Source organism: Hemitrygon akajei, chromosome 5 (assembly GCF_048418815.1).
Source record: "Hemitrygon akajei chromosome 5, sHemAka1.3, whole genome shotgun sequence".
Taxonomy (NCBI): Eukaryota; Metazoa; Chordata; class Chondrichthyes; order Myliobatiformes; family Dasyatidae; genus Hemitrygon; species Hemitrygon akajei.
This window is the reverse complement of record NC_133128.1, coordinates 11,983,028-12,271,385: the sequence shown is the minus strand read 5'-3', so window position 1 is coordinate 12,271,385 and position 288,358 is coordinate 11,983,028. Positions and strand designations below refer to the sequence as shown.

The 288,358-nt window shown below is 42.7% G+C and overlaps 1 protein-coding gene across 4 annotated transcripts; it reads right to left on the bottom strand.

Moving 5' to 3' along the window:
- Positions 1-77,438: 77,438 nt before the first annotated feature.
- On the bottom strand, positions 77,439-275,054 carry appa (amyloid beta (A4) precursor protein a). 4 transcript variants are annotated; one of them, XM_073044839.1, is made up of 17 exons: positions 274,785-275,043; positions 223,526-223,696; positions 188,416-188,545; positions 170,933-171,045; positions 168,254-168,444; positions 148,079-148,257; positions 136,164-136,331; positions 118,197-118,330; positions 117,913-117,987; positions 117,462-117,620; positions 114,868-114,996; positions 108,820-108,919; positions 93,957-94,178; positions 87,535-87,588; positions 87,047-87,147; positions 83,502-83,648; positions 77,439-78,531 (listed from the first exon to the last, which is right to left on the bottom strand). In XM_073044839.1, the coding sequence occupies exons 1-17, from the start codon at positions 274,866-274,868 to the stop codon at positions 78,430-78,432; spliced, it is 2,259 nt and encodes a 752-aa protein (XP_072900940.1). In that variant the 5' UTR covers positions 274,869-275,043; the 3' UTR covers positions 77,439-78,429. The 4 variants fall into 4 exon arrangements, with proteins under 4 accessions (XP_072900940.1, XP_072900938.1, XP_072900937.1 ...); XM_073044837.1 differs by lacking the exon at positions 136,164-136,331 and having other exon boundaries at positions 274,785-275,054; XM_073044836.1 differs by lacking the exon at positions 87,535-87,588 and having other exon boundaries at positions 274,785-275,052.
- Between the last annotated feature and the right edge of the window lie 13,304 nt (positions 275,055-288,358).

The following is a 288,358-nucleotide window of genomic DNA, read 5'->3' as shown; positions in this document are numbered from 1 at the left end:
TTGTGAAGGATTTTCCATTCAGGTGCATTGGTGTGATGCAGCCAGTCAATATACTTTCCACCACACATCTATAGAAGTTTGCCAAAGTTTCGGATGTCTTGCCGACTCTTCACAAACTCATAAGGAAGTGGAGGTGCTGCCATGCTTTCTTCACAATTGCACTTTTCTGGGCTCAGATCAAATTCTCCAAAATGACAACACTGAGGAATTACAAGTTCCTGACCCTCTCCACCTCTGAGCCCCTGATGAAGACTGACTCATGGACCTCCATTTTCCTCCTCCTGAAGTCAATAATCAGCTCCTTGGTCATGCTGACACTGAGTGAGAGGTTGTTGTTGTGGCACCACTCAGCCAGATTTTCAGTCTCCCTCCTATATCTATACAGAGGAGATTTACTCAAATGTTACCTGGGTTTCAGCACCTAAGTTACAGAGAAAGGTTGAACAAGTTAGGTCTTTATTCTTTGGAGCACAGAAGGTTGAGGGGGGACTTGATAGAGGTATTTAAAATTATGAGGGGGATAGATAGAGTTGATGTGGATAGGCTTTTTCCATTAAGAGTAGGGGAGATTCAAACAAGAGGACATGAGTTGAGAGTTAAGGGGCAGAAGTTTAGGGGTAACACAAGGGGGAACTTCTTTACTCAGAGAGTGGTAGCTGTGTGGAACGAGCTTCCAGTAGAAGTGGTAGAGGCAGGTTCAATATTGCCTTTTAAAAAAAAATAGGATAGGTATATGGACAGGAAAGGAATGGAGGGTTATGGGCTGAGTGCAGGTCAGTGGGACTAGGTGAGAGTAAGTGTTTGGCACAGACTAAAAGGGCCGAGATGGCCTGTTTCCGTGCTGTAATTGTTATATGCTTATATATGTTGATTCACCACCACTTTTGATTCGGCCTACTACAGTGGTGTCGCCTGCAAACTTAAATGAGGTGTTGAGGCTCTGCTAGGCCGCACAGTCACAAGTGTAAAGTAAGTAGAGCAGAGAACTAAGCAGACAGCCTTGTGGTACACCTGTGCTGATGGGTGAGGGAAATTATCCCCTCTGGGCAGCTTGAAGGCCCAGTTGGTGGCCGGAGCAGAGCACAGGTCTCACAGGTCAGCGATGTATGTTCAAAAGGAGAGCCTCCCAGGCTTATTCCAGCAGCCCAGTCACGGCAGGGGCAGGGCACAGTGCATTAAGTAAAAGTACAGGAGGGCCAAATGGGGCGGCCATTGTTGGGAGTAGTCCAGTGCTGAGAGTAGGAGTGCCAGGCTTTGGCTCGAAAGAGGCATTGGCTCTGGGTAGGTTTCTGTTAAGGTTCCTTTTCGTTTTCTCTTACTGTATCGAGTGCAATAAATGGCCTTTGTGGGCTCTTCATGCCAGATGTTGGAGTCCTGGGAGACCCAGAGTCTACCAGGGAACTACATCTGCATGAAGTGCATCCAGCTGCAGCTCCTTGAAGACCGTGTTAGCAATCTGGAGTGGCAGCTGGATGACTTTTGGCTTGTACAGGAGAATGTGGAGATCATCGATCAGAGTTACAGGGAAGTAGTCACCCCAAAGTTGCAGAAAGTGAGTAGCTGGGTGACCGGCAGGAGAAATGGAAATGTGAATAGGCAGTTAGCGCAGAGCACCTCCATGGCCATTCCCCTCAATAATACATATGCCATTTTGGATACTGTTGTGGGGGATGACCTCCCAAGAGAATGCCACAGAGACCGGGTTACTAGCACTGAACATGGGTCCATGGTGCAGAAGGGAAAGAGGGAGAAGGGGGAGCGGTAGGGATAGGGAACTCAATAGTCAGAAGAACAGACAGGAAATTCTGTAGCTGAGAACGGGGCACTCGGAAGGTATGTTACCTCCCAGGTGCCACGGTCAGGGTCTTATTGGATTGTGTCCACAACATTTTGGAGAGGGAGGGGGAGCAGCCAAATGTCTTGGTACATATTGGTACCAATGACATAGGAAGGAAAAGCAAAGAGGTCCTAAAGAGAGAATTTAGAGAGATAGGCAGAAAGCTGAGAAGCAGAACCAACAGGATAGTAATCTTTGGATTGCTACCTGTGCCACAAGTCACTGAGGGTAGAAACAGGATGATTTGGCAGATAAGTGTGGCAGAGAAGCTGGTGCAGGGGGCAGGGCTTCAGGTAATTGTATCATTGGGATCTCTTCTGGGGGAGGGATGACCTGTTTAAAAGCAACAGTTGCACCTGAACCCAAGGGGGACCAATATTCTCATGGGCAGGATTGTTAGAGCTGCTGGGGAGGGTTTAAACTAATTTGGCAGGGGGGTGGGAACTGGGAGTGAAGGGACTAAGGATAGGACCAAGCAAAGATAGTGTGCAGTCAGACTTTCAGGAAGGGCAGGCAGATGACAGGACAAAATTGCAGCCAGCAGGGTGAGCGTCAGTGCATTTGGGATGCAGAATCAAAAAGGATAGCAAATACAGAACTTTACAAATAAAACTTGGGAGTTTTATATCTCAATGCACGGAGGATAAGAAATGAGGTGGATGATCTTGTTACATTTTTCCAGATTGTCGGGTTATGATGTTGTGGCCATCACTGAATTGTGGCTGAAGGATGGTTATAGTTTGGAACTGGATGTCCAATGCTACACATTGAATCAGAGGGATAGGAAGGTAGGCAGAGAGGGTGGCGTGGCTGTGCTGGTAAAGAATGGCATCAAATCTGTGGAAAGATATGACAGGATCAGAAGATATTGAATCCTTGTGGGTTGAGTTAAGAAACTGCAAGGGTAAAAGGACCCTGTTGGTAGTTATATACAAGCCTCCCAACAGTAGCTGGGACGTGGACCACAGATTGCCTACGAGTTGGCTACAAGAGCAGTTTGTCGTTGAGCCTACTAGAGAATTGGCTATACTGGATTGGGTGTTATGTAATGAACCAGAGGTGATCAAGAAGCTTAAGATAAAAAAGCCTTAGAAGACAGTGATCACAATATGATTGAGTTCAACTTGAAATTTGATAGGGAGAAAGTAAAGTCTGATGTAGCAGTGTTTCAGTGGAGTAAAGGAAATGACAGTGGTATGAGGGAGGAGTTGGCCAGAGTAAATTGGAAGGGGATGCTGGCAGGGATAACAGCAATGACATGAGTTTCTGGGGGAAAATGAGGAAGGTGCAGGACAGATATATTCTAAAAACAAAGAAATACTCAAATTGCAAAATAGTACAACAGTGTCTGACAAGGGAAGTCAAAGCTAATGTAAAAGCAAAAGAGAGGGCAAACAACAAAGCAAAAATTAGTGGGAGGGCAGAAGATTTGGAAGCTTTTAGAAACCTATGAAGAACAACTAAAAGAATCATTAGGAGGGAAAAATGAAATATGAAAGCAAGCTAGCAAACAGTATCAACGTGGACAGTTAAAGCTTTTTCAAGTATGTAAAAAATAAAAGAGAGATGATAGTGGATATTCGACCACTACAAAATGAAACCGGAGATTTAATAATTGGGGTCAAGGAGTTGGCAGATGAACTAAATAAGCATTTTGCATCAGTCTTCACTATGGAAGACACCAGCAGTGTGTCAGATGTTGAAGGGTGTAAGGGAAGAGAAGTGAGTGCAGTTACTATTACCAGAGAGAAGATGCTCAAAAAGCTTAAAGACCAAAAGGTACATAAGTCACCCGGACCAGATGAACTGCACCCTAGGGTTCAAAAAAAGTAGTGATAGAGGTTATGGAGGCAATAGTGATGATCTTTCAAAAATCATTAGACTCTGGTATGATGCCAGAGGACTGGAACATTACAAATATCACGCTACTCTTTAAGAAAGGAAGAAGACAGCAGAAAGGAAATTATAGACCAGTTAGCCTGACCTCAGTGGTTGGGAAGATGTTGGAGTCAATTGTTCTGAGGCCTCCATTGGTCAGATTTGACCATGGATATTGCATCCTAGCTGTCTAGATATGCAAGCCTGGAATGTAAGCTGTTGCCCACGTAACAGGCTGCCCCCTCTCCACACATCTGATTAACCCAAAGGAACGGCAGAGACCAATACCGTTTGGTACCAGCAACGTCTCAGAATTTGCCGGTCAGCAATGAACCCAATGTAGAACTGCCTCAGGAACTCCAGCTCTAGATTTTTCCCTCGGGGTTTACTCCTGAAGCCTCCCCAAGGCAGCAGAGGTTTGAGATCAGAGTTCTCAGAGGCTATTTGAGGCACACACCATTGGGAGCATTTAATAAGTAATGGGAGCTGTCCCCACTACCACCCCCCGGCTATAACAACCTTAAGGAACCAGTCAATTGTTAAGGATGAGATTATTATGTACTTGGTGACACAGGAGAAGATAGGACAAAGTCAGCATTGTTTCCTTAAGAGAAAATCCTGCCTGACGAACCTGTTGGAATTCTTTGAGTAGATTACAAATAGGATAGATAAAAGGATGGAATGGATGTTGTATATTTGGACTTTCAGAAGGCCTTTGACAAGGTGCCACACATGAGGTGTTGCCAATTTAAGAACCCATAGTTTTACAGGAAAGTTACTGGCATGGTTAAAGCATTGGCTGATTGGCAGGAGTCAGTGATTGGGAATAAAAGGATCCTTTTCTGGTTGGCTGCCAGTGACTAGTGGTGTTCGGCAGGGGACGGTGTTGGGACCACTTCTTTTTATGCTGTATATCAATGATCTAGATGATGGCTTTGTTGCCAAGTTTGCAGGTGATACAAAGATTGGTGGAGGGGCAGGTAGCTTTGTGAAAACAGTTAGGCTGCAAAAGGACTTAGAACAATTAGGAGCATGGACAAGAAAGCAGCAAATGAAATACAATGTTGGAAAATGCTTGGTCATGCAGTTTGGTACTAGAAATAAATGTGCAGACTCTTTTAAAATAGGGAGAAAATCCAAAAATCTCAGATTCAGATTCAGTTTATTGTCATTTAAAAACCACAAATGCAATGCAGTTTAAAAATGAGACAACATTCCTCCAGAATGACATCAACAAAGCACATGACAAAATAGACTACACCAGAAAATCCACATAACGTTTGGCAATCCCCAATCCAGAGTCCGGAGAGGCTGCTGCGTATTAATATTGCGCTACCGTCTTAGCGCGTTTCCCGGAAAGGAGCTCCAAATCCACCAGACAAAACAAGACCAAAAACTAAAGCTACAAGACCTGCACAAAACCACATAGTTACAACATATAGTTACAACAGTGCAAACAATAGCATAATTGATAAAAAAAAATAGACCATGGGCACAGTAAAAATAGTCCAAAGATGTTAAAAGACTATAAGTTCGAAAGAAACCACCACACAATTTCCACAAGTCCTCAGGGTCCCGATTGACTCGTCATCCCACGCCGGCGGCAGAAGAGAATACCCCCGCTATGGACTTCCACGGCGCCGCCCGACTCAGCCTTGCAGGCACAGCACTCAATGAAAGCTCCGTCGAACCCAGCCTCGCAGACACAGCACACAGTGAAAGCGCCCTGACCGCAGCGGACTCCGAATCCGCCAAACCTCCGAGCCTCCAACCATCCCCTCCGGCACAACTTCTCCGAGCACCATCCTCTGCCGAGCTTATTAAGACGCCCCCGCCAACGGCCACCGGCAACGCGACCCCGAGGACTGGGGGCCTGTTCTTCTCAGCAGAGACCTGGACCTCACAGCAGCAGCAGCAACGAAGAGGGCCTTCCTGGAGATTTCCAGATGTTCCTCCGTGCTCCCACATCCGTTTTTCATTAGATTAGGATTGCGCACGGCAGCCCCGCTTAACAAATAACAAATAATCAGCTCCGGAGTGGCTGCTGCAAGCTGCGTCACACCGCCATCTTGTTGGCAGGATGAGATACAAAGGGATTTGGGAGTCCTTTTGCAGAACCATCTAAAGGTTAACTTGCAGGTAGAGTCACTGGTGAGTGAGATAAATGTAATGTTAGCATTCATTTCAAGAGATCTGGAATACAAGAGCAGGGATGTGTTGCTGAGGCTCTATAAGGCACTGGTGAGGCCTCACCTTGAGTATTGTGAACAGTTTTGGGCTCCTCATCTAAGAAAGGATGTGCTGGCATTGGAGAGGGTTCAGAGGAGGTTCTCAAGGATGATTCTGGGAATGAAAGGATTATCATACGAGAAATGTTTGATAGCTCTAGGTCTGTATTTGCTGAAATTCAGAAGGATGAGGGGGGATCTCATTGAAACTTTTTGAATGTTGAAAGGCCTAGACAGAGTAGATGTGTAAAGGATGTTTCCCATGGAGGAAGAGTCCAGGACAGGAGGGCACAACCTCAGGATAGAGGGGTGTCTATTTAAAACAGAAATGCAAAGAAATTTCATTAGCCAGAGGATGGTGAATTTGTGTAATTTATTACCACAGACAGCTGTGGAGGCCAGGTCACTGGGTGTATTTAAGACAGAGGTTGAGAGGTCCTTGATGGATAGGGCATCAAAGATTATGGAAGAAGGCCAGGAAGTGGGGCTGGGGAGGGGAAGAAAGGATCAGCCAAGATTGAATGGCAGAGCAAATTTGATAATATTCTGATCCTATGTCATATGGTCTTATGGTTCAAGAGTCTGATGGTTGTGGGGTAATAACCGTTCCTGGACCTGGTGGTGCAGGTCCTGAGGCTCCTGTACCACCTCCATCATGGCAGTAGTGCAGAAGTATTGAGGCCATGATCCAGCTGCAGTGGCTGGGGCACGTGATAAGGATGCCCCCCGTGTTGGCTACCCCGCAGGGTGTTATACGGCCAGCTACATCACGGTCGACGCTCAGCTGGAGGGCCGAAGAAGCGCTATAAGGGTCAGATGAAGAATGCTTTCCCGAGGACCTGGAGGATGTTGCTGCTGACCGTATCACTTGGCGACAGCTGTGTAGGACGGGGTTTGTATTCTGGAGATGGAAAGAACAACCAGAAGACAGCAGAAGAGAGCCAGGAGAAATGCAGCCATGGTTGCCATCACTACCACATATACATGTCCCACCTGCAATAGAACTTGTGGGTTCAGGATAGGACTGTACAGTCATCAAAGATCTCACCATTAAAGGAGTGGACATCGTCATCGGATTTCAATGGACAACCGATGAAGTGAGAAGAGAGCATGTCCTGGATGGTGGTGACAATGCATGCTGCTTTCCTGCAACAGCACAGCTTGTAGATGTCACAGTATGCCATCCTTTCTAGCTGCAAGAAGCACAAGGGCCTTTGTTAAACATTTAATTTGAAAGGCAATACAAATAGTGCCTTTAATCTTTACACAAGATTGAAGCCTCATGACATGCAGCGGATTGAGCTTGTGCATGTTTTCCCTGACTGCGCTGATCTCCAGAGCCCTGTCCTATCCTGTTTTCAACTCTCAATCCTACCTGGGTTAAATGGCTGCCTCTTATTCCATAATGACGTAAACTCTTTGTTTTACATTTCGGTGAGTGTGTGCAAAGAGCTTCCCTCACCACACGGTGGCGCCAGATCTCGCTTCTGGGGAAAGGGGTTGAACAAAGAACCTTAACATGGGAGGAATTATCTCAGACACTGGTACCACTCCCGCTGTATAAACAGCATTTCAGCCTGTAGGTATGTTTTGTGGGTGGGTGAATTTTCTACCGTTATCCAAGCTCACTTGAAGGTGTGCCGTGTAGACCAAAGGAGCTGAAGGCCATTTAAAGATTAAAGAGAAAGATTTATTTGTCATGTGTACATCAAAACGTACAGTGAAATGCATCGTTTTGCTTCAATGACCTACACAGTACAAATATGTACGGGGGGAGGAGGGCAGCCTGCAAGTGTTGTCACACTTCCAGTGCCAAAATAGCACGCCTAGAACTTAATAACCCTAACCCGTACGTTTTTGGAATGTGAGAGGAAACGAGAGCACCCAGAGGAAACCCACACGGACAACATACAAACTGCTTAAAGACGGCATTGAACCCACTGATCGCTGGTCGCTGGCATTGTAAACCGTTATGATAACCACCAGGCCACCTTAAATGTAGCCTCTCAGCGTGTGGGGATCAGGGCAGCTCAGCCTTGAGTGAAAGGTTTTTAAATCTCCACATGGTGTGGCGCTTGTGGTGTGCTGGATTTTTACCACATTAGTTAGGTTGCATAAATCGTGCATCTTGGAGTTTGTGCCTTGGCTCTGCGGAATTGGTTTATTATTGTCACGTGTACTAAACCAGCTTTAGTGTAATCGCTTTCCAGTGCAGTGATCACTGGCTTCAGTTTGATTCCTGCTGCTGACTGTAAGGAGTTTGTCTGTTTCCCTTTGACCACATGGCTTTCCTCCGGCTGCTCCAGTTACCTCCCACGTGCATGTTGGGGGTCAAACGTTTTTGTTGCAGAAGCTAGCCGCACTCTCAGGCACCCACCAGCACAATCCTCAGACTGGGTTGATCTTTGACTTAAACGATGCATCTCGCAGTATGTTTCAAAGTTTCGATGTAAAAATTAAGCTAATCTTATCTTAAAGCCTGTCTTGCAAAGTGTTCATACAGATTGATTTATTGCACAGTGAGTCGAGGTAATACAGGGTAAAGAAATAACAGAGCGCAGAGTAAAGTGTAACCGCTGCAGGGAAAATGGAGTGCAAGCTCATAACCAGGTAGATTGTGAGGTCAAGAGTCCATCTTATTTCACTAATTTACCAAAGCTTTGCACTGGCTACGCCAAGCTTCAGTGGATCCCTCAGCAGGAGTTCTAGCAACATGGAATGTGCCAGTCAGCTGCATTTCCTGAGGGACACCTCGCTGTACTAATAATTGCAATTGGTTTATTACTCTCACTGTCCTTGTGCCTGGTGGGATGTGCCTTGAGCCATTTTTTATCTTCTCCCCAGTAGGAGAGGGGAGAAGATAGAATGTCCAGAGTGGATTGGATCTCTGATTATTCTTTTGTGTAAGACTTTCACTTGAGGCATACTGTAGGAGCAGAATTGGGCCATTCAGACCATCAGGTCTGAATGGCTCATTTATCATTCCCCACAACCCAATTCTCTTGCCTTCTCCCTGTAACCATATAACCATATAACAATTACAGCACAGAAACAGGCCATCTCGGCCCTTCTAGTCCGTGCTGAACCCTTACTCTCACCTAGTCCCACCAACCTGCACTCAGCCCATAACCCTCCATTCCTTTCCTGTCCATATACCTATCCAATTTTTTTAGTGACAATATCGAACCTGCCTCTACCTCTTCAACTGGAAGCTCGTTCCACACAGCTACCACTCTCTAAGTAAAGAAGCTCCCCCTCATGTTACCCCTAAACTTTTGCCCCTTAACTCTCAACTCATGTCCTCGTTTGAATCTCCCCTACTCTCAATGGAAAAAGCCTATCCACACCAACATCTATCCCCCTCATAATTTTAAATATCTCTATCGTCCCCCCTCAACCTTCTACACTCCAAAGAATAAAGACCTAACTTGTTCAAACTTTCTCTGTAACTTAGGTGCTGAAACCCAGGTAACATTCTAGTAAATCTCCTCCGTACTCTCTCTATTTTGTTGACATCTTTCCTATAATTCGGTGACCAGAACTGTACACAATACTCCAAATTTGGCCTCACCAATGCCTTGTACAATTTTAACATTACATCCCAACTCCTATACTCAATGCTCTGATTTATAAAGGCCAGCATACCAAAAGCTTTCTTCACCAGCCTATCCACATGAGATTCCACCTTCAGGGAACTATGCACCATTACTCCTAGATCACTCTGTTCTACTTTGTAACCTTTGAGAGCCTGACAAATCAAGAACTTAACAACCTAGTGACCTGGCTTTCACAGCTGTCTGTGGCAATTAACTCCACAGATTCACCACCCTCTGGCTAAAGAAATTACTCATAATTTCTGCTCTGAATGGACGTCCCTCTATCCTGAGGCTGTGCTCTCTGGTCCTATATTCAGTCACTATAGGAAACATCCTCCCCACATCAACTCTATCCAGACCTATCAATATCTGATAGGTTTCTTTTTTTTGTAATTTATTTTTTTATTGAAGTTCATCATCAAACAAACATTTCCATAAGATGTGTTTCAGACTGTACATATATATCATATAATCATATATATCACAAGTCTTCACAAAGTATTTATCTGAGGTATACACTTATAGAAAAGAGTGGAAAGAAAAAACAAGCAAAAGGAAAAAACTATGTACAAGTAGGGAGTGATTTTTTTTACAACATATTCATTGATTTGTGAGAATAAAATCAGGCCTATGAGACATTATGTAGTTAAACCATTTTTCCCCAGTATGAATCAAATTGTTCCAGCTTATGATTAACAGACGCTGTTATCATCTCCATTTTGTAAATGTCCATTGTAATTTCTGTCCATGTATTTAAAGCTGGGCTCTCCTGTGATAACCATTTCCTAGTAAGAGTCTTTTTACCAGCCACCAACAGTATATTCATTAAATATTTATCTCTTTTCAACCATTCTTGAGGTATATATCCAAAATATATGGTCTTACTCTCTAAGGGTATTTCACATTTAAAGATGCCTTATAGGGCATTATGTATCCCCCTCCAATAGTTTTTGATAACAGGGCAGTCCCAAAAGATATGATAATGATTTGCATTTTGATTTCCACAATTTCTCCAGCAAACAGGGAGGTTACTATCATAATGGGATTTCTGAGAGGGTGTAATAAAATATCTTATCAATTTTTCCATCCAAAATCCCTCCATTTCTGTGAACTGGTACACTTCCATTGATACCTCCATATTGTTGTCCATTATGATACTTCCAGTGAGTACAGAGCTAGAACCATCAAACACTCCTCATGTTAACCCTTTCATTTCCAGAATCATTCTCATGAACTTCCTCTGGACTTACTCTAGTGCCAGTATATCTTTTCTTAGATAAGGGACCCAAAACTGCTCACAAAGTTCCAAGTGCAGTCTGACCAGTGCTTTATAAAGCCTCAGCATCACATCCTTGCTCTTACATTCTCGTCCTCGAGAAATGAATGCTAACATTGCATTTGCCTTCCTCACCACCATCTCAACCAGGAAGTTAACCTTTAGGGAATCCAACACAAGGACCCCTTTGCACATCTGATTTTCTTCCCATTTTGAAAATGTTCTATATGCCTTTATTCCTTCTACCAAAGTGTATGACCATTCACTTCCCTACACTATATTCCATCTGCCACCTCTTTGCCCACTTTCCTAATCTGTCCTCTGCAGACACCCTGCCCTTCCACCTACCTTTGTATCATCCACAAACGTGGCCACAGGGCCATCAATTGTGACATCCAAATCATTAGCACACAATGTGAAGATAAACAGTCCCAACCCTGACCCCTGTGGACCAATAGCCAACCAGTAAAGGTCTCCTTTATTTCCACTCCTTGTCTCCTGCCGGTCAGATAATCATCTATCTATGTTAGTATCTTTCATGTAATACCGTGGGCTCTTATCTCATTAAGCAACCTCATGTGCAGCAGCTTGTCAAAGGCCTTCTAAACATCCAAGTGAACTACATCCACTGACTCTCCTTTGTCTATCCTGCCTGTTATTTCCTCAGATAATTCCAACAGAAAACTATGTTGACCTATTTTATCATGTACCTATTTTATGTTGGCCTATTTTACCATGTGCCTCTAAGTACCCCAAGTCCTCATCCTTAATAATGGACTCTAACATCTTCCAAACCACTGAAGTCAGACTAACTGGCCTATAATTTTCTTTCTTCTGCCTTTCTCTCTTCTTAAAGAGTGGAGTGACATTTGCAATTTTCCAGTTCTCCTAAACCATTCTAGATTCCAGTGATTCCTGAAAGATCATTGCTAATTCCTCCACAATTTCTTCAGCTATCTCTTTCACAACCCTGGGGTGTATTCCATCCAACTCAGGTGAACTATCAATCTTCAGACCTTTAAGTTTCCCAAGCAACTTCTTCGTAATAGAACTACACTCACTTCTGTCGGCTGATACTCTCAAACTTCTGGCATACTGTTGGTGGCTTCCACAGTGAAAACTGATGCAAAATACTTATTAAGTTTGTCCACCATTTCTTTGTCCTTCATTACTATCTCTCCAGCGACATTTTCCAGCAGTCCAATATCCACCCTTGTCTCTCTTTTACTCTTTATATATCTGAAGAAACTTTTCATGTCTTCTTTTATATTATTGGCTAGCCTACCTTCATATTTCATCTTTCCTCTCCTTGTGCTTTTTTTAGTTGCTTTTTGTTGGTTTTTAAATGTGTTCCAACCCTCTAACTTCCCACCTAGTTTGCTCTATTGTATTTTATGCATTTTTGATTTTATGCTGCCTTTGACTTCCCTTGATAACCACAATTGCATCATCCTCCCTTTAGAATACTATTTCTTTGTGGTGTTTCTATCCTGAACCTTCCAAGTTGCTCCCAGAAACATCAGACGTTGCTGTTCTGCCCTCATTCCTGCTAGTGTTTTCTTCCAATCAACGTTGGCCAGCTCCCCTCTCATGCCTCTGTAAAACTCTATTGCAATACTGATACATTTAACTTTAGCTTCTCCCTCTCAAACTGCAGGGTGAATTCTATCATATTATGATCACTGTCTCCTAAGGGTTCCTTTACCTTAAGCTCCCTAATCAAATCAGGTTAATAACACAACATCCAATCCAGAATTGCTGATCCCATAGTGGTCTCAACCACAATTTACGCTAAAAAAACAATCATTCTACAAATTCCCTCTCTTGGAAATCTAAAATCAACACTAACCTGATTTTCCCAATCTTCCTGCATATTGAAATCACTTTTTACATGCCTTTTCTATCTCCTGTTGTAATTTATATCCCATATCCTGGAAGCTGTTTCACAGCTTGTAAATAACTCCTATTAGGGTATTTTCCCCTTGCAGTTTCTTAACTCTATCCACAAATATTCTACATTTTTCAATCCAGTGTCACCTCTTGCTAAGGATTTGATTTCATTTTTTACTATCAGTCCCACGCCACCCCTCTGCCTACCTGCCAGGCCACGAGTTGGAAACAAGTGGCAGGTGACTCCTGTTAGCTGGGTGGAGACTGGGAGGTACCTGCCTGTGCAGGCCGAACAAGAGTTAAAGTGGATCTTTTCACACAGAGGTTGGTGGGTATATAGAATAAGCTGACAAAGGAGGTGGTAGGCTAGAGGCAGGAACATTTGGACAGGTCTGTGTGTAGGCAAGGTTTAGAGCAGGGATTCCCAACCTGGCATCCATGGTTAATGGTAGGGGTCCATGACATAAGAAAGATTGAAAACCCCTTGTTTAGAGGGATACAGCTCAAACACAAACAGGATTAGCATTGATAAGCATCTTGGTCAATATGGGTGAGGGCCGACGGGCCTGTATCCGTATGGATTTGACTTCATATAGTTACTAATAATTGGTCCTTGGAGCTATTCCACATGAAAACAGGCTCTTCAGCCCATCTGGTCAATGCTGACCTGGATGCACCTTCTAAGCTACTCCCATTTGACAGTGTTTGGCCCATAACCTTCCTATCCATGTATCTAAGTCTCTTTTAAAAAATTTTAATTGTGTCTGCCTCCTCTGGCAGTTCATTCCATATACGTATCATGTTTGTGTAAAAAATGTTGTTGCTCAAGTTCCTATTAATGTGGCCCCGGAGTGGGTGGTCGACCAGTTCACAAAGGAACTGAGCGTGGCCCTGACTCTCACAGAGGCTGGCCTAGCTCAGGACAACAAATTTCCTCTTTCTGAAGGACATTTATGAACCATATGGGAATCGGATTGTTTTATTGTATAGTCACCAACGCTGTTGGTAGCTTTTTAATTTCAGATTTATTTAATTTTTCACTCTCTGCCTTCTGTTTATCCCATAAACCTTTTCAGTAGAAGGGAGAACTTTCATATGCATGAGATTAGCCCCAAAATCACCCGCGTGTGCCTGGGGTCAGGCCTTGGAATTATGGCCCGTTCTGTTGCTTCAGACACAAAACTCCCACCTCTGTTTCAGAAGCTGCAGGTTCAATTTCTGCTCCTGAGAAGCCAGATTATTACCCCCAGCTGAGGAAACTAGAGGCATAAACTCACTCTGATAGAAATTCCACCTACGTCTGGGGTAGGTTAAATATTCCATGAAAGTTCAAACAAGATCGCTAGAATGTAAGCATCCTAGAACACTACACCACAGAAATATACCATTTGGCCCATCTAATCAATGTCAAACTGTTATTCTGTCCAATCACATTGACCCACACCTGGACCATGCCCCTCCCAAACTTCTCTTAAATCGTTCCCGCATCCACCACCTCCGCTGGCAGCTCATCCCACGCTTCACCCTCTGAGTGAAGAAGTTCCCCCTCAGGTTCCCCCTAAATACTTCACCTTTCACCCTAAGCCTATGACCTCTGATTCACCCTCAGTGGAAAAAGAACTTGCTTGCATTAACCCCGTCTAGACCCCCTTCTCCGAGGATTGTAACCTGTCGTGGTGGGGAGGTGTCTGAGGTTCCTGAGATCCCAAGACTGACGCCGTCCGGATTTTTTGCCATCTGGCACATACCTCCTGGTTGGGTCACACTTGGTGGTAAGGTCAGGGGGAAGGTTCCAGACAAAGTACGATCCAACCAAGCCCTCAACGATGGAGCTGGTGGGAGATGATGGCACATCACAACAGCGGTGAAGGCGGCAGCAGAGTGGTCCCCAGTCATCTTGCATGCCCTACTTCTGGACCCTAAACCCAATCTGTCAAAGACCACGTGGTGGCTGCCTCACATTAAACAAAGTCACGCACACATTCTCCATTAAGGGGATAGCCCCTACAGAGAACATCAGACCCAATTCAAGTAATCACACCTCCTTCTCTCTATACCACTCATAGAGAGATACTGTATATCAGAGTGAAACTTGAGGAAGGTAAGGGTTAAAATAATAAGCTGACAGAGACAGTATGCAGACATAACACAGCCATTCAGACTGAGTACAACCCTTAAAAGCCAAATTCTTTGTGCAACCTTCCTGTTCAAGCCTGGTAACCAAGGTCATCTAGCGTGCCTAGACAAGATAAAAATGCAAACTGATGATTCCAGCATAACATTTAATATTGGACAGCTATTTCACTAACTCTCAAGTATTATTGGCCTTTAACAGGTAGATTTAATTGGTTATTAAAACCTGAAATATGTATTGTGATCGGTATTTAAATATGATCATGATTGGGATTGAGAAGTGCACCGCGTTTCTATTGGATCAATATTTGTATACAACTATAAAAATGTCATACTTTTGTTTGAACGTCAGAAGAGTTTGGTAACAGGGGCCGGACTGTTTTCCTTGTGCACAAGTGAATAAAGTGTAATTGAGGAGCGAGTGCAAGGTGTCAGAGTCCAGTGTTGGGGAGAATTCTGGAGATTCATATTTGGCCTTCGTAGATCAAAGTATTGAGTGCAGGAGATGGGATGTTATGTTGAAGTTGTATAAGACATCAGTGAGGCCTAACTTGGAGTATTGTGTGCAGTTTTGGTCACCTAGCTACAGGAAAGATTTAAGGCTGGAGGGCCTGAGTTATAAGGGAAGATTGAATAGGTTAGGACTGTATTCCTAGGCTTAGAACATATAAGATTGAGGAGAGATTTAATAGTGGTATACAAAATTATTAGGGTATAGATAGAGTAAATGCAAGCAGGCTTTTTCCACTGAGGTTGGGTGAGACTACAACAATTGGTCATAGGTTAAGGGTGAAAGGTGAAATGTTTAAGGAAAATATGAGGGGGAATGTCTTCACTCAGAGGGTGGTGCACGTGTAGAAAGAGCTGCCAGCACAAGTGGTGCATGCAATTTCAATCTCAACACACAGGGGTTTCTAACATGGGGTCTACGGACCCTCAGTTAATGAATTAGTGTGGATTAGATGAGCTCACTGGCCTGTTTCTGTGCTGTACTCTTCCATGACTCTATTAATTCAAACAAGACCCAGACCCCAGTTGTTAATGTGGACTGTAAGTTGAAGCTCAAGTCGCTCCTTTGCACTGTCTGGGGAGCACAGGCTGGCCCGCAGACTAAGAGATATGGTTTGCAAGATGGTGGCCATGAGATGTCTGCATACACACCAGCCAGACATTAAGACAATGGAGCTATGTTAATTGGCCTGCATCATTCCCTCTAATTTTTGTAACAGCTGCAGACCAACCATTGCTCAGAGCAGGAAATGTTTACACTGCCTGAAAACTGCACAACATTTTAATAAAACATTATATAAAAGAAACTTCCAGCTGCGCGGCAACAAAGGCCATGTGTGTGGGAGCATTTCAGTTACCGTGCGGCCGTGCACCCGCTCCGCTTAGAGGGAGCTGTGGGTATAAGGAATCTGCACTATTGTAACATTGTGGGCTTTGAGCAAGTTCAGGACAGCTTGTAAATAGTTTGTATCAGCCAAGTTATTTGAACATTCAGAGGTCTCTCTCACTCTGAATAAATTCAAAGCAAGCATTGTCAATCCAAAGCATTGAAGTAAACAATGTCATTGGAACTATTGAAACTGCAATGAATCATGTACTGTTTGTTTAAATCGCGTTCCTCTCCCGCATCTCCTCCATTTCCCGAACATCCGCTCTGACCTCACCTTCCTGCAGTGTTGAAGTTCTCCTTGTCCTTACCTACCACCCCATGTGCCTCTGCATCCAAGGCAGCATTCTCCGTGACTTTTGCAGATCCTACCACCACACATATTCTTACCTTCCCCCCCCCCCATCCCCACCCCGTTTTCCACAGGGATCACTCACTCCGTGATTCCCTTGTCCATTCATCCCTTCCCACTAATCTCCTTCCCAGCACTTGTCCCTGCGAGCGGCCCAAGTACTACACCTGCCCATTCACCTCCTCCCTCACCTTCATTCAGGGCCCCAAACAGTCCTTCCAGGTGAGGCAACACTTCACCTGCCAATCTATTGTGTCCAGTGCTCCCGATGCGGCCTCCTCTACATTGGTGAGACCCACTGTAATCTGGGGGACTATTTCATCAAGCACCTCCGCTCAAAGCGGAAATTCCTGGAGGCCTTTTAACATTTTAATTCTGATTCCCATTCCCATTCCGACGTTTCCTCCTCTTGTGCCATGATGAACCCACCCTCAGGGTGGAGGAACTACACCTTATATTCCATTTGGGTAGCCTCCAACATTTTGGCATGAACATCGATTTCTCCTTCCAGTAAAAAAAATGCTCCCTCCCCTTCCCCCTCTTCTTTTATTGCCCTTTCTGGCCTCTTACCTCTTCTCACCCGCCTATCAGCTCATCCTGGTTCCCTTCTTCCTTTCCTATCTCCTATGGTCCACTCTCCTCTCCTAACAGATTCCTTCCTCTCCAGCCCATTACCTTTCCTACTAACCTGGCTTCATCTATCACCTTCTAGCTATCTTCCTTCACCACCCCCACCTTCTTCATCTAAAGTCTTCCTTTCCAGTCACGATGAAGGGTCTTGGCCAGAAACATCGACTGCTTATTCATTTCCGTAGATGCTGCCTGATCTCCTGAGTTCCTCCAGCACTCCGTGTGTGTTGTTTTGGATTTCCAGCATCTGCTGATTAAGTGATCTGTTCCCTGAACCCTTCCTCGTGCTTGCTTCAGAAATATAGGCAGGCATTTCCGATGTGCCTGTTACTCAATCCCAGTGCCTGAAGTGAAATTAAATATCGAGTGCTTATTGACATCTGAGACAAACCTTTTAGCCACTGCAGGGATTGGCAGAAGTACCCAGAGCACAGGACGGTTTTAGGGAACGATGAATTTTAAACAACAGTCTCCGGAGAAAGTGTTATTGAAGCCCATCATCACAGCCCGTAGAACTGTTTGCATTGTGCTGTTGCCACAATGTCAACAAATCTCACAACATCTACCAGTGGTATTTAACCTGATTCTGATGATAGTGGTTCAGTGCCAAGCATAAAACACAGGACAATACCATAACAGACGACACAATAGCAAACAACATCAATGATCTGGCTGATAATGTGGTTAACTGCACAGCAAATTTGCAGACGACATCAAGATTGGGGGTGTAGTGGACAGCGAGGAAGGCTATCAGAGTTTGCAGAGGGATCTGCACCAGCTGGAACAATGGGCTGGAAAATGGCAGATGGAATTTAATGCAGACAAGTGTGAGCATTTGCACTTTGGACCAACCAGGGTAGGTCTTACACAGTGTGCATTCTTACACTGAGGAGTTGGTAGAACAAATATATCTGTGAATACAGGTCTGTAATTCATTGAAAGAGGTGTCACAGGTAAATAGGGTCGTAAAGAAAGCTTTTGGCACCTTGACCTTCATAAATCAACGTATTGGGTACAGGAGATGGGATGTTATGTTGAAGTTGTATAAGACATCAGTGAGGCCTAACTTGGAGTATTGTGTGCAGTTTTGGTCACCTAGCTACAAACAAGGTTGAAAGAGTACAGAGCAAATGTACAAGGATGTTGCCGGGTCTGGAGGACCTGAGTTATAGGAAAGATTGAATCGGTTAGGACTATATTCCTTAGAACATAGAAGATTGAGGTGAGATTTGATGGAGGTATACAAAATTATGATGTGTATAGATAGGGTAAATGCAAGCAAGCTTTTTCCACTGAGGTTGGGTGGGACTACAACTAGGGGTCTCGGGTTAAGCGTGAAAGGTGACAAGTTTAAGGGGAACATGAGGGGAAACTTCTACACACAGAGGTTCGTGAGAGTGTGGAACCAGCTGCCAGCACAAGTAGTGCCTGCGAGCTTGATGTCAACATTTAAGAGAAGTTTGGATAGGTACATGGGTGGTAGGGGTATGAGGGACTATGGTTTGGGTGCAGGTCAATTGGAGTAGGCTGTTTTGCTATAGACTAGATGGGCCGAAGGGCCTTTCCCTGTGCTGTGCTTCTGTATGACTCTACAACAATTTACAAGAGAACAGTGTAAACGGCAACATGCAATCAACAGCTAGCAGGACAATCACATGTGCAAATGTTATTAATAAAACTTAGATCCCTGTGAACATACCAACGGAACAAAGAGAGCAGGAGAGACCATTTAACAGGTGTGGCGTGGGGACAGTTAAGGTAGTTCAACTGAGTGACACACTTGGCTGCTCTCTCTGCAGAAGCAGATCCATCTTTGGCACTTCGGGGGTGGGAGCGCCATCAGGACTGTCACAGAACCTGCTGAGCAAGCCTCCTGAGGGCTTTTACTTTTCAAGGTGTGACCCATGGACCAGTGCTACTGGGACACAAGCCGGGGCCTAACCAACCCTGGCCGGGTTGCCTGAGTGTGGGTGCCTGATGCGGAAAGACCCGTAGCGCCTGTTTGACCAGAGGTTACATCGCTGAGGATGTGTCCCAGCACATCCTAGGATGCATCTCAGCATCAAGAGGCTCTTAGGTGTATGGATGTAAGGAAACGTGAGGGTCTGGGCTATGTAGGAGAGAAGGATTAGATTGTTCATGGAATAGGTTCATATTGCTCAGCAAGACATCGTGGGGCAAAGGGCAGACACTGTACTGTGCTGCTCTGTGACTCCACGTCTATAACTTACTTAGAAAGGAGGATGTGATGTATGGTGGTGTAATGTGAAGGATTAGTTTACTTCTCAATCAAAAGCTGCTTCTGCCATGCTGGTCACTGATTGGCACATTCGAAGGATGTAGTAGCTCTTTCCCATTGGTTGCTTTGTGCGCCATGGCACCGGTGTCTGGTTTCAGGTGCCCGAGGGGCTTTCCTCTGTCTCCGGGCACTCATCCTCATGCTGAGGTCCCGACTGGTGCTGAAGAACCCCTGGGAAAGTATGCTGTAGATATAGGAGGGCCCACATGCACATTTAGCTAAGCATCTCTTTGTTGAATGTGTAGTTTTGTAGTTGAGTAACTTGGGGAGACATAATGAGGTACCTGTTGAGTTTGAAGTGTCACTGAATGTTTAGTATCATAGTTTTTGTAAGTTAGAGCAGTTTAGATGCTTGGGTGAATATTTTACTGTTTGTCCATGAATAAATGGTTAACGTACTTATTTGTAATCTGTCTCACTTACCAAACCCATGAACATGTTTCCTTGTAACAAGTGGGGTGAAGAGAAATGGAACCACGGTTGGTTTGGAAACCTATCGAGAAGTTATCTTCACAACTTCTCAGTAAATTCAGACTCAGTAAAACATTAGCCACAAAGTTAACATCCACATTTCTCTACAGTTGGGTAGGATGTTTGAGTCTTTAAGGTTAAAGTTTTGTTGGTAATAGATATGAATCATCAAATGTACTTGTGAATGGATCCTTTTAGAAAAAATGGAAGATATATCAGTCTTTTCACTAATTGGAAATATTTATAGCTCTCTTTTAAACCCAAGAGTACATTTTTTATTATCTAGAGATTTGAGGATTTGTATCAACAAATACACTGATGCAGTCGTCAACTTCATTAAAACTCTCCTCAAGGTCACAAACCACTGGAACTGTCCTTTAAGGATTGATGACGCGAGTCTTTAGAGTCGTAGAACACTACGGCACAGAAACAGACCCTTCAATCCATCTATTATTCTGCCTAGTTCTATCAACCTTCACCTGAGCCATAGCCCTCCATACCCCTCCCATCCATGTACCTACAAAATTTCTCTTAAACGTTGAAATTGAGCCAGCATCCACCACTTCCTCTGGCAGCTCATTCCTCACTCTCACCACCCTCTGAGTGAAGAATTTCCCCCTCAAACTCTTAAACATTTCACTTTTCACCCTTAACTCAAGACCTCTAGTTCTAGTCTCGTCCAACCTCAGTGGAAAAAGCCTATTTGCATTTACTCTATCTAAAACTCCCATAATTTTTTGTACCTCTATCAAATCTCCCCTCATTTTCCTGTGCTCCGGAGAATAAAGTCCTAAACCTATTCAACCTTTCCCTATAACTCAAGTTCCCGGAATATCCTTATAAATTTTCACTGCACTTTTTCAATCTTTAGGTGTGAATGTCTGGAACATTGAGAATTCTCCTTTGAATTTCAGAATCAGATTTATTATCACCAGAAAGTGTCATGAAATTTGTTAATGGAATTTGAATCAGAATCAGATTTATCACCATTGACGTATATGATTCACTTGTTGTTTTACAATAACTGTATAGTGCAAAGGCATAAAATTACTATACATTACAAAACTAAGTGAAAGATTATGAATTTGTTGCCACAAGCGGCTGTGGAGGCAATAGTTATATTTATAGTGTGTGCCTTCAAGCTCCTGTATCTCTTCCTTAATGGCAGCAATGAGAAGAGGGTGTGTTCAGGGTGATGGGTGTCCTTAAAAAGAGATGCCATCTTTCTGAGGCATCGCCTTTTGAAAATGTCCTTGATGCTGGGGAGGCTAGTGTCCATGGTAGTGCTGGCTGAGGATGCAATTTTCTGCAGCTTTTTCTAATCCTGTGCAGCGGCCCCTGCATACCAGGCATGATGCAAGCCAGTTAGAATTCTCTCTCTGTAGAAATATACAGGAGTCTTTGGTGACACACCAAGACTCCTCAAACTTCTAATGAAACATAGCCACTGCTGTGCTGCCTTTGTGATTGCATCAATGTGGTTGGCCCAGGATAGATCGCCAGAGATATTGACCCCTAGGAACTCGGAATTGCTCACCCTTTCCATTGCTGATTCCTCGATGAGGACTGCTGTGTGTTCCCTCGACCTCCCTTTGCTGAGTCCACAATCAGTTTCTTGGTCTTACTTACGTTGAGTGCAAGTTGTTGTTGAGACACCGCTCAGCCAGTCAATCTATCTCACTCCTGTACATCTCTTTGGCACCATCGTAAATTCTGCCAACAGTGCTTATGTCATGGGCAAATTTATGGATGGTGTTTGAGCTGAGCCTAGCCACACAGTTGTGGGTGCAGAGACAGAGCTAAGCACGCATCCTTGAGATGCGCCAATGTTGATGGTCAGTGAGAAGATGTTATTTCCGATCTGCACTGACCATGCGAAAAGTCAAGGGTCCATTTGCAGAGGGAGGCACAGAGGTCCAGGTTTTGGAGCTAACTGATCAGCTATAGAAAAAAGGAAGTGTTCGTGGGATCATGAACCATCTGACAGTGCAGGAGAAGAAATTGTTCCTGAATCTTTGGGAGGGTGTCTTCGGGCTTCTGTACCTACACCCTAAACATAATTACAAGAAGTGGGCATGTCCAGTTGATGAGGTCCTTAGGATGCCATATTCTTGAGCCCCAACATCTTGAAGTGGTGGTTTGGGTTGCCATAAGATCAGAAGACACGAGAGCAGAATTAGGCCATTCAGTCTTTTAAGTCAGCTTTGCCATTCCATCCTGGCTGATTTATTATCCCTCTCAACCTACCTCTCCTTTAACCTTTGACAGCCTTACCGATCAAGAAACTATCAACCTCCACTTTAAATATACCCAACGACTTGGCCTCCACTCCCGCTTGTGGCAATGAAATCCTCTCTCTGGCTAAATAAATTCTTCTGCATCTCTTTTCTAAAGAGATATCCTTCTATTCTGAGACTGTGCGCTCTGATCCTAGACTATCCTCCTATTGGAAACCCCCCCCCCATCCTGACCTTTCAATACCCTAGTCATGGGGGGTATCTCATTGAAGCCTATCGAATGCTGAAAGGCCTAGTTAGAGTGGATGTGAAGATTCAGATTCCAAAGGGAGGTGATAGGTGGAAAAGGTAAAGGGCTGGAGAAGGAATCGGAGAGAAGACAACAGTGGACTATGGAAGGAAAAGAAGAGGGAGGGGAACCAGAGGGAGGTGATGTGGAGGTGAGGAGAAGAGAAGGGATATGTGGATTCTCAGAATGGGAATGGGAAAAGAGAGAAGGCGAGGGGGTGAGAAATGGCATGAAACGATGTCATGCCACCAGGTTGGAGGCTACCTGGATGGAATACGAGGTGCTCCACCTTCAACCTGTGCTTGGCCTCATCGTGACAGCAGAGGAGGCCAGGGACTGACACGTTGGAATGGGAATGGGAAATTGAATTGAAATGGGTGGCCATCCATCCGACCTGCCTGTTGTGACAAACGAGCTCGACAAAGCACTCCCACCATGTGCGTCAGATCATTTTTATTTTCGTATAGGAGCTCGACAGAAACAGCTGGGAGCTGATGTTTTTGAAGATAAGTACCCAGACCGTGAATATCTTTTAATCTCCTTGTCTAATTTGCACTTAGCTTTGCTAGATGCATTTTTAGTAACTGAGTCTATGAAGGAAGGCAGAGGTTGTTCAGGAGACAGGCTAATGTGTTATTTACAATTTGTAAATATTTCAGTCTCTTATTCCACCCTGGCACTGTCGGCTCCCTGCCCCCATCCTGCTCACAGTGATGACCAACAAGAGAAAATCTGCAGATGCTGGAAATCCAAGCAACACACACAAAATGCTGGAGGAACTCAGCAGGCCAGGTAGCATCTGTGGTAAAGAGTACGGTCAATGTTTCAGACCGAGACCCTTCATCAGGACTGGGGGAAAAACGGAGGAGGAGTAGAGTTAAAAGGTGGGGTTGTGGGAGGGGAGGGAGAAACACAGGGTGATAAGTGAAACCAGAGGGGGAGGAGAGGTGAAGTAAAGAGCTGGGAAGTTTGATTGGTGAAAGAGATATAGGGCTGGAGAAGGGGAAATCTGATAGGAGAGGACAGGAGGCCATGGAAGAAAGAAAAGGGGGAGGAGCACCAGAGGGAGGCGATGGGCAGGTAAGGAGATGTGAGAGGGAGAAAAGGGGATGGGGAATGGTGAAGGGGGGGGGGTATTAATGGAAGTTTGAGAAATCAATGTTCATGCCATCAGGTTGGAGGCTACCCAGACAGAATATAGGGTGTTGCTCCTTCAACCTGAGTGTGGCCTCATCGCGCCATGGACTGACCTGTCAGAATGGGAATGGGAAGTGGAACTAAAAGGGTTACCATTGGGAGATTCTGCATTTTCTGGCCGACAGAGCTCGGCGAAATGGTCTCCCAATCTACATTGGTTCTCATTGATATACAGGAGGTCACACCAGGAGCACCGGACACAGTATGACCCCCAACAGACTCACAGGTGAAGTGTCGCCTCATCTGGAAGGACTGTTTGGGGCCCTGGATGGTAGTGAGGGAGGAGGTGTAGGGGCAGGTGCAGCACTTGTTCCGCTGGCAAGGATAAGTGCCAGGATGGAGATCAGAGGGGAGGGATGACTGGACAAGGGAGTCACGTAGGGAGCGATCCCTGTGGGTAGCAGAAAGTGGGGAGAGGGAAAGATGTGTTTGGTGGTGGGATCCCACTGGAGATGGTGGAAGTTATGGAGAATTATGTGCAGGACGTGGAGGCTGGTGGGGTGGTAGTGTGGACAAGAGGAACTCTGTCTCTGGTAGGGTGACAGGAGGATGGGGTGAGGACAGACATGCAAAAATGGAAGAGATGCGGTTGAGGGTAGCATTGTTGGTGGAGGAATGGAAACCCCTTTCTTTGAAGGAGAAGGACATCTCCTTTGTTCTGGAATGAAAAGCCGCATCCTGAGAGCAGATGTGGAGGAGATAGAAGAATTGAGAGAAGGGGATGGCATTTTTACAAGTACAGGGTGGGAAAAGGTAAAGTCCAGGTAGCTGTGAGAGTCAGTGGGTTTATAATAGACATCAGTAGATAAGCTGTTTCCAGAAATAGAGACAGAGAGATCGAGAAAGGGGAGGGAGGTATCGAAAATGGACCAAGATAAATTTGAGGGCAGGGTCGAAGTTGGAGGCAAAGTTGATGAAGTCGACGAGCTTGGCATGGGTGCAGGAAGCAGCACCAATGGAGTCACCGATGTAAGATATCAAAAATGTGTGGGGGGGAGTGACACCAGTGTAGGCTTAGAATATAGACTGTTCCACATAGCTGACAAAAAGGCAGGCATAGCTGGGACCCGAGGTAGTACCCATGGCTACACCTTTTGTTTGAAGGGAGGAGCCAAAGCAGAAATTATTAAGAGTGGGGACAAGTTTTGCCAGAAGGAGAGAGTGGTGGTGGAGGGGAACTGGATATGTCCGGTGTCCAGAAAGAAACAGAGAGCTTTGAGGCCTTCATGATGGCGGATGGTGATATATAGGAGCTGGACGTCCATAGTGTAAGCAAGGTGATGGGGTCCAGGGAACCTAAAATCATTGAAAAGATCCAGAGCATTTGAAGTGTCATGGGTGTAGGTAGGAAGGGACTGATCTGGGGGAGGGGGGAATAAAACAGAGTCAAGGTATGCAGATATGAGTTTAGTGGGGCAGGAACAAACTGAAACAATGGGTCTACCTAGACAAGCAGTTTGTGGATCTTGGGTAGGAGATAGAAATGGGAGGTGCAGGGTGTGGGAATTATGAGGTTGATGGTGATGGATGGGAGATCCCCAGAGTCAATAAGGTTGATGATGGTGTGGGAGACAATGGCTTGGTACTTCTTAGTGGGGCCCTGTTTAAGCGGTAAGTAAGAGGCCGTCTCTGTCTGCCAGACTACTACAGCACTCCACCCCATCTTCAGGCCAGATGGTGATGTTTGGATTGGTGCGGAGAAAGTGGAGAGCAGTATGTTTGGAAGGATTGGGATTGGAATTAGAGAGAGGGGTGGTGAAATTGAGACAGTTGATGTCTCATCGACAATTAGAGATGAAAAGATCCAAATCAGGCAGAAGACCAGGGTGGTGTAACCAGGAAGAAGGGGAGGTTTGAAGATGGGAGAAGCAGTCATCGGTGTGGAGTGGAGAGTCCCTGCCAAAGAAATTGGCATGGAGATGGTGGCGGCAGAAGAAGAGCTCAGCTTCATGGTGGGCGTGGAACTTACTGAAGCGTGGGCACAGATGGACAAAGGTGAGACCCTTACTGAGGTCAGAACAGAGAGGAGAAGGTCAGAGGGGATGGTGAAGACCTGGCATGGATGACAGCTGGGATCAGAGGGAGGAAGAGGGTTGGTAGTGTAAGAGGAGAGGGAAGGGTTGGAGTGTTCAGGGAAGGTGAAGGAGTCTCCAAGGACCCCGGAACTGCTGGTGGGACCTGAGAGAGACAGGATTGCAGAGTGGTGGTGGGGAAGGGAAGACGGGAGTTCCAGTGGCAGTGCGTGAAAACCTGGCCTGGAGGTGCTGTCGGTCAAGGCCGGAGTCGGCGGCAGGAAGGATCGTGGTCTGGAGTCATCCCTGCCTGCCGGTGTTGGAGACAGCAGTTTCTGTGCTTTGAAGACGGATGATCTTCTAGTCCTTGCAGGACATGAGAAAGTCGAAGAACCTGCAGAGCCACTGCCTCTGTGTGTGTTTTTCTCAGTTAATTGGCATTTACAAAGAAGAACTGATATGACACTCAGAGGGAGATGAGTTACAAGGCCCCAGGTGAAAGGGGAAAGGTAAGGGATTGACTGAACTGTACTACAAAGAGCTAGCAGGGATTCAATGGAACAAATGGAACCCTGAGGAATAATGATTCAATAATATTGAATTGAATTGAATTGAATTGACATTATTTCTTACATCCTTCACATTCATAAGGAGTAAAAATCTTCACATTACGCCTCCGTCTAAATGTGCAATGTGCAATCATAGTAATTTATAATAAATAGAACAGTCAATGTAATATAGAGTACACTCAAATCAGTGTGAGTTCATCAGTCTGATGGCCTGGTGGAAGAAGCTGTCCCAGAGCCTGTTGATCCTGGCTTTTAGGCTGTGATACCGTTTCCCAGATGGTAGCAGCTGAAGAAGATTGTGGTTGGGGTGACTCGGGTCCCCAATGATCCTTCAGGCCCTTTTTTCACACCTGTCTTTGTAAGTGTCCTGAATCATGGGAAGTTCACAACTACAGATGCGCTGGGCTGTCTGCACCACTCTCTGCAGAGTCCTGCGATTAAGGGAGGTACAGTTCCCATACCAGGCAGTGATGCAGCCAGTCAGGATGCTCTCAATTGTGCCCCTGTAGAAAGTCCTTAGGATTTGGGGGCCCCACACCAAACTTCCTCACCTGTCTGAGGTGAAAGAGGTGCTGTTGTGCCCTTTTCACCACACAGCTGGTGTGTACAGACCACGTGAGATCCTTGGTGATGTGGATGCTGAGGAACCTAAAGCTGTTTACCTTCTCAACCCCAGATCCATTGATGTCAATAGGGGTTAGCCCGTCTCCTTTCGTCCTGTAATCCACAACCAGCTCCTTTGTTTTTGTGACATTGAGGGAGAGATTGTTTTCTTGACAACACTGTGTCAGAGAGATGACTTCTTCCCTGTAGGCCACCTCATTATTGTTTGAGATAAGGCCAATCAATGTAGTGCCGTCGGCAAATTTAATTAGCAGATTGGAGCTGTGGGTGGCGACACAGTCATGGGTATACAGAGAGTAAAGGAGGGGACTAAGTACACAGCCCTGAGGGTTCCTGTGTTGAGAGTCAGAGGGTTAGAGGTGAGGGAGCCCACTCTTACCATCTGCTGGCGATCTGACAGGAAGTCCAGGATCCAGCTACACAAGACAGGGTCAAGGCCGAGGTCTCTGAGCTTCTTGTCAAGCCTGGATGGAATTATGGTGTTGAATGCTGAACTGTAATCCAAGAACAGCATTCTCACATAAGCATCCCTCTTTTCCAGATGTGTAAGGACAGTATGTAGAGCAGTGGCTATTGTGTCATCTGTCGATGGGTTGTGTCAGTAGGCAAATTGCAGGGAGTCCAGTTTAGGTGGTAGCAAGCTGCAGATGTAATCCTTGACCAGCCTCTCAAAGCATTCGCTTATTATTGAGGTGAATGTGACACGACGCCAGTTGTTTAGGTATGTTACCTTGGTCTTTTTTGGTACAGGGACAATGGTGGATGTTTTGAAGCAGGAGGGCACTCTACACTGGGAGATGGAGAGATTAAAAATGTCTGTTTACACACCTGCCAGTTGTGCCGTGCACATCCTGAGTACTCGCCCTTGGATGCCGACCACTCCCACAGCCTTGTGACTGTCCACTTATTGGAAACATCTGCATACCTCAGCCTCAGAGATGACCAGGTTGCAGGTTGTAGTGGCGACTTTCCTTGGAGGCTCAGAGTTAGCGACGTCAAATCTAGCATAAAAGCAATTGAGCTCATCTGGGAGAGAGATCGTGATGTTGGCAGCACCACTGCGTTTGGCTTTGAAGTCTGTGATGGTATGCAACCCTCGCCACAAATCACGTGTGCTATTCATTGTGAATCTTGACTCAATCTTGCCCATGTATTGTAGTTTCGCAGCCTTGAGCTCTGTTGAGTTCCTGATGATTGGGAGCAATGATCGCTCTATGTCGCGTGGTAAGTGCTGCTCGCACAGAACTATTGATCCAGGGTTTCTGGTTCGGGAAGACCCTGGCCAACTTCTGGGGAACAACATTGTTGATGCATTTCTGGATGAAGCACGTGACTCTATCCGTGAACTCGGAGACATCCTCATCATGGAGGACATTCCAGTCAATGTCATCGAAGCAGTCCTGCAGCATGGAGACCAACAGTGGACGGTTTTAACTATGGCCAACTTTTGTTTCAGCTTCTGCCTGGATGTTGGCAACAGCAGGATCAAAGAGTGATCTGATTTTCCAAAAGCTGGGCGAAGGAGAGCTTTGTAAGCGTTGTGGGATGTAGTGTAGCAGTGGTCAAGCGTCGTATCTCCATGAGCGCTCACCTGGATGTGCTGACAGAACGTCGGAGAGACTTCTGTCAGCAATGCTCAATTAACGTCACCATGACGATGAAGGCAGCTTCTGGGTGTGCAGTCTCCAGCGTGTTGATGGTCTTGAGTGATAGTCAGCATCAGCATGTGGCGGAATGTACACCGCTGTGATAACAGCCGCGAACGGTTGCATCACGGCCTGGTATGGAGGGTCTAGCGCACAGGGTTGCCAAGAGGGTTGTAGGCTCAGCCAACTCCAGCATGGGGACAACTCTCCTCACCGTCGACCACATCTTCAAAGAGACAGTGCCTTAAGAAGGGGGTCCCCATCATTAAGGACTTGCACGTTATGAGTCCTCCCACCGGGGAGGAGGTGCAGGAGCCTGAAGAGCCACACTCAGTGTCGTAGGAACAGCTTCTTCCTCTCCACTGTCATTCTTCTGATTGGAACACAAATCCACCTCACTACCTCGTTATTCCTTTGTTTGCACTCTCTATTTCATTTCGGAATTCGTAGTAATTTTATGTTTTTGCCACAAAACCAAAATATTTTACATCATCTAAGTCTGATTCTGATTCCTTCGTATTCTCCAGCTGATAATTATCAGATCAATTGAGGATAAAGTGAGGGCAAAGACCATATGACATAGTAGAACTAGGCCATTCGGACCATCAAGTCTACTCCACTATTAATCATGGCTGATTTTTCACCCCTCTCATCCCCATCCTCCTGCCTTCTCCCCGTAACCTTTGATGTCCTGACTAATCAAGAATCTATCAACCTCTGCTAAAAATATACCCAATGACTTGGCCTCTGCAGTTGTCCGGCAATGAATTACACGGATTCACCAGTCTCGTCATTCCTGTTCTAAGGGGACGTCCTCACATTCAGATTCTGCTCCTAGACTTCCCCACTATGACAAGATCCATAACACAGCTTTCAAGTGCTAACTCTTACTGTTAGCGAATTCCATCCCCAAGTAAAACAGACATTGTCAGACGTTCGTTCCCAGTGGGAGGACAAAAAGGGTGGGGATTCCTAACAGGAATTGTGTACAGTTCTGGTCACCGAATTATAAGAAAGATGTCAACAAAATAGAGAGAGTACAGAGAAGACTCACTAGAATGTTACCTGGGTTTCAGCACTTAAGTTACAGGGAAAGGTTGAACAAGTTGATGCACCATCAATAACTCACGCTGAGACTTAGGAAGTGAGATATCGGCTTTTATTGACTGGAAGAACAACACTACATCCTGGGGAAAATGAGGGAGAGCTGCAGACCACAGTCGCCTTTATACAGGGGTCTGTGGGAGGAGCCACAGGAGCTGTCAGCGGGGGGTCTGTGGGAGGAGCCACAGGAGCAGTCAGCAGGGGTCTGTGGGAGGAGCCACAGGAGCAGTCAGCAGGGGGTCTGTGGGAGGAGCCACAGGAGCAGTCAGACAGGTATATCTAGTTCACCACACAAGTTAGGTCTTTATTCTTTGCAGCGTAGAAGATTGAGGGGGGACTTGATAGAGGTATTTAAAATTATGCGGGGGATAGACAGAGTTGACGTGGATAGGCTTTTTCCATTGAGAGTAGGGGAGATTCAAACGAGGACAAAAGTTGAGAGTTAGGGGGGCAAAAATTTAAGGGTAACACGAGGGGGAATTTCTTTACTCAGAGAGTGGTAGCTGTGTGGAACGAGCTTCCAGTAGAAGTGGTACAGGCAGGTTCGGTATTGTCATTTAAAGTAAAATTGGATAGGTATATGGACAGGAAAGGAAAGGAGGGTTATGGGCTGAGTGTGGGCCAGTGGGACTAGGTGAGAGTAAGTGTTCGGCACGGACTAGAAGGGCCGAAATGGCCTGTTTCCTTGCTGTAATTGTTATATGGTTAGGTCCTAAAGGTTACTTACCAGAGTTACCAGGTTGAATGTGCTCCCAGTCCCGTTTTTTTTAAACTTCAGTAGGAGGGAGGCCCAGCCCAGGAATGCTCGGAATCTTCCGATGCTGGTCTGTGCCAGGATCAAATCTCAACAGGAAGCTTTTGCTCCTCACGTGTCTCCTGCCTCCCAGGATTTATTACATTTTTTTTTAAATGATCTACTGTAAAGAGAATTATCCTTGCAAAGCTGCCAACATGTAGAGACTGTAGACATGCTGTATCTCGAAATAAAGAGCAGGTTTAAAAATTTTTTTAAAGTAGTCATGGGTCAGTTTATCAGATAAAAGGGAACAGGGACAAGACCGAGGATAGTGGGAGGTGTTGGCCGGTGAGGAACAGTGGGGCCAGATCATACACTCATCCTCGATACAGCCTCTCCTTCACACTCACCGAATTAGCCGCAAATAACTCCTTAGACCCGTATCAGTTTCCTTAGAGCACAGGAGGCTCGCTGGCCTGTTGAGTCTCTGCTGGCTCTCAGAGTATCCCATTCCCATACTAATTTACCCTCCTCGCTCCTCCTATCTTATTTTAAAATTATTTAAATTTTTTTTGTTATTATTGATTTATTAGCTTGGAACGACATTATTACGCTGGAATGAGTGCAGAGGAGATTTACAGAAATTCCAGGACTCAAGGGTTTCAAGTTTGAGTACAATTTTGTCATCTGGCTGTACATGCGTACAATTAAATGAAGTAACATTTCTCTGGACCACACTGCACCCACTGTACATGTATCACACTCAGCACGTAAAACAAAATATTGCCACAAATAGTTGGTGAGGCCTAATTTGGAGTATTGTGTGCAGTTTTAGTCACCTACTTACGGGAAAGATGTAAGTAAGGTTGAAAGAGAACAGAGAAAATTTACAGGGCTGTTTCCAGGTCTGAAGGGCCTGAGTTAATGGAGAGTTTAAGTAGGTTAGGACTGTACTCTTTGAAACATAGAGGACTGAGGAGAGATTTGATAGAGGTATACAAAATTATGAGGGGTATAGATAGGGTAAATGCAAGCAGGCTTTTCTCACTGAAGTTGGGTGGGACGACAACTAGAGGTCATGGGTTATGAGTGAAAGGTGAAACATTTAAGGGGAACATGAGGGGAAAGTTCTTCACTCAGAGGGTGGTGAGAGTGTGGAGTGAGTTGCCAGTACAAGTGGTGCAAGTGAGCTTGATTTCAACGTTTAAGAGAAATTTGGATAGGTACATGGATGGTAGGGGTATGGAAGGCTGTGCTTCCAGAGAAGGTCGAGTGGAGCAGGCAGGTTAAATGGTTTAGCATGGACTAAATGGGCCAAAGGGCCCGTTTCTGTGCTGTACTTTTCTATGACTCTCAGCCTGAGGGAAGAAGCTATTACCCAGTTTGCCAGTACTTGTCTTGATACCACTGTACCTCCTTGAGTCATTGGGAGAGATTGGGCAGTTTAGGGATAATAAATCAGCCATGATGAAATGGAGGAGCAGATTCAATAGACCAAGTGCCTAAATCTGCTCCTGTTTCTTATAGTCTTAAACATATCATTTGTGTTAGCAACCAACGTACGGATGTGCTGGGGCAGACTGTAAGAGTCGCCATGCATTCCTGTACCAACACATCACGCTCACAATATTTACTGGAGCAACAGACAGTGTAGAGAGAAGAATGGACAATGAAGAGGTCAGTCACAGCCCTCTGGCAGAGCAGCACTTTCTTGGTACTGCACTGGGAGAGTCAGGCTGGATTTCTAGGCTTAGGCCTCTAGAGTGAGACTCAAAATGATCTGACTCAGACGCAAGAGCACAGAGCCACAGCTGACTTAATGGAGGATTATTGATCGGCAGTGACTCCCTGTGCAGTCAGCTAACCCAGCAACACTCCCACACAAATGGTTTGCGGTACGCTGTAAGTGCCAGTGTCTCCAGGAGAGAGGCAGCAGTGAATCCAATAAACGTAATTAAAAGGGTACTGAACTTAAACTGCAGCTCAAGCTTTACATGTGGAATTAATAATTAATGAGTACATGCCACTGGTGTTAACAAAGACTGGTTCCAGAAAATCTCCCTAGAAACTGCACACTCCGAGAGATCCACGGTTCAGTCTCTAGCCTGTACTTTGTGAGAGATTGAACATTAGAGAGTTGTGAGTCCCAAGTATCCACTCCATCAAGGAAAGGAAAGACATCTGAGAGACAACTACCTTCAGCACTGACATTGAACTTGTATTCAGGAAGAACACCGGGACCTGTGGGGGCATGAACACAATATCCTCCAGCATATGAACATCAAAACATCAAAAAATACAGTGAAATGCATCGTTTCTCTCAGTGACCAACATCACATGTCCACGGTTCACTAATCCTAACCATACGTGTTTGGAATGTGGGAGGAAACCGGAGGATACGGAGACAACCCCCATGGTCATGGGGAGAACGTGACCTCCTTACAGACAGCGGTGGGAATTGAACTCCAATCTTACAGCCAATACTGTAGCGTTACACTAACTGCTACAGCAGGCTCTGGCTCCCACTCCTCTGTTTTTCCTGACCTGTTGAATTCCTCTAGCATTTACACACAATATGCTGTACTGATAAGAGTCTCGGCTGAAAATGTCGACTGTTTATTCCCATCCATAGATGCTGCCTGACCTGCTGAGCTCCTCCAGCACAGTGTGTGTATTGCTCTAGCTTTCCAACATTTGCAGGACCTCTTGTGTCTCTGCTTTACTCCTCCAGCATTTTGTGTGTGTTCCTCAGGATTTCCAGCATCTGTAGAATCTCTTGCTTTTATTTTTTAAAAGTCTTTATTCACACAGGAACATTTCAGGAGAGAAGAGAATCTAAGATTTGTTCTTATAGACCTTTTAAACACAAAGGTAACAATGAAATGATTAACTACAGTCTCAATTGCTATTATCACCTACTTAACTTCAAAATCCTGAATATAGTCAGGTAACTTTACAGAATTACACATCTACAATTGTGATGCATCCTAATAATAGTATCAGTTTGAATATTCAGTACTGTATTGCTGTGTGTTCTGAAAGCCTCTGAGCACGAGAGTTTATCCCATTGTTACAGTGTTCTGTGGATGGCGCCACGAATGAGAAGTGACAAAACAGACCTGTCCTGACTGTGCATTAAGTGGCAGGGATGTTCATTTAATAATGTGATGGTTACTTAATGCTCTCCCTGATCTACATGAACATTAACAACTCCTCCCTCACCTCCATTCAGGACCCCAGGCAGTCCTTCCAGGTGGGGCCTGCGAATCTGCTGGGGTGGTCCATTGTGTCCAGTGCTCCCCATCCGGTCTGCTGGATATTGGTGAGACCCACCGTGAATTGGGGCATTATGGGGTCTGAAAGAAAAAGAGCCATCAGGACCATCATCTGGGCGAGTGTGTCTGACGTGGAAAGAACTAAGACAACCGATGACCCCAGGTTACATCACTGATGATGTGCCTTTGTGCAGGATCTCAGCCACTCTCTTTTTATTATTTTGTAGTTTCAACGGGGCAGAATCGAAAGTCCCACATCCAGTGATTTATTTTATTCTAGCGATACAGTGTGGAGTAGGCCCTTTGAGCCACACCGCCCCAACAAACCCGATTCACCCTCATCTAATCACGAGAGAATTTACAACGGCCAATTAGACTACCTGGTACTTCTCTGGACCAAGAGCATCCAGGGAAAATCCAAGCATTCCATGGGGAGAATGTATAAACTCCTCACTGACGGCACTGGAGTTGAACGTCAAACTCCGGAGCACCCTGAGCTGTAATAGTATTGTGCTAATCACTATGTTACCGTGGTGCCACTAAAACAAGAGATTCTGCGGATGCTGGAAATCTGAACAACACACACACACACACACACACACACACACACACACACACACACACACACACACACACACACACACACACACACACACACACACACACACACACACACACACAATGCTGGAGGAACTCAGCAGGTCAGGCAGCATCAAAGGAGAGGAATAAACAGTCAACGTTTTGGCCTGAGACCCTTCATCAGGCCTGGTTTCACTAGCCATACAGTATTCACTGGAAATTATACTGTGAACAGGTTTTATTTCCAGAAGACTGTTTCTCTATAGGAACATAGACCATAAGACATAGGAGTAGAATTAGGCCATTCAGCCCATCGAGTCTGCTTCACCATTCCATCATGCCTGATTTATTATCCCACTCAACCTCATTCTCCTGCCTTCACACCATAACCTTTCACACACCGACTAATCAAGAACCTATCAACCTCCACCTTAAGTCCACTCAATGACTTGGTCTCCACAGTTTAGCCCTCCCCAACAGCTCTAGCCAACCTGCCTGCGAGGATATTGGTCCTGCTCGGGTTGAGGTGTAACCCGTCCCTTTTAAACAGATTATACCTTCCCCAGAAGAGATCCCAATGAGCCATAAAATCTGAACCCCTGCCCCCGCACCAGTTTCTCAGCCATGCATTCATCTGCCAAATCATCATAATTCTACCCTCACCGGTCGGTGCATGGCACAGGAGCAATCCAGACTGGAAATCCTGCTTTTCAGCATTCTATCTAGCTCCCTAAATTCTCTCTTGGTTTTCCTACCTACGTCATTGGTGCCAATATGTACCAAGGCTTCTGGCTGCTCACCCACCCCCTTTAGAATGTTGTGGACCTGACCGGGATGTTACTGACCCTGGCACCTGGGAGGCAATATACCATCCGTCCATAGAATCCCGTGTCTACTCCTCTAACTATGGAATCCACTATCACTCCTTCAGTCCTCTTCTCCCCTCCCCCTCCCCTTCTGAGACACAGCGCCAGACTTAGTGCCCGTGACCTGCTTGCTGTGTGTCCTCCCCCACAACAGTGTCCAAAATGGTATGTATACCTGTACTTATTACTGAGGGGAGCAGCCACAGGGGTGCTCTGTACTGGATGGCCATTTCCCTTCCCTCACGTAACAGTCACCCATTTTCCTGCCTCCTGCAACTTAGGGTAACTACCTCCCTGTAGCTCCTACCTATCACCTGCTCAGTTTCCTGTATGAGCCGAAGGTCATCGAGCTGCAGCTCCAGTTCCCTAACATTTTCTCTGAAGAGCTGCAGCTTGGTGCTGCTGGTGCAGATGCGGCCATGCGGATGCTGAAAATCTCCCAGAGTTCCCACATCCCCCACAGTGAACACGACACAGCCCCCGGAGCCATTCGCACTGCTCTAACTATGCACTAACAAACGAAGAATGAAGGAGAAGAAACTTACCAGAAACACACCTCGCCTGAGCCTGATGAGCCAAAGACTCCCCACTCTAACCCTGGTCCACTCACACAATGGCCGCTCCAAAAAAAAACTGCTGCTTCTCTTGTCCCTGTCTTATTTTTATTTGCCCTTGTAACGTGTGAGGGCTCCTGTGCTGTTTCGGCTGTGAGCGTGCCGATAAAAACCAAAATCCCGTGAAAGCTCCTTTACTGAAATCGCTCTGAACTGCGTGAAGCCTGCTGTGCCAATACCAAGTTCAAAGTTCAAAAGTAAACTTCATCATCAAAGTACGTACAGTATATGTCACCATATATAACCCTGAGATTCTTAATCCTGTGGGCATACTCAGTAAAAGTAAACATAACAGAATCACTGAACAGCCACCGACAGAGTGCAGAAGACAACAATCTGTAGAAATTGAGAACATGAGATGAAAAGGCCTTGAAAGTGAATCCATTGTTTGTGAGGCAAGTGAAGTTATTCCCTTTGTTCAAGAACCTGATGGAGGAGGGATAGTAACTGTTCCTAAACCTAGTGGTGCAACCCCTAAGGCTCTTGTACCTTCTTTCAGATGGCAGCACGTCCTGGGTGGTGGGGGTCCCTGATGATGGACGCTGCTTTCCAGCTACAGCGTTTCATGTAGATGTGCTCAATGGTGGGGAGGGCTTTACCCATGCTTAGTGGCCACGTCCACTACTTTTTGTAGGATTTTATGTTCAACGTCATTGGTGTTTCCATTCCATGCCAGTCAATATAATTTCCACCACACATCTATCAAAGTTTATCAAAGGATTTGATGCCATGCCAAAACTCCTCAACCTCCAAAGGAAGTAGGGGTGCTGCTGTGCTTTCTTTGTAATTACTTACATCCTGGTCCTAGGACAGAACCTCTGAAATAATAACAGCTAGGAATTTAAAGTTGCTGACTCTCTCCACCCCTGATCCTCCGATGAGGACTGGCTCATTGGCCTCTGGTTTCTTTCTTCTGAAGTCAGTAATTAGCTCCTTCATCTTGCTGACATTGAGTGAGAGGTTGTTTTGTGGCACCTCTCAGACAGATTTTCATTCTCCCTCCCGTATGCTGATTCATCACCACCTTTGATTCAGCCGGCAACAGTGGTGTCGTCAGCAAATTTGAATATGGTGTTGGTGCTGTATTTAGCCACACAGTCATAGATGTAAAGCAAGTAGGGTAGGGGGTCAGGCACACTGCTTGTGGTGTACCTGTGCTGATGGAAGTTGTGCAGGAGATATTATTGCCAATCCAAACTGACTGGGATCTGCAAGTGAGGAAATCCAGGATCCAATGGCACAAGGAGATATTGAAGCCAAGGTCTTGAACTCTTATTGATTAGTTTGGAGGGTTTGATGGCACTGAATGCTGAGCTGTAGTTGATAAAGAGCTTCCTGGTGTACAGAATGCATCTTTGTTGTCCAGCTGTAACAGGGTTGAGTGAGGAGCCAGTGAAATGGTATCTGCTGCAGACCTGTTGTTCCTGTAGGTAAATTGAAGTGGATCCAAGTCGCTTCTCGGGCAGGAGTTGATATATTTCATCACCAACCTCTCAAAACACTTCATCACTGTGGAGGTAAGTGCGACTGGGTGATAGATGTTGAGGCAAGTCACCATGATCTTCTTGGGCATCAATTCGACTGTGTCAGTTCCACTAAAAAGAAATTCTCATTTGAATTAATACTTGCTTTATGCACATAATTCAATAAGTCCTGAATATCCCCAACACCGCTCAGTTAATGCTTCTATGCAACTTGTTTGGTACTTTCACACAGCCATTTAGATCTGAATCACTTTTATTTGAGTCCTGATAAAGGGTCTTGTCCTAATACGTTGACTGTTTATTCCTCTCTATAGATGCTGTCCGACCTGCTGAGTTCGTCCAGTGTTTTGTGTGTGTCACTCTGGAGTTCCAGCATCTGCAAGATCTCTTGCCCTTTACTGAATGATCAGTGACAGATGTGCTGTCAGTGGGCCTTGCTTTAGTGTTTCAGCCATGGAGCTTGCAATCCAGAGGTTTGGATTGACAGTAAACCGAGCTGAGATCAATTCCCATTTCACAGCTGAAGGAATTTAACTTCTATCAATTAAATTAAATTAAATATGCATTTGAAGGTGTACAACAGTCATGGGGATAATGTTTCATAAACTCCCAGATGGTGGATTTGAGAGGGCTAGAACACAAAAGCAAGGATATAATGCTAAGACTTTATAAGGCATTGGTCAGACAACACTTAGCATATTGTGAGCAGCTTTGGGCCCCTTATCTAAGAAATTAGACCATGAAACCATAAGACATAAGATCAGAAATAGACCACTCAGTCCATCGAATCTGCTCTGACAATCTCTCATGGGTATTATCCCCCTCAAACCCATTCTCCTGTCTTTTTTCCATAACCTTTGATGCCCTGACTAATCAAGAACCTATCAATCTCTGGTATAAATATACTCAATGATGGTTTCCACAGCAGTCTGTGGCAATGTATTTCACAGGTTCATCACCCTCTGGCTAAAGAAATTCCTCCTCATCTCTGTTCTAAATGGATTTTCCTCTATTCTGAGGCTGTGCCCTCTGGTCCTCGACTCCCCCACTATGGAGAAGACCCTCTCCACATAGACTCCATCCAAGTCTTTCAACATTCGATAGATTTCAATTAGATTCCTCCTCATTCTTAACTCCAGCAAGTACAGACCCAGAGCCATCAAACACTCCTCATGTGTTAACCCCTTAATTCCCAGAATCATTATGGTGAACTTCCTCTAGACACTCCTTTAAGCCTGCACATCCTTTCTTAGATGAAGGAGCCAAATCTGCTCACAATACTCCAAATGCTGCCTGACCAATGCCTTCTAAAGCCTCAGCATCACATCTTTGCTTTTGTATTCCAGTCTTTTCAAAATTAATGAGATGAAGGAATGAGTAAGATGATGAGAGGCATTGATCGTGTGGATAGTCAGAGGCTTTTTCCCGGGGCTGAAATGGCTAACACGAGAGGGCACAGTTTTAAGGTGCTTGGAAGTAAGTACAGAGGAAATGTCAGGGGTAAGTTTTTTTACCCAGAGAGTGGTGAGTGCGTGAAATGGGCTGCCGGCAACGGTGGTGGAGCTGGACACGATAGGGTCTTTCAAGAGGATCCTGGATAGGTACATAAAGCTCAGTAAAATAGAGGGCTATGCATAACCTTAGGTAATTTCTAAAGTAAGGACATGTTAAGCACAGCATTGTGGGCCGAAGAGCCTGTATGGGCTCCAGGTTTTCTATGTTTCTGTGAATACTATACTCCCACTGCATTTGCCTTCCTTACTACCGATTCAAACTGTAAGTTAACCATTAGGGAGTCCGGTACCAGGACTCCTCAGTCACTTTGCACCTCTGTCTTTTTGAATTTTCTCCTCATTTGGAAAATAGTCGAGTCTTTTATTCCTTCTTCTACAGTTCATGACCATACACTTCCCTACACTAGATTCCATCTGCCATTTCTTTGCTCATTCTCCCAATCTGTCCAAATCCTTTTGAAGACTCCCTGCTTCCTCAACACCACCTGCCTCTCCACCTGCCTTTGCATCGTCCACGGTCTTGGGCAAAAAGCCATCAATTTCATCATCCAAATCATTGACATATAACGTGAAAAGAAGTGGTCCGAATACCGCCTCATGCGGAACACCACTAGTTACTGGCAGCCAATCAGAATTGGCCCCTTTATTCCCACACTTTACCTCCTGCCAAATCAAATCCTTTAATTATCATACATGGACACAGCTGAACAAAACAGCACTCCTCTGGAACCAAGATGCAAAACATACATGCACATTCAAAATAATGAAAGAGAATAAAAAAGAACATAGACACACAAGGAAACACATTTTCAGTCCAAGACCCTGGGCGACAAGTCACCAGTCAGCCCATATTCTATCCATGCTGGTATCTTTCCTGTGATACCATGGGCTCTTACTTTGTTAAGCAGCCTCATGTGCAGCACTTTGTCAAAGGCCTTCTGAAAATCCAAACACACATCCACTGACTCTCATTTATCTATCCTGCCTCTTATTTCCTCAAAGAGTTCCAAAAGATTTGTCAGCTAAGATTTTCCCTTAAGGAAACCATACCTACCATGGCCTATTTTCAATCATGTGCCTCCGAGTACTCTGAAACCTCATCCTTAATAAAGGGCTCCAACATCTTCCCAACCACTGAAGCCAGGCTAACTGGCCTATAATTCCCTTTCTTCTGCCTCCCTCACTTCTTAAATAGTGGAGTGACATTTGCAATTTTTCAGTCCTCCAGAAACATTCCAGAATCTAGCAACTCTTGGAAGATCATTATTAATGCCTCAACAATCTTTTCAGAAACCTCTTTCAGAAACCTGGGGTGTAGTCCATTTGGTCCAGGTGACCTATCTACTTTCAGACCTTTCAGCTTCCCAAGCACCTTTTCCTTAGTAATAGCAACTATACTCAATTCTGACCCCTGACACTCTCAAATTTCTGGCACACTGCTGGTGTCTTCCACAGTGAAGACTGGCATAAAACATTTATTAAGTTAGTCCACCATTTCTTTGTCCCCCATTACTACCTCTCCAGCGTTATTTTCCAGTAGTCAGAAATCTGCTCTTGTCTCTCTGTTACTCTTTATATATCCGACAAAACTTTAGGTATCCTCTTTGATATTATTGGCTAGCTTACCTTCATATTTCATTTTTTCTCTCCTTATGTTCTCTTTTAGTTGCCTTCTGTTGATTTTTAAAAGCTTCCCAATCCGCTCACTTCCCAATCATTTTTGCTATGTTATATGCCCTCTCTTTTGCTTTTATGCTGTCTTTAACTTCCCTTGTCACCCACGATTACCTCATCCTCCCTTTAGAATATTTCTTCATCTTATGAAGTATTCTAAAAATGAATTATGTGCTGTGATTGGACTGGGTCCAGGGGAGGTTTGTGAGATCCCAAGAATGAAATAGTTAATGTATGAAGAGTGTTTGATGGCTCTGGACCTGTACTCGCTGTAGTTTAGAAGAACAAGGGGGGGTTTCACTAAACCTACCAAATATGGAAAGGCCTGGACAGAGGGGACATTGAGGGGATGTTTCTGAGAGTGGAGGAGTCTAGGACTAGAGGGCACAGCCTCAGAATAGAGGGATACCCATTCAGATGAGGAGGAATTTCTTCAGCCAGATGGTGGTGAATCATTGGAACTCCTTGCCACAGAATGAGGTTGATAAATCAATTGTGATCAAATAGTGCAATGGACTCAGTTGGGCTAGATGGCCTAATTCTGCACCTATGTCTTAACAACATTTAAGGATGAATGTTTGCACTCCTTGCATTGCCTACACATGTCCCCATACCCCAGGATGAACTAAAAGAGGACATTTTATCCAGTAACCTGTGCAGGTGTCACTAACAATCAGATACAGTCTGATCGCTCTTTAAATACTCATCGCTAATAATTTGACATCCTCTAACTTAGGGTGAGCAGGAAAAGTATCCTTGGGGCCAACTTCTTCAGACTGAGCATGGCGAGTATATGGAAGGGGATGTCAGAGGAAATGGTAGAGATGGTACCATAACATTAATAAGATACAAGACAGGTACATGGATAGGAAAGGTTTAGAGGGAATGTAGGGCAAATGCAGGCAAAAAGGTTTAGTTTAGATGGATATCTTGATCAGCATGGACCAGCTATGCTTCCGCATTCTATTCACATCTATGGTGAGATGCAAACCCTTACCTTGTTAAAAAGTTACAAAGAACTGGGTTTCCCTTCCACAATGAGGTTTTCCTTTCCAGGACATCAGAGATATCCTCCTTCCTCAACGAACAGGACTTCCCTTCCTCTACCACTCATCCTGCCCTTACCCGCACCCTCCACTTTCCAAACATTTGCGCTCACCTCATCTTCCCGCCACCTTAGCAAAGGTAGAGTTCCTCTTGACCTTACCTACCACCCATCAGCCTCTGCATCCAACACATCATCCTCTGCAGTTCCTGCCATCTCCAAAGGGATCCTACCACTAAACATACCTTTACCTTTACCTCCCCCAACCTACTGCCCACTGGCTTTCTGTAGGAACCACTCCTCCGTGATTCCCTTGCCCATTCATCCCTGCAAGTGGCCAAAGTGCAACACCTCCTCCCTCGCCTCCATTCAGGGCCCCAAACAGTCCTTCCAGGTGAGGCAACACTTCACCTGCCAATCTGCTGGGTCATCACCATGTCCAGTGCTCCCGATGCAGCCTCCTCTACATTAGTGAAACCCGTCACAATTTGGGGGCTACTTCGACGAGCACGTCGAGGTCCGAACCATCGACTACTTATTCCTTTCCATAGATGCTGCCTGACCCGCTGCGTTCCAGCAGCATTTTGTGGGTGTTACTCTATAGAATCTCTTGTGTTTATCACAGTGATGTGTTCAGGGACCGTTCGGAAATCTGTCACTAGTTTGTGCCCATCTTCCTACTACTGACTCACGTAGGCAGACCTGTGACTGGGGCATTGTTGCTGACTCCTCGCTCATTAATCAGCCCCTGCACACACCCCCGCCCACCTTTCCTACCCGGTCTGATTGATGGCCCACGCTCTCTGTAACTTCTGAGAGTGCTCTGCAGATTTCCAGACGTGTGTGATGACGTTGTATTAAGCCATAAACTGGGAGGAACGTCTAAGTGGATGCCCATCCCCCACCCAGCCCCACTCTTCCAATCAAGAACAATAATGAGGGTGAATGAACAGCGCCTGACACCAACGTTAACCTAGGCTGAGCCCGCTTTTAACTCAGAAATCTCGGAATTGTTCAGCTTGTCAGAGCTGAAATAAATCAAAGGTGGTGAAGGGAGCCCCAGCCAATCAGAGGCTGAGGCCCAACGCGAGCTGCAGGGACTGGTGATGAATAACTCAGGGACAAATGGAACAAGATTAATAGAACAGGGCTGGTCGCACCTCAGGTCTGCCCATTTCTGAAGGTGACACCACTACATGCAAAATCAATTAGGCCCCTTGATCTTATTTAACGTCGCCATTAATCACCTTCCTCCCACTCTCCCTGCCCTCCAAAATTCTGGGCAACGTCTAGAGCCACTGCATCATAGCAGCGGAGATGGGTTTGATCTTGACCTTGCTTGCTGCCCGCGTAGAGTTAGTCTGTTCTCGCTGTGGGCGCACTCATTTCCTCCCGTACATCCAAAGACGTCTTCAACAGGATCCAACCATCAAACACATCTTTACCTCACCTCCACTCTCCACTTTCCTCTCTGTAACCCCCTTGTCCATTCATCCCTCCCCACTTATCCCCCCCCCCCCCCGGCACTTACCCCGCAGGCAGAACAAGTTCTGCACCTGCCCCTACACCTCCTTCCTTACCATCACTCAGGACCCCAAGCAGTCCTTCCAGGCAAGGCAACACTTCATCTGTGAGTCTGTTTGGGTCATCTACTGTATATGGTTCTCCAGTGAGGCTTGACATAGATTGGGGGACCGTTATGTCGAGTAACTTTCCTCCATCTGCAAAAAACAGGACTTCTCGGTGGCCAACCATTTTAATTCCACTCCCTATTCTCGTTGTGACATATCGGTCCATGGCCCCCACTACTGCCATGACGAGGCAACTCTCTGACTGGAGGCAGCTTCCAACCCGATGGCATTTCTCTAACTTCTGGTAATGTTCCCTTCCTCCTTTTCTCTTTTTCTATTCTGGCTCCTCTCTTATCCCTTCTCTTCTCCTCATCTGCCTATCACCTCCTTCTGGTGCTCCTCCTCCTTCCCATTCTTCCACGATCCAGTCTCCTTTCCTATCAGATCCCTTCCTCTTCAGCCCTTTACCGCTTCAACATATCAAATCCTGTCTTCTCACTTCAGTCCCACTCCCTCACCCACCCACCCATCACCTGCAAGCATGCACTCTTCCTCCCCCCCCCCCCCCCCCGTCTTCTTATTCTGGCTTCTTCCCCTTTCCTTTCCAGCCCTGTACCTATCTCACACAGCCACTCATGGTCCCAGAACACATTCTACACAGTCAGAAAAACTCGCCAACGGCTCTGCTTTCTGAGGAGGCTGAAGAGAGCTGGACTATGCACATGCAGTCTCACGTCCCTCTACGGATGCTCAGTGGAGAGCACCAACAAGCTGCATCACTGCATGGTATGGAAATGGCAACGTAATGGACAGGAAGACTTTACACCAGGTAGTCAAGACTGCCCAAAGCATCACCAGCACCAGCCTACAAGGGCATATGTACATAAAGATGCCAGGAAAGGGCCAGCAACATTCTGAAGGATTGCACCCACCCTGCTCATGGACTGTTTGTTCCACTCCCATCAGGGAGGAGGCTACGTAGCATCCACAGCAGGACTAGTCGACTCAAAAACAGTAGCCTTCCCCAAACAGTAAGGCTGATCAAAACTGCCACCCACTAACCCACCCTGAACCACCACTACTTTATCAATTCCTGTCAGTCACCTAATGTACAGACACTCCTGTGACTAACGTCACCTTAGGGACACAAAATCAATCTGTAAATAAGTTATCTAGCGTATTTATATTTATTGTCTTCCTTATCTTACTGTTTCCTTGTGCTGCAAAACATTTATTTGTTCTCCATTACACTTGAGACATTAAACAATCTTGAATCATTGAGGTTTATAAAATCATGAGGGGTATAGATAGGGAGGATGGGAACATCTTTTCATCCCAGGGTTGGAGGGTTTAAAGCTAAAGGTCACAGAGGGAGTAATCCCAACAGAAAGCAGGTTGTTGGAGCAGATAAAGAGATGGTTAGTGATAGAATCCCTTTGGAGATGGCAGAAATTGTGAAGGATGATGTGTTGTATGCGGAGGCTGATCGGGCGGTAGGCCAGGACAAGCTTAGATAGATGTCTTGGGCAAGAGGGACAACTTGGGCCGAAGGTCTGTCTCCCTGCTGTATAACTCTATGGGTGGAAATGCGTCTCTACCAAAGGAAGTGTAAGGTGTTCTTTCCCTCTGCTAGCCTGCAGGTCACCCTCGGGCAAGGTGTAGCACCTGCTTAGCCCCCGATCAGGGTCACATGAAGCCATGGGAGCAGGTGGTGGATACATCCCAGTCCATCACAGACAAAGCCCTCCCCACCTTTGAGTAAATTTACAAAGAGCGCTATACGAGCAGCTAGTACATATCACAAGTCTTCTTTATGTGACCAGTGACACCAGTCAATCTCTGAGGAGTATTAATAATGGCTGGGATCACCCATCTTGTAAAGACACTGCCCAGAAGAAGACAATGGCAAACCACTTCTGTAGAAAGATTTGCCAAGAACAATCACGGATAGAGAAAAGAAAAGATTAAAGACAGATGGAAAACCATGATAGCCCATGTTATAGTCTCGGCACATCATGATGATAATTCTATGATCAGCACATAAGTGTCATCGAAAAGGCAGGACAGCACCTCTACTTCCTTAGAAGTTTGTGTAAGTTTAACATGACATCTTAAACTTTGACAAACCTCTATAGATGCACAGTGGACAGTAATCTGACTGGTTGCATCATGGCCTGGTGTGGAAGCACCAATGCCCTGTAATGGAAAAGTCTACACAAAGTGTTGGATACATCCCAAACAAGAGGAAATCTGCAGATGCTGGAAATCCCAGCAACACACACAAAGTGCTGGAGGAACTCAGCAGGCTAGGCAGTATCTATGGAAAAAAGTACAGTCGGCATTTGGAAACGTCGACTGTACTTTTTTTTCCATAGACGCTGCCTGGCCTGCTGAGTTCCTCCAGCATATTGTGTGCGTTGCTTGAATAAATCCCAGTCCATCACAGGCAAAGGCCTCCCCACCTTTGAGTAAATTTACAAAGAGTGCTGTCACAAGAAAGCAGCATGCATCATCGAGGAACTTCACCATCCAGGCCATGCTCTCCTCTTGCTTCTGCCATTGGGCAGGAGGTACAGGAGCCTTTTGTCCCTCACCACCAGGTTCCAGATCAGTTATCAGTCATCAGGCTCCTGAACCAGTGTGGATAACTTCACTCACCTCAGTGCTGAACCAATTCCATAACATATAAAATCACTTTCAAGAACACTACAACTCACATTCTCAGTATTATTTGTTTACATTTTTAAATTATTTGCATGATTTGCCTTCTTTTGCATACGGGTTGTTGGTCAGTTTTTATTTATGTATACAGTAATTTTTCATAAATTCAATTGTATTTCTTTGTTTTCCTGTAAATGCCTGCAAAAAAAGAACCTCAGGGTAGTATATGGTGATGTATACAGTAGATACATTGATAATAAATGCACTTTGATTTTATCCTAACATTATAAATTTCCAGCTGCTTTTGAGGGAAGAGTCCAGCCCTTGTAGGAAATTTGGGGGACTTGACAATGAAATGATTGGTCCTAAGCCCAAAGCTGGAGGATGAAGAGAAACTGAAATAGAACTCCAGGATACATGAAGTTCAAGCTCTGACACTGGATTTGCTTCTGTCATCCCGGCTTCTCACACTCAAGAGCATTTTGTATTTTTAGAAAACTTAATTAATATGCAAAAAGCTTAATTTGTTATTGTAATTCAGAAATTATGGGGGCTGACGGAGAGGCAGAACTCGGTGTTGGTTCTGTGAGTTTGAGCACTACAATTATTCCATAAAAGAATATCGGGATTGATAGCCTACTGATTACAGTAATTGAAGGCTCCCTCTCTGGCACACACTATAATCACTGAGATTTGTTCCACTTTATTGCCAATTATGTGGTCTTCACGTGAACGTCTAGCCTTTTCTTCTCCACTCCACACTCTGTAAATATTGATAAAAGGTGTCTAAGAACAGAAACAAGAAAGGAATGTAAGTGAGAGGGAAGTGGGAAGGAAAATAAGACATAGGAGCAGAATTAGGCCATTCAGCCCATCATGCCTGCTCTGCCATTTCATCATGGCTGATTTACTATCCCTCTCAATCTCATTCTCCTGCCTTATGCCTGTTACTCTGTTGTTGTGTATCTAATATTGCAATAGTATTTGAGTAATCTTGTGTATATAAGTACATATTTGTTGTAGTTGATTAAGCATTCCTATTCATTTAAACAATTCATTATGGGTTATATGTACAAATACATTAATTGCATACGTCACCAAGTTACCACGTGACATGTGCGTGACACACTTAAAGTAAACTCAAACTCATAGGACTCTTTTCGGACTGCCCTTGAGTTTCTTTGAATTAATTTAATATTTTGAAGTTACAAAACTTAACACCGGTAACCTTTGACACCCTTACTAATCAAGAACCTATCAACCTGAACTTTAAATATACCCAATGACTTGGCCTCCACAGCTGTTTGTGGCAATGAATTCCACAGATTCACCACCCCTTGGCTAAAGAAATTCCTCCTTATCTCTGTTCTAAAGGGATATCCCTCAATTCTGAGACTGTGCCCTCTTGTCCTAGACTCCGCCACTGCAGGAAACATCCTCACCAGGTCCACTCTACGTAGGTCCTCCAATATTCGATAGGCTTCAATGAGATGATTCTTCTAAACTCCAGCGAGTAGTGTATGAAGCAGATGGTTTGGAGAGAGTAAGGAGGCTCTTGCCGCCGCCCCCCTTAGTGAATGCTGGAAGAACAAATAAAACTTCTAGTGAACTGTAGGGAGGGAGGTGAATGGAATTGGAGGAGATTGGGATGGATGGCATGGATGCAATGGACTGAAGGGCCTTTTCTATGCTGTATCCATCCATGACTGACAACCTTGTTAGTGAAAATTAAATGTGAATTACAGGTTATGGAGAAAGCAACATTAAGGAGACTGGTCTGTAAGACCATAAGATATAGGAGCAGAATTAGGCCATTTGGCATCATATTTAATTTATTACCCCTTTCAACTCCACCCTCCTGTCTTTTCTCCATAACCTTTCATGCCCTGACTGATCAAGAACCTATCAACCTCAGCTTTAAATATACCCAATGATTTGGCCTTCACGGGGGTCTGTGGCAGTGAATTCCAAAGACTTCCCACCCCCGCTAATGAAATTCATTCTCATCGCTGCACCTAATGGAATGTCCTTGTGCTCCAAAATTGTGGTGACTCTAATTCTTCCTACTGACCTTGACCATTGGCTCAACTGAAGCCCCTTATTCCAAATCACGGGTCATGGGGGGGGGGTATAAATCGATAGATTGAAATCAGCATTTCTTTTCCCCTCCATCGATGCTGCCTCCTCCAAGAGGACGGCAACATTGTACCTCAATAACCCAGAGAGCTGTGTTGGCTTTATGCTTTGGCTCTTGGTAGAGTGGCCATGCTAGACAGGTCAAAGTGTAGAGGTTAGACTAAGAGTGGTCCACTGGTCCTCCAGGCTCAGGGGTGTTTTTCATAATGTACTGTACTGCTGCGCAAAAGGCTGTTTATCTTAGCATTTACAGCGCAAATGTGTATGTCCATGATAATAAACTTGAGTCTGAACCCTACACACCACTAACCCACCACATTCCTCATCCTCTACCCTCCACCATCCACCCAAAAACTCCCCTGGCTTCGGACCTTGCAGCCCCCCGCCCCTCCCCATTCTGACTTCCGAAGCCTCCCTAGTACGGAAACAGGCAGGAAGGCGGCACCACGGGTAGTCACCAGTTTTCCCACCTTCAAGGACACACGTGCAAAAAGATGCTGGAAAAAGGCCAGTAACATCATGAAGGATACCACCCACCCACCCTGCTCCTGGACTGTTTGTCCCACTCCCATCTCCTTCACCAATCAACTTCTCAGCTCTTTACTTCACCCCTCTACTCCCCCGCCCCAATTTCACCATCATCTTTTGTTTCTTCCTCCCCTCCCTTCCAACTCTGACTCCACATCTCTTTTTTTCCCCCAGCCTTGCCCGAAACATCGACTGTACTCGTTACCATCGATGCTGCCTGGCCTGCTGAGTTCCTCCAGCATTTTGTGTGTTTTAGTACTTTATCATTTTCTATCAGAGTGACTTTCTGTAAACACTCCAGTGCCTAGCATCATTTTAAGGACATGCATTCAATCTACGATATAAGATATACAATCTACGTATATGAGATATTTTATGTATTATATTATATTATATTATTATTGTTTAATTATTGTTTTGTTTCTCTTATGGTGTTTTTTTTTTTGCGCTGCATCGGATCTGGAGTTAACAGTTACTTCGTTCTTTACACTCGTGAACTGGAAATTACCTTAGATAATCCTGAATCTCAGGTGAGACCCGTCTCTGTACCAGGAACGAGAAGCCCTGTAGAGCAACACTGTCTTGGTGTGCTTGTCACCGGGCACTTCCCAGCCAGACTGCTGCTCTAATTTAGGCTCAGGAAGGAATGTATTATCACGGCACATCCTCAGGCAGCGGCAGGAGGCTCCATTTCATCAGGACTGTTGGCAGCTAGTAATTCCCACCTGTCACTCGGTGAGGTGGTTTACAGAGTGACCGTATCTCTCAGGTTACGCGGGCTTGAAGAGAGGAAATGATAAGGGGGTTTAAATAAACTAACACTCCGCTAACAGCCGTGTTGGTTCGGGATTATTTCTAAAGCGCCCGCCAGGGAACATCTCTAAAGTTCCTGCTAGGGGCCATCCCTAAACACGTACGGTTAGGGTTAGTAAACTGTGGACATGCAATATTGATGCCGAAAGCATGGCGACTCTTGCAAGCTACCCCCATTTCACGGTATAGTTTGATGTACTGTACATGTGACAAATAAATCTAATCTTTAAATCTAAGGGACCATCTCTAAAGTGTCTGTTGCAGTGCACAGCTAATGAAAGCGGTGACTCCCTCGAACTATCCCAGCTCCCTCTCTGCCTGCTGTGCCCTGACCCTGCTAACCCCATGGGTCTCAGTTTGGACAATGGTACAGCAGAGTTACAGACACAGCTCAGTCCTTCGTGGAAACCAACCACGCATGGAAACTCGGCTGAGTCTGTCTATGGTTCTCACTGCCTCTGAAAAACAACATAATTAAAAACTCGCACATCGGTCATTCTCTCTCCTCCCCTGTCCCGCGTCCCATCCTGGAAGAGAGATAAGAATAAATACCACCAAGTTCAAGGACGGCTTCTATACCACTATGTAAGATTCTTGAATGAACCTCTCATTGGCTAAAAGATACATTCTTCATCTCTCAATCTACCTAATTATGGACTTTGCACCTAACTGTCTCGCACTGTCTCCGTTACTGTAACACGATATTCTGTGTTCTGTTACTTTTCTTCTTCTATAGCTGGGGGAGGGGGTAATGGGGACAAGCTCTCACTACCTATTAAATGCTCCCAATGGCATGCACCTCAAATAGCCTCTTACTACCAAGTTCAGCTCCTGGCCTTCGCATGTGACTTAGCTACTAAGCCCAACGGAACCGTGTCTACCGACAGGAGAAGAGGCAAAGACGGGTTACTGGCACCTTAAAACCAGTCGCTTTGGGCAGATGAGGCTCATCAGCCAAGGTCGGCAGCTCACCTAGGAGAAGGAAAACTTTGATGTCAAACCTCCCCTGCCTTGCGGCTATACCCACTCAAGGGGAACTCTTTGGGAACAAACCCTGGGGGTAAAATTGAGAATTGGACTCCCTATGTTGAGCTCAACACTGACTGGCAACTCCTGCAATGCTATTAGTGCCAAACTGTGCTGGTCTCTGCTGTTTCTTGGAGTTCATCAGCTGCACGGAGAGGAGGAGCTTGCTCCATGGGCATCAACGTGCTCTCCATATCGTACAGTGTATCTGGGTAGTTAGGATGCTAGGGATTCAGATTTCTGGATCATTGGGACCTCTTCTGGGGCAGGAGTGACCTGTACCAAAAGGATGGGTTGCACTTGAATCTGAGGGGGACCAATATCCAGGCGGGGAGGTTTGCTACTGCTATTGGGGAGAGTTTAAACTAAATTTGCATGGGGGAGGGGTGGGAATCAAAGTGAAGAGGCAGAGGATGGGGTGGTTGGAACACAAGTAGAGACAACTTGTAGGGAGTTTGTGAGAAGGATAGGCAGATATTAGAGCAAAGATGCACTCAGCCTGATAGTTTGAGATGTGTCTATTTTAATGCAAGCAGTATTATAAACAAGGTGGATGAACTTCGAGCATGGATCAATATGTGGTACTATGATGTTGTGGCCGTTATAGAGACTTGGATGTCTCAGGGTAAGAATGGATGCTGAGTGTGCCAGGCTTTAGATGTTTCAAAAGGGACAGGGAGGGAGGCAAAAGAGGTGGGGGGGGGGTTGACATTGCAAATCAGAGAGTGTGCCGGCTGCAGAAAAGGAGAAAGTCATGGACAGATTGTCTACTGAGTCGTTGTGGATGGAAGTCAGAAACAGGAAGGAGGCAATGACTCTACTGGGTGTTTTTTATAAACACCCCCCCCCTCCCCAATAGTAACCAGGACATCGAGGAGCAGATAGGGAAGCAGATTCTGGAATGGTGCAATAATAGTAGGGTTGCTGTGATGGGAGATTTCAACTTTCCTAATATTGATTGGCATCTCCTTAGAGCAAGGAGTTTAGATGAGGTGGAGTTTGTCAGGTGTGTTCAGAAAGGTTTCCTGATGCAATATGTAGATAAGCCAAATAGAGGAGAGACTGTACTTGATCTGGAAATGAACCTGATCAGGTGTCAGATCTCTTGGTGGGAGAGCATTTTGGGGGTAGTGATTATAACTCTATCTCCTTTACCATAGCGCTGGAGAGGGATAGGAGCAGACAGTTAGGGAAAACATTTAATTGGGGTAGGAGGAAATATGATACTAATAGGCAGGAAATTGGGAACAGATGTTCTCTGGGAAGTGCACGGCAGAAATGTGGGAAATGTTTCAGAAACTTTGCTTGGTGTTCTGCATAGGAATGCTCCATTGAGGCAGGGAAAGGATGGTAGGGTACAAGAACCATGGTGTACGAAGGATGTAGAAAATCGAGTTAAGAAGAAAAGGAAAGTTTATGAAAGATTCAAGAAACTAGGTACTGATGGAGTCCTAGAAAACTACAAGGTTGCCAGAAAGGATAAGAATGGAGTTAGGAGAGTCAGAAGGAACCATGAGAAGGCCTTGGCAAGCAGGATTAAGGAAAACCCCAAGGCATTCTACAGGTACGTGAAGAGCAAGAGGATGAGCAGTGTGAGAATAGGACCAGTCAGGTGCGATAGTGGAAATGTGTGCAGGAAGTCAGAGGAGGTAGTGGAAGTACTCAGTGAATACTTTGCTTCAGTATTCACTGGTGAAAAGGACCTTGGCAATTGTGGGGATGACTTACAGTGGACTGAAATGCTTGAGCATTTAAGCATTAAGAAAGAGGATGTGCTGGGGCTTTTAGATTAATCACTGAGACCAGACAAGATATATCCCAGGCTACTGTTGGAAGTGAGGGAGGAGATTTCAGAGCCACTGGTGATGACCTCTGCATCATCAATAAGAACAGGAGAAGTACTGGAGGATTGGAGGGTTGAAAATGTTGTTCCCTTGTTCAAGAAAGGGAATGGAGGTAACCCAGGAAATTATAGAGAGGGCAGGATATATGAGCATTTGGAGAGACATAATCTGATTAGGGATAGTCAACATTGCTTTGTCAAGGGCAGATCATGCCTTACGAGCCTGATTGAATTCTTTGAGGATGTAATAAAACACATAGATGAAGGTAGAGCAGTGGATGTAGTGTATATGGAGTTCCGTAAGGCATTTGATAAGGTTCCCCATGCGAGGCTCATTCAGAAAGTAAGGAGGCATGGGATCCAAGGAGACCTTCCTTTGTGGATCCAGAAATGGCTTGCCCACAGAAGGCAAAGTGTGTTTGTAGATGGTTCATATTCTGCATGGAGGATGGTGACCAGTGGTGTTCTGCAGAGATCTGTTCTGGGACCCCTCCTCTTTGTGATTTTTATAAATGACCTGGATGAGGAAGTAGAAGGGTGAATTAGTAAGTTTGCTGATGACACAAAGGTTGGGGATGTTGTGGATAGTCTGGAGGGTTGTCAAAGGTTACAGTGGACATCGATAGGATATAGAACTGAGCTGAGAAGTGGCAGATGGAGTTCAACCCAGATAAGTGTGAAGTGGTTCATTTTCGTAGGTCAAATTTGAAGACAGAATATAGTATTAATGGTGTAAGACTCTTGGCAGTGTGAAGGATCTGAGAGATCTTAGGGTCCATGTCCATAAGACACTCAAAGCTGCAGCACAGGTTGACAGTGTTGATAAGAATGCATATGGTGTGTTGGCATTCATCAACCGTGAGATTGAATTCAAGAGCCATGAGGTAACATTACAGCTATATAAGACCTTAGTTAGACCCCACTTGGGGTACTGTGTTCAATTCTGGTCACCTCACTATAGGAAAGATGTAGATACTATAGAGAGAGTGCAGAAGAGATTTGCAAGGATGTTGCCTGGATTAGAGAGCATGCCATATGAGAATCTGTTGAGTGAACTTGGCCTTTTCCCTTTGGAGCAATGGAGGATGAGAGGTGAGCTGATAGAGGTGTATAAAATGATGAGAGGCATTAATCGTGTGGATAGTCAGAGGCTTTTTCCCAGGGCTGAAATGGCTAACACGGGGCATAGTTTTAAGGTGCTTGGAAGTAAGTACAGAGGGGATGTCAGGGGTAAGTTTTTCACACAGAGAGTGATGGGTGCATGGAATGCACTGCTGGTGACAGTGGTGGAGGCAGATGCAGTAAGATCTTTTAAGAGACTCTGAGATGGGTAATGGAGCTTAGAAAAATAGAGGGCTATGCGCTAGGGAAGTTCTAGACAGTTTCTAGAGTAGGTTGCATGGTCAGCACAACATTGTGGGCCGAAGGGCCTGCAATGTGCTGTAGATTTCTATGCTCTATGTTCTGTGCAACATCCACGGTCAACCCTGACTGATGGTGACCGCTGAGAGAATTTTGTATTGACTTATTTATTAATTTCAGGACACAGCACAGTAACATGCCTTTCCAGCCGAACGAACCTGTGCCACTCAATTACACCATGTGGCCAATATACCCACTAATCTATGCATCTTTGGAATGCGGGAAGAAACTCACACGGTCACAGGGAGAACATACAAACTCCTTTGAGATAGTGATGGAATTGCACCTGGGCCACTGGCGCTACTGTGTTAATGCTAACTGCTACGCTACTGTGCTGCCCCTGATCTGTCCGGATGGCACAAAAACAAAGCTTTTCAGTATATCTCAGTACATGAGACAACAAGAAACCAACAACACCAGCTATTGCTCTGCTCAAACTTTGAAACATAAAACTCGAGCCGAGGTAGCATTGAAAAATTCCAGCTCTATTGTTGACAAGATATGGGATAAAGGTGACCATGGCTGGGGATAAGCTGTCTGTCAGGCAAGATGAGGGCAAGTCAACACCATCCAGGCAACGATAAAGATCAGCTTTATTTATTACACGGATATTACATCAAAACACAACAGTGATACTGTCTGAGTACATGCTGGGGGCAGCCTGCAAGTATCACCATGCTTCCAACACCAGCGTAGCCTACCCACAACTTACTAACCCTAACCTTAAGCATACATCTTTGGAGTGTGCGAGGGAACCCACAGGGTCACGGGAGCTGGCTGTTTACAACCCTCTTTTTTTGGAGCTCTGACCGGATATCAGAAGTTTGAGAGGAGAAGATTTCGCTCAGAGCAACTGACTTAGTAGAAAAAGGCAGCAGCGGATCATGGCAGCTTATTTGAAGCTCTGACCAGCAACCAATCAACACTTGGGATTGATTAGCAAGAGCAAATTAAAGGAAGGCAGGGGCAAGTGCAGCGGCCATCGTTGGAGTGGACAGAGTGAGAAGAGTGACCTTGAGGCTTTAGCTCCTCGAGGCTTCAGTCAGAGAAGGCAAAAAAAGAAAATTTCTTGGTGAAGTTAGACACTAGACACTAGAATACTACAGCACAGTACAGGCCCTTTGGCCCTCGATGTTGTGCTGACCCATATATTCCCTAAAAAAAAGTACTAAATCCACACTACCCCGTAACCCTCTATTTTTCTTTCATCCATGTGCCTGTCCAAGAGGCTCTTAAATACCCCTAATGTTTTAGCCTCCACCACCATCCATGGCAAGTCATTCCAGGCACCCACAACCCTCTGTGTAAAAAACTTACCCCTGATATCTCCCTTAAATTTCCCTCCCTTAATTTTGTACATATGCCCTCTGGTGTTTGCTATTCGTACCCTGGGAAACAGGTACTGGCTATCCACCCTATCTATGCCTCTCATAATCTTGTAGACCTCTATCAAGTCCCCTCCCATCCTTCTACGCTCCAAAGAGAAAAGTCCCAGCTCTGCTAACCTTGCCTCATAAGACCTGTTTTCCAATCCAGGCAACATCCTGGTAAATCTCCTCTGCACCCTCTCCATAGCTTCCACATCCTTCCTATAATGAGGTGACCAGAATTGAACACAATACTCTAAGTGTGGTCTCACCAGAGATTTGTAGAGTTGCAACATGACCTCTCTACTCTTGAACTCAATCCCCCTATTAATGAAGCCTAGCATCCCATAGGCCTTCTTAACTATCCTATCAACCTGTGCAGTGACCTTGAGGGATGTATGGATTTGAACCCCAAGGTCCCTCTATTCATCCACACTCTTAAGTAACCGACCATTAACCCTGTACTCAGCCTTCTGGTTTGTCCTTCCAAAATGCATCACCTCACACTTATCCAGATTGAACTCCATCTGGCACTTTTTTGCCTAACTCTGCATCCTGTCTATATCCTCTTGTAACCTTCGACAACCTACATCTCCATCCACAACTCCTCCAATCTTCATGTCATCCGCAAACTTCCTCACCCATCCTTCCGCCTCTTCATCCAGGTCCTTTATAAAAATCACAAAAAGCAGGGGTCCCAGGACAGATCCTTGTGGCACTCCAATACTCACCGACCTCCAGGCAGAATACTTTCCTTCCACTACTACCCTCTGCTTTTTTCCTGTAAGCCAATTTTTTATCCAAACAGCCAAGGTTCCACTTATCCCATGACTCATGACTTTCTGGATGAGTCTCTCATGAGGGACCTTGTCAAATGCCTTGCTAAAATCCATGTTGACCCCATCTACCGCCCTACCCTCATCAATTTCTTTTGTTACCTCTTCAAAGAACTCAATTAGGCTCATGAGGCACGATCTTCCCTTCACAAAGCCATGTTGACTATCCTTGAATAGACTGTACTTCTCCAAATGCTCATAGATCCTATTCTTAAGAATCCTTTCCAGTAGTTTGCAGAGCACCGGCGTAAGACTCACCAGTCTATAGTACCCAGGTTTCTCCCTATTACCTTTTTCAAACAAGGGAACTACATTTGCTATTCTCCAATCCTCCGGCACCACCCTTGTAGCCAAAGTGGATTCAAAGATCATAGCGACTGCTCCAGCAATCTCTTCTCTCACTTCCCACAGCAACCTGGGGTATATCACGTCCGGCCCTGGGGACTTATCAATCTTGATGTTTTTAAGAAGATCCGACACTTCTTCTTCTTCCTTAATCTCCACATTGTCCAGCACACAGGCCTCTATTTCGGCCTCACCCTGACCAAGGTCATTTTCACTTTTGAATACTGAAGCAAAGTATTCATTTAGGACCTCTCCAACCTCCTCCACCTCCAGGCGCATGTTGCCTTCATTATCCTTTGGTGGCCCCACCTTCATTCTTGTCATCCTTCCATTCTTCACATACGCATAGAACGCCTTGGGATTCTCCTTAATCCTATATGCCAAGGCCTTCTCATGCCCCCTTCGAGCTCTCCTAAGTCCTTTCTTAAGCTCTTTCCTGGCTACCCTATATTTCTCATGAGCCCCTCCTGCTTCCTGCTTCTTATATCTAACTTAGGCTTCCTTCTTCCTCTTGACGAGTTGCCTCATGTGTTTCGTCAGCCACAGTTCCCTTTCCCTACCATTTTTTCCTTGTCTCAGTGGGACCAACCTATCCTGAACCCAGCACAAGTGGTCCCTAAACTTCCTCCACATTACTTCTGTGCTTTCACCCTTGAACATCTGTTCCCAACAGGTTCAGACAGGATAGTAGAATGCTCCTCTTGTGGGATGTGCAAAGGCGGGGAAACCTCCAGTGTTCCTGACATCTACAGCTGTGAGAGCTGCATCCAGCTGCAGCTTCTAATAAACCACGTTAGGGAGTTGGAACTGGAACTGGATGAACTGAATGGGGAACCCTCAATGAGAATCTGAAGGCCATGGGAGATGTGAATTTATTTAATTCCTCTGTGCTGACAGTCCTTTCTGTGGGTTTCTGCAGTTGCAGTTCACCCTCAGGAGTCCTGCCATCAGGGGTGGGGGGCCGTGGTGAGCAGGCAGACTTATTCCCATTTTAGGCTGACGTCTGGCCCGTGTTATCAGGATGTCAGCAGTTTTTCGCATCAGTGCAGTTAGAGCAGAAAGGTGCCGACGTTGTAGAAACGGTGACTGTGATCGCAGCGTGGTTAGCGGCCGATAATCCACACTTAATTACTGCAAAGAGCAGACAATGTGTGCCACAAATCCTGGAACAGCCAAATCCAACATTAACTGTTTATGGTTTTATGGAAACACAATTGTGTGTTGTGGTTGCACATTTTCACGGTCTTAATTCCCCTAGGCAAGGTAATGCTGAAGCGAGATGCAGGACACTCAGATGCTGAGTAACACTGATCCCTCTAAGCTGCACTGGTATGCATTTGTGCAGAAACCGCCCACATAACCTGCGTTCCATATAATGTTAATATAATTATGCTAATATAATTTTGAACTCTATGTTAATATGATTTTGAAATACACTGTAATTAATTATGTGTTAATGAATGTAATCCATAACTTTGCTAAATAATTAACATTCCACAACCTTTACTTTCAAACATTTTAGAGCTTCAACATATTTATATTGTCGGTATTTCAAGTTACAACACTGCTACAAATTGCAACAATAAACACAGAATGGAAGTTGGTAACTGATTGTTAATAAACTGCTAGCCCACTGAACACAACATGAAAGATTTTATTTGTTGCACTGTATTTCATTATAATGAATAGATAAGATCAACAATATGTGATTTGTCTATTTTCATTGGAAATATTCACAGTATGAATACAACAAATAAAAAAAAAACATTTAAAGTGCTGTCCAGTTTTCAGACCATGTAGAATTTTCCTACTCAGAGCAATGAATGGTTTGAGCAGCTGTAAAAATAAATTTGAGTGATATTGCTGACTAACACAAGCAAAATGCTGGAAGAACTCAGCAGGTCAGGCAGTGTCAGTCCCGATGAAGGGAGAAGTTATTGTCAGTAGTTTTAGACCATAAGACATAGGAGCAGTTTTAGGCCCTATATCAAGGATCAACTTTATTTACCATATACATTTACATTCAACAATTAGAAGAATAAATAATTAGCTAGGTTAAAGTACAGATATGGAATAGAATATGCTTAAATACATAAATATCAGCATGCATTTACAATATAATTAGCATTATTAAAATTCCTTTAACATGCAGCAGTGACCAAGGTAATAAATAGAGGGGGGTGGCGAGTAACTGGAATGATTGATCAGATCAACTTTCTGGAGGAAGAAGCTTTTATGATGGTGTGAAGTTTCTGCTTTAATAGCCCTGTGGCATTTTCCAGATGGGAGTTTTTGTATGTGGCCTATCAGCAGTGTCAACAGAACCTTACCAAGAGGGATTTCTTGCAGGTCAGCGGCGATTATTTAAAAAGGAAGCTTCAAGAGCTTTAGTCCATTGTACATGATCTATCAGCGGCTATAACCAGAGCTCCAATCATGACTTAAATAGCAGGGAAGGTTCAGGCATAAAAGGGAGAGGTCATCAGAGGTCATCGACAGAGTGATCTGAGACAAAGTGGTAGGGCTTTGGCTCATTCAGGCTTTGGTGGTAATGGGTTGAGGCGAAGTAAGTTACCTGTGAGGAATAGAAACAGGAAGTATGTCTGTGAGGCTGGTGTTCCGTACTGGGTGCCAGATGTGGGGTGTCCGGGAGACTCCCAGCCTCTTGGACGGCCACATCTGCACCAGGTGCATCGAGCTGCAGACCCTTAGGGACCGGGTTAGGGAACTGGAGATGCAGCTCGATGACCTTCATCTGGTCAGGGAAAGTGAGGAGGTGATAGAGAGGAGCTATAGGCAAGTAGTCACACCGGGACCTCGGGAGACAGATAAGTGGGTAACAGAGGGAAGGGCAAGAGTCAGATACTAGAGAATACCCCTGTGGCTGTCCCCCTTAACAATAAGTACTCCTGTTTGAGTACTGTTGGGGGGACAGCCAACCTGGGGGAAGCAACAGTGGTTCAGAAGGGTAGGGGAAGGAAGAAGGCAGCAGTAATAGGGGACGCTAATAGGGGGTCAGACAGGCGATTCGGTGGACACAAGAAAGAAGCACGGGTGGTAGTTTGCCTCCCGGGTGCCAGGATCCGGGATCACGTCTATGATATCCTGAAGTGGGAAGGTGAACAGCCAGAGGTTGTGGTACATATTGGTACCAATGACATAGGTAAGAAAAGAGAGGAGGTCCTGTAAACAGAGGACAGGGAGTTAGGAAGGAAGTTGAGAAGCAGGACCTCTGGATTACTGCCTGTGCCATGCGACAGTGAGTATTGGAATAGAATGAGGTGGAGGATAAATGCATGGCTGAGGGATTGGAGCAGGGGGCAGGGATTCAGATTTTTGGATCATTGGGACCTCTTTTGGGGCAGGCATGACCTGTACAAAAAGGACGGGTTGCACTTGAATCCAAGGGGGACCAATTTCCTGGCAGGGAAGTTTGCTAAGGCCATTGGGGAGAGTTTAAACGAGCATTGCTACGGGGTGGGAACCAAATTGAAGACACAGAGGAAGGGGCAGTTGGCTCACAAATAGAGAAAGCTTGGAGACAGTGTGAGAGGGAGGGTAGGCAGGTGATAGAGAAGGGATGTGCTCAGACCAGTGGTTTGCAATGTGTCTATTTTAATGCAGGAAGCATCATGAACAAAGCAGATGAGCTTAGAGCGCGGGTCAGGTCTTGGAACTGTAATGTTGTGGTCATTACAGAGACTTGGATGGTTCAGGGGCAGGGATGATTACTTTGAGTGCCAGGCTATTGATGTTTCAGAGAGGACAGGGAGGGAGGCAAAAGAGGTGGGGGCATGGCATTGCTGATCAGAGAGAGTGTCACGGCTGCAGAAAAGGAGGAAGTCATGGAGGGATTGTCTACTGAGTCTCTGTGGGTGGAACTTAGAAACAGGAAGGGGTCAATAACTCTACTGGGTGTTTTTTATAGACCACCCAATAGTAACAGGGGCATTGAGGAGACAGATTCTGGAACAGTGTTATAATAACAGGGTTGTCATGGCGGGAGATTTTAATTTCCCAACTATTGATTGGTATCTCCCTAGAGCAAGGAGTTTAAATGGGGTGGAGTTAGTTAGATGTGTTCAGGAAGGTTTCTTGAAACAATTTGTAGGTAAGTCTACAAGAGGAGAAGCTGTACATAATCTGGTATTGGGAAATGAACCTGGTCAGGTGTCAGGTCTCTCAGTGGGAGAGCATTTTGGAGACTGATCATAATCCTATTTTCTTTACAATAGCATTGGAGAGGGATGGGAACAGAGAAGTTAGGAAAGAGTTTAATTGGAGTAAGGGGAAATATGAGGCTATCAGGCAAGAACTTGGAAGCATAAATTGGGAACAGATGTTCTCAGGGAAATGTACGGCAGAAATGTGGCAAATGTTCAGGGAATATCCGTGGAGTTCTGCATAGGTACAATCCAATGAGACAGGGAAGGGATGGTAGGGTACAGGAACCGTGGTGTACAAAAGCTGTTGTAAATCTAGTCAAGAAGAAAAGAAAAGTTTACAAAAGGTTCAAAAAACTAGGTAATGATAGAGATCAAAAAGATTATAAGGCTAGCAGGAAGGAGCTTAAGAATGGAATTAGGAGAACCAGAAGGGGCCATGAGAAGGCATTGGACAGCAGGATTAAAGAAAACCCCAAGGCATTCTACAAGTATGTGAAGAGCAAGAGGATAAGATGTGAGAGAATAGGACCAATCAAGTGTGACAGTGGAAAAATATGTATGGAAGTCACCAGGACCGGATGAGATGTGACCCAGGGAGGAGATAGCTGAGCATCTGGCAATAATCTTTGCATCATCAATGGGGACGGGGGAGGTTCCGGAGGATTGGAGGGTTGCAGATGTTGTTCCCTTATTCAAGAAAGGGAGTAGAGATAGTCCAGGAAATTATAGACCAGTGAGTCTTACTTCAGTGGTTGGTAAGTTGATGGAAAAGATCCTGAGAGGCAAGATTTATGAACTTTTGGAGAGACATAATATGATTTTGAATAGTCAGCATGGGTTTGACAAAGGCAGGTCGTGCCTTATGAGCCTGATTGATTTTTTTGAGGATGTAACTAAATACGCCGATGAAGGTAGAACAGTAGATGTAGTGTACATGGATTTCAACAAGGCATTTGATAAAGTACCCCATGCAAGGCTTATTGAGAAAGTAAGGAGGCATGGGATACAAAGGGACCTTGCTTTGTGGATCCAGAATTGGCTTACCCACAGAAGGCAAAGAGTGATTGTAGACGGGTTATATTCTGCACGGAGATCAGTCACCAGTGGTGTGACTCAGGGATCTGTTCTGGGACCCCTACTCTTTGTGACTTTTATCAATGACCTGGATGAGGAAGTGGAGGAATGGGTTAGTAAATTTGCTGATAACACAAAGGTTGGGGGTGTTGTGGGTAGTGTGGAGGGCTGTCAGAGGTTACAGCGGGACATTGATAGGATGCAAGTCTCGGCTGAGAAGTGGCAGATGCCGTTCAACCCAGATTAAGTGTGTGGTGGTTCATTTTGGTCAAATATGATGGCAGAATATAGTATTAATGGTAAGACTCTGCGGTGTGGAGGATCAGAGGGATCTTGGGGTCCGAGTCCATAGGACACTCAAAGCTGCTGTGCAGGTTGACTCTGTGGTTAAGAAGACACATGGTGCGTTGGCCTTCATCAACCGTAGGATTGAGTTTAAGAGCCAAGAGGTAATGTTGCAGCTATATAGGACCCTGGTCAGATCCCACCTGGAGTACTGTGCTCAGTTCCGGTCACCTCACTACAGGAAGGATGTGGAAAGGGTGCAGAGGAGATTTACAAGGATGTTGCCTGGTTTGGGGAGCATGCCTTACGAGAATAGGTTGAGTGAACTTGGCCTTTTCTCCTTGGAGTGACAGCGGATGAGAGGTGACCTGATAGAGGTGTATAAGATGATGAGAGGCATTAATCGTGTGGATAGTCAGAGGCTTTTCCCCAGGGCTGAAATGGCTAACACGGGAGGGCATAGTTTTTAAGGTACTTGGAAGTAGGTACAGAGGAGATATCGGGGGTAAGTTTTTTACACAGAGAGCGGTGAGTGCCTGGAATGGGCTGCCAGCGCTGGTAGTGGAGGTGGATATGATAGGGTCTTTTAAGAAACTCCTGGACAGGTACATGGAGCTTAGAAAAATAGAGGGCTATGGGTAAGCCCTAGGTAATTTCTAAAATAAGTACATGTTTGGCACAGCATTGTGGGCCGAAGGGCCTGTATTGTGCTGTAGTTTTTCTATGTTTCTCTGTTTCTAAAAGTCAGCTTGCTGGATGTGGAGTGTCCGCAAATATTTGCCTGCCCCATTCTTTGTCTTGGACACATTCAAGTCCTGCAGTGATGGTAGACGGCAGCCAGTGACGTGCTGGCATTAGACCGGGTCCAGAGGAGTTTCCATAGAATAATCCCAGGAATGAAAAGTAATCGTATGAGGACCATTTGATGGCTTTGGGCCTGTATTTGCTGGAGTTTAGAAGAATGAGGGGAAAATCTCATTGAAAACTATCCAATGTTGAAAGACCTAGATAGAATGGACATGGCGAGGATGTTTCCATTAGTGGGGGAGGCTAGGACCAGAGACACAACCTCAGAATAGAAGGACAAACCTTAGATCAGATGGAGTAGGAATTCCTTCAGGCAGGGTGTGGGGATCTATGCAATTCATTGCCACAAACAGCTGAGGAGGTCAAGTCACTGAAACAGAGGTTCAGTGCTATATTTAAAGCAGAGGTTGATAGGACTTTGATTTTTAACAGCTTCAAAGGTCATGAGAAAAAGGCAGGAAAATCGAGAGGAATATTAAGTCAGACATGCTTAAATAGCAGAGCCGAGAGGATGGGCTGATTGGTCTATTCCTGCTCCTATGGGTCTCAGCCCAAAACATCAACTGTTTATTCTCCTTCATGGATACTGCCTGATCTGCTGAGTTTCTCCAGCATTTTGCAGCTGTTGCTCAAGATTTCCAGCATCTGCAGAATCTCGTGTTTCAGACAGCAGATGCTGGTGTCAGTTGTGACAAACAATCTGCTAGAGGAAGTCAGTGGGTCGTACAGCATCTATGGTGGTGGTGGTGGTGGGGGGGGGAAGGAATTGTAGATGTTTCGGGGTGAGACCCTGTATCACGCTCATAGTCCAATATCTGCCCTCTGTTATTCCTCTGTAGTGATCCGCTAATGCAGGGGGGGGTGATAGACGTTGGCCAGGGCATCAATGTCAGTGCTGCCCTAACCCCCCGGGGTTCGCTCCACAGAAGATGAGCTGTATTGTGGTAGACTGGAAATTTCAACAGCCCTCAGGGCCTCAAGCCACAGTGTCAACTGCTTCCAGCTTCCAGGAGAGAGGCTTTCGCGCTGGTATGTTCCACTGGGGTCAGTGTGACGCTGCATCCGGGCTGGAGTTGGTGGCAGTGTGGCAGGAAGTCCAGGCTGCCCTCCCAGTGTTCGCTTGGCAGTAGAAAAGCTCTGTTGTGGTCATCTCAGATTTCGGTGGCACTGGCCAGCTTGAGTTTGGACTCTTTCATTGAGTGGCTGTATCTTTCTATCTTGTATGTTCTATATGTGCTCTGTACTGTGTATGACTGTTAGTACTGTGTTTTGCATTTTGGCCCTGGAGTAACACTGTCTTGTTTGGCCGAATTCATGAGTGTCCATGTATGGTTGGATGACAATTAAACTTAAACTGAAGGTCTTTATTTCCAGTCCCGGTGTAGCACATCAATTTAAGATGGTGTCAATTCTTTTCTCCACACACAGATTCCACTTGACCTGCTGAGCTCCTCCAGCAGATTGATTGTTGCTCCAGATTCCAGGATCTACAGTCTCTTGTGTCTCATCCTGCCTGATGAGGCCAAACTCAGGTTGGCCATATTCCATCTGGGTAGCCTGCAACCTGACAGCATGAACACTGATTCCTTGAACTTCTGGTGATTTCTGCCGCTTTCCCCTTCTCTCCTTCTCCATTCCACATTCTGGTTACCCTCTTACCCCTTCTCTCCTCACCTGCCCATAGCTGTCCTTTGGTTCCCCTCCTTCTTCCATGCCCCACTCTCCTCTCCTACCAGACTCTACTTCTTCAGCTCTTTGTCTCGTCCACTTATCACCCCTACCCCCCCCCCCCCCCCCACCACACCTACCTTTCTCCCTCTCCCGGTTTTACCAATCACCTGCCAGCTTGTAATCCTTCCCCATTTTCCTTACGTTTTTATTCTGGAATCTTACCCGTTCTTTTCCAGTCCTGATGAAAGGTCTCAGTCCAAAATGTTCACTGTTTATTCCCCTCCACAAATGCTGCCTGACCTGCTGAGTACCTTGAACACTTTGTGTGTGTGTTGCTCCAGATTTCCAGCATGTGCAGAATCTACTTGTGTTAATGATCAGTTTTAATTAGGTGTTAATTACAAACTTAATTAGTTCAATAGAACTCCTTGGGTCAAAGAGCCTGTTCCTGGGCTGAACTATTTTGTGTCCTCCTTGTTCCTGAAGTGAGGCAGCAGTTAAAAATCACAGTAAGGACAGCAATGTCTATCCTTAAGGGCACAATCTAGTATTTAACAGTCCCATTATGAGACTAGCTCTCTGTTCAAGATACATTTACTGTAGTTGCTTGAATCTCAGTTTCTGGCAACCATGCTGGGATTTGAACTCATGTCTTCATGAACAGCACCTCAAGCTCTCCTTATTCGTCCAGTAACTAAACCACTGTACCTGATGTTACTGCTCGTCACAATCCTGTAAGGCTTAGAGATATAGTCTTGGAGCAATACTAGTATGAGGGGGGATCTCACTGAAACCTGTTGAATATTGAAAGGCCTCGATGGAGTGGATGTAGAGAGAGTATTTCCTGTAAAAGTTCAAGTTTAGTTGTCATACAAAATACAAAGAAAATTTTATTATCAGAGCACATATATCTCACCACATACAACCCTGAGATTCATTTTCCTACAGGCATACTCAGCAAATCTATAGAATAGTGATTGTAACAGGATCAATAAAAGATCATCTAGAATGCAGAATGCTGTGCAAATATAAATAAGTAGCAATAAATAATGAGAACATGAAATAACAAGATATCGAGTCCTTAAAATGAGATCTCTGGTTGTGGGAACCTCAATGGATGGGCAAGTGAGTGCAGTTATCCCCTTCTGTTCAAGAGCCTGATGGTTGAGGGGTAGTAACTGTTCTTGAACCTGGTGGTGCAAGTCTCGAGGCTCCTGTACCTTCTTCCTGATGGCAGCCGCGAGGAAAGAACACGGCCTGGGTGGTGAGGATCCCTGATGGCAAGTACTGCTTTTCTACGACAGTGTTTCATATAGATGTGCTCAATGGTTGGGAGGGTTTTACCCATGATGTACTGGAACAAAACCACTAACTGTTGTAGGATATTCCACTTAAAGGCATTGGTGTTTCCATACTAAGCCATGATGCAGCCAGTCAATACACTCTCCACTACACATCTACAGAAGTTCAACAAAGTTTTTGCTATCATACTAAATCTCCGCAGACTCCTAAGGACGTAGAGGTGCTGCCATGCTTTCTTTGCAAGTGCAATTACATGCTGGCTGCTGGACAGATCCTTTGAAATACACCCAGGAATTTAAAGTTGCCAACCCTCTCCACCTCTGATCCTCTGATGATTACTGGCTCATGGCCCTCTGGTTTCCCTCTCCTGAAGCCTACAATCAGTCCCTTGGTTGTATTGACATTGAGTGAGAGGTTGTTGTCATTACACCACTCAGCCAAATTTTCAATCCCTCATGTATGCTGATGCATCAGTGCCTTTGATACAGCCCACAACAGTGGTGTCATCGACAAACTTGAATATAGTGTTGGAGCTGTACTTAGCCACACAGTCACAGGTGTAAAGTGAGTAGAGCAGGGGGCTGAGCACACATCCCTGTGCTACAGCTGTGCTGATGGAGATCTTGGGGGAGATGTTATTGCCAATCCAAACTGACTAGGGTCTACAAATGGAAATCCAGGATCCAATTGCACAAGGAGGTATTGAGGCCAGGGTCTGATTAGTTCTGAGGGGATGACATGAATGCCCATGGATACAGCTGAATGAAACAGCGATACTTCGGGGCCAAGGTGCAAAACACAGTACTAACAGTCACACACAGCACAAGGCTCACATAGCATATATGAGACTGCAGTAAAATAAAGTCACACAAAAAAATATCCAGTCCAAGTCCCTTAGTTTATGAATGTTGTAGCAGTCCTGTCGAGGGGGAGTCTAGGACCAGAGGGCGCAGCCTCAAAATAGAGGGACGTCTCTTTAGAATAGAAATGAGGAGGAATTTCTTTAGCCAGAGGATGATGAATCTGTGGAATTCATTGCCACAGATGGCTGTGGAGGCCATGTCGTTGAGTATATTTAAAGCAGAGGCTGATAAGTTCTCGATTAGTAAGGGTGTCAAAGGTTATAGGGAGAAGACAGGAGAGTGGGTTGAGAGGGATAATAAGTCAGCCATGATTGAATGGTGGACCAGACTTGATGGATTGAATGGCCTAATTCTGCTTTTATGTCTTATGGTCTTATTGTCAATTCAGACCCTTTGACGCAATGAGTCCATGATCACCTGCATTCAACCCAAATCCCTTCAAAACCACCAATCCTTGTACCTATTTTGTAAACACAACAGATTTTGCAGATAGTGAAAATATTGGAATCTTGAAATCTTGAGCAGCGCACGTAAAATGCTGGCATTTTGTATATTTGTTGTTGTCTCCATCATCCCCAACACTCTCTGACTCCAATTCCTCTCCATGTGCTATCGTCAGCTAATGTTAAACCGGAAAATGCTCACAAAACTCCAAATGTCAGGTCACATCTGTGGGAAGAGAAACAGTTCAAGTTTCAGATCAAAGACCATTTGATGGAACAGGGGAGGGGAGTGTTGGTAATGAGCTGGTAGTAAGGTTGGAGAGAAGAATAAGCACAAGATTGTTGAGAAGGATAAACGTCGAAGCAGATTTGATGGACCAAATGGCCCAATTCTGCTCCTATATATATCTTGCAGACCCTGCAGATGCTGGAAATCCAGAGCAATATACACAAAATGCTGGAGGAACTCAGCAGATCAGGCCGTGCCTATGGAGTCAATGTTTTGGGCCGAGATCCTCCTTCAGGAGAGGAGTGGTTAGCACAAGGCTTTGCAGTACCACCAACCTGGGTTCAATTCCTGCCGCTGCCTGTTTGTATGTTCTCACCATGACCTCATGGTGCTCCGGTTTCCTCCCACAGTCCAAAGATGTACCGGTTGGTAGGTTAATTGGTCATTGTAAATTGTCCTGTGATTCGGCTAGAGTTTAATTGGGGGTTGCTGGGCGGTGTAGCTCGAAGGACCAGAGGGGCTGATTCTGCTCTGTATCTCAATGAATGGATAAATAGATAAATAAATAAATAACTTAGTGTGGTGAACTACATATACCTGTCTGGACACGCCCCCCCGCTGACTGCTCCTGTGGTTCCTCCCACAGACCCCTGTATAAAGGCGATTGGAGGCACTGCTCCTCCCTCAGTCTCCAGGATGTTGTGTGGTGGTCTCTTGCAGCTAATAAAAGCCTATCGTTCACCTCCTGTCTCCGAGAGTTATTGATGGTGCATCACTTAGCAAGAATTCAAGCTTCAGGCAACAGTGTGTTTCCAACAGCTTTTAACGCTGACTATATCAAGGCTTATTCACTCAGGATGCTGACAGACACATAGGCCGACATATAAGACGGTAACAGATCAAGAAGGCATCTCTTTCTCCAGTGTAATTAGGAAAGAGTAGCAATTATTGGCATTGCCTATGACACCTGAGTGAATTAAAAATAGAAATAAAAGCTGTCTCTTGAGTCACTTGACAAAAACACTGTGAACTCCTGGTGTTTCAGCAGGCCTTCACCATCTTAGAGCAGAAGCACAAGACCCACAACTAGGAACATTTGCCTTCAGTGGAAGCTGATTAGAATATAAAAGCAACAATGTAATTCTGGGGCTTTATCAGGCATTTTTCAGACCACGTTTGGAGTATTGTGAGCAGTTTCGGGCCCCATGTCTAAGAAAGGGCCAGAGGAGGTTCACAAGAATGGTTCCAGGAATGAAAGGGTTAACAAAGGAGGAGGGCTTGATAGTTCCTGGCTTATACTCGCCAGAGTTTAGAGGAATGAGGGGTTATCTCATTGAAACATATCAAATGTTGAAAGGCTTAGGTAGTCAACGTAGGGAGGATGTTTCTTATAGTGGGAAAGTCTAGGAACAGAAGGCGCTGCCTCAGAATAGGACGTCCCTTTAGAACAGAGAAGAAGGAGGAATTTCTTTGGCCAGAGGGTGGAGAATCTGTGGAATTAATTGCCACCGACAGCTCTGGAGGCCAAGTCACTGGGTATATTTAAAGCAGAGGTCGATAGGTTCATGACTAGTAAGGGCATCAAAGGTCATGGGGAGAAGGCAGGAGAATAGGGATTGAGAAGGAAAATGAATTAGCCATGATAGAATGGCAGAGCAGACTTGATGGGACAAATGGCCTGATTCCCCTCCTATGTCTTCTGTTCTAAGTTTCCAGAGGGATTCATGACTATGCTATCTGACTCTAAGGTCTCGGGATCAATCAAAGTCAAAGTCAAGTTGAATGTCAAATCCACAAGGACACATGCAGTGGAAAGTGTGCATGCAGCAGCACACCAGCACATTGCAACACATACACAACATCCCTAAAGAAAAAGATCAATTACAAATCAGTGATGCACGATCTTTACAAGAAGGAACACAAGTAGAAAGCCCATGGCTGTGCAAAGTGATCACAGTGTTGCTAAACTGAAGTGATTAGGGTCGTGCAGGTTGGTTCAAGAACTGAGTGGTTGAAGGGAAGTAGCAGCTGCTGAACCTAGTGGTGTGGACTGCAGGCCTCTGTACCTCCTGTGCCATGGTAGCCGTGAGAAGATGGCATGGCCAGATAGTGGGAATCTTTGATGTTGTCTTCTTGAGGCAGCGCGTCCTGTAGATACCATACCGATGGTGGGGAGGGTTGTGCCCATGATGTATTGGGCCGAACCCACTACTCTCAACAGCTTATTTCCCTGTGCAGTCAAACTGGCACACCCGACTGTGAGCCAATCAGACAGGGTTCTGGTCACACCAGTCTGTGATGAGTTAGTCGAGTGCAGCAAGTAAACACTGGCAGTACCGTAACCTTGAAATGAAAACAGAAAGTGTGGGGAAAGAGAAGCATTCAACAACTGAAGCCCGGAACTCTGCGTTAATCTGCCCCATCAAAGCAGCTTTGATCTGAAACATAAACTGTTTCTCTTCCTACAGATGACGTGGCCTTTTGCCAGTATTTTCCAGTTTTAGATTTGTTGATGACAGTATATGGGGTTGGGGAATTTTGCGGAAGGCCAGGGCAAAAGCAAAACTACTGGATGAGAAAGAGAAGGAACTCGAAAGTACAGACAAAGTGTGAACTTGGTGTTGCACTCTTCTCTCAAGCCACGGTTGGCAAGGGAAGGAGGATGAACGTGCACCAGTGTACGTTGGGGAATCAGTTGTGGAGAGAGTCAGCAACTTTAAATTCCTGAATGTTTACAGATCAGATGACCTAACCTGGGCCCAACACACAGATGCAATCGCAACAAACATAGAGCAGAGAAGAGCACAGGCCCACAATGTAATGCTGATGTTTTAACCAACTCTAAACTCAAACCCTCCTACTGAGCCCTCCATTTTCTACATCTATGTGAATAGCTAAATGTTTCTTAAATGTCCCTAACATACTGTATCTGTCTCTACCACCACCCCTGGCAGGGCATTCCATGTACCTACTTCTCTCTGTGCAAAATAGTTACCTCTGACATCCCCTCAATCATATTAAAATTTTGCCCCCTCGTGTTAGCCATTTCCACCCTTGGAAAAAGTCTTTGACGATCCACTTGATTTATGCCTCTTATCACCTTGTACATCAAGGAAGGCACACCAATGTCTTTATTTTCTTAGTTGATTAAGGAGGTACGGTTTGTCACTGAGCACTCTAACAAATTGTACATTTATCCTGTTGAAAGAATCCTGACTGGTTGCATCAGGGTCTGAAACAGCGATACAAACGCACGGGAATGTAAGAAGCACCATCCTTCCCCAACCATTGGTAGTACTGACCGGAGACGCTGCCTCGAAAAGGCACCATCCATCACTCGAGATCTTCTCACTGCTACCATTGGGAAGGAAGTACAGGAGCCTCAGGACCAATGCCACCAGGTTCAGGAACAGTTGTTACCCTGCAAGCATCAGGCTCCTGAACCATTTACCACTATTCTGAACTGAATCTGACTTGCAGATTCACTTTCAAGGACTGGTAACAACTCATGTTTTATTTGCACAGTTTGTCTTGCGCACATTGCTAGTCCTTGTCTATTTGTAGTTTTTCACTGATTCTATTGTACTTCTTAGACCTCCTGTGAATGCCTGCAAGAAAATGAATCTCAGGGGAGTATAGGGCGGCACAATAGCATAGTGGTTTGCACAATGCTTTACAGCCAAGTCCAGTTCCCACCACTGTCTGTAGAGAACAGGCCTCAGACACAAACTGGGATCTCTTGGGGTCTGTTTGAAAGTTTGCTCTTAAATCTGCAGTGTATTCAAGGTCACAGCATTGACAGGAATGTGAATCGCTGTTGAATAAGTTTTCAGTTCCGTGCAGGAAGGCCCACTTACCATGCAAGGCTCATCCAGACGCTACTGGTCAGCACTCTGGGTATACTTGCTTGGACTCATTTCACGGTATGTTAACCACAGTCACTGCCGAAACTCCGATCTGGGTTGCTGTTCTGCACACACAGGACCACGTTTTGTACTGTTAAGCCAGCTGTCCCCTTCCTGGGTTCCCCAACTCCACTTCCCTGGGCGCAAAAGATTACAGGGACGTGTGGAGTTTCAATAACATCAAGCTAATTAGTAAGTTCACAAGATAGGTGAAAATAAATGAGAATATATCCCGTTGCCTTGGCTACCAGAGCTAACAGCTCCCTGGAAATCACTGAACATAGAACATTGCTAATCAGGGACAGCATCACAGCTGCAGAAAGGGAGGAGTGGAGTGATTGTCTACCGAGTCAGTGTGGGTGCAAGTCAGGTGACCTCTGTGGCAAGAGTAATTACTGTTGCAAGTTTGAAGTTCAAAGTTCAGAGTAACTTTATTATCAAAGTGCCATATACAACCCCGAGATTCATTTTCTTGCAGGCATTCACAGTAGAACAAAGAAATACAATGGAATCAATGAAAATCTACACTCAAAGACTGACTAGTCTTTATTATTATGATGCATTGTTTTATTTTTTTTTGTGACTGTATGCTTTTCTGCTATTGTAATTGCATGCGCTGGACGGGCTGTGTGTGACTACTGGTGTTGTGCCTTGCACCTTTTGCTCCAGAAAAATGCTGTTTCATTTGGCTGTGCTCATGGCTAATGGTTGCATGACAGTTCAACTTGAACTTGTAACCGACGTGCAAAAAGAAGAGACACTGCAACTCAAAAGTTCAAAGGTTCGTTTATTATTCAAAATACATAACTCCTCTCCAGAGAGCCAGAAAACCAAGAAAGAAAAGAACGGCAGCACGACCATCAACCGCCAAATCCCCCCTCCCCACGCAAAAACTGAACGGGCACATCGACCCCCAAATTCCCCTCGCACGCATGCCAAAAAATGAGAAAGATCGGGTGAAAAACACAGAATATAAAAAACATTAGATGAGTCTGAAAAAAGTCTGTAGTTCAAGTCCATATTCAGAAAGCAGAAAAGCTGGGTAACATTCACCAGGCACAACAGCAGGCTTTCCCCTCTCCAGCAATGGAGAAAGACACCTCATTGATCCCAAAGGAAATTACAGTGTCACCGTTGCATTACAAGTGCACAGATATAAATGTTAGAAGAGAAGTAAGAAGAATAATTAAAAATGTTACCTTAAATAGTCTAGCAGGAGGGGGTCCTCACTACCCCGGCTATAGGTTGACATTATAGAACCTTATGGCCAAGGGTAAGAATGACCTCATACAGTGCTCTTTGGAGCAGCGCAGTTGTCTTAGTCTATTACTGTAAGTGCTCCTCTGTTCAGACAAGGTGTCATGCAGAGGGTGAGAAACATTGTCCAGAATTGCCAGGATTTTCCGTAGGGTCCTTTGTTCTACCGCAGACTGACCATTTTGATTCCTGTAACGGAGCCAGCCTTTCTAACCAGTTTACTTGGCCTGTTGGCATCTCCTGTGTGCCCCAGCACACCACCGCATAGAAGATTGTACTGTTGACAACAGACTGGTGGAACATGTGAAGGAGAGACCTGCATAGTCCAAAGGCCCTCAGTCTCCTCAGGAAGTAGAGGTGACTCTGGCCCTTTTTGTACACAGTCTCTGTGTTGGTGCTCCACTCAAGTCTGTTGTCCAGGTGCATCCCCAGCTACTTGTGGGTCCTCACCACATCCACGTCCTCACCATCAATAGTAACAGGGAGCAGTGCAGGCTTAGTCTTCTTAAAGTCCATCACCATCTCTGATGTTGAGCTGCAGATAAATCAGCTTGCACCATTTGACCAAGTTCTCTATCAGGGCCCTGTATTCATCCTCCCATCCTCCCTTTACACACCCAACTATTGTGGAGGCATCAGAGAATTTCTGCAGATGACATGATTCAGTGTTGTATCTATAGTCCCAGGTATACAGGGTAAACAGGAAGAGAGCCAATACAGTCCCTTGTGGGGTCCCAGTGCTGTTTATAGACATGTCTGACACACAGCTCTGAAGCTACACAACTGAAGTCAGGTAGTCCATTATCCAGGATAAAATGGAGGTGTCATCCTGCATTGAATGGATCTTCTCCCCTAGCAATGAGGGCTGTGTGGTATTGAAGGAACTTGAGAAATCAAAAACCATGACCCTCACCGTGCTGCCCTGCTTATCCAAATGGGAGTCGACTCTGTTCAGCAGGTAGATGACAGCATCATCGACTCCAATGTGGGCAAACTGCAGGGGATCGAGGGCTGATCTGACCAGGGGTCAGAGGTGAGCCAGGACCAGCCTCTCTAGGATCTTCATGATGTGTGAGGTCAGTGCCAATGGACGGTAGTCATTCAAGACTTTTGGTCAGCCCTTCTTGAGTACTGGGATCACACATGATGTTTTCCACACAGGCAGGACACTTTCTGGGCTGAGACTCAGATTGAAAATGTGCATGGAGAACGGCTGCTCAGCACACTCCCTCAGGAGACAGGGGTTCACACCATCCGGTCCCAATGCTTTGCTGTGTCTGAGTTTCCCCACACCCCTTCCCATTTGGTTAGCAGTGAAGGTGAGTCCATGGTGATGGGGAAATTAGTGTAAGGAGAGGGCTGGGGGAGGTGACGATCGGGACAATAGTAGCTGGTATGTGGAGGTGTGAAGGGTAGGTGCAGGGGAAGGCAGGGATGTAGACAGTGGTAGTCTGAATTGTTCATCCACATGATGAACTGGAGAGGGGAGGGAGGAGGGGAGACATTGGTGCTGAGGGAGCATTGGGTGCACCTGGGCTGGTGTGCTGAGGGGTGTGTGAACAGGAGGGTAATGGTTAAATCTATTGAAGAATTGGCTTAACTCATTAACCCATTCACAGCTGCATTCCAAGGCTCTACAGCTAGACTGATTGAAGCCAGTGATGTTCTTCATGCCTCTCCATACCTCCCGTGTGCTTCTCTGCCCAAGCTTGTTCTCCAGCTCTCCCCTGTATTCCTCTTTAGCCACCTTGATCTTCTCCTTCAGCTCCCTCTGCACGTTCCAGTTCAATAGACAGTAGGTGCAGGAGTAGGCCATTTGGCCCTTCTAGCCAGCACCGCCATTCACTGTGATCATGGCTGATCATACACAATCAGTACCCCGTTCCTGCCCTCTCCCCATATCCCTTGACCCTGCTATCTATGAGCTCTATCTAACTCTCTCTTGAAAGCATCCAGAGACTTGGCCTCCACTGCCTTCTGGGGCAGAGCATTCCACATATCCACCACTCTCTGGGTGAAAAAGTTTTTCCGCATCTCTGTTCTAAATGGCCTACCCCTTATTCTTAAACTGTGGCCTCTAGTTCTGGACTCACCCATCAGTGGGAACATGCTTCCTGCCTCCAGTGTGTCCAATCCCTGAATAATCTTATATGTTTCAATCATTCCTCTCTGTCTCCTGATATAAAGGCTCTCTTTTTGTGGTTGAGAAGAGCATTAGATCACTGGTTTGCTGTTAGGGAAACAGTGACCATTCCTTGATGGTATTACAGTGACCACACAGAAGCTGATGCAGTCAGTGATGCAATCAGTAAGTCTCCTGATACTGCAATGAAAGCATTGGGAGGTTGAGTCCGAAGTCTCGCGATGATAGCGTGTATGTCATCAGATGCAGTATCGGGACTGTGTTGGGAAGGTGGCAACGAGCAATACAGCGTGGCTGAGTGTGATCAAATGGCAGTCTCCCCACTCCATAGCAGAATGATCAAAAGGCAGTCTCCTCTCTCTGTAACAGAGCGATCCCACCAATGATCAAAAGGCAGTCCCCTCTCCATTGTAAAGCAATCCCTCCAGCGATCAAATGGCGGTCTCCCCTCTCCACAGCAGAGCAATTGAAAGGTAGTCTCTCCTCTTCGTAGCAGAGCGATCTCACTGGTGATCAGAAGGCAGGCAGCCCACACTCACTTTCCACGTTTGCCTCAATGTTTCATTCTCTGTCATCACTTTTATTGGTGAACAATAGAGGTTTTAATCAGCAAAAGGAAGTCGAAGATTGGTGTGCAGCCTTCTTGCCGCAAGGTTCACACACGTTGCCTCTGCGTCCGAGAATGCTCTTGGACTCTCAGAGACTGCAGAGCACTGGAACACCCAAATGGTCTCCAAACTGCAAATCACAGGCTCCAACAGTTCCAGAGTTAGAGTCAAGTTGAAGACCAAGCATAAAAGACATGAGAGTAGTGAAATATATGGTTTCATGATCCATCCAGATGTCGACTAAAGGAGCGTCATATATAATAAACACACACACACATACATACTTACATAATACCAGGTGTATGAGTTGCACTTAGTATTATTGTGGTGTCTTCCCCCTTCTTTTCAGTCCTGTAGAAGGGTCTTGGCCCAGAATGTCAACTGTTCATTCATTTCCATAGATGCTGCTGGACCTGCTGAGTTCCTCCAGCAATTTTGTGTGTTTTGCTTCAGTATTATTTAGTTACTGAATTTGCTCTGGAGTTAATGGAAGAATTGAATGAAATGGCTTGGGGTGGCGTTTCTGGGCTGGATACTTGCCTGAAGTCAAACAAGTTCCTCCACCAAGAATCTGGATGAGTCTTTGCCTAGAATGGACTTGTGGTTCACCTTTACAACTTATGCCACATGCTACATACATTCAGTAGTCGCTTGAGATTACGAACCACCTGTACCTAATACCCATCCACTTTGAGGTTTGACATATTGTACATTCAGAGATGCTCTTCTGCACACCACGGTTGCAGCATATGGTTATTTGAACTACTGTCACCTTCCCGACAGCTTGAACCAGTCTGGTCATTCTTTTATTCAGAAACACAGTGTGGAACAGGCCCTTCCGGCCCACTGAATGGTGTCACCTAGCAACCCTCCAATTTAACCCTAGCCTAATCACAGGGCAATTAACATTGACCAGTTAACCAGTACATTTTTGGACTGTGCCAGGAAACTGGAGCACCTGGAAGAAACCCACATGCACACAGTAAGAAAGTACAAAATTTCCCAGTGAGGACGTCAGAATTGAATTCCACACTCTGATGCCACAAGCTGTAATAGCGTGGTGCTAACTGCTACGTACTGTGGTGTCAGAGGTCTCCTTTGACCTGTCATTAACAGCGTGTTTTCACACACAGAACTGCCACTCACTGGATTTTTTTTGTGTTCTTTGCACCATTCTCTGTAATCTTTAGAGACTGCTGTGCATTAGAAACACAGATCAACAGTTTCTGAGATACTCCAGCCACCCCATCTGGCACCAACAATGATTCCATAGTCAAAATCATTCAGATCACATTTCTTTACCTATTCTGATGTTTGGTCTGAACAATAACTGAATCCATGATCGTGCTGTGTATATTGAGTTGCAGCCACATGATTGGGCAATTGAAAATTTGCATTAACCAGCAGGTGTAAGGCGTACTTAATAAGTGGCCGCTGCCTGTGTGCACAGCATCTGTGTTGTTGCTCTGAATTTATTATGTTTCTCATTACCATGCACTGTACTACTCTGAACTTCACAGGAGCCAAGGAATTTCGCTGCAATTGACAAAAAAAAAACTAACAAATGGAAGCTGACAGGACCAGTTCAGAATGTTATCTTGATCGGCACAAACATGTTGGTCCAAAGTGCCCATTTTCAAGTGTATGACCACTGTTCCTTCTGAGCCGCGCAGGTGCGTGGCTGTGTGGTAACTGAAATGCTTCCACTCACACAGCCTTTGATGCTGCGCAGCTGGAGTTTCCTTTGATATAATGGTTATATAATTCTGAAATAGCCTGTAAGTAATGTTAATGAATATAATCCATATTCTAATTACAAATGTACCACAACCTTTACTTTGAAACACTGACAAAGTGAAAAATCTGCTTGCATCTGTAAGTTCTATTATCAATACTGTATCTATGATTTGATTCATTCAATGTGTGTGTAATCACTTGGATGATGGAGTTCCTGACTATGAGTTAAGAGAATAGCAAGCTTTTGACCCTGTTGCTATTGCAAATGCAACCAATTTTGAATTTGAAAACAAGAATGTTGTATGACTGACAATAAAACACTCAGCTACTACTAAGAACTACAATGAAAGCATTGCCTCAAAAATATCACAGTAATACTGTGATTTCAAATGTAATTTCTGAGAAAGTTAAGACTGTTTCAATTAAGACACTTACTGACATGTTGAACTACATGCTTAGAAATGAAGAGTTTGAAGAACTATCAATTCTTGTTGACATTGCTGGAACATTTCAAGTGCATGGATTCAGTCCTATGAATTTAATAAAATGCAAATCCAGAAACAGACTAGAAGTGGACCATTTGGATGAGCTAATGAGGATTAAGATGCATCTTTCATCTGGGTGTGAAATTAATCTGGACAGTGTTTATTGACAATGGATTTGTAACAAGGAGAGATGAGGAAAAAGTTTACAAAACATGAAAGATTTTTTGTCGTACTGTACTTCATTATACCCTTCAATTAATAGTCAAAAGTATGTGAAAGAATTTTCATTCTAAATATTCATAGTATGCATATTACAGAAAAAAAAGGTGCCAAGCAGTTTTCAGGCCAAGTAAAAATTTCCTGCTTATAAAAATGAAAAAATAGAGGGAATGTTGAATGTGACTGTTTAACCATCAGTGTGATGCATGCATACGTTGTTCACAAAAGAACTACTCAAGCCACGGTTCATTAAGAATCATGTTAAATTTATTTATGTAATACATTGTAGAAAGCCATTCTTAAAGCTACATCTGTACAACCCATCTTATGACTGAGAGCACATCTCAGTATATACATCTGTTTCGAGCATGACCCCATGAAGGTGCTGCGTCTGCCATGGGAGTATGCAGGTTACAGGGACTCACTAATACAGTTACATTCAGAAAAAGGATTGAAGGTTAACACGGGTAAAAGATTCTGAAGTGAATGACACTGAAAATGGCACACTAACCACAGGCACAGGATCCAGCCATTTTCTTTATTCTGTAGCTCACGGACACTGTACAGCATCAAAGAAGGGTCAGCGGTTCTCTTGCAAAACAAAAAAGTCCCGATGTATTACCTGGAATATTCATCGACACTAACACTACGATTTGCTGCATAGTAAAGCCTGCTATTTCTCATCTCGCTGTCATTTTCACCCCTGCCCGCCCCGCCCTCCCAGAGTAAAATAAAAATACCAAACCAGCGTGGTATCTGCTCAGTGGCGAAGCAGCTTTAAATCGACCAAGACAGAAGCGCCTACACGATCCCTACCCCTTCACAATCATTCAGCACAATATGTTAATAGCGTGTCGCAATTGAAAAAGGACTTCATAATCTGCACAAAATCACAAGATCACAATACAACCTGCTAACAAACTACATGATAAATAGCAACTGGGGAGGAGACACGTCATGCACTAGGTACAGAGAAATCCTAACAATTCACAAAAAAACATTCATTAATAATCATGTAGTTAAAATGCTCATCAAGAATACACGCTTTGATTCTTAATTTTCGCTTCTTCCAGTTCAGGCATCTACTTGTGTTACAGCACAGCTGTTCAAAAAAGGCGAGGATGAGCAGAGTAATGGTACACTGAGGGTCTCAGGCAAACAGGACACCACACGGTACGAGCTATCATGTGCTGTCCAGCTTGGCAGATCAGACTACTGTTTTTGAACGAGCTCTCTTCAGTTTTGCATCTGTTCAAAGAACTTGTAGGTGGGGTTCTCGTACCCATTCTGCTGCATCTTGGAGAGGTGGCGCTCCTCTGGAGTTACGGCAGCGTCGACCTGTGGAGAGGGGAGAGAGAAAAAGTAAGAGCGTGGGGAGAGAGGGTAGCGCAGGTATAGAAAAATGGCCAGGTCTCCCCATCTGTGTAAACCCCTCCAGACTGACAACTCTCAGACCGATCCTGATAGGTCTCGGCGCGAAACGTCAACTGTTTGTTCATTTCCAAAGATGCTGCCTGACCCGCTGAGTTCCTCCAGCATTTTGTGTGTGTTGCTCTGGCTGGGATTTTATTCAATGCAACACAGGAGAATGAGGGATTCTTATTGAGCGTATACAATCATGAAGGGGCACCAATATGTGAATCTGCCCCCTAGGTTAAACTATTAAAAATTAGGAATAGGTTTAGGGTAAGAGAGGAGAGGAGGAGTTTAATTGGAAGCTGAGTGGCAATTATTTTTATCCAGAGAGTGGTCAGTATATGAAGGCTGCAAGTTGGTTGAGGTAGGTTACAGAATGTACAAGACGACTGGATGGATAGGAAAGGCCAATGGGACCAAGCATCTTGGGAAGCACGGACCAGTTGGGCTGAACGACCTGTTTCCACGTTGTATGCCTAACACTGCAGTGACGCAGCCCTTGCGGAGATGGACTGAAGCTTTCCCTAGCTTGTCACTTATAATTACTTGCTTATTGCTTCCTGACACTTCCCACAGAGACAGGATAAATTACGCCAACTACAAACACGAACTCAGTGTTCAAGATACTGAACAGTTCCCCTGTCTTATCCATTTGTCCATCACATCAATATCTAACCTGAAAGTGCCACACTTTTGAATTCAGCAACCATTATTCCCCTAAAACCGGCTCCTGAACCAGTGTGGATAACTTCACTCACCTCAACACTGAGCTGATCCCACAACCTACAGACTCACTCATGTTCTCAGTATGATTTTATTTATTTGTTCAGTTTGTCTTCCTCTGCGCATTCTTTGTGTGTGTAGTTTTTCACTGATTCTATTGTATTTCTTTGTTCTACTGTGAATGTCTGGAAGAGTGTGGATCTCAAGGTTGTATATGTTGAGATAGTACATGGAGTTGTTCCTCCTGGCCCTTCATGCCACCCAGCAGCCCCTGATTTAACCCTAGCCTAATCATGGAACAATTTACATTGACCAATTAACCTACCAACTGGTAGAACTTTGGACTGTGGGATGAAACTGGAGCACTCAGAGGAAACCCATGCGGTCACTGGGAGAACACTACAAGCTCCTTACAGGCAGTGGCAGGAAATGCACCTGGGTTGCTGGTGCTGTAAGGCACTGTGCTAACCACTGCACCACCATGATAAATTTACTTTGAACTTTCATTACACTCCTCTGGTAACTACTCTCCACTGAACGAGGAGATTCAGTGACGGACCATGAAGGGATCACAACTTTCACAGGTCAAAGCATAGAATGTAGAAGTTTTGGTGTTACTTTGCAACTTAGCAAAACAGTGGTTAAACCGTAGGAGTACTGAATGCTGTTTTGGTCACCACACTATAGGAAGGATGTGGTTGCACTGGAGAGTGTGCAGAGGAGAATGCACTGGATTGCAAGATTTTAGTTCTGGGAAGAAATTGGACAGGCAGGGTTTGTTTTCCTGGAGCAAAGGAGATTGAGGGTTAGCTGACAGCAGTACATCAAATTACAAGAGGCATAAATAAGACAGGTGGTTAGAATCTTCAGCTCCTTGTATCAAAAACAAAGACAGCATAGGTTTAAGAATCTTAAAGGGGATCTGAGGGGTAATATTTTTAAAGAACAGACTGGAATGCTCTAAGAGGTGGTGGTGGAATTAGATAAAATCACTGTCTAAGAGGCATTTTGACAGGCACTTCAATAAGCAAGGCACAGAAGAATATATCCCCAATGCAGAAAACTGAGATTAGTGTAGATGGGAGAAAGGATAGCATGGGGACAATCAGAATCAGGTTTAATATTACTGGCATACATCATGAAATTTGTTGTTTTGCAGCAGCAATACAGAATAAAAAAACTATAAATTACAAGAAGAAATATCTATATAAAAAAACATTAAATAACAAGTGAAAAAAGGAAAAAAAAATGAGGAAGTGTTCATGGGTTTATTGTCCATTCAAAAATCCGATTGTGAAGGAAGGGGAAGAAGCCATCCCTAAAACATTGAGTGTGTGTCTTCCAGCTTCTGCACCCCCTCCTTGATGGCAGCAATGAGAAGAGGGCATGTCCTGGGTGATGGGGGTCCTTAATGATGGATGCCACCTTTCTGAGGCATTGCCTTTTGAAGATGTCCTGGGTGCTGGAGGCTATTGCCCATGATTCAGCTGGCTGGGTTTGCAACTTTCTGCAGTTATTTCTGATCTTATGCGATGACCCCTCCATAACAGATGGTGATGGGCTGAAGGGCCTGTTTTATGCTGTATGGTTCTAGTAAACGTTGCCTGTGTTCTTTACAAAGCATGGGGTATTCTCTCAGCAGTAGTAATTGTCCAAAGCTGAACCACACAGATAAGGCAGACAACCACACCACATTGTACAGTACAGCACAGGAACAGGCCCCATGGTCCATGATACAAAACCCTCTGTTCATCAGTACCCCACTCATTCACTTTGTGCTTTCTGCTTGCATCGGGTCACCCACAATGCAATAGTTTACACTTACCTGGATTAAACTCCATCAGCCATTTCTCTGACCACGTTTCTAACTGGTTTACATCTTGCAGAATCCTTTGACAACCTTCCTCACATCCCTTCCAAATTTGTAACGTTTTACTAATTACATTTTCATAGTCATAAAGTGCTACAACCAGAAACAGGCTCTCTAGCCCAAGCTGAACTGTTATTCTGCCTAATTACATCGACCTCCACCCAGAAATACTGAGACCACTTCCACTGGCAGCTCGCAAAATGAAGAAGTTCCCCTTTAGATTCCTCTTGAATATTTCATCTATTACATCACGTAGTGACACTTGTCCCAGTATTCCTATATTGTGTTTGGGTATTTTATGAGAAGATTTTTAAAGATTTCTTCTGTTTTGAGTTAATTTCACAAAAAGCCACCAGTGCACTGAAGACTAACTATCTGAGCACAGGAACACTCCCACATATTTGGCCAAACCCTCCGTGCCTTTGCCTTAATGTTGTCTCTTTATATTAATATCAAACCCATAGAAATCCTGTTACATTGAGTATCCTCACGCATTTAAATTTATCGGTGTTATCATATCAGAGGACCTGTCTTGGGTCCAGCACCTAAGTACAGTTACAAAGAAAGCACAGCAGCACTTCTACTAAGTTTGCAAAAATTCAATGTCATCTAAAATGTTGACAAACTTCTGCAGAGAAAAAAAAACAAATAAATCACGCAATAGAAATTGCTCGCTTCTGTTGTTTGCATGATTTGTTTTTGTTTTCCCCCTTCTTTCTCTGTGGGTACCGGGGGGGGGGGGGGGTCTTATTTTATTTAATTGGGTTCTTTTGAGTTCCTTGCTTTGTGCCTGCCTGTAAGCAAACAAATTTCGAGGTTGTATAGTTTATATATTTGTTGATAATAAATGCACTTTGAAATTTTGAGATGTGCAGTGGAGAGTATCCTGACTGGTTGCATCACAGTCTGGTATTAATGCTCTTGTATGAAGAAAAATCCTACAAAAAGTAGTGGATACAGCCCAGCCCGTCATGGGTAAAGCCCTCCCCACCTTTGAGTACATCTATCTATGTGGAGTGCTGTCGCAGGAAAGCAGCATTCATCATCAAAGATAAAAAACACGAAATGCTGGCAGAACTCAGCAGGCCAGACAGCATCTATGGGAGGAGGTAGTGTCGAGGTTTTGGGCCGAAACCCTTCATCAGGAGTGATCCTCCGAAGGTCCAAATTGGGAGGCTTGGAGTTAGTTGGTTGCGAGACACGCACCAAGGAAGGATGTGTGATTATAATACCGGGTCTGGGTTAGCGTGTGGTCCAAAAGTTTCAGGGCCGAAGAAATAGTAGGTTGGGAGGAGAGAGAGAGGCTCTCACTGAACTCCCGTCAGAGAGAAGATCTGAACTTCTTCAGTGTAGGCATCACTGGAAGAGGCTTCGCAGTAGTGAATTCAAAGGCAACACGAGTGTGCAGTAGTGAATTCGTGTTGTCCATCATCAAAGAACCTACCATCTAGGCCATGCTCTCTTCTCACTGCTGCCATTAGGAAGGAGGCCTCAGGACCCACATCATCAGGTTCAGGAACAGTATTATCCCTCCAACGATCAGGCCCATCAACAAAGGAGATAACTTCACTCACCACAGCAATAAACTGTTCCCACAACCAATGGACTCACTTTCAAGAACACTTCATCTCATGTTCTTGATACTTATTGCCCATTAATTATTTTTCTCCATTTGTTTGTATTTACTGTGAATGCCTACAAGAAAACGAATCTCAGTGTTGTATACGATAATATATATGTACCTTGATAATAAATTTACTTTGAACATTTCAGGTTGAGCCTCTTCATCAGGACTGGGAAAGATCTCAGACTGAACCGTTGACTCTTAATTCATTTCCATAGATACTGCCTGAGCTACTGAGTTAATAAGCATTTTGTGTGTGTTACTGTGGATTTCCAGAATCTCTCTCCTGTTTATCACTCGCTTCATGGATGACCCCTGCCGTAAGACTCAGGCATAAAGGGGGAAAATGACTGTGAGGGTGGCAGTCTGTAACTAATTTCCACACTCAATCCACATGGAGCTGTTTGCTAACCCTGCACGGCAGTCTCACGTCGACGGCCCCGAATACAGTGACGACTTCTAAGCTGCTGTGAGTGATGGAAATTGCCAGAACAAATCACCTGCCCGGTGCACAAGAAAAATGTTCACTAGATCCAGCACGAGACAGAATGATAGGTCAGTGATAAATCAAAACTGTGATGGTGGGGGGGTGCGACTGGGGAAAGAGTTAGAAAAATTAAAGGCAAGCCAGCTCTCAGTGCTTATCTGGATTTAAGTGGCTGATTAATTGCTTACCTCAACAACCCCATGATGGATAGATGTATACTGCTTCTTTTTCAGCATCACCAGAGTGATGACAATCACCGTTGCTATGACAACACCTCCAACCATGAGACCAATGATAGCTCCTTTATTTGATCCAACGTCCTCTGGGAAAAACACCTACAAAGAAGCACATAAATATAACTCCGACACCAACACTTCCCGCAGAACGTTCACCAGACCGTGACTTACCGTAGTCAGAGAAAGCTTGGTGTCGCACTTTGCAGAGAGCATAGGATTTTATAATCCCTGTTTGTACTTAAAATGCAGCCCTTTATATCATTAGCACAACAGCTGCTCGTCTGTGTTCATTAAGCATCAAACATACAAGGTACTTAATCCTTTGAGAATTGTTGTGACATTTCACAAAACCACATGACCGTGATTTATTTGAAAAGTAATGTGCATCTGCAAATATTTCTGAACACTGCCTAGAAATTCAATTACTATAACGTAGACAGGCAGAGGTATATTATTTTTCTAAAGGGGAAAGTACTCTAAATGAAAAGCAATGTGAACTAGAAGACACGCCCAACTATGTGTGATAGATAATTAGGATGACATTGAAAAGGGCATTCTTCCAAAATAATTTTAATTGACACAATAACCAGATTACACTTATTCCTATTTGCATCAATTATATTAGCATACGTAGGTCTTAAGTAAAAGGCGTGCAATCATACCCATTCTGAGTTCTTGGCAGTACGTCGGTGTTGCTGTGGGCAGTGTAGTTTGTCATAGGGGAGATGTCAGGTGTTCCACAGGGATCTGTTCCGGGAACCATGCTCTTTGTGAGTTTATAAATGGATGAGGAAGTGGAAGGGTATGTCAGTAAGTTTGCAGATGACCTGAAGGTTGGTGGCACTGTGGATAGAGTTTGCCGAGGGTTATAACTAGACACTGATAGGATGCAGAGCTGGGCTGAGTAGTGGCAGATGGAATTCAACCTGGTAAGGTGTGAAATAATTCCCTTTGGAAGGTCAAATTTGAAGGTAGAATACATGGTTAATGACAGGATTCTTAGCAGTATGGAGGAACAGAGGGATCTTGGGCCTTGCATCCACAGATCCCTCAAGATTGCTGTGCAAGTTGATAGGGTTGTTGGCTTTCATTGGGGAAATAGGTTCAAGAGCCATGAGGTAATGTTGCAGCTCTAATAGACCACACTTGGAATATTGTGCTCAATTCTGGTCATCTCATTGTAGGAAGGATGTGTAAACGTTATAGAATTTGCCAGGATGTCAACTGGATTAGAGAGTTTGCCTTTTGTGGATGGGTTGAGTGAGTTAGGGCTTTTCCCTTTGGAACAAAGGAGGGTGAGGGGTGTACAAAGTGATAATACCCACTGATCTAGTGGACAAACAAAGACTTTTCCCCAGGTGGAAATGGTTAATACAAGGGGCACAATTTTAAGGTAATTGGAGGCAAATTGTTGTTGTTGTGTGTGTGTGTTTTTTTTACACAGAGTGGTGGGTGTGTAGAATGCACTGCCAGGGGTGGTGGTAGAGGCAGATATACAGCATCAGGGACATTTAAAACTCTTAGATAGGCACATGGATGGTAATAAAATGGAGCACTACGTGGTAAGGAAAGGTTAGATTGATCTTAGAGTAGGGTAAAAAGACAGCATAGTATTGTGGGCCGCAGGACCTGTACCTTGCAGTAATGTTCGACGTTCAATGAATTGCGGGGAGCTGGAGGTGTAATCACAACAGTCATGGGAATCTGGATTTGCTGGTTGCTAGTGATCTTGTGATAGAGAAGTCAATATAGAGAAAAGACAGAAAAGGACCACAGGAAAATGGGAGCAAGTTGAAAATTGGTAAAAGTGAAGGAATTTTCAAGTTCTGTGTGTAAGCGGGAAGCATGAATTTTTAATGCAAAGAAAAGGAGGTGATGGAGGTGGCCTAAATAGGACTAAAACAATCCCTGTTCCACCTGCCCCACCGAGACAGGCTCGATAAAGGTTCCCATAGCCTGGACTTGGAGTGAGTGGGCTGGAGTTAAAGGTGGAAAAGAGATGTCACGCTCAACATTACCATGGGATTAGGAAACTTCAATTGTCAAAATGGCAGAGGGAATTTAAGTGGGTTTTTAAAGATTTAAATGGTATTTAAATTAATTCAGTTTCTATCTTTACTTCAGCAATACTGACTAGAATGCATGGAAAGAGTGTGAGGAATCGCTATTCCCACCATAACAGCGATGGTGTCAGAGAATTATGTACGTCTACATTACAATGTAAGGAGACTTCAAGTATACAAAATTATGAAGGGTATACACAGGGCAAATGCAGGCAGGCTTTTACCACTGAGGTTGGGTGAGACTAGAACTACAGGTCAAAGGGTGAAAGGGGAAATGTTCAAGGGGAAGCTGAGGGGGAACTTCTTCACGCAGAGGATGTGAGAGTGTGGAATGAGCTGCCATCAGAAGTGGAGAATGTGTGTTTCATTGTTGAACACTTAATAGAAATTTAGATTAGTAGATGGATGGGAGGTTCAGGTGCAGGTCTGAGACTAAGCAGAATAACTGTAAAGCATGGGCTAAATGGGCCAAAGGGCCTGTTTCTGCGCTGCAGCATTCAATGACTTGGTGTTTTTACAGCAGCGCTGGAGCTGGTAGAGAAGATATTTCAAGTTACTGCAGCGCCTCTACGGAACAGCAAGAACAGTGTGTTCAGGTTCAGTGGCTCGAACATCAAGCTTCACAAATTACGATGTCCACTGTGGTACATCATCCATCAAAACACTCTCCTTGACACTGGCATAGCTTCCTCGTTAATCTGCATATGTAATTAACTGACTGAGTTGATGTCCTGTCTAAGAATTCATCTACTACAAGGATAAAATAGACCTGAAGTTGAAACTACAATTTCTCAAATCTCTAGATCACATCGTTGAAGAAAGCAAAGAACAGGGATTAGAAGCAGGGTACTGGAGTCTCACGTCAATACGTCTAGAGCCACAAGTGACACTGTGGCTGGGTAATACCCATAATGGAGATAAGGCCTAGACAGAGTGGACATGGAGAGGATGTTTCCTACAGTGGGGGAGTCCAGGACCAGAGGGCACAGTCTCAGAATAGAAGGGTGCCCCTCTATAACAGAGATGAGGATGAATTTCTTTAGCCACAGGGTGGTGAATCTGTGGAATGTATTGCCATGGATGGCTGTGGGGGCCAAGTCACTGAGTACGTTTTAAGTCGAGGTTGACAGGTTCTTGATTAGTAAGGGTGTCAAAGGTTACAGGGAAAAGGCAGGAGAATGGGATTGAGAGGGATAATAAATCAGCCATGATAGAATGGCAGAGTGGACTCTATGGACCAAATGGCCTAATTCTGCTCCTATGTCTTAAGGCCTTAAAGAGAATAGAATGCGCACGACCCATAAAATGGAAACGTTTGCCTGCTGCGTTGCACTGACAATTTTCAGGATTAAGCTGGTATCCCTTAAAACTTGTTACATTACTTGTAATATCTTATAAATATTCCACTAACATCCATGTGATAGGCTTACTCACCAGCTTCTGATGATGTACCTCGTACCCAGAGTCCTGCTGGAATTCAGTTTCCATCTTTACCTCAGCGATTTCCTCTGTCTTAATGCCAGTGAGCCCAGAACCTGAGTATAACACAGAGCCAATGAGGATACTTTTCCCTGAAGAATACCTGATACAGATCGGGTGGTCAAGTTCTATGCCAAGCTACTATCAACTGATGGACGCTACGAGCGACCTCAGTTCCAAGGCCGAGAAGGAGAAAACGTTGTCAAGTTAAGCAGTGTTCAAACGGGAGGGTGCAAGAGTGGGCAAGGGCAAGGGATGCAGAAATCCAAAAAAAGACCCATAGATGACCCTCTTTTTGCCTGATTACTCCCTTACCAAGAATGCCTTCCAACTTAATTGGGCATTTCGTCCTTCTTGTTAAGAGCAGACTATGCAGTAGAACCAAGGGAGAAAGTATTCTGATAAACCACACAGAATTAGTCAAAAGCGAAGCCAATGGATACCTGGTCGAGTGGTAAGTCCTCTGTCTGGTGCTGGCCGTGCGTCAACTGGTTCAACTGGGCATGGTTATTGAGAAATAGAAACAAAAGAGCAAGAAAAAAAAAATCAGCAACTGGCGAGGGAGACAAATTAGCAGCAACAAAAGGAAGCATGAGCGGTATCCATCATTAAGGACCCCATCACCCAGGGCATGCCCTCTTCTCATCGCTACCAGTGGGGAGGAGGTACAGGAGCCTGAAAGCACACACTTAGCGTTTTAGAAACAGCTTCTTCCCCTCTGCCATCAGATTTTTGAATGCACCATGAACCCATGAACACTACCTCACTACTTATTTAATTAAATATATATATAAAATATATTAATGTAGAGTATTTTATTATTATGTATTGCAATGTACTGCTGCTGCATAACAACACATTTCACTGCATATGCTGGTGATAGTAAACCTGATTCTGATTCAAAGTCTTTCCAATAATCACAAGTCAAAAGTCTCTGACAATCCAAACAGGTGGAATGGTGGTGCGGCCAGAACTGTACCTGCTTTACTGTTACCCTCTCACATGCCTTTGTAATCCAAAGGAAAAACATGAACCACACAGTTCAGCTAAACGTGAACCCTTGTTTATTACTAATAGAAAAATGTTTATCTCTTAAGTATTTATTGCTTATTTGTCTCTTGGTTTAAAGCTAGCTGGTAGTTGCAATTATAAAACTTCACTATTGTAGTCCACAGGAGCTTATATATAAAAGCTCAATGAGAGCATTAAAAATTAAAATCAAACTCATGATTTGGGGGTTGCTGAACACTATTACAGCTCCAATGATCCAGGTACAATTCCCACTGCTGCTGTAAGGAATTTGTACAATATCCCTAAAAAAGTGTATTCTGGAGATATGCAATATGGCAAATATTAATTTTAACAGCAGATAATCTTAACAGCAAATGTTTTCAGATCTGAATGTGGGCTGTAGATAGAATTTAAAATGCAGCTCAGAACAGTGGTCTTCACGGAGTTGCAGACTGCAATTGATTGCAGCCCATTCACCTGAGATGTCTGCATCTGCATGGATGCAGGTAGAGAGAGAGGGGGGAGATTAACATTCATTTTGGGTGTGTTGCTGTGAAGATCTGGAGGTGTTTGAAATTATGTACAACTCAAAGGAAGCATTATGAATGCATTGTAACTGTGGAAATTGTCTTGTTGTTACTTTTGTTCTTTAACATATAAAATGTGATGTAATATTAGGTCAGGAGGCCTCTTCCAAGAGTGCCTTGAGTATGATGCTTGCTTGTTTAGCTGAATGAAGACTTCTATATCACCAGCTTCAGAGTCTCTCCAGTGACTTTGTTCAGAGTCACAACAATCCCCGTGATGACGTGGGATTCCCCCGCATACTCCGGTTTCCTCCCACATTCCAAAGACGTACAGGTTAGTAGGTTAATTGGGTTTGTTGGGCCTGAAAGGCCTGTTACTGTGCTATATCTCTAGATAAAAAGAAAAATAAATGCAAGTAGCTCATCCTCACTTAAACTCAAGAGTGTGAATGTGGAATGAGCTGCCAGCGGAAGCGGTGGATGCAGGTTTGACTGCAATATTTAAATTTGGATAAGTACGTAGTTGGGAGGGGAATGGAGGGCCAAATCCTGGTGCGGGTTGATGGGACTAGACTAAACAGCAGTTCGCCAGGGACTGGATGGGCCATAGGGCCGTCGTGCTCTAGGTTTAAGTGAGGATGAGCTACTTGTGTTTAGGGTGAATTGGCCAAGCTGAAATAAAACATATAAACAGGGTAACATTTTAAAAATAAGTAGAATTCAAGAATATTGACTGCAAGGTCTGCAGAATGTTCTGGGCTAGGTAAGCAGAAGAATTGGAGGGCCGAGGAGACACTTTCATCTCGAGAAGGACAGCACCTCCTAGCAACCCACATGATAATTAATATATCACCAGCACAATCTTCACCTTCCATTATGTTGTGAAAGATGCTGAGCTTTGCGAGCGGCTTAGACTGGATAAGCATTGAAGACACCATTGTTTCTGGAAAACACTGCCGTCTGCTTGTACTCTTAACCCTCCACAGAATTATCACCTTTAAACTCCCTTCTGTGTTAAACCGTGCATTCTCTTAGGGGAAAATAAACTGTGCTTTTCTGGCCAAAAGCAAGCATCAGCATTTGGTGGCCCTTTTCAATGACTGTGTGATGCTGTGCCAGCACCTTGCAAATGCCTTGCATTATCACAGCCAGCTGCCAACCCTTACACACTGCGGCACTGCACTGCTGCTGAACGATGCCTTCAAGTGGAATGGAAGAGTGCAATCACTTTGGTGAGGACCTATGATAATTATGAGGGAATGAAAGTCTGGGGCCACGTAAAGGCAACATGAGAAAAAACATGTTCCTTGAAACAGAATGAAGAAATCTACAGATGCTGGAAATCTGAAATAAAAACAGGAAAAAAATTCTGAAATAAAAACAGGGGAAAAGTGCTGGTAACACTCAGCAAGTCAGGCTGCATCTGTGAGGAGAGGAACTGTTAATATTTCAAGCCTGAGATCCTTCATCAGAACTGGGAAAGAGAATTATAAAGTGAAAGCTAATTTTCATTTGCAATATCCCCTTCTGTTCAATTTAAACTTATCCTTTATTCACATCAGGATCACCAGACTCAAAAAGAAAAACACACACTTTCCCTAAGCAGCAATGCTGATCAACACCCACCCCTCCACATTCCACTTTATCATTTCCTATCAGTGTCACCTTATGTACAGACACTCCTGTGCCTAGCATCACTTTATGGACTTTATCCCTCCCACTTTATAATCAATCTATGTATACAGGTTGTCTTATGTATATATATTTTTTGTTTTTCTTTTGGTGCTGCATCGGATCTGGAATAACAATTATTTCATTCTTCTTTACATGTTTACTGGAAATGACATTTAAAAATTTTGAATCTTTCTCAGTTCTGATGATGAGTTTTTGACCAGAAACATTAGCTGATTCTCCCTTCAAAGATGCTGCCTGACCTTCTGTGTGTTCCCAAAATTTTCTGCTTTATTATATATAGAGAAAAATGTGTTTTGATGAGAATTTCAGTTAGAAGCTTTTACTCTGAACTGGTGAATTATGTAATCTAATTACACAGAATAGAATGAGGATTGAGATCCCTGCCATTCAAAGGATAACTACCAAAAGAAATGGGAAAAAGTTTGGAAAAAACTGCCTGGACTCCTTATTACTACAAAGGGGATAAATTCATTTGCTTCTATTTTTTTTCTGAGCTTAAGGTGAAGGGAGCTGGTAGCAGGGATTGAGCAGATGGGTATTGATATCATCTGGTAGTTTTGTGTTTGCCCTTAAATGTTCGCTCAAGGACTTTACAACTCATGCTCTCAGTATTATTTATTTTTTGCACAATTTGTCTTCTTTTGCAATTGGTTGTTTGTTAGTCTTTGTATATATTTTTTTTATTTAACAGATATTTTACTTTAGCCCAGTAACAGGGTCTTCTGGCCCAATGAGTTTGCACCACACAACATGCCAATGTGACCAACTAACCTGTACATCCTTGAACTATGGGAGGAAACTGGAGTACCTGGAAGAAATCCATGTGATCATGGGGAGGACGTACAAACTCCTTACAGACAGTGGTAGGAATTGAACCCTGGTCACTGGCATGCAATGGTGTTATGCTAACCACTACGTCCCAAATCATGAGTTTTTTTCTCTCACAAATTCTATTACATTTCTTTATTTTCCTCTAACTGCCTGCAAGAAAATGAATCTCAAGGTTGTATGTGGTAACATACATGTACTTTGATACAAAATTTACTTTGTCTTTGACCAGATTTCGATTAAAACAATCTACAGTACCTCCCATTTAAGACAGTGCCAGCTTCAGTGACACAGTCCAGTTCATGCAGAGTAAAGCCTCCCTCTTTTATCCCTCAACAACATGCACGCTTCCAAACACATTGTCACGTTGAGATTGTAAATCCTTGCATTCATTTCCATATCTGTTCTCTTGCTATTTGAACATTTAATGCCAGACTGAGTCACCACTGGGATGTAGAAATTTATATTACAGAATGAGCTTTACTTGGCTCACTGTTTGTATAATCAATTGCAGAGACTTCTAATCCACCCTCAGTCTACCTATCGAATATGAAAGGTCTAGATACAGTGGAAGTGGAGATATTTCCTATAGTGGGGGAATTTAGGACCAGAGGACATAGCCTCAGAATACAAGGATACCCCTTTAGAACAGAAATGAGGGATTTCTTTAGATGGCAAGTCTGTGGAATTTACTGCCACTGACAGCTGTGATGGCCAAGTTATTGGGTATAGTTAAAGCAGAGGTTGATAGGTTCTTGATGTATAAGGGTGTCAAGGGGTGCAGGGAGAAGACAGGAGAAAGGGGATGAGAGGGATAATAAATCACCCGTGATGAAATGGCAGAGTAAACTCGATGGGCTGGATGGCCTAATTCTGTTCCAATGTCTTATGGTCTTATCTGCACACGGGTCAGTTATGGCACCACCTTCATCCAAATATGCTCTGATCACTGTTTTAAATCTAAGATTGTTGGTGCTGGGATGTGTGGTGACACTTGCAGGCTACTCAGAGCACATCCCTAGGTTGGTTATTAATGGAAATGACATACGGTATTTGTTTTGACATACATGTGTTAAAAATAAATGAATCTGAATATTAACACTCAGACAAAACCCAGCTGATTCAACTTCAAATATTGACCCTCTCCCCACAGGAGTGGCCTGACGTGCTGGATATTTCTGGCTTTTTCTGTTTCTGTTTTAGTTTTTCAGCATCTGCAGATCTTTTCACTTTCTAAAGCTCCAGGAATTGGATTAAATTTCTCCAATGACGGCCTTTGAATAATCCTTAAAGTGGACTTCAACTCCATCAGTCTGAGTTGCACTTGAACACCAGAGGGAAAAGATCAGTCAAAAATACTGCCACTCACTCTTACGTTTAACTGCTAAAAATATTTTATTTCTTTTAAAACTTACTGAATTAGATAACTGCTTTCTTTCACGGTGAATTTCACTGGGTTTAGCATGTTTAAATGAGCAATTGATAATTATTAAAACGACGAAGTATTACACGGGTAATCAAATTTTCAGGACCTAATTATGTTTATTAGAGCAGAAAGGGCTGGGCTGCAGATCACACAGTTAATAATAATTAGGTTTAAGTTTTAAGCAGCACTTTTTCACTGTAGGTCCCTTCACCTTGTCTCTGTAGCCTTTCAATCAGTGTTTGTTGCAGTTAGACACACAGGTAGATTAAATCTATTCAATTTAACTCAATTCAACATATCCTGCAAACCAGGACATCATTTCCATTTTGCCAGCAGAGATAAAACAGAACTGCATATTCGATGAGGGAGTGCGAAACAAGCAGGGAATAAAAATATGTGGATACAGTGAGAATAAGACATGCTTTCTTCAGTTGCTTCCACTTTTATGGAAAGGAATTCCAGAGTTTTGGGCTTTGGCAATCCCAACAAGTGACCAAATATGGGAATGACTGGGAGGCCAGAACTGGAAGAATGCAGATCTATTTTGTTGTTATTTTTATTTTATTTTAGAGATACAGCACGGAACAGGCCCTTCTGGTAACTAAGCCACGCCACCCAGCAACTTAACCCTTGCCTAATCACAGGACGATCTACAAGACCAATTAGTCTACTAACCAGTACATCCTTGGACTGTGGGTGGAAGCTGGAGCATTATTTTGGCTGGCTGAGCTTGGCTGAAGGACTATAATTAGACATAGCCCTTCCAGAATGGAACAGGGAAGTGGAGAAAGAAATGATTCAGGACTCCTGATCAAGTGGCCTTTGCCCACTCATGCTCAAGTCAAGTCTACAATTGTGAACTTCAGTTTCTAAATGGTTCCTGAGGGAAGAGGGGAAGGAGTAAGAAATATGCTTTGGGCCACATACAGAAAAGATGGCTCCTATATTGACCTGCAGAGAAATTTTAAAAAAAGATACAAAGCACTAAGGCAAATGAAGAAACATGTGCCAGATTCAGATAATATTTTCATAAAATTAATATTATGCTATATTTCCTGAAGGTCGAAAGAGATGAGTAATTAGAATCGTTCTTTCAACACCAAAGGAAATTGTTATCCAGTTTACTGCTACTCAATTAGAGTGGAACAAAACAACTATTTCCCTCCGGCTGTCAGTGGTTTAATTATGATATTAGATGTTATTTTCTACTAATACGAAATGTATGCAGTTAAATAAGTAAAACATTTTAAATGCAAAGTCACAGATACATTATTCCAGCAAAATTATAAAGCACATCACCTCAGACTAACAACCTGGAACATGATATTTCTGCTAATAATTATGATCTCCCGTAGCTTTGAGTTCCAACTCCCATTACCTTCATTCTCTGTGTTGGCAGGGATGGAGTCAATGACAAAAGGGTGTGGAGGTTGAAGGTCATCCAGACTGAACTCCCCGTCATCCGGAAGAAGTTCTATTGTTGTTTTTGTCTCGGAAAGGGAGGGGACCAAGGCGTCGTTGCCATAGCTAATTCGCGTGTCGCTGACTGAGTTTGCCATCATGTCATCCATGTAGTTCCGCTCCTTCTGTAGCAGTTCGTCTGTAGTAACACAAATCACGTTTTTGGAATGGTGAAACAGCAATGACTCAACAATACCATCTGTATGCAAGAGTTTTATCCTTCTTTAATTTCAAGCTAAAATATAGAACAATGTAGCACAGAACAGGCCCTTTGGCTCACAACGTTGTGTTGTCAGGGTGTATTTTCGAGATGCAATATAGCAAATATTAATTTCAACAGCAAACAACCTTCTGATCCAAATATGGATTGTAGATTGAATTTAACATGCAGCTTGGAACTATGGTCTTCATGGAGTTGCATTTTAGTGTAAATTGCAGACCAGATAACATCCAATTACTGGAGTTCTTTGAGGATATGATGAGCACAGTGGATAGAGGGGAACAGATGGACATCATTTACTTCAATAAGGTGCCACATAAAAGACTTATCTATAAGATAAGAATGCATAGAGTTGGGAGTGATATATTAGCATGGATAGAGGATTGATTAACTAATAGAAAGCAGAGAGTTAGGATACATGGGTGTTACTCTGGTTGGCAATCTGTGGTGAGTGGTGAGCCGTAGGCTGGGGCCGCAACAGTTCACTATATACATTAACAATCCGGAAGAAGGGATCGAGTGCAGTGCATCTAATTTTGCTGATGATACTAAATCAAGTGAAAAAGCAAATTGTGCAGAAGATACGGAGAGTCTGCAGAGAGATATAGATAGGTTAAGTGAATGGGGCAAGGGTCTGGCAGATGGAGTACAATGTTGGTAAATGAGAGGTCATCTACTTTGGAAGGGAAAATAAAAGAGCAGATTATTATTTAAATGGTAAAAAAATTGCGGCATGCTGCTGTACAGAGGGACTTGGGAGTGCTTGTGCATTAATCACAAAAGGTTGGTTTGCAGGTGCTGTGGGCTATCAGAAAGGCAAATGGGATGTTGGCCTTCATTGATAGAGGGATTGAGAGGGACTGAATTAAAGAGCAGGGAGGTTATGCTGTAAGTGTACAGGGTATTGGCGAGGCAGCATCTGGAGTACTGTGTGCAGTTCTGGTCTCCTACTTGAAGAAGGATTTACTGGCTTTGGAGGTGGTGCAGAGGAGATTGATTCCATAGATGAGGGGGTTAAACTATGAGGAGAGATTGAGTCGCCTGGGACTGTACTTGCTGGAATTCAGAAGAACGAGAGGAGATCTTATAGAAACATATAAAATTATGAAAGGGATAGATAAGATAGAGGCAGGCAGGAAAATTGCTTCCACTGATAGGTGAGACTAGAACGAGGGGACATAGATTCGGGGGAGTAGATTTAGGATGGAGATGAGGAGGAACAGCTTTTCCCAGAGAGTGGTGAATCTGTGGAATTCTCTGTCCAATAAAGCAGTGGAGGCTGCCTCAGTAAATATATTTAAGAGAAAGATCGGATAGATTTTTGCATAGTAAGACAATTAAGCGTTTATGGGGGGGGGGGGGGGGGGAGGCAGATAGGTGGAGATGAGTCCATGGCCAGATCAGCCATGATCTTACTGAGCGGCGGAGCAGGCTTGACAGTCAGATGCTTTACTCCTGCTCCTATTTCTTATGTCTCTAATGTTAATTCACTCTTGAGATTACTGCATAGGCATGAATGCAATCATGAATGCATGAATACGACTCAGAGACCACCGTAATTAACATTCAGTTTGGGTGTGTTGGTGGGAAGACCGAAGCATTAAAAAAATTACATGTAACTCAAAAGAAACATGATAAATACATTGTAACTATAGAAACTGTCCTGTTACCTTTGTTCTTTAACATATAAAAACATGGCGTACCATTGGGTTGGGGAGTGTCTCTCTCTCTCTCTCCTGAGTGACTTAGCTCTCTGTCTCCCAAATAAAGACCATTATATATACCCACAAACAAGAGAAAATCTGAAGATGCTGGAAATCCAAGCAACACACACAAGATGCTGGAGGAACTCAGCAGGCCAGGAAGCATCTATGGAAAAGAGTGCAGTCAACATTCAGGCCGAGACCCTCATGGACTGTACTCTTTTCCATTCATCTACCCAGCTGCGACTCTCCAGTGGTTTTGCTCACAGTCATCGCAGTGCCAACATTTTAACCTATTCTAAAATCAATCCAGCCCTTCTCTCCTACATTGCCCTCAATTTTTCTATCATCCATGTGCCTATCTTGGGTGGCAGGATGGAGATACGTCTCTACCAAAGGAGGTGCAAGGTGCTCCTTCCCTCTGCTAGCCTGCAGGTCACTCTTCAGCAAGGGGTAGCATCTGGTTAGCATCCCCCGATCAGGGTCATCATGGGAGCAGCTGGTGGATGGTTGTTTGAGCTGCTGGTGCATATCACAAGTCCTGGTTATACAACCACTGACGTCAGGCAGACAATCTCTGAGGAGTATTGATAATGGCTGGGATAATAGCTTTCTTGTAAAGACACTGCCCAGTAGATGGCAATGGCAAACCACTTCTGTAGAAAAATTTGCCAAGAACAACCATGGTCATGAGACCATGATTACCCACACTATAGGATACGGCACATAATGATGATGACGCTGTTGATGATGCACCTATCTAAGGGTTTCTAAAATGACCCAGCGTATCACAATGACTGGCTATTTCCACTGCCACTAATACTGCCTTACTCTGTCTTCATCTCACCAAATGCACATAGATTTGACTGACCCAAACCCCAACCTCCCTTGCTTTTAGATCCAGTGGAAACAACACACACACACAAACTCAGCAGGAAAGGCAGCACCTATGGAGGGGAATAAACTATTGGTGTTTTGGGCTGAGACCTTTCATTAGAACTGGAAAGCAAAGGGAAAGATGCCAGAATCTACTTCCGGTAGAGTGGAGGCCATCCAAAGTTTTGTTGTCTGTCCTCTGCCCAAGATCACTTTTGGATTTCAACAGGACTTTAAGCAATGCCTCTTTTTTAAAAAAAATCTTTTTTTCCCATATCAGTGACATTATTCTTCAATCTCCTCTTGCTCTGGTGCTTTCAGGGATTTTATCACCTGGAATGACTTCCCCTATGCTCCGCCTCAGATTTAATCTGCCAGATTTCTGAGCACTGAAATCTCTTCCCAATCTCTCTGCCTCATTTGCTTCCTTAAGGAATTCTAAAAGTCCAGGTTTTTGGACACTGACCCCAGGATCTGAGATTGCACAGTAATTTTGCTAAATAGTGCAGTGACATAGCTGGACTGCTATCCCATAATTCCATCAACCCAACTTCTGGTGTGGAGTTTGCTACAATTTAATATTTTTATTTTTCCTTGTGACACTGAGACTTCAAGAGTGTTCTGGTTTCCTCTCATATCCCATAAACTTGTGGATTTATAGGCTAATTGGCCATTGCAAACTTCTAGGGTGGTTAGCACGATGCTATTACAGCCCGGGACTCCTGCGTTCAGAACTCATTTCTGACGTCATCTTCAAGGAGTTTGTATGCTCCTTCCATGAACGTGTGGGTTTCATCCGGGTGCTCCGGGGTTTCCTCCCACAGTCCAAAGTTGTATGGGTTAGTAGGTTACTTGCTCATTGTAAATTGTCCCATGATTAAGCTAGGGTTAAAGTAGGTGGACTGTTAGGTGGTGCAGTTCGTTGGGCTATAAGGCCCTGTTCTGTGCTATATCTTTAAATAAATAAATCCCTAGTGTAGATGTGCGTTTATTATGTGCCGTGTCGTATGACGTGGGTGATCGTGGTCCAATGACTATGGTTGTACTTGGCAAGTTTTCCTACAGACATGGTTTGCCATTGCCTTCTTCTGGGCCGTGTCTTTACAGGACGAGTGACCCCAGCCATTATCAACACACTTCAGAGATTGTCTGCTTGGTATCCAAGGTCACATAACCAGGACTTGAGCTATGTACCAGCTGCTCATACCACCATCCACCACCTGCTGCCATGGCTTCACGTGATCCTGGTCAGGGATTAAACAGGTGCTACACCTGCCCAAGGATGACCTGCAAGCTAGCAGAGTGGAGAGCCTTACACCTCCTTTGGTAGAGACCCTGGCACAAGTGCAGATGGGTGGCAAAATACGAGGAAAATACGTAGATTACAAGGAAAATCGGTAGGGGAATGGAATGTCTGAAGCCCCACTGCAGACTCAGTGGGCCAAATAGCTTCCTTCTGTGTGACAGAAATATAGAAACTGTGGAACACCTTGAATGATACTGTAATGTTAGGCAGCTATAAAAATGGAAGCTGCTACTGTTGCAATCTCTACCCGGATTATAGGAAAACAGCTTGTGGAAAGAAAGATTTAAAAAAATCACATGAGATTTGTGTGATAGGGTGAACTCTCCCAGTGTATTAATAAACCAACTGTTTACTGCTTTCAAAGGAAGATCAGTTAGCTGAAGGCTCTATGTTAAAAACAAGGGTGATTCTTGGTCAGCAGCAAGTTAGAGCACTGTTAGATTGGGGTGTAGAATCATTATTCCCCTTGTATTTTTCTTGCAGTTTGACTTCCTTATTCTTACTTGTATTTTTTATAAAATCACTTACATACTGAGCATGGAATTGTTCAGTGAATTTTCCAGTAATAACAGGGTTCAACAGTACCCTGCCTCTGAATAAGATCTGATAACAAGTTGGGGCTCCCAGTTCCCACTATTAGTCAGAGGCAATTCGCTGGAACATGTGCTTTGTACGTGGCACACAATATCATTACAATTGCAGTCTGCAGCTACTTGTTGATGCTCATTGTGAAGATGACATTCAAACCCAAAGGTGTGCATCGTAGAATTGTTCACTTATCAGAAGTGTCAAGATAAGAATTAATCCCTTGGAAAACAAATGCAAGATCAGAGTGGAAAATAAATACTGGATGTTCACCATGTCAATGATTTGGAAGCATTGGAGTCCCATACATCATCCTGCTGACACTATATCTCAGAAAAGACGCAGTACTGCATAGCCGAGATGTAGTGTCTCGAAAGATTAGATTGGCTTAATTTGTCACAGGTAGATCGAAACATTCAGTGTTATTTGTGTCAATGACCAACACAATTCAAATATGTGCTGGGGGCAGCGTCGCGAATGTCACCAATACAGCAACTTGAGCTTCCCATGCCAACATAGCAAGCCCACAATTTACTAACCCTAACCCATAGATTTTTGGAATGCGGTAGGAATCCAGAGCACTCGGAGGAAACCCACACGGTCACACAGACAATGTAGAAACTTCTTACAGACAGCGGCAGGAATTGAACCATGCTTATTAGTGCTGCTAACTGCTATGCTATCAGATGAGATGCTAAGTTCTGCTGGATACAGAGCATTTATGATTGATCTTTCATCAAAACTGGGAAAAGTTAGAAGACAACTTGTACAGAAGTGGGTGGGGGAGAAAGGAGTGAGGAGGAAGTGTGGAGGGAATGAAGAGGAAGTTCAAAGTTCAAATTACAAAGCACATTTTATTATCAAAGTACATTTATGTCACCATATACAACCCTGAGATTCATTTTCTAGAGGGCATATTCAATAATTCTATAAAATAATAACCATAACATAACAGAATCAATGAAAGATCGCCCTACTAGGGCGTTCAACCAGAGGGCAGAAGACAGCAAACTGTGCAAATATAAAAACAAGAAATAATATAAATAAATAAATAAATAAATAAATAAGCAAGCAAGCAAGCAATAAATATGGAGAACATGACATGAAGAGACCTTGAAAGTGAGTCCATAGATTGTGGGAACATTTCAGTGATGGGGCAAGTGAAATTGAGTGAAGTTTTCCCCTTTAGTTCAGCAGCCTGATGGTTGAGAAGTAGTAACTGTTCCTGAACCTGGTGGTGTGAGTTGAGGCTCCTGTACGTTCTTCCTGATGGAGTGTGGAGGGAATGAAGAGGAAGGCCAGGACACTGAAAGAGATGTGCTGATGGTTCTGGCTGAAAATTGCTGCTGAGGATGTATAGTCAGAAATACTGACATTAGGCTTGACATCACTGACTGGGATAAGAACAAAAAAATGCACCAGAGAGCAGCAAATTTGTTTGTACTACTTCCAAATTAGTTGACTGTATTTGGCACTCATAATGTGGATTGCTCTTCATTTGCAAAAGCCAATCATAGATGGGATGTTTACTTCGTAAGATATCTCTGTTCTGTCTGCAAGGGTAATCCTGAGCACCCTTTGCCCGTCACTTTAACAAAGGCCCAGTTCCAATCTGGCTTGCCTTTGGCCTCCTACACCGCTCCAATATAAGCTTGAGCAGAACCTCATCTAACCTGCTATATTATGAACCTCAGAACTCAACACCCATTCAACTATTTAAAGCACTAACACCACATTTTCAGCAGTTTTCCTTCCTCCTTAAAGATAAGAGATTAGATTCATTTGTCACATGTACAGTGACAATGTGTTGTTTCTGTCAACAGCAATCACAGTCTGAGGATGTACTGGTGGCGGCCCACGAGTATCGCCATGTTTCTGGCGGCAACAGAGCAAGCCCGTAACTCATTAATCTTAACCCACACATGAATCTTTGGAATGTGAGAGGAAACCAGAGGACCCTTACACACAGCGATGGAACATGAACCCCATTACTGATTGTTGGTGCTGTAAAGTGTTGCAACACTGACAACACCATTACGCCTTTCAATCTCACCTGGCTTCCACCTTCCCTTTTCTTCTCCCCACCATTCTGCTAAATTAATGATGTCCAATCCTACTGGAATCATACCCCTCCATTCTCTGCCAATTCAATTCTCTATCTATGAGCTTTTCTATTATATCTGCCCCCACCACCACTCCTGGCAGTGCAGTCCAGGCACCCATCACCGTTGACCAAAATGTTCACCCTGCACATTTCCTTTGAAATGTTTCCTTTTCACCCTACATGCATGGCCTCTACTATTAAACATTTCGACCCTGGGATAGATAACCACTGTCTACTTTATCTGCGCCTCTCAAAATGTTATAGGCTTCTATCAGGTGTCCTCTCAACCTGTCACTCCGGAGAGAACAGCCCGTTTGTCCAACCCCTCATTATAGCACATGCCCTGTAATCCAGGCAGTGTCTTGGTAAACCTCTTCTACACTCTCCCCACCTTCCTATAAAGTGACCAGAACTGAGTGCAATTTTTCAGATGCAGTCTAGCCAGAGCTTTATAAAGCTGCAACATAACTTCCTGACTCATACTACTCAATGCCTCAACTAATAAAGACAAGCAACACACAAAATTCTGGGGGATCTCAACAGGTCAGCCAATATATATGGCAATGAATAAACAATCAACGTTTTTGGCTGAGACCCTTCTTCAGGAAGCCTTACACCTTTCCTTGCAACATTTTTAACTTCACATTCCTAATGAAAGATCATCAAAATGTTAATCCAGTTCTTCTCTCCACAAACTCTGCCTTATCTGCTAAGTATTTTGACCAATTTCTGTCTTTACCGTTATGCACAAACTGCTTATATTTCTCTGCCTAAGTATACAATGACAAACCTACTTTGGAAGTACTTAGTTAACTATAAAAAATTTACTGAAATCTGAGTGAAAGCTATATGAAGAAAGATGGATTTACTATAATGCTGAGATGAGGAATTTCTTTAGCCAGAGAGTGGTGAAATCAGAACTTGTTACCACAGGTGGCTGTGGAGGCCAAATCTTTACTCATATTTAAGGAAAAGGCTGATAGATTCTTGATTGGTCAGGGCAGGAGAGGATACAGGGAGAAGGCAGATCGGGGCTGAGAGGAAAAATGGATCAGCCATGATGAAATGGAACAGACTTGATGGGCCAAATAGCCTAATTCTGCTCCTATATCCAAATGAGAGAGTTTGGCTTGAGGGTTATTCATTTTTTCCAATATCACTAAATATCTTTGCAGGGCAGTAAATTCAGTATTGATTGGCCTTTACAAGTATCACTCTGCTTTCTGACTAGTCAGCAGAAAAGCCCACGAAAAGTAGTGGATATGGCCCTGTCCATCACATAAAAAGCCCTCCCACCAATTGTGCGCATTTACTTGGAGCACTGCCACAAGAAAGCAATAGCAATCATCAAGGACCCTACCATTCAGGCCACGGTCTCTCCTCACTGCCTGAGGTCCCACATCAGGTTCAGGAACAGTTATTACCCTTCAAGCATCAGACTGCTGAACCAGAGGGGGTAACTTCACTCACCTCAACTGTGAACTGATACCACAATCTATGGACGTACTTTAAAGGACTCTGTAACCCATGTTCCCAGTATTACTTATTTATTTATAATTTTTTTTTGCCTTTTTGTATTTGCGCTGTTTGTCGTCTTTTACACACTGGCTGTCTGTCTTTGCTTGGGTGCAGTTTTTCATTGATCCTGTTGTGTTTCTTTGTATCTACTATGAAAGCTTGCAACAATAATCTCCAGGTAGTACTGCATATGGAGACATATGTGTGCTTTGATAATAAATTTACTTTGAATTTTGCGTTGACATAGCTACATGTAATCTGTGAACAGTGACTTTCTGATCCCAAAGAGTAGATCTTTAGAAAAACATCCAGGTTGGAGTCTGTTCATGATGTTAAATTAGAAAGAAAACCTCATGGGTTTGGGATTTTTGATCTACAACAAGATATTCTTCTAAAGACACTCACAATATCGTAATTGCAAAGGGAAATGCAACAAGCTCACTGCGGCAATCTCCCCATTGAGATCTTTCTTAGTACAGCACTGCTAAATTCAAAGCAGAATTGTTTTCAACACTTCAGCCTTGAGTATAGAATGCGTGTCAATGCCGCAGGCAACTATTAGTATCTCATCAGAGCTAATAGTCATCCGCACGATGGCAAGGTGATGTTTCAAAATACTAAGCAATAAAAGCATTGCAAATTTAACATACAAATTACAGTCATGAAAAATTCAGCTCATTTGTCTTGTGAAAAATTTAATATATTTATCTATATTTAAAATGTCAGCTGCACTTAGTATTCTGTCACATTAAAAACCAGATGAGCTTTATTTGTGATGTGTGCATTGAAAATACAGTGAAAAGTCTCGTTTGCAACAACAACCAAAACAATTTGAGAATGTGCTGGAGGCAGCCCGCAGGTGTTGGCATACTTCCAGTGAGCATGCTCACAACTCACTAACACTAACCCATACGTCTCTGGAATGTTGGAGGATACTGGAGCACCCGAAGGAATACACATGGTCACGGGAAGAACATACAAATTCCTTAAAGACAGAGGAGGGAACTGAACCCTGATCGCTGGCGCTGCGCTACTCTGTTGCTATTGGTGTGAAGCCACGTTCAACACGAACAGACGTATAATAAAGTACTAGTGATCCATTTTTGCAATCCAAGGAATGCATCAAGGTACTTATGGAAGCTAGGTATTTAGTGATTTAAAGACCTGGCAGAAGCCATTGTTCCCCCCCCCCCCCCCCCCCATTTGGTAATCTATTAATTTTGCTTAATATTCATTTAAAAGGATTTTAATTATTCATTGGGCTCTGCCATGGTTACCATTTTCGCTTTAAAGTGGGGCTAAATTTAAGTGTTTTTGTTATATTTGATATTTGGGGCACCACAGTAGTGTAGTGGTCAGTGTGACGCTATTCCAGCTTGTAGAATCTGAGTTCAGAGTTCATTTCCAGTGTTGCCTGTCCATTCTCCCCGTGACCATATGGGTTTCCTTGGGATGCTCCAGTTTCCTACTGCAGTCCAAAGACATACTGGAGAACAAGTGAATTGGTGATTGTAAACTGTTCTGTGAATAGGTGGGTTGCCGGGGGAGGTGGGGGGGGGGGGGGGGTGTTGCAGCTTGTTGGCTGGAAGAGCTTGTTCCGTAATGTATCTCTATAAATTTAATTAGGCTTCTACATACTCCTTCTAATTTCCTCTTCCTTAATCCACAGAACCAGGACTTTGCAAGGTTCAGTCATCAGCAGCTCCCTATTGCACAGTGGACATTCTGTATGCAAAAGGCTTAACACTGATGAAGGGTCTCCAGCCGAAACATCATCCTCCATAGATGCCGCCTGACTTGTTGAGTTCCTGCAGCATGCTGTGTGTTGCACTGGAACCAGAAGTTCATCTTTGGAGAATAATAGAGAACCAATCCTGACCCCACCCAGTCAGGAGTACACATTTTTTAACCCAGGTATTTTTTAAATCAGTTAGGTACCCCAAAGACAGCATCCATCAGCCTGAATTTGGGAGTGAACCTGGGACTTTCAGGCTTGTATAGATAAGACGACATTTTCCCCTTCATTTGGTTTATTCAGATAATCTTGCTTAAAAGCTTACAGAAAGTAATGGTTATGGCCCACACCATCACAGGTAAAGCCCTCCCCATCATTAGACACATCTGTACAGAGCATCGTCACAGGAAAGCAGCAATCATCATCCAGGACCCCCACCACCCAAGGCCATGCCCTTTTCTCACTGCTGCCATCAGGAAGGACGTACAGAAGTCTCAGGACTCACATCACCAGATTCAGGAAATTGTTATCCCTCAACCATCAGGCTCCTGAACCAGAGGGGATAACTTCCCTCACCCCATCACTGACCTGTTCCCACAACCCATGGACTGGTGGTACAAGTACAGCTGTACATGCAAAACTTTTGGTTTCACTTCATCTCAGGTTCTTGATATTTTTTTAAATTACTTTTTTCTCTTTTTGTATTTGCACAGTTTGTTTTCTTTTGCACAGTGGTGTTTGTCTTGTTGGGCGCAGTCTTCAATTGATTCTATTGTGATTTGTTGGAGTTATTGTGAAAGAAAATGAATCTCAGGGTTGTATGTGATAACATATGTACTTTGATAATACATTTACTTTGAACTCTATCTCCTCTACTATTGCATTGGAGAGGGATGGGAACACACAAGTTAGGAAAGCACTTAATTGGAAGTAAGGGGAAATATGAGGCTATCAGGCAGGAACTTGGAAGCATAAATTGGGAACAGATGTTCTCAGGGAAATGTAGGGCAGAAATGTGGCAAATGTTCAGGGGATATTTGCGTGGGGTTCTGCAAAGGTACGTTCCAATGAGAGAGGGGAAGGATAGTAGGGTACAGGAACCGTGGTGTACAAAGACTGTTGAAAATCTAGTCAAGAAGAAAGGAAACGTTTACAAAAGGTTCAAAAAACTATGTAATGATGGAGATCTAGAAGATTATAAGGCTAGCAGGAAGGAGTTTAAGAATAAAATTAGGAGAGCCAGAAGGGGCCATGAGAATGTCTTGGTGAGTAGGATTAAGGAAAATCCCAAAGCATTCTACAAGTATGTGAAGAGCAAGAGGATAAGATATGAGAGAATAGGACTAATCAAGTGTGATAGTGGAAAAGTGTGTATGGAACCGGAGGAGATAGCAAAGATACTAAATGAATACATTGCTTCAGTATTCACTACAGAGAAGGATCTTGATGATTGTAGGGATGATTTGCAGTGGATTGAAAAGCTTGCGTGTATAGACATTAAGAAAGAGGATGTGTTGAAGTTTTGGAAAGCATCAAGTTGGATAAATCTCCGGGACTGGATGAGATGTACCCCAGGCTAGTGTGGGAAGTGAGAGAGGAGATTGCTGAGCCTCTGGCAATGATCTTTGTATTATCAATGAGGACAGGAGAGATTCCGGAGGATTGGAGGGTTGCAGGTGTTGTTCCCTTATTCAAGGAATGGAGTAGAGATAGCCCAGGAAATTATAGACTAGTGAGTCTTACTTCAGTGGTTGATACGTTGATGGAAAAGATCCTGAGAGACAGGCTTTATGAACATTTGGAGAGGCATAATATGATTAGGAATAGTCAGCATGGCTTTGTCAAAGGCAGCTCGTGCCTTACTGGCTTGAATGACTTTTTGTTGAGGATGTGACTAAACACACTGATGAAGGTAGAGCCGTAGATGTAGTGTATATGGATTTCAGCAAGGCATTTGACAAGGTACCCCATGCAAGGCTTATTGAGAATGTAAGGAGGCATGGGATCCAAGGGGGCATTGCTTTGTGGATCCAGAACTGGCTTGCCCACAGAAGGCAAAGACTGGTTGTAGACGGCTCGTATTCTGCATGGAGGTCAGTCACCAGTGGTGTGCCTCAGGGATTTGTTCTGGGACCCCTACTCTTTGTGATGTTTATAAATGACCTGGATGGGGAAGTGGAGGGATGGGATAGTAAATATGATGATGACGCAAAGGTTGCGGGTGTTGTGGATAGTGTGGAGGGCTGTCAGAGGTTACAGCAGGACATTGATAGGATGCAAAACTGGGCTGAGAAGTGGCAGATGGAGTTCAACCCAAATTAAGTGTGAGGTGGTACATTGTGGTAAGTCAAATTTGATGGCAGAATATAGTAGAAATGGTAAGACTCTCGGCAGTGTGGAGATTCAGAGGGATCTTGGGGTCCGGGTCCATAGGACACTCAAAACTGCTATGCATGCTGATTGTGTGGTTAAGAAGGCATACAGTGCATTGGCCTTCATCAACCATGGGATTGAGTTTAAGATCCGAGAGGTAATGTTGCAGCTATATAGGACCCTGGTCAGACCCCACTTGGAGTACTGTGCTCAGTTCTGGTCACCTCACTACAGGAAGGATGTGGGAAGTATAGAAAGGGTGCAGAGGAGATTTACAAGGATGTTGCCTGGATTGAGGAACATGCCTTATGAGAATAGGTTGAGTGAATTCAGCGTTTTCTCCTTGGAGCAGCAGAAGATGAGAGGTGACCTGATAGAGGTGTATTAGATGATGAGAGGCATTGATCGTGTGGATAGTCAGAGGCTTTTACCCCAGGGCTGAAATGGCTAACACAAGAGGGCACAGTTTTAAAGTGCTTGGAAGTAGGTACAGAGGAGACGTCAGGAGTAAGTTGTTTTACGTAGAGAGTGGTGAGTGCATGGAACGGGCTGCTGGCAACAGTGGTGGAGGCAGAAACGATAGGGTCTTTTAAGAAACTCCTGGATAGGTACATGGAGCTTAGAAAAATAGAGGGCTATGGGTAACCCTAGGTAATTTCTAAAGTAAGTACATGTTCGGCACAGCATTGTGGGCTGAAGGGCCTGTATTGTGCTGCAGGTTTTCTATGTTTCTAACTTTGATTGTAGATCTAATGCAGTAGATAGAAGCAGGCTGCATGATGCTGGAACATTTCAAAGCTGGAAGTTACAGGTGAAAGATCTCCTAAGAAAATGTGATCTGGCATGTTTGATAGCAGGGCTTCCCCACTTGGGGTCCACTGACCCCTTGGTTAATAGTAGGGGTCCAAAGTATAAAGAAGGCTGGGAACCCCTGGTCTAGGTGGTGTCTGAGCGTGATGCTTGGCTTCTTTAATAACAGTGTTAGGCCACAACAGCACATTAGTATTTTTGTTGTAATATTAGAATTTGTTAAATCAATATCGGCCCTGCCGCCTTCATCATTCGCCCCTCTCTGACCTGTTCATCTGTGGAGGTCTGCATTGTAAGCTCTGCACAGCCATAACAAAGCCCAGTTTATGGTTGAACATTATTTTCCTCTCCAGCACAGTGCACTGCTCCCGCCTCAATACTAAACTCCACACCTTTGGTTCACTTGTTTTCTCTGAGTCAAAACTGGACAGCTCAGCTGCAGGTTTTATCGTCTCCGCTTCCCCAGGCTCTGATACGCTGGAGATTTCTTACAACTCAACATTTTTCACGTGCATCATTTCAGATTTTTACAAAAGAAAACAAGCAAGAATACAACTTATTTACACAAATGTGAGTGTACCGATAAAGCTGAGAATGCATTGGCAGCATTTTGGAATAGGGAGTTGGCATTTCACGTCAAAGACCCTCCAACAGAGAAAGGATGCAAGGTAATTTTAAATTACAGAGAGACTGGTGGAGGGATGGACAAGTCAAGGAGAATATTTCTGAGATGAGGCACGGGCTGAAGGCGAGTGGTACATGATGTCCTCTGGTTGGCTGGCGTAGACATGTTGCCCTGAAGGAGTTATAGATGATAGAAACAAGCCCTTCAGCACAACATTTCCATGCTGACCAAGATGTCCATCGAAGCCATCCCCATTTGGCTAGTTATCTCTGCAAGCATTTCCTGTCTACTATATGTAGTTGTTTATTCGTTGTTATGTGCTGTGTCGTCTGACAATCATGGTCTTCCGCCACCTGCTCCCATGGCTTCACCTTGTCCAAGGGTGACTGGCAGACTGGCACCACTTTACAACACCTTCTTTGGTAGAGATGCATCTCCAACCTCCCCACTCCCCACACAGGTGTAGCTGTAGATCTCTTTCCAATGTTGTTATTGTTCACTCTCTCTTTCCAACTGCCTGCATTCTTATCAATCAGAGGCCATCGTGTCCCACTCACTTTCAACTCTGGCCTCATCTCAGATATTCTCTTTCATTTATTCATCCTTCCACCAGCCGCTCTGCAATCTAAAACTAACATAAACGTTTATATAAAATTAACTTTGACGTGAAATGCTAACTCCCTTTCCAAGATGCTGCCATTGCAATCACAGATTTATCAGTACTCTCTCGTTTGTGTAAATAAATTGTATTCTCTTTTGTTATTTTTTTCTTTGCTCAACACATTAAACAATGATGCAAACTGTCTGAAGCCTGGTAAGTCAGTGGGTCAACCGCCTGAAGCGGTGAGTCCATCTTTGCCTTTGTTTACTTCCCCATGGCTGACCTGTCGAGTGTTTCAAGCATTATCTTGTTAAGTAAACATACCAACTTCGTCCTGGATCTCTTCTGCCACTGATGGAACCTTGTAAAGCAGCGAGAGGCTCTGGTTCATGCGCTCATCAATCACGTGTAGGTGAGTCATTACCTGGAAGGTGAAAATTGGAAATTTTTTTCTAAATACCATAAGGTAGTGGGAAACATTTGTTCTCATTAGTGTGGAACATCTCGACTAGCAAAGGGGAAAACATGCAGGAGGAGGCAAATGTCACTTCTCTCACGTCTTCATCAGCCAGTCACTTAAATTTAAACAATCTCCCTCAAAAAACGGAGGCAGGTCCGCTTTTCTGAACTGCACTCCTGTACTGTGGAGCTCAATACCTACACCTAGAAATGCTAGAAAATGACACTGGAGAGGTAGTAAGGGGGTCAAAGAAATGTTGGATGTTGGACAAACTTAATAAGCATTTTGCATCAGACTTCACCGTGGAAGACACTAGCAGATTGCCAGGAATGTGAGCATGTCTGGGGGGCAGGAGTGAGTTTTGTTGCTTTTAGTCTAAATTCTAAATAAAGGTAGCTGAGTCATCTGGACCAGATTGATTAAACCCCAGGGTTCTGAAAGAGGTAGCTGAAGAGATTTTGGAGGCATTAGTAGTGATTTTTCAAGAATCACTAGATTCTGGAATGGTTCTTGAGGACTGGAAAATTGCAAATGTCATGCACTCTTTCAAAAGGGAGGGAGACAGAAGAAAGAAAACTTAGCCCAGCATCAGTGGTTGGAAAGATGTTGGAATTTATTATTAAGGATGAGGTTTCAGAGTACTTGGAGGCACATGATAAAATAGGCCAAAGTCAGCATAGTTTTCTAAAGGGGAAATCTGGCCTGACAAATCTGTTTGAATTATTTGAGAAAACGACAGGCAGGACAGACAAGCGACTGTCAGTGGATGTTGGTTATTTGGATTTTCAGAAGGCCTTTGAAAAGCTGCTGCACATGAGGCTGCTGAACAAGAGCCTATGGTATTAAAGAAAGATACTAGCACGGATAGAAGATCGGCTGAGTGGGAATGAAGGGGGCCTTTTCTGTTTGGCTGCCGGCGACTAGTGGTGTGCTGCAGGGGTTGGTGTTGGGACCGATTCTTTTCATGTTATATGTCAATGACTTGAATGAAGGAATTGATGACTTTGTGGCTAAGTTTGTGAATGATATGAATCTAGGTGGAGGGGCAGGTAGTACTGAGGAAGCAGGGTGTTTGCAGAAGGGCTTAGACAGATTGGGGAATGGGCAAAGAAGTAGCAGATGGAATATAGTGTAGGGAACTGCACCGTCATGTACTTTGGCAGAAGGACTAAGGCAGAGACTATTTTCTAAATGGGGAGAATTCAGAAATCAGAGACTTGTGAGTCTTCGTACAGGATTCCATAAAGGTTAACTTGCAGGTTAAGTCAGTGGCCAGGAAACCTATTGAATGGTGAAAGGCCTTGTTAGGGTGGATGTGGAGAGAACGTTTCCTATGGTGGGAGAGTCTAAGACCAGAGGACACAGCCTCAGAATAGAGGGGTGTCCTTTTAGAATGGAGATGAGGAGGAATTTCTTTAGCCAGAGAGTGGTGAATCTGTGGAATTCATTGCCATAGGCAGCTATGTAGGCCAAGTCTTCATATATATTTAAGGCAGAGGTTGATAGATTTTTGATTGGTCAGGGCATGAAGGGTATATGAGGGGAAGGCAGGAGACTGGGGCTGAGAGTCATTAAGAAGTTGTGGAGCAGACCCAATGGGCCAAGTGGCCTAATTTCTGCTCCTGTACTTATGGTCAAAGTTAGCATTCATTTTGAGAGGACTAGAATATAAAAGCAAGAATGTAATTCTGAGGCTTTATGAAGCATTGGTCAGACCACACGAAGTATTGTGAGCAGTTTCGGGCCCCATATTAAAAATATTGCTGGCATTGGAGAAGGCCCAGAGAAGGTTCATGAGAACGATTGCAAGGTTGAAAGGGTTAACATGCGAGGACCATTCGAGGCTCTGGGCCAGTACTCACTGGAGTTTAATAGAATGGGGGTGGCGGGGATCTCATTGAAACGTTATCGAATATTGAAAGGCCTAGATAGGGTGGATGTGGACAGGATGTTTCCAATACTAGGTGATTCTGGGACCCAAGGGCCCAAGGACCCAAAACTGAGGGACGTCTATTTAGAACAGAGATGAAGAAAATTTTCTTCAGCCAGACGGTGGTGAATCTGTGAAATTCATTGCCACAGATAGCTGTGCAGACCAGTCTTTGGGTATATTAGGGTGGAAGTTGATAGGTTCTTGATTAATCAGGGCACCAAAGGTTATGGGGGGGGGGGGGCGGGGGGGGAAAGACAGGAGAATTGGGTAGAGGGGCATAATAAATCAGTAAGGATGGAATGGTGGAGCAGACTTAATAAGCCGAATGGCCTAATTCTGCTCCTATGTCTTTTAGATGCAGATTCAATTGACACTGTTAAATGTCAGCTCAAATCTTGCTTTTAAGTAACATCTTTTTGTCTTTTATTTTCATGTTTGAACTTTATCCCACTGTAAAACACTTTGAATTACACTGTTTGCATGAAAAGTGCTCTGTAAGTTACTTCTTACTACTATTTTCTTGTAAATGTAATCATTTAGAAACTAACTTCAGATGACTAAAATGGTTTAATAACATACAGTAATCTGGCAGTCAAAGATCCCTGGAGAAACATGATAACAACATGATGAATTTAAGTTTGACAGGGACGTGGTTAGCTCCTAAACTATGATCTTAAAATGCAAAACAGCAACTAAAGAGAGGAATAAGGAAGATTTGGAAATTAATGGATTCAAATGTTGGAGCTCCCAGAACTGTTGACCTATAGAAAATGGATTTTAAGAAGTGTCTGCATAGAGAGTGACACATTTCCAAGCCTTCACAGATGTCCAGAAGTTCCTATGAACTGCAAGGTAGTCAATTACTTTTAGTTTCAAAATAAGTAGAAAGCATGAGAAATTGGAATTTTTTTAAGACCATAAGACATAGGAGCAGAGTTAGGCCACTCAGCCCATTGAGTCGCTCCACCATTTCATCATGGCTGATCCCGGATTCCATTCAACCCCATATACCGGCCCCTCTCACCATATCCCTTGATGCCCTGACCCATCAGGAATTTATCAACTTACCCACGGACTTGGCCTCCACTGCAGTCTGTGACAGAGTATTCCACAGTTTCACCATCTCTGTTCTAAAAGGTAACTCCTCAATATTGAGGTTGTGCCCTCTAGTTCTGGATACCACCACCAGAGGAAACATCCTCTCCACATCCATCTTATCGAGCCCTTTCAACATTCAGTAGGTTTCAATGAGATTCCCATGCATTCTTCTAAATTCCAGTGAGTACAGGCCTAAAGCTGTCAAACACTTTTCATATGTCAACCCTTTCATTCCTCGTGAACCACCTCTGGACTCTCTCCAATGACAATACATCCTCTTTGAGATAAGGGGCCCAAAGCTGTTGACAATACTCCATACAACATTGCCTTTGCCTTCTTTACTACAGACTCAACTTGTAAATTAACTTTCTGGGAGTCTTGTACAAGGACTCCTAAGTCCCTTTGCACTTCTGATGTTTGAACTTTCTCCCCATTTAGATAATAATCTGCACTATAGTTCCTTTTACCAAAATGCATCATCATGCATTTCCCAACAGTATTCCATCTGCCACTTTTTTGTCCATTCTTCCAATTTGTCTAAGTCCCGCTGCAATCACATTGCTTCCTCAGCACTACCTACCCCTATCTTCATATCACTTACAACAAAGCCATCAATTCCACTATCTAAATTACTGACAAACAGTGTGAAAAGTAATGGTCCCAATACTGACCCTTGAGGAACACCACTAGTCACTGGTAGCCAACCAGAAGAGGCCCCCTCTATTCCCACTCGCTGCCTCCTGCCTGTCAGCCATTCCTCTATCCATGCCAGTACCTTTCCTATCACACCATAAGGTTTTATCTTGCTAAGCAGCCTCATGTGAGGCACCTTATCAAATGCCTTCCGAAAATCCAAGTAAATGACATCCACTTCCTCTCCTTTGTCAACTGTGCTTGTTACTTCCTCGAAGAATTCCAACAGATTTTTCAGGCAAGATTTATTTCCTTTTACAGAAACTATGCTGACCTTGACTTATTTTATCATTAGTCTCCAAGTACCCCCGAAACCACGCCCTTAATAACTGTGGCCAATTAGCACAGAAGTATAGGTGAAATACCACAAATACATTAGCAACAGGACAAGAGGTTATGCAGAAAATCACAATGATATTACAAAGTATCATGAAAGGTAATCATAATTGACAAATCAGCTTGAGTTTGATGCTATTTCTAGCAAAGTAGATAAGGGGAAACTAGTAGACTTAATATATTGATATTTTAGGAAGAGATAAAGAGCTACATAAAATAAGATTATGATTCCTATGATTGGAAAATGAAATTAGCAACATTAGTTGAAATTCAGGCAAACTTAGGAATAAACAGGAGGCTGCTAAATGGTAGCGAAGAACCACTTGGATCGCTGCCATAGCATCTAGTATTTACAAGTTAATTTTCTGCATTAATGAATTCGATAAGAGGACCAAGTATATTGCATTGAGGTATGCTGACGATAAGCCAGGTGGGAGGATAAACCACAAAGGGAATGTAAAGAGGCTGCAAAGTGCACTTAAGGTCAAATAAGAGGGGAAATAGAAAATAAAATGGAGAAATGTGAAATGATACACTTTGGCAAGCAAGAAGAATGGAAAAGCAGATGTCTTTTGATAAAGGTGCTAGACTGGTAAATGCTAGAATTCAGAGATACTGGGGATGCTTTAAATAAATCACAGGAAATTAGTATGCATATACAATAGGCATCATGAAGACATATGGTATGTTAGCCTTTATTGCAGAGGGGCTCAAATCAGGCAGTGAGAGAAATTAGATATGAATTAGATGCAGCAAGCGGACAAGTCAACTCCCTGGCTTTGACAAGAACACATACATTTTGTCTTCAGGGAGACATTTCTAAATGGTAAAAACTGATAAGCTTAGGTCAGGCAAATGATTTTCTCATGTCATAACGACTCAGATCTCTACTAATATGATGGGATCAGAATAATAGACATTTCAGAACAAATTGGACTGAAAAGCTATTACTTTCACTTCTTTTTAAAAAGAACAGTTGAATGGATTTCCTAAACTGCCATATTTTGTATGTGTCCAAATGCAATCGATATTACAATAGAATTAATTGGGTGAAATCCAAGGCAGCCATAAAATGTTTCATCCCTGCACTCAGGGTAGCCCACTGCTGTCATTATATTTTCTCCCCCCTATCCTCTTGGTGCCAGAGCTTTCAATGTGTTACAATTGATTTTCTAGATAATTAAAGCCAATGAATGCATTAGGAGACAAAAGCAGTTTTCAAACAACACACATCATGAATTTGCACGTAGCTGGGTACTGATGCATCTTAACATTTCCCTGATGTGGAAATGAGTGACCCTAGGTTGCTTGACTAGTGGTCTTAAGAGTGATAAGACCATGGAAACAGGGTTTTCAGCCCAAATGGTCCATGCTGACCAAGATGTCTACCTGAGCTAGTCCCATCTGCCCACATTTAGCTCATATCTTGCAAAACCTTTCCTATCCATGTACCTATACACCTATTTCTTAATTGTTGCCAATGTACCTGTCTCAACCACTTCCTCTGGCAGCTCATTCCATATTCTGACTACTCTCTGGGTGAAAACGTTGCCCCTCAGGTTCCTATTAAATCCCTTTCCCTCAACTTAAAACTATACCCTCTAGTTCTTGATTCCCTAACTCTGGGTGAAAAAAAAGCAGTGTGCATTTATCCTGTCTATACTCTCATGATTTTATACCACCCTATAAGTATTGAAAATTTTATTTGGATAACATAGCCCATGTAAGCAATTCTTTTTGTCCTGTATATCACTATATTATCCCAGTCCTTAATTAGTACATAAAGTCGGCAAAGGAGGTTGAACCATGGTATCCACTTCATTCAGCTACACTTCGATGATCAGGCTCTTACTTGCGATTTGATCTGAGCGGCCTTCTCGGGATCGACCATACGGACATGTTCGAAGTGCTTCAGGGTGTGCTGTCTGTCTTTCTGCTCTGCACGGCTATACTTCTTCAGCGCATTAAGCACATGTCGGGGCTAGAACGAAACAGGAGTTATTATGGTAGGATTTTCTTTTGCTGAGAGCCTTGCACCGATTAGCACGAGAGAAAAGCTTTAAGCGAAACCCACAGTCAAGAGTATGCATTTAATCCTTTTTAATAAATGCATTACTCAATTTAAGCCAGGCCTGTAACATTTAATGAAGGAGGATCTGGTGTAGATTCCACAGAACTCAATTAACTGCAGTGCCCCACTCCACTGCACTTCCCAGACACAAAGAACGACTGATTTCAGCTGCTGCTATTTTACCCTCGGCACTTGAGCTGAATAGGATCAAACTTTCAGGAACGCATAGTTCAAAAACCTAACCCAGCAAATTCCAACCTTTCCCCCAAGGATATCTACGGAAAGCAAGCACAAGCAGGCAAGCCTCAAATTCCTGAAATGCCAAACAAAAACTTGAGGTGGGTCAGAACAGAAAATAAAACAATTGATTAGTTACCTTGGCTTTAAGGTTTGATATTCTCCTTCACCTGTCAAGTGCTTATTTTATCATCCTCCACTTCAAAAGCATCTTTTTAAAATGTTTTTTATTATTTAAGATACAGCAGGTACAGGCACTTCCTGTCCAACTACACCCATGTGACCAATTAACCTATTAAGCCGTAGGAATTTGAAATGTGTGAGGAGACCCACATGACCACGGGGCCGTACAAACTCCTGACAGACAGCAGTGGGAACTGATCTTGGGTGGCTGGTACTGTGCTAGTGTAACACTACTGTGTCACCCTCCCGTCTCTGGGAGCAACAGGCAGGGGCCGTAATCTGAAAGAGATACCACTCGGCTAACGATAAAATTAACGAGCTTGGTCTGCAATAACCGCACATCTTTGTTCTTTACCCAGCCTGACCTCTCCATGGCATCCTTCTTTCAGGAGAGTTGGAATTGGACCAAGAACGCATAAAGAAACTGCAGGGGCTATCCAACAAATTTGTGTGGTGCAGTACTTGCACTGTTCCATAGAAGTCATGGAACTGATAGCACCGGACAAGCCTTTTGGCCCCCAATGGTAGTGAAAAGGGCATGTCAGGTAGGAAGCTCGGGAGTAATGAGAAGAGCGCATGTCCCAGGTGGATAACATGCCTTCTTGTTTTTTTTTTAAAGGTATAGTTACCCTGGTCGCAGAAGAAGCTTACCAGGATACTCCTGGATTAGAGGGTATGAACTATAAGGAGAGGTTGGGTTGTTCTCCGAAGACTCAGAGGCTGAGGGGAGATGGAGGTTTTTAAAACTACGAGAAGCATATATGGGGCAAGGCAGTCAGAATCTTTGCCCCAGGGTAGAAATGCAAACACCAAAGACGATTTTGATGTCAATTTGTACTAAATGTACTCTTCCTCTGTATCATCCAACCCCTTTATATTTATGTGCCTGTCTAAAAGCCTCAAACACCATCAAACTGCTTGATCCCACTACTACCCCGATAACACATTCCAGGCACCTACGACTCTGTGTAAAAAAAAAACTCCCCCACCCCATTCAAAGGCATTTCTACCCTGGGGAAAATATTCTGCCCATTGATCCTATCCGTGCCCCTCATAATTTTAAAAACTTTGTCTCCCCTCTGCCTCTGACATGAGGGAGAACAGCCCAAGTTTGTTTATACCCTCTAATCCAGGGACTATCCTGGTAAGCCTCTTCTGGACTCTTCCACAGTTACCATAACATTCATATAACGGAGGCAACCAAAAGCGTGGCAACTATATATTTACCAGGTTTGGTTATCCACCCAGGCCATCCCATCTCCTTATTAATCCTGTCCTTCTTCCCTCCACTATCACGTCTCTGAACAGTTCATGGACTTATGAGCACTACCTCATTATCCATCTTTTGCACTATTTTAAAGCACAGTAATTTTTATGTCTTGCATTGTACTGCTGCTGCTGCAAAATAAAAAAATTTCATGACAGATTGTGTAGCGGTTTGCACAATTGCTTTACAGTGCCAGAGACCCCGATCAGGGTCCGATTCCCACCACAGAAATGAGTAAGTTCTCCTGCGACCCGCGTGGATTTCTTACAGGTGATCCAGTTTCCTCTGATTTCAAAGGTGTATGGTTAGGGTTAGTGAGTTGTGGGCATGCTATCTTGGCACCAGAGTATGGAGACACTTGCAGGCTGCCCCCAGCACTGTGATGTTGATGCCTTCTGGTTGTGTCCTCTCGTTCTAGACTTCCTCCACAATGGAAAACATTCTCTCTATGTCCACTCTATATAGGCCTTTCAATTTTCAATAGGTTTCAATGAGATCTCCCTCAGAGCCCAGAGCCATCAAACACTCCTCAATTACACTTCTAAATAGCAGAAACATATTATTAGTAATTTTAAGATTATATTCCAGAAGGTACAAGTCAAAGGTTAAATTCTCTAGAACTCTGTGCCCATGGCTGTGTGCTGGTTCCTACTGGACAGTTGTGCTCTCTTCATAGTTCCTCACTTACCCGTGGAGGGTCAGCCTGGAGTGCAGCAAGGTAATTCTCCAGCGCTATGCGACGCCTATCGTTCAGCATGGCCTCCACTCTTGCCATATGGGTCTCCACCAACTGCTGTCTCTCACTCGCTGCTTCCTGCTCTAGTGATTCCACCATCTCCTGGAAACGCTTGAATATCACAAAAGGTTCCCAATAAAATAAATGTCAACATCTTCCAATTTTTGAGTGGTTGTAAACTGTAGGAGGTGATTTATACAGTAACAGTCCAGGCTGTAGCTTTTAACACACAAAGGTGCATTATCTCGTGCCAGTTTATAATGCTGCATGCAAAATAAATCTCAGTGATTTAAAGTATAAAAAGAGTCATGCATTTAATTCTCTTTCAAAAACTTTAAAAGAATCAGTGCTTATTTGAACTTATGAACTTTGCACCAGGGATAAGAAAAAGACAGACTTTTACCTGAATGACAGCTTTTTTGTCAGCTTTGGGCAGATTTTTAGCTTGACGCTCAGCTTCTTCCCACTCCCTCATTATCTACAAAGCAATAGCGCAGTTTGTAATTTCCATTTCTCAAAATTTATAACCAGGATTTGATTTTAAAGGGGGCTGGGGTCCACTGTATTTTGTACAAGGACACTGGAAGCAGTTAACATAAACATGCTAAAAATGGTCCCCAATGAGCACCATGAGTAATCTTACTGAAGATGGGAATGAATTGCAGGTTAGAAAGGAAAATAAACTACCTTTGACATGCGCTCTCGGTGCTTGGCTTCCAACCTCTCCTTAGCCTTCTGGAAATAAGCATGCTCGTTCTCATCACCAGGTGTTTCGAGATATTTGTCAACGGCATCTGGAGTGCTGGCAGCTGTTGTGGGGACTAAAGGCAAAGACGACAAAGAAATGTCTTCAGGGAGTGCTCCGAGCATTTAAAACCCAAGCTCAAAGCCCAGCTCAATCCAGATGCCTACTACCAGTATAGTATAATGGGAGGCTCTAACACTCGCCATCCTGCAGAAAATATGAGGAACTAATTTCCTTTGCTCTATCATCAAGCTCTTTGATAGGAAATCTTTGCAGAATGTCTTTGACCAGTTTGGTGGTCTTCTGGGATGTTTGTTTCTCTTTAGCTCCAAACATATCATGATATTAATTCCACTGCACACATGCTCAGTGTTGAAAGGGAGACACTTCCCCCTGGAATTCCTTACCTCCCTCAGTTCTCCTGTTTAATCCTTTTTTATAGTCTAATTCTGTTTCAGATATTCTCATTGCTTGTCTTAATTACACTGGCGTGGCGGACAAAAAAACACTCTATTCAGACCTATTTTGTTACAGGATTAAAATAATTGTGTGTCATTTTATGAAGTCAGCATTCCATACACTGCCTAATAGTAGGTGCATCTGGCATTCATTTCAGCTCCTATCTAAAACTTGCGCTGATTTAAATTCCATTGCAAGCACATTGCCTGTAATCCAGACTACTTCCAATTAGTGCTCAATTCACTGTGAATTTACATCAAAAGTCTTTTGTTTGGAACTTTATCAGAAGCTTTCCAAAAGCCAGTGGCCATTTTACACCCTATTACAAACTTAAAAAGATAGATAAAAGACATGTATGTATGCATGTGCCCCCATCAAAAATGACAAGCAACTTTCCATTCTTATGATGCAAATACTTCACACAAGGATAAATTCAAATTTGGTGTCTGCCTCAATAAAGACATTAGTTCCCCTTTCAAGAGTATATATTCACAGGATCAATGCAAGCTGCAGAAAGTTGTAAATTCAGTCAGCTCCATCATACCTCTCCAGCATCCAGGATGTCTTCAAGGAGAGATGCCTCAAAAAAGGGGGCATCTATCATTAAGGACCCCCATCACCCAGAACATGCCCTCTTCTCATTGCTACCATCAATGAGGTGGTACAGGAGCCTGAAGGCATACATTTTTCCCTCTGCCATGAGATTTCCGAATGGACAATGAATTTGTGAACACTACCTCACTACTTTTTTTGCACTACTTATTTAATAAGTAGTTTGTATAATGTATTGTATTGTACTGCTGCTGCATTATGACAAATTTCATAACATACGCTGGTGATATTAAACCTGTTTCTGATATTATCAAGACAGGAGTGTGAAGAGAAGTTGAATCATCCAATTCGTGACGATAGTTTGAATGCAAGGTGCAGAGTAATTTTATCTCCTCGATCAATACACTTCCATCCTATGCTCGGAGAATTTACAGCTCTGCAGAGCCCACCGCTACAACAGCAATGCTTCAGGCTAGGTTCACCATTAAAAGCACAACAGTGCAGACTGCTGCTTCTGGTAAAATAAATAACTAGTGGCAGACACTGCAAATAACAAAAAGTCACCTCATGACTTTAGTTGATGATCTGACCTGGAGCAAAATAGATCAGAGGAAGGCAGGGAGATGGAACACATATTTTGGAAGAAGTTGGATGAAGCTAATAAGCTTGCTAGTTGTATGTGACATGAGAGAGTGGATCTATTATTACTTTTGCTTAAGTGCTTCCCTTTTTCCAAACCATCAAACAAATATTAGATATCCAAACTGCCTGCTAGACCCATAATCTTCCACTACAAATGCAAGACTTGGACTTTAATAAACCTTTATAGTAATGACGGATAAAATGGAGTACATATTTCTTTGTTTTAATTTGAAAACCTGTAACAAAATGAATCTCAGGGTAGTATATGGTGACATCTAAATACTTTGATAATAAATTTACTTCAAACTTTGAAGAACACTAGTTGGATCTTTAAAAAATATACAAATTGTTTTTTTTTTTGAAAAAGAGGTCAATACACTAGAATAGGATCCAAAATAGTGAGACTTTAATTAGCTATTGTTGGCAGAATTTCAGATGGTGACAAGTAGGCGTACAGGTACGTGCTAGAGCAGCTGGTTGAGTGGTGGCGTAGTAGTATAGTGGTTAGCACAATGCTTTACCGTACCAGTGACCTAGGTTCAGTATTCGCCACTGTTTGCGAGGTGTTTGTACGTTCTCCGTGACCGCATTGAGTTTCCTCCGGGTGATCGGGTTTCCTCCCACAGTCCAAAGGAGGACCACTTGAGAGATTGTCGAGTGATTAGGGTAGGGTTACATCAGGAGATGCTGGGCGGCGCAGTTTGAAGGGCCTATTCTGTGCTGTATTGCAACAAATGAAAAAAAATAACAACCTTGCACCCAACATCAGCAAGACCAAGTGATTGATTGAAAACTGCAGGAAGCTGAAGTCGAGAGAACACACACTGGTCCTCATTGAGGGATCAGTAGTGGAAAGGGTGAGCAGTTTCAAGTTTCTGGGTGTCAACATCTCTGAGGATCTACCTTGGGTTCAACATATTGAAGTAACTACAAAGAAGGTAAGACAGCAACTATAATTCATTAGGAGTCTGAGTAGTCTTGGTATGTCACTAAAGACTGTCGCACATTTCTACAGATGTACTGTGGACAGCATTCTAACTGGTTGCATCACCGTCTGGTATGGGGTGGGGGGAGAGCTGCACAGGACTGGAAAAAGCTGCAGGATGTTGTAAGCTCCATCATGGGCATTATCCTCTGCAGCATCGAGGACACCATCAAAAGGTGATGCCTCAAAAAGGTGGCATCTGTCATTAAGGACACCCATCACCCAGAATATGCCCTCGTCTCATTACTACCATCGAGGATGTAGGTAGGTACAGGATCCTGAAGACACACAAGTGTTTCTAGAACAGTTTCTTCCCCTCCGCCAACAAATATCTGAATGGGCAGTGAAACCATGAACACTACCTAATTATTTTTCCCTCTCTTTTTGCATTACTTATTTAATTTTTTATATATACTTATTGTAGTGTTTTAAACATTATTATGTATTACAATGCACTGCTGCCACAAAATAACAAATTTCACGACATATGCCAGTGACATTAAACCTGATTCTGATTCTAGTCAATGTTTCATAAACCCTACCCCTTAGGAGGCTGATTTTTTTCTGACATCATATTCCCAAATTAATTTGAATGCTGCTCTCTGGGCCTTTGAAGCTGCAAAGTGAAGCTGTAATGGAGATAAATCATTGTCTCAGGTCAGTTATAAACTTGAACGTCAGCCAAAAATTTGAGAGGGATAGAGATTAAACACATCTATTGTTTGGAATAATTTGCCTGCAGAACCTCCTTCCCTTTGAGAAATAGAAAAAAAGGAAACAAAATTTCACCTCAGAGAGAAAAACTTTGTGCAGTGAACCCTGAGGCAAAATTGTAGCATACCATTTGAATTACAAAGTTAATAACTGGGCTCAGAGATAACATTACCACAGCTTATTCAATAACACAAGAAAGGTCACTCCAAAAGCAATATGCAGTTGTGACTTTTCTAAAAAGTCCTTCAGTTCCCTCGCACCTACCCCCCCCCCCCCCCCCATTCCAAAACAAATTTAGTCTGGTGCTTTCCCTCGACATCAGAAAACCAGGGGCTAACAGGAAGATCTACAACAGCAAACTGGGAGATCTACTGGCCTCATTTTAGAATGTTTAGGTTTAAAGGCACATTCCTGCTGTGCATGAGAGCACTCTGTTGTGACAGCTATATTCAGTAAAGTAGCAAAGTCTGTTATTTGCTAATCATAATCCTATTAATCGTAACTTGTACTGTCGAGGTATGATCAACTGGAGCATTTTGTGTACCTCCTCTTTCATGCTTCCATCAACCATGGTGTCATATGGACCCATTGTCGAAGGCAACCAGATGTTCAAAGTTCAAAGTAAATTTTATTATCAAAGTACATATATGTCACCATATACAACCCTGAGGTTCATTTTCTTGTGGTCATACTCAATAAATCTATAGAATAGTAATTATAACAGAAATTAATGAATGACCGCCAAACTAGGGCATTTAACCAGAGCTCAGAAGCCAACCAATTGTTCAAGTGCAAAAAGAAGGAATAATGGTATATTATAAAAGCAATAAATATTGAGAACATGAGATGAAGGGCTCTTGAAAGTGAGTCCATTGGTTGTGGGAATGTTTCAATGATGGGGTGCGTGAAGTTGAGTGTAGTTATCCCCTTTGGTTCAAGGGTCTGGTGGCGGAGGGGTAGTAACTGTTTCAGAACCTGGTGGCTCTCTTGTACCTTCTTCCTGATGGCAGCAACCACTATATTTGGCATTGGGTTGGTATTGTGAGTTCTACAGCATGAACACGAACACTTAATTGATGGTGGGGCATGCATGCAAGAGTTTCTCTACATAGAGATTCATTCACACACTTGCATAAGGCAGCTAAGACACAGAGGACAGATCAAATGACATTCTCAAAGATGCTTTGAAGAACCACAGCATCCTCAAGGAACCATGCAATTCCATGGCTCATGGCTGCTTAAAACGGAGAACGAACATTGCTCTGTGATTAAGAAATTCAAGAAATAGAGAAAAGTTTGCTTTATACGTCACATATACATTGAAACATATAGTGAAATGCATTGTTTTGCGTCAACAACCTACACAGACCAAGGACGTGCCGGAGGCAGACCGCAAGAGTTGCTAAACTTCTGACATAGCACGGCTTCAAGCGGACAGGGCCTGGGAAATGAATATTCAAGGATATACATCTTATCGAAAGGACAGACTGACTGGCAGAGGGGGTGGGGTGGCTCTGTTGGTGAGGAATGATATTCAGTCCCTTGCAAGGGGGGATATAGAAACAGGGGATGTAGAGTCAGTATGGATAGAACTGAGAAATTCTAAGGGTAGAAAGACCCTAATGGGAGTTATCTACAGGCCCCCAAACAGCAGTCTGGATGTAGGGTGTAAGTTGAATGAAGAGTTAAAATTGGCATGTCATAAAGGTAATGATACAGTTGTCATGGGGGATTTCAACATGCAGGTAGACTGGGAGAATCAGAATGGTACTGGACCCCAAGAAAGGGAGTTTGTGGAGTGCCTCCGAGATGGATTCTTAGAACAGCTTGTACTGGAGCCTACCAGGGAGAAGGCAATTCTAGATTTAGTGTTGTGCAATGAACCGGATTTGATCAGGGACCTTGAGGTAAAGGAACCATTAGGAGGTAGTGACCATAATATGATATGTTTTAACCTACAATTTGAGAAGGAGAAGGGAAAATCGGATGTGTCAGTATTACAGTTGAACAAAGGCAACTATGGAGCTATGAGGGAGGAGCTGGCCAAAGTTCAATGGAACAATACCCTAGCAGGGAAGACAGTGGACCGACAATGGCAGGTATTTCTGGGAATAATGCAGAAGGTGCAGGATTGGTTCATTCCAAAGAGGAAGAAAGATCCTAAGGGGAGTAAGGGGCGGCCGTGGTTGACAAGGGAAGTAAAGGGCAGTATAAAAATAAAAGAGAAGAAGTATAACATAGCAAAGATGAGCGGGAAACCGGAGGACTGGGAAGCTTTTAAAGAGCAACAGAAGATGACAAAAAAGGCAATACGCCAAGAAAAAATGAGGTATGAAGATGAACTAGCCAAGAATATAAAGGAGGATAGTAAAAGCTTCTTTAGGTATGTGAATAGCAAAAAAATAGTTAAGACCAAAATTGGGCCATTGAAGACAGAAACGGGTGAATTTATTATGGGGAACAAGGAAGTGGCAGATGAGTTGAACAGGTACTTTGGATCTGTCTTCACTAGGGAAGACTCAAACAATCTCCCAGATGTAATAGTGGCCAAAGGAACTAGGGTAAAGGATGAACTGAAGGAAATTTATATTAGGCAAGAAATGGTGTTGGATAGACTGTTGAGTCTGAAGGCTGATAAGTTCCCGGGACCTGATGGTCTACATCCCAGGGTACTTAAAGAGGTAGCTCTAGAAATCGTGGACGCATTGGTAATCATTTTCCAATGTTCTATAGATTCAGGAACAGTTCCTGCTGATTGGAGGGTGGCTAATGTTGTCCCACTTTTCCAAGAAAGGAGGGAGGGAGAAAACAGGGAATTATAGACCGGTTAGCCTGACGTCAGTGTTGGGAAAGATGCTGGAGTCAATTATAAAAGAGGAAATTACGACACATTTGGATAGCAGTAGAAGGATCAGTCCGAGTCAGCATGGATTTATGAAGGCAAAATCATGCTTGACTAATCTTCTGGAGTTTTTTGAGGATGTAATTATGAAAATGGACAAGGGAGAGCCAGTGGATGTAGTGTACCTGGACTTCCAGAAAGCTTTTGATAAAGTCCCACATAGGAGATTAGTGGGCAAAATTAGGGCACATGGTATTGGGGGCAGAGTACTGACATGGATTGAAAATTGGCTGGCTGACAGGAAACAAAGAGTAGCAATTAACGGGTCCCTTTCGGAATGGCAGGCTGTGACCAGTGGGGTACCGCAAGATTCGGGTCTGGGACCGCAGCTGTTTACAATATACATTAATGATTTAGATGAAGGGATTAAAAGTAACATTAGCAAATTTGCTGATGACACAAAGCTGGGTGGCAGTGTGAAATGTCAGGAGGATGTTATGAGAATGCAGGGTGACTTGGACAGGTTGGGTGAATGGGCAAATGTATGGCAGATGCAGTTTAATGTGGATAAATGTGAGGTTATCCACTTTGGTGGCAAGAACAGGAAGGCAGATTACTATCTAAATGGAGTCAAGTTAGGAAAAGGGGAAGTACAATGAGATCTAGGTGTTCTTGTACATCAGTCAATGAAAGCAAGCATGCAGGTACAGCAGGCAGTGAAGAAAGCTAATGACATGCTGGCCTTTATAATAAGAGGAATTGAGTATAGGAGTAAAGAGGTCCTTCTGCAGCTGTACAGGGCCCTGGTGAGACCACACCTGGAGTACTGTGTGCAGTTTTGGTCTCCAAATTTGAGGAAGGACATTCTTGCTATTGAGGGAGTGCAGCGTAGGTTCACAAGGTTAATTCCCGGAATGGCGGGACTGTCATATGTTGAAAGATTGGAGCGACTGGGCTTGCATACACTGGAATTTAGAAGGATGAGAGGGGATCTGATTGAAACATATAAGATTATTAAGGGATTGGACACACTGGAGGCAGGAAGCATGTTCCCGCTGATAGGTGAGTCCAGAACTAGAGGCCACAGTTTAAGAATAAGGGGTAGGCCATTTAGAACAGAGATGCGGAAAAACTTTTTCACCCAGAGAGTGGTGGATATGTGGAATGCTCTGCCCCAGAAGGCAGTGGAGGCGAAGTCTCTGGATGCATTCAAGAGAGAGTTAGATAGAGCTCTTATAGATAGCGGGGTCAAGGGATATGGGGAAAGGGCAGGAACAGGGTACTGATTGTGTATGATCAGCCATGATCACAGTGACTGGCGGTGCTGGCTAGAAGGGCCGAATGGCCTACTGCTGCACCTACTGTCTGTTGCCTGCAACTCACCAACCCTGATCGCGTGTCTTCAGAACGTGGGAGGAAACCAGAGCAACTGGAGGAGTGCCATGTGATTACATGGAGAAAGTACACAGTCCTTACACAGTGGCGGCTGGAATCAAACCCCTGGTGGCGATTGCCGGCGGGTAAAGCGATTGCACTAATCCCTAACGTCATCAAGAATGCAGAAGTAAATAGTGGAGGGAGAGTCCTTAAATGGACCAGAATCAGGTTTATTATCACCAGCAAGTGATGTGAAATTTGTTAATTTAGCAGCAGCAGTTCAATGCAATACATAATCTAGCAGAGAGAGAAAAATAATAATAAATAAAATAAAACATAATAAATATACAAACAAATCAATTATATTGAATAATTATTAAAAATTTGCAAAAACAGAAATACTGTACATTAAAAAAAGTGAGGTAGTGTCCAAAGATTCAAGGTCCATTTAGGAATGGACGGAGAGAGGAAAAGGCTGTTCCTGAATCGCTGAGTGCGTGCCTTCAGGCTTCTGTACCTCCTATCTGATGGTAACAGCGAGAAAATGGCATGCCCTGGGTGCTGGAGGTCTTTATATAACTTTAAAGATTCCCAAAGAAATGCATTTTTGATTCAGCCAATTTTCCTCATTTGAAATAAACTCATCATTTCTTGCAATTAAATGCATATTCTGTCACTCTGTGATTGTTTAATATCCATTGTGAAAGGAACTGCCTGGAGAGATAATGTCAGTAGTTGAAATTATATCAAAAAGGGAATTTAAAATGCTGTAGGCATACCTATGGCATAAGTGAATATGAAGGGTGCTCGGCAGCTACAAAGGTTATGGGATTCTTTAAGGTCAATCTCTAAGGGAGTTTAGAAGTGGTTAAAGATTAACTGTGATTTAATATGGATTAACTGGACCTGTTCAGGTAAACGTTTTTGTCCTTTGGTGAGCGTAGTCTCAATTTTTTTTAACGCATTCATTTTAAATCAAAGTTCAAAGTAAATTGATTATGAAAGTACACATACCTGTATGAGGTCACATAATACATTGAGATTCATTTTCTTGCAGGCATTTACAGGGTGAAAAAGGAATACCGTAGAATTTATAGGGTGGCACGATAGCACAACACATTACAGCATGAGCTGTCTGTAAGATCATCTTTCAATTACTGTGGCGTGTATATTTTCCCTGGGTTTTCTTAGAACGGGTTCCACGCTGTTTTTGTGTTTTGTGGCTGCCAATATGTATTCAGGGTTGTACACTATACTCATACTTTGATAATAAATGTACTTTGAGCCTCTACCACATGGGTTTCCTCCAGGTGTCCCGGTCTCCTCCTACATTCCAAGAGACGTATGTTTAGGGTTATTTAGTCGTGGGTATGCCGTGTTGGCAGCTGAATCATTGCGACACTTACAGACTGCTCGGCTTAATCGCTGGTTTCATGTGATGCAAACGACACATTTCACTGTTTCAATGTACACACAACTACAGCTAAGGAAGAACTATACATGAACAGAAACCGTCAAAAGGCAAATGAAGATAAAATAAATACTGAGAACATGAGTTATAAAGAATCCTTTAAAGTGCCCCATTAATTATAGCAGAGGATTGTGGAACAGTGATATCACATTTGCAAAGTCTGCAGGTTTGCAATCAATGATGTAATCAGTACACAGACAGGGAAAGAGGAGCAGACCATGGACTGATCTCAGATTCATAAGAGACAGCTGTGTGGGGGAGGCTGGGACACTACAGCTAGGCAGCATCTAGGAACAAATGAAAGCTGAGTGGAAGTGGTAGACAGCAGAGAAGAGAAGCACTGGGGGAGGCGTGCAGATTAATGAAACTAAGCATGGATGTGGCTATATTTCCTTGGGAGCTTGAGGAGATTTGGTATGGCAAATTTCTACAGATGCACTGTGGAGAACATTCTAACTGGCTGCGTCACTGTCTGGTATGGGGGTGGCTACTGTGCAGGATTGCAGTAAGCTGCAGAGAGTTGAAAGATTACTCAGCTTCATCATGGGTACTAGCCTCCATAGTATCCAATACACCTTCAAGGAGCGGTGCCTCCGTAAGGCGGCGCCCATCACTAAGGACCCCCACCACCCAGGACATGCCCTTTTCTCATTGCTAGCATCTGGGAGGAGGTGGTACGGGAGCCTGAAGGCACACACTTAATGATTCAGGAACAGCTTCTTCCCCTTTGCCATCCGATTTCTGAATGGACATTGAACCCATGAACAGTACCTCACTACTTTTTAAATTTATTTTTTTGCTCTGTTATTTAACTATTTTATATATATTTTTTACTGTAATTCACAAATTTCCCAAATACACCTGATTACACTTGATTCTGAACCAAATGTAACCTGGTACGCTGTAGGTGAGGGCTGCATGATGCGAAGCCAGGCAAGTATTAACAAAAAAAAAACAAGATTTCCTGTGGGAATGAAAAGCAGCAAAGATGACATACTCAATTTGAGCCTCTCAAATTTGAGGGTAAGCTTAATCACTTAATATTAATAAATTCTCAGGAAAATTTATTGGAGTACCTCAACACACGAGGAAAGAGATCAAGTCAAAAGAGGACTTGTACAATTGAGCCAAGGCTCCAACAAGCACATAACTGCCTGGATTAGAGGGCACACGCTATGAGAGTTTGAACAAACTTGGGTTATTTTCTCTAGAGCAGCAGAGGCTGAGGGAAAATCTGAAGAGGTTTACAAGATTATGAAAAGAATAAAAAAAAAGTAGACAGATTGTATCTTATTCCCAGGGTTGAAATGTCTAATACCAAAGGACATGCATTTATAGTGGTGGTTGCCTGGAATAAACTGCCTGGGGTGGAGTTAGAGGCAGATACATTAGGGATGTTTAGATAGGCACATGGATGTGAGGGAAATTATAGAATATACGCATTATGTACGCAGAGAGATTAGTTTAGTTGGCCAATTGATTACTAATTGGGTCAGCAGAAAACTGTGGGCCAAAGGGCCTGTTACTGTGCTCTACTGTTCTATGTTCTATAATGGAAATGACCGAGAATCCTTGATTTCTGCACATTAACATTTTGATATCAGACGTCTTTCTGAAATTAAGTCATCTACTGACTGTTCAGGTCAAGGTCAGTTAGCTACATCTACGTACAGTATGCATGTAGATCAATTAGTTTAGCTGGGTCATATTTTGCCCTTGAATGGACGGATTACCATATTCACTCACAACGCTGCCTAAAGAATCAAGTTAATTAGACTTCAATGTTATTGGCAAAGCAGAAAACAAGGAAAATCCTACAAAATGTAGTGGATATGGCCCAGTCTATCACGGGTCAAACCCTCCCCACCATTGAGCACAGCTACATGGAGAGTTGTTGCAGAAAAGCAGCATCCATCATCAGGAACCCCCACCATCCAGGCCATGCTCTCTTCTCGCTGTTGCCATCAGGAAGGTGGTATAGGAGCCTTAGGACTCACACCACCAGCTTCATAAACAGTTATTACCCCTCAATCATCAGGCTCTTGAACCAGAGAGAGGATAACTTCACTCAACTTCTCTTGCCCCAAAACTGAAATGTTCACACAACCTATGGACTCACTTTCAAGGACTCTTCATCTCATGTTCTAATTTTTTTTCTTCTGTATTTGAACAGTTTTTTGCCTTTTGCACACTGGTTGGGTGCAATCTTTCATCAATTCTATAATGGTTATTAGATTTATCGAGTATGCCTACAAGAAAACAAATCTCAGGGTCCTATATGTACTTTGATAATATATTTACTTTGAACTTTACAAACAATAGCAACCAACAATTTATAACACAATCATGTATATAGCCGTCAGCAATCAACAGTTAGCACAAATGTCAATTATCAAACTTAAATAAATGTGAACGTATGAACAGACTCAATAATTATCAACAGAAGCAGGAGAGCAGGGAAGGCCATGTAACAGATGTTGTGCAGGGACAGTTAGGGTATTACACCTGAGTGAGTCTTGTTGAGAAGCTGGATAGCTACAAGAAAGAAGCTTCAGAGATGACGTGTAGTCTTGGTGAAGATGGACTTGTAGCATCTCCCTGATGACAGTTTGATGAATAGGTGACTGCTCTCAGACAGCATACTTTTAATCTAGCAAAAAATGTTGCGCTACTTTTGGGAAAATAAAAATAGGTGGCCCATTTTCCGAGTAACATTATGTTCAAGTGGTTGGGGTACTAAACAGGGATATGGAACAGACACATTAATGTAAGTGCAGACGCACAAGTCTCTAAGTGTGCCAATGTCCATATTGCACACTAGATGTTTTTTGTTTTTCATACCTTTCTTTGTAAACTTTAGAAACTGTGGTACGTGAAAAATCCCAAGAGATCAGTAGCTTCTTAAATACCCAAAGCACCCCATCTGGCACCAACAATCATTCCACAGTCAAAGTCACTTGGATCACATTTCTTTACCATTCTGCTGCTGGTTTTGAACAGTATATAAACCTCTTGACAATGTCTGCATGCTTAAATATATTGAGTTGTTGCCACATGATTGGCTGATTAGATATTTCCATTAACAAGGTGTACAGGAGGTACCTAATAAAGTGGCTACCGATTGTAGGGCCCAATTCTGGCACAAAACAGCCACTGTGGTTTTCCAGTAGGTATGTAACCCAAGCCAGACCAAGGGGCCAAAGTAGAATGTATGAGCTGCCATGGTAACCGAAATTGTGATGTTACCCTGTTTTGTATTACTAAAATTATCAGAATCTCTGATGTTTTCACTTTAACTTATCTCAACAAGATTATCATGTCTGACTAAATTCACCTCAAAACAATTAAAATTCCCCATAGCAACTCACACAAGGATTAGGGAAAGAAATCTCAAAAGAAAAGTTTAATTAAGGGAATCAAGAAACACAGACAAGTTAAGGACTTGAATGTCTCATTTACAAACACGGCAAAGTTTGAAGGGCTTCTTTCTTTGTTCTCAGGGGAATAGCTTGGGGCAGGAGTCAGCTACTCTAACTAAAACACATGGCAACCCTTCCGATGAAATACTTGATAGTGAAGAGAGAGGGCTGAATCAGGGGAAAGATCATTGAAATATAGTGAAAAAAATCAAACCAAGCAAGATTTTTTGGGGGGAAAAACAGGTGCCAAGGGCCTTCTTTTCAGATAGTGAGCTAAATTAGCATTTTAGACTAATATCATTAGAATTAATTCATCACAGGCAAAGCCCTCCCCATCACTGAGTACAAGGAGTGATGCCACAAGAAAGCAGCATCCATCAGCAAAGACCCCCACCATCCCCGGCCATGCTCTTTTCTCTCTGCTGCCATCAGGAAGGAGGTGCAGGAACCTTAGGTCTCACACCACCAGGTTCAGGAAAAGTTATTGCCCCTTAACTATCACACTCCTGGCCCAGTGTGGATAGCTTAGTATGTATGTACGTATGTATGTATTTTTTAATATTTGTACAATTTGTCTTCTTTTGAACACTGGTTGTCAGTCTGTGTGTAGTTTTTCATTGATTCTATTGTGTTTCTTTGTTCTACTGTGAACACCTGCAGGAAAATGAATGTCAGGGTTGTATATAGTGACATATTTGTACTCTTATAATAAATTTACTTTGAACTTAAAAATATCTATTGAGTAAGAAAATATTAAATTTGTCAAATGAAATGACACTATAAATGCTAATGTCGTAGTATGGAAAATCTAAGAAATACTGTCTTGTACCTAGTTTTATGACATGGAATGAATTATTAATCAGATAGCTTTTGAACAAAAGGAAATGCATGTGTGGATTTCAGAGAGAGGATTAATAGTCAATTCATTTAATGTTTTGGCTCTAGTCGTGCTTCTAAGTAATGAGATACCAAGCAGTGACGGGAGTCATCTGAGTACAAGAGACCTGGATACTGTCATAAATTTAAAGACTAAGGACGTAAATTCAGCTTAAAATACTTCGGCCCATAGTATTTGTGGAGATGAAATCCCTGTACACACGCGGATGTACTTTAAACGGCCTTCTATTTCCTCTCCTTTTGTTTCTGTTCAAGGTGGCTTTCCCTGACTGACAATTCCTAGTGTTCTCAGATGTTAGATTCTTTAAAGAAACATTCCTCTTCACCTTGAATCTCTTCTTATAGAGTGAAAGTATATTCGGATGGGAATAGTGGGATGTTTACATTTTGATAATGTGTTTATCTTTTGTTAAATTATGTTATTGAATTCATTTACCCAATTATAAATTCCAGTATCTAATTAACATCCACACAGGGAATATCCCTATTGACTTTGGCGTGAGGTAGTACAGTGCTCTGCAATACCTTAGATATATTCTTGCAAATTATTTACATAAATTTCTCACTCTTTCCCATACGCAGTGATGACCCAATTTCAAAAATTAATAAGGCTGGTTGATTTGACAGCTACATGATCTCAGAATCTAATGAATTATCTATATACCCACTGCCCTACATGTGTAAACATTTGAATAGAAGACTTCTGTTGGCATGTGAGCATTAAATGCATTTAGAAGATTAGTTCTTGATGTTAACTGGTCCACTGGTCAGCCTTAATGAGCCATCAACACACATTACACAGGAGATTTTGCAGATGCTGGAAATCTTGAGCAACACACACAAAATGGTGGAGGAACTCAGCAGGTCAGCCAGCATCTATGGAAGGGAAGGGGGAGGAGGAAGAGGAGGAGAACAAGCTGTCATTAGTCAGGGAATGAAAGGATATGGGGAGAAGCCGGGAGCTTGGGGCTGAGAGAGAAAAGGATCAGCCATGATGAAATAGCAGAGGAGACTCAACGGGCCAAATAGCCTAATTCAGCTCCTATATCTTATGGCAGGTGATAGGTGAAACCAGGTGCCAAGCACAGAAATGAAATGTCACAAAAGCAAAAGTAATCCTGAGCAAATGGCCACATAGGCAACAATCACTGATTAAGAAGTAATATTGGTTGGGTATTCTCAGAAGGTTTGTGTGTGATCTCTTTGGGGAATACAGAATAAGGAAGACATATTGGCTATGTGTAAAGTTTAATAAGAGCCTGAGGGGCAACAGTTTTTTTTTTAAATACAGCCGGAGGTGGTAGATATATGGAATTAGCTGCCAGAGGAAATGGCTGAGGCAGGTAGATTTAAAAAAATGTTAATACATGGACAGATATATGGAAAACAAAAGTTTAGAGGTATATGGACAAAGTGCTGGCAAATAGGATTAGCTTGAGTATGCATCTTGGTTGACACAGACTATTATGGGCTTTTGTCTGCGTTGGTGCAACTCTATGCCTATGTTGGTAAAAACTTGCTTGTGTTTCTGTAACTCTTGAAGTTTATAAATATTGTTTGCCTTGTATAAAATGAGCGAGCTGCACAAATGCTTTCCACTATTTAAACAGACAGGCCACCATTTCTGGCAACAACTTATTTCAGTCATGGAGTCACACAGCACTGGAACAGGCTGTGTGGCCCACCATCACCACGCTGACAACCAAGTACCCATCTATGGTGTGGGACGACCATTAGTCATGGATTACACTAATTGAATTGGGCAGACAGAAAATCCAACAGGAAGCCTCAAAGCCAGAAGTTTCAGCTTGAAGCTTAGAAAAGATTAAGATTACGATATTTCAAAAAGAAGGAGCACATTATTTGAATGGACTATGACTGGTTCCTTAAGGTTGTTACAGCCAGGGATGGGAGTGGGGATAAGTTCCCACTACCTATTAAAATTGGGATACCTGTTATCCTAATGGCATGTGTCTCAAATAGCCTCTGACAAACAATCCAGCTCGTGACCTTCACAGGTGCCTCAACTATTAAGCCCGGTGGAACCATTTCTACTGACAGCAGAAGGGGCAAAGGTGAGTTACTGATGCTGGTCATTTTCTTTCAGCAAAATGACTGAGAGAAGTGTATAAATTATCGTGCTCAAATTGTCAGGGTAATGGAAACCCATCAAACATACGCCTGCACTCAAGTGTAAAAAGTGTGATTTCCTGAAAGAAGCACCAAGGTCCTTTTCAATCATAATTTTCAAATTTCCATCCTTTGGAATAAGTTCACACTCACCTGTCATCGAATGGGGCTAAAGAGATAGAAATTAGTCTCCGTCACAGAACACACTCAAAATGAAATGCTCATAAAAGTCATTGCGCTAAAGTTTGCATCAACAGGTTAAAGAGTAATGGTTCACTTTATTGTACATTGAAACCAGAGTGAAATGTAACTTTTGCGTCAACGACCAACAAAGTTTGAGATGGTCTGGGGGCAAGCCACAAGTGTCGCCATGGTTCCAGCACCAACATAGTATGCCCACAACTTACCTCCCCTCCCCATCCACCTCATACATCTTTGGAACGTGGGAGGAAACTGGAGCCCCTGGAGGAAGTGCATATGGTCACGGGGAGAACGTACAAACTCCTTAAAGACAGTGGAGGGAATTGAACCCTGATCTTATAGCTGGTGCTATAAAGCGTAACATTACCACTACATCTTGGTAGTTAACAGTGAGGGTCACCATTGCAGAGAAGGAATTATTCTCAGTAACCTGAGTTTCTCATATGCACAGTTAAAATATTGAAATTCAGAAACTGGTTTCGTGTGATCTGCTGTCATTAGATGAACTTGCTGTGCTCTTTACTAAGAGTTTAGAATTGGGTTAATTCATCAGATTTTCAGCTTTGAAGAAAAGCGTTCTTGTAAAAACATACTGAATATGTTATCTTCTAAAAATCAAAATTTTAAACAAAGCACTAACAATTACCAAACAACCTCTCAAACCTTGGAAAACCAATTACATGTGCATGTGGAATGTCAGACCATTCAAATAAATATTTGAAAATATTTAGCATTTTTAAGCTTTGATGTTTCAGTTTCTATCTCAGTGTTCTAACTTCACTTCACTCTCTGTAAACAAAGTAAAAAAAATGAAAGTTTTTTTTTGCCATCTGCGTTGCTGCATCAATGTTCTTCAGTCTGACTGGCTACTCACCAGCATGATGAATTCAGTACTGCCAGATACCACTTACCTGTGCCACCTTGTAACTGACTTGCAAAGGGAAAGCTAATGTGACAGACAGTGCTCAACTACTCTTGACAGATTTCTCCAAGTGGCATGCTGGGTGTAGGTTCAGCTGGTTATAACATTATTACTGGGACTGTGCAGTTTAAAACCAAAGCACTAGATATTCATTTCCTATAATAACTTGTTTGACAACAAGAGAAAATCTGCAGATGCTGGAAATCCAAGCAACACCCACACAATGCAGGAGAAACTCAGCAGGCCAGGCAGCAGCTACGGGAAAGAGCACAATCGACATTTCAGCCTGAAACATCAACTGTACTCTTCTCCATAAATGCAGCCTGGCCTGGTGAGTTCCTCCTGCATTTTGCGGGCACAATTTGTTTGACACTCACCAACATTTTGTAGCATTTGGTTTTAAACATTTTGATGTTTAAAACCATAAGACATAGAAGCAGAATTAGGCCATTTGGCCCATCGAGCCTGATCCACCATTCCATCATGGCTGATTTATTACCCTTCTCAAACCCATTCTCCCGCCTTCTCCCTGTAACCTTTGACGTCCATACTAACCAAGACCAAGCTCCATTTAAAATTCTTTTGTGCTTGTATTTTTAAGAGATGCACCAACGTAACGCTTTTAAAAAGGCTGTACATTAATATCTGCTGTTACTATGTTTTTGAAACAAGAATGGAAAATTGGAAGAGACTTCATGAAACTGTCATGCTGGTGCTGAAACTCAAACTATATGTTATCCATGCCAAATCTTTTACTATGGCAAAGAACTGTAATATATGCTTCAACACAGTCCAGAAAGGTTCAGCAGTTTAGAGGGAGTTTAATTTCACCTAATCACTTTTATGTACACTGTGAGGCTAGCATTGCAATTTCCTTTGTCTCTTCACATTTCACCCAGCTGGTCAGCTAATTAAAGCTAGTTGTTATAATTGCACTTAGCCTTTCAAGCAGAGTTAAGCTCTCGCAAGTACTTTGAATCAGAGTATGCAGACATATCAAATCTCAATGCACAACATGTTAAGGAAATGGAGAAAAAACATGAGTGACCCAATAATAATTTGACAAGTTCCAAGCAGAGGGTTTCAAAGCACATAATCCAAGTTAGGACAGACAGAAAGCAGTTAGTACACAGCAGTTGAAGGAGTTAAGAGGAAAACAGCTTGTGTAAAGCTTCACTACAAGAGTTAGCTTGGCAAGTCACAGCACTTGCCCTACAGCTAGACAGCGGAAAGACTGGTTGAGGCTTTCAGTGCTGAGCGACACAGAAAGACTGCAACCAGCTGGAGGTTTCACTTACTGACGCTGTTACAGACGGACAAACAGTACTCCTCGGAATCAAAATTGTTCCTGTTTCCTCCGCAGCCACCATAAATGAACTGGGCACACTTTCCTTCACTGACGTCAAAGTACCACCGAGGCATCATAGCTCTACAAGGCCCAGTCTCCGCTTGCTCAGAACACACTTCTGAATGTGAAAAATGCGAGGATTTTTAATCAGGGGAGAAAAACAAATTCACAAGAAAAAAAATCACCTTTGTTTAAAGCCCACAGCAAGTCAAATGAATTTGCTTTAAGAACCTTGGTAACTCAATTCTATTTCGGATACCATTGAATTTTTATTAGCTTTGAATCATTGATTGAAACCCTTGTAAAACACAGTGCTTTAAAGGTTATTGGCAGCTTGGTTCAGTGGCCAATAGAATGGCTAATGCTGTGTAAAGAAAGTCTCCTTTGAAGTCACAGCTGCAAAGAGAACACCATGGATTTCTGTGCCCTGGGTTTCACCTAAGATGATTCTGGATTTATCTAGATAAGGAGGACCACACAGGACTGAGTAATGTTAAATTAGCCTCTCCACAAAAATGGCTATTTGCTGACCAAACAGTTTTTTTGCACTGTCTTTGTGTCTGGCGAGTGCAAAATGGAACCAATAACCAAGATTGAGGATTTATTGGTGGGATGGAAATAGATGCACAACACCACTATTTTGCTATCACAACTTGTAACAAAATTTTCTTCAGATTCAGTATTATTTATCACGTATACATCTCAACATACAGTAAAATGTGCCATTTGTGTTAACAACCTCTCTCATTCCTCTCACATGGGATAGAGAAGCATTGATTTTCTCTTTCATTTTGGAGAGGCGGGCCTTCCTGAGAAGGCCAACACTTCTCCGCTGTCCTTAATGACCTCATGAAGGAGTCACGAATACATAGCAGTTATTAGGACGCTACTACAGCTTCAGTGACCAAACTTTAATTCCATCACATATACATTCTCTTATGAGTTTCCTCCCACATTCCAAAAACGGACAGGTCAGCTGTTAATTGGTCATGTGGGTATAATTGGGCAGCACGGGCTCGTTGGGCCAGAAGGGTCAGTTAATGTGCTGTATCCCTATAAGAAGGCGGCGGGGGGGGGGGGGGGGGGGGGAAGCTGCCATTTTGAATTGGCGCAGCTCTTAGGTACAGCATGAGAGTTGAAGATGCTGTCAAAATTCTTTGCAATGACCTGCAGTGCATGAAGTGAATGGAACAAACTACAGCCATATAGAGTGCTGGGCTGTGGAGGGAGTAATGTTTTGTAGTGATGAATGGGTTCAACAGAATCCATAATACCTTTCCAAAATAATCATTCTTCCATTTCATCCCAGACAGTAAACACCCAATGACCACTGAGCTGTATGACAACAGCCCTTCTGAGAACAAGGAAATTAAATCTTGGATGACAGCATTCCTTTTTCTTGGCCTGAATGATCTTATCCCGACCTGGTGCCTACACAATGACATGCATTTCGGATGAATGGTTCACTTACTAGTAAGACTGTTGCAACAACCATCAAAGACCATAAAACACTGGAGTAGAATTAAGCCGTTTGACCTGTTGATTCTGCTCCACCGTTCTATCACGGCTGATCTATTATTCCTCTCACCCCATTCACCTGTCTTCTCCCCATAACTTTTGATGCCTTTACTAATCGTGAACCTATCGATCTTTGCTTTAAATGTATCCAATGACTTGGTCTCCACAGATGTCTGTGCCAATTAATCCACAGATCCACCACTCTCTGGCTAAAGAAATTCCTCCTTATCTCTGTTCTAAAGGGACCTTGTTGTATTCAGCCACTGTGACCTTTAGTCCTAGACTCTCCCAATATTGGAAACATCCTCTGCACATCCACTCATTTCACTCCTTTCAATATTCAATAGGTTTCAATGAGATCACCCCACTCCCCATTCTTCTGAACTCCAGTGAGTACAGGCCCAGAGCCATCAAATGCTCCTCATATGATAACCCTTTAGTTTCCGGAAACATTCTCACGAATCTCCTGTGGACCCTCTCCAATACCAGCAGATCCTTCCAAAGATAAGGAGAGCAAAACTGCTCACTGTTCATGAGTCTTCCCTCATTTTTAACCCTTTAGTTATCAAAACCTGGGTAGATAATTACTCATGGAACTCAGTGATTAATCTATACTTGAGATTTCTACAAGAGGAAACTTTGAAAATTAGTAAGATTTGCTTCTAGTAATTTTTACATGGTTCCGAATAATTACATGCTGAGTATAAAAGCATAGGTTTAAACATGGCATCGAGAATGTTTACCTGACTGCACAAATTCCTCCAAAATCTATTACAGGTTGAGTACTCCTTATCCAAAATGCTTTGGGCAGGAAGTGATTTGAATTTTGGAATATATAATGAGAATGCTTGGCAATGCTATACCAGTAAGCAGTCTTTGTCCGACTCTTGTTGATCACACTCATGTATTTAACAGTAAAAGTTATAACATAACATTATGTTTTTTAATATACACACACATCAACAAAATTAAACTATGATGTGTACAGGGTAACAGAAGCAGCATTGGGTGAATACCTGAATTAGCTGTTGAACAGCAACAAACAATGGCAGGCTTTCAATCTCCACCTATAATATCGTGCTTGATTAAAAGGTTACAGAACACTATTGTTTTTTTTAGTTTTTACATAAGGTGTAAAAACCATCATCATAGTTCTGGTGCTAGACTTCCCTGATCAGCAGACACTTCAAAATTTTAATGCCATGCCTTCTTAAATTTCTGCAACCAGCCTGCTGAATATTCACGATTACCTTCAATTTTCAGTTTAGGATGATAGATCTTTGCTTGTTTCATGATCAGCATACCTTTAAGTGGCCTATGGTTCACTCTAATGCTGTCAAATCCACTCTTTCGATACATGGCCGAGATCTTCATTTCTCACTTTATGCAGTGTTTTTCAATTTTTCATTAACTTCTGTTCATTACATATGCGAGATCACTTCTTACTAGTGTGCAGAGACATGCACATTGCCTGGGAAACCTTCTCAGCGTCTTCCGGAATTTTCCATCTGTGATATCATGTCAGTACAAAATTTTTTTTCGAACTTTGGAGGTTTTTGGATTTTGAAATTTTGGATAAGGGCTACTCAACCTGTACAAGGCTTTGTTTTGGCAGAACATTGTAACCTTCTTGTTGGTGCTAGTTTAAAAGCTGAATGGCTGACTGCCTGAGGAGTCAACAAGCAATTTAATGAAGTGCTCCAGCAAGAATATCATGTTCCTTTTCCATCAGATACAGTCTGCTGTCAGGCTCTACCTCTGCAGAACTGAAGTACCAGGTTTGAAACAAGGCTCTGGCAAGTGAAAGGTAAGCTGGGAGCAACATCATTACCAGGCCTAATCATACTGGTCGGTGGATACCAAAGCCTTAAGAAAATATATAACAATGACACTGCTCTTTCAGAGCCACACAAGTTGAGCAAAAACTCATATTTGAATCCTTAAGGTTGTTTTAATATTTTTCCACAAACATTTCTAAATCTGCAGTATAATGTAGCAGCGAGTTACATGAATGTTCTACCCAGCTCTTGATAAGGCAAAAATATGAGGAAAGACTCATGACTTCTTACAAAGCAAAACCCAACATCATGAATGGCAGTGATGCTACACTACCCGATGCCTTTTATGCTCGCTTTGAAAGAGAGAATAAAACCACGGTTATGAGGATCCCTGCAACATCCGATGACCCTGTGATCTCTGTCTCAGGGGCTGACCTCAGGCTACCTTTCAAGAGGGTGAACCCTCGCAAGGCAGCAGGCCCTGATGGAGTATCTGGTAAGGATCTGAAAACCTGTGCCAACCAACTGGCAGGAGTATTCAAGGACATTTTCAAACTCTCACTGCTACAGTCGGAAATTCCCACCTGCTTCAAAAGGGTAACAATAACAGTGCCGAAGAAGAGGAGTGTGAGCTGCCTTAAAGACGGTCAACCAGTAGTGCTCACATCTACGGTGATAAAAGTGCTTTGTGAGGTTGGTCATGGCTAGAATCAGCATCTGTCTCAGGAAGGACTTAGACCCACTGCAGTTTGCCTATCGCCACAAAAGGTCTACAGCAGACGCGATCTCAATGGCTCTCCACGCAGCCTTGGAGCACCTGCATAATGCAAGTACCTATGTCAGGATCCTGTTAACTGACTAGAGCTCTTTTCTACAGTCCTGATCAAAAGGCTACAGAACTGAGACCTCTGTACCTCCTTCGGCAACTGAATTCTCGACTTCCTAACTGGAAGACCACAATCTGTGCAGGTTGGTAATAACATTTCCACCTCACTGACAATCAACACCAGTACACCTCAGGGATGTGTGCTTAGCCCCTGCTCTATTCTCTCTACACCCAAGACTGTGTGGCTAGGCACAGCTAAAACAGCATCTATAAATTTGCTGACGACACAACCATTGCTGGCAGAATTTCAGATTGCGGTAAAAGGGCGTTCAGGAGCAAGTTAGTGGAGTGGTGTCACAGCAACAACCTTGCACAATGTCAGCAAGACCAAAGAGCTAACTGTGGACTTCAGGAAGGGTAAGACGAGGAATCAGAAGTGGAGAGAATGAGTAATTTCAAGTTCCTGGCTGTCAATATCTCTGAGAACCTATCCTGGTTGCAACATATTGATGCAGCTATAAAGAAGGCAAGATAGTGGCTATATTTCATCAGGAACCTGAGCAGATCTGGTTTGTTAATTAACGTACTCAAAAACTTCTACAAATGTACTGTGGAGAACATTCTGACTGTCTACATCATTGTCTGGTACGTGACTACAGCACAAAATCAAAATAAGTTGCATAAACTTGTAAAATTAGTCAGTTCTATCATGGGTACGAGCCTTTGCAGTATCCAAGATGTCTTCAAGGAGTGGTGCCTTAGGAAGGCGGCATCCATCATTAAGGATCTCCACCACCCAACCATGCCCTCTTCATGCTGCTATTGTCACAAACTCAGCGATTCAGCAACAGCTTCTTCCCACTGCTATCCAATTTCTAAATGGACATTGAACCCATGAATACTACCTCACTACTTTTTTTTTATTTCTGCAATACTTACTGCAATTGTTTTTCTTCTCTATATTTATTTATCATGTATTTCAGTGCACTGCTGTCGTAAAGCTAACAGATTTCTCAACGCATGCCAGTGATATTAAATCTGCTTCTGATTCTGAACAGTGAGCAGTTTTGGACGCTGATTGGAGGGAGTCCACAGGAGGTTCACAAGAATAATTCCGGGAAGGAAAGAGTTAACATGAGGCGCATTTGATAGCTCTGGGACTGTAGTTTAGAAGAATGAAGGGGGAGCTCACTGAAACCTATCACCCTCCTCCCACCACTGAATTTTCTCAGGAGCTAACCTGTTCAAGCACCACAGCAACATTTCATTCCCTGTCAGTGCTCTGGCTGTTGCATGACTAAAGATAAAGAAATCAGCTTCACTTATCACATGTACATCAAACATGCAGTGAAGGTGTCACCCAAATCAAATCAGTGAAAATTATGCGGGGCAGCATACAAGTGTCGCTACACTTCCGCCACCAACATAGTATGCCCATAGCTCATTAATCCTAACCCATATGCCCTTGAAACGTGGGAGAAAATTGGAGCATTAGGGGAAACCCACACGGTCATGGGATGAACGTACAAATTTCTTACAAAAAGTGGCTGTAAAGCATTGTGCTAGCTGCTATGCTACTGTGCTGCTATGAGACGATTTAAGTCTTTTAATACCTTGCAGAGAGTTACCTTGCATCAATCTACTTAAGCTAGTAATTTTCCTTAAAAATGTATTAGACAGTATGTTCAATAGGTTATCCAATCAGGAGCACCCTGCAAACAGCCTGATGTATTGAAACTAATTACTATACAGACACACCGGTCTGACTAAAACCTTTTAAAAACAAGCAGGCTGATAACATAGAACCTCAGCTTTTCCAAATTAGAATTGGTTATTTTCACAGGAAGCAGTGAATTTAATTCTAAGGGGAAACATCACAGATTATATAAATTACAAACAAACAAATCAAACCAAAGGCCAGGTTTTTTTCACTGGTTTATTTTACATTTTAAACACACAGAAATTTTTTGGGCCTAGCTTAGTGGTTGGTTTAATTATTAAATGTGAGGGAGTAGAATGCCATCCTGTTGCTTTAGTAATTAAAACTTAATTTTAAAATTCAAAGTGTGACGTAATCCGATTTGTGGTTGTTCTTGACATGTAGTGATTAGCACAATGCTTTTCATACCAGCAAGCCGCATTCAGTTCCTGCTGCAGTCTGTAAGGAGTTTGTATGTTCTCCTCATGACTGCGTGGGTTTCTTCCGGGTGCTCCGGTTTCCTCTCACAGTCCAAAGACATACTGGTTGGTAGGTTAATTGCTCACTGTGAATTGTCCCATGATCAGTCTGGGGTTAAATTGGGGGTTGTGGGGCAGCGTGGCTCAATGGGCCGGAAGAACCTGTTCCGCTCTGAATCTCAATAATAAAATTAACAAACAAATAAATAAAATTTGGCTCAAAAATAGCAACAGGCAAAGAAAGGCTGCTGAGCTGTGGTACATGCTCAATAAATTTTAGTGCTGCTGTCTGCCACTAACTGGAGCCTTAATAGTTATTCCACTTAGAGGAGAAGGTTTATGAAATTTCATCAGGTCATGGGTTTGTAAAGGTCGTTTCAATAATGAAAAAATAATGTCCACATTTTCCTTCATCTTGACATGCAGCTTCTAATTGTCCATGTGGACTGTTCAAAGGATTCAACAATTCAGCGCTCTCCAGCCAGTAATACACAAAATTGAACAAAGATCCGCACTTTTTTGCTACATAATGGTTTTTTCCTTTGTTTCCCTCATTCTTATGCCTTTAGTTGAAACACTATTGTAAACATTGAAAGTACTGATGGTCTATACCCGAGAGTGAAGAAAGAGCCAAAGTTTGACTGATTTAAGTGCCGGGCCAGATTGGAGAGATTGGGTACAGGCTGAATCGAGGCACTGGGGCTCAGGCCCGAGAGCGCGGAACGAGCTGGAGTTTGGCCAATTAAGTGCGGGGCCAGATTGAAAACATCAAGCTGTCAGGGCTGGAGGTCAGGAACGGGCCACTGTTCAGCTTGCTGCTTGGTGAGGTTTACTTGTCTCTTCACTGAACTGTGGTTGTGGCCTGCAACTAACCTGGACTGGCTGTGGCTAACTTTGTAGCTGTGAACTCACTTTTATGAACTTTAGTTCTGAATGCTATATACTTTTTATTATTTACCCGATTTGTTCTTCTTTCGCTCACATTAGGTGTTTGATGTTTTGTTTTAAAATGGGTTCTATTGGGTTTCTTTGTTTTGTGACTACCTGTAAGGAGACAACTCTCAAGGTCGTACATAGCATACATACTTTGATAATAAATGTATTTTGAACTTTGAACTTCTTCCATTAATCTTAGAAGGACTCAGAGATCAAATGCATGGAGAGTTTTGCAAAATGATAAAGTATTTCCACAAATTACTGTATGAGCCAAATAATAACACATTCAACTATCCACTTTAATATGAATTCCTGCACTCCAGTGATGTGTGGGTTGGCTAGTGTATTTGAAGGGAACAAGAACACCGCAAACAGCCAAACATAAGCTTTGAAAATTGCTTGTTGATTAACCAAATTTGCTCTAATTCTGCTTATTGAAATCCAATCCATCACAAAAGCTTATTGACAGAAAGTAAATGATCAAATGCTGAACGAGGAAATTACTTTCTTAGTTCCAAAGGTTAAAGCCTCAGAATCTCAGGGTTGTATATGGTGACATATATGTACTTTGATAATGCACTTACTTTGAACTTTAAAACCTTAGTGTAATCTCACTTGCCACGTGGATCATCATGTCCAAACAGCAAACAGGGCCACACAGTTGGCGTTGTGAATGGCTTATGGTCTAAATTCAATTGAGTGCTGAATTTGTTATTCTGCCATTTCATTGAATTATACAGAATGGGCCAAAGCCACCAGTGTTCTCTTCACTGGTTCTTTGAAAACTGTTCACTTCAATTGGACGCTAATTCATCCTCCAAAATGGAACAAATCTATTAAAATGACTCCAACTACCTTAATGCATCCCGTATCATCTAAAATACTGTCATAATTTTCCCCTCTGGTACTTTTTGTTGATTATAAAACCATAAAGCAATAAGATGTGTGAGTAGAATTAGCCATTTGGCTCTACCATTTAATCATGGCTGATTTAGTTTTCTTCAGCCCCATTCTCTCGTCTTCTCCCTGACACCTTTGATGCCCTACGATCAACCTCCGCTTTAAATATACCAAATGACTTGGCCTCCCCAGACATCTGTGGCAATTAATTCCACAGATTCACCACACTCTGGCTAAAGAAATTTCTTCTTATCTTTGTTCTAAAAGATTGTCCTATTCCGAGGCATTGCCCCCTGGTCCACAACTTTCCCACAATTGGAATAATCTTCTGCACATCCACTCTACCAAGGCCTTTCAATATTTCGTAGGTTTCAATGAAATTCCCCTCAGTATTCATCTTGTGATTTTTGACCCATTTAGCTGAGGGGATGGTTATGGCCTGCATCATAATTTTAGGCCTTGCCCATAATCTTCTTTTCTATGACAGAAACAAGCCACAAAATTGAAATCCTATACAAATAGTACATGACATATATCACGCTCTATGGCCCAACAGCTGTCCTGCAAATGGTGCCTGGAATTGTATGCAAAACTCAAGCTGCAGCCTAAACTAGATGTTTAGTATGGCTGAAGGTCTGACAAGTGTTTACAGATTTATGTTGTAAGCTTTCTGGCAGGCTACATCATGACCCCGATATGGACAGGAAAGCAAGAAGCTACACAGAGTGGTAAATTCAGACAAGTCCATCACAGGCAGAGCAGTGCCCATCATCTGCATATCTATGAGGCAATGTCGGGCACCTATCATCAGGAACCGTCAACATCCAAGCCAATGCAGCCATAAGACAAGAGGTACAAGGGCCCACAGACCCACAACTTGCAGTACAACAGCCTCTTCCACACTATCACCCAGTTCCTTGGCCAAACCATAAAATTTCCTACTACCTTGAACTATATTATTTTCCTCACTCTTATCCCAGCACAAGTTCTTTGTTTTGCACGCACAAGTAATCTATAATATAGGTCAATTTACATTAATTTGTGTGCCCTCGTTTTATAATGTATGGTGTTGCTGGTCCAACAAAAAGCTAATTGTCATAACATTCATACCAGAGAGGGGGCACTTTGGTCCACGGTGAAGTATAGAACATAGATAGACCAGTAGAGCACAGTAGGGGTTTGACCCATGGTGAAATATACAACATAGACCATAGTACAGACACTTTGACACACAATGTCGTGCCTTCCTACATAAACCTACTCGACACAATCAGTCTACCCCTTCCCTCCTACACATTCCACAACTCTGCACTTTTCTGTGTTCATGGAAAACTGAGTGGCTGTGAAGCATTACATCGATAGATCTACCCATTCAATCTGAGATGATAGGCACCCACACATCCTAGACAAAATCTCAATTAAAATGATTTAATTCCACTGCAAATTTTAACTGGTCAGTGAAGAGAATTAACAATTCATTGATTCCGTTTTTAACTGAAGGGATAAATCTCGTATCTTATAAGTGCCAAGTCAGATGCAAAGAGCAGAATCAGAACTGAATTCAGAGACCATAAAGGCCAAAAACAGAATAAATATTTAACATTTAACTGAGCCACTAGCGAGAAAGTGTAGAATAGCTTCTAGCTGCGCTCTTCTAAATAACCAATGATGTCATTAAGCTGGAAAGGGTGCAAAAACGTTTTAAGAAAACATTGCCAGGACTCGAAAGGTCTTAGTTATGGGAAATACTGGTCAGGCTAGGACCTCATTCCTTGGAGCGTAGAGGGGTCACCACAGAGGTGGATAAAAGCATGGGGGACATGGAACAGAGGAACTTACTCAGTATTTTTACCCAGGGCTGAGCAATCAAGAAATAGAAGGCATAGATTTAATGTGAGAAGGTAAGGATGTAAAAGTGACCCCAGGGTCGACTTCCTTACACGAGGGTGGCGTGAATATGAAATGAATTGCTAGAGAAAATGATAGTTAAATTAACATTTTATAATAACATTTAAAGACATTTGGACAGGTACATGGATAGGAAAGGTTTAGAAGGATATGGGCCACACTTGAGGGACATAAATTGGATAAGTGCAAGCAGTTTTCCCCCCACTGTGGTAGGTGAGCCTATAACTAGAGGTAATGAGTTAAGGGTGAAAGATGAAATATTTAATGGGACTAAAAGGCTTCTTCACTCAGAGGGTGGTGCGAGTGCGAGTTGCCAAAGGGTTTGACTGCAACAGGTAGAGGATTTTGGGTAAGTACATAGTCAGGAGGGGTATGTAGTGCAGGTGCGGGTCGATGGGACCCCAATAAACAGTTTGGCATAGAGTAACTGGACCTAATGACCTGTTTCTGTGCTGCAGTGCTCTATGACTCACTCATGTCTGACACTTTGCGTCATGAAAGTCATTATACCCACAAACAGGATCACCACTATCAGCAAAGAAAAGGCTGAAATTTAAATAGCCTTGATGCTGACTGCTGGGGGGGAAGATCCTCCCTGTCATACCCCCACCCGCCTGCCTGATAAAAGTTAGCCTTGATATAACCTGAACTGGCACAGGACTTTTACTGGTTAATGCAGAACAGAGCATCAGGAAACAAATAGATTGTGACATCAGAGTGCTCAGTTTCTCAGAATAGCCCAAGGATGAAAACCCAGCAAATCAACGATTTAAATTCAATCTGCTATGAACTATAGATAGACACAATCCAAATGTCATGAGTGAAACATAACCGAAAATATCTCGCCACTTCTTCAGATCTAATGGTAGAATGCATTCTGAAGATGGCAAAGTTGAGTTAGCCAGTTGACTATTAAGTATAGTTTGCCCAAACAGATCTATGGCTCTTCCACACTGTAGTCAATTAAGAATACAGAAACATGAATTAGACATTTAAAATCTACAATGATCTCAATGTCAGAAAGAGGATTCATTCCAACAACACATGACTACTACCAACATTTCCTTTTATTCACTTCTAAATTGTCTATTTTGGAAAAAGTGCAATAAAACTATCCCACTCCTACCCCTTGTTCTAATCATATCCTTCACTCTAGTGGATGGCCAAGCTCAGTGAGCAAGCTATGAGACTATAAGACATGGGAGCAGAATTAGGCCATTCAGCCCATTGAGTCTGCTCCGCCATTCCATCATGGCTGATTTATTATCCCTCTCAACACCATTCTCCTGCCTTCTCCCTGTAAACTTTGACACCCTTACTCCTGAAGAATATATGAACCCCTGCCATAAATATAGACAATGAGCTGATCTGCACAGCAGTCTGTGGCAGTAAGTTCCAGGTTCACCACCCTCAAGCTAAAGAAATCTCATTTCTGTTTTAAAGGGACATCTACTGTGCCCTCTGGTCCTAGACACCCCACTCTAAGAACCTTCCTCGCCGTGTCCACTCTATTCTATAGGTTTCAATGAGATCCCACATCATTCCTCTAAACTAGAAGAGTACAGGCCTAGAGCCATCAAGTGCTCCTCACACGTTAACCTTTGCATCCCCAGGATCATTCTCATGAACTTCCTTGGACCCTCTCCAATGCCAGTACATCCTTAGATAGGGCCCAAAACTGCTCACCATAACCAGTGCCATCATTAGCATTATCATAGCATTTAAAACAGTTTAAATCAATTCAACATGGTCAAAAAAACTGACTGTGATTAAGAGTTCACATACAGTGACTGCCTAAAAAAAATCGATAGTCTACATTACCTCTCACAACTTCTTCAATTGCTTCTGTGGTAGTGGTGGTGCTACTGGTTGTATGCTCGGTAGGATCCTCATACTGATCCTCAACTTCATCAAGGTCATTGTCATCTTCATCATCAATATCGCTTTCCTCTTCCTCCTCCTCCTCCTCCTCTACAGGTTGCTCTTCAGCTACTTTGTCACTGAAATTAAGTTTGGAATAGTTAATGAAGCTGGATCGTGGTATCAATATACTTTTGCAATATAAATGCAATTTCTCTGTATAATCTAAGAGGCAAAAAAAGCAACAGTGCTCTCAGCCCAATACAACACAGACACACCCCTTTTCTCCACCAAGAGTATCCACAGGAAGTGCTGCCTCAAGAAGGCAACATCCATCATCAAAGATCCCCACCACCCAGGCCTGGCCATCTTTTCACAGCTCCTGTCAGGCAGGAGGTAGAGAAACCCGAAGTCCCACACCACCAAAGTTCAAAGTATGTATACATTCTACAACCTTGAAATTCATCTCCTTACAAGCAGCCACAAAACAAAGAAACCAAACGGAAGCCATAAAATTAAATACCTGACAAACACCCAACATGGAGAGAGGGAGGGAGTGGGAGAGGGGGAAGGGGGGGGAGGGAGAGAGGGGGGTGGAAGGGGAGAGAGAGGGAGGAAGGAGAGAGGGGGAAGGAGAGAGAGAGAGAGAGGGGGGAAGGGGATAGAGAGAGAGGGGAGGAGTAGAGGGGGGGGGAGAATGGAAAAAACAAGTTGTGCAAACAATAAAACGAAGCAAGTAGCATTTAGCACAAAAGTGAACTCTCTCAGACATGAAGCCCAGAGCAGGACCACAGCTTCAGAGCAGCGAAGAGTGAAGTAAATGTCATGCAGCAGAGAGCAGAACTGGCCCAATCCTTGCCTCTGGTCCCGACATCCAGCCTTTTCTGTCCAGGTTCAAGAACAACTTTCCTTCAACCATTCTGTTCTTGAACCAACCAGCAAAACCCTAATCACTACCTCAGTATCATAACATTGTGGCCACTTCACACTTTATTCTAATTGTATTCTTTCTTTTATAAATAGTACACAATTTTTGTTTTTGCCAGTACTGCTTATCAAATATTACATATCTGTGATGTTGTTGCAAGCTAGTTTTCCATGGCAGTTCACACATGTACGATAATAAGTCTTCCTTACATCCATATGCCTATCCAAATGCCTCTTAAAAACCTCCAATGTATTTGTATTTACCACAATACCATGGCACGGCATAGTAGCATCGTGGTTAGCCCATAACTTAACAGATTCGGTGACCTGGGTTCAATTCCCACCGCTGCCTGTACATTCTCTCGTGACCGCATGGGTCTCCTCTGGGTGCTCCAGTTTCCCCCCACAATACAAAGACAAAGGTTAATTGGTCATTGTAAACTGTCCTGTGATTGGGCGAGGATTAATTCAGGGTTTGCCGACTCAAAGGGCTGGTAGGGCCTGTTCCACACTGTATCTCAATAAATAAAAAATAAAAATAAAATACCAGGCAGTGCATTGCAGATTGATCACTGCAAGGATGGAGTACTGTCTAATGGCCACACAAGTGCATGTGACAGATGCTAGTTAGAAACTGTTCCGTAACAGTCTGTCCCAATTAAGCAGCATAGTGTCCCAAATAAAATAAGCTTCCACTCATGCTAATACATTACCTCAAAAACATGATTTTCATTGTTAGGTCCAGAGGTAGCAAATCCCGGGTACTGACAGATCACATGGGTTGGAGGTCCATGCACGTCTGGGAGTTGAGCCTCGAAGGTCAAACCTGAGATCAGCGAGTCCAAATGTTGGCAAAATATGGAGAGCAAAGTCAAAGGTCAAAGTCCAGGGCACAGCAGGTCTGGAGGTAGAAGCCTGAAGGTCAAAAGTCAGGAGGGCTCAGGTCACTGGGGCCAGAAGTCTGTGCGAGTCTGGAAGTTCAAACTTGTGATTGAACTTTACCCCAGGATTTGCCAAAGTTGCATGCCTGATGTTTGCAAGTCCGGGTCGGGAGCCAGGCACTAGAGGCCTAGAGGAGGCCTGTCCTGGGGTTGTTGGTGAATGGGTGGGAGAGGCCTGTTTTACTGTTGTTAATGCTATTGCTGCTGAACATTGTGGAGATGCTCTACTGGCACCAGAATGTGTGGTCACACTTGCGTGCTTTTGCGTGGTTGTTAATGGAAAATATTACTGTATGTTTTTATGCACAGTACAGCACATGCAATGAATAAATCTGAATACTGAAAATCCAAATACACTGAATTTACACATTCCCCATCTACTTTATATCTTTTATTTTTCATAAAGCTATGTCAAATCTCAAATGAGAAAATCTGCAGATGCTGGAAGTACAAGCAACACATGCAATATGTGAACTCAGAAGGCCAGGCAGCACCTATGGAAGAGAGGGATCAGTCAATGTTTTGAGCTGAGGTACTTCATCAGGACCAGAAAAAACAATGTAAGAAGGTGGGGGTGGGGAGAGGAAGTAGTACAAGATGGCAGGTAATAAGTGAAACTGGAAAAGAGGGAGGAATGAAGTAAAGAGTTGGGAAGTTGATTGGTGAAAGAGATAAAGGGTTAGAAAAGGGAGAATCTGACAGGAGAGGGTAGAAGACCTTGGAAGAAAGGGAAGGGGTAGGAGCACCAGGGGGAGGTGATTCAATGGGCAGGTCAGGATATAAGATGAGAGAAGGATATGGGTAATAATGAGGGGGTGGGAGCAATTACTAGAAGCTGGAGAAGTTGATGTTCAAGCCTTCAGGTTGGAGGCTACCCAGATGGAATACAAGGTGTTGTTCGAGATATCGATACTCATGCCATCGATTAAATCTGCTCACTTATATTATGGTTTTCTACCACTCCCATAAGACATGGGGACAGAATTAGGCCTGCTCATGGCTGATCTACTATTCTTCTCAACCCCATTCTCCTGCATTCTCACGATATCTCTGATGGCCTGACCAATCAAGAACCTATCAATCTCCACTTTTCTTAATAATAGAGGTTTGTATTGTTCCAATGAAGGTAATTAGGGTAACTGGGTCTGGTCTCCTTCTTTCTATTCTACCCCCCCCCCCCCAATAGGTACGATATACAGTATTTATAATTTTACATTCACTGGGAAGTTTACAGAATCCAGGGAATTGTGTAAAATTATAAACAATACACTATAGCTTTTTTTTAAATAGGAGGATGTAGGCCATGAAAATAGAGTTCCATTAATTTCCCTAGCACTTATTCTCCAGGGATATTGACTGTTTTAAATTCCTCCCTGCCTCCCGACTAACTTCAGTGCTGTTTAACTACTGAATGTTTGCACAGGTCTCTGCCATTTCCTTTTTCCACATTAATTCCCCAGTCTCATTCTCCAATGGACAAATGCCTAGCTGCTCCATTTTAAAACATGGAGATATTCTTCTTTTTATATTCCTAGTTAGTTTACTTATACGACAAAAAAAATAAATGAAGTCAGCATTTTGCGGCTTGCAAAATTTTTTCAACCTTGGGGCCAGCCACCTACCTTTACAATGCTGTCTTTTCTTTCAGTGCGATCCCTTATTTAATTCCTCAGTTGGCCATAGGTGAGTTTCAGCCCTTTTGCTGCTCTCAATGCAACTTAGAAATACCACTGGTATACATACTTAAGAATTACAAAAATATTTCCTTCAATATCTTGCTGTTTTTTTCTCCTGTTTAATCTGCTTCTCAGTTCACTTTAGCTGACCCTTTCTTCATGTGTTTGTAACTGCTTTAAGTTTAAGACTTTAACTTCAGACCCGAAGTTACTCGCTGTAAAACAGAATGCAAAAATAGGATTGTTGATCATTCTTTCCGGATTGATTAATCCGGTCTCATTATACATGACCAGATCAAAAATAGACTCATTATTGGCTGGTCCCACAACATGCTTCAAGTATATTCCAAGAACTTGTCCTTAAGACCACCATTGCAAATTTGATAATGTATCTGGAAGATACTTGTCATGATTAATTGTTCCTTTCCTACAACCCCCCCTATATTTCTTGATTTAAAACTTACTACAGGTTTTAGGTATAGTTATGAGCTTTCTAATCATGCCATCCCACTCCTGCCCACCACCTTGAGTTTGACCACCCCATGGCAAACTTTCCCTTTGCCAACTGCAGTTTAGGGTCTGCAAAAGGAATTCCAATTCATTAATTCTGGGAGCAAGTTACTCAAGCAGCAGAACTTACGGCTGTCAAACAAAAAAAAAACAGAAGGGTGGAAAGTATGAAAATAAAAAACTGGATGCTAGATTTGAAATATAAACAAATGCTGGAAACACTCATCAGGATGTGGAAACAGAAACAGTTATCATTTCAGATTCAACACAATTAGAGAGAGTCAGGGAACGCTGACTGCTGGAGGAACTCTGCAGATCAGGCAGCATCTATGGAGGGGAATGATGGAGTCAGTGTTTCGGGCTGAAATCCATCCAGTCTTGATGAAGAGTCTCAACCCAAAATGATGACCGTTCATTCCCCTCCATAGATGTTTCCTGACTTACTGAGATCCTTCAGCATCTTGTGTGTGTGTTGCTCTGGATTTCCAGCATGTTCTTCAGACATTTTGCCAATTCCCAAAAACTGAACTGCTGCAAGAACACACAGATGAAATGCTCTAACTGTGCTCATAGATTAGTTCAGCAGTGGAGGTGGGGAAAGGGGGAAGACGGAGGGGGAGTGAATGGGGAGTGAAATCATACTTGCAAGGCTTCTCCAGTGAATAAGGTCAAGCATTTTGTTGATGATTCCAGTATTTAGTTCCATTTGTAACCACATGCCAACAAAGTGGGAGATTTAATAGCTGACCCTGCATTGGTAAATTAATTCCTAATTGTAACACCCCAATTCCCACCGTTGTCTGTAAATAGTCTGTATGTTCTCCCCAAGACTGCATGGTTTTCCTCCAAGTGTTCTGGTTTCCTCCCTTAGTCCAAACACGTATTGGTTGGTAGGTTAATTGGTCATTGTAAATTGTCCCATGATTAGGCCAAGATTAAATCGGGGGATTGCTGCGCGGTGTGGCTCAAAGGGCCAATTCCATATTGTACCTCAGTAACAAAAATAATATTAAAAATACATGTTGATTAGATTTTGAGGAAAATGTTATTTATTTAGAGATACAGCACAAACAGGTTCTTCCGGCCGAATGAGCTGCACAGCCCAGCCACCCACCTATTTAACCCCTGCCTAGTCACAGGACAACTTACAATGGCCAATTAACCTACTAACTGATCTTGTCAATCCATTTGCAAAAGATGATGATGTCTCCCCATGTGGTGACAAAACGTTTGCAAATGGATTGCCAAGATTGGAGAACAACGCAATACAGTCATTAACCACCCAAGCTACACACTTCCCAAGTTATTTCCAACCTGCCAACCATATGTCTTAGGACTGTGGGAAGAAACCATAGCACCCAGAGGAAACCCACGGGGTCATGGAGAGAACACACAAACTCCTTACAGATAAGGCTGGAACTGAACTCCAAACTCTGACGTCCCGAGCTGTAATAGCATGGTGCTAACTGCTATAACCATCGTGGCACCTACAAGATCACATGTTAAAGATGCTGGAAATCTGAACCACAAATAACAAACCATTTAATCCCCTCCCCATCCACACTTTCCCTTTCTTGTGGGGTAATTGCCATTTACAAATATTAAGATAGATACCTTATCGATCCCAAAGGAAATTACAGTGTCACAGTAGCATTACAAGAGCACAGATACAAATATTAGAACAGAAGTAGAAAGAATAAAAAATAAATTACCTCAGTCTAACAGGAGGGGGGTCATCACTTCCCCAGCTATAGGTCGACTCTTTATAGAGCCTAATGGCCGAGGGTAAGAATGACCTCATATAGCACTCTTTGGAGCAGCGCAGTTGTCTTAGTCTATTACTAAAAGTCAGCTATGATCTTACTGAATGATGGAGCAGGCTCAATGGACCAGATGGCCTATTCTTGGTCCCATTTCTTCTGTTCTTATGTTCCTCTGCTCAGCTAAGGTGGCATGCGGAGGGCGAAAGACATTGCCCTGAATTGCCAGAATTTTCCATAGGGTTCTTTGTTCTACCACAGCCTCCTGTGTGTCCAGTTTGACTCCTATAACAGAACTGGTCTTTCTAACCGATTTATTGAGCCTGTTGGCATCACTCGTGTAGATGCCATTGCCCTAGCACACCACCACATAGAAGATTGTATTGGCGACAACAGACTGGTAGAACATGTGAAGGAGAGGCCCGAATACTCCAAAGGACCTCAGTCTCCTCAGGAAGTAGAGGCGACGCTGGTCATTCTTGAACACAGCCTCTGTGTTGGTGCCCCCCTCAAGTCTGTTGTCCAGGTGCGTCCCCAGGTACTCGTAAGGTCCTCACCACATCCAGGTCCTCACCATCAGTAGTAACAGAAGGCACCTCCTGTATATTAGTGAGACCCGACGTAGATTGGGAGACCACTTCACTGAACACCTACGCTCTGTCTGCCAGAAAAAGTGGGATGTCCCAGTGGCAACCGATTTTAATTCCACTTCGCATTCCACCATGTCAGTCCAGGGCCTCATCTACTGTCGCAATGATGCCACGCTCAGGTTGGAGGAGCAACACCTTTATATTCTGTCTGGGTAGCCTCCAACCTGGTGGCAAGAATGTCAATTTCTTGAACTTCTGGTAATCCACCCCCCCCTTCACCATTTCCCATTCCCCTCTCTCACCTTATCTCCTTACCTGCCCATCTCCTCCCTCTGGTGCTCCTCTCCCTTCCTTTATTTCCATGGCCTTGTTTACTCCTATCAGATTCCTCCTTCTCCAGCCCTGTATCTCTTTCATCAATCGACTTCCCAGCTCTTTACCACCCATCCACCCCCCCATTTCACCTATCACCTTGTATTTCTTCCTCCCCTTCCCCACCTTATTACACTGACTCCTCATCTTTTTTTTCTCTCCAGTCCTGCTGAAGGATTTTGGCCCAAAACGTTGACTGTTTACTCTTTCCATAGATGCTGCCTGGCCTAGTGAGTTCCTCCAGCATTTTGTGTGCGTTGAGCCTATTAGAGATGCTCTCTTTATTCTAAGCAGCTTGTATATGGAAAACCAATTTGCTCTTCTCACTTTCCCCAGTCTGATGAAATGTGCTGGACTACAAATATTAATTGGTGCCTGACCTTGAACACTCCCAGCAGGTTGTCAGATGTTCAGCTGGTTCAATGCTAGCATCAAGTTTAATTACCCTTCCAGCCAGTCCCAAGATTAGAGAAATCCAATAAAAACCTATAAATTTGAAAACTAAAATAAAAGCAGACATATTCTCGTACCAACCCGCAATTCCTGTTAACTAGTGTAATCATCTGCCAAATTAGAGGGTCTTGCAAAAAAATCACAAGTATTAGAGCATTTAATTTAGTATTTAGAATTTAATTAGAGTATTTAGAGTAAATAAGAGTATTTCCCAGCAATCTCTGGCCCAGTTTGATCTTATGAAAAAAATGGGTTGATGGATAATTTGATTTATAGATGGAACAAAGTCAAAGTCCTGTCCCGAGCCTTTGTGGCTCATCAGGCTGGTGCTTATGCTGGTTTCTGTGGTGTGAAGCGACTGAAAGTATGAGACTTCCTCCCCTATCAGACTATGAGACCAGTCTATCATGAGGTTGACCCCCCAGCATTTTTTTGCCGGTGCCCATTTTTCAGTTGGGTAGACTGGAACATTGTGTGGTTAAGTGCTTTGCTCAAGGACACACGGTGCCTCGGCTGGGCTCGAACTCATGACCTTCAGGTCACTAGTCGAACACCCTAACCACTTGGCCACGCGCCACACTATAGATTGATCCCATTGTGTTATTCAGACAGGAAACGAACTACTACTCTGGAGTGTAGGAGAACGAGGGGAGATTTGATGGAGGAAAAACAAAATTATTAGGGATGTAGTTTGGATAAAAGCAAGCAAGCTTTAACTTTGGGTGAACAAGAAATCATAGATTAAGCTTGAAAGGTGAAATTTAAATTTGAAATTTATTCATGCGCAATCCATATGTAGATTTTATCCTTACTTTCTTAAATTATTGTGTGTGCCGTGTACGACGATGCTTTACAGCCTGGTCCGGAGAAACATTGATGCGTTTAATGCTATACATATATATGGTTAAATGACAATAAATTTGACCTGACTTGATGGCAATACTTAAGAGAACTTTAGGCAAGTACATGGATAGGAAAGTTATAGAGGGCTATGGTCCAGGTACAGGTCAATGGGACTAGGCAGAATAACCAGTTCAGCAGGGACTAGCTAGATGGGACAAAGGGCCCATTTCTGTGATGTAGTGCTGTATGAGTATGACTCAGTGTAATTGAAGAGCCATTATCAAATCCATCTAAAAGCTTACACACATTGAATAGTTCAAAACACTGAGTCTTGGATGGCAGATCTCATTTAATTATCCAACAGTGACTGAGCAGTAGAAGATGGCACTAACAGTAAAGAGATTGCCTCAATTGTAGCAAGGCACCATAAGCAGGCAGTTAATTAACTAGTAATTGCTTTAGATGGTATTTTTTTTAAATTGCATTATTTTAACTGAAGTCTCTTTAAGGAAATATAAAACACTTTAGATTACACCAAATGCAAATGCTATTCTTTCCATAGGTAGAATAAATCATGCAGCATGAAAAGTACATATTAGTCAAAGGCTTTGAATATTTTATTGCAGTGTAATGAGTGTATTTGCATCAGACATATTCTGGAATACTATACTGCATTCATACCAGTCTCTCACAAGGTCAGTATCCAAATGCATGGCCTGCAAACACAATTACCACATTACTATTTGCAATTTCATGCGCTGAGCTCATTAACATCTCTGCACACATCGTAATTTAAAGGTTTTATAAGGCACTGAGGGTTTATAAGGCATTGATTAGAAGGTGCTTGGAATATTATGAGCAGCTTTGGGCTCTCTAATGAAGAGAGGCCAGAGGAGGTTCACAAGAATGATCCTGTGAATGAAAGGGTTAACGTATGAGGAGTGTTTGATGGCTCTGGACCTGTGCTCGCTGTAGTTTGAAAGAAAGAAGGGCAATCTCATTGAAACTTATTCAATATTGAAGTACCTAGATATATTGGATGTGGAGAGGCTGTTTCCTATAGCGAGGGATGTCCAGAACCAAAGGGCACAGCCTCAGAATAGAAAGAAGGACATCCCACGAGAACAGAGATGAGAAGGAAATTCTTTAGCCAGCGGGTAGATATTTGTGGAATTCATTGCCACCACAGATGAGTGTGGAGGCCAAGTCATTGAGTCTATTCAAAGCAAAGGTTGATAGGTTACTGGCTAACAAAATTGTCAAAGATTATAGGGAGGAGGAAGCAGAATATGGGTGAGGAAAAATAAATTAGCCATGATCGAAAGGTAAAGAAGACTCAAAGGACTGAATGGCCTAATTCTATTCCTATGTCTTATAGTCCAATCTTAATCATCGGTATGATCCCACAAGATATGAAGGAGCAAAAAGCTCTTTCGAAAACAAAATCAAGAAGAATTAGCCCTTGAATCAATTTTAATATCTCTTCTCAGGTGGGTAAGAGCTATCTCAAAGCACTGTTTTAAAGAGCAAGGGTGTTCTTTAATCAATTAATAACCCTAAAAAGGATTATCTGCTTATTAACCCATAGTACTGATTAAAGGCGATTTGACAAAAGCACACGATTTTGCAGATCGGCAAGTCGTGTTCCAGCACCCACTACCTGAAAACATAACAAGAGATTCGACTACAACTTTAGAGTCACAGAGTAGTAATAGTGCGATCACTCAAGTTCAGAATGATGCTCTCCAAAAGGGTTGTTCTTCCGGTGATTGTAGCGGCCGATCCAGGATCCATGTAACCCAGGATGTTAGGATGGATTCCCTTAATGGAAAATGCCTGTGCATGACTTGGTTTAACGTGAGAATGCTGATGCGTGGGCAGTTACCTCACAGTCCTTGACAGATTGGGATCAGGGTTCAGTGGCATGGCGTGCATGACGATTTGGGACCCTTTAGTGCTGTAGCCTTTCTTTATTGAGAAAGGCTTACAGTACCTCTCAGGCCTCTGGTATCGTCTTCTCTCCCTATACACGGGAGACAAGGCTGAGATATTGTGACTGAAGTCTCCCTCTACCAACTTTTATGGATACAGTCTGTTCCCAAGGTCTAATTTTTTTTTCATGCGACATAGTTACCTTTGATCTCTTACTTCCTAAACCGTAGAAGAATTAGGAGATGTGATAGAGGTATACAAAAATATAAAGGGTATAGGTAGGGTGAATGCATGCAGTCTTTTTCCCCTCAGGCTGGGTAAGAATAGAGCTAGAGGTCATAGGTTTAGGGTGAAAGATAAAATACATAAGGGGAAAGTTCTCCACTCAGAGGGTGATGTGAGTGTGGAATGAGCTGCACGCAAGTTCAACGGCAACATTTAAGGAGGGTGATGGTCCCGGTGGTGAGTCAACGCGACTGGATAGCATGGACTAGATGAGCTGAAGGGCTTGTTTTTGTGCTGCTGTGACTTGCCTGTCAGGAATGATCGCAAAGCTGGGATAATTTGAGGTGGAACAGAGTCATGGATACAGATGACAAGGAAGGGGTCATGACTGAGGAGTTTGCCTTCCAGTGCGAACTGCCCTCCCCCTCGATAAGTTCACCTACATTGTTGGTGCTGAGCGGAGTGTTTGGGCAGTAGAAGGCTGGAAGAAATTTCATGTGACGGTCATCAGCAAACTGCTGGAGCTGCAATGTTCTTTCCAGCCACCATCTGTTCTTTAAGTCATGGGTTTTCCACTGGACCTTTAGGTGCCAGCAGAGCTGCCTCTTTTCCATCCTGCTGCAATGAAATTTCCCATCCATCAGTACCTTTCATCTGTACTTAGTTGGTTCCTGGCTCTCCTGGTCTTTCTGGTCAAAACCGGTCCTGACATTTTCTTACAGAGAAGTTAAGAGCATCTTCACAAAGGCAAATTATGGTGGACTTCCATCAAATCCGTGTGGATGCTTACCACCATGTCAGTGTATTGAGGTAGTACAAAGGAAAACAATAACAAAATGCAGAATAAAGTGTAACAGATACAGAGAAAGTGCAGTGGCAGCAAATAATAAGGTGCAAGATCATAATGAGGAGGATTGTGAGGTCAAGTGTCCAATTTATTGTATTAGAGTGCCATTCAATAATCTTATCACAATAGGGTAGAAGCTGTCCTTAAGCCTGGTGATATGTGCTTTCAGGCTTTTGTATTTTCTGCACATAAATTAATGGATTCCAACGTTTGTATCAAGGACAACACCATGAAAAAGGAACTGGCTACAGGATGTAGTACACCACGTCAGAGATTTGTTTCTCTTTCAACCCTAACACTGAAGTGACGCAAAAGGACCAGTCTGTCTGGAATGTGGGCCAGTAAGGATCGAAGCCCTTCTTGGGTAGGTGTGTAGCCACAATAGTGGGGATGTATGCACTGATGACTGTAGCATGCAAGTTCCATAATAAGCCACAGGATCATGAAATAGTTGCTTCTCCCATTGGGGAAGTTGCTGAGAAACCAGACTAACTCATCCACGACAGCAGAGCTCACCCCATGAAGAAGCTCCAATGGGCAGGCCCTGTTTTTTGCAACTCTGACACTAGACTCTCCACACTCTGCTCCAAAGCTCTGTAGCAGAAGGGCATTCCCAGGTGGAAAAGACATAAGGGTGTTCTCAAAGCCTCCTTGATAACATGCATACATTGGGCAGCACAGTAGCATAGAGGTTAGCATGACTTTATTACAGCCTGGGTATCGGAGTTCAGAGTTCAATCCCGGCGTGCTCTGTCAGGGGTCTGTACCCCCATGGAATGTGTGGGGCTTCTCCAAGTGGTCCAATTTCCTCCCAAAGTCTAAAGATGTACCAGGTAGGTTCATTGGTCGTTGTAAATTGTCCCATGATTAGGTCAGCATTAAATTGGGGTTGCTGAACGATGTGGCTCAAAGGGCTGGAAAGGCCTATTTGGCATTGTATTTCTAAATAAATTAATACATACACCTCCGACCACTTTCGGGATCTGTGGCCCACATAATGGAGAAGCAGCTTTCTGGATGGCTTTCAGAACATTGAGTCCATTCATCAGGAGAGCACAGATGGAGAAACAGACCAAACACATAATTAAAAGAAAACCTGTCCTGCCAGGCATTTCTTGCATACCAGAGCCTACAGATACCACACTGACCTGTCACTTCATAACCTGTAGACTTAATCCCTGAACCCCAGAAACCAGTTAATAAGATTACCAACAATAACCTGCTCTCACTATAGCAAGTTCACAACCTGGAGACCAGATTAAGGTCAAGATCTTGGTCAATGCCAGCATGTTCTTTGATACTTCGTATACAATGACAGATGGTCTGAATATTTCAACAGTTAAATCCCTTCAGGCCTCAACACTATTATTCAGGCATTAATAAGGCACCAGACAACTGACATTTCCCACTTGTGGTAAGGATCAATTACATATAATCATAATGTCAGAGCTTAGTTGATTGCAGGCAGTGCAAGAACAGGGATGGTGTTAGGATTGGTATAGGTTTATTGTTGTCACATGTACCAAGATACAGTGAAAAGCTTATCTTGTACACTGTTCACTCAGATCAATCATCACAAAGTGCAGTGAAATAAAACATTAACAAAGGAGAATGAAGCGCAAGAGCTGTAGACAAAGTGCAGTGCAGGTAAACAATAAAGTGCAAGATCAATACAAAGTAGATTGTGAGGAAAAGGGTATATTTTATCACACCAGGGAACTATTTACTAGTCTTATAGAAGCCATCCTTTAGCCTTGTGGTAACGTGCTTTCAGGCTTTTGTACTTCCTGCCTGATGGGAGAGTGCAGGAGAGAGAATGGTAATTTGTCCCAATCTGAGCTGACTAGATGTTGACCTCAAAAGCGTCAAAAGCCTGGCTCAGAGTTGGAGACCTCTTCCCGAACAGACGGATTCCTGTGGCAATACAGAACCGGGTGGTCAACACAAAAAAAACCAAAAATACATAATAATGGACCAACAAATTCAAGATGATAAATGCAGAAAATGCCAAGAGAAACCAGAAACAATCCAGCACGTTACTGGATCCTGCAGCAGTTTAACTCAATCTGATTAGTCACACATGCACAATCAAGAGGCAAACATCATTCACTGCAAACTCATAAAAGAAACCATGCTTCACTATAAACGCAAGCCTGATCCAGTTTTAGAATCAGAGACCCACAAATTATATAGCAATGCAGTATAAACAAGCAAGAACAACTTACCTAATAGATATAACACACACAAAATCAATAGGTGAAAAACACCAGAAATATGCTGAATTAAAAGAGGAAATTGAAAGACTTTGGAACATGAACAAAGTTATACACTGTCTCAACAGTAATACTGACAACTGGTATTATCTCAAAGGCACTACACAATAGCATTAAACAATTAGGGCCAACACAGCACTATCTATATAAATCTCCAGGAAGCCACAATGCTAAACACCACTAGAATACTCTGAAGGAAGATCTGAGAGCTCAAGCAGGAGTATAAAACAAAAGTTATCCTGTGATGTACTCTGGTCAAGTAAGAGAACTTTAAAATCCATTCTAAAAGATAAAGGAAGCCAATGCAGGCAACACACACAAAATGCTGGAGGAACTCAGCAGGCCAGGCAGCATCTGTGGAAAAGAGTACAGTCAACATTTCGGGCTTAGACCCTTCAACAGGTCTGGGTCTGCTTGGATTTCCAGCATCTGCAGATTTTCTCTTGTTTACGATTGGAAGCAAATGCAGAGTAGCTAGGATGGGAGTGAAATGTTCCCTCTCCCTGATTTTAGTTAGAAGTCTAGCAGTGGCATTCTTAATGAGTTGATGACTTCCGCATATTGGTGTTAGAAACAGGGTAGGCAGAAGATCACAACCTCATTGTGGTTTGGAGGCTTGCATGCCTCAATGACCTGGAGAGCTGTGCTGGTTGGGATCAGGGCTTCATGTGTTGGGTCTTGTTTGGGTTACCCATGCCAAACAGGTCAAAGGGTAGAAGCCAGACTGAGTGGTCCACTGATCCTCCAGGTTTGGGGGTTCAACTCAGGGCTAACAACCCTGACTGGAAAAAAAATTGTACTGGAAACAGCGATGAAGAATCCTTCTACATCTGAGTGCAAAGGTCTCCAACTGGGACTTGCATGGCTGATAGTAGTGAGAACCAAGAAGAAGCTACTGGCACAATGAAGGAAGGCCGGAACACTATCAGAGATGGAGAACTTTCACTGCTGTTCTAAATGCCAATGGCATAACGGGCTGTAAAAAGAGGAACCAGAAATGCCACCAGCTTAAGGTTTTTTTTAATCCACTGGGTATCTTTGTTTGGACTGGATAATCTGCCATCTGGAAGTCACTTCTTAGAATTGTATCTCTGTGAGAACTACAAATGAGAAGCAAGTTCCTGAGATCAACAATTTAGTATTGGTGACTGGTGAAAAGTTTTCTGATCAATAAGCACACTGCTTTGAAACTGGTCACATTTTCATTTTGATGGAGGCTCTCAGCATGAAATGATCTCATTTAATATTAGCATTGATTCACAGAGGAATGATTATCACATTTCAGCTGCTATTGAAAATATGTCCCATTTATTCTGAAGACATAATCTGTTAAATCACAGTAATGAAATGGCTTACAATTCAGTCTTGATAGCAGAACATTTACTGAGTGGTTGTTGAAGAACAGCGCTCTGAGACCCAGATAAACATATCCATAAGCAGCATCCGCGCTTGCATGGACACAATGTTTTTGAGTACTTGACCAACATTACAATTATAATGTAGTAACAAATTGGGCATTAGCAATATTTAGTAAAAAAAGGATATGATGATGTCCTATTTAAGGTGCTGCTTGAAGAATATACATTCAAATTCCAATTAGTTTTATTTATGACATGTGCATTGAAATATACAGTGAAATGCACCATTTGCATTAACAACCAAAACAACCCCTAAGGGTGTGCTGGGGACAGCCCACAAGTGTTGCCACACATTCTGGTGCCAACATAACATGACCACAATGCTTGGCAGAACAACACGGAACACAACAAGCAACAAACAAGATGCACTCCAGTCTACACATATACATCCTCCAACCACACAATAGGCCATGCCCACACTCCAGCCTCCAGTGGGCTCACATGTAAACAGTCCAAATGAAGCCTAATACCTGGGCATTAAAACAAAAACTACTCCCCAAATGGTCAAAACTAACCCTAATAACTAGGCCTGAAAAATATACCTATTCCCTTAATAATCAGGTCCAATAACTGGAAGCTAGAAGCTTCACAGATTTTCTGAAGAAGTTATCACAACATTTAAATCTGGCTATTTTATAAATTAATAGTTATCACTGCAAAGTTGTTATCCTTCTAGTCAGAGCTAGTATTTGTCTAAGTCGACCACAACTTCTTTAATTTTTCTTTGTTCATTTTCTGCACTTGTAACATGCAATAATCAGCTGTAAGTAACAAGTAGTATGGCTCGTTCTTAACTTCTGAACCTCTGCATCACAAAACCACCAGATCCAACAATGACAAGAATACGAGGGGGAATTGATATAAGTTCGTGGCCTATGGTAGAAGCAGTCAATTTTAGAAAATCTAGCAGATTTAATTTTTAAACATAGTCCCCTCCTACATTTACACACTTAGTCCAGTGGTCGTAGAGCATACGGATCTTGGAACTCCAGAAAGTGTCTGCAGCAGGGATGATTGATAAGGTCGTGGCCTAAGATAGAAGGAGATGAGTTATTAACTTCAAACTTTCTGCATAATCACTCAAAGAGTTGACCTGCATGTGCATGTAACGAGAGCTGTATAACTCATCTCCTTCTACCTTAGGCCATGAACTTATCAATCACCCTTCTGTGGACACTTTCTGGAGGTCCAAGATTCGTATGCTCCACGACCGCTGGACTATGTGTGTAAATGTAGGAGGGGACTATGTTGGAAAATAAATGTGCTAGGTTTTCTAAAATTGACTCCTTCTACCTTAGGCCACAAACTTATCAATTACCCCTCATAGATCCATAGAACAAAGCAGAGAATAGGCCCTTCTGACCCTTTGAGCCACGCCGCCCAACAATCCCTCAATTTAATCCTAGTCTAATCATGGGACAATTTACAATGATCCGTTAACCTACCAGTCGGTACATCTTTGAACTGTGGGAGGAAACCAGAGCATCCTGAAGAAACCCACACAGTCACAGGGAGAACGTACAAAGTCCTTACCGGCAGCGGCAGCAATTGATCCTGAGCATTATGTTAACCACTCTGCTATTGTGCTGCCTCATTTTATAAATTATCGCTGGAATTTTGTTATCTTGCTAGTTTTTGTACTGAATCATAAATTCTACTTTAAATAGAGGTAATTAAAATTATGAGGGGGATAGAGAGAGTTGATGTGGATAGGCTTTTCCATTGAGAGTAGGGGAGATTCAAACAAGAGGACATGAGTTCAGAGTTAGGGGGCAAAAGTTTAGGGGTAACATGAGGGGGAACTTCTTACTCAGAGAGTGGTAGCTGTGTGGAACGAGCTTCCAGTAGAAGTGGTACAGGCAGGTTCGATATTGTCATTTAAAGTAAAATTGGATGGGTATATGGACAGGAAAGGAATGGAGGGTTATGGGCTGAGTGCAGGTTGGAGGGACTAGGTGAGAGTAAGCGTTCGGCATGGACTAGAAGGGCCGAGATGGCCTGTTTCTGTGCTGTAATTGTTATATGGTTACTTATAAGCACAAAGTGAATCAAAATCAGGTTTATTATCACCGGCATGTGTCGTGAAATTTGCTAACTTAGTAGCAGTTTAATGCAATACATAATACAGAAGAAAAAAAATAAGAAAATCAAGTACAGTATATGTATATTGAATAGACTAAAAATCATGCAAAAACAGAAATAATATATTTTTAAAAAGTGAGGTGGTGTTCACAGATTTAATGTCCATTTAGTAATCCGACGGCAGAGGGGAAGACTCCTAAATTGCTGAGTGTGTGATCATAAGTATTGACAGAATTAATACATGACCAACCAACCCCCCATTACCCGTGCTGTCAATGAATAGGCCATATTCCATATCTTATATTCATTTAGAGAGAGTAAACAGAACACCAGGGGCAATATCTTTGATCTTGTTTGAAATGGTACCGTACATTGCCTGAGGAAGCGGGAAGGATCCCAGTTTCACGTCATTAAAACAAAAAAACCTCTGACGCTGCAGCACTCTCCCATTACTGCAGTGGAATGCCATCTTGCATTTGTGTTCAAGAATCTCAAGTGGGACTTATTGTGTATTTAATATTTCAGTAATATTTGAGTAATTTTGTATATATCGTGTGATTAAGCATTCTTTATTGTTTATATAATTCATTATGGTTATATATAAATTGCATAAGTCATGACCCTACCACGTGATACATGTCTGCCTCGCTTGAAGTAAACACGAAGTTAGATTCACATTTCAGACTTGCCTGTCTTCCTTTGAACTTGTTTGAAATTACAAAGCATAACAGGACTTAAACTTGCAAACTTTAAATCCAACAAACGTTACCACTGAACCATGGTTAAACTAGTTAAATTATCTTGATGGCTTTCGGGATCAATGGGCAAACACAGAAGGATGTGCAGACAAAAGGACACGATCAGTTAGTTCAGACAAAGGATGTGGATTAATGACAAAACTAAACAATGAAAACCCAATTAGTTTCTGAAATATTCATACTGCTATGATATTACAAAGACCTCATTATTTGGAAAAAAGATTTTGCCAAAAAGGGCACACCCCAACTGATCTAAAATTAATGATACATCATTACTTATTTCAAAATTAGTTTAATTTTCAATGCATCCTTTTGAGACTAACAACAAGTAAATGAGTTTTTAAAAAGAGGAGTTTTATCAAATTGAAGGAGAATGCTCACTACTTATTCTTACAGCTTATGTATCATGGGGGTGGCAGGGTGGAGATACATCTCTACCAAAGACACTCCGTTCCATCTGTGAGCCTGCAGGTCACCCTCAGGCAAGGTGTAGCACCTGCCTAGCCTCGGATCAGGGTCATGTGAAGGCACGGGAGCAGATGGTGGATGGTCATATGAGCACTGGTATGTATCACAAGTCCTGGTTATGTGACCACTGATGCCAGGCAATCTCTGAAGGGTATTAATAATGGCTGGAGTCACCCATGCCCAGAAGAAGGCAATGGCAAACCACTTCTGTAAAAAAATTTGCCAAGAGCAATCATGGTCATAGACCATGATCATCCAGGTCATATGACACGGCACATAATGACGATGATGATGATGTATGTTCACATTTTTGCTTCCAAGCTGATGGACAGAAGAGTAATGAGGTAGTTTTATTCTCTTATTGTTGATTCACCACTCTCTTTGCTGAACATAACTTATCAAATTAAATTTAGCATAGAGCATTACGAGTTAACTAGAAAGGTCACCATAATCAAACCTGAATCTGCTCAGTATGTTTAGATCACTAATTTTATGTTACTAAAATGGAAGAATATTAATTATAATATTCCATCAGGTCAGCCACCTGGATTCAAGACTTGCTGGAATATCTGGATCAGACAGCAACTGCACTGCAGCAGACTGGACGTCTCTACAATGGGTAGCCAACACTGCCCAAGGCATCACCGGCACCAACCTACCTGCCATCGAGTACATACTGTATACACAGAAAGATGCCAGAAAAGGGCCAGCAACATTATGAAGGATGTACCCACTCTGCTGATGGACTGCTTGTTCCACTGTCATCAGGGGAGACGCTACATAGCATCCACACCAGGGACCACCAGACTCAAAAACAGTTGCCTTCCCCAAGCAGTAAGGCTGATTAACACCTCCACTCACTAAACCACCCCACCAGCACCATTTTACCATTTCCTATTAGTCACCTTATATGCAGACACTTTGTACCGAGCTTCACTTTATGTACACACAATGTATAAAACTCTCTTATGTATTTATGGTGTCTTTTTTATATGATGCATTGGATTTGGAGTAACAATTATTTCATTCTCCTTTACACTTGTGTACCAGAAATTATATTAAACAATCTTGATCTTGAACACAAGATGCACTGCCTGAATGATCTAGGGGGCTAATATTTTCTTTTTCAGCAGCTCATACCATTTAAATACTGAGCAAGTTTGGCAAAGCTTTAGTTAATAGAACTTTTCGATTAAAGTTTAAAAAAAAATCTTTGTCAAATATGTAAAAGTATAAATAGGCAGCTATGTACTGATTTAATTATAACCCAAACTGAACTGAATAGATAACACTGGGACACCAGAACATTCATCAAGGTCTCAATCACCACAAGAAAACAATTTAAAAGATATATACGTACATGAAAGAGAGCAGAGAAAGTTTACAAGGATGCTGCCGGGACTAGAGGACCTGAGTTACAGGGAAAGGTTGAATAGGTTAGAACTTTATTCCCTGGAGCGGAGGAGAATGTGAGGGGAGATTTGATAGAGCTACACCAAATTATGAGGGGTATTGATAGAATAAATGCAAGCAGGTACTTTCCACTGAGGTTGGTTGACACAAGAACCAGATCTCAAGGGTTAAGCGTGAAAGGTGAAATGTTTAAGGAGAACCCGAGGGCGATCTTCACTCAGATGGTGTTCCGAGTGTGTGGAACGAGCTTCCAGCAGAAGTGGTGGATGTGAGTTTGATTTCAACACTGAAGAGGTACAGGGGTGGTAAGGGTATGGAGGGCTACGGTCTGGGGGCAGGTCGATGGGAATAATAGTTCAGCACAGACTAGAAAGGCTGAAAGGCCTGTTTCTGTGCTGTAGTACAAATTATAATAGTGCCCAGTTTTAGATATTATAGAAACTTTGGTTTGCCACTGCAGTCAGCGTGATGCACATTCTAACACAATAAGGCAAATGGATTGCATTTACTGGCTTCATTTATGACCCCTGGAAAAATAAAAATCTATGATATTGATGAAATTTAAGGTGCGTAAATCTTCTCTGTCACCTTTGATACTCTCAATGCGGTAAGCATCCACAAAATAATAAAGCAGCAAGGAAGCCTTACCCGCCGTCCGCATAATCTGCATCATCACCTCCCCACCAGACATCCGAATCTTCTTCATCAATGTCCGAGTCGATCTTATCGTTTTCTTCAGGAATGGGGCAGCAAACAAATTCTACGCCACGAAATTCATCAATTCCGCATGGCAGCAGCATTCCGTAGTCATGGACGTTCATGATCTTGTCACCACAGGTCTGGGAAAGCACAAAGAATTAAAAGTTGGGTAAACCCACATAACTTCTGTGGACTTGAAAAAGTTGTCTCTGAAGTAATCGTAATTCAGTTCAGATGGTAAAGACGCACCAGCTTTTTACTTAGCAAACTTTCAAAGTTCAAAGTAAATTTAGTGTCAAAGTATGTGCATGTCCTACTTTGAGATTCATTTTCTCACAGGCATTCATAATAGAACAAAGGAATGCAATAGAATCAGAGTGACAAACAACCAATGTACAAAAGACAAACTGTGCAAATACAAAAAGAACAAATAATAATAAACTTTAATAAATAAATAATAATAATCAACTTTTTTGCTGTAGGTCCCTTCTGTTCAAGTGGACAGTGAATATACCAAAACAAGCAATTTCCTATATACATATACACCAAGCAAAATAATACTTAATACACAAGACAAATTAAGCCGTAAAATAAAGGAACATTTATAAACCCAAGAAAATGGGGACAAATGGAGCAAAAGGTGGGCGAGGAATGGAATGACGCCCCTTAAAAATATTTCTGCTGTTGAAAAATGATCACTGGTGAAATTGTGTAATTTTGGTAGGACTACCCATAGGAGGGTAATACTGAAAATCCCATGTCTCAAAAGGCAATCAAGTTACTGGAGAACCAGATACAAAGAAATGGTGCAAATTGGTTAATGTTTTAACAAGCATAGCTGGACAATCTTCCCTGCAAACGCTTCCCTTCTGTTTGTCTCCCCACCAGCAAATATCATAAATTATTTAATGACACTGAGATAATGAAAGCTTTGTCAGGCTGGAGAACAGCGTGAATTGCTGACTGAAATCAGACACTTTAACGATTTCTGTTGCATTTAATTAATTGAATCAAATTGAAGTTCAATTCTGTTGTGTTGCCTCGAGATTTCTGATAGCAAATTGTGGTTTGGTGTAATTGTCTGTGGGGGAATGGGGCTACGTGAAGGGAGATGTGGGGGCTACAGAAAGGTAACCTTCAACCAATGGATATTACTCATGTGGAATAGCTTGCCAGTAGACTGGCCTATTAAAACTCATCCCTGGAGATCCAAGCCTCAGTCTGGAATTAGGCAGTTCAACCGTTTGAAGGATTGATTGTGAACGAGGAGGACTTGGTACCATTAATTCTCACATAAAAATTCTGATCTCATCTAGCTCTGACAAAATATAATATTCATTTTGTACTGACAGTGTGGGGGAGGGGGAGGGGAGTGAAACAGGAAAATGAACAATAGGAATCCAACCTGTTTGTCCGAATCACCTCGCAGTTTGGCAGAGGCCCAGTGGTCATGAGAGTGTGCGCTAGCCTATTTGATGGGTAGACGAACACCAGATGTAGAGGCCTGCCCCAACTTGTCCTTCACTATGGGCAACGGAGCGCTTATGAAGAGAATGCAAGCACTGAGAATAATGCAGTAACTCAGTGCAAGGAGCCTGCTTCCATTCACCATACAGGGAGGTTTTCAGACAGTCAAACACTGAAGATATATTCCACTGGAATTGAAAACTTAAGAGGTTATAAGCAGATAAGGTTGATGAAGGTTTGGTGACTCTAGGCCTGTACTCACTGGAGCTTAGAAGAATGGTGGGGGAGGGGGAAAGAATCTCATTGAAACTCATCCAATATCGAAAGGCCTAGACAGAGTTTATATGGAGAGGATGTTTCCTATAGTGGGGTAGTCTAGGATCAGAGGGCACAGAATAGAAAGCAATCTCTTTAGAACGGAGGTAAGGAGGAATTTCTTTAGCCAGAGGATGTAGAATCTGTGAAACCCATTGCCACAGATGACTGTAGAGTCCAAGTCATTGACCATATTTAAAGCAGAGGTTTGTAGGTGCATTATTAGTAAGAGGGCATCAAAAGTTACAGGGAGAAGGCAGGAGAACGGGGATGAAAAGGTTAGTAAATCAGCCATGATGGAATAGAGTAGCCAAATAGCTTTATTCCATTCCTATATCTTTGGTCTAAGTAGGCCAAATACCATCTCATAGAAATGTTAACAAATATGAGAATAAATTAGCTTTCACCAAAGTATGAAGGTCAAGGGCACACGAGTAAATGATACGGCAAAGAATAATTATAAATTAACCTCAAACAATACAACAAACAAGTTTGAGCAATAACTATATGGAGACATTTTCTTTGAGCCTACAGAGCCAAGAATATGTATATTTTTCTGAAATACTATAGGCATTCAAACCTGTTTCAAAACAATGCCATAATTCAAGAGCTGGGAAAAAAAGACAGTCTTCATTAGATACATGAAAAAAAATCACAAGGAGATATTTTGGCACTTAAGCTATGATAGTTCTGCCAAGATTTCATTCACAGCATAAATACATTCCTTGAAAATACAAAAGGTACATTTAGAATAACTGGCTGATGGAGGGATAAGGAACTTCAGTCGCTAACTGTAGGGAAACATTTGCTTAGTCACGGGAGAACCTTTTAATAAGGCAAGCGTACCTCTTTTGCAACTGTGTGCCAATACAGATGGCTCTCACAGGTGTCCATCTTCTCCCGGTGCAGGAACTTGCACTTGTCAGGAACAAGGAGTGCATCACTTACGAATTCACCAACTGTGCAACAGTGAAAAGGACATTTTAGTACCTATGCTTGGGCAACATCAGATAACAAATATCAAAAAAAGTCAGCCAAACAATGGAGTCATACAACAAAGGAATTCAACATCAAAGATCAAGTTAAGTTTATTGTCATTTAACTACATGGCCTATAAAAAGTATTCAACACCTCCATGGAAGGTTACACGTTTTATTGTTTTACTGCATTGAATAACAGTGGATTTAATTTGGCTTTTTTGACACTGATCAACAGAAAAAGACTTTTACGTGTCAGATGAAAATAGATCTCCACAAAGTAATCTAATTAATGCAGTGAAGACCAAAAGCAAGTGGCCATTTCAATATTCACACGCGGTAGAACGTTAGCCTCCAACCTGATAACATGAACATTGATTTTTCGAACTTCTGGTAATCCACACCCCCCCCCCCCCCCCACCACACTTCACACCATTCCCGATCTCCTTTACCCTCTCTCACTTTATCTCCTTATCTGGCCGTCGCCCTCCCCCCCAACCTGGTACTCTTTCCCACCTTTTCTTTCACCCATGGTCTTCTGTCCTCTCCTATTAGATTCCCCCTTCTCCAGCACTGTATCTCTTTCACCAATTTCCTAGCTCTTCACTTCATCCCTCCACTTCCTGGCTTCACCTATCACCCTGTGTTTCTCCCTCCCCTCACCGCAACTTTTAAATCTGCTCATCTCTTTTTCTCCAGTCCTGCTGAAGGGTCTCGGCCCGAAACATCAACTGTATTGGTTTCCATAGATGCTTCCTGACCTACTGAGTTCCTCCAGCATTTTGTGTGTGTTACTTGAAGAACTATAGATTTGTTTCCTACATTTTTGTTTGCAAATATTTAACTTCAACTACTAATATTAGAAAACTAACCAATCCCAAATAATTGAAGTGGTTAAAGTCTCTACAGTAAGGAACTTTGGGTAGCTTTATTGCAGGTATTAGGTTGTTCAACAAATATAGATTATGACACAGCTAAAATGCAAAATTCCTCATAAACTAATACTGCTCAGTTATGATAGATCTTAGGTTAAATGGCTACCATTCGCTTATTATAATACAAAACCCTGGGTAGGCCACACTTAGTTCAGTTCTGGTTGCCTTATTATAGGAAGGATGTGGAAGCTTTAGAGAGGGTGCAGATGATGCCTGTATTAGAGAATGAGGATATGAAGATATGTTAAGCAAGCTTGGACTTTTCTATTTAGATGTGAAAGAGAATGAGAGGTGACTTCATAGAGACGTACAAGACGGTAAGAGGCACAGATTGTGTAGGTAGCCGGAGACTACCCCCTTCCCCCATCAGAGCAGAAATGGTTAAAATGAGGGGGCATCATTTTAAGTTGATTGGAGGAAAGTATAGGGCAGATGTCAGAGGCAAGATTTTTTGCACAGAGTGATGAGTGCATGGAACACCTTGTCAAGGGTGGTGGTGCATCAAGGACATTTAAGAAATTCTTAGATAGGCAAACAGATGATAGAAAAATGGAATGTTAAGTAGGAGGAAAGCAGTAGATTGATCCTAGAGTTAGTTAAAAGGTCAGCACAATATCCTGGGCTGAAGGGCCTATACTGGGCTATATTCTAAATGAGGCAAAACATTACCAGGAGGACAGCTACACTCAGTAAACTAAGTCAAGCAATTCCACAACCCCTCACAACCAACCCATGAACTTCAAACTAAGAAATGTTATTTTGAATTTATATTTGTTAGTGGAGAGTAAAATAAGACTACGTAAAATGGAGCTGATCTGAGAAGACACCAAATACACTTGTGGGTTGTGCAAGTTTCACTGTATGTTTTGTTGAACTTGTGACAAATGAAGCTAATCTTTATATTCAAATTCTCAGCTATTAACCACAAAATGCTATACAATCACAGAGGACGAATTTGAGAAATTTTACTTTGTTATCGACAAGTTAGAGTTGGTTCAAAGAATACTCTGTGGCCTTGAAGACTGTGGCAGGCACCAGCCAACAAACTACCGGTAAGTGACTAGCTAACCATGAGACGAAATTCAGTGTGTGAAAGTGCACTGAGATGAAAGGAGCAGAGTACATGTTAACAAGCATTAATCCTGGCTCTCAGTGTGCCGCGTACAGAAGTTTGTTCAAATCTACAGAACTAACGCAGAAAATGGGGTCAAAACCAAAAAATTTAAAAGTTGGGTGAAACCGTCAGAAAAGAAAATTCACAGGAAGTCATTAAAACAATCCTGTCTTTTATATACCCTCAAGTATTTATTTACACAGGTACCCAAAACCCAAAGACTCTGTTTCATTCTGCTAATTCAAACATATAACCCTATATTAGGCTGCATTGAAAACATTCCAGAAAAATCCTTAAATCTTGGTGGATCTTGAGAGGTACAGAGGTCAGCTGTTCTCTACCGCAGGATTAGCACCTTATGAACCTAAATAACATTATGAACCTAAAACGTCCAAGGATCATTTAAGTGCTTGGTACAGCTGTTGTCAGATTTGAAATACACATTTAAAAAACTATACTGTTCGAGTCTGCAAATTTCAACTTTCAAAATAGCTGGTAAAGATTTTGAAATGTCAGGGGTGTGTGTGTCTATTTACACACATACATACATACATACATACTGTAATTCATTTTTGTGTTCTCTATATTTATTTATCATGTATTTTATTGTACTTCTGCGGTAAAGTTAACGACTTTCATGACATACGCTGGTGATATTAAACCCAAATCGGATTCTGACATTTACTTTATTCCTAATAATAATTTTTCTCATTTCTGCCAAACAAATTAAAAGGCAGTGGTAAGTCAAAACCTAAAAATTGAATGAAGTTAATGTGTTAATAGCTGCCATCAACAAATTGCAGATGCAGAACTAACTTACTGCATCAGCTTTGGAAAGAAGCTTGGCCATCAACTGTATTAACTGGAGGTATGAAATGGGACTGCAATAGGTATTAGAAGCAACAGACCATTCAGCCCCTCACCCCTGCTCTGCTGTTCAATGAGATCACTGCTGAACTAATTGACTAATCTTACCCCCACATTCCTACCTACTCCTGATAACCTTTCACCTCTTTTATTATCAGAATCTGTCTGCCTCTTCCCTAAAAATATTCAAAGACTCCACAGCTGCTGTCCTTTAGACAACAGCTGATTTATCACCTCACCTGTCCTGAATGGTTAACCCCTCCTTTTTAAAACGGTGACCAGTGATCCAGATTCTCCCAGAAGAGAAAAGATCTTCTGCATCCTCTTAAGATCCTTAAGGTACTGGCAGTGTAGCAGTTAGCGTAACAGTTTACTGTGCCAGCAATCAGTGTCTGAGGTTCAATTCCTGCCGCTGTCTGTAAGGAGTTTGTATGTTCTCCCCGTGGCTGTGTGGGTTTCCTCCGGATGCTCCGGTCCACTCCCATCTTAAAGATGAAAGGGTTAAGTTGTGGGCATGCTAAGCTGGTGCTGGAAACATGGTGACACTTGGCAGTCGCGGCCCAAAATGTTGATGTTTGCTCTTTCCCATAGATGCCGCTGGCCTGCTGAGCTCCTCCAGCATTTTGTGTGTACTGCTTGGATTTCCACATCAGTAGATTTTCTCATGATGGTGACACTTGCACATCCTCAGGCCGTGTTGGTCGTTGTCTCCAACGACACATTTCAAGGGCCAAGGATCGATTTTATTTGTTATATACACTTACATGTATTAGGAACTTGCTGTGGTGTGTTGGTCAGGGTGTGACATGCAATAAAAAAACACTCAACAATTATAAAGAGGTTGAAGTATTGATATGGAATAAAATGTGTACAAATACATAAATACTAGCACATGCCTACAATGTCAACATTATAAAAACTGGCTTAAAGTGTTTGTAATGCAGTGACGAGAGTAATAAGTTCAAGGAGGGGTGAAATGGTTGATTATATTTCACTGTGTTTTGATGCACATGTGGCAAATGAGGCTAATCATTATCTTTAATAAGGATCTTATGTTTCAATCAAGTCTCCTCTCTTCTAAACTTAAAGCAGATGGAAGTCTAGCAGAGAAATCTCTTCCCCATAACATCCACATTCACGGCATCATTCTAATTCTCGCCTGGTGCCAAGTAATCAAGCTGCCACAGTATAATGCTGGAAAAATGGCACTGCATGTATGCAATCTGCTGAGGCAAGGCTATCTTGTGCAAGTTAGACCCACTGACCTTGAATCAGTTAACACTTGCATTGTTTGTGATGGCACTGGGTGAGTGAGGTTTGAATGTGAGGTTAAAAGAAGGAGAACAAAGTTCCAGTGCATCTCAATTTTCCAACGTCACCTCGGCAGCATTGTGGCCTATGGGTCCTTAAATAACCATTGGCACACTTTCTAAGTATGGTACTTTGACCTACTTGGGAAGGGACTAAATACAACACGCACAGATCATACTGAGATAAATCTGCAGCAGTATGTTCACCTGGAATAAAATCAAATTGCTTTTAGATGAATTTTAGAGACTGAGAAAAATATGCTCTGAATAAAGACACAAAAATGTCACCCAGGTTGTATATTCAGTATTCCAGTAAGTAAGTAAGTAAGTAAGTAAGTAAGTAAGTGTGTGTGTGTGTGTGTGTGTGTGTGTGTGTGTGTGTGTGTGTGTGTGTGTGTGTGTGTGTGTGTGTGTGTGTGTGTGTGTGTGTGTGTGTGTGTGTGTGTGTGTGTGTGTGTGTGTGTATATATATATTAGTTTGACTAAACGTTCTTGTTTGTATAAATAATTACGGGTTATATTTAAAAATATGTTAATTGCATATATCATCATGTTACCACGTGATACACACATCTCACTAAAAGTGAACAGTGAAGTCAGACCCGCACTTTGGACTCCCTTGTCTTCTTTGAACTAATTCACTCAGTCTGTTAAAGGGCTCTCTCCCCAGCACATGCATACTCATTGAGCAGAAAAGTACAGGCAGCACTGGTGGTGTAGCCGTTAGCGTAACTTCATTACAGCGCCAGCGACCCAGGTTCAATTCCTGCAACTGTAAGTAAGGAGTTTGTACATTCTCCCCGTGATAGCATGGGTTTCCTCTGTGTCCTCTGTTTCCTAACACATTCCAAAGATGTACAGGCTTGTAGGTTAATTGGTCACATGGATGTAATTGGGTGGAGTGAGTTCTTTAGGCCAGAAGGGCTTGTTATTGTGCTGTGTCTCTAAATAAAATCAACAAACAGTAGCAAAAGCAGTCTCCACACGCATGTACAGCAGCTGTACATGGGAATCTTCCATCAGATCTATCATGAATGAGTTAATTTGACAATTGTTATACTGGGTGTAGAATGGGGGGGGGGGGGGGTTGTTACATACCAAATTACTATTTAAGGTTGCATTAAACTCTGGGTTTTCAAGTAATTTCACTAACTAGAAAAAGAATAGTAAAAGATCAACATAAAATGCAGGTCAAAATGGCTCTCCACGCCCTCAAAAACAACTTTAGATCAAATCAAAACAAGCAGCACATGGAAAATGGTGTTTCAATCAGACACACAGCGTACCTCTCACTGACCTAGCCAAGCCATCTCTGCCAAGCACCACTAACTCCTTTACTTTCCTTAAATCCTTTGATAATCTCTCAACAATGAAGGAATTCTTGCAGTGCTTAGTTGAAAGTCTTAATTCAAGAGATTAGTGACTAAAAGTAGCAATGAAGGCCAGAATCCTGTGCTTCCTGAAACTATATAATTTTGGCTGCGGGTAATCTTACAGAGCAAAGGGGATCAAAGTTTATCGATTTAAAATCAACACTATGATGTTGTGGCTAGGAGGGAAAGGAAGTGGTTCTGGAACAGATGCGCTTGGGGAAGAAACTGTTCCCAGCGTAGCAGCTCTCCAGTACTTACATCACGAGGCCACCTATTGCATGGAAGAGGATGGAGAAGCAGTTTTAGCATGAATTCTTGAAAGTGAGCAAAATAACTTCAATAATGGAACCTGGGAAGAGGCTGCAGATAAAAAGCCAAAAGTAGGTCTATGGAACACACTGCCAGGTACAGGTGCCCCCGGTCTACGAAAGTTCGCTTTACGCTACTTCACTTTTATGAAAGACCTTTATTAGTACCTGTTTTCGCTAGCCGAAAGAAATCCGGAGGATTTTCACTTTTACAAAGAAAGGCACCCACTTTAAACTTGTGTTTACCCCGAGAAAGACAACCATGACCGTGAAGCCTTGCGCGGGCAGGTGAGTGCGCATGCGTGTACATGCCTATTTTTTTTTCTACAAATTGTTTTTGGTTAAATCTTCCTGATTCTGGTAAGTGAAACTACATTGTACATACATTATTCCTACTTTATATAAGCTGCGTATTTATCATATCATTCCTGCTTTTACTATTAGTGTTATTTTAGGCTTTATGTGCTATTTGGTAGGTTATATTTTGGGTCTGGGAACGCTCAAAAACTTTTCCCGTATAAATTAATGGTAATTGCTTCTTCACTTTATGCCATTTTGGCTTACGAAAGGTTTCATAGGAACGCTTTACTTTTGGATAGCAGGGGAAACCTGTATAGGGGTAGAGGCAGACATATTAGGGACATTCAAGAGATTCTTAGATAGCTACACTGATGAAAGAAAAATGGAAGGCTATTGTGGGAGGGAAGGGTTAGATTAATCTTGGAGTGGATTAAAAAGTTGGCACAACATTGTGCACCAAAGGGCCTGTACTGTTCTATGTTCAAGTGCAATACAGACCAAAGGAAACTGGAAGCAAGTTCTGGGGCTACAGTAAAAAAAAAGGCTAAAAAAACACTGAGAAGGTTTTTGCCTGTCCTGCTTGGGGAGCAATTGTTCCAGAGCACCATATTACTGTACATCTACCTGTAAGATGGGGTGGGTTGCCCCTTGAGTTGGTCTGCTTTGGGGGTGGGGGGAGATATCTATAGTAGGAGAAGTACAAGGCTGCATGCGAGTTCAAAGAAGACAACTTCCCTACTTTGGATACTTTTCAGTGATCTTTTTTGCATCTGTGTGTTTGGTGGTCCACAATCGAGATTAAATTAACAGGGAACAGTCGCTCTCACTTTAGAAATCCAATCAGAATTTTTAAGCCTAGTTACCACTTGGGGAGAGGGATTTGATTTTTGGCCTGGCACTGTGCATCAGGATTGAAAGTAGGCCAGCAAGAAGAGTAGCACTAATGAGCAGGACCACTATACATTTGTATTAAAAGTTTTGAGGTAATAACATTCATTGCAATTTTAGCTCAATGGTCTGTTCTTCAATTCAAAGATTAAATTAGATTAATGAGATTAGCTTTATCAGTCACGTGTACATCGAAACATACAGTGAAGTGTGTCGATTGCATCAAAACACAACAGTAAGGATTGTGCTAGGCGGCCCAAAGTAGCACGTCGCTTCCGTCACCAACATAACATGCACACGACTCACTAACCGTATGCCTTTGGATAGGAGGAGGAAAGCGGAGAGCCGGGGGAAACCCACACGTCCCACGGGAAGGCGCGCAGAGACTCCTCACAAAACAGTGCTGACCTTGAACTCTGGAGTGCCCCAAGCTGTAATAGCATTGGGATAACCACGCCACAGTGGCCATGGTGTTTAAAGGGATATGGGCCCTCTGAGAGGGAAAGAGTAATCAGCCACGACTGAATGGTGGAGAAGATCGGGTGGAATGAATTGCCTAATTATACTCCTCTCTCTTACAGCCTTATGGTGTTGGATCTGATGATTTTGTGATCCAGAGGTTCTTCGGAGGTCAAGAATGAGGCATCAATTAGTGGTTATGGCCATTTATGAACTGAAGTAAGAAGGAAGAATGAAACAAGGATAAAGAACAAAGAAGTCGCTGGCACCTTATACTGAAAACTAGTTCAAACAGAAAGATAACAAGACATTTCATGATAACAAATAATTTATTAAGCAGCCAGATTCAAGTGGCATGACAGCTGATGCATGAAAACTAGGAAGCTTCTAGAAAAATACAGAAATACATTTACTGGAAAATTCAGAACAAAAGCCCAGGTAGTTCTAAAGTAGGGACATGTTCGACACAGCTTTGTGGGCCAAAGGGCCTGTACTGTGCTGTATGCTTTCTATGTTTCTAATATATATATCATATAAAAGTACAAGCCAGCATAGTAAAAGGTAAATTATGAGAAATATAAGATTTACTCTATTCCACCATGGGATTAGCACAGGTAGGCAATTTGGATGGCGTGCACAAGTAGGGCCCATTTCCATTCTCTAACTGTTTACAATGGACTTGATACTGAGGTTGATATCTCTGCCTGCGGCCCAGTCCGACACAACTGCTGCATTGTGGGCAGAAGCCAAGGTGTAGACTGGGAATGTAGTTTTCACATCCAAGCTACATCATCCAAAAACAAACAATGCCAAACCAGCGAGAAAGTAGCACAGCAGCTGGTACTGTTGCCTCAGAGCTGCAGCAAACTGGGTTCATTTTCGAGTTCCCTCCATATGACTGCTTACGTTTTCTCAGGGGTCTGCCACATGCCAAAAATATGCTGGTTGGCATACTAATTGGCCACCGTAAAATGCTCAAGGTGAGAGTCAGGCTAGTTGATGGGGGCACTAAGGAGACACATTAATAAATGGGGATATGGAATTAATAGAGCTGGCATTGACTTGATATTCTCCAATACTGACGGAGAATGTGAACATGACTCTGGACAGAGGACACATTTTGCAGGCTTGCCCTATATTGTGTACTATTAATCAATCTGTTTCCTATGTATTTAAATACAATAATTTGTTCCAAAAAACATGGTGCTGGCTGTGAAGGAGATGCTTCTAAAACAATATTTTTTTATTTTACCTCTGAAAGCCACACTTTGTTGAGTACCTTCCCTCTATCCGCCACAAAGGGCAGGATCTCCCAGTGGCTACTCATTTCAAATCACTCGGACAAGTCTGTCCACGGCCGCATCTATTGCCACGATAAAGCTAGACTCATGTTGGAGGAGCAACATCTCCATCTGTCTGGGTAGCCTCCAACCTAATGGCATGAACACCAATTTCTGTAATAGCTGATAATCATCCCCCCTTCCTCCCACTTCTCCCTTTTCCCATTCTCTATTCTTTTTACCCTATCTTCCCTTCTCTTCTCCTCATCTACCCGTCACCACCCTCTGGTTACCCTCTTTCTTCCCTTTCTCCCATGGTCCATGCTCAACTCCTATCAGATTCCTTCTTCTTCTTCAGCCATTTACCTCTTCCACCTATCCCCTCCCAGTTTCTTACTTCATCCACCCGTCCGCCACTCACCTGCCTTTCCTGTCACCTCCTGTACCTGGTCCTCCTTCACCCCTCACCTTTTTATTTTGGCTTCTTCCCCCTTCCTTTCCAGTCCTGTTGAAGGGTCTCAGCCAAAAAATGTTGACTGTTTATTAGCCTCCACAGATGCTGTCTGACACGCTGTGCTCCTCCAGCATTTTGTGTGTGTGGCAGAGATTTCCAAGCATCTGCTCTTGTGTAAAGGCTGCAGCTCTGGTGCTTTAAGGCACCACAGATCACCCGGCACTTTGGCTATTTCTGCGGGAAACACAGCATCACGACTGGCACATCCCTTGCAGGGTACACACAGTCAGTGGGGAGACTATATGCACCACATTCACACACAGTCTTGACATCACACCTTAATAAGTAGTCACACACCAATGCAATTACGAAATTAAGAAATCAATATGACCCGAAAGCACAAAACGATGCTGGCAGAATGTGTTCAATTAATTGGATTCCCTGAAATATTTCAAAACCTTAATTATTCATGCATCCAGCTGTTAAGATGCAGTTCACATTTTGGTCATAAATTATCCTGAAAATTACACTATTTCTAAGAATTCATCTTTAGAGCTAATTTTTCTGTTTGCATCATGCCATAAAATTAAAAATGCATTTTATAATAATCTGCAAAAAAATTGTGTTAAGCAATAAAAACATTAAAATAAATGGTGCAGCTTTGATTAAAGATTTGCTTTATTTTGTCACATATACTTTGAAACATACAGTAAAATGCATTGCTTGTGTCAACAACTGACCCAGTCCGAGGATGTGCTGCGGGCATTCCGCAGTGTTGCTGTGCCTTTTTGCATGTCCACAACATAATAACCCTAACACATACATCTTTAGAAAGTGGGAAGAAACAGGAGGACCAGGAAGAAACATACAGACTCCTCACAGACAACAGCAGGAATTGAACCCCTATCTTGCAGTTGATTAAGGCAACCTAAAATTGGCCAATTGCATTTTTTACTGAAACTTATTTTAAAATATGACACAGAAGTCACTTTGCATCCAGAAAATATGGGAGGGAGCAACAGAATACAATTAAAGGAACTTCACAATGCCAATTAATATGACCCTCGGGCCTGGCTAGCTTCAAGCCAAATGCTTTTTTGCGAGCTAGCACAATAGAACATGGAAGCTCAATTTGCACTGGACAGAAAACATACTTCCACTTCGACAACCTCTTCCAGGGGACTGGCTATATTAATCTGGAACAAAAACATTCTGGGCCAAGTTAGCACACAGTTTGAGAAGATGCCAAAGAAAATCTGCAAGGATGGCATAAAATGCATGATAATACACTTCAGAAGGAATATGCTGGTGACCTAATCAAGGTCTGAATTAGTTCAAAAAAATTAGGGCCAGGAAGGTGGGAGGAGAAAAGTATCAGCTACTCTCTTGCATGAGGTTCCTGAAGTTCACCACAAGGTATACAAACAAGAGCATTTCTCCTACTGTGTGGTATCTAGGAACTCCACCATGGACAGTCCCAAGCCCGGCTGTGAAAGGAGGGTTGGGCATGGGGCTAGCGACCACATCCCATAAAAACCCGATGCTATGGAACGTCAACTGAAGCACCAAAGACCTGATCCCTAGGAGAGGAAGAATCTTTGCGTTGAAGACACAAAGTTGTGTGGTGAAAGTGGTAGCCCACAGGGCCATTTAACCTTTGGTCCAGGATTGAGGACTGCTGACGAGTTGCAGGAGGGATGATGGGTTTAAGATGATGAAGATGACGGTAGGAGGAAAGAAACAGAAAAGAGAGATCCTGGACTTTAAATGCCATTTTATTTGTACGGATGACAGAAGATTTGAGAGAAATGGTAGAATCTACAGAATTATAGTTGGTCAAAACAAAATCTTCTCATGTTGTTCACCTCCTAAATTTGAATTCTTTAAGGATACCTTTCAAACAGTTTTGGTTGTGCGTTTTTCACTGTTTTTGAAGACAGGGTGGATTTTATTATTGCCATAAAGTACAGCAATTAATGCTTATACGTGAGCTCAACATTAAATAATGACACAAGAAGGTGCAGCTCTCAATTACGACATAGGAAATGAGGTTTGCTGACAGAATGCTGCGTGCCAAATCTGATGCAGACATGATCCTTGATCTACACCTGGGTGTCTCTCCCTGTTGCTCACTCACACAATGAGTAGTGCTCCTAGCCTGGACTCCTGATACCAGACTATGACTGTGGGAGTGGCACTAAGCCTTAGGACAAAAGACTGAGTTGTGCTGGAGCTTAGTGTGCAAGTGAGCACTTGCACCTCTCAGCTCCCGCACTACTCAAGTCTTCACAGATGATTCTTTTCAAGTGGTGCAGAGGGATAAGACCATAACACATGGGAGCAGAATTAGGCCATTCAGCCATCACATCCGCTTTGCCATTTCATCACGGCTGATTTATTATCCCTCTCAAACCCAATCTTCTGCCTTCTCCCCGTAGCCTTTCACACTCTTACTAATCAAGAACCTGTCAAGCTCCGCTTTAAATATCAAGTCTATTGTCATTTAAATATTTACATGTATAGTGTCAAACGAAACAACATTTCTCCGGGTGTGAAGCACAGTGGTATACATAACACGTATGTAACACACAATAACTTAGACAAGTAAGGATAAATTCTACAGATGAATTACGTATAAATAAACAAAGTACATAAAGTAAATATTGTAGGGTACAGAACAGACTATCTGGTGACACTTTGAATGTGCTGCTGCAGGGAGTTCAGAAGCCTAATGGCCTGAGGGAAGAAACTGTTTTCATCCTGACTGTTCTTGTTTTTATGCATCAGAGTCTCCTGCCTGATGGAGAAAGTCAGAGATGGAGGGTGGGATCCTTGAAAATACTAAGGGCCCTGCGTATGCAGCGCTCTGGATAAATGTTCCTGTGATCCTCTCAGCTGTTCTCACAGTCCTTTGTAAGAACTTCTGGTCTGATGCTCGGCTGCTCCCATACCAGATGGCGATGCAACTTGTCAGGATGCTCTCAATGGTGCTCCTCCTGTAAAGTTCAGTTAAGATGAGGAGTCAACGGAAGCCTCACTTGCCTCAATCTCCTTAGGAAGTGGACACCCTGCTGTGCCTTCTTGCTTAGGGAGGTGATAGTGAGTTACCATGTGAGGTCACCTATTATGTGAACACCCATGAATCTGGTGCACTTAACCCTCTCTGTGGAGGAGCCATGTATGTGCAGAGTGGGACGGTCAATCGGCACGCTCCACAATAAAAAAAAGTTCAAAGTTCAAAATTCAAAGTAAAATTTATTATCAGAGTACATACATGTCACCACACAAAATGCCGAGGTTCTTTTTCTGCGGGCATACTTAACAAATCTATAGAACAGTAACTATAAACAGGATCTGTAAGTTGTAAACATCAGGAACTGTTAACTGTAAACAAACTGTGCAAATGCAGATAATAAATAAATAGCAATAAAAAACCAGCATGAAATAACAAGATAAAGGAGTCTGTAAATGAGTGTAGAGATCTCCTTTTATTCAAGAGCCTGATGCTTGAGGGGTAGTAACTGTCTTGAACCCGGTGATGCGATTCCTGAGACACCTGTACCTTCTACCTGATGGCAGCACCGAGAAGAGAGCATGGTCTGGGTGATGAGAATCTTTGATGATGGATGCTGCTTTTCTATGGCAACTTTTCATGTAGATGTGCTCAATGGTTGGAGGGCTTTTCCTGTGATATACTAGGCCGAATCCACCAGCTTCTGTGGGATTTTCCACTCAATCATATTTCTTTGGTCTTCGCCATATTCAGACTTATGTCCACCAGCTGCACTACTTCCTCTCTGTCCTCCGACTCATCATCGTTGATGAGGCCAATCACTGTTGTGTCATCCGCAAACTTGATGACACGGTTTGAGCTGAATCCTGTGACACAGTAATACGTCAGCAGTGTGAACAACAGTGAGCTGAGCACACAGACAGTGCTCAGTGTAATGGGACTAGACACTGATGCCCACAAGGACTGACAGTGGCCCTTCCGTTAAGAAGTCCAGGATCCAGTTACTTTGGGAGGTGTTGAGAGCCAACAAGGACAGTTTCCCCACCAGTTTCTGGGGTTTGATGGAGTTAAGTGCTGAAATGAAGACTATAAACAGCAGCCTGGCATACGAGACTCTATTTTCCAGGTGGAACAAGAAGGTAGAGGCTATGGCATTGTCAGTGAATCGATTCAAACCGTAAGTGAAATGGAAAGGGTCCAGAGTAGCTGGGAGAAAATATACTCAATAGCTTGTCCACCACCGCAATAAGTTCCACAGACTCACCAGCTTCAGGCTAAAGTAATTCCTCCTTATCTGACACCCATTGCATTCTGACGCTATGCCCCTCTGGTCCTACACTCCCCCCACAATAGGAAACATCCTCTCAATATCCACTCTAGGCTTTGCAATATTCAATAGGTTTCAATGAGATCTCCCCCACCCTTCCCCTACTACTATGCCTCTAAATTCCGGCGAGTACAGAACCAGAGCCATCAAATGCTCCTGACACATTAACCCTTTAATTCCGAGGATCATTCTTGTGAACCACCTCTGGACCCTCTGGATGCTACAGCTCTTCACTAACATTTGTGCATTCCACTACACTGAATTTGAATTTTTGTATCTCTCCGGTATGACGATCAGGGTGTAGTACTACGGTCAGGAATCTACTCCCAAGTCCTCTTGCAGGATCTCAAGGGATCCTGAAACAACTAAAGTGTAAAGCTACAAGCTCAGAGGACTGAAGCTCAAGCAGTTGCCTGTGGGATGGCAATGTAAAAAGGATAATAATCTTAAGAGTAAGTCTTAGTCAGTTCCTCCCACAACATTTATTCTTACAACCTGTTTTCCCTACCGATATGTAGCAACAAGTTCAGCTGAGTCATAAGCAATCTGTGCTCAGTGAAAAACCAGCACACTCACTTTGGAATGTAATGGAACAAATTGATGCTCTTTGGTGAGGCAGGAAAGAACTCCATATCAGAGAGTGACAGTGAGATGCAGGGGAGGAGAGAGGAAGAACAAGATTCAGTTTTATTTACCAAATGTACATCAAAATCTGTTGTATGCGTTAACAACCAACACAACCCAAGGATGTGCCCGGGACAGCCCACAAATGTCACCATGCCCTCCAGTGCCAAAATAGCAGGCTCTCAATGTTCATCAGAACAACACGAAAGACAACAAACAACACAACAGCAAAACAAATCCCATCTCTTCCTCCCAACCATGCACGCACATACAGTCCTCAAACCCGGAACAAGCCACATCCAGGCGTCCAGTGGACACTGGGCCTTTGACTTCTCCAGTGGACTTACAGACTCAGGGTTCCGGCCATAGGGCCTTGACTTCCGATTTGACTTCGGGCTTCAATCCCAGGACTCGGGGACAATGACGAATGAAGACACTGCATGAGGACCCCAAATTCCAGGCCTCACACTTCAGACTTGCCAATTTGCATACCTAGAGGGTCAATGACCCTTGTGCTCCCTGCCCTCAAGCAACTCCAGTTCCAAACCTGCTGTCAACTTGCTGGTCTGACGTCCCAACAGTCCGTCACGTCCACTTTGCTGGCTTTAGAACATGGAGCGGAGGCCTAGATTCTGGCCTGACTTCGAACTCCTCCACAACCCTGTCCCTAAACCATATTCTGACTGCTAACTCCCCTCTCTGTTCCCAAAACCATACCTATTAAACTAAAATAAAACAACTAAAACTGTTGTGTTCACAAAGAGACTAAGAACAGGAACAGGAAGTGGTCATGTGTATAAAACCCTGACAATGGAGTACTGAGATTAGTGCAATGGTAATTAAATTTACACTCAACACACACAAAATGTTGGAGGAGCTCAGCAGGCCAGGCAGCATCTACGAAAAAGAGTAAACGGTCAACACTTCAGGCTGAGATGTTATGATTTATCGTGTTTGAAAATTCAAGACATAATATTGATTTTAAGTGTTACTTTAGGTGGTACTAATATGCATGCATGTACTGTGTATGTTAATCAAAATGGCTTCTTTGTTTTGTTAAGAGTAGGAATGCTTCTTTGTGGCGGCTACTAAACAAAATCAGATGAATAAGAAGAGATATGATCAAAAGGTGAAGTTTGCTAAATTATTGCCAGGCGACCGGGTCCTTTTACGGAATTTGGGATTCCCCGGTAAGCATAAGTTGGCAGATCAATGGGCGGCCAGCCTCTATGTAATAGAGAGCCAGGTGCCGAATCTACCAGTTTACCAGGTGAAACCTGAGGATGGGAATGGGCCTATCAAGGTACTCCATCGGAATCACCTGCTGTCCCTGGATCAAGTGGTGCAGGTGGACAAGGAGCCAGAGTGGGAGGTTGCGCCTAGTACAAGGACTCTGTGAGGGCGCGGAGCAAGGGAAGAGCCCGCTGCTGAAGAGCCGGGATGGGTCCTTAACCCGGGAATAGATATCGATTCGGAAGATGACGACTCAGATGATTGGCCCTTGTTCCCATTTGCTGGCCCTCCAGTACCAGAAGAGGAGGCTCCTGGCCTTTCCCATACTGAGTTGGGTGAGAGGAGGGAAGGTGTTAATGGTCAAATGGAGAGGCAGCCAGCGTTGGGGGGAAGAGAAGGTTCCCTCCCAAACGCGAGCCAGAGGGTTCTCAGGTGAGGGGGGAGCCCCGTGAGGGAGGGGTGAGGGTCTGACAGGTAGACCTGGGGTGTCTGAGGCAGAGGGTTCGCAGGTGAAGAGGGAGCTCAGTGTGGGGGAGGGTGAGGGTCTGACAGAAGTGTCCCCCCGCGGGGTCCGAGGTGGAAGGGTTGGCAGAAGGGGTACGGAGATCTCAGAGAAGTAGGCGCCCCCTGGAGCAGTTGACCTATGTGGTGCCAGGAGAACCAAGTGTGATTTCTACTGCTCTGGGTAGTTATGTTGCTGCTTTCTGCACCTGGGTTGGGTTTTGTGTGTTGCAAGAAACCTTGGGGAACTCTGGTAATGTCATGAGGGCATGACATTTGCTGGTGGGAGCAGAATGTACAATGTACTGTGTATGTTAATCAAAATGGCTTCTTTGTTTTGTTAAGAGTTGGAATGCTTCTTTGTATGATAAGTGCTTTCTCTCGCAGTTGTTTAGCTTTAAACTTGCTGGTATCTGGGATTGTATTCATTTGTTAACCAATGGGGGAGGTTGGAGGAAAGTGATGAGGGGTTGAATGGTTCGATGGTTGAGCTCCAACGATGTGCACTAAACTGACTGAACTTTGATAAGTTGGCGCCTTTTACTTTATTTTCTTTTCCTTCATATATACTATACTTGCATAGTACTCTTTTAGTTTTAGTAAAATCTTTAAAGTGTATTCCATAACGGTATCTGGTGTGAGTTTGATATTGTGTGTGCACACATGGCATAAACTTGATTCTCACAGTACCTGCATGTACAGGAGGTGGGGTTGGTGAGTGGCTGGATCTCCTTTTCCCCTAAACATATACCAGCCTGTTGGGTGAGTGTGTACAGATACACACACACAGAGGAGTGGAACCTAGTGTGATCTTCTGCTGCTGTAGCCCATCCACTGCAAGGTTTGAAGAGTTGTGCCTTCAGAGATGCTCCTCCTCAGACCACTATTGTAATGCGTAGTTATTTGAGTTGCTGTCACCTTCCTGTCATCTTGAAGCAGCCTGGCCATTTTCCCCGACCTCTCTCAACAAATACCTTAACAAGATGTTTTCACACGTAGAACTGCCACTCACTGGATTTTTTTTTTTGCTTTTCGCACTATTCTCGCAATTCTAGAGACTGTTCTCCATGAAAATCCAAGGAGAATAGCAGTTTCTAAGATACTCAAACCACCACATCTGGCACCAGCAAACATTCCATGGCCAAAGTCACTCAGATCACATTTCTTCCCCATTCTAACGTTTGTTCTGAACAAGTCTGCATGCTATTATGCATTGAGTTGCAGCCACATGATTGGCTGATTATATATTTGTTTTAACAAGCAGGTGTACAGGTCTACCTAATAAAGTGGCCACTAGGTGTACACATGCATAATTACAAACAGTTGCATGATTATATTCAATTATGTAAACAAGAGGAGCACCTACCCAAACATCTGTAAGGAACCACGATGTGTGGGTGGCCTTTACATTGTTTACGTCCCTTCTTGCACCAATTCTGGATGGTGACAGGTTGGTTAGCCTCAACAACATTGGTGATCTGCAAGTCTGGATAAACCTAGGAGACAAAAACAAATTGAAAAGACAAGCATTAAAAAAAGCTATAGGTCTGATTCAGCTAACATTTCAGTCTCAACGTTGTTGAATCTGCAGTTTTTATTGTCATTGAATCCTTTACACCATGTTGGCATTTGACACACTTGGAAGCACCTCTGATCTTTAACTCAAATTGTTAGTGACAAGTGCTCTTTGAGCAGAATTGATTTGGTCGGCTAGATACATCTGAAAAATCAATGAACTAAAAAATATTTATTCTGAGGGAAATTATGTATTCTATTTAATTTCCTAAAAATAAAATACAATCATGTTCAGAGTGTCATAATTATGTCACTTCAGGTCACATTATAATAAGGTCACCTTAGATTCAATTTAAAAGTGAAAAAAGGTTATTTTGAAGTAATACAGTTCCAACCTAAACATCTCCAGCAGGCTTTGTACATCAAATTGGCCTATTAAATGGGGAATAGGGCGTGAGGGATAATAAATCATCCGTGATGGAGTGGCGGAGAAGACTCGAAGGGTCGAACGGTCTAATTCTGCTCCTATGCCAAACTGATCATTGTCTATCAAACAACCTAACTAATATATTCTCCTGTTCATATTCCATGTCAATATGAACCATATTTAAGTCTCATTAATTGATTTATGGTAAAGCTACATTTGTGATATAGGATTCTAAAAGGTAGCCATCATAAATATGGGTATAGGAAACTACTACAGCAAACAAACAGACTCTTTGACTTATCTAATCAGTGTCAAACCATTTAAACTGCCTAGTCCCAACAACCTGAACCTCCGGACCATAGCCTTCCATCTCCCTCCTATTCACGTGCAGTACCTACCTAAACTTCTCTTAACGTTGAATTTGAAATCAAGAAATGCGCTGGCAGCTCCGAGTGAAGAAGTTCCTCCTCCTGTTTCCTCTTAAACATGTCACTTTTAACCCATAACCTCTAGTTGTAGTCTCACCTAACCTCAGTGGAAAAAGCCTGTTTGTATATACATTCATAATTTTGTATACTTCTATCAAATCACCCCTCACTCTTGTACATTCTTAAGAATACAGTCCTAACCTATTCAATCTTCCTTATAACTCAGATCTTCCAGTCCCTGTAAATTTCCTCTGTACTCCTTCAATCTTATCTACATCTTTCCTGTAGGTAGGTGACCAAAACTGCACACAATAGGACTCTCCATCTTGCCCTGCCCTGATTTTTTTTTAAAATAATGACCGCTTTGAAATTCTATTCACAAATGGTTTGCCAGCTTAAGAGCAAGACTCAAGAGCAAACTGCTTCACCATTCAATAATGACCAATTTTTGACTAACAACTAATTCCCTGAACATTATCAGGTATGCCCAAAGCATACCTGATAATCAGTATTCAGCTGTAATGGCAGATAATTCTAAAGATAAGAAAAAAGGAAAATCCTCATTTGTACTCTGGAGTTAGAGTTGCATACAGAGAAACAGACTGTGTCAAAGCTGGCACATCTTTAGCTAACCACTCATGCTCAGACTTCAGTTCCGGGCACATTCTTAAAAATAATTCTTCATCAAAGCATGTCCAAAGTTCGAAGTAAATTTATTATCCAAGTACACATATGTCACCAAATATAACCCTGAGATTAGTTTTCTTATGGGCATACTCAGTAAATCCAAGAACCATAAAAGAATCAATGAAAGACCACACCCAACAGGACAGGCAAGCAATCAATGTGCAAATACAAAAGGGGGGGGGGGGGGAATAATAAATAAACAATAAATATCGAGAAAATGAGATGAAGAGTCCTTGAAAGTGAGTCCATAGATTGTGATGGAGCAAGTGAAATTGAGTGCAGTTGACCCTCTGGTTCAAGAGCCTCATGGCTGAGGGGTAATAATTGTTCCTGAACCAAACTACCTAGATCTTATTTTGTTTTAGATGCTGCCACCTCTTAGTCATTTAAATTCTGAAGAATACAAGTCTATTTTGTGGCAGTCCTTCCAGTTAAACGTACCATGGAAGTGTCGCGGTTAGTGTCACACTATTAGGGTTTGGGGTGTTTCTGGAGTTTGGAGTTAAACTCCAGAACTGTGTTGTAAGGAGTCTCTGTATGTCCTCCCCATGGAATTTCTCTGGGTCCTCTGGTTTCCTCCCCCATAGTCAAAGATACATTGGGTAGGTTAATTGGTCATTGTAATTATCCAGTGATTAGGTCAGGGTTTGTCAGGGGTTGTTGGGGCGGAAGGGCCTACTCTGCGTTGTATCACTAAATATTCCCCATTACTAGCCAAGAGTGGTTCAATATTTTCCGTAATTACTATTTTCCTCAGTTAAGCCCTCAGTCTGCTCACTCCTTAACCATTCCCAAATCTGCTTATGACTGTAACTTCATGTCTGTGTGAAAGGTGTTCAGCGAATCTGGATTATATGCTCTCAACAATTTATGAAATACTTTTTCTGTAGTGTCATTACTTGGATAAATTTTGTTTAGTTTTGCACTTCATGCCTAACTAAAATGGAGGAATCTAATTTGCCTAGTCCTTTGTTTTTTTTTAAAAAAAAGATGAGTACTAACAACTTTACTGCCTCTTGTAATTAACTGCATCATCCTCCATGCCAGAAATGCTTGAACGTTTTGGCTTCTGAAGCTCCCTTCATGTGATAGCAAAATCCTCAGAGGCCTGTGAGGAGCCATTTTCCCCAGCCACATTCATCAGCTGGTGTCCTTCCTGTCAGTCAACACTATGTATGCTAAATACACTCAAATCTTTCTGTGTGCTGAATACCAGCTACCAGTTTGAGATTTCAAATCAGTGCCTGAATGTTTCCGAAATCTGACTGGGATCATAGGCAGACAATGATTTAGGTTCAACACGAGTGAATCTGCAGATGCTGGAAATAAATAAAAAACACAAAATGCTGGCAGAACTCAGCAGGTCAGACAGCATCTATGGGAGGAGGTAATAACGACGTTTCGGGCTGAAACCCTTCATCAGGAGTGAAGTAACATGGGATGGTCGAGGGGGGATAAGAAGTGGGGGGAGGGATGAAGTAGAGAGCTGGGAAGTGATAGGCTGGAGGGAAATGGGCTAGGGGGAAGGTGGAGAATTATGGGAAATAAAAGAGAAAGAAAGGTAGGGCTGGGGGGAGAGATTATAGTGATGGGGGGGGGGGGGGAAAGAGAGAGAAAGAGAACCAGACTAAAATAATAGATAGGGATGGGGGTAAGGGTGGGGGGCAGGGGTATCAACAGAGGTCAGTGAGTTGGATGTTCATGCCGGCAGGTAGGAGGCTACCTAGGCGGGAGATAAGGTATTGCTCCATCGACCTGCGTGTGGCCTCATCTTGACGGTAGAGGAGGCCATGGACAGACATGTCGGAGTGGGAGTGGTAAAAAAAAATCACATACATCAAAAGAGTGAAATGAGTTGTTTGTTTTAACAATCAACATAACCCAAGGATGTGCTTAGCTTGGCGAAGTGCCTGGTTTTGCCTGTCAACTTCTATCTTGTACTCCTTTCACCTTCTCCCACTGTCTTAGTCTGGCTTCATCCCCCTTCCTTTCCAGTCCTGATGAAGGGCCTCAGCCTGAAACGTTGACTCTTTAATCCTTTCCATACAGACTGCCTGACCTGCTGAGTTCTCTCTGCAATTTGTATTTATTACCGTGGATTTGCAGAATCTCTTGTGCTAAGCATTTGCTGGGGGCAGCACACAAGTGTTGCCAGAAATTCCAGCGCCAACGGCGCACGCCCACCACGTTCGTCAGAACAGCAGCAGCAAAATAAGCCCCTTTACTGCCTCCCATGCATTCCCTCACAGACAAACTGTCTTGCAACCCCAGGACAAACCAGACCTCCAGCCTCCATTGAACTCGCAGACATCAGACTCCGACTTACGGTTTCCCAGAAAGTAACTGAGAAATACAAACGTAAAGAACTTGGCACAAAATGCAGCAGATCTGGCTACACTGTTATGAATGACTGAGACCAAAGACCATAAGGCATAGGAACAGAATTAGGCCATTCTGTCCATTGAGTCTACTCTGCCATTCCATCATGGCTGTTCTATTATCCCTATAAATCCCATTCTCCTGTCTTCTCCCCGTAACTTTTGATGCCCTCACTTATCAAGAATCTATCAACTTATACCCAATGACTTGGCCTCCACTACAGTCTATGGCAATGAATTCTACAGATTCACCACCCTCTGGGTAAAGAAATTCCTCCTCACCTCTATTATAAAGAGACATTCTTCTATTCTGATGCCATGCCCTCTCATCCTAGACTTCCCTCTACAGAAAACATCCACTCCAAACCCACTCTATCTAGGCCTTTCAATACTCAATAACTTTCTAACACGATCCCTTCTCATTTTTCTAAACTCTAGTGGGTGCAGACTCAGAACTATCTAACATTTCTCATATGTTTACCATTTTATTGCCCGGATCATTCTCGTGAACCTCCTCTGGACCCTTTCCAATGCCAGCACATCCTTTGCTTTGGACACCCACTGTTCGTCCCTCCTTCTTTCAGGGTTAGGGGTAATAGTGCAAAGGGGGAGAGTGTAGTTACTTGCCAAATTCTGGACCTGGCCGGATGCACCAAGGCTAACTAAAATACTTCTGGCAAAATTAAAAACCTTTCTTGCAGACCACATGAGCATCAAGGAGCCATCTAGAGAAACATTGCTCAATGCCAATTCAAATATTATCACTGGTGGAGTTTCTTCCTTTCCAAAATAGCTCACTTTATACACTAAACTATACCAGTGCTAAACTGTGCTCTAATTCAATCCCATCTTGGTACATTCTTCACTGTACTCCATCCCCAGCAGAGCTTTCATTGACAACTTCTCACCCACTTTAGTCCCATGAGCTCTGCATTTCTTTTAGTAAGAATGCACCCTCAGGGGTTCACTTTTTCAGGCTAAGGGACTTTTAAGCATTGGGTTCTAAATCCTCTATTTCATTTCTTTAATTGGTTCAAAGGGATTATATTTTTACATGACAACCCTTGCTTACGTACTGGCTGTGTATCGACTTAAGACAGCTAGGACGCAACATCCATGATCAACCCAAATTGGAGCCCTTTATTTATTTATTGACATACAGTGCAGAATAGACCCTTCTGGCCCTCTGAGCCATGCTGCCCATCAATCCCCAATTTAATTCTAGCCTAATGGTGGGACTAGACTACAATGACCAATTAACCTACCAACCAGTACATCTTCCAACTGTGGGAGGAATACGGAGCACCCGGAGGAAACCCACGCGGTCACGTATGTACTTCAAGAATATACAAACTCCTTATAGGCAGCAGGAGGAACTGAACCCGGGTTGCCTGTACTGTAAAGCGTTGTGCTTATCACTATGCTGCCGTGCTGTCATTCTTTCCACAAGGTAAAACATGTCATCACAAACATACTAAAACATATTATACACTAAACCCTGCTTTCTATTGATTAACCATACATGAATTCATGTCAATTGTCTATTTCCAGGAGTAGTGGTAATTACAGCAGAATCCATGACTATGGCACCCAATGCTTCACTCCCCTCAACACTGAACTGATTCCACAACCTATGAACTCACTTTCAAGGACTCTACAACTCATCTACTCAATGTTATTTATTAGGTGCTGCCCGACTTGCTGAGTTCCTCCAGCATACTGTGTGTTGCTTTGGATTTCCAGCATCTGCAGGCTTTCTTGTGGTTATTAACACAGTTTGTCTTCTTTTGTGCATTAGTTGTACGTCAGTCTTTGCCTGTGTGTAGCCTTTCATTGGTTCTATTATATTTCTTTGTTCTATTGTGAATGGATCAGCCATGATGAAATGGCAGAACAGGCTTGAAGGGCTGAATGGCCTAATTCTGCTCCTATGTCTTATGGACTGCAAGAAAATGAATCTCAGGGTAGTATATGGTGACATCATATATGTACTTTGATAATAAATTTACTTTAAGCTTTGAATCCTCTCTGCCATGGGATGGCTTACATTTGATGTCTTTAGATGGTATGTAAAGATAGGCAGGTCCTCACTGGGGTACAAATATATGAATGAGCATTCAAGAGATTAGCAGGCTGGATGGGGACTGTCCTCCTGGCTACTGCAGGACAGCAGGCATCCTCTTGCAAGTGGGAATGGGGTATTTATGTATTCATCCTGTCCAAAGCCACAATCAGGAGTTGGGTTGAAAAGAGCCGGGAGAGTTGAGCAGAGTTGCTTGCCCACTGTGTCGTGGGGCTTGCTGGCACCCACTCTGCCTGTGTCTACTTGCTCTCCTGTCACAGCTGTTTTTGTGATTCTCTCCCAAGCATTAATTTCAGATTTATAAACAGTTCTCAGAAAGAGCAACATGTTACAACTTGAGGTGTGCCTAGATCAATGACATTGTATAGCCCCAGCAGGTTGCATGTGTCAGTCATGATACAAAATCGCGTGCCACTGCAGGCAACAGCCTTTGTGGTATCCACCTTTATGTTTGTTATCCACTGCAAGTCCATACAGCCACCCTGAGAATAATGACTGAGTGAAATTTATAAAAACTAGAAATTGTGCAGATGCTGCAAAACCAGAGACCTGATGGAGTCCTTGGCTCAAAACATGGGCTGTTTACTCCCCTCCATAGATGCTGCCTGACTTGCTGAGTTCCAACAACATTTTGTTAGTGAAATGTAATCTCTTTACTTTCCATGATTGCTTCTAGCATCTGATTAATTTCAGATTACAGACATTTTGGCCAATGGAAATCCCAATGAAATACACAACACACAGTTTGGGTAGAGGTCTTAAGACAAAGAATCAAGAAAATCTTATTCCACTACACCAGGACAGATTTTAAAGCAACTGCAAGAGGTGATTAGAAAACATCAAACCAATACTCTTAACAAATCCTCACCACAATTTCAACAAGTCAACAGATTTACTATGATACAATATACTATTTTAAAGATACCCGTGCTTTGTGAAATATTTCGTGTTTATAACATCAAAACTTCTTTTACTTAGCAGAGTTTTGACGCAAAACATTGACAATCCCCTACAAAATGCTGAAGGAACTTAGCAGGTAAGTGGTATCAATGGAAAGGAATAAACAGCTGACGCTTTGGGCCGAGACTCCTCATCAGGACTGGAGAGGAAGGGGGAAGAAGCCAGAATAAGGTGGGGAGAGGGGAAGGAGTACAAGATGGCAGTTGACAGATGAGACCAGCTGAGGGGGAAGGTAGGTAGGTGGGGGAGGGTTATGAAGTGAGAACAGAGAAATCTACAGCACATTACAGGCTTTTGGCCCACAATGTTGTGCCGACCATGTAACCTACTCTAGAAACTGCCTAGAATTTCCCTACTGCATTAACCTCCATTTTTTTAAGCTCCAAGTACCTAAGAATCTCCTGAAAGTCCCTACTGTATCCGTCTCTACCACTGTTGCTTGCTGTGCTTTCCACACACCCATCACTCTCTTTGTGAAAAACTTACTTCTGACATCCCCCTTGTACCTACTTCCAAGCAACTTAAAACTATGCCCCCCTCCTGTTAGCCGGTTCAGCCCTGGGAAAAAGCCTCTGGCTATCCACACAATCAATGCCTCTCATCATCTTGTACACCTCTATCAAGTTACCTCTCATTTGACATTGCTCCAAAGGGAAAAGGCCAAGTTCACTCAACAGATTCTCATAAGGCATGCTGTCCAATCCAGGCAACATCCTTGTAAATCTCCTCTGCACACTCCCTATTGTATCCACATCTTTCCTGTAGTAAGGTGACCAGAACTGAACACAGTACTCCAAGTGGGGTCTTACATACATGTAACATTACCTCACAGCTCTTGAACTCAAAAAGCCGGGAGGTAATAGGTGGAAGAGGTAAAGTGCTGGAGAAGAAGGAATCTGATAGAGTCATAGAGAAGTACAGCACAGATTTGTTTTGTGCAAATGTCAGTTCCTGTTCATAAGCTTATAGTTTTACATCATTTTCTGTGCAGGTTAATTTGGATTTCAACTTGGTAGAAATGGTAGAAAGACACCCTTCTCCATCCACTCTTTATGTGTCTTTGAAACAGCAAAATTTGTGAGTCTTAGGCTTTCTTTATATTGGCAAATATTTAGATGTACGTTGAAGGAAATATTAAGATTGTTGTTCTTCACTATTAAGCTATTGGCATGCCCGAATTTGCTCTAGTCTACGGGATAGCTATAGAATGTTGCATGTGTGTACTAACGTGTTTAATGCTGATCGTGAGAATAATCAACAATAAAAGAAAGATGAATCCTATTTTAGGTAGGAAGTGAGAAGTGTCCAAAGTCAACCATCTTGGAAACACATGGGTATTCACCACTTCATAAGAGCAGGCAAGGGCTGAATAGTGCATCAAGTGCAGCAGTGGCTCACCTTTCAACGGAAGGTGTTCACAGATCCAACTGCACAGTCCTCACTTGCTACACCAGGCTGTGGTAATAAATTACCATGGACAATAGTTTGAGAGAGATAGTGAGAGTGGCTAGAGAAGCCAGAGTCAGACCGAATGTAGACAAGTCAGTCATCTGGAGAGTGCTGGAGAATCTGGGGAGAATAGCAAGGACAACCGGAGAAGTAGGAACAATATATTGCAGAACAGGCATGGACATACGGTATGGCAAGCACTAGTGGTCTTCAGGACACTGAGCCAGGAATCTATTGCCACTTCTGAAGAATTAGACCCAGATACAGCTGTAAATCCAGAGCCAGAACCTTGGGTTACTGGTTCCAGCACACCCAGGGAAGAGTTGGCAGGGGCCAGCAGAGCATCCATCAGATGTAGCTACTCCCCCGCACATTCTAAAGACATGTTCTGGGGCATCAGAAGGTACCGGAGGAGAGCCAATGAACCTGCTTGCACAGTCAATAGGTGGAGAGGTTTGCTTGACCATGCCAACTCTTGTTGAGTGTGATTATATTCCCAACAAAAGGGATGAAATCCCAACTCCTCAATCTGCACACGGTCATTCACATAGCTGACAAGATCCTCTCCATTTGCCTCTTCTACTGAGATTCTCCTGTTGCTTAGCAGAGACACCACCTGTGCACATAAGGTACATGAACAGTGCAATGGTCGGCAAGATGCACCTTATGCCCAAGGACTGCACCTGGGTTGGGTCATGGTGAAGTCTGCCTCAATGGTGCTCATTAGCCCACTATCAGTGCATTTAAGACTAATGCCCAGAAGAATGGGTGCCTAGTGATTTCAGAGTGTGTGAGAGTGAAGATTGAGGAGTAGTCAAAGACAGCCTCTGCAGTACTTTCTTCTTAAGGACATTCACATGCTAGACCAAGGACAGATCCTCTGAAATAATAACACCAATGAATTTAGAGTTGCTGAATCTCTCCACCTCTAATTCCCCCGAGGACTGACTCTTAGGCCTTTGGTTTCCTCCTCCTGAGTCAATAATCAGCTTCTTGATCTTGCTGACATTGATAGAAAGGTTATTGTTGCAGTACCACTCAGTCAGATTTTCAATCTCCATCATACATGCTGATTCATCAGCTCCCTTGATTCAGCCAATGACATTGGTGTTGTCAGCAAACAAGAATATGGCATTGGAGCTGTGCTTAGCATCACAATCATACTTATACAGTGAGTAGAGCAGGGGGCTAAGCACACTGCCTTGTGGTGCACCTGTGCTGATGGAGATTTTGGAGCAAGTGAGGAAATCCACGATCCAGTTGCACAAAGAGGTATTGAGGCCAAGGTCTTGAAGCTTATTGATCAGTTTTGAGAGGATGATAGCACTGAATGCTGAGCTGTTGTCAAAGAAGAGCATCCTGATGTATGGATCTTCACAGTCCAGGTATTCCAGGGTTGAGTGAAGAGCTAATGAAATAGCACCTGCTGCGGACCTGTTGTGAGAGTTAGGCAAATTGGAGTAGATCCAAGTCGCTTCTCGGCCAGGAGCTGATGTGCTTCGTCACCAACCTCTCAAAGCACTTCATCATAGTGGATGTAAGTGTTAATGGATGATAATCATTGAGGCAGGTTACCGCGTTCTTCTTAGGCATGGTATTATTGATGCTTACTTGAAGCAGGTGGATAACTCAGACTGCCGAAGTGAGAGGTTAAAGATGCAACACACACAAAATGCTGAAGGAGCTCAGTAGGTCAGGCAGTATCTGTGGAAAAGAGTAAACAGCCAATGTTTTGGGCCGAGACCCTTCATCCGGACTCTGATCCTGATGAACATCCTGATAAAGGGTCTTGATCCAAAACGTTTGATATCCTGTAATGGGATGGAGATATGTTTCTACCACAGGAGGTGTCAGGTGCTCCTTCCTTCCAGTATCCTGCAGGCCACCCGTAGACAAGCCCCATGATCAGAATCATGTGAAACCATAGGAGCCCGCAGTGGATGGCATTATGAGCAGCTGGTGCAAATCACAAGTCCTGGTTATGTGACCACTGACGCCAGGCAGACAATCTCTGAAGAGTGTTGAGAATGGCTGGGATCACCTGTCTTGTGAAGGCACCACCCAGAAGACAATGGCAAGCCACTTCTGTAGGAAAATTTGCCAAGAAGAATTACAGTCATGGAAGGACCATGATAACCCACATCATACGACACGGCACATAACAAATGAACATTACACTACAGATTTATTTATTTAAAGGTATAGCACAGAGCAAGCTCTTATAGCTCAATGAGCCATGCCGTCCAACAACCCACCTACTTTAACCCTAGCCTCACCACAGGACAGTTTACAATGAGCAATTAACCTACCAGCCCATACACCTTTGGACTGTGGGAGGACCAGGATCACTCATGTCATATGACACAGCACATGGTGATAACCCTGTGGCAAATTAGTCATGTCTTGACACCCCAAAGCCTTTCTACCATCTACAAGTCAGGAGTGTAATGGAAAACTTTCCACTTGCCTGGACAAAATCCAGCTCCAATTAATTTTATCCAGGACAAAGCAGCCTGTCTGAATGGTACACCATCAGCCACTCTAATCATTCACCCCTCAGAGCCTGCTGTGAGCATCAGCTACAGGATTCACTACACTGCAGCACCTCCCAAATCTGCTACCACTGCCACAGAGGGCAGCAGACTCTGAGGAATATCACCTGCAGATTGCCTTCCTTAGTTACGCACCATCCTAATTTGGAAATATATCGCCCATCAGCTTTGGGCCAGAATTCTGGAACGCCCAGCCCAAAAGCCCCATGGTGGTACCTCCACCAGAACTGAAGCACTTTAAATTTATAAGACTTTATAAGTGTGAGGTGGTTTATTTTGGTAGGCCAAATATGATGGCAGAATACAGCATTAATGGTAAGATTCTTGGCAGTGTGGAGGATCAGAGGGATCTTGGGGTCCGAGTCCATAGGATGCTCAAAGCAGTTGCACAGGTTGACTCTGTGGTTAAGAAGGCATATGGTGCATTGGCCTTCATCAATCGTGGGATTGAGTTTAGGAGCCGAAAGGTACTGTTGCAGCTATATAGGACCCTGGTCAGACCCTACTTGGAGTACTGTGCTCAGTTCTGGTTGCCTTACTACAGGAAGAATGTGGAAACCATAGAAAGGGTGCAGAGGAGATTTACAAGGATGTTGCCTGGACTGGGGAGCATGTCTTATGAGAATAGGTTGAGTGAACTCAGCCTTTTCTCCTTGGAGCGACGGAGGATGAGAGGTGACCTGATAGAGGTGTACAAGATAATGAGAGGCATTGATCATGTGGATAGTCAGAGGCTTTTCCCTAGGGCTGAAATGGCTAGCACGAGAGGGCATACTTTTAAGGTGCTTGGAAGTAGGTACAGGAGATGTCAGGGGTAAGTTAGTTGTTACTTCTTCCCCCACGCAGAGAGTAGTGAGTACATGGAATGGGCTACCGGTGGCGGTAGCGGAGGTGGAACGATAGGGTCTTTTAAGAGACTCCTGGATGGTTACATGGAGCTTAGAAAAATAGAGGGCTATGGGTAAAGCCTAGGTGGTTCTAAGGTAGGGACATATTCGGCACAGCTTTGTGGGCTGATGGGTCCGTATTGTGCCATATGTTTTCTATGTTTCTAAAGTGGCTGCACATCAGCTCTGTTGACATAGGCAGAGGCAGAGTCACGATGGCACTAAATTGTGACTCCTTCATGTTTATCTATGAAAACAGCTTTATTTCTACTTTTGATGTCTGTACTTTTGCCTTTCAGGGTGGATGGGGTTCTGTTGAAGACCCTGATCTGGAATTACACACAGACGTTGGTTCTTTGTGGTCATGGGACCTGCTCCCGGCTTTTCAATACCGCAAGGATGTGGCCTAGAAGGTGAGCATGCCTTTGGGGTTCCGACATTTCGCGTCCACGTTGACAGGATGATTCTAAGCTGGTGCCGCCGATTGAAGTGTCGCAGGAGAGAATGGAACACCGGATCAGCTGTTGGAAGTTTTGTACTCGGTACACTGTGCTCTCTTTCATTGGTGGGTGAGAGATTGTTGCCGATTCTTGGAAGAGAACTTGGGATAAGTAAAGCGGCGCGACAGACTTTCAACACTGTAAATCAGTGAGTTGACTTGTTATGTCTCCCCTCTCACTGTGAAAGGGGACACCTCTTTTCCCCTTTATTAGGGAGAGAGCGAGCCTGTGGCATGCCGAATTGTCGGGAGAAGAATTTTGTTGTACTGCAGATCATGGTCTTGATTGGGGGCTTTGCTATTGTACGCTTGGTGGTTGAAGGGTGCTGATGCTTTATTGCGGAAGTGGGCAAGGGTGGAGGAGGGTCATTGGTTTGCTGCTGCTTGTGCGTGGGAGGGGGAGGTGTTGTAACCACTGGTCTAGTCGATGACCCCCAATTAGTGAAAAATGTATTTTTATTTACAGAAACAGCACATACCAGACCCTTTTAGCCGCAAGAGTCTGTGCCACCAAGCTACACCCAGTTACAATTAGCCTGCTAACTGTACATCTTCGGAATGCGGGAGGAAACCAGAGCACCCGGAGAAAATCCCAAGTGGTTTACAGGGAGAATGTACAAAGTCATTAGAGATGGTGGCGGAACTGAACCCGAATCGCTTGCGCTGTAGGAGGCATACACTACTGAACTGCCCACTAGACTGAAAAGATTGTTAACCTTTTGCATTGAATGAAATATATTTAAAAAAATCATGTACAGTGAACTAGGCCACTGAAGTTAATTTTGATGCCTTTTTAAAAAATTAAAATTCCAATTATAATTTCCCAGGCACTGCAAGGCTAACCAGCACAAATAGACCCAAAGGGTAAGCTGATGAATGTCAAAGACGTGCTGAGATGATGTGATCTGGCACCTTGGCTACATTTAAGATTGTGCGTCCAGGTTAAAACTGTTAATTTGAGCTTTGAAATCTGCCCATGTACCACGTGAGTCCTCTAGGATCAATTACACAGTGGCCCAGCAGCATCTGTCAGAGTTATCTTTGCTGCAAATCCTGGAGGTCTTTTGGTTTATCATGCTATGAAAAGCAGTCACATATGAACGAGGGCGGCTCTGATTGTCTATTGCCTCTCCCTAGAAAGAAGAATTGGTAGTCCACCACATTTAACAGGGGAACCACTGACAGAACCCATGGCACGTACTGGGTGGGGCAGTGGACGACTCTCATCATCTGCAGCGGCTCATTATAACCACACAGAGTTAACTGAATCCTGAGGGACACTGCCTCCAGATTCAATCTGTGTTTGACAATGACAGAATATCGCAGAAAACCACTGGCTTCACCCAGAATCTGTGGCAGGAACCTCAGCCCAAATTACTGCCAGGGGATATCTATTCTTTGGGATGGCACTTTAGTGGAACACTATTACAGAGCCATTGACCCAGGTTCATTTACCACCGCTGTCTGTAAGAAGCTTGCATTTTCACCCCAAGACCGTGTGGGTTTCCTCTGGGTGCTAAACTTTCCTCTCACACTCTAAAGACTTGCGGGTTAGTAGATTAACTGTCCTTCATGGGAGTGTCAGGCCAGAAGAGTCTGTTACTGTGCTGCATCTCTAAATAAAATAAATAAATGGATTCTTCTTCTGAAGGGCATCGAAACGTTAGGAATCATGACCATCATGATTTAGATCGAGAACAGAACTAACAGTCAAAAGTGGGCATCCAGATAATTGTGAAGAATCGAATTCTACAACAGTCATTTATATACATAATTGTCATTATACCTGTCCAAGCATATCAACCCTGGTTCAATGAGGAATGCAGCAGGTATCATCAAATGCTCCAGGTAATAACAAATTGGATCAAAGCTCTACAACCTTGGAGCAACACACACAAAATGCTGGAGGAACTATGGAAAAGAGTACAGTTGACATTTCGGGCCAAGACCCTTCATCAGGACTGGAGCTGGAGCACACACTCATGAACGTCCACGGATAATTAAACCGATAAGGGGACAGAGGCAAATATGCTTTCCAGTTTTCATTCAGCTTTGCACCTGATCTGACTTTGGCAGTACATTCCAATCAAATTCCTCGCAACTGAAACATTTCATGCAAGGTAGCATCTTTTGCACCCTCATATCCTTCAGAAAGTCTGACAACCAGAACTGCACAATGTACTCCAGCTGTGGCCAGCCCAATATTTCATAAAGTTTACCATAACCTCTGTGCTGTTATACACTGCTCCAGCACCCTGTAGGCTTCCTTCACTACATTATCTATTTGTTGCCATCTTTAGGGACCTACAAACTTGTACACCAAAGTCCTTCAGTTTCCACTTCCTCGGGCCCTACCAATTATGCTGTGTGCCACACCTTATTAGAGCTCTCAAAGTGCATCAACTAACACTATGATTGAATTCTGTCAGCTTCTGCCTTTCCCAGTTTACCATCTGATCAACATTGTTCTACGGCCCAAGACAATCCTCATTTTCCCATCTGTAGTGCTTCCCATGCCTGTGGTTAAAACGGGACACTAACATCTTATGTAAATTAGCCAGTTGGTTGAATAACCAAAAAAAATGCAATTAGGTCAACTACTAACCTAGTTTGCACAGGAACAGGCCTTTATGCCCACAATATTGTGTCAAATTACTAGAAGACAATGCCAACAGTGTTATCAAATAGCATTTTCTATCCATTAACTTAACTCTGCCATGGACGGCTATGAAAAGAGGAGGGCCAGGCATGGGGATAGCTAACTCATCCCATAAAAACCTAGACCTACAGAAACACCAACAGAAGCTGGGAGAGGTAGGATGTTTGAAGACAGGCTATACCAGGGGACAACTTGAAAGACTGGCTCAGGATTGAGGACTCCGCCAGGCTGCAGTCAGCATCCTATGCCCCAGTACAGGCGATGGGCTTCAGTCAGTCCAGTTTAAGATGGTGCTGGTGAGATATAATGACTACTTAATGGCAGCAAACAGAACTACTAACTTATTCAATTAATTACACTCTTTATGGATGATGATCACTGCAATTAATAGCCTATAACTTCCCTTTTGGAGTTGAAGCAACTGTATGACCTGTCACTTAAACAGTGTGAAATGAAGTCTCGAGGGTGCAGGACAGTTGTGGTGTGGCATGTACAGGCCAAATCGAAGTCCAGAGCAAGGAACACTGAAAATTCGTTTCGGAGATCCGCCTTCCTAGAGCGATGTTCTGGGTCTAAACCAGCGGACGATTTTCCCTTGGTTACCACTGAATTCAATTTTAACTGGTTTTATGGTCAAATGCTATCTATACAGTACTGTGCAGAAGTCTTAGGCACATATATAGAGCTAAGAAGCCTAGATTGAAAAGGTCAGAGTGTTAAGGTTGGAGGCAAGAGGTGAGCCGATGTTCAGTTCACTGCACAGTGAGGTTTACTCACTTCTATACTGGACTGGCCTGCAACTAACAGGCTCCTGGATTCACTGAAGTAAATGGCTGTCAAGTTACAGTGGGACATCGATAGGATGCAAAACTGGGCTGAGAAATAGCAGATGGAGTTCAACCCAGATAAGTGTGAGGTAGTTCATTTTGGTAGGTCAAATATGATGGCAGAATATAGTAATAATGATAAGACTCTTGGCAGTGTGGAGGATCAGAGGGATCTTGGGGTCCAAGTCCATAGGACACTCAAAGCTGCTGCGCAGGTTGACTCAGTGGTTAAGAAGGCATATGGTGCATTGGCCTTCATCAACCGTGGGATTGAGTTCAAGAGCCGAGAGGTAATGTCACAGCTATATAGGACCCTGGTCAGACCCCATTTGGAGTACTGTGCTCAGTTCTGGTCTCCTCACTACTGGAAGGACGTGGAAACCACAGAAAGGGTGCAAAGGAGATTTTCAAGGACATTGCCTGGATTGTCGAGCATGCCTTATGAGAATAGGTTGAGTGAACTTGGCTTTTTCCCTTTGGAGCAATGGAGGATGAGCGGTGACCTGATAGAGGTGTACAAGATGATGCGAGGCATTGATCGTGTGGATAGTCAGAGGCATTTTTCCTCAGGGCTGAAATGGCTAACACAAGAGGACACAGTTTTAAGGTGCTTTTTTGACTGTACGATTTGTTCTTTTTTTGCACAATGGGTGTTTGATAGTCTTTTTTTAAAAAATGGGTTCTACTGGGCTTCTTTGTTTTGTGGCTGCTCGTAAGGAGATGAATCTCAAGGTCATATACAATATACATACTTTGGTAATAAATGTACTTTGAACTTTGAAGTATCCGATAACTTATTTACCGATTATTCTGGCCAGGATCGTTATACTCTGGATTTCATTACATCCAAATTATATCACATAACTGAATTCCAATTCACACTGTGCAACAATCACCACCTTTACAATACTATGCAAATGTCTTCGGCACATATATATAGCTAGGGTGCTAAAGACCTTTGCACAGTACTGTATTTGTCAACGTGGAGCGCTGCAGGAGGGGTGTGGGATACGTGGCAGATAAGGAGTGCCAGAAGTGCAGGGTGGCACAGGTGCAGACATGCCCAGCATGAGTCACCAGACAAGGTCATCTGATTCCAGACAATTAGTTTATTGATCATTACAGAATGTGTCTCTGGTGCCTCCTGCTTCCTTCCCTCTCCTTTTCCCAACCCTTCTCCTTGCCCCTTCCCACTCTCAGTCCACAAGAGAACCGTAACAGAATTGGGTTTAATCATCACTCACACATGTCATGAAATTCGATTTTTTTTTGCGTTAGCAGTACTGTGCAAAGGTATTTGATTCTCTACATATATATATATATGTATGTGCCTAAGACTTTTGCACAGTACTGTACAGAAAGCATCTGACCATAAAGCCAGTTAAAACTGAGCTCAGTGGTAACCCAAGGGAAAATCATCCACTGGTTGGATTGGCAGCAGAAACGTGCTAGTAGGTAACAAAGCATCTCAGCCCCAGAACATTGCTCTAGGAAGGCACATCCCCAAAACCAATTTTCAGTGACTTCATCAATAGCCATTCCTTCAAAGCACAGGCACAAGTGATGTGGTTTGCCGATGACTGTTTAAAGTTCATTTCCACTTGCAGCTCTTCAAATAATGAAGCAGCTTGTGCCTCAGCACAGTGAGATCTGGACGACATTTTATGCCTCGGCTCCACAATGGAAAATTAGAAACTAAAACAAAATGGAGGAAACAGTGAGCCGGTCAGGCAACAATGGAGAATATTTCAGGACAAACATTTCACCAGCTTGTTTTACAGTAGTGTTAGCAGAACTGGCAGTCACGATTCAACTGTCCAGTAGAAAGAATACATTTTGAAAGGAAAATTAGAGAATGAGAGATTACACAGAGGAATACTGAAAGCTGCAATCAAGCAAATACCTTAAAAGTCTGTGTAAAGATATATGCAGCCACAAAGAGACCAGAATTACAGCATCTCTGGTTATAAATAGGATCACCGACTTCAAGAGAAAAACGCAATGATGCAAATCATTGCATCAAAAGCAAAAAAAGCAAATACTATTTATGAGAAGTCTGAACATATTAAAGTTTATGATCACAGGTTGAACATTGTTGATTTACAAGGATAGGAAAGCACCAATTTACACTCCTACAGCATTTTTAAAACAGAAATAAAGTAGAATAAGAGCATTAGTAAACAAAAACTCTCATCGTTATACAGGACAGGTAACTAAGTGCTTGCTGAAGAGATTGATTTAAGGGAGCAACGCAAGAGAATGAAGACAAAAGGAGACATTTAAATAAAGGAATCACAAACAAGAGGAAATCTGCAGATGTTGGAAATCCAAGCAACATGCACAAAATGCTGGAGGAACTCAGTAGGTCAGGCAGCATCTAGCAGAGAGTACAGTCGATGTTTCAGGTTGAGCCAAGTTCCTCCAGCATTCTGTGACTAGGGGCCAAAGCAACCAGAGGATTAAGATTGTTGTTCCACAGGATAAAGACTAAATATTAGCTGTATTTGTCACATGTACATCAAAACATACAGTGAAATGGGTCATTTGCAGCAAATCAAATCAGTGAGGATTGTGCTGTGCAGCCTCCAGGAGTCACCACGCTTCTGCCGCCGTCAACTTAGCATGCCAAAACTCACTAACCTGATCGGAACATCTTTGGAATGTGGGAGGGATCCCATTTGGTCATGGGGAGAACACTTCTTACAGCCAGCATGGGAATTGAACCCCCATTTATAGCCGGTACTGTAATAGCATTACACTAACTGCTACACCAGAGTCACCCTAATTCAAGAAGGCTTGAATTGGAATGGAGGTCTATGGACTGTTTGAGGGAAGCAGCTTGCAGAGAAAGAAAAAGGGCGGGGGGGGGGGGGGAAGCTGGATATTTCAAAACTGAGGCACTGTTGGACATGATAAAGCCATCAGGATAGTTTTCAGTTAAAGGCTTTGATAGACCATTGAATTGATTACACCAATCTTTGATTCACATTGAGAATCCAAATTTCTTAGTGGAACAATTTGACAGCATGATGTGCTTTGTTTTCAAGAAAATTAATGCTGGGGATGTAAATCATTCATTTTCTTTGACGGGTGACAGAAAAGAGAAATAGAAGACAGGCAATCAGGAATGTATCAGCATTTGATAAGATCATGGCTGATCCAATCTGTCCCTTAACACCATCTTGCCACCCTCTTCCCATACCTCTTCACAAGCATTTACACCACAAGGGGGTTAGTCTCCACCATGAAATTATTCAATAATTTCTCCTTTATAACTGATGTACAGAATTCCAAAGTCACACAGCTCAGAAAAACTGTCCCATCTCCAACTCATTTTGAAACCATGCCTCAGTATGAAATCATACCTCAGTATGAAACCATACTGAGATATTGTCTCAGAACCCACCCTCAAACTTCTCAGTACCATCACTTATTTTAATGTACATTGTTTTAATGCACACAGTCTCTGGAAAATAAAAGTGAAGACTGCAGAGCAAGATTGCAGTATCAGAAGGACATCAGGGAGTGTTTTGTGCTGTTTCACAGAGAAATGGCTCATCACCAGTGCTCCAGATCTAAGACTTCACAGTCCACTTCACGGACTAGACAATGGTGTCAAGTAAAGGCACAGACGATGGTGTATATTTCATGAAGAACGCATTATGGTGCACAGACATGGCAGTTCCATCTCAGTCCTGCTCTCCTGACCTTGAACATCTACTGTTGTGTTATTCATTCTATCTGCTGTCGTCCTCATTACAGTGTACATTTCATCACTCGCAAATGCCAAAAAGGCACTGGATGAGATGAGCGCTATGATCAACAATCAGAAGATAACACAACCTGATGCCTCCCCGATCATTACAGGGGACTTACACCAGGTCAGATTGATGCACTGTAGTTTCTGACAAAGTATCACCAACACCCTCCAAGAGGACCACAACCTTGTCATGGTTCCGAGGTTTGTGTGCCTCAATGACCCAGAGAGCTACGTAGGTTGGAGTCAGGGCTTTATGCTTTGGCTCTTGGTAGGGTCACCATGCCAAACAGGTCAAAGGGTAGAGGCCAGACTTAGGGTGGTCCTCTGGTCCTCCAGGTTCAGGGGTTCAGCTTGGCCAACAACCCCGGTAAAACAAAATTCTTAGGGAAATAACAAAGAATTCCTTTACATTTGAATGTGACAGTATTCCTGACTCTGCAACCAGGACTTGCATGACTTACAGTAGTGAAAACCAAGAGGAAACAACTGACACAATGAAGGAAGTTCTGAACGCCACAAAGATGAAGGACGTTCCTTGCTGCCCCAAACGCCAGTGGCATAACAGGAAGCAAGTATCACCAACGTGTCACCCTTGTAACCAGAGGAGCCAACACACTCAGTCACTGTTATACCACCACCAAGAACACTTACCGTGCCATCTCACACTCACACAAGTCCGATCACCTGGCTGTACTATCCCCGGCATACAGGCAGTTTTAGGACGGCAGTAACAGTTGTGAGAACAGTAACAACAGGACTACAGTGGACACCATCTCACTGGCACTCCGCTCAGCTTTGGAACTTCCAGATAACAGTAATATATACGTCAGGCTGCTGTTTATCAATTGAAGCTCAATCTAAAGCACCAGCATCACATCAGTACAAAAACCTTCAAAGCCTGAGCCTCTGTACCACTCTGCAGCTGACTCCTCGACTACCTTATCAAAAGACCACAATCAGTGCGGATCAGTAAAAAATCTCATAGTTGAAAATCAACACAGGCGCACCTCAAAGATGTGCGCTTAGCCTTCTGCTCTACTCTCTCTACACTCATGACTATGTGAATGACACAGCTCAAATGGTATCTATAAATTCACTGATTACACCACTGTTGTTCGCAGAATCTCAGATGGTGACAAGGAGGTGTACAGGAGTGAAATACTGTAGATCAGCTGATTAAATGGTGTCACAAAAATAATTTTGCACTCAGCATCAGCAACACCAAGGAACTGATTGGGCACAAGAAAAGGAAGCCAGGACAACATTCACCAATCCTCACTGAGGGGGTCAGCAGTGGAAAAGGTGAGTAGCATCAAGTTCCACATTGATGCAAACACAAGAAAGGTACACCAGTGGCTGTAGTTCATTAGGAGTTTGAAGAACATACGAAATAGGAGTAGGAGTAGGCCTTCTGCCCCGTCAAGCCTGCTCTGCCATTCAATAAGGTCATGGTTGATCTTGCTGTTACCTAAAACATTTGCAAATTTCTATAGATGTACTGTGGAGAGCGTTCTGACTGGCCACATGTATCCAGAGATACCAGCCACGTGACAGATGCACTGCCACCTGGCTGGTCGGAGGACACACCACATGCCAATCAACATTTGGTCCCTCCCAACTAATCAATGCACACCTAAATTACTGGTCACCTTAATTGGATTATCTCACCCAGCCCCATGCTATAAAAGGTGAGACTTGGCCCTGGCTTGGGCTCTCTTATAGATCACCTCATTGAAGGTAAGTGCATTGATTTATGTTTGGGAAGGTCTATCGTTTGTCCTGTAAGGGAGCTGTGGCTATCCAAGGTCAAGGGGGATAGGTTGTAGTGCTTTTCCCTTGTTCTTTGTATGTGTAACCGTACCCTGTCCCCACACCGCTTCCTGTGTACTGTAGTTGCTTGTGTTGACATGACTTCCCCTTTAATAATAAATTCCTTATTATTAAAACTGTGTGTGTCCAGGCCTCTACTGTTGAGACTCAAAGAACCAGTTATTTCCATCACAACACCGCATCACCACATGGTACTGAGGGTCTAATACACAGGATCAAAAGAGGCTGCAGAGGGAGTAGACTCAGCCAGTTCCATCATGGGCCCAACCCTTCCGCCATAAAGGAGATGTTCAAATGGTGATGCCTCTGAAGGAAGCATTCATCATTAAGGACCTTCACCATCCAGGCCATGCTCCCTTCTCATTATTACGATCAGAGGGAAGACACATTCAATCCTTTAAGGACAGTCTCTTCCCCTCTACCATCAGATTTCTCAAGTCCATGAACACTACTTTGCCACTCTTGCACTATTCTTTGTAACTTACAGTAATTTTATGTCTTGCAACACGTTGCTGCCACAAAACAAATTTCATGGTAAACTGTACATCAGTGATAACAAACCCAATTCTGAAACCCCAATGGATACAAGGCCACCCTACACGATATATTTTATTTACTTATTTATTCATGCATTCATTCATTCACACATCAATTCCTTCCACCTTCCCCTGTAGTAGAGATGAAGAACAGAACAGTGGGATTACTTTTGGGTTGTTCCAGCAAATAATCAGATGAATAGGATGAAGGGCTCCTTGTGTGGAAATATGCTATGTTTTCAAGACAAGACATCCATGACTCCCAAAAGTATAGAATATAGGAGACAGGGAATGGCCTCAAACTAGAATTCACTCTCCAATAGCAAGTACCCAATTAGTCACAATTTCTGGCTCTCTCAACACAAAAATAAATTTCATTTTCCTTCCAAGAATTCATCACTTCTTTCTGGTGGCTTCAGTTGAATCTGCATCCTTTATTCTATTATCTAGCCTGCTCCAAATTGCAACCAGTTGTCAGGTACAAAAGTTTTGTTTTTGTACTCTTGCCTATTTGCCAAACACCTCAAAATACGTAACCATGCTGGCCTACTTGTGCCCTCTAGTCACCAAACCAACAGGCATTGCCACGTGTTTCCCTTTTTATTCCATAGAAACCATTCATGATTTGTCAAATCCCTCCTTAGCAACTTCTCCATGAAGTCTATCTATGTAATGTCATACATTATCCTTGGAACCTTTCCAGTAAAGCCTTCACATCCTTCCTAAAGCGGAGCCCAAAATTGCACACCACACTCCAAATGGGGGAATAGAGTGTTCTCCATTAACTTGCAAGCTTCAAAAAGACTAATTGGGTAGCCTCCATCCTGATGGCATAAACATCGATTTCTCCAACGTCCAGCAATTTCTGCCCCTCTCCCTTCCCGCTTCTTCAATTCCCCGCTCTACACCCCTCCTACCTCTTCGCCTCACCTGCCTATCTCCCTGGTGCCCCTCCTCCTTTTCTCCCTTGATCCACTCTCCTGTCGTATTAGACTCCTCCTTCTCCAACCCTTTACCTTTTCCACCTGTCAGTTCCCAGCTTCTTACATTATTCCCCCCTCCCCCACTCACCTGGCTTCACTTATCACCTTTGAGCTTGTAATTCCTTCCCTTTCCAGTCCTGATGGAGGATGTCAGCCTAAAACATTGACTATTTATTATAGATGCTTCTTCATTTGCTGAGTTCCTCCATCTTTTTGTCTCTGTTGCTCTGGATTTCCAGCATTTGCAGAATCTCATGTTTATAACTCACTTTTAAATCTGTACTGTCAACTTCCGAGATCTATTTTGCAGAAAACCCCTCATCTTGTATTGTCCTCATTCTTAACAAATACATCTCCTCATTATTTTCTACCAAATTTCAGCCTCTCCTTGTCTGCAGAAGCCATTATCCGTTATGCAGTTGACTGTAATTTCTCCACGCTAAGAATCATTATGACACAGTGGGCAGCTATTCAACCCTGACTATATGTTGGCTCCCTGCAGAGAATCTGTTTAGAAGTCCAATTCTCTGTTCCTCCTTCACAGCCCTGTAACTTATTTGCTTTTTGAAGGCTCTGTGACACAAGCAGAATATTCCAGATCTTTCCCCTTCTATAAAAAAAGAAATTTCTTCACATTTACATCATCTTGTGTTTAACACTTTGAACCTGTCCCTCAGCCATCAAATCATCTTCACTTAAGGGATTTAAACTCATCTTCTTGTACATTTCTATGAAAACTCCTCTCAAATTTGTGCAAAATTCACAACTCCTTTGACATATTTCAGTCTTCTTCAGTCTGAAGCTAAAACCTTTTATCCAAGCAAGCACTCTGACGATTTTTTTTTCTGGGACACCCTTCGGACCTTAAAACCCAACTTAAAATGTAATGGCCATAACTATACATTATACAGCAGTTCCAGTTTAATTTCAGAGAGCTTCATCCAGGTTCAGCATTACTTCCCTGCAGGTTTACTGTATACAAAGAACAGGGTTTCCCTTCCTCCACCCTTGATGCTGCCCTCACCCACATTTCCATTTCCTGACATTTGTGGTCACCCCATCTTCCCACCGCCTTAATAGGGATAGTTTCTCTTGTTCTCACCTCCCACCCCATGAGCCTGTGCATTAAACAAAACAGTCTCTGCAACTTCCAACATCTTTAATGGTATCTAGCCATACCTTTACTTCCCCCAACTCCCACTAACAGCAGGGATTGCTCTCTGAATCCTTCCACCATTTGTCCCTCCCCATTACTCTCCTTTCTGGCTTGAATCTCTGCAAGTGACAGAAATGCTACACCTGCCCATTCACCTCCATTCAGGGCCCCAAACAGTCCTTCCAGGTGAGGCGACAGTGATGTGGTAATCTAATGTATCCAGTGCTCCTGATGCAGCCTCATCTACACTGGTGAGACCCAATGTAAACTGGGGGACCGCTTTGTCAAGTGTCTCCGCTTCATCGCCAAAAGCCGAATTTCCCAGTGGCCAAACATTTTAATTCCTATACCCACTCCCACTCCCACGTCTTTTCATCGCCTCCTCTTGTGCCACAATGAGGCCAGTCTCAGGTTGAAGAAGCAAGACCTCATATTTCGTCTTGGCATCCTTCAACCTGATGGCCTCAATATAGATTTCTCAATTCAGTAATTTTCTTTTCTCTCCCCGCCCCCCCCCCCATTCTGTTCCCAAAGTTCAAAGTAAATTTATTATCAAAGTACATATATGTCACCACATACAACCTGGAGATTCATTTACTTGTGGACATGCTCAATAAATCCATAAAAAAATAACCACAATAGAACCAATGAAAGACTGCTCTGGCCTCTTGCCTCCTCTCCTCACCTGCCTGTCATCTCCCCCTGGTGCCCTTCCCCTCTTCCTTTTCTCCCATGTCCCACTCTCCTCTTCAAACGGATTTCTTCTTCTCTAGTCCTTTACCTTTCCCACCTATCTGGCTTCACCAATCACCTTCTAGCATGTCCTCCTCCCCCCTTCCTCTCCAATCCCGATGAAGGGTCTCAGCCCAAAACAGCGACTGTTTTTATACCTCTCCAATCTGTTTCAGCACTAGGTTGAGGGAAGTCTACTGGCTAGACTGTATACAGAGTCAAGAGAATATAAACAAAACTTCTGTACCTGGACAGAGAATCATTTATCTTCAAAATGGCTAGAAGAACAAGTTAATTTAAATCACACCAGTGTAATTAAGACAAACAAAAATTCAATAAAATGCATTGATCATTAATATTTAAAGTGCATATTTCACTATCAGCTACCCTTTGAGTGCGTGAGACACAGAGACATTAGCAACATTCCCATGCGGAGCAATGACAGATGCAAGCGCAGCAGCTTCATTTATGCAATAACTCCGCAGAAGCCGAGTCACACAGTTTCCATCCAATTCCAAGTAGATTCAACTATGCATAATTAAAATGCTTTAAATTCAAGCACAATTCAAGATTCAAGTTAAGATCGTTTAATGTCATCTCCACTAGACAAATGTAAAGGAGAATGAAATTATTCCAGATCCAATGGGGAACTAAAAATCAATAAGATAAAGAACACAATAAAACAAGCACAATAAATAAGTACACAAGATTGCTTGTATACATAGATTGATTGCATGTCTATAATCTGACGTTCGGCACAGGAGTGTCTGTCCATAAGGCGACTGACAGGAAATGATTAAGTAGTGGTGGTTGGGGTGTGGAGGGGTGGGTTAGTGGTGAAGGTGTTGATCAGCCTTACTGCCTGGGGAAAGTAACTGTTTTTTAGTCTCACAAACACAAGAAAATCTAGATTGTGGAAACCCAAAGCACAACGCATACAAAATGCTGTAGGAACTCAGTGGGTCAGGCAGCATCTATGGAAAAGAGTAAACAGTCAATATTTCGGGCTGAGACCCTCTATCAGGACTGGAAAGATAGATGAGGCCTAAAGTGGGGTGGGGGAGGAGCTGTTAGCAATGACAGAAGCTACAGAGCTTCTGTGCTGGACACGGTGGCTAGTGGGGTGGTAGGTGAAGACGAGGAACTCTATCCCTGGTATGGTGGCAGGTGGATGAGGTGAGGGCAAACATACAAGGGTAAGTGCCAGGAGTGAGAGACGAGCAGACAAGGGAGCTGCATAGAGAGTGATTCCTGCAGAAAGTGGAAAGTTGCGTGGGGTTGGGGGGATCACTCCCTTCCATGACTCCCTTGTCTGCTCGTCCTCCCCACCGATCTCCCTCTTGGCACTTACAAGCAGAACAAGTGCCATACCTGCCTCAACGCCACCTTCCTCACTCCTATTCAGGGCCCCAAAAAGTCCTCCCAGGTGAGGTGACACTCATCTGTGAGACTGCTGAGGTCATCTACTGTATCCAGTGTGGCCTGCCGTGGTATCGGTGGTCCCAATATAGACTGGGAGACTGATTTGCCAGCACCTATGCTCTGTCCACCAGAAAAAAAAGTGATCTCCCAGAAGCCACCCATTTCAATTCTACTTCCCATTCTGACATGTCAGCCCTCAGCCTCCTCCACTGCCATGATGAGGTCGCACTCAAGTTGGAGGAGCAACACCTTATATTCCATCTGGGCAGTTTTCAACCTGATGGCATGAACATCGGTTTCTCAAAGTTCCCGTTTCCCTCTCTCACCTTAGCTCCTTACCTGCCCATCACCTCCCTCTTGGGCCCTGCCTCCTTCCCTTTCTTCCATGGTCTTCTATCGCTCCTATCAGAATCCCCCTCCTCCAGTCCTTTACCTCTTTCACCAATCAACTTTGCAGCTCTTTACTTCACCCCTTCTCCTCTCCCAGCTTCACCCATCACCAACCACCTTGTACTGCTTCCTCCTTTCCCCCACCTTCTTGCTCTGATTTCTCATCTATCTTTCCAGTCCTAATGAAGGATCTCAGTCCGAACTGTCAACTGTTTAAAGGGAACATGAGGTGGAACTTCTTCACACAGAGGGTGGTGAGAGTGTGCAACGAGATGCCAGAGCAAGTGGTGGATGTGGGTTCAATTTCAACATTTAGGTTTGGATAAGTACATGGAGGGGAGGGGAATGGAAGACTATTGAGCAGGTGCAGCATGGACTAGATGGGCCAAAGGGCCAGCTTTTTTGAAGTGCTCTATGACTATGACAAGGGGCACGTTAGCATACATTCACAATAAAACAATTCTTGGAGGATTTGACGTGATGGCAAACATGAAATTACATGGTTACCTAGACAAGAAGATGTCTTAGAGCCAAAATGATCCCTCTGAAGTGGCTTTAATAGATAAGCATCAGTCTTTCCAAGTGACCATAAAGGCCAATTGCATTCAAAATGCTCCATAAATGCAATGGAGCACCAATGACTTAGTCATACATGAAATAAGGATATCCATCATTAGATCAAAACCCTGCAGTTACTTCACCTTTTCCAAATTGCCCTCCTAGACTCAGCATCTTACTTGCCCGCTTGAGTGCAATTGAAAGACAAGGAAAATGGTGTGTCTATTTTCACACTCAGGTCAGACTACACAAAGGCAGATTTCTGTAGATTTGAATTCACAAGGTATCAGCATGAATTACTACATTAGCAATTCTAATAGACCAAATAATCAACTGATGCTTAAAGTAACTGGAAGATTCAATACCAAGATGACTATTTAAGAACTTGATGAAATTAGGTCAGCAAGCAATTAATCTTGCATTACTTTTTTCCCCATTTAAATTAGATTATAAAAATAATTGTGTAATGAATAGCAACAGCAGCATATTCTGCCAATGCCTTGATAACCATTGAATCTTTTTACCTATGCAGAATGACATATTAAATTAGCTTACTTGATATACTATACTTGACGTTTCAATGGCAAGGTTCAGTTTGTAAACCCCTGACAGCAACCATCACAGATGGAGCTCCCACAGAGCTAATCCATTAAGTTAATGTCATTGAATCTGCAGGCTGGAGAGTTTGGGCTCTTGTCAACTGAATGCAGAAGCATCCGAAAATTCTGGATTTGATTATCACATGTCTCCCGCCAGCATTAGTGAATTTGTCTTATAGTCTCTGCTTTTAGTGCAATTCACCTCCAGCAGATCACAAGTACCAGATGTGATTTGTTTTAAATTAACACAGGCTTTCTATCATGGTGATAAACTAATCAACTGAGAATGAGGGGGAATTTCATCAAAAACTATCAAATGAGGAGTACGAATTTCAGACTGTATACATACACTGATATGAAATGAACCTTTGAATATTGAAGGGCCTAGATAGAGTAGATGTGGAGAGGATGCTTCTTACAGTGGGAGAGTCTAGGAACAGAGGGCGCAGCATCAGAATAGAGGGAAGTTCCTTTCAAACAGAGATGAGGAGGATTTCTTTAGTCAGAGGGTGGTGAATTGGTGAATTTGACTGCCATAGATGACTGTGTAGGCCAAGTTATTAGGTAAGTTAAAACAGAGGATGATAGGCTCTTGATTAGTCAGAGGGTCAAAGGTTATGGGGAGAAGGCAGGATAAGGTTGAGATGGATAATAAATCAGCCATGATAGAATGGCAAAGCAGACTTAATGGGTTGAGTGGCCCAATTCTGCTCCTATGTCTTATGGTCTTATTACTGATTCTAATGATCTGAATTAGGACCAGTTATAATTATCTGAATACTAATTATCCGAATAATCGATCAAATCATCTGAACCGCAAGGTCACATTTAATTAGGGTCAATCCTACAGCCAAATAATATTATCTGTACACTTCACTGTGAAGCATTCTCATTATTCAGATACGTAAACAGTGAAATGAATTCTGCCAGTTGAGAATGGGAAGACCCAGGATGTACCACCGTTCCAGACCAATCCCATCTCTGCCTTCACAGGATGAATGAGCACCTGCTTACTGCTGGTTGATACCAGAACAATCAGAATATAAACATATCCAGCTTATAAAAATGACAGTATTCATTGAGACTCTACCGAGGTATAAAAAAAAATTATGGTCAGTATAATCCAATCACAAACAAGAGAAAATCTGCAGATGTTGGAAATCCAAGCAACATGCCTAAAATGCTGGAGGAACTCAGCAGGCCAGGCTGCATCTATGGAAAAAAAGTACAGTCAACGTTTCAGGCCAAGACTCTTCTACAGGACTTGAGACTGGGACTGCTTTCCTGGAGTGTGGTTGGCCTCAGAGGTTTACAAAATCTTAAGGAACATGGATAAGGTGGATGGTGTGTCTTTTTCCCCCCTGTTAGGGAAATCTAAAGTTAGAGGGCATAAACTTAAGGTGAGGGGGAAGATAGTAAAGGAGCCTTAGGACTACAGGTTCAGGAACAATAATTACCCCTCAACCATCAGGCTATTGAACCAAAGGGAATAACTTTACTCGCTCCATCATTGAAATGTTCCCACAACCCATGGACTCACTTTCAAGAACTCATCTCATGCACTCGATAATTATATATTCATTTATTATTTCTTTCTTATAGATTTTTATTATTTATTTATTTTATATTTGCACAGATGTTGTCTTTTGCACACTGGTTGAGTGCTCAAGTTGGTGCAGTCTTTCGTTGGGTCTATTATAGTTATTATTCTATAGATTTATTGACAATGCCCGCAAGAAAATGAATCTCGGTTGTATATAGTGACATATATGTACGTTGATAACAAATTTACTTTGAAACGATTTAAGTGGACTCAAGGACTTTAGACAGGCAATGGGTATATGCAAAGAGCTGCTGAACTGGTAGAGGAAGGTACAAGATTTAAAACATTTGGACAGGTGCATGGATGGGAAAGTTTGAGAAGGAAATGGGGAAATGGACCAAGTGCAGGAAAATGGGACAGTGACCACTGTGCAAACATCCCACCACCACCCTCGAGAGCAATGAGGATGGACATCAAATAGCGGCTTTACGAGAAACAGAATCAGGTTTGGCATCGTTGACGTATGTTGTGAAATGAGTTGTTTTGTAGTGACAGACAGTATAACACAACACATAAAATATGCTATAAATTACAAGATATATTAAAAAAATTAAATAAATAAGTGCAGAAAGAGGAAAAAGTGAGGTAGTTTATGGAAACACGAGGAAATCTGCAGATGCTGGAAATTCAAGCAACACACACACAAAATGCTGGTGGAACGCAGCAGGCCAGGCAGCATCTATAGGAAGAAGGACTGTTGATGTTTTGGGCCGAGACCCTTCATCAGGACTATCTGAAAGAAGAGATTCCTATAGATGCTGCCTGGCCTGCTGCATTCCACCAGCATTTTGTGTAGGTGGTTTATGGGTTGGTTTACTGTCTGATGGCAGAGTGATAGAAGCTGTTCCTAAAACAGTGCGTATGCCTTCAGGCTCTTATACCTCCTCCCTGATGGTAGCAATGAGGAAGGCACGTCCTGTATGATGAAGGTCCTTTGTGATGGATGTCACCTTGTTATGGCACCAAAAACTTGACTAGCAAAGCTTGCATCTCTATATCAATATGTAATGTAAGAGCCACATATCTGATCTCTATCAGCTTTGTATTCTGAGATGCATGTTTACTATGTTTTTATAGTAATTAGTCACGAGTGGGGGTGTGGCAAAAGCAAAGGGGAATATGTTACGTATTCTTGTTTACTTCGGTTGCAGTTTGTAGCTCGGGACCGGCGGAGGTCATATCGTTTGCTGAACACTGAGATAACACTTCATAATGCTTAATTGTATATTTGCTAATAAAGAATCAAATAAAGGGTTGGACTTTTGGAACAATCATTAGAGCTCTGGGTGTGTCATGCAAGTGTAACAGTCTGTACAGGCACAGGCAAGCAAGAACGTTCTGATTTTCGATTTGTTTTGTTACTACATAGAATACATCACTATACAGTATACTCTGCTATATCTCTGGTTACCCACCTTAGGTGTTGTTTTTACTAAGAAAAACTTGTGACATAAATTTGAGCTGTAAAATTTAGTACACCGCCACATTTGCCTAGGAATGAGAAAGTGATGGGCTCAAGTCTCGGAGAGATAAAGGTAAAATAAATCTAGGTTGACACACCAGCAGACCATTTGGCATAAAATTATAATCCAGCATACCAGTTTTTAACCCAGGGTTATCAGATTCAGGTCAGGTAGCAAGGCTCTAGCATTGATGGAATGCAGCACTTGCAGAGGTTTTGTTTTTCATAACCTGAGGGCCTCTCACAGGTGCCTAAGAGCTCCATAGCATCATTCACAAAGGTTCCACTAGTTCCCTGGCCGGTATCTTTCAACAACACCAACAGATCACTCAGCAGACACAGCAGCAATCTGTGGAACACTAGAAGCACTGTGGAAATAGAATCGGTTCAGGTTTCAGGTCTGGGACACTTCATTACAACATTAACCATTTCTCTTTCCACAGAGAGCTTCCAGTGTTTTTTGTTTGTTTTTCAAATTTCCAGCATCTGCAGGCTCACTCCCAGCTTTGAAACTTGAACTCCAGCCTCAACAATTTTCAGTATTCACACATTTCCCTCGAGTGAAGAAGTTTAATTGATATTGCCCTTGAACAGTTAAGCTTTAATTTTAAGGTTATAGTCCCTGTCCTGGACTTAACTTGAATAACTCTGAAAATTAGTTCCAACTATCCTGCCAACCCGCTTAATCATCTTAAATACTTCAATTAGTTGACTGCTAAATCTTTCATGGTCAAAAGGATTACAAACCCTGCCAGTGCAATCATCCTGTATTCTAAATGGTGTCTATCTGGAACTATATATAAGCATTGTTACATCCTAGCTTTATCCTTGGGATAAAGGCCAAACTTGCACTTGCCTGTTAAATTTTTTTTGCACCTCAAAGAGATTTTCCTACACGCTTCCCCGTTTCCGTGCTCTCTGGCTTCTCTCTAGAGAAACTAGCATCTTAATGGCAATTGACAACAACATGCAAGCCTCACACAAAAGGCAGGAGGAACTTATGAAGGGTCTCGGCCCAAAACGTCGACTGTTTACTCTTTTCCATAGATGATGTCTGGGTCTGCTGACTTCCTCCAGCATTTTGTGTGTGTTGCTTTGGACTTTCAGTGTCTGCAGATTTTCTCATGAATGTGTAAGCCTAGCCATTATATATTTAAAAAAATGGAATACTGGGTTTTAGCATCAAGGACAGACTTTGCATACTAGTGAGAAAAGTTGTTAGGCTAGAAACCTCAGAGTGCATTTTCAGAAACACCCGAATCAAATTTAGTGTCACTGATGTATGTCGTAAAATTTGTTTTGTGGCAGCAGCATGCTGCAATGCATAATAAAATATAAATTACTATATATAATATATAGACAATTGTATAATATATGCAAACACATAATTTTAAAATTAAATATGTAGTGCAAAATTAGGGGGAAAATAATGAGGTAATGTTCATGGTCCAATCAGAAATCTGCTGGCAGAGAGGGAGCAGTTGTTCCTGAAACATTGAGTGCTTCTCCTCCTCCTCAATGGTAACAATGAGAAGAGGACATTGTCCTGGGTGATGGTCAGGTCCTCAATAATGGATGCTGACTTGTATCCCAAATATCCTCGAGAATTTAATTACGGGACTTCTTTATTTGTCTTGAAGGACAGGCTGAAGGCTAGAAGTCTACAAGTGTAGATTGAAGATACTGATGAAGAGGGAAAGATCAATGGGGGAGTGAGGAGAATAAAGGTAGTACCCAAGAGGGCACCAAGGATCAAGAATTGCTATTAAAGGATTTGTGCAGCCATGTAATTTAATCAGAAGATAGAGAATCCTTGTAGTCCTCCCAAATCACAAAATATGCAATGGATTAAATGTCAACAAATCACACGGGCAACAACATCCTTAAGGAGAACACAAGTGGAGAACTGGACTGATTCCATGTTCATAAAACAGCAGACAAGGCAGATAAAAAGAAACAAGGAATTATTGGAGGAGAGATCAAATGCAATTTAAACACTTACATGAAGCAAAGAATAATGAACTGTAACTTGAGACATGGAGGTACTGAGAAACTGATACAAGTGCAGCCGCCAAAACAGTACAATAAGGCTGATCAACACCTCCACCCACTAACCCACTCCTCCACACCCCCAACCACTACTACTTTATCATTTCCAGTCAAAATCACATTATGTACAGACAGTCCTGTATGTAGTGTCACTTTATCAATGTATACAAGCAATCTTATGTATTTACATTTATTGTGTTTTTTTATTGTGTTCTTTATTTTATTGTGTTTTGTTTTGTGCTACATCGAATCCGGAGTAAGTTATTTTGTTCTTCTTTACACTTGTGATTTGAAATGACATTAAACAATCTTGAATCTTGCATGGCCATGTCGGAATGGAGTACGTAATGAGTGCACAAAAATAGGTCTGAGGGAGAAATGACAGCATACTTAAATACAACCTCAGCAACATGCAAGCCAAACAATATGGAAAGAACTGGCTAATTCAATGTAGCAGGTTGCTAATTAGTATCTGCTCTTATTCACCAACGCTGTGCGAATAGACAGACTTAAGAGATGCTCGGTCGGGCAAGGATGGCGGTGGAAAATTATAATGCAGTAGTCACTGGGGACATAAATGCCCCACAGGTAAAACATACCAATGACGACAGACCTTAAGGGAAGAGTAAGAAAACAAACGCAGAGGCAGTCAGGGATCGCTTCCTCACGCAATAGATGATAGTGGCAACAATACTGCAAGTTAGGCTGCTCGGCCAGTGACTCAGTTATCATGAGTATAGACAAACGAAAGCAAGGATTCTTCAATAACAGTTCCCAAATCTAGGGCCTCTAATTGTATAAGGAAAGAATAATGCCTCTAATTTACCCCTCCAGGCCAGACTATTCTAACTTTGAAATTTGCCCATCTTTCCTTCAACATCACTGGGTACTGTGACTGGGACAACTGGCCACTAACCCTAACCCATTGTGAGAGAACTTTCACCATACAACATGCAGCAACTCAAGGTGGCAGACCATGACTGTATGATGTCTTGGGACAACATACCAAGAAAAGGATTAAAAGATGAAAGAAATGGTAGCTGCACAATTTTAGTTTCTTCCGGCATTTAGATGCTGCCTGACTTGCTGAGTTCTTCCATCATTTTATGTGGCACAATGAGGCTGTACTAAGGCGGGAGCAGCAAAAAAACCTCACATTCTGTCCGGGCAGCCTCCAACCTGATGGCATGAACATAGACTTCTCCAGCCTCAGGTATATATTGCACCCCACCTCTCATTTTCCATTCCCCATTCTGGCCCCTCTCACTCCTTCTCTTTCCTCACCTGCCCATCAGCTCCCTCTGGTGTCTCTCCTCCGTTGTCCTCTCCGATCTGATTCCTTCTTCTTTAGCTCTTTATCTCTTCCACCTATCACCTCCCAGCTTCTTACTTCATTCCCCCTCCCACTCACCTGGTCTCATTTATCACCTGTCAGCTTGTACTCTTTCCACTCTTCCCCCCCACCCCCCAGGCTGCTTATCTGCTTATTCTAGCCTCTTCCCCCTTCCTTTCCAGTCCTAATGAAGGGTCAGTTGTTTATTCCCCTCCTAGATGCTGCCTGACATGGTGTGTGTGCTTGGGCGCACATTTGCGTCTTCTTCTAACTCTACATAACAATCAAAATACTATTTTGTTCAAAGTGGCATTTATCACATCATGTGTTCTGAATGCATACCTCCTCAACACACCCCATCAGCACAATAAAGTCACAAGATATCTCCGTACATTGTATTTATTAAAGTAGGATGTACAACAGCCCAAAGCCACAGTAGCATGGCAGTTAGTGCGATGCTATCACAGCTCGGGTGTTCCAGAGTTTGGAGTTCAATCCCAACTCCATCCGTAAGGAGCTTGTACATTCTCCCTGTGATCACATGGGTCTCCTCCCATAGTTCAAAGGTGTACCGGTTGGTAGGTTAAATGGTCCTGTGATTATGCTGATGTTAAATAGGGGGTTTGCTGGGCGGTGCAGTGCAGTGGGCCAGAAAGATCTGCTCCACACAGTATCTCTGATAAATATAGCTTTCCGTCAGTACTGCACCTACCTCTTGACAGTATTGCAGTATTCCTTCTTTTGTGCCAAAGCAGCTGTTTGTTCCAGAAGGATCGGAGACCCATTTGCCGGTCTGTACATTCACGTGCATGTTTAGCTTGCCACAGAACATGGCAATTTGGGGTTCTGCTGCCAACAGTCCGGCACCTCCATCAGTTGGAACCTGGTAAAAAGAATGACATTCGTTACTAAACAAAGTTTTAAAAAAAGCCACTGCAGAATCAAAGCAGCACACACAAGATGCTGGAGGAACTCAGCAGCTCAAGCAGCGTCTATGAAAATTAATAGACAGTGGATGTTTCTGGCTGAGACCCTTCATTAGGAGTGGAAAGGAAGAAGGAAGATGCCAGAATAAGCTGGGGGAAAGGGGAGGAGGACAAGCTAGGTGATTGGTAAGGCTGAGTGAGGGGGAAGGTACCATTGAAACATGGATATTAAAGGTACCTTAGTTGTAGTGCTTGCAAGTTCGAGTTGTAAAGTGAAGTAATGGATACAGTGCCTTCTCTAAATGTCAAGGTTATTTTAAATGGAACAACCTTTCTTCTTTTATATCTAAACTAAAAAAGGGAGTTACATCACCGTGGATCTACAATGTCTTCTTATTTTGCGGTAGTCACCTGGAAAGGGGGAGCAAATCCCCTGACAAACTATTTAATCACTGTGAAATTGGAGTCCTTGACCACTGTACCTTCGGTTGAATAATGCATTATAAGGAGCTGTAATAACACCTGATATACAACTCCTCAAACTGAAGTATATTGTCACTTTTCTAAACGTAGTTTCACAATGATTTCTCAGCTTGGCAGGTTCCATGATTGCCTGCCATTGAGACTTGCACTTAATGGCACATCACACACTTCCTTACTTTGAAGTTTTGCTGATGATATCCAATGCTGCCAATTAAACTTGAGGTTTTAATCCTAAAGCATTAAAGCATCTCTGGAATCACGATGAAATGGCATTCATGATAATTCACCTACTCAGAAGATCATTGCAAGGCTATTTGACCCTGAATCTCTCAAGAATTCATCTGATGTTGCCACACATTTTAAACAATCACTGCACAGGATATGCATGGGCTGCTTGCCACATCGCCACTCCCCAACCAAGGAGCAGAATGATCGAGATTTTAACTAAAATAAATTAGCTCGGGACTCAAATCATGTGCTTCCACACTCTGAATGATTCAGGAGCCCAAAGTATATCAGGAAGTGTTCCAGACTGCATAAGGGTGTTGCCTTTCATAAGGCTGGAGAAACATTTAGAAAACTGTTGCAAATTTTGTAAGCCATTGTGCGACTTGCTCAAAGGCCGGATTTATCTTAATGATACTTCCATTAAATTTGTAAGCATAGGCAGACATGATGAAACAGTTGCCAGATTTAGACAAAATTGGATTAGCCTCTTATCTAAGATAGTTATTTGTTGAGATACAGTGCGGAGTAGGCCTTTCCGGCGCTTTGAACCAGGCTGCCCAGGAATCCCCTAATTTAATCCTTGCCTAAATCACAGGACAATTTATAATGACCAATTAACATACTTACTGGTATGACTTTGGATTGTGGGAGGAAACTGGGAATATCTGGAGGAAACCCATGTGGACACGAGGAGAATGTTCAGGGAGTGGCGGGAATGTTAGTATCCTACACATCAAGAGGGAGTGTGGAACCCCTGATTAAATTCAGTTGCCTTCAGAAATTCACATCCGTCCATTCTTGCTTTCCAGTTGGGTCTACAACAGAATCTACACTGAGAATCATTCTTATTGAAGAATGCTGTCAAACAAGAACCTGTCATTTTTCTCAGTCTTTCATACCACATTGCATCTCATCTCCAATAAATCTCCCAGGGAACAGAGCTAATGTTTAAACTTAAACAGGTGCTGTTCAATCCCTGCTGTCTATATTACAGAACCTAAACCTCAAGTAGTCACAAATGAGTGTTCAGAAGACATCCATTTCAAAATCTGAACACTTGCACTGAAGTGCAGGGATGGACCTGGCACTCAGCATCTGCAAGGTGATGGTTCTCTATCAATCTGCCACTGTTACAATACACTTCCCTCCAAAGATTCAAGGCAAAACCCTGTCAATATCTCAAGAGAAACTTATCGGTGAGGGCAGGCATCCATGTTGAAACTCACCACTACCTCAATACACCTTTGGTCAATTGAGAAAAAGGATATATGATTCAGATTTATTTATCACACATGCATCAAACCATACATTGAAATGTGTCATTTGCATTAACTACCATACAATCGAGGTGTGCTGGAGGAGGCCTGCAAGTATCACCACACATTCCAGTGCCAACATGCCCACTGTGCTCAGCAGAACAACACAGAACACAACAAGCAACAAAATAACAGCAGCAAGACTTTCCTCCTCCCTACTCTCCCTCCCACAAAATTGGACAGTCCAACTCCAGAAGAGGTTTCCAGCCTCCAGCTTTGATCTCCATATTACTAATCGATCATCAGTAGTGACTTTTGGGCTAGTTGATGACGGGATCCTTAACTCCAGAAGAACTCCATGAGCACCGTCTGTCTGGCCCTTGTGCTCCGTGTTTACACGGACATCCGATCCTGGGACACACCAACTATTTCTGGGTTAGCCCAACATCCATGGGTGTCCTTCGTCAGCACGTTGCTAGCCTTTTGAGTGCAGAGTTAATATCTGGATTGCAGGTGTCCTTCATCACCTGTCCATATTGTTGGACACGCAGATGATCTCGGACTTTGCACAAGCTTATCACTTATCAGTAAATCCTGCCCCCCCTATGCTTCTGACTTACGGCTTCCTACTTCACACCAATAGACAAACACCAACATCCTCCACATTCACTGGAAACATAGGTCATTCCTCAGTACAGTCGGCCCTCCTTATCCGCAGATTCCGCGTGCTCAAATTCAACCAACCGTGAATCGTGAAAACCCGGAAGTACTCTTCCAGCACTTGTTGTTCGAGCATGTACAGACTTTTTTTCTTGTCATTATTCCCTAAACAATGCAGTATAACAACCATTTTACATAGCATTTACATTGTATTAGGTATTATAAGTAATCTAGAGATGATTTAAAGTATACGGGAAGATGTGCGTGGGTTACCGTGGATCGGGATAAAAAAAAATTGGAAGTTCTCTTACCGGTACTAAGTAAGTCGGAACAGGTACATCCGGTATTATTTAGCGTCAGTTAGTCAAACATTTGTCTTAGTATATATTTTACTTTTCTATGCATATAAAACACTTAAGAACGTATGTTTCAGCGCCGGGCTCGGGAACAGAAGTTCTCGGTACTCGGGACAGATCACTCCTGAATGCGCTCTCCGCCGTGCCGGGTTGATGTGGAGGATCAAAAACTCAAAACTCCAAAACCCAATAATTAAACCACTGCGTTGCTTAGTAATAACTATAGCTTTCATCAGGGCAGAGCCTTTCTCACTTTATCCCTTAAAATTGTTCTGATTGTTGACCAACTGTAGCCTAACGCTTTTCCAATGACCGATGGCATTTCACCTCTTAGTGATTGCTTTATTATTTCCATTTTATTTTCAATTGTGATCGTGATTATTTTCGTGAACAGAAACACTGTGCATTCAGAGCTCTGGCGCCCGGTCCTATGTCCACCGCACTGAGACAGGTTAAATAAGGTCTGGGGTTCCGCTGGGTCCTAAGATTCACCGGATTGAGACAGGTTTAATAAGGGACTTGAACACCTGCGAAATTTGGTATCTGCGAGGGGTCCCGGAACCAATCCCCCGTGGATAAGGAGGGCCAACTGTATTGAGATACTGTTACATTAGGTTCCTGGGCTAACCATGTTGTTCAAGTAAACATGTAGAACTCAACAAGTGCTCAACACGTGGTTCCCAACCTGGGGTCTACGGACCCCTTGTTTAATGGTATTGGTCCATGGCATAAAAAAAAGTTGGGAACCCCTGGGATAAAGTGATGCATCAAGATTAAGCTGGTCTTTTAATCACACATTCCTTCACCTTAGACCCTTAACAATGTTGATGAGCACAGGGATTTTGGGGTTCAAGTTTATAGCTCCTTGAAAGTAGCTACACAGGTTGATAGTGGTCAAGGCTGCATATGGCATGCTTGCCTTTACTAGTTGAGGCACTGAGTTCAAATCAGGAAGATATGTTGCGATTTTATAAAACTCTAATTTGGCTAGTTCTGGAGTATTGCATACTGGTCACTCCATTATAGGAAGGATGCCCCAGCTTTGGAGAGGGTGCCTGGTTAGAGGCCATGTACTATAATGAGAGGTTGGACAAACTTAGGTTGTTTTCTCTGGAGCAGCAGAGGCTGAGCGGAGATCTGATCTGATTGAGGTTTTTAAGATTATGAGAGGCATAGATAGAGTGCGCATATAGTATATCCAAACCCCCCCACCCCAAGGTTGAAATCTCTAATACCAGAGGGCATACATTTAAAGTGAGAGGGTAAATTCAAAGTGTGAGAGGCAAGATGTTTTGTTTCTTTTAAACAAAATGGTACGTACCTGGAATGCATTGTCTGGGGTGCTGGTAAAGGCAGATACATTAGGGACTTTTAAGAAATGTAGATAGGCACATGAATGTGAGGAAAATGGAAGGATACGGACATTGTGCAGGTAGAGGGGATTCGTTCAGCTGGCCATTTGAAAGTAACTTAACTGGTTCAGCACAACATTGTGGGCTGAAGGGACTGTTCTTGTGTTCTATGTTCTATTATGACACTTTGCCTCACAGGCTCTGCAAAAAGGTGCTCAGGTTACATACCAGCAATTTTATTGGAAGAGCTTTTAATTTCACCCAAGCAATAGACTAATAATGCCAGAGGCAACACTTTCCTTTCATCCAATTTGCCACTCCCTGCCCTAAATGGTAGGTAGAAACCGAAGCACATCAATGTTATTCATTGGAGAATAGTTGAATCACTTTGGCATGTTTATTACATGTCCAGAGAAGCAATGATTCGCTGGTTCATTTAATCTCAGGGAATGCATACAGTGAAACTCTTAATCCTCATGGCTCAAATTACTAGCACTGGGATTCAAAGCGTTTTCCTTCCCACATTCCCCACCATCACCAATCTGAGTTATGTAACTACCAAAATTCAAGATCACCGGGGGTGGGGTGGGAATTCACAGTCCATTATGGAGTTACCACATGAGAAACAATTTGTTCCTGGCGCAGATTTGTAGAGAGCCTCGGGGCAGAAGCTGATCTTGCTTTCAATCCAGTTGAGCTGACTGACGACGAGCTGCACGAGTGGGCTAGCAGTGTGCACGCAGGCAAGAGAGATGGAGTTCACCCACCCTCACACCCTGCTTCAAAGACTAGAAACTACATGGAATGGAACAACTTGTAGCACAGAAAGATCTGACTAAGAAAGCAGTGGAGGTTACCTCAGTAAATATATTTACTACAAGGTTGGATAGATTTTTGCATAGTAGGGGAATTAAGGGTTATGGGAAAAAGGCAGATAGGTGGAGACGAGTCCATGGCCAGATCAGCTGTGATCTACTGAATGGTGGAGCCAGCTCAACGGGCCAGATGGCCCACTCCTGCTCCTATTTCATATGTAACCCTCAACTCAAGCAATTCTGCAAATCCAGAGCAACACACACAAAATGCCAGAGGAACTCAAGTCAGGCAGCATCAATGGAAAGGAATAAACAGCTGACTTTTTGGGCTGAGACCTTTCATCAGGACTGGAAAAGGAATGGGGAAAATACCAGAATAAGAAGGTGGGAAGAGGAGGAGGAGTACAGCTAGCAGGTAATAGGTGAAGCCAGGTGGATGGTGGGGGGAGGAGATGAAGTAAGAAGCTGGAAGGTGGTGATGTGGAAAAGGTAAAGGTCAAAGAGCAGCAGAGATCAAGGGTCTTTCAGAGGGCAGCAGATATTAACCCCATCATTGACTAACCAAATCATTTAAGGCACATCTTCTCCCGTTGCCAGGGTATTTCATTCACTTCCCTTCCTCACCCCTCCTAAAGATCTAATCCAATCTGCACCAACGTAATGAGCTGTAAGGCTTGTATGGCCTGGAAACAGCCCATTGAGCCCTTCATTTTCATGCCAACCAGTGGACTCCAATCCACACTAATTCCATCTGTCAGCAGTTAGCCCATACTCCTAAGCTTAAGTGATTCAAGTACTCATCCACAGAGATTTAAATGCCGTCAGTGGCTGCACTTCCATCACTCTCCTTGGGTAGTACACTTCCAAGTCCTCTTCAAAAAAGTAACCAGATGGGTGAGAGGGGATCCATCATTTCTGATTAGGCCCTATTATTCCAATCATAATCAGTCCTGTACTTCATTTCTCCATTCTCTTCCCAACTACTGATGTTAAGCTCACAGATCTACAATTACCAGGCTTATCCCTGCTGCCCTTCTTGAAAAGGGGAAACACGTCTACTACCCAACAGTAACCTCATTAGTGACCAGCAAAATCTTTTTTTTAAACTCAGATAAAGCCCCAGAGCTTTTCCCTTGCCTCCAACAGGAGCCTGGAAGAGACCTTGGGGATTTATCCAGTATAAACGCCATGGTGGTGTAGTGATTAGCGCAATACTACTACAGCTTAGGGCACTGGAGTTCAGAATTCATTTCCAGTGCCGAATGTGAGGAGTTTGTACGTCCTCCCCATGTGCTCTGGTTTCCTCCACAGTTCCAACGACGTAGTAGTCAATGTAAAATGTGCTGTGATTAGGCTAGGGTTAAATTGGTGGGCTGCCAGATGGCACAGCTCGTTAGGCTGGAAGGGCCTGTTCTGTCTTGCATCTCCAAATAAATTAATAAAGTGAAGCCTGATAAGGCAGAGTATGCCCTCTTAAGACTTGCATGAGATTTTAGTTGTCCTCTTTGCTAAATTCTCCAACAACATTAGTGTCCTTTGTGGATATTGATGAATAGTATTAACTTATGTCAATGCCTATAGCTCCTGGCTGCTACACAAATTGCTGTTGTACCCAACTATTGAGTCGTTAGCCCAATGTTAGTGGCAGGGAAATGCTAAAGTCTTAAATAAAAAAGAATGCAAAACAGAACACATTGGATAAAATGAGGATTGAACATATCCAGCACACATTTATGAAAGTAGAACATATGACAGATCTACTTAAGTTCTTGGAGGATGAGACTAGTCAAAGAGATGAGTCATCTTTGCCACAAGGAAAGGTTGGGACTATATCCGAGTTTGCTTCCATCTTAGTCTGACATTCAAAATTTAAATGGTAGGCTACAGGGAAATTTGATAAAAGATTAAGTGTCACATGGAGGAAAGATACAGAAGGGATAGTCTGACTTGAAGAATTTCTTCACCCCAAGGATGGTGAGCATTTGAAATTCCCCATGCCCAAGGGCCATGAAGGTTCAGTCACTATATAGATTGATAGACATTAAGGGAATTGAGGAATATGGATGGTACTGGAAAATATTGCTGAGGAAGATTATAATTAATGGTGAAGCAGGCTTGAATGACCTACCTCAGCTCATGTTTCTTCCTATTCTTTTCTCCAAAGGTTTAAAAAGGAAAACAATTTTCCTATTTGAAAACGAAATCCAAAAAAGAAACTTTCAAGGAGGACATTCTAGATAACAATTCATTGGGTTTGAAAATAATTCTGATTTGCTATTTCCATTGAGATTATGCAACAAAAATGCTGCTGGGAGAAATAGCCCGTCAAGGACAAAAATACCTGCAGTTCTGAAGCCAGCATATGATAAATAAGCCATCTCTTCTGCTGGCATTTGTTTAGTACAGTTTCTGAGATAGGTATTTACACTGCTAAATTAGGCCCTTTCATCATGGTGGCAACGTTGGGTCTACTTTCTTTTTATTCTCAGCTACAATCATATGAAGAGGCTGAACTTCGAACATTAGGCTTCAGAAGCCAGCATAGGGTGCTGATGGAAGGTTACAAGTCATTGTAATCTTAAATAAGTACATGAAAATATCTCTCTCAAAAGTGCCATTTTTTTCAGCTTGCTTTTTCCATTATTGAAGTGCAACCAAAATTCTGAAGCTTAATGCTTTGATGATCGGCAAGAAATATCTAAACACCTACACAATATCAGAACTCTTAGTTATGTCTTTCCTTGACTATCCACGGCAGATATTTTAGATGTATTGTTTTTAAATAAAAATAATTTCAAAATACTTGATTTTTTTATCTTATCCTTTCTGGAAAATAGTCAAAAATCAAGTTCAAAGTACATTGAATATCAAGGTATGTATGTCACAGCAAACTATCTCTGGGATTCATTTTCTTGCAGATGTTCACAGTACAACAGAAATTCAGTAGTCAATGAAAAATCATAATCAGTCATTTATTGCCAATATGTGAAACATACCAAAATTGATTGTAGTTCAGTGCCAAGCATCAAAAACAGGATGATACCGTAACAGAATGCAATAGCAACCAAAAATTTACAAGACAATAGTGCGAACAGCCATGAGCAATCAATAATTAGCAGAAGGTCACATACGCAAATGTCAATAATCAAACTTAAATAAATGTGAACATATGAACAGATCCAATAATTATCAACAGAACAAGCAGAGCAGGAAAGACCATTTAGTAGATCTTGGCAGGGACAGTTAGGGTATTACACCCGAGTGAGTTTTATTGAGAAGCTAGATTGCTAGAGGAAAGAAGCTTTGAAGATGACATGTAGTCCTCCTGGTGATGAACTTGTAACACCAGCTTGATGGACAGGCAAAAATGACACACAAAGACTGACAAACATCCAATGGTGCAAAAGAACACCAATTAAAATAATAATAATAATAATAATAATAATAAGGAAATAAATAATATTGAGAACACAAGTTGTAGAGTCCTTTAAAACTAGGTCCATAGGTTGTGGAACCAGTTCAGTGTTGAGGCGAGTGAAATTATTGATGCTGGTTTAAGACGTGATACATCTTTCATTCCTACAAGGTATTTAACTACCATTACTGCCATACACCCCACAGATATTCCAGTAGTTGATAACTATGGTGCAAGGATAAGTCATGCGTGAAGCCTAGGGGAACCTGATGCTAGAATTAGGTTGTGAGTGAAAGCCTGAGCTTCGAGGTGGAAAGCAGCAGAGGAGCAGAAGTAATCAACCTTATAGCACATTCACAATTAGCTAACTTAGCTATCATAGAACACAAACTTGGTAAAACTAAACATCTGAAAATGAATCAACCAATAGAAGAATAATATTTGGACCAGTTAAATCAAATATACCAACTTAGTCATGAAAATCAAATGCACAATTTTACATTACTTCACTGAGTTTGCTGTCTTGTTTTAATGATCAATAAAATGCATCTTTCTTAACAACAGTCACACAATACCATGATTTATTAATTACTCTAAAGGCCTCCAGTAAAATACCAGGAGCTTGTGATTGCCCCACAGACATGAACCAAAACAGCTATCTTATGCTAAGCATGACCCTTAAAGTTTTCACATTCACTTCGTAACACAGATAATTGGTATTTACATCATTACACTTGCATTCACTCATGTCCAACAATGGAAAAAAGTGAACAAGCAGGCAAAACAGTTAATTATTGGATTTCTCTCTGCCACGTACAGACAGTACTGTGCAAAAATATAAAGTATATAGCTGGGGTGCTACTTTTGCACAGTACTATACAATTTTTACCAAGCATAACTTAATTTCTTAGATGTTGTCATTGGTGTTGGCAGTCTGGGCTTTGGGGAATCTGCTTGATTTTACTCTTCAATCACCTTCTGTGTTAAAACTTGGGGAGTTGAGGGATTAGATATTTAGATTAGATGGACGGTTGTGAATAAAACAGTGGCAAAATTGATAATTACAGATGACAAATCAGAAGAGTCAGATTAGTTATCGCATGTACATTGAAACATGTGGCAAAATGTGTTGTTTGCATTAACAACCAACACACCCAAGAATGTGCTGGGGGCAGCCTGCAAGTGTTGCCACACATTCCAGCACTGACAGGAACACGAGAAAGGGCATCTATGGGGATAAAGAGTTTTTAATCCTTTTATATAAAGAACATGGATAAAGGACTGATTCTTTTTTGTAGGTCAGCTACTTACAAGGGATTATGAGCTTCAGTATTTTTAATGCAACGTTCTGAACTACAGCACGCCTACAGTAACCATGTGGACTACTATTTTCCGCAAGCAATAAATCAATGCTTTACGCAGCCCTTGATTTACATCTTACAATGAAATTTTACTGCATGTGGGAGGCATACCAAGGAAAACTTGTAGTCGAGAGCTGCCAGGTAACGCTACTGGATCTTCTCTGACCCAGCTCCCCAAAAGTCTTTAAAGATTGGTACAATATTAGCTTAACAAAGCACATTTTCTATCCTCTTTTAGATGTACATAACCACTTAAATGTTCTACTCAAGAACATTTCATGAACACTTGACTTCTACTTAAATAGATCAGATCCCTTCCCCCATGCTTTCCCACTCAATATTAATTTGAGTATGAACACTGCCTCATGACATCAGTGTGCTTAGTAAGAGGAAGTGAGAATAGAGGGACGAGTGCCGACACCGCAGGTAAAATACCCAAGGAAACGCACTTGTAACTATTCTGGTCTATGTGGTTATAAGCTCCGTCAGGAAAAACTGAACTCCTCCTTCACACTGACGTCCATCACATCCACTTCACTACTGAGAATACAACAGTGATGTGAGCTGCCAGTTCAAGTCAAAGTAACGATACAATAAACTAAAGACTAAAGTGTGCCAGGAGGATAGGAACAATTTGAAAAAATCCAATTAAAAATCACCAGTAATACAAAGGATCTTAAAGCAGGGGTACCCAACCCGAGGTCCATGGAACCCTCAATTAATGGTACTGGGAACCCCTGCCTTACAGGGTCTACCAATGACTATGACAAGCAAGTTCCTTTGATCGTAGTATGAAAGCCAACTTAGAACAATTTACGTAATTGGCAAGGGCCTGTCAGTGCTGTTGGGCTAATGTGAATATATCCAATTAGGAACAGATCACTCAGAACAATTTTAAATGGCATTCTTCTGATAACTATCATGAAGAACTTGACTTGCATCTTAGTAAGTACCAGCATTTTATGACAACCGTATGGCTAAGATCAAGATTTTGGCAAGATGCCGCATGGGAGGCTGGTCAAGAAGGTTCAGTTGCTTAGCATTCAGGATGAGGTAGTAAATTGGATTTGACATTGGCTTCATAGGAGGAGATGGCAGCCTCTCTGACTGGAAGCTTGTGCTAGTGGAGAGCCACAGGGATCGGTGTTGGGTTCGTTGTTTTTTGTCATCTACATCAATCATTTGGATGATAATGTGGTTAACTGGATCAGAAAAATTGTGGATGGCACCAAGATCGGGGGTGTAGTGGACAGCAAGGAACACTTATCACAAACAAGAGGAAATCTGCAGATGCTCGAAACCTGAGCAACACACACAAAATGCTGCAAGAACTCAGCAAGCCAGGCAGCATCTATGGAAAAAAAGTACAGGCGACATTTCAGACCAAAACCCTTTGGCACTTATCAAAGAACTTGAATATTTATCAAAGCTTACAGTGGGATCCAGACCGGCTGGAAAATGGCAGATGAAATTTAGTACAGACAAGTGTATTGTGCTACCTTTTGGGAGGACAACCCAGGGCAGGTTTTACACACTGAGGAATGTGGTAGAACAAAGGGATCTGGTAATGCAAATTCTTAATTCCTTGAAAGTGGTGTTACAAGTAAGACCATAAGATATTGGAGCAGAAGTAGAAAACTCAAGTAGACTCGATTTGACCTATCGAGCCTGCTCCACCATTCAATCATAGGCTGATCCAATTCTTCCAGTCATCCCCATTCCCCTGTCTTCTCCCCATATCCTTTGATGCCTTGGCTAAATCAAGAACCTATCTCTACCTTAAATGCACCCAATAACTTGGTCTCCGCAGCCACTTGTGGCAACAAATTTCACAAATTTACCACCTTCTGACTAAAGCAATTTCTCCACATCTCTGTTCTAAATGGACTTCCTTCAATCCTGAAGTTGTGCCCTCTTGTCCTAGAAACCCTACCATGGGAAATAACTTTGCCTATCTGTTCAGGTCTTTTAACATTCAGAATGTTTCTATGAGATCCCCTCCTCATTCTCCTGAACTCCAGGGAATACAGCCCAGGAGCTGCCAAACATTCCTCATACAGTCAACCTTTCATTCCTGGAATCATTCTTGTGAATCTCCTCTGAATCCTCTTTGATGTCAGTACATCCTTTCTAAAATAAGTAGCCCAAAATTGCACACAATACTCCAAGTGTGGTCTCACGTGTGCTTTCTAGAGCCTCACCATCAAATCCCTGCTCTTATATTCTATACCTCTAGAAATGAATGCCAACATTGCATTTGCCTTCTTCACCACCAACTCAACCTGGAGGTTAACCTTTAGGGTATCCTGCACAAGGACTCCCAAGTCCTTTTGCATCTATGCATTTTAAATTCTCTCTCCATCCAAATAATAGTCTGCCCGTTAATTTCTTCCACCAAAGTGCATGACCATACCTTCCAACATTGTATTTTGTTTGCCACCTCTTTGTCCATTCCCCTAAACTATCCAAGTCTCTCTGCAGGCTCTCTGTTTCCTCAACATTACCCACTCCTCCACATATCTTTGTATCATAGTAGATAGGGTCATAAAGAGTTTTGGCACATTAGCCTTCATTTGCCTTGACTAGAATACAAAAGCAAGGATTAATGTTGAGACTTCATAAAGCACAGGTGAAGACTCACTTGGAGTATTGTGAGCAGTTTTGGGCTTCTTATCTTAGAAAGGATGTGCTGACACTGGAGAAGGTTCGAAGGAGGTTCATGAAAATGATTCCAGGTTTGAACAGATTGTCACATGAACTGTGTTTGATGGCTCTGGGCCTGTATTCACTGGAATTCAGATGAAGGATGACCTCATTAAAACCTATTGAATGGTGAAAGACTTTGATAGAGTGGATGGTGAGAGGATATTTCCTATGGTGGGAGAGCCTAAGACCAGAGGACATAGCTTCAGAATAGAGGGGTGTCCTTTTAGAACAGAGATGCAGGAATTTCTTTAGCCAGAGAGTGGTCAATCTGTTGAATTATTTGCCACAGACAGCAGTGGAGGCTAAGTCTGCATGTATTTTTAAAGCAGAGGTTGAGATTCTTAATTGATCAGGGCATGAAGGGGTAACAGGCAGGAGATTGGGGCAAAGGGGAGAAGTGGGTCAGCCATGACAAAATGGCAGAGCAGACTCAATGGGCCAACATTCCGATTTTATGTTGAAATTGTACAAGACATTGGTGAAGCCTAATTTGGAGTTCTGTTCAACTATCTATAGGAAAGATATTAATAAGATTGAAAGAGTACAGAGAAAATTTACAAGAATGTCGCCTGGACTTGAGGACCTGCGTTGCAGGGAAAGGTCGAATGGGTTAGGATGTTATTCCCTAGTAAGAGAATAAGGCAAGATTTGATAGAGGTATACAAAATTATGAGGGGTACAGACAGGCTAAATACAAGCACACTTTTTCCATTGTAGTTAGGTGAGATGAGAACTAGATGTCAAGGGTGAAAGGTGAATGATTAAAAGGAACATGAGGGAGAACTTCACGGTGAGAGTGTTGAATGAGCTGCTATTGCAGGCTCAATTTCAACATTTAAGAGAATTTAGATAAGTATATGGATGGGAGAGATATAGAGGACTACGGTCCGGGTGCAGGTTTACGGAACTAGGCAGATTAACAGTTCAGGAAGTATTAGATATGCTAAAGGACATGAATCTGTGCTGTAGTGCTCTATGACACCAAATACAAATGTCACTAGAAACAATTAAAAGCCTTTTTCTCCTTTCATTGGGTCCATACTTGCTTGACTAAAGGACTTCTCTTTCTATAAGATACAAGGAGTGGAATTAGGCCATTAAGTACACCCCACCATTCAATCACGGCTGATTTATTTTCCCTCTCAAACCCCATTAGCCTACCTTCTCCCTGTAATCTTTGGCACCCTTATTAACTCAAGAATCCTTCATTCAAATATTGCTAGATATTCTTGTTCCTGATTTATTTTGTAACAAAGATAATATCCACAAATAAAGAGGGAAAGGAGACAATTCTTCTAAAGCAGCTTGGGGCCAACTTCAATACTCACTGCATTATGTGCCGTAGTTGATATCCTGCACACACGGACTGTGGCATATATTTAACAGAATGCTAATGAATGGAGCACTGGTATTTTGGAACTGAGTGTCACACAGCAGCTGAAATCAACTGCCCAAAGGCACCCTGTTTCCTCATTATATAGTCATGCCCCTTTTTAAAAAAAGGTTGCACAGTGCCAGCAGAATGTGTCATTTGATCTTTGCTACACTATGCTTGGTGGAAAAAAGGGCAGTGCACACCAACACCAAAACCTCATTCCAACTGTGAAGCATGGAAGGAGCATCATGGTTTGGGGCTGCTTTGCTGCCTCAGAGCCTGGACAGCTTGCAGTCGTTGAGGGAGCAACTAATTCAAAATTGTTTCAAGACATTTTACAGGAGAATGTCAAGGAGGTGGTCCTTCACCTGAAGCTTAATAGAAGTTGGATGATGCAACAAGACAAAGATCTGAAACACAAGAGTATATCAACAATGGTTAAAAAGGAGAAAATTTGTGTTTTGAAGTGGCCAACTTTGAGTCCAGATGCTAATCCAATTGAGATGCTGTGACATGACCTCAAGAGAGCTGCTCGTGCAAGCTATCCCAGAAATATTGATGAACTGAAGAGTTTTGTATGGAGGAATGGTCTAAAATTCCTCCAAGCCAGTGTGCAGGACTGATCAACAGTTACCGGAAACGTCTGGTTGAAGTCATTACTGTACAAGGAAGTTACACCAGTTACTGAAAGCAAAGGTTCACATACTTTTTCCACAAATACATGTAATATTGGATTATTTTTCTCAATAAATAAAGGAACAAGCAATTATATGAATAATGAACAATTATGAACAAATAAATGAACAATTTGTGTTAGTTATTTAATTGGGTTCTGTTTATCTAGTTTTAGGACGGGTGAAGATCTGATCACATTTCAGGTCATACTTATGCAGGAACAGGGAAAATTCTAAAAGGCTCACAAACTTTCTGGCATCACTGTACACTATCACTATTTTTGCACTACTTCATATATATTACTGCAATTTATATTTTCTGTACTATGTATTACAATGTACTGCTGCTGCAAAACAACAAATTTTACAATGTATGCAAGTGATATTAAACTTGGTTCTGATGACAATGGGGTAGCCAGTATGGGCTTAAAAAGGAACCACAGGGACATCTTCCATTTCTCAAATTAACTAACTAATCTCTACTGAATGACAAAGAGATTCATGTTTTAAGAATGCATCTGTCTGACCCAGAAAGGAATGTGGTTAATTTGCTAATGTCACGGAAAAGTTGCATTAGGCTTTCAGTTTGACATCAGCAACAATACATTTGTTGGAACATCAGATAAGGTAATGACAGAACTATATATATCCTCAGGAATGACTTCAATTCTAAACAAAAGGGATTTGTTTGCATCGTTCTGGGCTATTTGCATCTATTGGATTAGTTTAACTCAGTACAGCAGGAGTTTAGTTGGTCAGCTCAATGATGTAAACAAAAATTGAGGCATTGACTGTAGTTTCAGATAGCTATAAAAGATCCCTTCAAGGTATTTGAAGAATTATTCGTAATATTAGCAGAAACCCTAACAGTCTATGCACGAACCACCTTTCACCAAATTAATCTGACCACATAACTCATTCTTTCACAAAACGCATCTATGGAGAGGAATGAATAGTTGACATTTTAGGCCAAGACTCTTCATGAGGACTCGGCCCAAAACCTCAACTGTTTATTCTTCTCCATAGATGCTGTCTGACCTGCTGAGTTCCTTCGGCACTTGTGTGTGTGTTACTCTGGATTTCCAGCATCTGCAAGATCTCTTGTTTATGTTCACTTCTCTTTAGCCTGTTACATCACTGATATTTAGGGCAGCAATGAACCATCTTATAGTATTCTTTATTGCTGTTTCTGTAACAATTTGTTTTTTGACCAGTCAAGGTTGTCAGCCCCAAGCTGAACTCCTCCACCCTCCCCGGCCCCCCAAACCTGGTGGACCAGTCTTAGTCTGGTCCCTACTCTTTGACGTGTTTCACATAGGTGACCCTACCCAGAGTCAAAGCACAAGGCCCTGACTCCAGCCAAAATTGTTCTCTGGCACGCAATCCTACAAACCCTTCAAGTTTGTAGTCCTCTTCAATATTCTTTTTATAATCGGTTTTATTATGAAACATACAACAGTGAAAAAACAAAGCTTTTGTACTCAGGTAAATGTAAATAACTTTGTACAGTGCTATGAACTTGGTACAGTGCCATCCAGACAGATCATTCTATACACAAGCACATTGATGCAGTACAGGGAAACAGAATGCAGAATATACTATTACAGTTGCAGAGAAAGTCCAAAGTGAACAAAAACTACAAAGATCACGTTGAGGTGAATTGAGTTCATTTTTATTATTCTTGTTATAAGACTCTTGAACAGACTTCTTGTACGAAAGTGGGATATAAGTTGCCCCTGAGCCTGGTAGTATGCATTCAAGTTTTTGTATCTTTTGCCTGTTGGAAGAGGGATAAGAAAGATATTGGAAGGGGGAGGGCATCTGATTATTCTGGCTGCTTTTTGTGGAACTATGTTTGAATTGAATGCTCTGTTGCCCGACATTACAACAGGAATAATACACCAAGACTTGCTGTGAAGCCTTTGGGACTTCAAGGTTGAGGAAAGTATTACGTAATTCTCAAATGTATGTTTTCTGTTTTGATGAAGGAATTATGTCTTGGTCCTTGCAGTGTGATATTCATAGAATGTCACTTCTCTAAAGATTCACAGCAAGAATAAGGACGGAAAGGGGAAGAAGTATTTTGTGATGGCAACAAGAGTACATTGGATAGACAAGATTTTATCTCTTGGTGAACTAGGAAATGAGCAGGAGTTACCACTCAGTACTACTCACTGAGAGAAAATGACACTGTCATCAATGCACTTGGGTCTTGATGCTTGCTGACATATGTTCTTGGATCACACAGGAACATAAGGAATATATGCAAGCCGCATCTGTCAAGACTATTCTGCCATTAAGATTAGATTACACATGATCTATTACCTTAACATTACTTTTCCAGCCGGTTCCCCTTAGCCTCCATTTGTGGATCTTGGCCTTAAAATATATTCAATAATTTATTCCACAACTGTGGTAAATTCCAAAGATTACCATAAGAAATTCTTCCTCGCATCCAGCTTAAGTGGGTAACTTCTTACTCATGAGGAACAGCCACATCATTCAGGAAGGGGACTATAACTTTCCAATTTACACTACAGATACAATCTCTTGCCACAAGGTAAATTGGCACCCTCAGCAACATCTTTGTTCATATTTCACTGGTAAAATTATTATGCCAATGTTGTTCATAAGGCATTTAAGTGCAGAGGTTTCTTATCTCAGATAAAATACAAGGAGGAGTAATTTCAGAAAGCATGAAATTAGATGGCGTTTCCACATTTCAAACCAAGCTTGCTTCCAGATCCTTAGCACAGATAAATCATCAGCTGCCATAAAACTAGGAAATTGACAAGTTAACATATTAGTCTATTTGTAATTATTTATGGGATGAAGTGGAATAAATAGGATGCTGTCTTTTCCTCCATTTTGCTCCTCCATATCTTTGGGAGTGGGGCAAGACGTAAATAATGTTTATCGATCTCAAAATAAGGCAGAGACTTATTCCAGCACTTTCTTCACATTTTCATAGATGTACGCCAGCTAAGTATGACACTAAGATCACACACTATTGAAAACTGCAATTTGGCACATTATGTGCAGGCTGTGGCCTTTTCATGGACCAATTCACCTTTCCTTTATGCCTTGCAATCTTGTTTTCTTCAAATGTATATCAAAACCTACTTATATTACCCTTTCAGGTACTGCATTCCAGATTGTAATCCTCCAGTCAAAAATTCTCTCTCCAACTGTTGATTTCTTGAATTTTTATCCTTTGCACAATGTACTTGTTAAAGAGCATTCCCCTGTCTCATGTATCTCATGCAATTTTGAACATTTTTATAGGTGAATGCATCTCTAGTATCTTTCTATGAATATGAAGCAAGAACGATGATCTCATACACTTGATGCAAGAAGATTCATACACTTCTTAGAACTCCAAAATTAAAATACATTTTAATCATTGCTGAACTCATACCACATTATAATCCAAATAATTGACTCATTACTGCAGGAAAGACTGTCATTTTGAGTTTATTAAATATATTACTGAAGGCTCATTAAACAACATATTTAGCTGAAATTAGCCCAAAATTCTATTTATTGATCCAGGAAATATTTCCAAAAAACAGGATGAAGACCTAATTTGCAAGATTGACTTATCTATTACGCCAAAACCTACACATCAATATAAAGAGAATATTCAGAATTGTGTGTACATACAGTAAGTTGTGCAGTTAGTTTCCTGGTGACAAAAATAATTTTTTTACGTCATTTGTAGTTAGCCAATGAATTAGACACAGGCCAGGGGCATGGTGCACTCATGACAAATGATCTATTGCACAACAAAATGAGATGCCCCTATTTGACTGTTTTAGTGCTTAAAATTGCTCAGTTGTAATTTATGTCTACTAAAACCACCTGGAGTGCAATGTCCCAAAAGATAACAGATTTCCTAACCTTTCAATACTTTCAGCCACATTACTTTGTAAACAGCAATGTCATTTCGATGTGCAAAGACAGTTAACATTGCCAGGAATTAAATTTCTATGAAGTTCAATGGCATGTTTATTTTGCCTACCAGAATCACTCCTGAATGGCAGCTCTACAATTTGGACACAAAGTTGTTCAAAAGGAACAGTTAGCATGTTAGCAGCCATGCAGAGCTTGTATCTGAAACTTCAATTGTTCCATAAAACCATTAACTTTGTTTTCTCATTGGATCTAGGGCTGACGTCTTAATTCTCAATGAGTGAAATCAGACTGAAGCACATTTCCAATACTCAGTTTTCCACAGTTACAAAGTGCAGAATTGTAACAAAGAGCATTTAGTCTTTCAATTAAGCCTTCTGGGGTCAGTATTTTATTCATTTCAAGCAAATCATTCTGATAACCAAATTTATATCCATTCTCAACCTATCCCCAATTCCACAACCACTCTTTATCTTACATTGTTCACAATTGTCCATCAGGTGAAGTGAAAGGGGACATGAAGGAATGATGCGAAAACTTTTCCATCCTCCTCCCTTTCTCTGCATTTTAATGATTTTTGACCCAAATTTTCTTTATTCTGACAAAACTTTTTCAGACGGGCAAGCACAATAGATTCTGCAGAGGCTGGCAATCTTGAGCAATACACACAAAATGCTGGTGAAACTCAGCAGATCAGGTAGCATCCACAGAGGGGAATAAGCAATCAATGTTTTCGGTTGAGACCCTTCATCAGGACCTGCCCGAAACATCAGCTATCTGTAGTGCTGATGAAGGGTCTTAGCCCAAAATGTTGACTGTTCTTCCTCCCCATAAATGCTGCCTGACCTGCTGAGTTTCTCCAGCTTTTGAGCTGTTCGGGATCTGCAGCTCCTAGAATCTGGAGCAACAATCAGTCTGCTGGAAGAACTGAGCGGGTTGAGCAATATCTTTTAGGGAAGGGGGTGGGAAGTGAAGAAAAAATAATTGATGTTTTGAGTCAAAACCTGGGGAGAGTCTATATACTAGCTAACTTTCCTCTCCACTGCCAGATCTGATGCAGGATTTCAACAATTCCTTTCATCCCACAGATACTGTTCCCTTCATTGTTTGTTGCTTCCAAATATTCTTACACTACGCAGCCTTTTATATTTTTTATTTCAATATATTGCTGTTTTTCTTCACTGAATGAGGCTCAGGAACCATCAACTTTAGAGTTTTCTCCATCCATAACTGATGTAGTGCACTTATCACAAGTGGATAGCCTTTCTAGCAGGGAAACTGAGATCTTCCCAAAATTAACAATGTGCCAATGGAAACTGGGTGTGCACAAACAGACGTATGACCAGTTCTTGGTCTGATCTCTGATCTTGTTTTCTTCCCCTCCCCCCCCGAGATCAGGAATTAGATTTTCAGCACATTGATGATTTTCGCCGAATTCAGCATGGCTTAGTAGGCTTCCTACTGTGTAAGATAATGAGCATCTTTGCCTTTGGTTTGTGACAGATGCAGACAACAGAGTAGCTTTGAGCTCTATTGCCTGCAGCTTTCAAGTGGAATGTCTGGCATGATATGCTGTGTAAATAGCAATTTAAATCAACCCGGCATCCTAGTCAGGGCTTTGGTGACAGGATTGTAAATTAGAATGACCCCTACAGAAACCAACAGTTCAAAGAAAACAATTTGAAATCTTTTGATCAAAAGATTGAAATTTACCCCAGGCAGGGAGACAGCTCAGGGGATTTTTATTGCTGCTGCCAGGGAGAGCCAGAGCAACTTGCTCGGAATGCAAGTGATACAGTACACAGGAACGCCAAATGTGGCCTCAAAAAAATGTACACAAAGTGCTGGGGAAAAATCTCAGGTAAGGCAGCATCTATGGAGAAGAATAACTGTTTCAGGTTGAGACCCTTTATCAAGATGCTGCCTGACCTGCTGAGTTCCTCCAGCATTTTGTGTGCGTTCCTCAAGATTTCCAGCATCTCTTGGGTTTAATCAGAAAAGGCAAGAGTGCAGACTTGCTCTTTTTACACTGGCTTTGAGAGGAACAGATTGCTGGCATGTAGTAAAAGTGGACAGAGAAAAATACGTAACTGCTGGACTATTGTAATTACCTCACTACTGGCTGAGATATAGAAGGACCTTGCTTGCTTCATTTGAGGTATTGTGACTTGCAACCAAGAAAATGGCAGAAATGTTGTCAGTTGAAGTCGAAGAACTGGCCATGAACTCTACAAAGCTTGCCCTTCCTAAACTGTCAACAAAGGTGTGTATCTTTTACCAACCTTGAAAGAATCAAGAACCCCTTTAAAACTACAAAGTAGATTCGTCTGGATTAGTCTATAGTCTTCAAGTTGATCTCTTAAAAGTTCTGATTACAGTAGCATCAAATATTTCTTCTGAAATTATTTGCCTGAAAAGAATTGAAAAGTGCTTAGGTTCAGTCTCCTTTCCGATCAGGTTCCTTCTTCTTCAATCCTCTACCTTTTCCACCCATCACCTCCCAGCTTTTCACTTCATCCTCCCCTCCCTCACCTGGTGTCACCTACCATCTTCTAGCTTGTACTCCTTCCCCTACACCCCACCTCCTTTCTCTGGCTTCTTGCCCCCATTCTCTCCAGTCCTAAAAAAGGGTTTCACCCAAAATGCCAACTCCTTCTCATAGATGCTGCCAGACTTGCTGTGTACCTCCAGCACTTTGTGTGTGTTCCATTGGAAAATGACAGCTAGGATGAGTAACACCAATGAAATCTGCAGGAACTGAAAGAGTTCACTCTCCTCTCATCAGATTGCTTCCTTTCCAGCCTTTTTTTTTACCCGTCTGGCTTCACCTATCACCTAACTATCTTCCTTCCCCTCCCCTTTTTACTCTAGCATCTTCCCCCTTTCTTTCCAGTACCGAAGGCAGCTCTCGGCCCAAAACGTCAACTGCTTATTCATTGCATAGATACTGCCTGACCTGTTGAGTTCCTCCAACAATTTGTATGTGTTGCTTAAGAACAAGAGAAATCTCACTTTCAACACCAAAATGGTCAATGGAGGAGTCTGAGATAAAACAGACTATGGCATTTATATTAATAATTCCAGTTAGAACAGGACAACAGTCATTAGCCATATAACAAGTCTGAAAACATAATATTGCAGGACACAAGGATGAACTGTAGACTGAGTAAAAGAGTGAAAAGAACTATGATGTTTTATATAACAAAGCATTAGTACAAATCAGCAGATGTGTTACTAGCTCATACCCTTTCAGGCATAAAACACGTTCCTCTACTGAAGATTAAACAAGAGATTGCGCAGATGCCGGAAATCCAGAGTAACGCACACAAAATGTTTCTACAACAACCGCAGGGATTTCCAAGTAAATCAAAGACAGCTTGCTGTTGATGTGGCACAGTGCCCTTTCACTTAATCAATCACCTCTCAGGGTCAAGGCCACTGAGGGGTCATTCAGGCCTTGCACGGGTCAAACATCACACAGCAGTGGATCATGCCTGCGCTTCGTTACCACCATAAACAATAACGCTTCAGCTTCGCCTTTCCTCCAGCTGAAGACATTTGGGAAGGCGGAAACTGCGATTCTTGGCAGGAAAGGCAAAATGTGGTATCTGCTCAACTCTCCACAGTGTTGCTGGTGATTGTTAGCAGTTGGAGAGATCAAGGTCCTCCCATTGCACAAGATGCACTATATAGGGAATGACACGTAACCAAGAAAGAGTGCCAGATTTATATTTTGAAGAGCCAGACACTTGTAGATGGTTTGGAAATATGTGTCTTTGGGGGGGGGGGGAGAACATCAGAACTAAGTTTTTTTTTTAAAAAAGAGAGTAGTGAGTACATGAAATGCCCTTCCAGGGTGGATGTGGAAGCAGATGCATTAAGGACATTTAAGAAACTGGTAGATAAGCACACGGATGGCAGAAAAATGGAGGGCTATGTAGGAAGGAAGGATTAGATTGTTCTTAGAGCAGATTAAAAGTGGCACAACACTGTGGGCCAAAGGGCCTGTGCTTGCTGTAACGTTTGATGTTCTGTGTTTTACAATAGATATGACTGAGAAAGATGTGGGCAAGCACAGACAAATGGGACTAGCTCAGATAGAACAGCACACAACAGGAGCATGCCCTTCAATGTCATCGTGGTTGGTAAGGCAAATTGGGCCCGTTGATGTTGTACAATTATGATTTAATGCCTCAACTACTTTTCAGCGAAAAATAAGGCAGTGTTATACAAGCCAAACCTTTTTGCGATTGCCTTCTTTCTCAATAAAGAATGCTGATTTTCTTAATGCTATTTGAGGTGAACAATGAAAGGCTGACATAGCAAAAATCATGATTCCTTAGTATCACAATTTTAAATGTTAATTTGGTTAATAGATGGCTGATAAAAGTTACTGAAGAACAGTTATGACAGATTCTACAATGTCACAATGGTCACTAACATGCAGTTTAACAGTTGGTATCATGAACAATAATTTGCCTTTAAAATAGCTGGAGTATTTTGAAAACTGCATTTTCTTCTTACAAGTTAACACTTGACAAAATGTTTTAATTTAAAAACTTAACTTCTGTCAGGAATCACTGACAATCTCAATAAATGTGTGCAGCTGATAAATTAGTGCAATCTAAAACATCAAATTAATCAGGATAAATCAAGAGTTTAATTTAAATTTACTGATTATTTAATTTTGCAAAGATGCTTAATATATAGATTGGCAGCATTTAGTTAGAACCTCCAGGTCACAAACTCCAAGTATGCAAGATGATATTTTTGTGTTCCTGAAGCCCACAGAACAAGTGGAACAGAATCAGAAGAGAAAACCAATAAAGAACTAAAAACATATTGCCAAAATTCATGTATGTAAAAAAAACCTTTTCACACTTGATAGATGATTCTTCCAGAGCAGAATGTTGAGCGATTAATTTCCACGCTTACAGTCCACGATGATAGATTCAAGCACTTCCAATGTGCTCCTTTTAAAACCCAAATTGCAATTATTCATGTGGACAAAGCAAAAATTGAACGAAAAGTCTTGTTTCCAGACAGCTTTAGTAAAAACCATACATTGTTGTTGTTGCAGCAAGATCCTATTGGGTATAGTGACTTGAGTCTACAGTTAAGTTCGCATTTGGATTCAAACTACATAAGTACACACCTTTCCACTTCCACCTTAATCAATTAGATCAATTATAGATCACATTCAAATGCAAAAAAAAGGATTTAACAGAAATAAAACTTTTGCTATGTGATGTTTAGGCGAGTAGCAGACTGCTGCTTCTAGTCCATACGTTTGTATCTCAAGAGCAAGAACATAGTATTTCTGCTCATATGAAATAGACGAGTTCTTTACTTGAAGAGCTTCAAAAGAAAGAAAACAAGTTCCCCTATCTACTCCTCGATCTATAGCCAAGTTATACAGGGTCCGTGTTTTAAAAAAACTCAAAGGACACTAGTAAGATATTAGAATTCCATGCTTCTGGAGCCCCAAGAGCACGCAAAATTATTTTATCCATGGGCCACACTAGTTTATATAGTAGTTCTGCATAGAAGTACATACCGTGTGGTGTCTAGGACCAGAGGACACAGCCTCATAATAGAAGAATGTTCCTTTAGAACAGAGATGAGAAGGAATTTCTTCAGCTAGAAGTGATGAATCTGTGGAATTCAAAGGTGGGTGTGGGGGCCAAGTGATTGGGTATTTTTAAAGCAGAGTTTGTGAGGTTTTTGATTAGTAAGGGCGTCAAAGGTTACAGAGAGAAGGCAGGGCAATTGGGGTTGAGAAGGATAATGAATCAGTCATGATGGAATGGTGGAGCAGTCCGAAATTGTCCAAATGGCCTAATTCTGCAATGTCTTATTCTCTTACGAATCTCATTCAGCAGCCAAACATGCAATTGTTTTGCAATCCAGATCAATTATAAACCAGATATCATTTACAAAAATACATCCTTTACATTTAGCTTTTTAGGGTCATTTGACTGACAGCACATACTGCATCTGAACTGTTAAAACAAACCTCTGCAGAAACATTCTGAGACAAGTGTATCAGATCTTCAATAAACCATGGTTACTTCACTTTGGAAATGGAACAGTTTAAACTTTACCTTCTAAATTTCAACAGACTAAAGTTACAAATCAAACTCATTGAGGCCAGTAGCATAGTTAACGTTCACTCAGTAAATTGTTTGGTGGTTATTAGGGAGAGATTTACTTACTGACATGTCTACCTAGAAATGTTCAAAAGTGGGGCTCATATACGACACTTGGTTCTCTACCCACGACCCAATTCTAATGCACAACATCGCTTATTTGGTTCACCGGGTCTCTTTTTCATGCATGGAGGTTTTGTGAAAGTGCTGTTAATGCTCACCCTCCTTTTGGTGGGCAAATCCCAAATGTAGTAATATCTGCAGAATGCAAATGAATGGGATCAGGATACTTGTTTTCAGGGGTGCCCCATGGTATTTACTCCGCAAAATAACCCTGCTAAAATGAAAAGAATTGAAACACGTAAAAAAATGCTAGGTGGCCCATTGCCACAGCGCAAGATTGAGTGTCAGCTTCTGTGCCGTGTCACACATCCCCATCCAAGGTAACACTCCGTTTGATTGATCCAAATAGCACATTAGGGAAATGAGAAACAGAATGCGTTCATCAATTTTAATGGTTGAAAACGTTTGGGAAAGAAAAATTGTATTAAACAGATTCTCCCTATGCCGCAACTATCATTCTAATTTTAAGAATCATTTTTTAAAAACAGACTGAACGAATGACTATAATAAACAAATCAAATCACAATATTGGTTATGTTAAGGGAGTATGCAGCTCATCTCACTTGCAATGGCTCAATGCCCGAATTATATTAGTTACACTCCCTCTTCTCACACACCCATTAGCCCAAATATTTTCCCTTTGCTGAGAACTACCATCACAGCTTTAGTTAGAGCATCTGAGCTCAGAAATCGAAATATCTTAAAAACATACATCTTAGGAAAGAAAAATTGTAAATGCAGAGTTTATTCAGTCCAAGGTGACTAATACAACTGTGCATGTTTTCTACAAGAAATCTAATAATAATCTTAATTATCCCAGCTTCAATTTTTTTTTAAAGCCATGTTCAAATTACAGCTTGAAAGTGCAAATGATCTTAAAGCAAACACCACGACTCCTACACTAAAACTTAACAGCACAGCACACCATCATTTCAGGAGCCCGAGATAATTTTACACAACTTCCATTTACTTTATAGAACAGGACACTGCTTCCAGACCAAACATGTGATTTACAAGAATCAGTTTCTTCCTGTGACAGGAAATTTGGATGTGAGTAAGTACAATAATAGTATAAAAGGCAATTAGATAGGCAGGAGGGGCAAGTGACCCAACAGATTGGATAAAAATGTATGAAGATCATTATAACTGTGGCAAACATTTAAAAAGATATTTTGCTCCATGGGACAAGTGATTTTTCAATAACGATCCAAAGAAGGACCACTCAAACTGAACAAAGAGGCTTATGCAACAAAGAAGGATTCAAAATCCAGCAAAATAATCAAAATAATTTATCTGGAGAAAATAGACTCCAGCATAAATTAACAAGGAATATACAAGTGAAATATTCTACTTGCAAAACAAGGACAGCAAAATGTCAGTTGCTTAGCTAATGTGTTGGGGGGGGGGGGGGCTTAATACATGGGGAAATTATAGAGGCATTAAATATCTCATGTGATTTAAAAACAGAAGACATTATAAGCAAAAAAGACCATCTTTGGGCAAAAAAAAAGAATGAGAACTAAGACTCAGGGCCTAATTCTGTTCTGCCACTCCATCTCAACCCTATTCTCCTGACTCTCCCTGCAAGCTTTGATGCCCTGACTAATCAAGAACCTAATCAACCTCCACTTTAAATATACCTAATGAGTTGGTTTCCACAACCATCTGTGACAAAGAATTCCACAGATTCACCACCCTCTAGCAAATAAATTTCTCCTCAGGAACTCAAAAAGTGATTATCACTGGAGAAAAGGAACCATGCAAAATAAAACTAATGGGACCAAGGGCTAATAACGTAATTGAGCAGTTGACTTCAATTTAGATTTCTGGAAAAAGTGACTGCAGAAAACCAGGAGATAAGCCAATTAGCTTATGATCAGTAATTCGGAAAAATGAGCTTAAAATCTTACTGGTGTACAACTGATTTTGGGGGTTCTGGGACACATCTTGAGAACATCAAGACTTCTACCTCAGGAAGATGTTGATGAATATATTCAAGGCAAGTTGGAAATGGCAAAGGTCAGGATTTCACTGAATGATGGAGGAGGCTCAGTGATCCCATTTGCCGATTGCCACTGGCAATGAATGTGTCCTGAATTCACGGGGCAAACCCTAATACAAGTGACTAGTTAGCTGGTGAAATGATAAAGTTGCTGAAAAGAGAAGATAAAAGGGAACTATAGCTTGACATCGAAATACTACATCCTTGTACAGTATCCTTGGGGAAAAAATAGACGATTTTGAGATGAGAATATGGTGTTTAGCAAATTGGAGGATGCAGCTGAGCAGACAAGGAAACAAGCCACAGGATGAAGCATGTCAGAACTTTTCCAAAAAGGCATCACATGAGGTAACATACCAGAGGCTTACAGAATGGGAATAACAGTGATTGACAAGACTAAGAGACCGGTTAAAGAACTGAAACCGAAGTATAAACAAGTCACTTTCAGCTTGCCACACCTTTTAGTTTCCTGATAATACAAATATAGCTGGGAAAGTGAATCACATGGAGAAAGCAAAGATTGTAAATGCACAAGGTGGACAAGAGGGTGGCAAGTTTGAGTAGATATAGAGAAAAATGTGGTTTCCATTTGAATAGAAAACTTGAACTTGAAACCAATAAATGATAAAAGAGATCATGAGACATGGGTGATAAACCTGCTGCTACAGCATGCAATTATAGCGAGTGTATTGGTAAACAAAAGTCAATCTTACCTAGGTTGCACCGGGTACCAAAAAGACTTAATTTGGAATACTACATTCAGTTTTGGTCTCCGTACCTTAGGTAGAATCTACATGCCTTGGAGGCAGGGAGCTTAATTTTCTTTGACTAACTGATTCTTGGAGGAAGAGTATAAAACCCTACTGTTTTATACTCATTTTTTAAATTAAAATGAATAATTAGTGATCTTACTGAGACAAGAGATTCTGGGGAAACTGATAAGATAGATTCCTCTAGTGCAGGGGTTCCCAACCTGTAGTCCACGGACCCCGTGGTTAATGATAGGAGTCCATGGCATAAAAAAGGTTGTGAATCACTGCTCTGGTAAGAAATCTAGATAGTGGAGGACAGCACCTCAGGACAAACAAATATCAACATTTGACTGATGCCAGTAGAAATCTCCTTTAGACAGGATATAACTATTGCATCAAGGTCTGTGGATGCCCAGTTGTTAAATACAATTGAGACAACCCTGTCAGATATACAACACACACAAAATGCTGGTGGAACACAACAGGCCAGGCAGCATCTATAGGGAGAAGCGCTGTCGACGTTTCGGGCCAAGACCCTTCGTCAGGACTAACTGAAAGGAAAGATAGTAAGAGATTTGAAAGTAGTGGGGGGAGGGGGAAATGCAAAATGATAGGAGAAGACCGGAGGGGATGGGATGAAGCTAAGAGCTGGAAAGGTGATGGCAAAAGTGATACAGAGCTGGAGAAGGGAAAGGATCATGGGACGGGAGGCCTTGGGAGAAAGTGGGGGAGGGGGGGAAGCACCAGAGGGAGATGGAGAACAGGCAAACAACTAAATATGTCAGGGATGGGGTAAGAAGGGGAGGAGGGGCATTAACAGAAGTTAGAGAAGTCAATGTTCATGCCATCAGGTTGGAGGCTACCCAGCCAGTATATAGGGTGTTGTTCCTCCAACCTGAGTTTGGATTCATTTTGACAGTAGAGGAGGCCATGGATAGACATATCAGAATGGGAATGTCAGATATAATATGTTAAGAGAAAGAGGATATAAAGATTGGGTAGGAAAGTAAATGGATTATGACGTTATTAAGCAAGGGGAGCCAGTTGTATAATCCACATAACCTAATCACGGTTTTTTAAAATATATATTTCTTGTGTGCCAATTCACTTGGACAACTCTTTCTAGGAAATGGAAAGAAAAATATTGGAAGTTAACTAGAGCTCCCACTTTTGACCTGATCCTTACTACTCCCCGAATATTTAGGGTAGACAGCCCGGTGTGGGGGAGAAAATTGTACTTAATTCTTTGATGGTACCATATTTCATACTGAGGCATTGCAAAATATTCTTGGTGTAGCCTTCATTTTCATCCAGGAGGCAGTTGTTCAGCACTTTCTCTCTGTTTTCTCAGATTAGTCTCATCAGGCCCAATCTCCCACATATTTCCCTGTAACTTATTTTCTTTCAAATACCCATAACTTCTATTTTCCATTATCTAATTGCAATTTACAATAGCAAATTACCCTACTAGCACATCTTTTCAGATGTGGGAGGAACTGTGTAGGACGAGCATGTGAGTTCCACACAGATAGCACCCGTGGTCAATATCAAGCCCAGGCTGTTTGATCTGTCTCAGTAGCACGAACAGCTGTGTTACTGTGCTGTCCAGATATGAAAGTTCTGAAATATTTCCAGATATTTGGATCTGGAGAGGTTGCTTCCTATTGTCTAGGACCAGAGGGCATGGCCTCAGAATAAAGAGACGTCCCCTTAGAACAGAGATAAGGAATTTCATAATCCAGAGGAGGTCAAGTCATTGGGTATACAGCACTATACAGAAGTCTTAGGCACTCTTGATCTACTTTTTTAATATATATATTAAAAAGTCTGCAGAAGAACTGTGGCGAGTTCTCCAAGATGCTTGGAAAACCAGCTGGTTTTCTTATAAAACTGCATGACAGTGTACCTAAGAAAACTGATGTAATTTTAAAAGCAAAGGGTGGTCTCACCAAATATTGATTTTAGTTTCTTTTAAAAATTGTTAACATTTTTTGATACTTAGAAACTTTTCATTTCATATTTGAAAGCATCTTCGCTTTACAGAATTTTTAAAAAATCATATCCCCATGACTTTTGCACAGTAGTGTATTTAAAGTGGAGGTTGATTGGTTCTTGATCAGTAAGGGCATCAAAGGTTACAGGGAGAAGGCAGAAGGATGGGGTTGAGAGGGGTAATAAAATCAGAATAATTTGAGTTGTAGAGCACTGTAGCACAGGAACAGGTCTTTCAGCCTATCTAGTCCATGCCAGAGTATTATTCTGCCTACTCCCATTGACCTGGAGCTGGACCATAGCCCTCCATACCCCTGAACACAACTGCTTTTCTCTAGGGTACAAAGCACAAATTAAGCAAATTCACTTTTGGGATTTAAAGTATCATAGCTTTTTCAAAATGTGTGTCCAAGTACTAAGGTTCCTGCAGGATAGTAAAATGAAAAAACCTGAACTACATAATCTTTGATCTTGCTCAATATAACAATGAAAGCTGTGTTGTACTGTGAGACATCACTCGTGGGAAACAAATTGGCTACACTGGAATCTTTGTTTTCCGTCTTTAATAATGTACAGGTATCCCATTTGCTCGATGCACACCGCAGCACCACAGGCTATCTAATGGAGGACATTTTCTTCAGCTCCAGCCACAAACAAACAATATCCTGAGAGTCGCTTTTGAAAACTGTTTGATATTTGAGTCACAGTTACCTGGAATACGCTTAGCTTTTAAGAAGGGGACCTCAAGTGAAAGCATTTTCCTGGTAAGTATATAGTTCCAGCTGCCACACACGATCAGTTTAAGTTAAAAGCAATTTAAATTTACTGCAGTGATTCAGGGGATCAATGGAGACACTGATATATGACTGTAACAAGATATATTGATTATGAACATGTGAATCGGCAAACTATATCTATTTTGCAAAACTTGAGGTAACTCCCATTCTTTTACAAGTATCTTGCCTGTGTAGCAACTCCAAACAAAACATCTAACTTTGTTACTGTAGTCTCTTCCATAGTAGTATACACCTAGTGGCCACTTTATCAGGGACACCTGCTCATTAATGCAAATATCTAATCAGCCAATCATGTGGCAGCAACTCAAAGCACGAGAGCATGTAGACATGGTCAAGAGGTTCAGTTGTTCAGACCAAACATCAGAATGGGAAAAATGTGATCCAAGTGACTTAGACCGTAGAATGATTGTTGGTGCCAGACAGGGCCATTTGAGCATCTCAAACTGCTGATCTCCTGGGATTTTCCTCACACAACAGTTCTTCAAGCACAGGTTTCCAACCTGGGATCCATGGATCCCTCAGTTAATTGTAGGCATCCATGGCATAAAAAAGGTTGGGAACCCCTGCTCTAGAGTTTACAGAGAATGGTGCAAAAACAAAACACATCCAGTGAGCGACAACTCTGTTGGTGAAAACACCTTGTTAATGAGGAGAATGGTCAGACTGGTTCAAACTGACAGGAAGGCAACAGTAACTCAAATAACCACACATCACAACAGTGGTGTGCAGAAAAGCAATTCTGAACACACATGAACCTAGAAGTGGATGGGCTACAGCAGTGGAAGACCACAAACATACATTACTAGGTACAGGGGCACCTAATAAACATGGTCATTGATGTACAGGCAAGTCCCCGGGTTACATACGAGTTCCATTCCTGAGCCCGTCTTTAAGTCGGATTTGTACGCAAGTCGGAACAAGTACATCCGGTATTATTTAGCGTCAGTTCGTCAAACGTTTGTCTTAGTATATATTTTACCTTTCTATGCATATAAAACACTTAAGAAACATATGTATTCCAATAATTAAGCCACTGTGTTGCATAGTAATAATTGTAGCTTTCATCGGGGCAGAGTGTTTCACATGCTCCATTATTCTCACTTTTTCCGTTATCCTTTAAAATTGTTCTGATCGTTGACCGACAGTAGCCTAACGCTTTTCCAATGACCGATGGCGTTTCACATCTTTTCAAACGCTTTATTATTTCCACTTTATTTTCAATTGCGATCGCTTCCCGTCAATGGAACAGAAACACTGCCGGCGGCTGTCGAGGTCCGCTGGGTCCTAAGGACCACCACACTGACACAGGCTAAATGGGATAAGTGGGGGCTGTGTTGAGTTTGGGTATTTGATAATCCACAATATTCCGTGTGGGTATTTAAACTGGAGGTGGCAGTGGTTTTTTTGACGAGGTCGAATTGCAAGCTCAACATCAACCCGGCACGGATGGTACGAGAGTCACTAGATCGACATCAACCCGGCACGGGAGCGGACCAGCACTGGATCGAACCTCCGTATTCCAGCCCAGTGCTGATCTCAGTTTGCTACTGGTGCCCTGGGAAACAGGTACTGACTATCCACCCTATCTATGCCTCTCATAATCTTGTAGACCTCTATCAAGTCCCCTCTCATTCTTCTACGCTCCAAAGAAAAAGTCCCAGCTCTGCTAACCTTGCTTCACATGACTTGTTCTCCAAACCAGGCAACATCCTGGTAAGTCTCCTCTGCACCCTCTCCATAGCTTCCACATCCTCCCTACAATGAGGTGACCAGAACTGAACACAATACTCTAAGTGCGGTCTCACCAGAGATCTGTAGAGTTGTAACAGGACCTCTCTACTCTTGAACTCAATCCCCCTGTTAATGAAGCCTAGCATCCCATAGGCCTTCTTGTCCGGATTGAACTCCATCTGCCATTTTTCTGCCCAACTCTGCAGCCTGTCTATATCCTCTTGTAACCTTTGACCACCTACAGCTCCATCCACAACTCCTCCAATCTTCATGTCATCCGCAAACTTACTCACCCATCCTTCCCTTCTTTCCCTCTACCAGATTTCTGAACTGACAATGAACCCGTAAGCACTACCCCACTATTTTTTTCACTACATATTTATTTATATAGCCCTTATTTAGTTTATGGTATATTTTATGTACTGCACTGTACTGCTCCCGCAAAACAACAAATTTCATGTCGCACGCCCTGATTCTCCTTTCCTTGATATATATTATGAATTATAAACTAGGAATTGCTAGAGTAACACAGCTTTAAAGAATGGCACTCGAGTAGATCAAATGCAAATAAACCCAGCAAATATCTAAACCCAATTTGATGATTTACTTATCAATATTGAGCAATGCAAGACCTAGAATGGCCGAGGACATTTAAACTGTACTAATTAGCTTTTTAACAACCTAGTTGCTCTTATAAATGCAGCTACTTCAATCAACATTGCAATACCTTCCAGCTTCTCACCTCCCTTCCTCCTCACCTGGTCTCACCTTTCACCTTCTATTCCTTCCCCATCCCCCACCTTCTCAATCGGGCTTCTTCCCCCTTCCTTTCCAGTCCTTTTGAAGGGTCTCAGCCAGAAATGTCGACTCTTTATTCCTTTCCTCAGATGTTGCTTGACCTACTGACATTTTGTTTGTGTTACTCTGGATTTCCAGCATCTGCAAAATCTCGTGTTTATAATAGTGGTATTGTATTAAAGATTTGGTGGGAATTTACTGTTGAAAATTACAAGCAAAATCTTCTCCATGCTGGCAAGAATTCAAAAGCGCTCCTTAAACATTATAAACACAGCCTGCTGTACATTTATTTCAAACAGCATTTAAAATTAGCTCAAAGTTTTGAGAATATGATCCTGACATTCAGAACCTAAATTGGTCTGAAACACTGATGGAGATGGGACTAAAAATACTTAAAGATTTATTCAGTTGAAATATAATCAACACTTCTCAGATTAAATACATTTAAAGCATATTAAATATAGCAAAACAGAACTGCAAGGTCTTCTAATACTCATTAAATATAACAAACTAAATGCTGCTCACAGTGAACAATTTAACTGCTGAGAACTGTTTGCATCTGATAACGCTGTTGTAAGTTAGAATCTAGCAATCTTGACAATGTAATGGAATATTCCTCACAGTAACAGGGAAAATGTAAGGGAGGGTTTTGGGAGATGACACTCAATCCACAGAGAATAGTAAATCGACATTGAATGTTACTTGATATAAAATAATTTTAGCTTTCAGAGGTAGAGACCTGTGGCATCTCTACACTGGAGGGAAGTCCCACTTTTAAACTGAATATTTGCAGATTAGCTTGGCACCATTAGTACCAGGCACCAGCACAACTACTACTGGTGGAGATACGATAGCTTGGAAAAATCTTTTGTTGGCATGGAGTCACAGAAAAAGGTACAATAATAATTTGCTAAGTGTAACTGCCAAGTATCAATCAATGCAAAAAACTGAACCAAAATACATTTTTTTAGAAAAACATTGAATCAATACCACTTGATTTATCTCCCCCTCTATTTCAACCTTGCTGTACTGCACTATTGTATCCTTGCCCTTACCCTTGTGTTGTTCCCCAATAGGAATAATGTTCGGTTTGTATGGCCACTGGTTTTCACTAGCACCTGCCAATCTTTTCAGAATTAAACAATGCATCCAGGATGAATTCAATTTATTCTGCAATAAACTACACAAAATTACATTAGCAAAAGGTGAACAACCCTACTGGGCATGCAAATTAATTCTTTCAATGGGAGTCAATCTCAGAAAACACCTACAATGCAAACTAGCAATAGCTAATCAATAATTAATGCAGGGCTGTGCCCACATCCAGAGATAATTTACAGGAAAGAAAGCCAAAGATGGAGACTGGCAGCAAGGAATATAGTAACAAGTCAATCATTAAACTGTTCTATGATTCCATTAGATCATGGCTAATCTGTGCCCAACTTCATTAACCTGAATTGGAAAGAAGCCACAGCAAGACAACCAGTTGTTCATTGGTAAAATTAGTAATAGTTTGCACCAGTTTCTACTGTATGGAATGTAAAAGCACAAGTGCATTCAGATGCTCGGGTTTCTCCGCTAACTCTGTCACTGTACCAACACCCTTGCCACAAGCAATGGACTTCAAAAGCTCATTGAAGTCTTGATCACTGCATTTTGGCATTTGTCCCAGTTAATCTTGCTAAGTGTCTTTTTTTATATAAAAAAAGACAAGTGCTTTGCACATTTAAAGGAACTATAACTGAAACTGCCTTATTGACAAATGCTTAACATTAATCTCTATATCCACCATTGCTAAAATGATTGATAATACAATATTATTTATTTATTTATATATTATAGTGCCTAAGACTTTTGCATAGTACTGCATTTGTCAATGTGGAGCGGACTACGAGTTTGTAAACTGACATGAGCAAAGGATGTTAGGAATAACGAGGGTGAAGCGCTAAGGGAGAGTGTGGGGCAGGTGGCAGAAGAGTGCCGGGATAGAGTGGATGTGAAGAGGATGTTTCCTATAGTGAGGGTAGTCTAGGACCAGAGGACACAGCCTCAGAATAGGAGGACATCCGTTCAGAACAGAGATGAAGAGGAATTTCTTTTGACAGAGGCTGGTGAAAACAGATGGCTGTGGAAGCCAAGGCATTGGGTATAATTAAAGCAAAGGGTGATAGTGTCTCAATTAGCCAGTGCAGCAAAGATTATGGCAACAAGGCAGGAGAAAGGGGTTGAGAGACACAATAAATCAGTCATGATGGAATGGTGGAGCAGACTCAACGTGTCAAATGGCTTAGTTCTGCTATGTCTTATAGTTTAAGACAACTGATTTGCTCCTCTAGATATTTCTATTCACCAATCAATTACATTTTCTCAATAAGATTCAAAAGTTCCTCTTCAGAGTCACTGGCAATCATCCAGTTTTCCCACCACTTATCTTAACATACTCAGAAGCCCTACATATACAAGACTGTATAATATCATACCCATTACACAAATGTAAAGGAGAACAAAATAATTGTTACTCCAGATCTGATGCAGCACAAAAATAATAATTTTTTAAAAAACAACAGATATAAATACATAGAAAGTTTATATACGTAGATTGATTGATTGTCCAGAAAGTGACACTAGGCACAGGAGTGTCTGTACACAAGGTGACTTGACAGGAAATGATAAAGCAGTGGTGGGTGCAGAGGAGTGGGTTACTGGGTGGAGGTGTTGAGTCTAGTGGTCCTGGCATGGATGCTACATAGCTTTCTCCCTGAAGGGAGTGAGAAAAAGTCCGTGAGCAGGGTAATTGGGATCTTTCATGATATTTATGCTGGTGATGCTTTGGACACTTTTGACTACCTGGTGAAGGGCCTTCCGGTCTGTCACAGTGTTGTTTCCATACCACGCAGTGATGCAGCTTGTTAGGGTGCTCTCCACCTGCACGTCTGCATAATAATTTGAGTATATAAATATGTATAGTTCAGATTGCTTCAGCCTCCTCAGAAAGTAGAGCCATTGGTGAGCTTTCCTGATTGTGTAGAATGTGTTCTGGGACCATGACAGGTTCTGTAAGATGTGTACTCCCAGGAGTTTGAAACTGCTCGCTACTTCCACTGCTGTGCCACCAAAGAAAAGAGGGTTGTGACTGATGAGAGTTCTCCTGAAGTCAATAACCATCACTTGTTGACATTGAGGAAAAGGTTATTTACCTGGCACCAGGCCTTGAGCTCTTCCACCTCTGCTCTGAAGGCCATCTCATCGTTGTTGATGAGCCCCACTACTATCATCATTGACGAACCTGGCAATGTGATTACTCGGGTGTTTGGTCATGCAGTCATGTGTGAGTAGAATGTACAGCAATGGTCTCAGCACACAACCCTGGGAAATGGTACTGAAGCCAATGGTCCTGCCTGTGTTCCAGAACCCAAAACAGGAATGTTCTGGAATAACAACACACACAAAATGCAGGCCAGGCAGCATCTATAGGGAGAAGCGCTGTTGACGTTTCGGGCCGAGACCCTTTGTCAGGACTAACCGAAAGGAAAGATAGTAAGAGATTTGAAAGTAGTGGGGGGAGGGGGAAATGCGAAATGATAGGAGAAGACCGGAGGGGGTGGGATGAAGCTAAGAGTTGGAAAGGTGATTGGCAAAAGTGATACAGAGCTGGAGAAGGGAAAGGATCATGGGACGGGAGGCCTCAGGAGAAAGAAGGGGGGGGGGAGAGCAACAGAGGGAGATGGAGAACAGGCAAACAACTAAATATGTCAGGGCTGGGGTAAGAAGGGGAGGAGGGGCATTAACAGAAGTTAGAGAAGTCAATGTTCATGCGATCAGGTTGGAGGCTACCCAGCCGGTATATAAGGTGTTGTTCCTTCAACCTGAGTTTGGATTCATTTTGACAATAGAGGAGGCCATGGATAGACATATCAGAATGGGAATGGGACGTGGAATTAAAATGTGTGGCTATTGGGAGATCCTGCTTTTTCTGGCGGTCCGAGCATAGGTGTTCAGCAAAACGGTCTCCCAGTCTGCGTCGGGTCTCACCAATATATAAAAGGCCACACCGGGAGCACCGGACGCAGTATACCATACCAGCTGACTCAAAGGTGAAGTGTTGCCTCACCTGGAAGGACTGTCTGGGGCCCTGAATGGTGGTGAGGGAGGAAGTTTAAAGGCAGGTGTAGCACTTGTTCCTCTTACAAGGGTAAGTGCCACGAGGGAGATCGGTGGGAAGGGATGGGGGGGGGAACGAGTGGACAAGGGAGTCGCGTAGGGAGCGATCCCTGCGAAAAGCAGAAAGGGTGGGGGGGGGGGAGGGAAAAATATGTTTAATAGTGGGATCCCATTGGAGGTGGCATAAGTTACAGAGAATTATACATTGGACCTAGAGTTCTGGAGTGATGTTCTGGAATAATCAGTTTCTATGATCATTAGAAAGGCAATTACTTCCTGATACCCTACCATTCATGCGTTTAAATATGGTATCCATGACCAGAACAACTGCATATTTCTACATCATCAATGGGGTGGGAAAGAGATGAAACATGAAAAAGGAGTTCACAGTATTATGTAGCAAGGTCTAATCTTGATGTTCCTGGTAATGACAACAGAATGTGGCTAAATTCTGCCAGTATAATCAATTTATACATGCATATTTTTGAATTACAATGAAGAGACTGTTATCCCCCCTCCCCCCTTCATCTTCTTAAAAGAGAGAATTCTTGATTAGATCTATATTTGGATCACCTAAGTGAATAATGAATTACATTATACATGACCTGAGAATTGTGAAATCTCGACAGACCAATATTTGGAAGAAAAATAATCTGGTTATCTCCCACATCATAAATTATAAATTGAAAATCATATAGGATGAATTAAATAATAGTACTAATACTACAGAGCAAATGAAAGTTTATTTGAACAGAATAAATTGCTACTTCAATAACGGTGAAACAAATATTCAGAATCCATCATTAAGAATCCTTATCACCCAGGACATGCTCCCTTCTCATTGCTACCATCAGGAAGGACGTAGAGGCTGAAACACTCAGTGTTTTAGGAACAACTTTTTCCCCTCCACAACTTCTGAATGGACAATGAAACCATGTATACTACCTCACTTTTTTTGCTCTATTTTTGCACTATTTATATACATATACACGCACACATTATTGTAATTTGTAACTTTATATTCCACAGTACTGATATCACAAAACAAATTTTACAAAATATGCCAGTGATATTTAACCCGATTCTGATATTAAGACCTCCAATCATTCCGTGGAAGTGAGAAGTATTTAATACCACATAAATACATGAATTTAATACCACATAAACCATGGGTCACACATTTCTCTACTCCAGCCTTGTTTTTTCTAATCAAGAATTACTATGCTTTTTTTTTTACTGTAAATTCATGTTGTATTAACTTATCAATTAAAAAGTAGACCATTCAGCCGCTCAAACTTGCTCTGCCATTTAATACCTTTTAAAAACATTCAAAGACTGCTTTTACTACTTTCAAGCAAGTAAGTTCTAAAGATTCATATCAACAAAAAAAATTCACCTCATCTGTTAAGTAAGACAGGAACACGGGGTAGACAAGTGGATACTGTATGAGATAGTGTGGTACCTCAGCCATTTACAAGGGCCTTGTGTGTGCCCTCCAAGTTCTCAATACCACCCAGAATGCTCCTTCTGCATTTTAAATGCCCAGGGATTTCCAAGAGTCAATAGGGATACTGCTTCAGAGAGACCTTGAACACATTTTTCAATCTTTCCTTGTCACCATGGCCTGCTATGGAAACACCAATTCCCAAGAACAGAAAAGCCTACAAAAAGTGGTGAATATAGCCCAGTCCATCTCTGGAAAAGCCCTCCCTACCATTGAGCAGATCTACAAAGGGCACTGCCACAAGGAAGGAGCATCCACCATCAACGACCCTAACCTTCTAGGCTATGCTCTCTTCTCACTGCTGCCATCAGGGAAGAGGTACAAGAGCCTCATTATCAGGTTGGGGAATGGTTATTACCATCTATCATCAGGGTCCTGTACTAGCATAGATAGCTGCACTCAAGTGAACTAATTCCATTATTCTTTTTTGCATAGTTCACATTATTTTGCATATGTTTGTTTGTCAGCCTTTTAAGTGCAGTTTATCACTGATTCTGCTGTATTTCTTTGTGAATGGCCACAAAGGTCACTTTGTAATAAATTTACTTTAAACTTTGAATTAAGCTAAATTTTTCACCTTGATGGCAGCAACTACAAATACTGCCAAATGCATTTTGAACATTTCAAATTTCATAGTCAATCCACATCTTAACCATACACTAGAATCCCTCTAATGTATGCTTAGCTGATAGGGAAGGAAGATGACAACACAGGGAGCTGAATTATCTAGATTTTGTATCAGGAAAGAAAGGGAAAAGTTATAGAGAAAGTAGCACTCCCGAGTAAAGATTCTGGAAATATTAAATTAATCCGCTTGGGTGGGAAGAGGAAAAAGCAGAATAATATTCAATTGTTAGAGTAAAGGCCTTGGATGTCTACATACAAGAGAAAGAGCACAAAGGCACAGTAAATGACCAAGTTAAATGGAATTTTTGCCATTATTGTGAGAAGAATAGCATACGAAAGTAGAGAAGGCTTACTGGCGTAACATAGCACTTTGGCAAGATCATGTTTGGAACACTTCAAGTTTCGGTCTACTTTAAAAAGTGGAATACACACAGTGGCCTCTTTATTAGGCACACCTGCTCATTAATACAATTATCTAATCATGTGGCAGCAACTCAATGCATAAAAGTATGCAGTTATTGTTCACATTAAACATCAAAATGGGGAAGAAATGTGATACAAATGACTTTGACCGTGGAATGATTGTCAGTACCAGACAGAGTGGTTTGAGTATCTCAGAAACTGCTGATCTCCTGGGATTTTCACCCACGGTCTCTGGAGTTTACAGAGAATGGTGCGAAAAATGATAAACATCCAGCAAGCAGTATTTCTGTGGGTGAAAATGCCTTGTTAATAAGAGAAGTTGGAGGAGAATGGTCCGACTGGTTGAAGCTGACAGGAAGGTAACAGTACCTCAAATAACCACACGTTTACAACAGTGGTGTTCAGGAGAGCATATCAATACACACAACACATCGAACCTTGAAGTGGACGGGCTACTGCAGCAGAAGACCACAAAGGTATACACAGTGGCCACTTTATTAGCTACCTTCTGTACCTAACAAAGTAGCCACTGGGTGTACTTGTCTTGAAAATATACAGCAAAGGTTTGCCAAATGATTCTTATGGATGAAGAGAAATTGAACAAAATGGACAGAGAATTTAGATGATGATGATTTAGGAAAAAAAATCAGCATTATGAGTGATGCAAGAATGTTTCCTTGTGGGAGAAATCTAGAAGTATAGGACAAGGTAAGAATCTTGTATTAAAGATAACCTTTTTAATCCAGCGTATGGCTAGAATTTGGAATACATTGCTTGAAGACGTGGATGAAGATTCAAAGGTGGCCTTCAAGGAAGAGGAATTAATATGTGCAGAGAAATGAACCTGTGAGGTTATGGTAAGAGACGAAGGGAAAGAATTTGTAAGGTGCTCTTCCAAAGAGCAGCATGGGCATAGCAAACCGAATAGTTTCCTTCTCTACTATAACTATTCAATAATTCTGCCAGACAACACAAGGCATTGAGAGTTATGAAGCAGTGAAATTCTCTGTACTAAAGAGCTGCAAGTGCTGAATCATTCTATAAGCTGGCAGATAAACTTCTTGACTGAGAATGGGTTATTGGTAGTGAACAGGTATATACAGCTGAGGTAAAGCAATGATTTGCATGCCTATTTCTTGAGTTCAATAACATTGTAATCATTAGATTTATCATAATTTCATGTTCTGCATGTAGGCAGGAGGGAACACAGTTGGCAAACAGTATAGGGCAAGTCATAAATATAATAGAACTTAAGTAATAGTTCTAACATTAAATGAACCTAGCCTAGTCAAATCAGTTTTGTTTAGCAAAGTGTTGTTCTACCACTTGAAAAGCCATGGCAAGGAGACTTTTCTGGATTTTGAATGTTCCAATTATAATAGATCTTCCGTATTTTATTGGAGCAGCTTGATTTTGTAGTCCAGCAACTTTAGACTGTATGAAAACAATTGAGACATTACTCAGCTGCTTGAACACATGACCTCTATTGAGGTAATGGGGAGAATGGGATTGGGAGGGAAAATAAATCACCCGTGACTGAATGGCAGCAGACATGAATGGCCTAATTCTGCTCCAATGTCTTATAGATCTCATGGTCAATCACTGTGCCGCTTTACAAGTGGCCATGTCAAATATCAAAACTGCAAATCTCATCTAACCTTAAGTTTTCAGTGTCTGATATAAAGCTACAGAAAAAGCAACAGCAAAAGTTAGGTCCCTGTAGCACAGTCATTGTAACAATGGGGAAACATTTCCACCATTTTAACCATGCATGATAATTAACCCTAAGTGACAATATTTAGAGCGTGTAGTATGAGTAAAACACCATCTGGAACATAGAACAGTGCAGCACAGAAACAGGCCCTTCGACCCACAATGTTGAGCCGAAGTAATCATATTAGTAATTAAAAAACTAACTAATCTCTTCTGCCTACACAATGGCCATATCCTTCCATTTCCCTCACATTCATGTGCCTATCTAAATTGTTCTCAGATGTCCCTAATGCAGGCGTTCCCAACTTTTTATGCCAAGGACCAATACCATTAGGCAAGGGGTCTGTGGATCCCAGGTTGGGAACCCCTGCCCTAATGTCTCTGCTTCTATCATCACCCCAGGCAGTGCATTCCAGGCACCCACCACTGTGTTTTAAAAAAACTTGCCCCTCACATTTCCTTTGAAATTATTCCTCTCACTTTAAATGCATACCATCTGGTATTAGATATTTCAACACATGAAGAAAACTGCTGCCAAACAGTTTCTAACTTGCATCAGTAAAGTGTAGGCACCACAGAGCAAAGTTTTTCAGTAGTGCCCGTTGCACATGCTTGTGTTATTTATCTATTTGGGCCAACAGATGCAGATTCAAAAAAAGCAATGACTTTTGATCAATTTTTATTTTGACTTTACGCAGGAAGTCAATGGAGACAGTCCATTATCTGGACTAGGCGTCTGCATTGATTTTGCTTATTTACAGTCAAAAGAACATGACAGCATACAGAGTTGCCTGATGCCGGTGGCCGGAGTTAGGGACGTCGTAAGCGGTGTGCGAAGAAGCGGAAGCGAGGCGAGCGGGCAGGAGTCCGTGCCAGGGAAAAAGCCGGCCCTAGCCGGCCAGCTCTCCCGTCCATTCTGCTCTCCAATGGACATTAAATTGGACCACATCTGTGGCAACGAAATACTCGGCGGGAGTACAGAAACAGACGGAATCCCAGACACCGCCATTCAGCTGTTTATTTATGTAACAGATTTTCCCCCATTGGACTACAAACCTACTGCCCTCTGCTGTGCCTATTGTCTTGTTTATTATTTATTGTAATGCCTGCACTGTTCTGTGTACTTTATGCAGTCCTGGGTAGGTCTGTAGTCTAGTATAGTTTTTGTGTTGGTTTACATAGTTCAGTGTAGTTTTTGTATTGTTCATGTAGCACCATGGTCCTGAAAAACATTGTCTCATTTTTACCGTGCACTGTACCAGCAGTTATGGTCAAAATGACAATAAAAAGTGACTTGACTACACTGGATGAATTCCTTTATCGATATTAGGAATTAATACAATTTTATAGTACTGCAGCACTATTGATAGGGTTTTAATTTGTTCTGTATTTCACTTTCACAAATTATGCATTTCTTAGTTAAATAGTAGTTTGTCTTTGTTATATCTTTTAACTACTTCCATAAAAGTTTAATGGGGTAAGCACTTAATTGGCCCAAAATTTACTGGTCCCAATTAACCAGAATCCACTGTACATTGAAATAACAACTAAAATTTAATTGAACTGAAGGATAAGTGTTAAAGTGATTAGAGGAAAGTATAGGGGAATGTTAGAGCTGGTTTTACACACAAACGACCAGGGGTGATAAAGGCACATTAGGGATATTTAAGAGACTCTTAGAAAGGCACACAGATGAAAGAAAAATGGAGGGCTATATGAGAGTGAAGAGTTAAATTTATCTTAGGGTAGGTTAACAGGTTGGCACATTATGAGCCAAAGGGCTTGTACTGCGTTTCAATGTACAATGTTTGGACTGTTGTCTTTAATGTCTATTTGTTTAATATGTCAGGAAGTGTTCCTGAGGACTAATTAATGAAATCCATATTTATTTAACTGCTTCATGGATGATATGAATCTCTTCGGATTCAAAATTATCCCAATCTTTGGACAAAGTCCATTAGTCCTACATTTATTTTCTAACCCCAACCAAATCAATTTTTCCCATGATATATCCTGCCCACTAAGTTTGCTGCTCAGATTGGACTAAACCATGTGTCAGCTGTGGTTCATTTACCATACTTCAGTTCTGTGTTAGAAGGCAGTGAGAATTCACTCCAGAGAGTTAAGTACAAATCTAGGTTGACACTCCAGAGGAAGAGAGACTGCCTTTCTGATGAGAATATTAAATCATAGCTCCACTTGTCCTCCCAGGTGCACACAAATGATCCCAAGGCACTACTTTTCAGAAGCAGGGGAGCTATCCCTATACAGTATTTATTCTTCAATCAACATGACTAAAGGCTGGTTATTTGATCCCAAAGCAAATTCACAGATATTTGCATTGTTGTGCTCTGATTGCTACATTTCCTGTATTTATGCAATAAATGTATCTTACATCTTTTTCTTGAGGCTTAACTGACTACAAGCAAAATTCTTGATAGCTACTATACCAAGAAACATCACCGTGGGTCATTTTTCAACAGCATTATTAAGATGGAATCAAGATCCAAGGGTCGATAACTAAGAAACAGAAGCAAAAATTGTTCATGTGGTCCTTTGAACCCACCCAATCATTCAAAAGATTAGAACAGATGAGGAGGAATTTCTTTGGCCAGATGTGTTTAATTTGTGGAATTCAGTGGCTCAGGCAGCTGTGGAGGCCAAGTCATTGAGTATATTTAAAATGGAGGTCGCTAGGCTCTTGATTAATCAGGGCGTCAAAGGATAGAGGGAGAAGGCAGGAGAATGGTGTTTAGAGGACTAATAAATCAGCTATAATTGAATGGCAGAGCAGACTCGATGGGCTGAATAGCCTAATTTAGCTCTCATGTCCTATGATCAAGGTTTTGTCTGATCTAATTGTGCCCTTAGTTCTCTCTCTGGCTATAAAATTAAGAAGTGTTGGGTGACTGCTCTGCACAGCAGCTGTGCTCAGTTCACAGGGGTGATCCCAAATTTCCTGTTGCTTGCCACTAAGTCAAAAGCCCACTCCTACCTGCCTGTCTGAAACACCCTCCACTCCTAGAGGAGGCTCAATGCAAATTAGAACAACATCTCAACTTCTGTCTAGGCACTTAGCAACCCTCTGGAATGAACATTAAATTTACCAACTTCAGATGAAGTAGTCTCTCGTAGTTTTCCCATTTTATTTAGTATATCCCTATAACATGGGATCCTTAAAATGTCTCGTAATGTCAATATCAAAGATCCTCATTGCCATAAGACATAGGAGCAGAATTAGACTATTTGGCCCATCAAGCATGTTCCCAGCATTTGATCATGGCTGATTTATTTGCTCTCTCAACTCCATTCTCACGCCTTCTCTCCATAACATGGATGGTCTTACTAATCAAGAACTTATCAACCTCTGCTTTAAACATATCCAATGACTTGACCTCCACAGCCACCTGTAGCAATGAATTCCACAGATTCACTATCTTCTGGCAGAAGAAATTCCTGCTCATCTCTAACAGGATGTTCTTGTATCATGAGGCTATGCCCTCCGGTCCTAGACTCACCCACTATAGGAAACATCCTCTCCACATCCACTCAATGCCGGCCTTTCAGTATTCAATAGGTTTCAATGAGATTCCCCTACATTCTTCAAAATTCTAGCAAGTACGGGCTCAAAGCCATCACTGGCCTTATGCAAGTTTGTTTCTTATCCCTCCACTAGCTCGGCTTTGAAAACTAAATTCTCCACAAGAATGCAAGAAAATAGCAGGAGCAAGCCACCAGGCCCTGAAGCCTGCCCTGCCATTCAATACAATGACTGATGCACAAAAGCCAAATCTTGTACACACTCCCAATCTTTCAAATATATATCTACACCCACCTTAGATACATTTGTTGATCTCAGCTCCGCCATAGTTGGGGGCATAATTTCACAAATTCACTACTCAGAAGAAATTTCCATGTACCTCTGTTTCAAATGCATGGTCCCTTATACTGTAGGATTGTCCACTTGTTAGTGGCTCTCCCACTGTTAAAAACCTTTAATATCTATCCTGTTAGGCTCTTGTATGATCTTGTGGATTTGAATAAGGTCATCTTATTCTCATGGGCCATTCCTGAAAGGACAACTAATTCATCCCAGAGTTAGCCCATTGGAGGCAGTGCAAAGGAGCTTCAATGTTATGAGTTTCCCTTTTTAAGATAAGCAAATCAAAATTATGCAAAGTATTCCAGGTGCAGGAACACCAATATCCTTTTCAACTATTACAAAACTTACCTATGCAATAAAGATTACCGTGCCTTTCATCTTATTACCATTGGACATGTCTAATTTCTGTAGCTCATGCATGAGAACACATACAATAGATCCCTCAGAACTTATTTAGTCTCACTCTATTCCGATGATTCCTCTTACTAAAGGGCATGACTTCACACTTCCCCATAATAAACTCCATTTGACATTCCAGCATTTTCTGGGATTCCAGCAGTAGTCACTTGTTTTTGTCTCTGCATCTGTCCTCTCAAGTTCCATCAAAATCTTAGGTTTTAATATGATTGTTCTTTCTTTCTCTCAATAATGAGTGCAACCTCCTCAGAGTTCTCTTCATCCCAGAAACAAGCACAGTAATTATTCTCCAAATTGATTTTAGTAAGGAGACCAAAACTGACAGCAGTGCTCTGGGTGTATTCCTACCACTGTCCTGCACAATCACATACTCATATAAACCAATAAAGGCCAATAATCCTTTCCTTCCTAACTACTTGTTATACCCTGCATGCTAATTTTCTGAGTTTATATATGTAATAATCTTTACTACAACAGAATTCCAGTCTCTCTCTTCAACAAAAAAAAACCGCTGGAAATCTGAAAGAGAAAATTCTGAGAAAAAAAAATTCAAGTCAGGCAGTAACTGTGAAAAAGAGAAAGTTAATGTCAATCTGAAATACTGACCATTTCTCCCTCCATTCAAACCTACCAAAGCAGATAACCTCACATTTCACCATAACATATGCTAATCTTGATTATTATGCCCCAACTTTTTGCACAAGCTGAAAGGGAAATTCTGTTTCTTTAAGAATAAAAACCTGAATTTTAGAAATTCAGATAAAAAAACTTTTGAAATGTAAATGTAAATGCATTTTTGTTAGTTTTGTGACTAATCAACAGCACTGATGTATGTGACCTTACAGTGGAATAGGTCTCAAGGATGTTTAACACAGAAACGATCATTGGAAAGATCACAGGAAACAAAATTCTTCAGCCCAACTGCTCCATACCAACCAAGCTGCTTCTCTGAGCTAGTCCCAGTTGCCCATATTTGGTCCATATCCCTCAAGCTTTCCTAGCTATGTACCTGTCCAAATGTCTTTTGATATTATACGTGCCTCAGCCATTACCTCTAGAAGCTCATTCCATATATGGACCACCATCTGGGTTGCTCCTGAAGTTTCTATTAAATCTCTCCCCTCTTACCTTAAACCTATGCCCCAACCTAGATCTTGATTCCCCAACCCTAGGAAATAGGCTGTATGCATTTGCCCCAACTCTGCTTCTCGTGATTAAAAAAAAATCTCTACAAGATCAGCCCCATTCTTCTATGCTGCAATGATTAAGGCCCTATTCTGCTCAATCTTTCTCTATATCTCAACTAACTGAGTCCCTCCCTAATGGCTGAAACTGAAACAATCACAGTATAATGAAGAATCAGAAAATTATTCTATGAAACATACCAAATTTAATTGCTGGAGCAGCTTCTGGGGAGAGTAGAAAAGCAGAGGATTGTATAGTGGCAGAAAAGACACCCAATTATTAATGCATCACTGGTTGTGGTTGAGTGGAAAGTAACATCATTCTCGTATTGTTATACTGAAAAATACAACTGTGAATGGTGGGCAAGAACAGACCTGTGCATGGCAGATTGCATTCAGAAGCGAAAATCACATCCAAGATACTTTCAGTTACATAACACCTATTGTGTCCTTTTCAGAATGACTAAGTATTTTACAGCCATGAGCACTTAAAATATAGCTACTGCTGCCGTGCAGAAAATGTTAATCAATTTGTGCACAACCAGTCCTCACAAATACCATCTTTTTAGGTTGGACACCACACTGTTCTTTGATACAATGCAATGGGATTGTTTATATTCATCCAAGGATTCAGAAGGGGCCGTAGTTCAACATTACATCTGACAGTATGACACCAAAGTGTCAGTCTGAATTTTTGTTCTCAGGTCTCTGCAGTGAGGCAAAGTGAGATTGTTACCAGGTAAGGCAGTCACTCTTGATTGAGATGGTCATCTAAGCCAAGACTAGGTCAAATTTGTGAACTGTCTTGGCTTGTACGGTGACTAATCATTTATTTAGAAATACAATGCGGAATAGGCTCTTCTGCACCAACAAGCTGTACCGCAACTCACCTATTTAACACTAATCTAATCACAGGACAATTTATAATGACCAATTAACCTACTGATCAGTAGGCCTTTGGACAGTGAACCAGAGCATTGTGTGGGTTTCCTCAACCACGGGGAGAATGTAGAAACCCCTTACAGACACTGGAATTGAACTCTTAACGCCCAAGCTGCAATAGTGTTGCACTAACTGCTATGCCACCATGACGCCCTTATCAAAGCAAATAAGCTTCAAATTACAGCAGATAGGGTTTGGTACATTTACTAAATGAAAGCATTATACTTTGGATTTAACCTATTGAGATGGCTCCTAGGCTTGCCCAGTGAAACAGCACACAGGTGGTCCCCAAGGTGTAATCACAGCCCATCTTTTTACAGAAAGTTCAACTCAGCAGCAAATAGCCTTATCCACCCTGGTCACCAATTAAATAGTGTACTGAAAGCTGACAAAATGCCACCGTCCATAAATAAGAGCATAATGATAGCTCTGTTTCCTACAATCCAATCCTAATCAACCCAAGCCTGGAAACTGCAGAAAGCTCTTTGGAATGAGTCCACCCCCAGGATTTATGACAAGAACTGCAGCCATTTGAAAAAAAATTCCTGCAACAAAGATCCACCCAAGTAGATTTCCTCATAGATATGTCCAGCATCATCCAACTTTAACGCTTCAGGAATTCCTTTTAAGAAATCTCATGCAAGGTTCTTCACAAAAATGTAGTAAAGGCAAGTTCATTTCTTATAATTTATTACAACCCCTATGAACCTCAATAACTCAGCCCTATCGCAAAGTAATATTTGCATAATTTATGCCATGTTTAATGTCAGACTGCCCAAACCAAAAAATGAACAAAGGCTGATCAGCCTCATCACTGAAATAAAATCTCTCTTTTGGTTTTGACCATAACATGGGAAAACTTAAATGCCTTATGCCTAATTTATTACTGAAATAACCCCAGCTTGAAACAAACTGCAAAACTCAAGAGACTACTAACCCAACATTTCCAAAACATCAATATACTGCAAATAGAGAAACAGCTCTGATGATAACAGCACATTTTATTCACTGAATGTCAAACAGAAGCTTGCTCATATTACAGCAACACATTGGGTAATGTAAATAAAACGGGACGAAACAGAAAAAGGAACATGAACAAAACCCAGACAAATAGAAAAAAAATGGGAATACAGCCAAAAAGTGTGCGACAGACATAAATAATAAACCTAATAAACTCAATTATCCTAAATTGTAAGAAACGCAGGGAAAGATAAATTATCAGAGCTAAATAAAAATGTGGGCAATAGGATGCAGAAGTCTCTAGCTCACTACAAAGTCAAGATTCAAACAGGTTAAGTCTCTCAATTACATATTGCAGGCAATTTTATTTTTATACTGATTTATTTCCATTTTCTCATGTATTATTCGATTGTTTTTACACACAGCAATGACAATATACACATTTTTATATGCAACAACAACCCTTTGCCTATTACAAAACGACAGAGCTGAATTCTTCTGGAAAACGGTTCTACAGTGACTTTGGTGAAAATGTTTCTGAAGAGGCTGATGTACAGACGAGGCAGGGGATGTTTGCGCACTGCAGAGGCGCCATCTTTTAAGGGCCAACCACCTGATTTGATAGATTAAAAACGGGAGTGGGGCGGAAGGGAGGGAAAAGGTGCAGCATGGGGAGGGGGGGCAAAGGACGCCATTAACAAACGAAAAGGCTGACAGAGGGGGATAAATTTTCCCGCTGTGGAGCATCTAAACACACGCACGCACATACGAAAGGAAGCTGGAAGAAGCCAAACAAAGAACACGCAGGAACCGGGATTGCAAAGAAATCGGGAAGGAGAGCTGCCAGGGGAGAGTGTGAGTGGAGAACATGGGGAGGGGTGGGAGGAGTTATTGGAGGAGGGGTTGGAGGCTCATCGGGAAGGGGTATGATTGGGAACTCGCATCCTAATCTCAGGGGAAAGGTTCGCCTTGATCCCATGTCCGCACATGTTTATCCCAACCCACCCACCCCTCACGACAGGGGCGGACATGCCTCAGCAAACACCCCTCAGCCTCCAGTCTCAACAGGACAGCTCTATTTACGAGCCCTCACCTCCCCCCCCACCCCCCAAGTCAACCACTGAGACCCGAGGCCGGCCAACCCAGCTACCCACCCCATTTCACTTCACACCTCCTGCCCCCCAAAATCCCCACGCTCTTTTCTCCCCCAAGTACTCAGTCCCCTCTCAGGAGGCACCCTGAACCTCAGCTCGGGATAGCGATCGCAGTCCTTACATCAGAGGCACCCCTCATCTTGCTCACTGCTTCTCCTCCCAGACGCATTCCCTCTCCAGCCCAGGACGGTGTCCTCCAAATCCCCCCCTCCAGGAAACCACGCCATCATCGGGCAGTCCTCCCCCAAGAGGGACCCAACCCCTCAACCGCTGAGTCCTTCCAAAGCCGGTCCCCGAAAGGCACTCAATCTCCCCCACCAAGGGCAGTACCCTCTCCCAAGAGATCGCAGCCCAGAACCGATCCCTCAGAAGGTACCCACTCCCTTCACGCACAGCAGACCCTCCTCCCTCATAAGCACCCCCCAGACCAGGATGTTGTTTACACCCCTTCAAAGGCATCGCCACACTTTTACGACCCCAGGACAGTGACCACCTCGCTATACATCGTCCCCAGTCAACGGGACCGCAGCCCAGAGAGCCCCATTCCCGGATAATGAACCCCTCCCCACGGGACCGCAGCCCAGAGAGCCCCACTCCCGGATAATAAACCCCTCCCCAAGGGACCCTAGCCCAGGAAAATTACCTCCTCTCCGCGGGACCCCAGCATAGTGAGAACGCTTCCCCACGGGACGCCAGCCCAGGAAAACGATCGCCTCCCCCGGCGGGACCCCAGCATGGTGAACCTCTTCCCACGGGATCCCAGCCTCGGAAAGTGATCCCCCTCCCCGCGGGATGGTAGCCCACGAAGTTGTTCCCCTTCCCACGGGAGGGACCCAACACCCAGACATTCCCTCTATCGATAGCCCAGGATAGGGACCGCTACGACATCTCTCAGAGGGACCCATCGCTGAGACCCTAGCAAAAGGTAGATCACCCCACCCTAGGAAAACAAGAACCCTCCCACCCCATTCCCTTCATCGGGAGCTCGGGACAGGTACCCCTCATCCGTTCCTTTAGGAAGGACGCAACTAGCTTCTCCCCTTCCTCGTCCAAGGGCTCCGTCTCCAGCCCGGAAAGTGACCTCCACCCCCACCCCGCTCTCCCTCGGCCGGACGGCGCACCGGTCCCGCGGGCTGTTACCTCCAGAGCCCGGCAGAGCGGGGCGAGGACGAGAGCCGCCGCCAGCAGCAGCATCCTCAAACGCCCGGTTAAGTGCGGGATCATGGCCGCGCTGGTCGATCGCTCCTGCGGTTTGTATTTGTGTGTGTATGCGGGGGGCGGGAGGGAGGATACGTCTCGTGTGTCGGTCCTTTCCGAGCGACTGTAAATCCCACACCGCCTCGGACGCTCGCTGCGGTTCCCCGACTCTCTCGATGACTGGGAAGCGGTGGGCGAGCGCGTTTTGTGCGGCACCTGCACCCGCCCCTCCCCGCTTTCCCCGCCCAGCGCAGCTCACTCGGCTCCGGCCCGGCACCGCCACCTAGCGCTGAAGCCACAGGGCTGGGAGCGCGCAGAGCACCGTCCCGCCGCCCGACCTTCCGTCATAGAAAGTCTGCATCGCCGTCTGCGGGGGCCTGGGAGCGGCGGTGCTGCAGTGCAGCGGCCATTTCCCGCTTTACCAACCACCCTGTCACCCCCCGGCTTCGGGTTTTCACAGCGACCTACAGCGCCGCCCGGCTCGGAGGAGATACTGCGGCTCCTCCCAGCCGGCCAGAGGCGACCGGGAGGCCAGCTGCAGTGCCACCGCACCCGGAGGAGGTATTGCGGGACAGGCAGACGGAGCTGGGAGGACAACTACAGCGCCGCCCGGCTCGGAGGAGGTACTGTCAGTCCCTCCGGCCAGCGATCGCACATCTCCGCTTGAACTGCGCCTGTACACGGTGTCTGTATTGACGAAACAGCCAACCATACCAGCCAGCGTGGAGGAGAAGGAGGTTACTTATAGTGCTACGTTATGAAAATACTGGAAAATATGTGCATGGATTGCCAAAGCCACCTTCTACATTTTTTTTCTGTATTTCTGGCTGTGTTCCACCATTTGTGCTGAATGAGTACTCTTAGCGTTGATGCAAGGAGCATAAGTCACATTAACGGTGAGAGAATAAAATATCCCCTTTTGAAGGAAGATATTCTCGAACTGTACCAGCAAACGGGATTTCCCCATCTTGATTTCCCCAAAATTTGTTGACCTTTGTTCTCAATCATTGACTCAGACCCTAAAGTACTATGAAGGGCGAATTCAAAAGATTCATAGAGTCATAGGATCACACAACGGAAAGACAAACCCGTTGGTCCAACTGGTCAAAATCAGGAACTGAATCTGAATCTGAATCTGAATCTGAATCACGTCACTGGCATATGTCATGAAAGTGTTGTGAAATCTGATCGTGGAGGGGAACAAGCTATTCCTGAATCACTGAGTGTGTACCTCCTCTCTGATCGTGGCAATGAGAAGAGGGCATGTCTTTGGTGATGGGGGTCCTTAATGATGGATGCTGCATTTTTTAGGCATTGATCCTTGAAGATGTCTTGGATGCTGGAAAAGCTAGTGTTCATGATGGAGCTGACTGAGTTTACAAGTTTCTGCAACTTATGCAGTGCCCTCCACCCATACCAGACAGTGATGCAACCATTTAGAATATTCTCCACAGTACATCTGTAGAAATTTGTGAGTGATTTTGGTGACAAACCAAATCTCTTCAAACTCTTAATAAAATATATCCACTGTTGTGCCTTCTTTGCAGCTGCATCTATATTTTGGGCCCAGGATAGTTCCTCGGAGATGTTGACATCCCGGAACTTGAAATTGCTCACCCTGTTCACTTCTGATCCCACAATGAGGACTGGTGCGTGTGTTCCCTCATCTTAACCTTTTCTGAAGTCCACAATCTCTTCTTTGGTCTTACTGATGTTAAGTGTACTCCGACCTTTGCCATTGCGACTCAGATTCCCATCCAAGCTTTTGACAATGTTTGTCCCGTATCCTTTGAAACCTTTCCTATCTCTGTACTTGTCCAACTGCTTTCTTTAGGCTGTTATCGTACCTGCCTCAAGCACTTCCTTTGGCAAGCTCATTGTTGAGGTTTTGTAAGGTATTGGACAGACCACACTTGGAGTATTGTGAACAGTTTTGGACTCCTTATCTAAGAAAGGATGTGGTGGCATTGGTGAGGGTCCAGAGGAGGTTCACGAGAATGATCCCTGGAATGAAAGGATTAATGTATGAGGACCCTTTGATGGCACTGGGTCTGTACTCACTGGAGATTAGAAAAATGAGGGGGATCTCATTGGAACCTATGGAATATTGAAAGGCCTAGAAAGAGTGGACATGGAATTTCCTATAGTGAGGCAGTCTAGCAAACGAAGGCACAAGCCTCAGAATACAAGGACATACCTTAAGAACAGAAGTGAAGAGGAATTTCTTTAGCCAGAGAGTGGAATTTATTGCCACAGACAGCTGTGGAGGCCAAGTCACTGGATATACTTAAAGCAGGGGTAGATAGGTTTTTGATTAGTCAGGGCATCAAAGGTTATGGGGGGAAGACAGGAGAATGGGATTGAGAAGTATAATAATTCAGCCATGATGGAATGGCAGAGCACTCGATGGGCTAAATGGCCTAACTCTTCCCCTATGTCTTATGGTCTATCTGCTTACCACACTCACATAAAAGAAGGTCCCCCTAAAGTTCCTATTAAACCTTTCACTTCTCACCTTAAAATTATAACTGCTGGTTCTTGATTCCCCCACCCTGAGATAAGGTGTGAGTGCACTGTATAACAAAATAATCTGCAAACAATGAGCCACTTGCATTGTGGAATCCATTACAAGGTTGTGTTTTTGTTAACATGAAGCCTATTATAATTTAAGTGCCTCACTACTAGTTGGACGGGTTTTCAACGTTTTATCTATAACATTTCAAAGTTGGCATCATTAAGCCTGTTGATAATTGATCACCACATGGCATACATTAAAAGGGCAGGAAATTGCCTGCTGCTATTATAATGAGAGTATTGGCATTTGCATTACATAAGAACATTAGAAATAGGAGCAGGAGTCGGCCATCTGGCCTGGCAAGCCCGCACCGCCGTTCAATACGATCATGGCTGATCTGGCCACGGACTCAGCTCCACCTACCTGTTTTTTCCCTTATAACCCTTAATTCTCCTACTATGCAACATCTATCTAACTGTGTACTAAATGTATTTAATGAGGCAGCAACTATTGCTTCCTTGAGCAGAGAATTCCACAGATTGACAACTTTCAAGGAAGCAGTTTCTCCTCACCTCCATCCTAAATACATTCCTCCGAAACTTGAGGCTATGTCCCTCATTCTAGTCTCATCCACCAATGGAAAAATTCTTCCCTGTCTCGATCTTATCTATTGCTTGCATAATTTTTTATGTTTCTATAAGATCCCCTCTCATTTTCTGAATTGCAGCAAGTATAGTCCCAGGCAACACCATATCTCCTCATAGGCTAACCTCCTCATCTCTGGAATCAACGCAGTGACCCTTCAACTCTAAATCCATCACTGCCTCCAAATCCAAGCTGTCTTTCCTCAAAAAAGTCAAGTTAAGCTTGTTGCCATTTATCTATATACATGTATACTTCCAAACGAGACAACGTTTCTCTGGATAGGATGTAAAGCATAGTAGTACACACCACTCCTGATGAAGAGTTTCAGCCCGAAGTGTCGTCACTACCTCCTCCCATAGATGTTGTCTGGCCTGCTGAGTTCTGCCAGCATTTTGTGTTTTTAGTACACACAACACACATATTGTATAACACACAATAACTTGGGAAAGTAGGAATTAAATCTACAAATAAATTATGCACAGATAAATGAAGTGAAGTGCAAAAATTAATGTTTATGGGGTACAGTACAAATTATTCAGTGACACTTCGAACGTGATGTGGCAGGGAGCTCAGAAGCCTAATGGCCCAAGGGAAAAAGCTGTCTCCCATCCTGACCATTCTTGTCTTTATGCATTTGAGTCCCCTGCCTGATGGTAAAATGTCAAAGAGGTTGCAGGATGGATGGGTCAGATCCTTGATAATACGAAGGGCCCTGCATACACAGCTCTCCTGAGAAGTGTTTCCAGTGGATGGTAGGGAGACCCCTGTGATCCTCTCAGCTGTTCTCACAGTCCCAGTAGGAACTTCTGGTCTGACGCTCGGCTGCTCCCATACCAGATGGAGGTGCAGCTTGTCAGGATGCTGTCAAAGGTGCTCCTGTAAAATTTAGTTAATGTCTGTATGTTGGGGGGGGGGGGGGGGAGGGGGGCTCATTTGCCTCAAATTCCTCAGGAAATGGAGGCATTGCTGTGCCTTCTTATTCATGGAGGTGATATTGAGGGATCAGGTGAGATCATCTGCGATGTGAATTCCTAGGAAGTTGGTGCACTTAACTCTCTCTACCGAGGAGCCATGTACTCACAGAGGGGGATGGTTCGTCTGCACCTTCCTAAAGTCCACAGTTATTTCCTCGGTCTTCTCCACATGCAAACTTAGGTTGTTGTTCTCACACCATCCCACCGGCTGCTCCACTTCCTCTCTGTACTCCGACTCATCACCATGATTGATGAGCCAGCTACTGTTGTGCCATCTGCAAACTTAATACAGTTTGAGCTGGATCCTGTGACACAGTCATGCTTCAGCAGTGTGAACAGCAGCGGGCTGAGCACACAGCCCTGGGGACTGGGAGCTAGTGCTCAGCATAATGGGACTGGAGATGTTGCTGCCCACATGAATTGACTGTGGCTTTCTGTTAAGAATTCCAGGATCCAGTTACAAAGGGAGGCGTTGAGACGCAACAAGGACAGTTTACCCTCCAATTTATAGGGTATGATGGTGTTAAACACCGAAATGACATATATAAACAGCAATCTGGCATACGAGACCCTATTCCAGGAGGACTGGACAGAGTGGAGGGCAGAGACTATTGCATTGTCAGTGGATCAATTTGAATGATCTGTCAAGAACCATGAGGTCGTTGCCCATGCATTCGTCTCCCCATGTTAAACTATGACATACACAGGCGTTCTCTATTAAGGGAATCCACACTAACATTCCAGTTACGTGGCTATTGATTTGGCCTCTGCATCCACCAGTAGACGACTGCTTTGGAGAGCATTATACTCGATTCGAGTGATCGCACCACTCCAAGATTAACTGTGTAGCGCCACTGAGGTATACATTTAGATCCAGAACAAGACCAAGAAATTGATTGTGGACTTCAGGAAGTGGCGGTTGAGGGAACAAACACCAGCCCTCATTGAGGGGTCAGTGGTGGAAAGGGTGAATAGTTTCAGGTTCTTGGGGTCAACATCTCTGAAGATCTATCCTGGGGCCAACATACTGATACAATTATGAAGAGGGTACGCCTGTGGCTATATTTCACTTGCAGTTTGAGGAGATTTGGTATGTCGCCAAAGACTCTAGCAAATTTCTACAGAGGTATCATGGAGAGCATTCAACATCTGCAGCATGTAGATGCTGCTGGCATCATTGTTATAGAGGGGCCACTGTATAGGATCAGAAAGAATCTGCAGAGGATTGTAAACTCAGCCAGCTACATTATGGGCCCTAGCCTCCACAGCATCGAGGACATCTTCAGAAGGCGGTGTCTCAAGAAGGTGGCATTCATTATGAAGGACACTCACCATCTTGGATACGTCTTCTTCTCATTACTTCCGTCAGGGAGGAGGTACAGGAATCTGAAGATTCACACTCAGGTATTCAGAAATAGCTTCTTCCCCTCTGCCATCACACTTCTAAACGGTCCATGAACGCATGAACACTAACTCACTACCTTCCTTCCTTTATGCACTATTTAGTATTTTTATGCATTCATATTGTAACTTATGGTAATTGTGTAAGTATTGGAAGGCACTGCTAAACAGCACATTTCATAACATATGTGAGTGATGATAAACCTGATTCGATTCTGATTCTGATTCTAAATGGTAGGGTGAGTCCAGATGGGTTAATTACAGTTACAGACATGTTATGCCTCTATATCTGCACTGTTAATGGCGAGGCAATGGGGAGATGCACATCAGACCATGAGGCATCTTGCTATCGCCACGTTATTTAGGAAAGAAGTGAGAGAAGGTCTCTGGACTTCCCTGAAGATAGCACCGCTATCATTTTACATCGTAGCACTGCAGCACTTAGCACCTGAGCTTTGATGATGTCACAGAGTTGCTGCGATGTCATAGGTATGTTGGTGATGTCAGAAAGAAATCAATGCTTTCACAATAGCCAGCCAGCTCAGTTTATTTTACCTGACAACATTTACCAAAGGCACTAATGTGGAGCAGAAAAAAGTTATCCTTAGCTAGCACTTGCATCAAGACCACTCTTGTGAGTGTTTTACCAAACTGCTGCGAGAGGTTCAAGTCCTTCAGAACAACAGTGAATACAGAGGATGGTCAATCCATGGAATTTATTACCACAGATGCCTATGGAGTCCAAGTCAATGGGTACATTTAAAGTGGAGGTTGACAGTTTATTGATTAATTGGGGTGCCAAAGGTTACAAGGTTACTTTCCGGTAAGACGGTGGTGCGTTCGAACACAGCAGCATCTCGGGGGCCAACCAAAAGTGTTTTCTTCTCTTTTTAAATGTGTTCTTTATGATCGAAAGACTATACTGGACTCCAAGAACTGCAGGTACAGCAGGTCTACTACATCAGTGATCTATTTGTTGTTCAGAGCAGCTGGCCGGATTGTCAAAGGAGCCAGCGGTCGGCCAGGAGAAGGAGAAGCCAGCAGAAAGGCTGGAGACGGTTCAAAGGAGCAGTCTTGGGTGTAGACTGTGCTGCTGCCTGATACTTGAAGTCACTGGAGTTGGTGCGTGAAAGCAGCATGCAGCGTGACTGAGTGACTGTCTTGAGCATTTCTCTTACAATCACAAGAGCCTGTTGAACATTGAAAATGTAAGATGCTGCAGGCCTGTTTCCCTTGTTTGGTGTGGAGACAGGCAACAAGGCCGCAATGTGGCCTCGGTTGTAGTGAGGATTAGGCCTCAAGCCGGGGGCTTGCCTGCTGTTGTAGTCCAGGTGAGTAGATGCTGGAGGCAGTGTGGTGTGGCGTCTGTGGTCAGCAGTGAGCTGGTCTCTGCCATCAGTTCTGTCCTCCAATGTTCAAATGATAGCATGACAGACTGGATTGCTGTATCATCGATTTGCATGTTACTCAGGGTCTTGGACTGTACATGTGTTTTCTTGTGTAACTGTGTGTTTTTTTTCTCTCTCTCACTATTTTGAATGTATGTTATGCAGCTTGTCCCCAGAGGAATGCTGGCTTGTTCGACCATATCCTTGCATGGTTTGAATGATAATTAAACTTAAATCAAGTTGATTTGATTTGATTTGAAGGCAGGAGAATGGAGTTGAGAGGGATAATAAATCAGCTGTGACGGAATGGGCAGAAAGGCTTAATTCTGCAGTATGTCTTATGGACTGTCTGAGGTGGAAGTTCTGAGCTGAAACTGTGTCGCAGTCATGCTTGTATGTTCTAGGAAGGCTACAAGTTGTCATGGTATAATATTTCTTAGTTTAGCTGTTTGCAGTTTCATTGTGAACATACTGCTCTTTTTCCTGAATTTTGATAGGAAGTATGTCAACAAGAGCATTTCTCCTATTGTGTCATATCTGAATGACTCCAAGCCGGCTGTGAAGGGAGATGGGGTTCACTTGAGGTTCGGAACCCTATCCATAAAAAACCCAGAGATACAGAAATGTCAAGAGAGGCGCCAAAGGCCTCATCCATTGGAGAGGAAGGATCTTCGCCGAGAAGATATGTGAAGTCGTGTGGTGACACCAGAAGCCACTGGGCTGATCAGCCTTTGGCCCAGGATAGAGGACTCTGATAAGTTGCAGTTCGCAGCTTGTACCCCAGCAAGGGTGATGGGCTGTTTTCTAGGAGGGTCATTGGCTCTGCAGTTTAGTGACTACATCTCACAAATACTGCTGAGCAGCCTGAAAACTGTAACATGGAAAATTAAAACCATTCAAATAGTTTTAAAAATGAGCCAAAATCATAACAACCTGAAATGGCTGATTCAGATATGAACAGAAAGAAACAGGCAGTTATCAGATGCAAAGAAAATAAACTGCTGGAAGGACTGGAGACAGTGGAGACTGCTGAAATCCAGAGTCAAACACAAACTGCTGGAGGAACCAAGCAGGTCAGGCAGCATCTATGGAGGAAAGAGGATGATCAATGTTTCAAGTCAAGACCCTGCATCAGGGATTGAGTTCAACATGTTGATCACTTGATGTCAGCAAAACCAAAGAACTGATTATTGACTACAGGGGGAAGAAACTGGGATCCATGGAACGGTCCTCATCAGGGGATTGGAGGTGGAGAGTGTCAGCATCTTTAAATTCCTTGGCATTATTGTCTCAGGGGGTCTGTACTGGACCTGCACGCAAGTGCCATCGCAAAGAAGCCACAGCTTTCTTAGAGATTTGCACAGATTCTGTTGCAAGGACATGGCTGGGGACGCACTCAAGTGCAGGACACAGGCGCGGAGACAGAGTCGGGAGGCATTAGCACCATAGTGAGTGGGCAATAGGTATCCAGGAGAGTCTTTATGCGGAGACTAGGTTCACGTAGAAAATCTAGGAAACGATGCGGAACTTAGAACTGCCGGTCCTAAAGAACCATGAAACGAGGTTATTCATACAAGAGTCAACCAACAAACTGGCAGTTCCTTGTTGTGATTCCAGGGTTTTTATCCTGCATTTACTGATGGGAAGCAGGTGTGTGTAATTAGTGGAACTGGGAATAATAGGAAATTAGACGAGGGGATTGAGGCCCAATTACTGAGGTAATAGCAAGGTGGGGCATTGCCCAGCGCGACCATGACAGATTCAGCATGTCATCTAAACCCTGACAAGCTTCTATAGATGCACAGTGGAGAGTATCCTAAGGGGTTGCATTATGGACTGGCATGCAAACACCAATGACCGAGAAAGGAAGAACCAACAAAAATTACTGGATGTGCCCAGTGCATGATGGGAAAAGCCCTCCCCACCACTGAACACAAGAAGCACTGCCACAAGAAAGCAGTGTCCAGAATCAAGGATCTCTCACCACCCAGGCCACACTTTCTCCCTACTGCTGTCCTCAGGAAGGAGCTACAGGAGTCTGAAATTTTGCACTCAACATTTTATGAACAACCTTTTTTCCCTCAGCCATCAGACTTCTGAATTGTACATGAACCCACGGACACTACCACCCCATTTTTTCTCTTTTTTGCATTATTTATAGCACAGAAACAGGCCATTTAGCCCTTCTAGTCTTGCCAAAATATTAATCTGTCTAGCCTCATTGACCTGCACTCAGACCATAGTCCTCCATACCCCTCCCATCCATGTACCTATCCAACGTTGAAATCAAACCCATATGCACCACTCCTGCTGGCAGCTCATTTCACACTCTCACAAACCTCTGGGTGATGAAGTTCCTTTCATGTTCCCCTTAAACTTCTCACCTTTCACATTTAACCCATGACCTCTAGTTCTTGTCTCACCCAACGTCAGTGGAAAAAGCCTGCTTGCATTTGCCCTAACTATACCCCTCATAATTTTGTACACCTCTATCAAATCTCCCCTCAATCTTCCACATTATGGGGAATAAAGTACTGAGATATTCAACCTTTCCCTGTAACTCAGGTCCACAAGTCCCTGCAACATGCTTATAAATTTTCTCTGCACTCTTTCAATTTTATTTAAACCTTTCCTGTATGTAGGTGACCAAGACTACACACAATATTCCAAATTAGGCCTCACCAACCTTTTACACAATTTCAACATAACATCCCAACTCAATATTTTGATTTATAAAGGCCAATGTGTCAAAAATCTTTCTTTACATTGCAGGCCTCCAGTCAGAGAGGCAACCATTTACTACCACTCTCTTGCTTTTCCTGTGAAGCTAATATTGAATACAATTTACTACTTCATCCTGAATGATGAGCAACTGAAGCTTCTTGAGCAATCTTCCATGTGGGACCTTGTCAAGGGCCTTGCTAAAGTCCATGTAGATAACGTCCACTACCTTGCCTTTATCAATTTTCCTGGTAAATTCCTCGAAAAACTCAAAGTTTTTAGAGTCTTAATTTTTTAGTCTAAAAGACACAATTTACTGTTAAAGTAATTTTTGGGTTGAGGTCATTAACACTTAGTAAATGTCTTCAGCCACCAGTCTTCTGTTCCCTGACAATGCATTTCCTAAAAGCTGTGAATACCGGAATACCAGCCCAGACGCTGCTGGGATGGATGTAAACCAGAAGGTGTGAGGTTTGCATGCAGTTTCAAAGACAGCATTATCTATACTTTGTAAATATGGATTGTCCTTCATGATTAGCACGTAAAATATCAAATAAGTGTATTGCGGAGTCAGTCTGGAACATTGGATTCCTGAATACCAGTCCAGATGTTGAATGTAATCAGAAGGTGTGAAGTCTTGTATGTAGCTTCAAAAGAAAGCATTGTCTATACTTTGTAAATATGAATTGCCCTTTTTGTTTAGCAAATAAATATCAAGCCCCACACTGGGCCAGCAGACCTTTCCACCGAAAGGGTCTCCGTATGGTGATGCCTGCAGCACCTTGTTTTGTCGAATAAAGAAGCTGCTTTGTATCTACCAATAGCTCTCTCTCCGGCGATTTCATTCACGTAACAACACTTACCGTGCACAAAGCCATGTTGACTATCCCTAATCGGTCCCTGTCTATTGAAATAATTATATATTCTGCTCCTTAGAATACCTTTCAATAATTTTCCCACTGTTCATGTCAGGCTCACCAGCCTATAATTTTCTAGCTTAATCCTAGGGCCATTCTAAAACAACTATCCTTCAATTCTCTGGCATCTCAGCCGTCGTTAAGGATATTTAAAATATCTCTGTTGGGGCCCCGGCAATTTCTGCGCTAGCCTCCCACAGGGTCTGAAAGAACACCTTGTCAGACTCTGGGGATTTATTTACCCTAATTTGTCTCAATACAGCAACATCTTCCCCTCTGTAATCTGTATAGGGTCCATGACGTCAAGCTGCTTTGCCTCATTTCTATAGACTGTGTCTGTCTTCCAAGTAAAAATCCATTTAAGATCTGTGCTCTATGCATAGATTACCACTCTGATTTTCCAGAGGACTAATTTTCTCCCTTGCTGTTCTTTTGCTTTTAATATACCTGTAGAAGCCTTTAGCATTTGGCTTCACCTTGTCTGCTAGAGCAAACTCATGCCTTCTTTTAGCCCTCCTACTTTTCTTCTTAAGTGTTATAATTAATTATTATAATTAAGAATTGCACTGTACTATTGCCACAAAAGAGCAAATTTCACGATATATGTGAATATAATAAACTTGGTTGTGTTTCTGATTCTGATTTTGAAAGGTGGGGCGAGTCCAGATGGGTTAATTACAGTTACAGACATGTTATGTTTCTGTATCTTTGCTGGGGAGGTTATGGGGAGTTGCACATTAAGCCATGAGACAGCTTGCATCAAAATGTTATTTAGAAAACAAACGAGAAAAAGTTTCTGAAATATTTCCCTGTAGACTGTACTACTGTCATTTAACATCTTAGCACTACAACATCTCAAACCTGAACATTGAGATGCTTGAAGATGTTACAGATTTGCTATGATGTCATGGTCATTTTGGTGATGTCATAAAGAAATCAGTACTTTCACTCTGGCCAGCCAGCTCATTTTATTTTACTTGGCAACAGTTACCGTAGGCACTGATGTGGTGAGGAAAAAGATCCTTTTTGGGTAGAGTTTACGTCAAGATCACCCTATAAACATTTTACCAAACTGCAGTGAGCGGTTCAAATCCTTTAACAGAACAGGGATAACAGGGACTTGTTAAGCCGGAGGGTGGTGTGTCTGCGAAATTCATTGCCACAGATGGCTATGGAGTCCAAGTCATTGGATGTACTTAAATTAGGGGTTTTCAGGTTCTTGATTAAACATTGTAAGGCGAAGGCTGCAGAATGAGGTTGAGAGGGTTAATAAATCAGCCATGTTGGATTGGTGCAGCAGACTCAATGGGCCAAATGGCCTAATACTGCTCCTATGTCTTATAGTCTGTTAAGTGGAAATTGTGTAACTGAAGTTGTGTTGCAACCATGTTTGTATGCTCTGGGAAGACTGCAGACTGTCTCAGTGTAATAGTACTTAGAACAGCCATTCTCAGTTCCCATGTGAACACACTGCTCTTTTTCTAAAATGTCCAGATTGCAGTGCGTTTTGTCGCAGTGGCCTGTCTGGGTCCAGCCAAGGGTGTAATTGAGCATCCCTTATGTCTTTTTTTGTGATTGCAACACACTGCTGGTTATCAAGAACATCAAGAATAGCAGGTCCGTATGAACAGGAGGTTGCTCAAAGGCAGTGTGTGGTGCAAGGATTGGTGAAAGTGATTGGCCAGGACATTCTGACTGTGGTCACAAGGCCCTGTTGGATATCAGTACTGCAGAATTCACTGGTTCATTGACGTGGCCAGTGGCAGGGAAGCTGCATGGCATCTCTTTTTGTGTGGACCAGACCCTCATGCTGTGGGATCGCCTGGTGCAGCTGTCAGGGGGGGGGGGGGGGGGAGACACCAGAGCAAGCTGTGTGCTGCTGGATTCTGTGCTGGCCTCTCTCACTGGTACTGCCCTCCAGTGTTCGCTCAGTGGAAGACAGGCTGGATTGCATTTGTCTGCGGCTGCACTTATAACCATATAACAATTACAGCATGGAAACAGGCCATCTCGGCCGTTCTAGTCCATGCCAAATGCTACTCTCACCTAGTCCCACCTACCTGCACTCAGCCCATAACCCTCCATTCCTTTCCTGTCCATATACCTATCCAATTTTGCTTTAAATGACAATATCAAACCTGCTTCTACCACTTCTACTGGAAGCTCATTCCACCCAGCTACCACTCTCTGAGTAAAGAAGTTCCCCCTCGTGTTACCCCTAAATTTTTGCCCCCTAACTCTCAACTCATGTCTTCTTGTTTGAATCTCTCCGACTCTCAATGGAAAAAGCCTATCCACATCAATTCTATCTAAAGACAAGTCCCGTGCGAGATGAGGAAGTTTTTTGGAATTGTTTCTGCAGAAACATGGCTCCAGGACAACATCCATGCACAATCGATCTACAGGACATGACCCTTAGAGATCTGGACAATATAATTACGATTTTTATTGGAAATGTATCTTTTGCTGCTATCGTAATTATCTGTGATATCTGTGCCGTGTGCTGTGTGGAACTGTTGGTACCGAGGAACATTGTTTCGATCGGCTTTATTCATGTGTCTGGCTAAATGACAATTAAATTGAACTTGAACTTAAAGTGAAGTTCAACTCTAAGTATACCAAAAAGAACATTTCTCCTACTGCGTGGTGTCGAGGAGGAATCACAGTCTCTGGAATTTAGTGTGCACATTTCACTGATACTGGTGAGCATTTTGAAACCTGCAACAAGGAAAATTTAAAAATAGACCTATAGAATGTTAAAAATTAGCCAAAATCATAACAGCCTGAAATAAAATAGCCGATTCAGATATAAACAGAAAGAAAGAGTCAGTTATCAGAAGCAAAACATAAACTGCTGGAAGAACTGGGGACAGTAGAGACTGCTGAAATCTGGAGTCAAACACAAACTACTGGAGGAACTCAGCAGGTCAGGCAGCATCTATGGAGGGAAGAGGAT

What these genes read in the sequence shown, in the direction of transcription:
- appa (XM_073044839.1), bottom strand. Translation starts at nt 274,868, where the DNA reads ATGATCCCGCACTTAACCGGGCGTTTGAGGATGCTGCTGCTGGCGGCG. An exon ending in CGCTCTGCCGGGCTCTGGAG is followed by an intron (nt 223,697 to 274,784) that starts GTAACAGCCCGC and finishes TCTTTTTACCAG; the next exon opens with GTTCCAACTGATGGAGGTGC. An exon ending in TCCAGGCTGACCCTCCACGG is followed by an intron (nt 114,997 to 117,461) that starts GTAAGTGAGGAA and finishes GTTTCGTTCTAG; the next exon opens with CCCCGACATGTGCTTAATGC.